This window comes from Parasteatoda tepidariorum, chromosome 3 (genome assembly GCF_982258835.1).
Source record: "Parasteatoda tepidariorum strain Cologne lab strain chromosome 3, Ptep-v5.0, whole genome shotgun sequence".
NCBI classification, from domain to species: domain Eukaryota; kingdom Metazoa; phylum Arthropoda; class Arachnida; order Araneae; family Theridiidae; genus Parasteatoda; species Parasteatoda tepidariorum.
The window spans coordinates 122,251,134-122,539,491 of NC_141757.1; the positions used below are offsets into that span (position 1 = coordinate 122,251,134).

The 288,358-nt window shown below is 28.9% G+C and overlaps 3 protein-coding genes and 2 long non-coding RNA genes across 6 annotated transcripts; 2 read left to right on the forward strand and 3 right to left on the reverse strand.

Moving 5' to 3' along the window:
• Positions 1-5,285: 5,285 nt before the first annotated feature.
• On the reverse strand, positions 5,286-7,082 carry LOC147814259 (uncharacterized). Its single transcript, XR_015432300.1, has 3 exons — positions 6,948-7,082; positions 6,307-6,351; positions 5,286-6,002 (listed from the first exon to the last, which is right to left on the reverse strand). It is a non-coding gene; the product is annotated as an uncharacterized LOC147814259 (long non-coding RNA).
• A 54,089-nt stretch (positions 7,083-61,171) lies between these two features.
• LOC147814260 (uncharacterized) lies at positions 61,172-66,575 on the forward strand. Of its 2 annotated transcripts, XR_015432738.1 has the most exons (4): positions 61,172-62,187; positions 63,755-63,792; positions 64,448-64,524; positions 66,481-66,575. It is a non-coding gene; the product is annotated as an uncharacterized LOC147814260 (long non-coding RNA). The 2 variants fall into 2 exon arrangements; XR_015432737.1 differs by lacking the exon at positions 66,481-66,575 and having other exon boundaries at positions 61,180-62,187; positions 64,448-64,701.
• A 14,014-nt stretch (positions 66,576-80,589) lies between these two features.
• LOC107449318 (neural cell adhesion molecule 2) lies at positions 80,590-236,625 on the forward strand. Its single transcript, XM_071185035.2, has 17 exons — positions 80,590-80,960; positions 131,878-132,216; positions 153,219-153,329; positions 181,014-181,214; positions 183,305-183,601; positions 188,453-188,743; positions 199,766-200,059; positions 202,306-202,608; positions 217,427-217,558; positions 219,548-219,575; positions 221,815-221,909; positions 223,908-224,041; positions 228,797-229,043; positions 230,861-230,915; positions 231,209-231,307; positions 233,353-233,417; positions 236,504-236,625. The coding sequence occupies exons 1-13, from the start codon at positions 80,831-80,833 to the stop codon at positions 229,037-229,039; spliced, it is 2,598 nt and encodes an 865-aa protein (XP_071041136.1). The 5' UTR covers positions 80,590-80,830; the 3' UTR covers positions 229,040-229,043; positions 230,861-230,915; positions 231,209-231,307; positions 233,353-233,417; positions 236,504-236,625.
• Positions 116,051-117,398, reverse strand: LOC147814261 (uncharacterized). The gene has a single exon (XM_087158506.1). The coding sequence runs from the start codon at positions 117,396-117,398 to the stop codon at positions 116,526-116,528; it is 873 nt and encodes a 290-aa protein (XP_087014632.1). The 3' UTR covers positions 116,051-116,525.
• Positions 236,626-261,983: 25,358 nt separating the features above from the next.
• On the reverse strand, positions 261,984-263,624 carry LOC147814262 (uncharacterized). Its single transcript, XM_087160295.1, has one exon. The coding sequence runs from the start codon at positions 263,622-263,624 to the stop codon at positions 261,984-261,986; it is 1,641 nt and encodes a 546-aa protein (XP_087016421.1).
• Between the last annotated feature and the right edge of the window lie 24,734 nt (positions 263,625-288,358).

Sequence of the window (288,358 nt, forward strand, 5' to 3'; positions counted from 1 at the left end):
ACAATCATTAAGTTTTGCGAAAGATCTTGTAAGTGATTATTTTTTGATGTATATATCAACGAGAAATGTTGCCATAGCCGTATGGCAAAGGTGTACCATAGCCTATGGAAAAATATTTCTTCATAAACTGTAGCACATCTTAGCTTTATGGCAAAAATTTGCCATATAAAAAAATGCCATTGGATATTCCTATGGGGTTTTGCCTATGGCAAAATTTTGCCATGCATGTATGGCAAAATTTTACCATACAAGAAAATGCCATAGGATATTCCTATGGGGTTTTGCCTATGGCAAAATTTTGCCATACACTTTTGCCATACATGTATGGCAAAATTTTGCCATACGTATATGGCAAAAGTGTATGGCAAAATTTTACCATAGGCAAAACCCCATAGGAATATCCTATGGCATTTTTTTATGGCAAACCTATGGCAAATTTTCCTAAGGGACTATTTATTGAAAATGAGTGCTATGTGAGGTATTTAAAATAAAATAAATACTGTTTACTTTTAATCTACTATTTCGTCTCAGATGTATTGGAGAGATATTTGTTTTATTAATAAGTGATAGAGTGATAGATAGTATTGTGATCTAACTTTCACTAATAAAACATTTATTTAGAACTGATATCCTTTTGCATTTCGCATTTTCGAACATTTCCGCATTTTGGCAAGTTTTTGCACGGATTTTCCCTGCATGTTTCAGGATGCAGCATTCTCTTTAAATAGTTAGAGACTAACTACAGCAGGAACAGCAACATGATCCGTGAAGAACGTTCGAGACGTCTTCAAGCCATTGGGGAAGTAAATTTTATACCATAAAAAATGAAAAATCGATTGTATTATCTGAGATACTTCCGAAGCATCGATATTTTTGATATCTTTGTCTTTTGAAACAACAATTTCTGCTAAAATATTGCTTGAAGAAAACAAGCAAAACAACATTGCCTGAAAAAATATATTATTTGTTTTTTCTTAAAGTATTTTTAAAAGTTTGATCTACTGAAAAATACTTCCCAGTCATTTGTTGTGCGAAAATTTAAAATTTTTTCAATTATACCTACAGGATGCGTATCCAAATCTTTCAATCAAAAATAAGCACTTTTTAAAAACTTTTCAAGCACTTTACAAAAATTTTCAAGCACTCAAAAAATTCATATTCAATCAATGACATTATTGAAAAACAAAAACTTTTTATAAGCAGTTTTAGCGTTAAAAAAAACCCAAAAAGAAACGGACGTAAATCAAAACAATCAGTACTTTCCCACATCCCCGAGTGAATTCAACTTGACCCTGAACTCAGAACAAAAGTACCCTTACCCCCTACGTCAAAAAAGTGTTAGAAGTAAAGTAAAATAAACAAGAATAAAATTAAATTAAAAAGAGAAACATTTCATAAGGATCTGATATTCTCTATCCGAATTGGAGCACTCGGGTTTCGGTTTAGTGAGCGCGCATGCGCAAGTCATAACGTGGGTACGACATCGCTAAGTCCTATGTCGACAATAGTCATGTCCTATGTCGTGGGTACGACGTAAGACATGAATGATTACGTAGCAAACACCCCATTTTTCGTGAAATGCATGGGATCCACCAGATATCACTGAAGAAAAAAAAATTACTTGAGGGAAAAAAAAGCACTTTTTAAAAACACCAGCTGAAAAAAGCACCTTTAAAAGCTTTTGAAAACGAAATCCCCAAAAAAGCACCTTTAAGTACTTTTTACAAACGTTATGCACCCATCTCTAGTCCTTGAAGATATATTAATGTTTAAAACCGAACATCTAAACTACGTATTAAAATATTAAAAACTTCTACTTATTTAATTCATATGCTTCATAACATTTTTTTAAAATTTCAACAGATAACATAATGTTCTCCAATGTATGTTCTCTTTTCTCTTTCTCGTTTAATTAAATTTATGCAGATTTTACTGCTTGGTACATTTGAATTCTCAAAATCTAAATGAATTAATTTTATGGTTTTAATGCGTTGTATAATATTTTGCTTTAGTATATGAACATTTTATTTGTAACAATCAAAATTTGTATCTCTATAGACACTTTTATATGAAAATATGGTTTTCAGTTTCATCGACAATAAACAATATGTAACTACCTGCCTTTGTCATAACAGCTAAGACAGAATCAGATCATGGCATCATCACAACAAATACATTAAATATCTTAAATAGCTGGGCCACTATGCACGGTCTTGAAATCTCAAAAGAGAAAACTACATACATTCTGATTGAAAGCAAACTAGTAAACGGCCCTGTAATAAAGCTAAACAACACGAAAATAAAAAGATCCACTTCAGTAAATCTTTTAGGTCTTATAATTGATGAACAGATTAACTGGTCAGAACATATAACAACACAAGGAAGTAAAGCATCTGCAAAGCAATCCAAAGAATATCAGGAAGATCTTGGGGAATTAAAAGAGAGCATAGACTAATTTTATATTAGGCATGTGTAGTCAGAATGTTAGCACACGGTGCAGCAATCTGGTGCTCAGAACCACACCAATACATAAAAAAAAGATTGACTCAGTACAAAGGAAGTTTCTACTAAATATAACAGGCGCATATAGGACAACTCCAACAAAAGCACTACAAGTTATCCTAGGTCTACCTCCTCTTCATCTAACATTGCAACAAGAAGCAATTAGAATTAACTTGTTAAAAGATTCCTTTCACACAATTGTGATAGACGATTTAATTATAAGCAATAAAAAAATAGATACAAAAATCAACCTCCAGACAATTCATCCTGCAGACTTTAACTTAAATACAACGGGCAATGTTCAAATAAAACAAAAAACTGAAAAAATAGAAGAATTAGTATCTACACAGATGGCTCGAAGATGGAGGCAGGAACAGGAGCCGCCATAATAATCTTTGATGGTACGAAATCAAATACCATCAAAATGAAGTTTTTCAATTGGAGCACTGCTTTTCAAGCCGAAGCAAGAGCTATTTTAGAAGGAATGGAATATTATTTTTGGAATATTATTTTATTATTCCAAATAGCAAAAAATAACATCAGAAATACAACAATTTGGACTGACAGTCTATCTGCTTTACATGCTATCAAAAATTACAACACAACGCATAATATTATTCAAAAAATCCTAAGTATTTTAATCAATCATCCACAATTAGAAATCTCCTGGATAAAAGCACATGCTGGTCATATGGGTAATGAAGAGGCGGATAAGGCAGCAAAGGAAGATAAAAATCTTACATCAACAAATTTGGGAATGCCCCTATCATATATTAAAAAGAAGGAAAAAGAATTCATTTTAAATTATTGGCAACAACAGTGGACCACACACAAGTACGGAAGAACGACTTACGAAATTTTTCCAAAAGTTTCCTTTAAAACAGTAAATGGCCAGAAGAATTAATAATGCCCTATTGGTAAAAATTCCCAGTACAAAAAATTTTATACCGGCTTATGAAACACCGGTTCCGGTATGATACTGGATCCAGTATAATACCAGTCCCAGTACCATACCGGAAAAGGTGTTTCATAAACCGATTTTAAATTGATCCCAGTATGATACTGGAACCAGTATCATACCGGAACCGGTGTTTCATAAACCAGTATCAAATTGATCCCAGTATGATACTGGAACCAGTATCATACCGGAACCGGTGTTTCATAAACCAGTATCAAATTAATCCCAGTATGATACTGGAACCAGTATCATACCGGAACCGGTGTTTCATAAACCAGTATCAAATTGATCTCAGTATGATACTGGAACCAGTATCATACCGGTGTTTCATAAGCTGGTATAAAATTTATTCCAGTATGATATCGAACCCAGTATCACTAGTGTACTGCACCCAGTAAACTGGGATGATGTAACAATTTATTTTTAACACAAGTATAGTGAGGTATTACAGTTTGATACAGGAAGCAGGTTAGTGAACTGCGCTGAATGGGAAAATAAAACATTGATACGAGTAAATAAATAAAGTTACCTGGTTTATACAGGGAAATAAAACATCCCCTATGAAACATCAATTCACACTTTGTCAAAAGCTATAGTTTGCATTAGGTTAATAAAAATCAAATAAACTGTTTTTTTTTTAAACTTCTACACAGTTAATGTAATTTTTTTAATAATTTATGTATTAGAAATAATTGTCAATAATATTTGAATCTAAAATACTACACAAAAAATGTTTTGCAGCTACATGCAGAAAAGTGTAAATGCATTCTTCAGATTTTATGAAAATTGATTGGGGATTAGAAATATTATGTAATGAATAGCCAAAAACTGACTAAAATAAGTCAAAATCTTATTTTTTAATTTTCATATCTTTTGAAATGACAAAATAAATTTTGTTAAATAAGCCTTGGAAATGTTTGACAAATGCAAATTCATATGCACAATAAGGAGACCGTGTGAAGTGTATATATCTATAAATATAAACAATCTAATTATAAAATCATGATTTCATATAAATCAATTAACTTCGGTTTATATTTGTAATTGATAAATAAAATTAAATGCAAATAACACATATAGCATATAATGTTCGAAATGCCGCCAAAAATATTTGAAATGAATCTAATTTGACACTGTTCATTTACTTTGAAATCAGGCATTGCAAAATATAATTATATAGTTATGTTACATTTTGATCAATGTACTTGCTTGCTACTATAGATTTAAATACAAACCAATTTAATTTTAGATATATTTGAAATTTAAATTATAGTCAACTTTAATCATTCAAACATAATAGTGGTTAGAGTAGTAATTATAGCTACAAATGAAAGCTTAAATGACACAAGTTATTAACTAATATAAATAAAAATTTTGAATTATTTTACTCTGTCATTCTTCTATTGACATTTTTCTTAAGATTCCTTGATTTAAAGCACAATTTGATATAGTCATTTTCTATTTGAAGTATTTAATTTTTATGATAATTTACTTAACGCATAATATCTGAAAATTAAATTAGGAAAAAAAAGAGCGAGTCAAGAGCGAATTTCGAACACTGTATGATGTTAATTTAAAGATTAGCTATTGAAACGCACAGACTGTAAATAAATAGAAGATTTTAAAAAATTTATTTATATTACAAATAAACAATTATCCAAATTATATAGACAAATTTATACAGTAAAGCAATTTTTCAGAATAATTATTAAGTATGAGAAATACAATTGCAAATACTTATTTTTCAACCACCTACACCATACAGTGTTATATTTGTAATTGATTCCAATCAATTACAAATATACTCAATTTTTTAACTGTCCAATTTAAACGTAGATCAAATTATAAAATTCAAGATTTGAACTGCAAAATTTTCCGCACCCTAGTAAGAAAAAATAATGGTCTACCAAATTTTATTATTTTTGTGTAATTTGAAAGAGATTTATTTCAAATAAAGGGAAGTTAATGTCTAACATAGGTATCGCTCATACTACCCAATTTTGATGACAACTCAAAAGAAATCACCAGCACCCACATCACAGAAGCACATTACCAACCAACTTTTCATAGTGACTCTATGCAAAGATTACAGTATGAATGATCTGAAGTAACTTTTTACCATTTTAATTTCAATATAATAGTTTTTAAACAGTTCAGCTCATAACTTCCTCTAAAGCTTAGCATTTAAATGTATTATTAAGACAAAGAACATTAACGGGTTTAAACAAACAAAACTTGAACGTAAAGTTAAAAATGTAACTATTCAGTGGCTGAACTCAGAAATAAATTTGCATATACTTTTTACATTCATTGAAATTAAGGAAGCATTCCGTTCTATTTATTTGCAACTACGATACGAAAACTTACAAAAATTTTCCACTACTTCAATTTATTAACAAACTGAATATCTTTAAAAACACTGTATCACTTTTATGTACCAAGATATGAATATAATGAATGCAGGGCTGCCAACGAACACTTTCAGAATTCTGGTGACTCAGCCAATACTTAAAACACATCACCGCAACTTCCGGGTAGCAGTCTGAGAGAAATTAAACAAAAACATTAAAAAAGAGGACCACTTTAAAGAGTATAATTTGCACCCATACCAGCAAATCTCTACTTGTCTTTTTTAAAAAAATATATATATATATATATATAAATAAATATATAATTAGCAAGCTTAAAATCCTTTTAGCGTCTTGACAGTTGTAGCCGGCACAACAGATCCTGACACTGAAATATCCCCAATTGTAGATTTATAAAGTATAAAATAACCATCAAATTAAAAAAACAATTTCAATAATAATGTGCATGTTGAATATGAAAAGAACTAGAAAACATACCTCGATGGAAATTACAAGGAATTAATAAAGTTTTCCAAATCATTTCTGAAAGAAAAAATTTATTTAGAAATTATATAATAGTAAACAAAATATATGCAAGCTATTAAGTGGTTAATATGAAACTTTTAAGTATCAACTGCTTTATTTGTAAAACGCTTTTTTAGTTTTACTGAAACTTCAGGGTATCAACAGTTAATAAAATATAATTTAAATTACATGATTAAAATTTTTAAAATAAAATTAAACATTAAAAATAACAAAATAATTTGCAATTATAAAGTAATTCAAAGTCTAAAAATATTATATACAACTTAACAAATAATTAATTTGTTAATAACGGTGATCACATGATAATAATGAGAATTTATGTAAATAACATGTGAACAAAGTGTTTCTAATAAAGTCTCATTAAGAAATGCAGGAAGAAAAAAAAACATTAAAAATATTTTCTTCTCAAGCAATGGAGTTTAAGTAGTAACCCTAATACAAGCACATGCAGTTTCAAGAATAATATAATATGTCTTGATTACTTAATCTATAAATACTGCTTAAGTATACGTTTTAACATTTCTGTAACTAGAAAATATGTAAATAAAGAATATGTAAATAAAAGCAAGAAATAAAGACAAAAATTCACTTACTAAAATATAGCGCCAAGAATTACCATGAGGCATCCATGATAAGGACAAATGTAAACAAAGTTTGATGAAATGTGATTGGCTGAAGTTCACGCTGAGAACGGAACGAACTGAAAAAACTGATAAATTAGGAAAGTGGGTAGCTTTATATAGATTTAACGAACGATTAGGGTCGATTCTCGTCTTTGCATGATTCCCTTTCGTTTCTGCATTAATCGCTCTCTTCAATTGAATTAAATTAATTATAGTGTTACAATACAAATTTATTTATTTATTTCATAAAAGTTTATTTTGTTTTATGATTTAAACTACAAATTTCAAAAACGGACTGAAATTTATAAATTTATGAAGGAGAGATTTAAGTTTGGTTAAGGTAAAAAGTTTTTAAGATTTTATAACAATTTTCAATTTATGTAAACATATTTCTTTTTTTACCAAGTCGTCGAAACCTAAACTAAATAATTTATTTTGCGAATTGATAAATTTCTTTCGATTGGGAGCAACATAGTTCTAGTTTAGTATAAATTCAATAAATTATTAATAGAAATTAACAACAATTTATAATAAAATTTAAAGTGATGCAATTAATAATATTCTTTTCTCATCATGACGAAACCTTGATTAAAATAATTTTTGTAAATAAAAAAATAAGTAAGTAAATAAAGTATAAACGAATAAAAAAAAGTTTTATTGTTTAATTACTTTTATTATAAAATTACTTTAATTTAAAAAACTAGATTTTACTAAGATGACTTAGATTTTAAAATAATTAAAATGTGTAAAAATCTAACTCAAAAACTCCCTTCGCTTCAAAATTATAAAATGTTTTAATAATTTTAAATATGCATTCTTTTTAAAAATTGATGTACATAGAAAGTGTACGTTTTCACCACTCTTAATATATTTCTTCCACTTTTAATAGAGTTCTTATAAAAATCTAAGAAATTAATTATTGGAAATTAGTATATAATCAAGAAGAAAAAAAACGAAGACTTTATAAAATAGTAAATTATTGAAGAAGTAAGCTAGTTTGAAAATGTCGAAACCTGTTAGATTTCCGGAAAAATATGCACTTTCTAAGAATTTAAGTTAGTATATTTTAAAACTACTTCAAAATTTCCAGCATGGATTCTAACTGGTTTCGAAATTTCCATCATGTTTAAAAACTGGTATCAAAATTTCCAGTACGATATTATACTGGTTTCACACTTTCCTATATATTTGAAATCTGGTATCAAAATTTCCAGTATGCTACATACTGGTTTTAAAATTTCTAGTGTGGCGTCATACTAGTTTTAAACTTTCCAGTATGGGGCTATACTGGTTTTAAAATTTCCCGTATGGTGCTATACTGGTTTTAAAATTTCCAGTATGGTGCCATACCAGGTTTTAAAATTTCCAGTATGGTTTCATACCAGGTTTTAAATTTCTGGTATAGTTATACTGGTTCTGGTATCATTGTTACTGGTTTTTGATACTGGTTTTGCGAATTTTTTCCAATAGAGTGTTCATAACTGAGCATGGTCCCTTTAGAACATACTTGAAACGCTTTCAGTTGTCAAGACATAAACTTTGCAGTTGTGGAGAAATTGGTTCACCACTACACTACGCTACAAAATACCCGTTAACAGAATCCTATCACTTTAAAATCCCCATGGAACAAAACATTATAGCCTGGAAGAAACAAATTATTAGTAATAAAACTCTTATAAATAAACTAATTAACTTAATTAACTTCATACAGAATTATGAACAATTTCTAGCGCCAAGCTAAAATTTACTACTCTCCGACTAGTAATCAATATAAAAATACATCCACTTGCAATGCTATCTATTACCATAGTGCTAAAAGCTTATGCTACCCAGGTTTTCATATTAATCAATCCAAATAATTTCTAAATTCTTAACATTAATTTGTTTTAAATTTTCATGTCATGATTATAAGAGTATGCTCAAGCATAGTTTCCATTCATACAGTGAATGAAATTACTACCATTTGTATTAAATTATGTCAACTTTAAATGAAATGTTTATATAATGCGTTAATGCCTTAGCAAACCATATTTAATTGAATGCATCTACTTGAAAAAATTGTCATAACCCGATTATATAGCCTACCATCAATTAACATCAAGCTTATGTGCTTATGTACAACCACTACAAAGTCTTGATGGAATCATTTTTGACAACCTTTATTGAATAACCATATATACTAACTATATATAACGTATATATATATATATATATATATATATATATATATATATATATATATATATATATATATATATATATATATATATATATATATATATATATATATATATATATATATATATATATATATATATATATATATATATATACTAACAATTCCACAAATGTAAATTGGTGCCTCAAATATAAATCTCCATGTATATAATTTTCCCACTCCCCATATTTTTTGTATCATATTAGTGTTTTTTCTACATTATCTCATGCAATGTATTTGTTTATCCAGATGTATTTTCATGATATGTAGTTTTTAACCACGCTTCTTCTGTATAGTCACTATATTTGACGCTCATCTCCCATGGATCTTAAATGTCAATAATCAATATTCTATTATAGTTACATAATGTCTGTTTATATCTGTATCTCTAAATAATTATATAGTAATTAATAAATAATAAATTTAAGGATCCTAACGGGAGCTCTGACGACGTTGCAGATGCTAGGGTGGGCTTGTGATTAGGGACTCAACGGGGAAAGCATGGTATGTCGCCGTTGTAACTGTTTGTTTTCCTGGCCACAGTTTTTCTTTCTGATAGATGCCCCCTCCGGGGACATAGGTGCAGAGCTGTGTGCCGGCGTCCATGTCCATGTAACCACCAGCCTTTTAGGATCTTTATACGAATGTCCAAATATTTTCACCACAGGTGGTTCATTATTTGTGTCTTTTACGAATGTGATAATAGAGAAAACAGGAAAACAGAAAAATAATAAAAGGCGTTATATTGGGGTATCTTAGGGACCATGTGGTAATGGGTAAATCACTAGTCACCCGAGCACCTTAGATACTTTTTATGAGCCAATGATACCGGGAACACTTCAAAGAATTAAAATTCAAAGAATCATAAGAATTAAAAATTATCGACAGTGTGAAACTGCAAAATTGATGGAACGATTTTGATTACAGACTTTATGTCTGTCATGAAAAATCATACGAATGAAAAGTCACGATGTTTACCATACCAAAGGGTTATATATCGCTCACTTTTTTAACTGGCAACAAAGGAAGATACACCGAAGAGTTATTACATTATGACCACCCTGCTAATAACATGTAGGGCTACCTTTAGCCCTTAAAACTGCTAGCACCCGCCGTGGCATTGATTCCACAAGGTGCTAATAGATAGTCTGAGGTATCTGGTACCAAGCGCTCACCTGCAATTCCCTCACATTGCGAGGGGGTAGCGTGGCAGCATGAATTTGGTTTTCCAAGTAGGATCACAAATGCTCTATTGGATCAAGGTCAGGTAAATTTGAGGGTCAAGACATGATTTGAAAGTCACTGGAATGTCCCTCGAACCAATCCATGATGATTCGACCCTTATGACATGGTGCATAATCCTGATGGTAAACACCATCCCCCGCAGGAAAAACTGTAGCCATGAATGGGTGAACCTGGTTTTTTAAGTAGCTTACAGACGTCAGGGATTGTTCTATGAGGATTATGGGTCCTAATGTGCCCCATGAAAACATTGTTCCTGGGCGAGAAACCATGAAAACCTGGGCGAGCTCATTGTTATAGATGGAGGGTGGTCGTAATGTATTGACTCTTCGGTGCATATTGTTCATTGTTACTGTTCGTGTAAATCATTGTAATACACATAATTGTTTTAAAAATATCAATATTTAAAATCCTGTCATTTGTTTGTGCTAACCCTGTATTATTCATTACATATTATTTTAAAAATTATTACCCAGATAACAAGCAAAATTTAAGTCTAACGTATTTTTATTTTTATTTGATTGGCATAGAAAGGATAATGAATATATTTTTGTTTGGCTAATTAAGCTTATTTTGTTTGACTAATTAATCTTTTTTCACTTACTAGAAATATTGGTATTTAAAACGTGCTTCCTTATAGATTGAATAAAAGCATGCAAAAACCTACACAAAAAATCTCAGTTTTTTAGCTTTTATGTACAGGTACAGTAAACCTTGTTCTTGCCTTTTTTCATTCTAGTCTTGTCTAGATTCTCAAATGCAACATTTCGTTTGTGTTAATGATCAGGCCAATCTTCACTCTTAAGTTGATAAAGAAATAATATAAAATCCTGCCTCAAATTTGCCTTGTTTTAGTGATGAACATAAAATCTAAAATAAACTTTGAGAAAGTGAATTTATCCTCGGTTTAGGATCGCTTTCTACTCTTGATTTGCGAATGGTGATTCATCCTCGATTTCAGAAGGTTTTTACTGTCGTGTTTGATAAAGGAAGATTCAGTCTCGATATAAGAGTGTTGTTTATGCAAGCTTAATGCAAACATCATAGAGCTCAAACTAGCATATTTGAATTCAACATTGCTTCAAGCTTGCAAGGTCTTATTTGTGAACCATATACAAAAATTGTTGGGCTTTGTGAGAAAGGTTGTTGTTGACATTAAAATAAACCACACAGTGCTATCTGGAAACTTTTTCCATTAAATATTTTTTCAACACTTGTTCGTCAAACGTGTTTCATAAGGATTCTGCTTATGATTTTTACGACTATCAGTATTCTAAATTATTTACATAATTTTGTTACACACTTGATATATTAATGCAATATTTATGTTCCTACAAAGCAAAGTGTTTCTTTAAATGAAACAATGATGCTTGTGAGTTGACTTTAAATGACAGTTCTGTTGAGTGCTTTTCGGGTTTTAAATAAATCTCCAACATTCCCCTAAAGGGTGATTAGGCGAAACGAAGAGGAACATTTGGCATTCTGTTTCCTCCCTCTTGGGCGGAAAGGTAAACACAGCTTCAATTAAGAACAATTTCAAACATTCTCATGAGAGAGTTGCAGATAGTAATAATGACACTTTTGAAGTTATTTGAGTTTATGTTTGCTTAAATATTTTATGACTGACTGGATTTGAATTATAAAAATAATTGTAAAATGGGTGCTTTCTATTTTAGTTTATTTATGTACAAACGTATTCCGAAAGTTTCAAAAAAAACTGGTGCGAACTGAGCATTTGTCTTAAATAAAAGATTGAAGCAACTCTGAATTAAAAAGTTACATCATTAATTTGAAGTTCATAAACTAGTTTTCTTCATTATTTATAAACAAGCAGATCTATTACTAATACTCTGTTCTAATATTTTCTAAAGTTTTAAATAGTTTTTTTTTTATAAAATTAAAAATAAATAGTTTTTTTACTCTTGGTAAGACATGTTTTTGGGGACAATATCAAATGGTCAGAATCAAACTAAATTATTTTTTAGATAAGATTGAAAAAAGTTATTTTTTTTACTTGTTAACAACTGCGGTTTCGTCAATTATGGTTCGAAAGTTTTGTCTTATTATTTGCAAAATAATTGATCCATTCGATAATAAATTTTTGTTTAGTAATTAAATGATTCAAAATTACAAATAAATGCAAAAACGGTTGCAACTTCAAATTAAAAGAAAAACAACAACAACTTTTAATGTTATAATTCTTATTTGCTAAGGTATTAGGATAGTTTTTTTTAAAAATCTTTCTTTAAAAATATTTGTTTCCTATGTAAAATTACCAATTGAAGTAAATAGTTTTAACTTGACAAATTTGTTTTTAAAAAATAACGCTTGTTAACAGTTTTTAAATTACAAATTATAAGATAGAAGACATGTATTTTCTTATAATTTACAAACTAGTTGACAGATTTACAAATATGCAAATTCAAACCTTAATGTCAGATTTCCTATTTCAACTTTGAATTTGTCTTATAAGAAATTGTAGTTTACATATTAGCTAAATTTGATTTTCCAAAGAAAATCATCATCTTAAATAAATATTTTAATTGTTCAATATTTAACTTTTTTTTAAAATTAAAGCTTGTCGAAAACTATATTGGCTCAGAGTAACTCAAGTTTTCCTTTTTACGGTTTTATATCAGTTTTATTATAAGAATAAAACATTTTTTTTTTAATTTACTCAACATTGATGGAAAAAATATTTTAAATGGTATATAGAAACAATAAATAATAGTGAGTTTAGATTAAAATATAGTAATAAAATATACTTATTAATGACACTGAACAATATTTATTTTCAAATATTTAACCTACTCTCACAATATAAAGAAATACTAGTGTAGAAATCACGTGAAAAACTTTAAAATAAATTAAATATTTTTTTGCGGCGTACCCTTTAAAAACAGTAGTGTTTAAAATCTCTAAACATTGAATGAATGATTACTTTATTTTAAGGGGAGTTGGTGCTCTTAATCACATCAAAGGGCGTAAGTAAATCCTGAGACCAATGATTGATAAAACTTACACTGATTTGCAGCTCGTTGTTGAAGATGGCTGTATTTTTTTTTTTTTGGAGCTTAGTAAATTTGGCGAATAATTAGTGTATATTTAAACTATTTAATTAAATTCTTACTTTAAGTAAAGGTTGGGCATGTTCTAAAAATATAACAAATACTTTAGGAACATCGAATATTCGAAGTTTAATGAATATTAACTGAGCGATTTCAAGATAGCGACAAAATGGCGACCAAGATGGCGCTTTGTTTACATGAAGTGTGCTAATAATAAAATAGGAGTTCTTCCGACCGGATTTGATTAACAGCTGAGTCTATTCAATCATCTTTACTGACTCATAAGAAACATTTTGGTTCATTATTTGAAAAACTACTCATATAAACTATTATAAAATGAATGTATGTTTTTTGTTCTGCAATAAAGATATTTATGCTCTTGTAAGACTTAAATAAATGTTAATTGTTATAAATATTTTTATAATATTTAATTTCCACTAACTTCGGTTTTGTTCAAATTCATATAAAAAATCTGTCTGTGCTATATGTATATTTGCTTAACAAACTAATTTTATTATAAGAAATATTTTATGCATGCATGCTGAATTTACGATTATTTCTGCAGATTCTATCGTAAAAGTAACTGTACTGGTTATTACATGTATTATATCTTACTGTATTTTTTTAAAATTTTACTGTAACTGAATAACAAACATGGTGGCGACTACTTTATACCAAGTAGTGTAAAAGAACATTCTAGGAGTTCACTACTTTAGGAATTGTTCTTGATTTCGATGTAGTAGAACACTTAGTAAAACATCAGTTTAATGTAAAGTAGTTGCCACTATTTTTAGTGTTCAGATACACGGATAATTTTTACAGTGTATGAAGTAGCAAGTCAATATCGTTACCCATGCATGATGTATTTTTTTTTTATCAATGTAAGTGTGCTTACGTTGGTCACCACTAGAAATATAATGATTCATGATGGACTTATTGATGGTTACCATCCAGATTATGTTGGTTGGAAAACTATCAAAAATTTTGACTTGGGGTTCTCTCTGTATCTTAATTCAGTTTGTAGAAAATTGGCGTATCAATAAATCCTTTAACTTTAAATGTTATTTCTTACAAAATGAGGTTGGTTAAATTAAATTTAACTTAATAATTAGGAAGTTAAAATGGCCTTGATTTAAACTTTCTTTAATCAAAAAACTTTAATTTAATAAAGTATTTTAACTTTGGTGCACAATGTTAGGTGCAGCAAACTTGGTGCAAATTTTTTATTTATTTACTCGATCGTTCACTCTCTGAACAACCGATTTATCTATTGCTGTATCACAGTTTCTTTGATTTGTTGAGTTAATGATCTCCTTAATTTTTTTTTAATCCTTCGTTTTTTTCTTTATTTAATTACTTGAAATTTCACAAATCGATCACTATAGTGGTTACCATAGCAACGTGAACATTAAATATTATTTTAAAAGGAAAAATAATAAATTTTTAAATTTGAACAAATCAGAAATAAACCCTCTAAATAAATACGTCAATAAATCTAGAAAATGGTCTACTGCAATATGCAATAATCAAATAAAATAAAATACATAAGGGTCATACTGAAAAAAATTAAATAACTTGCATGTTTCATAATTTAAATTGAATCTTAATTCTCTCTCGCAAGATTAACATAAGTTTACACAATTACTAAAAATCTCACATCAATAGATTACTAAAACAACCTAGTATTCCTGACGGAGGTTCTCTCTTTTATCAGCAGATGGCAGTGCAATAAGAGGCGTCTGTAACTTCCTCTTGATGATACGAATGCATTGATTTACTTACACGAATCAAAGCTGCTATGAAGGCATTGGATGATGGCAAGTCTTCCGGTTTGATTTTCTTAGGATACTGAGTGAATATAATTACATTTAATGAAAAATGAAATCGAAAATACAGAAAATCGGCATAATAACAAAAAGTTTTGAATATTTTGACAATTTATTGAACATTTGAATATTGACGGTTTATATTTTTTAATTTTAAAAAAAATTATGTAAAAAAGAAGAAAAAAACGATCGTAATAGTATTTATATTTGTTGATAAACTAGTGTTGTAAAATCACTCCTTAAAAAATTGAGATTATCTCTCTTAGTAGCCTCGTATTAAATTACACTCATTAAAAAAGAAGAAAAATTGTACGATTGTCATAGTAACAATAAGTGTTGATAAACTTGTGCTGTTAATTGATGAAAACGAAAGAAAATCGATTCTTTCTTACAATCTTATTTATGCTTCATACAGTCACTAAAGAAACATGTTAATAAATTTAGATAATTGCCGGGCCTAAAGTTAGATTAATAAAGAAACAAACTATCGCCTTAGTTGCAAAAAATGTTAATTAATTCATGTTCTTAAATGGCTGTTCTGAACGTGGATTTTGAATGCAAGAAAAGAAACTTTTTAGCATAAATAGTAAAATAAAAAGCCGGGTCTGTGCTTAAAGTCTTCACTTGTACTTGTTGTTTATAATCTTTAAAAATGATGTTGATGTTTTAATAAAATTGTAGACTGTATTATGGAAACAGAGATAACACAGAGAAATATATTTATTTTGTTTTCGTTTTCTGTTGCATGTGATTTTTTTTTAAACCAATCTTAGATATTTTCATATCTCTAATTTCAAATCAGCAATTGGTTTCGATTTCTAAGCTAAATTTTTTAAACGAAATTTTTTAGTCAAATGTTTTGATAAAATGCAAAAGTTTCGAAACGGTATGAATAATGGAAATCGCATAAAAGTTGCGATAAATTGTAAAGGAAGCCTTGCGAAGAACTGTCATCATACGTTACAAGGGGCGCTTCCTTATTATGAACTGTTTCTGAGCATGTTTCTGAACTAGTAATAATAGGGAAGTGTACGACGAAATTTCCGACGACGGCTTACAATCCAAGTTTAATCATAATGATGTGCCCTAACCTTGGTAGAAGTTTGTATCAACATTCACACAATCCCCTGTAATACATAGCGTTTTCAAACTTGTACATTTCAAAGAAAAAAGTGAATAAAAATGTCCTTTTAAGTTTTTAATTTAAGAGCAGAAAATAATTTCATATTTGAAATGCCCATACCCGAATGAGGTACGATCAAGTATTTGCGTAGCTGCAACAAAACATTTGTTCCCCAGTGAAATTTTTGCCATTAGTCCTCCTTGATTGCAGTACAATAAACAAAATTAGAAAAAAAAATGTCAGCAAACGTAATCGTGTACATCTTGTAGAACTATTAATAGAATATCAAAGGAATAGTTGCATTTTACTGTGTAACAAGTCTCCTATCCAAGTGATACTAATAAAATCTCATTAGAAATAACAATCCTCTTATCATTCTTTATTAGCATTTCTTGTCAAATGGCGACGTTAACAAATACAATCAGAGAGAATTATGGGAGTATCAAATGTCTATTGAGGCAACTAATTGCTTCCTATAAAGTATATCCGTGTTGACTCAAAGGATGTATCGCTATCAGCAATGATTATTTTGCTACTTTAAGAAAATGCCTATAGTAGCAAAGGAGAAAAATACTAAAACAGCCCGTTATATTGACAATTCATAATATTTGGTGGAATTTTTTTAATTATAGTGAGCTTGTCGTTATAAGCAAACATACAATTTTAATATTAAGACAGTTAAAAAGATAAAAATAAAGTGCAATAAAATGATTTTCCCTCCAAAACAATTTATCATTAGAGTCAAAGGTAATAGAAATTTTTCAAATCAATAAAAATAGAAAATTTTTGTGTTTTAAATATAAGCATTTTGATGATTATTCGTAATAATGTTGTAATGGTGGACATTTCGTAATATATAGTATTCGTACAATCCAGATCTTATAAAAACACAGGTAAATAAACCTTACAACTTTGTTGAAATATAAAATAAAAATAACAAACAAGTAATTGAAAATACATATTTAACAGCAGGGCTTGAAATATCTCAAAATTTTTATAAGCCTGACCTGGCATGTTAGTCTATAAATCAAATGGCTAACTATCTATTTTAATTGCACATTAATGAAGTCATATAAATATTTCAAGGATTAATCTGCGAAAGATCATTTTAACAATATTATATCGTCATCAACATATTTAGTTAGAAATCGCGGTTATTGTATTAGTAATAAAGAAAATTGTTAGAATTTTTTATTGACCCGAATAAACAAACAATCATTAATGGAATAAATGCAGAACATTATTATTATCAAAGAAATAATACTATTATATACTATTGGCAAGGTCATGCACTTCAACATATTACTTAAAAAAATTATTATAATTATAATAGTTATTTTCGATGAAAATCGAGAGATGCTTAATCAGAACTTTATAGGATTTTCGTCCGTTCGGATATGTAAGGGTAAAAAATATTTGTCCAAATACAAATCTTATGTACCACAGGCACGTTGGGCAATATTATCTTTGAACCGTGGCTACACCTATAAATGCAAGGCTACTTATGCAAGGGACACATAGATATAATTTTATGAGGTGCATACTTACCAATACATGCAAGACTATTTTTGTAAGTGGCACACTAATAAGGTAATTTATGCGATCTTTATACTGATAGGAATACTTTTTTTGCTTCCCATTACTACCTATACATGCAAGTCTATTTAAGTAGCGGGTACACTTTTGAGCTTTTTTATATAAGTTTCATACTGATATGTATACTTTTATGAGGTTCCTATTTACCTATACATGCTTGTTTACGTACGATATTTAAGTGGTGGGTAACCACTTAAATATCGTCATAACTGTCATAAGTTTAACTACATGACAGTTTGTACTGAAACGTTTACATATGAGATTTATTTTCATAAGAGGTTCAGATATTATAAGTTAACTTATATAAGGATTATACTAATGTGTTTACGCATTTACGCTTATGCATACAGATAATTTGAATTCTATGATATTTCTTCTGATAATTTTGATTACATGATGCTTATGTTAATGAGTTTACTCTTATACTGTGCATACAGAAAAATTTACTTGCATGAAGATTATACCGACAGCACTTATGAAAAATTTTTTAAAAAAAAAGTTTGCTTATAATGTTGGATACAATGTTCATAAACAAAGCTATGTTCATGGAATATTAAATAATATTTGATTATGTAATTATCAAAATTTTTTTGCGTGTCTAATTAATAAGTTAGGGCAGGTAAAGATTAGTTACATTGATTCTACACAGATAGCTCAGTTAAATAAGATAACTTTATTGATAACTTTATTTAAATGGGGTTCAAAATATCTTCACGATTAAGTTAAAAGAGGGATACACTCCAATATATATATATATGTATATATATATATATATATATATATATATATATATATATATATATATATATATATATATATATATATATATATATATATATATATATATATATATATATATATATGTATATATTTATATATATATATATTTATATATATATTTTATATATATATATATATATTTTATATATATATATATATATTTTATATATATATATATTTTATATATATATATATATATATATATATATATATGTATACAGAGAGAGAATTTTAATTAATTTCCATTTAATTGAACATGCCAAAAAATTAAAAGAGAAGGGGCATTTTAATAAATAATCTGGCAATTATATTACTACTCAATAAAAAGATGTATATTTGTGTGTGTATTATATTTTCGCGCGATTACATATTAAGTTTTCTCAAAGAATACATGTAAGACTCCAAAAAGGAAATTCTTTTTCATAGTGTTTTTATAAAGGTAAACCACAAACTTACTATTGATTTATAGCACGAATGTGAGGAAGTTTCAAGATCCAGTGAGTTGGTTTCATTCTATTTTTATATGAAGTTAGAGAATGTGATCGAACACATTTTATACACTAAACGTTTTTTTCTGCTCTAATATAAGTTTGAAGACGTTTCGAAAGTTGAAATAAGTTTCTGCACCTACACGGATAAAACGAAAATTTTAAAAATACACTTTTCTATAATTAGAACATTTCAGTAAAAAAAAAAGAAAAAAAAAAAAAAAACGTAATTCTAGTAAATGAAAATATACGTTAATTAATTCACTTAATAGGTAATTTTTCTGTTCAAGTTCAAGTTTTACGGTGCGCCAAGAATTGTGATTCTAAATATTATATTTCTTATTACTAACCATATAGCAAAAAATACAAAACTGAATAGCAAACTTAGCCGAATAAATGGTCTTTATACTATGTTCTAAGGTATCATGATAAAATTTGCGATTTTCATCACCTTAACCAAATTTTATTACATTTTATAAAACCACATTTATTTGATAATTTTACAAAAAAGAAAAAAAAATACCAAAACGCTTCCTTAAAAGTTCTCGATTTTTTAGTGTACTACAAATATGGTAAATTTTATGATATTCTAGTAGTCATGACAATATTTTTTTCTCAGTGTAGATGTTGGTAATATTGTAATGTGAGTTTAATTTTACTTGTTTTTTAATTCAGCTTCTCAATAAATATTTGCGAGAACAACGAACTAATAAATTTAAACTATAAGCCGTATTTGAATCAACAGTATGACTGATAGTGTGCAATACGTTCATTTGTAGCTTATAAAGATTAAATAAATTTAAATTGAATTTAAGGAGCTTTAATTAACTCTTAAAGTTGACGAAAGTACGAATAAACATAAACCCATTCGTTCTTAGTATGAGCAAGTAGAATTTTGAGATAATAAAAATAGATATTACAAGCGATAGATTTATACCTTGGTAATTATCATATGGAAAAATTCATTTGTCATAATGTAAAACTGTAGACAAAGAAAAGTTCAAAAATATGTAGACAGTAGTGCACATGATAACGAGTTAAGTGGATATACAATTGCAGTAATAAAGGCGTTAATAGTTACTCAAATATACAAACTTAAAATAGTAAAAAATTGTACTGTTTAAAAAGTATAGTGCTGAACATATTGAATTATTTAGTAATGTTTTATTTTTAATTTTTGAAATATTATAAGTTGCAAAAATTTTATATATGAAGCACTAAAAATTATGTTAATACATGCTATGAAAAAAAAAGTATGGTTGAAACTAACAGAATATGATAAAACTCCTCATGTTTTCGGCTATGGTAAAAAAAAAACCCTCAACAATTTTTACTAATTAATGATTTTGGTAAAATTAACCTGGTAAAATTAATTTGGTAGCTTATTAAGATAGAGGAAATTTAAGCAATACTAGGAGGCTTCGTCCCCTGCTCGCTGGCGCTCGCCAACCCCGAAACTGCTTTCGCAGTTCATTTCGGATTGCTTCGCACTCCGATGCTCGCTTTGCTCGCTCATTGGATACGTTCTTAACGTCTAGCTTTTGTATACTTTTTTGAACACTGAAGTTCCGAAAACTTTTCACTGTAGAAAATTCTAAGCCTGTGCATTTCAATATTAATTTAAAATTGAAAACAGTTCGCATATTTTTCTTAATCACACTATTCTAAATTTCAGTTGTTGAGAAAAGTAACTGTTGTAGGTTTTGTTTTAAAGTCTTTCCCACCAGAGGGCTAAAACCATGTGTTGTAAAACAACATGAAATAGTACTGAACGCCGGATAATTTTGTGAGAATTTTTTTGATAATTTGGCGAGAATTCACCTGATTAGCCATATGATGCTCACTACGTGCTCTTGCGCGCCGAATCCAATCAATTAAAAATGAAAACTGTTGCCAGCGCGAGAAAAGAAATATAATCGGTTTTATTGATACATATGTACGTATTAGCGTTTTATATAATATAGATTGCTGATCAATACGCTGAAATATTCGTTAAATAAGTTATGACAATGACATAGTTTATTATTATTATGATAAAAATTTCAACTTTTATCCAACTTATTAGGTTTGGGACTTGAGTTGTTTCGGTTACGAAATAATTCTATCGATTTCGAGTTCGGTGAGGCTTGGATTTAAAGTTTTTGGGCCCGAGTGGCCATAGGCAAATAAAATTGAGCTCAATTTCATCTCTGTTAGACATCCCTTTTCATACTCATAGCTGAAAGTTATTGAGGATTTTAGCGTCCCCTCTATATAGGTTTGCAAAAAGTCTTTTTTCAAATACTTTAAATAGTTCAAGCAATGCTGAAGTTTTATAATCTATACAATGTAGAAAAAACTACAGTTCCAAGGTTCACTTTCCTCTGGTGCTAAATTGCCTTAATTATCTATAATTAGTTATGCTACGTGGATTATATTCCTTAATCTCAGCTAGTATTATTTTTCTTTTTTTATTCAAAATATATACATTGTATTATAGCTCTCTAGATAAGTGTGGAATAATTCTTTCAATAACCTAAACTTAAGTTTAGGTTGTTAATTTTATTGTTGAATGTTACACGCATTTTTTATTCAATTTTTAAAAGAGAGGCAGGACATTTTTACTACCTGTTTTTCAAATATGCATGGCGTTTCTACCAGCTGCTATGCCACGTAATAGGAAACTAAAAAAATGTCAGGATATCTTCTAAACATTATTTTCATTAGAAAATAAAATAATAAAGTGCTTTGCTTTTAATGTAGGTAAATTCGTAAGATGTCAAAAATACTTTAAACAATTATTTTTTATAATAAAATGTCAATGTAATGAACTTTTAAGATGTCAAAAATATTTTTATTGTAAAAAATAATTGTCAAAAATATTTTATTTTTTCTTTAGTGTTCTTATAAATTCATAAAATTGCTTTTGATTTCCTAAGTTTGAAAGATGAAAGCTTTCTAAAAAAATATGCATAATTTTTCCGAAATATTTCTGTTTTTGCGAATAATTTTCAGCGGACGAAGAATTAAATTTTATCTCTCTTTCTGGCTGAGATATTGCAACACATATTTTATTATCTATATTAATAATAATAATAAAAAAGCATTTTTTAACTACAAAAACAAAACCCTCTTCACCACCTAAAATGACTCTGTCTAGCTCAATCATTTCTAAACATTATTTTTTTAAACATTTTTATCTATTTTTATTTAGCAGCACTCGGATAAAATTCATTGCAAAACCAATAATATTCTTATTGACAAATGGTACGGGTATTTTTGTTTATCCAACACTTTTACGCGTCATTACAAAAGCTTGGAGAGAAAAGAGATAGTTTTAGAAAGTGAATGATAGGTCAGATTGAATAAACGGAGGATACTATTGTGAAAAATGAAAAAAAATTTTTTTTTTCTTTTTTTATCATTTTGCCGATAACTTCTAGCACAAAGATAAGTTAATGAATCTAGAGTAATCCCAGAAAAGCTGATAAAACTATGTTTCTGTTGTAGGAGAAAAATTTGTTTCTTTCTTGTTTTTGACAAAAGCTTTTGACACGTTTATGGTTAAGTAAAAGTAGTAAAAATAACTTTTTTTTTAACTCAAACAATTAGTGAAATAATAATCATGGAAAACAAGAAAATGATTAAATACATGAAAATAAAATTATTAAAGGGAATTGGTTACATCAGTGTAAAACATCGAAATCAGATAATATAGAATTCAGCCAAATTCTAAATAAGTTTTTGACCAAGTAACGGAAAACACAGTTCTTTTATTTAGAGTAAACAGTTAGTAAAATAATGATTTGGTTAACAAAAATGAAAAAAGGTTAAATTCTTAAAAATGAAATTATTAAAGAGAAACTTTATATACAAGCGTAAAACATCGAAATAGGCCATATTAGAAGCCAGTCTTCCTCGATAAGTTTTTCATTTAGTAAAACGACTGGAACAATAATCTTTTGTCCCGAATTAGCAATTAATTAAATAATACTATGGTGTTCAATATTTTAAAAAATATGTCATTTTAGTGAACCTTTTTGTATCAGAGAATAATATAGTAAATTCACAAATTTAAAAGGCCTTTCTCAAAAAATATACATTTTATTCACCAGATTTTGATTTCTGATCCTCAAAATTTGAAGAACTTAACTGCTGTTGGCTCGCTTATTTGAACGAGTTTTTTTGCAATGTTTGTACCACGATTTTATGATTTTGTGCAAATTTCAGTTATCGTAATGCGGTGTTACATTGAATAATGTAAACAAAATTAAAAAAACTAGAAGCATTAAAAAGGTGTCTTGAATAAGTTTATTTTAAAAAGCATAGGTTTTGATACATCTACTCTGTTAAAAATTCCGAGTCCCATTGTACAAAAACTGGTGTTCATTTGCTCGCTACATAAAATGGAATTTCAATTTTACCATATTCTGGTATTTTCACTAGCTCCAAATATCAGTAGTAGGTTGCACCAAAAGTTGGTGTTTTGAAGAAATAAAGCACCGATTTTCAATGTATCTTTTTTTTTCTTCTTAAAGGCAGAGGAAGGTTGCGCCATTAGGTACTTTTAAAGTGCTCAAAAGTCGAGCCAAGGTTGATATTTACCGTAAGTCAGTTATTTTATGACATACCTCTAACCATTTTATACCGCCAAGCAAATTTAAAAAGGCAACATCGAAGAAATTAACCTTAATTTAAGCAAATAAGACATTTGAGTACCTAAGTGAGCTGATGCTTGAAACAACATGCATTAGTTGTCCCGATACACCGAGACTGAGTTGTAAATAAAACATGGCGTCGCAAACAAATATCGTTCAGTTTATAGTCATCGTCAAAGTTTTGTTTACCAAATTTTGGTGCAGTCAGTGGCACCATAAGAGTCTTTCTCGATCATGCTTCATAGTTTATGGTGTAACTAAAATAAATAATCTTTCACTTAACTAAACTTATAGATAATGAGAAACTTTGCACCAAACACTGGTAAAGATTTACCGAGTACTTTTACAGTATATTGTGCAAGTGGCTTTTTTTTTAAAGTTGAAATGGTGGGAGCATTTAATTTTTACTTTGTCAGTTCTCTTATCCTTTAATGCAGAGTTGAGTGCAAATGCTCTCTAACTTATTTCGCTGGGCGATCATAACGAGGTATGCGTTTCTTATAGAAATGTTCACTTTGGAACTCCCTTTTAAAACGCTGGTGATTTGTGAGTGGTTGATCGTGATTTCATCACCCTCTCTTTACACAGCACAAATGTCTCGAGTAGCATTTGCGGCCTTAAAACCTTGATTGAAAGCAAACAGAAGGAGGTGCCAAAAATGATTATTTTTCTCAGCTTCACATTTTATTTTGACAGTCTGAAAATTTACTTAAAATAATTCGTGCAAAAACAAAGTGTAGAATCCAGTAGAGTAAAGCATACTCTTTCGATTGATTACGCGAAAAACGTTCAATGGCATGCGAAATGTTGAAATTTTATTTTATTTTTTAACCGTAGCTGAACAGATCAAATTTTGGCTTTACGACTATTAACGTTAAACTCTGTAGCCTTATAATTTTGAATCCAATCCAGAAGACAAGGGGACTCTTGGATAAAAAATTGGGAGAAATTTTGCCGTCGTAAAAGATTTTTTGGTTGAACTAACCCGAATTTGTGTTACATGGAGTGGAAAACCACGAAAATCTCCGACGGTTAAACTTCACGGCAAGGGGACTCTAACCTATGATCCGTCTACCACTGAGAATATTTTACGTCAGCACTGTGGTCGGTGCAGGCTGGGTTCCGGAATTCCTAACAAGCAATAGCTGGAATTCGAACTCTTTTCACCTCATGGGAAGGCGAATCATGGAATGTTAGCTAAAGTTATCCAATCACAAAACCAATACAATTTACTAGGTCAATAATGATAACTAAGAGGAAAACAAACACACTGAAACTTTACTTTATTAATTCAAATTGGAAAAGCACAGCTGAAACCAAATTTGTATTATATAAACTAGAAATAAGACATAAATTCTAAATAATTAAATATAAAATATAATATATAAATGTGTGTTTCCAGATCAGTAGTTCATCAGGGGACACACTGCCCACAAACACAAAGGAGCCTTTCTGTTGTTAGTGGATTTGACCAAAAGCTAAAGTTAACCTAGCTAGAGTCGTATTATGCAGCAATTTTTATCTTCCTTAACTTTTAAGGTTTTACTCGCTGAAAAATTTGGCACAACATTTAAGTATTAACTCGGCCGATCACACGCTATCATACTTTAAAACATACTACAATGTAAATTTTTCAAAATCTTCACAAGCTATTAATACTGAACCAGGTTTGGGTTGGACCTCAACATCGTGCTATAAAATTTAATTTTTCCGTGATATCATTGTAAACAGCTTCATAATGAGGTAGCCGTAGATTTGCACGATATTGTGTTTTCAATAATTCCAAATTTTCTAGCAAAGTATTTTATTCAATAAATCAGAGGTTGATAGAAACAATTAAACTAAGCTCTATTTTGTCTTTTATTTGGAAATTGTTTGAGGATATGAACTTTTAGTTTCAGTTGAAGTTCTTTATTTATTTCTTAACTCATTGAACGAGAGAATAAACATTAACTTTATATGCATCGGGCCTTATCTTCTACCCTGAATTTTCTTCTTTCTTTAGGGGAAGAAATAATAGCGTTAGCTTGTCGGCGGAACCGTGATTAACAATGCATTGAGTAACATTAAGTTCCGCTTACTTCTGCGACTTTATACTCAGTAACATTTCCAAACAATGAGTGTGTTTTTCTTTGCAAGGGCAATTAAATGTCATTTTGGCTTTTCTCCCAAATTAATTTACATTTTTGTTTAAAAAAAGGCCTTAATTAATTTAATTTTGTTTATTTTATTATATTTATTATCTTGGCAGTGTTTGAGAATTCAAGATTTGTAAAATGTGCTACTAATTACATAACAGCACGATAAAGAACACTTTACTTAAAATAACGAGGTAAAGAGGAACAAAGTGATACAAATAAATAAATTTTATAATTTTGTTTTACTTTATAACCGTCTTTGAAGATTTATTGATTAATTTTCCTGTTTACAGCGATGACAGGAAAGTTTATCAATAAATCTGCAAAGACGACCCATTTTCGACTAGCTAGAACTGTCATACCTATGATGTACCTTGTGGTCGATGAAAATGCAAGTTTCAATCGCTTGATAACCACTGTAAACAGAATTTATATCCTTAGAAACTTAGCGTCAGACAACATTCAAACCATTTTGGACTAAGTTACAAATCATCAATTTTAACATGAGCTAAGTGCTGAGAGAAAATACAGGTTGTAAATATATTCTTGCATGAAAGAGAATTTACAGTGATATTAAATTATTTCTAGCAATAAATTTGAAAAAGCAGCTTATCGTCAGTAATATTTCTGATTCTGTGGAACTATCTAGAACATTCAAGTTTTTATTGAGGCTCTGTTTTAGGCGGCAATAGAATATTAAACTGCAACAAGCAAAATTGACTTCAATTTTATCTTTAAATAATTACCGCTTACCTATACACTGTAAAGAATTCCGGGACAAATTACGGCACCGGAACTTCGGGTGGATTATCATTATAATTCTTTTTTATTGTAAAATTCAATACCGTAGTCTTTACAGTAATATTTATTTTATAACAGTGATTCAGTGATTTTACGGTGATTACTGTAAAAATCAAGGTATATCAGTATTGTTTGTTCCATAACATGATCCTGTAAAAATAGATTTTAACGGACAAAATTACTGGGACCCTGAGTTCTGGTACTTCCGTAATGTGATCCGGAATTTTTTTACAGTGTACTTTGATCACTTTTCTTGCAACCGCATTTATAAAAATCCGACTCATGCTATGAGTCAAAATATAATTTACGGTTGACCTCTGAAAGCAGTTAAGTGGGCATTTAAATTTTTAAAAATTTTTGCATTTTCTTAATTCTAGATCTTCAACCTCGCCTCTAAACCTTACTTCGATAAAGTAGCTTTCTGACATATTAAATGGTACTAACAGATGTACAAAATATGGATTAACCAGAATAACATTTCATTTAAAAAATCGTATTTTCACGTTCTTGGGCTCAATCTTAATGATTCAAGGAAGTGACCTCGAATGAGATGATTACTTAATACAGACGAAGCGTTAAGTTGCGAAATTAGACACTAAAACATATTTTCTTTGATTAAACATGCCTTTTTTCTGACGGATTCAGATTTCTGATCCACAAAATATTGGAGATAAACTGCAATCTGAGAGATATGGTTCCAATAGTTGGGTAATTAAAGAGGTCCTAACTTTAGACCTCGTAATGTTAATTTTATTTTTTGTGTATTTCGCTATACCTCGAGAACATTAAGCGAATCGAAATTTTTTTCCACACATATATAAAATTCGCTTATCCTAAGATAATTCCATGCAAAAAATAACTTTTGGTATGCGTTTATTATATTTTATTCTTTTATTCAATAATAGTCGAAAACATTTTGAATTGCAAGGTATGCAATTTTCAAAAAAATTAATTTTACATAACAAAATACCAAAATTTGAGCGAAATGAATATGAATTTACCTGAGAAATTGAATTTTAGAGATACGATTTTTTTTCACTTTACAGGTTAGAAATCTAGCTATCTATCTATCTATCTATCTATCTATCTATCTATATATATATATATATATATATATATATATATATATATATATATATATATATATATATATATATATATATATATATATATATATATATATATATATATATATATATATATATATATATATATATATATATATATATATATATATATATATATATATATATATTGCAGTGTTTCAGAAGTCATTTTAAAATAAACTTTCAAAAATATACTACCCAATCATTCAGAAAAATTTCTGAAGGTGTGCTTCGTTTTCCTTTATTTTTTAAATACAATCTTTCACCTTTTTTTTTAGCAGAATGATTTAAGTGGAATGTCACTGGGGAGAAAAAGTTTTTTATTAGTTGAACTCGCGACAAATTTTTTAAATCTTTCTTTCAATTTTGTTAATTTATAAGGAATTTGGATACCCTAAGAAAAAAATACAAATCTGTGTTTTATACTGTATGGTTTCTTTGATAATATGTAATTTAAGCTATGTCAAATATATTCCACGTTTTATAACTTTGGAATACACGCCAAACAAAGCATGATTGTGACAATGTGGTGATTAGGATGATTGTAGTAATATGGTAGTAATGTAGTTTTTATTTATTTATATCTTTATAAAACCAGTCGAAAATCTATAAATTTTCCGTTAGCTGCCGCGGAATGACATATTTATGAAATGGGTAACTTAGTTTAATTCTTGCTAAATGAGTACAAACGTAACTTTAAAAATTGAAGTTCTTACAACGTGCTGCATATTAGCTTCGATTACTTAAACAACCTTTTATATAAACAATATTAAAAATGAATTGATTTATTTTCATAATTTTTGTCTAAATCTATATCTTCTATATACATAAAAATGAAAAAATGAATGTGCGTCTGTCTGTATGTATGTCCTTTATAGACTCCTAAACGAACAGACCAAATGCTATGAAACTTGGCATACAGATAGATCAAAGCACGAGGAAAATTTTCTGATTGGTTAAAAGTTAGCCATTGCTTTAAATTCTGCTATAAACGATTCAGTTTTCAAATATCTTGAAGATAACAGCAGTGATATTTTCTATCTTATAGCTCTATTCATTTAGAAAAGTAAATTAAAGTAAATTACATATACTTCAATATTTAATTATAATTCGCGCAAGTTTCTGTATGTCAGGTGAGCACAAGCAAGTAAAATCAATGAGAATAGATTTCTTAATTATTGGTCGGATCACGGATTTAGTATTCGCGATCGCAACGAACTATAGGGAGCGTTGTTGTATGAGACTAATACCTGCGATTTCTATATGAACAGTCATTCAGTTACTTTAGAGACGTCGTTAATGTAGCACGTAGCATTGCAACGTTCCTTCTTTATTGTGGCTAATTAAATTTAAAAAAGAAAAATATTTGGTATTCTTTCTTATGTAAACAAAAACAAAATGGTAACTCTTGTTATTAGAGAAGGAATATCCAAAACACATCGGAAAAATATTTGTACATTAACAGGAAAAAATATGTATATTCTTATAAGAGTTAAAACCTAATGCCCGAGAAATAGTATTACTAAATTTAATGATATAACATGAAAGGCACATTTAAACTTTACATTCTATAGTTTTAAGAATCATATTACTTCAAAAATTAAAATGAACAAAAAGTATACATAAGCCTCATAATTTTATGAAATTTAATTTTGTAAACAAAGTTTTTTGACAACAATTTTTGTCAAAAAATTTCAAGTTTCAATAAAAATCATTATTTAGAAACTAAGAAATGTAAAATAAAGAATGCTAACGAAACAAAAACAAAAAAACAATTCTTTTTTGTCGCCATTTTTAGTGCTACGAAAATTCGTCTTTGGGATTTGCCAAAAACAAAACAAGATGCAATTTTATTTTTTCAGGTGGGAAATATTTTACCGAAAAAACGAAAATGTACCAATTCCCACAACATGAAACTTTATCTTGGTAAACGTACGTTTTGGAAATGTTATTTCATTTGGAATCTTATTTATTAGAGTTCATATGGCGATATGATTGTTTTGAATCTATGCTAAACCCTATATAGGCTCATTTTCCATCGAAATCCGATTGACTATTTTGATTTTAAATAAAGTGTTTTATTTTATGAATTGTCGCAAAAATTTTATGTATAGATTGGCGGCACTTAAAAACCGCCAAATCTGTAGCGGCGGTGGCGTTAATACGTAAGTACCGAATTTTTATTCCATACTTTTCTGAATCATATTACTTCAAACATTGGAATATACAAGAAGTATACATAAACACATAATGTTATACCATTTAATTCTTCAAAAAAAGTATTTTGAGAACAATTTTTATCAAAAAATTATAAACTAAAAAACGGAAAATAAAGAATTCTTAGGATAAAAAAACGATTTTAAGAATTCTTTACATTGAAATAAAAACTTTCATATTGTTTCTTTTTCTATTATTCTTATAGTTCTTAATCAGACGTAAAAAACCATTCTGTGGAGAACCATCCTCAAATGAAAAAAAAAATATTTACAAGCAAATTTTTTATTGTAAAAATCATTGCACTTACCTGATTTATAATTCCCGGAGAATTCCAAAATGATAAGTTCCTTGTTGGAAAACTTTATTCTCAAATAATAGATACATAGTTTATCCCTTCATTACCTTTAGATATCATACTACACAGCAAAATTTTATAATTGATATGAATTTGAATATGTAGCTAAAAACAGAATAGCTGAATTCTAGTTGAACTTATTCTTTCAAAACTAAAAAATACTTACCAAGAAAACGATTGAAATTAATTAAGAATCAGCACAAATGGCACCATTTCAAGTAACTTGGATAATTTTTTATTGTTGTTTTCCGAATTATATGGATACAGAAATGTATACTATTCTATAACGAAGAATAATATGCTATAACTATTACAATTCATATTTATTCACTGGAATGACGAAAGCAATGTTGACTTCACTTTAATTCGTAATGAATTGAAGACAGAAGAAATGCATTTTACCTTAATACACACATCTGTAACAGTATCCGAAATCGGAAGTCATCAGTTGCAAGTTTGTTGATAATAGAAATTAAAAATTATTTAGGAATTTTTCTTCAAATGTTTGGCGTGTTCTGTTCCTGAATGATTTACTAATATTCTGGAGATTTTTTTCAAGTTCTTTGGCCTTTTCCTTAGGAAAATTTTGTTTCTTATTTGCTGCTAAAAAATGGCGTCTGATTCTGTCAATGATTTTGAAGGAACTAAGAAAACGTGATAAATTAATGTCTGATATTTACAGGCTCCCGCTAGACGGCGTACTCGAGCGTTGCGATCGCGAATTGTGAAAGCTGTTTAATAAATATTAAGGCAAAAGCAAATTTCATTCAAATTGCACGTTTTCCATAATTATTTCTATTTAGTATGCAATTTAAGATTAACACAATTAAATATAGTTTTCGAAGATTTCATTGCTGTGACAGTTGTCATTTGAAAACTATTAGATTGTTTATTCTTCGAATTCATTCATTTTATTTCTTTCATCTAAAAAAAAAGATTTTTGTTTTAAATTTTATAATTCTTATATTTCTTATTTATTTCATTTTTATTGCTCCTTTTATTATTTAAAATACTAGGGTTGCTATTTATATTTCTGGCCTTGGCAACAGTAAGTGTTGCTAGGCGACCGCAGACGATTTTAATCGAAAGTTTGATATTTTTAAACATAAATTCAGCAGACGATTTACCATTATAGCTTCATTTGTGTTGTTGACAGTAAATTGAAAAGTTCTTCTCCTTCAAAAAAATGGAATTGAATCGTGAACATTTCCGTGCCATTATTTTTCATAACTTTCGACGTGGATTGTCAAGACAAGAGTGCTTCGATGAACTTAGTTCTTTATTCAGCGATAAAGCGCCATCCTACAGCACTGTAAAAAATTGGTATAACGAATTTAATCGTGGTCGATGTTCGATCCAGGACGAATCCCGTGCAGGTCGTCCAAAATCCGTTGTTGTGCCAGAAAAGATTAATGCTGTGCGTGAACTGATAAAGCAAGATCGTCATGTGACATACCGTGAGATAGAGGTGTCTTTGGACATGCATCAATAAAATATTGATGTATGATAAAATATTGATAAAATATTGAAGTATGACTAGCATCAATAAAATATTGCATGAGCATTTGAGCGTAAAAAGAATTTGTTCGCGTTGGATCCCGCATAATCTGACAAACGCTCAAAAAAGGCTCGTGTCGATTGGTGCAAGGAAAGCTACTAAAATCATATTTTCATAGACAAAGACACAAAATATTGTGGTCATTTTGAACTTTATATCATTTGTTGCTAGTGAAATTTACTTCGTTTTATGCTTGCGTTAACGATAAAAATAGCATTGAAAATAAGTGTCGCCATACGCTTTATCTGGAAAGTTATATAATTTTTAGTTGTAATACTTCAAGCTGTGGCATTAAGTAATTACAACACTTCACCCATCATTCATTATCAATTCTGATTGGTTGTTTTATCCCTTTTTAATCGCAAGTCTTCTGTGATTGGCTATGTGTTATCCGTGTAATTGGCTTCTTATGTATTATACAAAAATATAGAAATAGATAACAAAACACTATTTAGTAAAATATTAAACAATATAATAGGATATGTGCTATATGTCTATTATAAATAATAATATATTCAATAGGATAATAATGTATGTAATAACTTAACAAATGAATTGTCCTGTAGTTAAGTATGTAGTTATTTTCCTGCGTGTTGTCAAAATTTGGATGGGTTTGTCGTGTCTTAAATTCTCTCAATGTGTTTTGTGAACTTATGTTCTTTGGTAAGTTTTTAATCCTCTTAATGGTTTTTATCATACCTCTGAATTTATCGTTCGAATTTCAGATTTCAAATGATTCCTTCCATTTTCTTTATTAATTTTGTTTCATTCGAATTGTGTCATTCTAGTAACTTTGATTGCATTTAGTTTTATTTCTGCTTATGTATTATTATTCGATAAATAGTGAGTGTAAAATATTATTCGATAAATAGTGAGTTATTTGGAGTTTATTATATTGTTAATCAAATGTAACTTAATACGCAAGGATACTAAACTGCAAATTTTATACTGAACCAAAATATTATTAATTTATGTTAGTTATTTCCATTAAAAGATATATTATTAAAAGTTTTAGTTTGCATAAATTAAAACGTTTTAGTATAGAAAATTGAAATAAGTGTATTATCAAAAGTATAATTTTCATTAATTGCAGCAATGTTTAAAATTAAAAGAAAATATTGATTTATTGATGCTTTAAAGAGTTAAAACAAAATAATGTTTACTTAGAAAATATGTTAAACTATTGATTAACTATAAATCTTCTAACTATCTTTATTTTCTAAACTAAATAAAAAAATGTTTTGTGTTTGAATTTGACACGTTACGTTATCTCATTTCCTCCATTTTTTCAAGGATTGGCTGGTATAACGAAAAATAAATTAAAGTTATTCCATACAGGAAAACAAGCGGTATGTATCGGTCATACTTTCAGGTCCGTTATCGATAAAATAACAGAATGAGCCAAAACTGTCTTAGTGCTTAATTTATCAATAAACTTCATCCTTTTCTTGATTGATTAAAATCTAGATACTCAATAAAAGGAAGAAGATAAAATGTGTATAAAAATTAAAAGTGAGTTAAAGAAATTAAATTTCTTATCAGGGTTCACAGTTTACATGCGCAATTGCCCGAAAGTTTACAAATAAGGAAGGAAATTAAATTTTCATGAAATTTTAAGAAAATATAAAATTAAATGTTAGATACTACATGTACTAAAACTATGCCATGATTTTTTTGTTTTTAATTAACCGCTTCCCTGATTGTCGCGATTTAACTCAGATATATTCCAAATACATCCCGAGAGGCAGAATTTGTCAGTTCGTATTGTTTAATCACGTTTTCACTCTACCAATAGCAAATAATGAAGAAAAAAAAGAGAATAATAATCTGCTGTGATTGGAAGTTGGTCAAGTTATGTTTGCGAGGCTTGCTGTTGGATTGTGCTACTTCACACGTGTTTTGTGCTATTGTACAAACGATGGTTGATGAATTAACGTAAAAGAAAAAAAAGAGTATAAGAAATGGCGTATCACTTCATTGGCGTTTGGAAAGTGTCACTTTGTGTTGTCTCTTGTTTTAAAAACTATCATACAAAGACTAATATTTAACTTATTTCATTTTCCCGAGATAATTCGGGATAGTAAACGGATGATAAATTAAATGTTTTTTACTTATAAAAAAATTAAAATTCCAACTTAAAATCTGTATATTATGTTTTTTTAGTTCCTCGTATATTAATAAAAAAAAATACCTTGAATTTTTGCATTTTTTTTCTGAAGAAAATTGTATGGGAAGCAGCTGTTAAGAATACAATATTCTGTAAAACAACAGTTCCTTGGGGATATTAATACATTATATAATAATTAAAAATTAAGGACCCCTCCCCCCAATTTCCAAACAAGTTTCACTCATTTCGGCAGGGATCTAACCAGACATCCCTCTTCCGTATTTCAATTGCTAATTTTTTCTATATAATTACATGAAAAATAAATAAATAAGAAAGAAAAAAAAACAATAAAAAATATCAAATATTTTTTAAAATTATTATTTAATTTGCTAATGTTTGAAAGCATTTTGAATTGTAAGGTAAACATATTTTTACACCAATTTAATCTGCAATTTGAAATCTAAAAATCAAAGTTTAGTTCTGAAGATATCGATGGAATATTTCTCGGAAAAAAAAAATTTAAAATGCAACTTCTTTGAGATGGATTGATTTACGTTAAGGTATTCAAACTGTTAACCGCTCTTCTGTCTAAATTATGTTGACCATTTTTCTAATTTGGTGCTTTATCCCCCTCCCCTATTTTACGGATTAAGAATCGAAATACAAAAAATGTTTTATTATTTCCTATGAGCTGGACAATCAGTCTTCCCGATGAGCAGACCTAGTGCGTTCACCAGAATACAAAAAATGTATGTTCAGAGAAAATGCATTTGCTCGTTTAAATTTGCAAATTAAAATACCGTGTGCTCTAATCAATTAACACGTTTTAGAAAAATATCTCGAAACATTTAGAATGAGCCTTTGAACGTCAATACCCGATTATTAAATCATTTCTTTGAAGTTATTGAAGCAAAAGCTATTTAAGGTTATACCACGCTGTTTAGAAAGTAAATGTATACAAAATATGGATTTTTATTCCATAAACATTTTTCATTTGTGAAGTCAATGATAATTCAATGAAATTAAAATGAAGTCAACATTGGATAATTCTCCGCTAAAATAATAATGTTTTTCGAATTGTTGCAATAAATAAGCATGTGCATAATATTAGACGTTTATTTTTTTAACGTTCAAAAAAGAATAAATAATACTGTATAGAAACAAAAAATAATAAATTAAAATAGGAAAAAGAAATTCCTGAGATTAAAGAAAGAAATTGTAAATATATTTTAATTTATTATTTTTGAAATATTTTCAACATTTTTTTCTTCTATTCTTCAAAATAAAATTTGTATACATAGCTAGCGTAATAGTTCTTCGGAATTGACGTAAAGAATTAAGCATGCATATAACATTGGACTATCCACAATTTTAAAAGCAAAATAACAGTTGTATAAACTGGTAATAAAGAAAACTAAAATATTCTCAGAAATAATTAAGCAAATGGAAACATATTTTTGATTTTAATTTTTGAATTTTTTTCTATAGTTCTTTTAAGCTTGAAAACAAAATTGGAATTGATACAAATAAATAAATACGTTTGTATATGATACTAAATAATCAGTTTCTTGAAGCAAAATAAATATGTATAACGACGTTGAGAATTAAGAAAACTATTCTTCAAAATAAAATTTGTATACATTGCTAAGGCAAAGACATATAAGATAAAATGAGCAACATTTAATAAAAAAGTTTCCTTTATTATTAAATCAAAAGCCTAAATAGCAAGAATAATTTCAATTCAATGAATATAAAATAAAAACTACTCAGTTATTTCAATAGAGTTTTCCATTTTAGAAATTACAATAAATTAAAAAATGCCCAAATTTAGTAATTCAGTAACATTTGTATTTAAAATATTGTTAAAGAATGCAAATTCTAATGTATAAATTTATTTTAAAATTCAGTTTCTTAAATGTTTTTCGCCCTTACTTTTTTTTTTTTCAAAATAAAAGTTGTACACACAACTAACCTCATTCTGTGGCAAAATATTCAATAAAAGCCGGCATTTTTTCCAAATATAATATATTAAATTTAGTGACGAAGTAAAAATAAAAGTACTTACTATATAAAAAATAAAACTTAATGATTTGCGAAAAAGAGTACCATAAACTTTGATAGGTTATTAATGAAGAAAACTTTTATCGTGAGCTATAAAAATGATCATTAAATAAATTTTAGGGCATAGCTTTCATAAATGCACCATAGAAACTTAATTAATGTAAACTTTATCAAATTCTTTCCCCAGAATGTGTCGCGAAAAAAAAACAATAAAAAATATTGTAATCCGTTTATCATGAATTAATTAACTTCATTTAGAAGAAAGACATTTATAATTGCAGAACAGAACAATTTAGTTTTGTCCGCTTTCATATTTTTTTTAACTTTCGAACTAATCAGAGGTACATTAGATTTAAGATAATTTTTTTAATAACTACTTCTCGTTAGGAATTGATAAAGGCAATTTAGAACATATGAGAAAGTAATAAATTGCTTTGGGGCAAAACAAGAAACAAATATACTTGATGTCTGCATTTTTGACACAGCTCGTAATTTAAATAAAAAATTTACAAAAAAAAAATATCAATGAAATTCATTTTTGAAACAAGAAGAGGAAAATAAACCAAATGTAATTCAGCTTACACGTTAATATCAGTAAATTATTCTTTTGATAGAAAACTTTGCATGCTCTTTTCCTTTGCAATTTTTTTTTCTAATGAATAAAGTTGAAATTTGCCAAAAAAATTGAAAAAAAAAAATCCTTTTTAAAATGACATAAAGAATATAAGGTAACGCGTAGATAAGGTAAAAATTCTTCATATTATTCAAAATTACTATTATGCTCAATTGTTTTTAGTTATGCGAGCAATCAATGTAAAAAAAATAATAATAATTGAGATTTTTTTTCCTACTGGCAGGTATTGAACTTATACGTTCTTCTCCCGGGAGAGATGGCGGGGAAGTGTTGCTCATTTGACGTTACCCAGTGGGCACCTGTGAACCTAAGTCACGGAGACGAGCAACATTACCCACACCACACTGCCACAGATACACGCTCATAGGGTGGGACACATTCACACACAACCGAGGACAACACATTGAGGAAACATCCACTCCGAGAGCGGGAATCGAACCCGCTGCCATCGAAATCATTTAGAAATCAAGATAATTAAATCCCCCGATTTAAGTTTGGAGCTACTGAAGTTTTTATATACGCAGATATATCTTCCCACTAAGTTTCTTGGGATTTTTTTTTTCATATACAAGCTGTGTTTCTCTTTTTGATAATAAAAATACTATAATTTCAAATTATTCGTTCTGAATTAGCACTCAATAATTATAGAATTTTATTTTATAAAATTTAGATTATGATTCTGAGATTGCTTATTATATTATTGAACATTTAACCCTCACACATTTTACGCATTCTTTTATTTATGTTTATAGCTTGATAATTAAAAACCATATTTTCTAACGTTTAATAATAAGAGATAAAAATCAAAATGAACTTTTCGGAACATATTCGGATAACATATTTTCTGGTATTTGATCGAATATGCTTTCAATGTCTAAATAAAATAGAATTTTAAACACACTTATAATTACTTAGTATATTTCGTGAATCTTTCAACTAACATATTATAATTGGCGATAAATATCCAGCCCAAATCTGAGTTTACAAATGTCAATGTTTAATCCCGTAGCCTTGTAATGCTGAAATCCCAGAAGACAAGAGAACTGTTAAATCAGTCATTGAGACTGATTCGCCTTTGTGGACGAATTTTTAAAGGAGCAAATCCGCATGGAGAGGAAAATTTCCACGGTTTGCCCGCCGGAAAAGAGATTCTAACCCTTGATCTGTCAACCACTGAGAATTTTTTGCGTAAGCACTGTAGTCAAGGTGAGCTACAAGTGGAATTCGTATCAATCAGAAACCGCTGGGATTCGAACCAGGGACACCTCGGTGGAAGGTGAACGCTCTATCCTTTGAGCTATCATGTCTCACAATTAATTTTAACATAATCTCGGTGATTCTTATATCTCTTTAATTCAAATATCTCAGAAGTAAGTGATTTTTTTTTCAATATGCTCCTTTTGGTTTTCTTTTCTCAATTTTAGTAATATGTTGTTTTGACTAAGCTATAAATGAGACATTAAATATAGAAAAAAAACAGATTTAGCAGAAAAGGGTGAGAGAGACCTACTTTTTTTATGTATTTTACGAATTAAATTTTGTTTAGTTCTTATTCCTTGCTGCTGTAACTTTGCCAAAAAAAGATAAATAAATAAAATAGTTATTTTGGTGATGCAGCTGCTTTTACATTGTTGCTAGTAGAGTTTAGTTTAGTAAAAATTGTTTCTCTCCCTGCTGAAAAGAAACGTGATATGTAATGCGTGTTAATAAAAACATAACATCTTAGTGCTAATGAAATTGGGAAAAATATTTGTAAAGTTTGTAATGAAATATAATTCAATGAAACCTGCTCACGTTTCAGACTTATATGCTGCATTGTATGAATAGTTTATTTAAAGGGAAAATATAGTAACGTGGTCTTGAGCATCGTTTCATGTGAATTTTAAAACAAAGCATCGTTAAATCTACTTGATGAAATGACATTTTTTTTATAAATAAAGTAGAAATCGGCTATTTTTTTGTTTGTCAAAATTAAAATTACTTTTGATAGTATATAGATAGTAATTGATAGTATATAGAACTAAAACCAAAAAGGGATCCTTCGTCTAAGTAAATATAGTCATAGTTGAGAAAAGTATACTGATGACGATTAATGTTTATCTGTTTGTTGATGATTGTTTCGCCTGAGCATTAATTCCAGTTTGTGAAAAGCTGAATTTTTGCCATTTTTATTTCAACAAAACTTTTCTCATTGGAAAAAGAATTCAATACTAGCCTGGCCTTTAATCAAGTACATTTTCAAACAAATAATTTCTTGCTAAACATTTTTTTACTAATTTATTAGAAATGCCTATGAAGATTATAAAATATTAGATTTCTGGTATTTGCACATTTTTTCTCTCCGTTCACGTTTCATCAATAATTCAAGATATTTATTTATTAATGTGCTTGATTGGAAGGGTTGAATAAACATACGCCATTAAAAGTGTTCCTATTAGTATGCGTAGCCATCCCATGAGAGTTATTTCAAAGTTAAAACGTATAAATGTGTTTATCCAACCATCTGATCGAAGGAGAACGGAAATAAAATGTTCTCTTTTGACATTTCTAATCACCCCTTTGGGTATATTTAAAGGGGTATTCAAAACGGGTGAAGCAATCAAATGATGTGTCATTTCAGGTGAGGAATATCTTGGTTTAAATTTCGATACATTCAAATGATTAAAATGGTGGATTGGAATTAGAGATTTATGTAATGCTTAACACCACATGTAAAAATAATCTTACTTTGTTATACAAGCAAAATATTGTGTAAAATATGTAATTTACAGTTCTATTAGTATGCATAAAATTATTGTAAACTTATATTTCCGGTAGAGTGTAAACAGTTTAGTTTGGACTGGAGAACAATTTTCAGGTAATGAGTAAGAAGAGAAATTTAGAATTGTTATGGTATGGTGAAACCGATGACATGGTAAATGAATAGATTCATTTATGTTAAACTGCACAACACACGTAAACAAATGTTAACTTAAATCAAAAGGGGGAGAGGGAACATTATATAAAGAAAACGAAGAAAAACGTTGGTAGCGAAAAAAAAGCGTACATAGCGAGCCATTCAACTCAAGCCAGGCCAGAACACATTTCAAAAGACACTACTGGCAAAACTAAAATACCAAGTAACACGATGACCTTTTCAGCACCATTTTGTGAGCAAACCGTGCATTGCAAAGCAATAACTACAACCCCTTCTGTCAGGAGGATAAAATGAAAGTCTTTAATCACCCAGTGGAACCTTCTTCTCTGAAACCGCCAGTGTGATGTCCACTTGAAGGCTTGCCAAAAGTTTTTTTTCATTCTGAACTTTTGTATGAAACTCTAAAATTCCCGAACACTTATGATTTGGCTCATAAGTGTTTGATTCATAAATAACATCCCAAGTGATTCAATTAAAATTTATACCGATGGCAGTACGAATGAAATAAGTCACACTGCCCTACAAACATGACCAATAGAAATCAATAAAAACATTTATTGATATCAATAGAATTCTATTGGTCTGTACTTGTTCCTATTGACATTTCAACTAATGTCATCTGATATCAGTAGTGTATTGGTATCAATATATGTTGAACAGTAGGGTATTCTATAGGTCTGTACTTGTTCCTATTGACATTTCAACTGATATCAGTAGTGTACTGGTATCAATAGACGTTGATCAATAGAATTTTATTGGTCTGTACTTGTTTCTATTGATATCTCAACTGATATCAGCAATGTATTGGTATCAATAGATATTGATCAGTAGGCACTCTATTGGTATGTACTTGTCTGTATTTCACACTTCAACTGATGGCTATTGACATCAGTAGGGTACTTGTATCAATAGATGTTGATCAGTTAAGTATTCTACTTGTTTTATCAATATAAGAATTGATATCAAGATATTTTAATTGAAACCAGTAAAACTTAGCCATAAATATTGATCAATAGGTATTTTATTAGTCTATACCTGTTTTCATTAATATACCAACAGGTGCCTATGGAATTATTTTACATACATTTGTTTACAATACATATTTTTCTAGAAATCTAACAGGTTTTGACCTTTTCAAATTAGCTTACTTTGTTAATAATTCTTCATTATTTTATAAATTTTTTGCTTTTTTTCTTGATTATATACTAATTTCCGATATTTAATGTCTTAGATTTTCGTAAGGATTCTTAACATATATATTAAGGGCAGTGGAAACGTACACTATCTATGCGCATTAATTCAAATAAATACATATTTAAAACTATTAAAATCATTTTGTAATTTTGGATAAAAGGAAGTTTTTGAGAAATTTTTTTACTTACTTTAATAACTTTTAAGTCTGCTGATCTCAAATCAAATTAAATCTGATTAATTTAAAATGATTTAAGTGAAAGTAATTTTGCAATAAAAGTAATTTAATAATAAAACTTGTTTTTATTAGTTTATTATTTATTTATTTATTTATTTTTTAATTTACAAAATTTATTTTAATCGAAATCATGACGACAAAAAAATATTATTAATTGTATCACTTTAAATTTGATTATAAGTTGTTTTTAACTTTTACTCACTTATTTATTACTATTGAATTTATACTAAACTAGAACTATGTTACTCCTAACCGAAACTAGTTTATCAATTCGCTAAATAAATTAATTAGTTTCGGTTTCAAACAACTTCGTAGCAAAAGAAATATGTTTACATAGTTTAAAAATTCATGTAAAATTTCAAACTTTCTACCTTCCAGCATTAACCTCTCCATCATAAATTTATAAATTTCAGTCCGTTTTTTGAAATTTGTTTTAAATAAATTTAGATCATAAAACAAAATAAACTTTTTTCATTGAAATAAGTAAATTTGTTTTGTAAAAATGTAGTTAATTCAATCCAATTGAATCTATAAGAGCAAAAAAGAGCGATTAATTCTGAAACAAAAGGGTACACGCAAAAGACGAGAATCATCTTTTAGTCGTTCGTTAAATCTATGTCCAGCTGCCTACACTCCGAATTTTGAGATTGTTCCTTTTCAACAGTTTCCCCAGTTCATTCCGTTTCTCAGTCTGAAGTTACAGCCTATCACATTACTTCGACTTACGTTCAATATTTACATTTGAGCATCATGGAAAGAATGGCGCATATTATGGGAAAAATATTTTAGTAAGTGTATTTTTCTCTTTATTTCTTACTTTTATTAACATCTTTGTTAGTTGCAGAAATATTAAAACGTATGCTTAAGTAGTATTTACATTTTAAGTAAACTAGAGATGCATATTATTCTTGAATTATGACTGCATGTGCATGCATAGGGTTACGATTCATACAGACTCCATTGCATGAGAAGAAAGTACTTTTAATGTTTTTTCTCCTGGATTTCTTAATGAGACTTCAATAGAAACGCTTTGTTCACATGTTATTTACATAAATTCCTATTAATATCACCGTTATTAAAAAATTAATTATTTATTTCGTTGTAGGGTAAACCAACCAGTGAAGGAACACTACCCTGGGAAGGAACATTTGACATATATTGATTCAAAACAAGAATTTGAAAGTTTTTCTTTAGATTGATTGGTAACAATAGCTTACTGTCAAACAATAGGAAGTCATCTAGCAATGTTTTGGATTACCTGGTCAAATAGACTTCCCTGGAAAAATTTTTGAATTTGTTATTATCTCTGCAACAACTTGTTTCTTTGAAAAATTTTAAGGAGAGTGATTGTATTTATATGTTTGAAGTTGAATTAATTGCATGTAATAGTTTTATTTTTCTCGCAGTGAAAAAGAGAATTCAAAATATAGTTACGTTTTATTTTTTTAAGCATCATAGCGTAATAAAGTACAGAGATAAGGGGGTGTTTATTCGCTGGATCACCAAACGATGAAAAACCAGTAAAGGAACAAGCGTTCCTTTACTGGTTTTTCATCGTTTCAAGTTAATTAAAATAAAATACAAACTTTAATTTTCTTGCTCCTTTAGTGATGTTCCGCATCAAAAGTATCTTAAAAATACGAAAAACAACTTCTAACCAGTGAGGGAACAGGCATGTTCCTTTACTGGGCATAGATTTCCCAGTGAATGAACAGTATGTGTTAATATGTTGACACTTTAATTTTCAATTCATGACTACAAGAAAAAAGTTAACATTTTCCAAGTATTTATATGTTATAATTTCAAGAATAGGCTTGTTTTTAAATATTTGTATGGCTTATAAATTCATAAAGAGCATTAAAAAATAACTAAAATTAAGTGTTCCTTTACAGGGTGTTCATTCACTGGTAAGAGCTGTTCCTTCACTTGGTCTTCTTACTATTTGTTATTTGAACCACCACAACTTTAAAACAATATTATGTAAGATCTCTAAAATTTTTTTGCATAATTTGCAATTAGTAACAAATATGTTGACATTGTCATTTAACTAAAATTACGAATTTTGATATTAATATGATTTTTTAAAAGGCAAGCGAAGCTTAAGTGCTCCTTCACTGCTTAGTTTACCCTATGTAATATTTTTAAACTTAGCATTATATTTGAAGTGTTAATCGCAAATTCGTAATTGATTAGTACAGTAGTTGAAAAATAAGTATTTGTAATTGTATTTATTATACTTAATAATCTGAAAAATTCTTTAATTGCATAAATTAGTCTATATAGTTTGGATAATTGTTTATTTTAAATTATAAATTATTTTTTTAATATTTTATTTATTGAGTCTGTGCGTCTCAATAGCAAATCTGTAAAATGTCATTTTTGTTTGAAATTTTTGATCATATTGAACTGCGATAGCATATTTTTTTAAAAAATTTCTGCAACCTTTTAGTTTCAAATTAATTCTCATCCTACAAATTAATACTTTTTAATTTTTATTACAATGCATGTTATACTTATTTTGGAAGAAAGTATGGCTTAATTTAATCTTAATAAAATAGTATCAAATTTCTATGGTATTATGCTTCAAGATCTTAATAATAAGATTAAATATTAAGTCTAATTTCCAGTATGTGTTGTGTGTAGACAATGGATTTTTTTTAATGTATAATTGAATAGTTCCCTAAAACTATTCGTATTATTATTTATATACATACATATTTTGATTTTTGAAAGAATCACATATAATTAGAAATGTATGAAATCTGTTCTTTCTGCATTCTGGGTCTTTGTCTAAGTTATTTTAGTAAAAGTTATTTTAGTAAATGTATTACCCTATTGATATAAATAGTATTATTATTAAGAAAAACAATCATAATGCTTTACCAATTTTCATCAATTCATATAGTCGGAAAAAACTATGCATGCTATTTGTGTAAGGGTAAAATGCATCATAATCATGTGAAAAATTTAGCATAATTAAGCTTTCAGGATATATAACTTTAATTAACTGACGTTTACCACATTTTTCATTGTCTCTTTATTTATCAATATAATGTAAGAAACGTTTAAACCTTGCGAAAACTATATACTATTTTCATTTGTTTAATAATTCTTGCTGTCAATTTAATAGTTATGAAAAAGTAAACAAATGCCAAAAGTGCCTAATGGAATTAACACTGCTATCTAAAATATTAACTTAATTAAATTAACACTGTAACCTCAAATTTAGCATAAAAAGATAAAGCATAATATTAAAAGATAGAAAAGCATACAATGTTAAAAATGAGATTTTTGAAATTGTTGTTTAGTCTACACTTTCTGCTTATTCAAATTTTGTTTATGTTGGGAGCTCTAAATAGAGGCATTTGTTACTGGATATTATTTGGAGAAGCTTGAAAGATAATTCTACTAAGAGTTTACATTAAAGAGAAATCTGAGGGAACTGGAGAAACTCGAATACCACCAACTAGATCGTTGGATGACATCGAAGAGACTTTAAAATAGACTGTCGGAAAGCAAAGGTTCACACAGTTAAGGTTTGTAAGCGGCTGCTGCATTTGTGAAAACTAAAAATGTATCAAATCAAGGATGATATAATATTTAAACTGTATGAACCTATCAACCATTTGAAAGATATATTTTTGAACTCACCCACAAGTATACTAAAATGCTTTTCAATTACTTCACATTATAGGAACTACTAAAGTATGATAAAATTGATTGAATTTGATTATAAATAGATGAACATTTTTTAATCTACCATGGTAATGTTTATGTAAATTTAGTAATTGTAATTCTTATATCTTATAAGTTCAAATTATGTCATATCCAATGTTTAAAAGTTTTAATATTTTGTTGCTGTGTTTTTTTATTCTGTATATATCTTAATTATATCTTGTTGAGTTAACACCAATTGTGAGAAAAAAATCTTGAAGATTTAGGCCTATTTTATGCTTTATGAACTTGTGTCGCTGTATAAATAACTCGCTCTTGAGATTTGATTTTTGTAGGCGATAATTTTTTTTCCTGATTTATTTTTCAGATATTTCGTGATATGGAAATTATCGTAATAATTAATTACTTCGAATAGAAAATGTGAGTATAACAAATGGAGCTTTTCGAGTAATAGAATCTTAAGAAAAAAGTAAATAGAATGACAGAGTGGAATAATTCAAAACTTTTTTATATATTAGTTAATAACTAGAGTCATTTGAGTTTTTATTAGTAGCTATTATTACTACTCTACCCACTATTATGTTTCAATAATTAGAGTTTAATTTAATTTAAAGGTCAAATATATCTAAAATTAAAACGGTTTATATTTAAATTAATAGTAGCAAGAAGTGCATTGGTCAAGATGTAGCATAACTGCATAATTATATTTTCATTATTTATTTGTTTATTTTTTGACATAACTAACTAGTGTTTTCGTTTGGTCCAGTAAGGAATAAAACCTTGATATTTTACTAAGTCTTATTCCAAAGTAAATGAACAGTGTCACATTCGAATGATTTCAAACTTTATTTTTGGAGGCATATCAAGCATTTGGTATATGCGTAATTTGCATTCCATTTTATCTTATCAATTATTTAAATAGAAACCAAAGTTAATTTATTCAAATCAAATAATAGTTTTATAATATTGTTTAAATTTATGTATGTATAGATATATGCGCTTCACATTGTCTACTTAGTTTGCATGTGAATTTGCATTTACCTAACCTTTCCCGGGCTTATTTAACGAAATTTATTATGTCGTTTCAAAAGATGTGGAAAAAAATAGAAATTAAGATTTTGGCTTGTTTATTTTAATCAGGATTTTGACTATCAATAAAATAATATTTCTAATTCCCATTCCATTTTCATAAAATCTGAAGAATCCATTTGCACTTTTATAATGTTGCTGCAAAAAATTTTTTTGTAGTTTTGTAGATTCAAATATTATTGACAATTATTTCTAATAATATTTTAATTTATTGTTAAAGGAATTTAATTAACTACAAAGATGTCAAAAAAACAGATAATTTGTTTTTATAATCCTAACTCAAACTATATCTTTTAAAAATGTGTGGATTGATGTCAGTGTTTAATATCTCTGTATAAACCGGGTGATTTTACTTCCTTACTCAATTGTATCAATGTTTTATTTTCCCTTTCGGTGCTGTTCACTAACGTTCCTATATCAAATTGTAATACCTAGTATACTGGGCGTGATATACTAGTAGCAGTATATGCTGCCTCTAGTACGATACCAGCTGATGAAACACCAATTTACGTATTATACTGGAGTCAGTATTCTGCTAGCTTGTGAAACACCAGTTCCGGTATGATATCTGATTTTGCATCATACCAGAGCCAATATGATACCGGCTGATGAAACACCGGCATCGGCAAATTTGGTATCGGCTTTTGAATTACTGTTTCCGTTATGATTCTGAGTCTGGTATCATGCTGGAATCAACTTGATACCGGCTTATGAAACACTGGAATCAATTTGATTCAGGATTATGAAACACCGGTTCTGGTATGATACTGAATCCGGTATTACCGGTGTTTCATAAGCCGGTATCATTTTTTTTTATACCAGGAATTTTTTTAAATAGGGTATACCCTCTTGAATTCGCGTTTTAAGTTTCTTTTCGCAGTTTTTCTTCTTCTGTGAAACAATAAATTATAATTTAATCAGAAATTATATTTAAAATTAAATTCGAAAAGTTAGCTTTGATTTAAAGCTAGCATAGTGTATGTATAAAGAAGTGTAGCATGTATAAAGAAGCATGTTTTTTTAGAATATAATTTGTTATTCCTTCCACTTAAGCAGTGTTTAATGTTAAATATTCAGAACATATTTAGAGGCTTTAAATAAGTTATTTTTTATATACTGTCTTGTTATATTTTATTAATTTAAAGTAAATTTTCCACTGGCTGCAGCTAGTAGAAAATTTACTATACCATGGTGCATACAAAGCAGATGACCAATTCAACTAAATCTTGCATCTAAAAATTGAAAAACAATATTGCATTTTCCTGTTTGAACCTATCTTATATGCTTACATCAATATTGTTTTCCCTAACTTAGACCAGTCTATGATACAGACTAGTTCATTCTTCTGATGTCAGTGTCTCATTTCCTTGTACAGACCAGTTAATTCTACTGATATCAGTATTGCCTTTCTCTGCACAGACCAGTCCATTTTACTGATATCAGTTTTCCATTTCTCCATACAGATCAGTCCATTCGACTGGTATCAGTGTTCCATTTCCCCGTACAGACCAGTCTATTCTACTGATATCAGCGTTTCATTTCCCCGTAGAAACCAGTCCATTCTACTGATATCAGTGTTTCATTTCTCCGTACAGATCAGTCCATTCTACTGATATCAGTCCATTCTATTGATATAGATCAATATAGTGTATTAACATACTCTACTGATATCAATATATCATGACCAGTCCCTTGTACTGATCTACTCTACTGATATCAGTGTTCCATTTCTCCGTACAGATCAATACATTTTTTATTGATTTCTATTGATCATTTTTTGCAGGATGGAAGTCCCCAGGTAGACTGGCTAATGAGGCACCACTGTGGATGCAACATCTGACTACCTCATTACCTATCAGGAGATTTTCTCCACGAAGAAAAGTTGCGACCTGTTCACCACTGGTTCGGTAGAAAAAACATTGGTGGTGCTCCAAAGTTTAAATGAGATAGATCAAATCAAACGGCAGTTTCAAGATTCATCAATGGCCATTTAAAATGACCATTTCTGTGGTCGTTTAACTTTCAAATTTGGGCTCAATGTCTTTCCATAATGTAGGAAGTGCAATTTGAAACCAGTTTCCCCCGAAAATATCCATGATTGCCTGGAATTTTCCTTGGAGGGCATTCTCTTGCGACCAATTTTGGTGTATTACTTGCTAGAACGTTTGAACTCATGGATTTGATATAGTTGAGGCTATATTGTGAGGGATTGGAAAAAACTACGACAACAATAACTTCTTCAAATTAGTTGAAATTAGTATGATTTAATTACGGTTACTATAAATTAATTAAACACATTTTGGCTAATTATCATTATAACTATTTATTATGAATTAGTTATAATAATTATGAATTAGTTATAATAATTATGAATTAGTTATAATAATTACATGAATTAGTTATACTTTTTTATGAAAATATTTAAATTAATTTGAATTAGTTATGTTGTATATTTAGCTTATGTTGTTTTATTGCATGAAATGATCATGAAATGTAAGATTATCAATAAATAATAATTCTTAATAAAATCGATTACATGAATAAAATGAGGAAAAGAGCTAATGGGCTATTCCATGGTAACTTACGTTACATTCACAGAAACTTTATTGCACTGAGAACTTAGAAGCAAACAAATAATACTAATACACAATCTAAAATAAAGTGATTTCTTAAAATTTCAATCAAAACCAAAAGGAAACTAATTAGAATAATTAATATTTTTCAATTTAAGCAGTGTAAAAATCTAAAACTAGTGTGGTAACTTACGTTACTGAAAAAGGAATGGCATAAATTTGCAATATGCTTGAAGGCAAAATTCTGTTCTTATACAAATGTTAATTGATTAAGATTATATGTATCATTTTACTGACATGTTTAAATATTTATTATGCCTAGATTTAGGATTTTATTTCAAAAGTTAAATTAAATATAATTTTTTAAATGGGTAACTTACGTTACAGTAACTTACGTTACGAAATTCCTATTGCATCAAACTTTTACTCCAGTAATGTACAAATGCAAATTAACATATTTAAACAGTATAGTGTAAGGGAGAAAAAGTGTACATGAAGTAAACTCAAAAAACTTTTGATTTACACCCTTGATTCAGACATTACTATGCACACTTATAATGTCCTCTGTTATTAACTAGTATAAGGGCTCAATTCTTTTCACCATGCTTTTTTTCTGGTAGAATATTTCATCTCTTTTTCCTGGTCATTTCCAATAGATTCCCACAGCAGCCATTGCATTGACTTTAAATTCTTGCTCTTCAACAGACAATACCAGACCAGGATATAAAATTTCCTCGTATCTAACCATATACCAATCTCCAGCTTTTATTTTGGATTCATCATTTTGTTTTTCAACATCTTTCACTTAAACCCTTCTGGTATACCTTCTTGAAATTTTAAATGGTGGATCTGCTTAATGTTTTTAATCTGTGGAGATTTTGAGAATAGACTAGGCAGATTAACTTTTTCTGACGCTTCTTAATATCTTCTGGTGTGATTTCTACCATATTTATTTTTGTTCAATGCTCTTGTGTTGCTACCCCAAACTCAGAGGCATTGATGACAATATGTTTTCTTTTCTATACGACATTTCTTACACTTCCTACAATAGATCCACCTGTCCCATCAACAGCACTCTTGCCTTGTGACGTGACAAAATAATTCCACATCAATATTTTTCCATGATGAATCTCAAAAACAGGTAAGACCGGAGTTATATATCGATTCTTGAACTGACTCCTTGGCCCATCTGACCAGATGCGAACATTTTGATATCCACCGGCACACATTCTCCAGACCAGCACTCATCTGTTTTTTTCTGAACATAAAAATAATTTTCTGAAGTATTGCGTAAGATGGAACATTATGGAATTTTCTGAAGGCTTCAGTAGCTTATCCGAAGTTTTCGTGATACTTACAAAGACAAACATTTCTAGGAGGTTTGCTACTAAGCAAGACATGCTTTGGACGGAGCTCAAAGGACTTAGTCTTCCAATTTTGCATTCTGGATTTTTTTTCCATAAACATTTGGTACATTTCTCGAACTGAATGAAGAAGATAACGTGCTTGTACTTTCTTCTTGCCACCATTAGCTTGTAGAGAGATTTCGTCCAACTTTGAAAACATATGAATGCCAACATCCAATAAAATGACTTAATGCAAAGATTTTCAATAAAATTAATATCCTAAGGCAGTGTTTATTTATTTAAACTTTGTTATTGAAGTTGGATACATCTTATTTAGTTTATATGCCAATTTTCAAAAGAAATGAACTCATTTCACATTGGTAACTTACATTACATGCAAGTCAGTAACTTACGTTACATAGATTGAATAGTGCACAAAACAATAAAGAAATAATATTTAAAAAAAAAAAACTATTGCTACTTATTTAGAGCTAGCTTCTAAGAAAGAAAAAATAATATTCTTACTTTTGTATCACATGTTTTTTTTTACACATAAAAACTTTTCCTAGTTTTTGGTAACTTACGTTACATGCATTAATGTTTAGTTGAAATTTATATAATTAAGTGAATTTAACAACAAAAAGTTATTTTAACACTGCACAATAATTCAACTAAGTGTAATAAACAATATTTATTCTTTGGAACATTTTGAAAGTAAGATAATGTTAAGTTACTGATTTTTAGAATCTGACCATGTTCTTCACCCAAATCAGAACAAGCAAATGCCAATGTTCAATGGGCTACCAACACTAAAAAACTGAATTCTCAAAAAAATTTTTTTATAAATTATCAAACTTCAAACCTTTCTAATTCAGAAAAAATCCAAAATAATAACATTATTCTTATTTGAATTTTCCGATGCTTTTCCCCTTTTTCATGGAATCGCCCTAATGGATAATCTAATAATCTGATTACTACTTTCTTTGGATTTATCTTAAGGGCTTGAGTGCCTAAAATTAAGTATTCTAATTATTTGCTGCAGGTGATATTTTAAGTTGCGAAATAAGATATCAAAACGTACTTTATTTGAATGAACATACCATTTTTCGTCAGATTTGATTTTTTGACCCATTTAAAATGCAGAGGGGCAGCCACAATCTGAAAACATGGTCCCTGATAGTTTAGAAAGGAGATTTCCGATACTCCCTATATATTCAAGGTGGAAGAATTTAAATCCTTCGAAGAAGAAAAAAGGTGCATTTCTACAAAAAAATATGCTATTGTGTGTGATTTTGTAACTTAAAACATCATATAGTTTAATCCATTAACATTTTTAAAATTAAGCTCTTGAATTGTTAAAATTTAATTCTAGCATAGGAAAATCCTAATTTCAGATCAAAAGTTATGAAGGTGAGTAATTTTATTTGCGCATTGTACATTGAAATAATTATTTATAAATATTTCTTCCAATGTACAATGCGCTACTAAAATGGAATCAAAGTTGTAACTTAAACTGTAACTCCAGATAAGCTTTATAAGGTATGAATTGAGAGTGGCTATCGTCCTGACCTTGTAGAGTTAATAACTTAACACACTTTAAAATTTATTAAAAAGGGTATACAAGGGTACTTTTTCCAATACTTAAGTATCTACCCAGTAAGCACACACCTCACGGCAAACGTAAGGCCGTAAGCTGGCATTCTAGGTAGGATAACGGCAAAAGGCAAGTACAATAGGGTCCTTTATCGTTTGTTTTGAGGCATTTCAGGAAGAGGCGGAATAACTCCTCACTTATACAGGCCCGAAAAATAAAACCGCTGTTTGGCCTCTTACACTAAATTAGTTACAGGACCTTTATTGTATACCGCTGTTTGGCCTCTTACACTTAATTAGTTACAGGACCTTTACTGTATACCGTTAATTAAATGTAATGTTACAATTGATTAATAATGAATAGATGCAGAGTTGGTAAAAAATGTGCTTTTAACTCAAAACTTTGAAAAAAATCAGGAGAGAAAGGAAAAAAATTCATAAAACATTAACCGTATTTTTTGAGAGGAAAAAAACAGTTTTTATTATTCTTTGAAAACTGCTAATTTTTTAAATAGAATATTAAAAACTAGAATTTTATTATTTTATTATAATCTAAATATACTTTCTGTGGCATTACCTATTATATTTTTTAAAAAAGTAATTTTAATAAAAAAATAATCATTTTAAATTTGATTACAATTTTTAAATAAATATATATAATTATTTTTTTCTAATTTTTTCTTTTTGAAATCATTTTCTGAAGTATAATTTTTAACTCGAAATATAATATATTTGTTACTTTCAAGAAAAATTGAATACATATTCCCTTAAAAATAAGAATAAATATTAATACTTATAACTAGAACAATGAAATTAACCAAATGAAATTAACATGAATTTTTTTCAGACTATGATTCTTTTTTTAAACATTCTTTAAAACAAAAATGAATTGGTAAGTTCAAAATTCATGTAAATAAAAAAATCCATTTATAGAAAATAAATAGAAAAAAATATTGTAAATTGCTTATATCCTCCTTGAAATTATAAATATCTTGAATTTAGAGCAAGGATTTTTAATGAAATATGCTTTTTTATTACATTAATTTACTAACTTTTATTACAATTTAAGTATTTTGTAATAATGAATGTATACCATTTAAAAAAGTAAACTTTTCATTTATATAAACTGCTTTTTATTATTTTTATTTTAATGTTCATTTTAAACTTAATATCTTAGTTTAATCACTTACTTCTTAAAAACTGGATTCAAAATAGTTTAAATGGTCTTAGGAATTTTGAATTTTAAAAAAATCGTGTTTAAATTTTCTGATTGGTTATAGCAAACGTCTAGTCCAATAAAGTAAGTAACTTTTTTTTCTGTAAACTTTTAAGCAATACTTGAAGGTAATAATTGCTTAGGAAATTTTATTCTTCAAAATATGTTTTTAAATAATAAAAATACATTTGGATATTTTTATTAATTAAACTTCAAAATATTAAGCAAATAATTTTTTCTCTAAGCTTATAATACAGAATATAGATAAAAATAAAAATTATACTTTCAAAATGTTAATTATATTTATTTTTTATTCGCATAACAAAAATATTTTTTCATGCAGTATTATATTTATTTTTAAAATAGTTTATATACATTAAGGAAAAAAAAACTGTTTTGAATGCAATACACAGATGGCGCTGTTTTTTTATTTTTTACTTTAGACGTGTTTTCGATTCCTGCCGATAGATGGCAGAAAATATAAAGTGTCGGGTCTTGTAGGGTTGCCTTTCTTTTAACTTTGATAGAATTTCGCCAATTTACACAGAATGACAGTCGGTACGGCTTCTGTCCTGGCTGAGGCATAACCCCCCGCGGACTCTGTGGAAACCATATCCCTCCCCCACCCAAGGACCACCCTCCAACAAAAGTTTCTGCTTACTAAAAAAAGCAAATCTATCATTCATGTGTGGCAAGGGTCAGCACTATTTATTCTAGCATAAAATGTGACATAAATAAGTATTGTAAATACATTATTATGCTATTCTTCTTATTTCACCATGTTATTACATATCTTGTACATATTTTTAATTTATTGTTCTTTAACATGCCATTGACTATAGGGACTACCCTGATATATGACCTCATAGACAACTAACCAATGTTAGTAAATTCCATTTTTCTTTTCTTTCCTGAGCTAAAGCCACTAGTCACAGTCGCCCTAGGGCCAATAAATAGATGAAGAAGTGAGGTGCCCGCATTCGCGGGCAGGTACTTCGATAAAACACCTATCCAGTCCAGTCCAGACATAAATAAAAAAAATTTCTACTGCATATTGCCTTTACCAATTAAATAGCGGAATAGTTATTGAAAACCAGAATTGCGTTATTGAGTTTTATTTTAAAACTCAATTCTTTTAATAGCAAATTAGACAAAATTAAACATTAAATTTCTCTGTTTCAATCTTTCTTTACACTTACATTCATCACATACTTCAATTCAAGTGTTAATCAAAATAGCATCGTATTTAAAGCTGGAAAAAATACAAAAGTTATAGCATGATTTAAAAAAAAGTTACCGATTTTTTCTTCTATGAAGTCAATATAAGATTTAAATAAAAATGCATTGTGTGAAAAATTACTCATTCTCCAATAATGTTCCCTAGTTGTAGAAAAATGAAAGAAGCATGACAATACAAAATAATAAACGCACATTTATCCATTTTCAAACGTCATTTGCAAAATGTTTCCTATACATGAGTTAAAAACATTGTTTTTTCTCACAAGGGGTTTTGGGGTTAACAAATTTTAAAATTGTGCTGTGTTTTAAATCTTAGGAAACAATGGCAGAAATATGGCTGAAATATGAAAATAACGGTAAGAGAACCGAAATTTTATTTGTTTGCCCAATTAAACTGTTGGTATAGTTTTAAATTTACGGTCAATTTGCAAATCAATATTTTAGAAAAGGCATAACTATTTAGACAAAATTGAATGATTATGTAATTAGAACTAAGTGGAGCTCTTTTAACTTTTAACCATAAACTGGCGAAAAATGAAATAGTATTTCATGCTGCCGAATCGACTTGGCAATTTTCATAGTACAAAACGAATCCAATTTTCATACCTATTTTTTAAAGAGTGCAGTTCTTTTAGAATTAATTTATTAAAATCCGGTTAAAGTTTGAGGTTAATTTAAAAAAAAATCAAAAACAGATCATAGTTCGTAAACATGCAAATATTTAAATATATTAAATTTTTTTCAGATTGTGACGATAATTTATACCTTGACTGCAGCAGATAAATTTTTATCAATTGATCAGCTTCTACAATCCCTTTTTAGAGGCGATTTTAAATATTAATCATACGCTTACTGATAATAGTTGTCCGACACAATTTATTTTTATGTATCCTTGTTTTCTACATGGAGGCACCGTCACCTGTTCGCTACGCTCGATAATCCCTGTAGTTGATTCTCGTTCATCAAGTTTGAAATAATTGAAGATCAAGTACAAATCGTTTTCTTCTACTTTTTTAAATAAAAATTACGATTGGATTGCCAGCAGTTGTATTTTAAGGATTACTAAGTTTTGACAAATGAAAAATAAGGAAAAACGGTCTCGCCGAGAGTTATTACGCATTGAAGATGTTCTATGAAAAAAGCAGTTTATGCCCACGCTCAAAATCGTTTTTTTTTCTCTCAGAACTAGAGGCATTGGGTACAAACCTTTCTCAAGAATGTTCTTAAAAGTTTCTTTTTCCTGAAAAGTCGATTAAAATTTATTTGTTTAATATAAAATTATTATACTTTTATTTAAGTTCATTATATTAACTTGTTAATTTTAACAAAATAAAAAAGATAGCTGGATTTGAATAATAAATAACTGTGCTTAAAAATATTGCATTTAGAAAGGCAGAATGCGAGACACAATAAGAATTAATAAATTAGAAGTAATTTTTTCTTGTTAACAGATCATATAGGAAACAATTCTTATTTCTCTTTATTCTACATATATTTTCAAATATCGGTATGAAATGTCGAAGTTTTATATTTGGCAACACCTAATCTTTTTCTATATACATTTTTTTCTTTATTTTTATTATTTTTAATAAAGTCAAGAGGGATATTATGAAAATCGCGTAAATAAAAAATTTTTCCGCAACAATCGATAAATATTTATTAGTTAAAGAAAAAATTAAAAAGAACCTTTTAAATTGTAATAACTTTCAAACAAATAAGAGTTTCTAAGAGGAAATAAAGACTCTATGTTACGGTTATAAACTAAATTTGGCTCTTTCAGCATACCAAATTTAACTTCTGCAACTGAATGCTTGCGGCCATAGAGCGGCCCACGTGTTATTTTTCTAACAAGTTTAAGAATAAAAATAATCTTGACTTAATTTTAGAATTATTTTTTAATTCCATTGCAATTTGCGTTCAATCTCCTACATATCTGCGTAATGTGAAGTTTCTAAATCTAACAGTGTCTGATAAAGTGTAACGTTAAGTTGAAAACCCCAAAACAGTGGCGGTGTCAGGGACCTTTTCAGTCTTCTGACAGAGAAGGAAATTTATTAATATCTGCTCGTTTTACGTTAATTTAGCAATGCAGTTTATTTTTCCAACTTCATATAAAAAGAAAGTTTTAGGAATGATCAATGTTAATGTTATTATTCTAGGTTCTCATGCGTTCGCACTTCTCGATTAGACCAATTTAATCGAAAACTTCAACACTATTATCTTAAGTAAAGAATTCTAAGAGTCATGAAAAAAATCATGATAGCGTCTCGAAAATCAAAAAGCATCTCGAAATGTAATAATAAAAAATAAAGAAGACAATTTTTGAAATTCTTAGAATTCATTGTTTTACAGACTGAGTTTTTTCTTTTTATTTTCACCAGAGCGTATTTTTAATAGTGTTATATTAAATTACTTTAAAGCATTTTATAATCTTTTTATAGTTAACTTATACACAACTATTGTTCTCCTTTTAGGCAGCAATTATTATATAAATATTAATACTGAAGAAAGAAAAGAATTTTGTATTGTTCTACGAAACGTATATTGGCTGGAATTAATTATCAATTTGGCCCATTGACTGACAAAAGGATAAAAATTAATTTAGACACCTTTTGTAATTTATGACGACCTTATAAAAGATCTATCCAAGAAAAAAATTGATCAATGGGTATCCAGTGATTGGAATAGTGCATTTACAATTCTCTCATGTTATTAAACTAATAGTATTCTTTGACTTTCATTAATCATTTTATTAACAAAATTGTAATTGTAAAGTATATTTTTTCTCTCTTAATAACACATACTTTTTTTAATTTTTTATTTTAATAATCTTTTTAATTTGGATTAATTCGGTTTTTAGAAAACAGTTCAAACCAATCTTTCAATAAAATTTTATATCAATAATATCTGATATCTAGTAACTTATTCTTAGTTTATTTGCAGTTAAATATAATAAATTTCGCAATTATAGTAGGAATAACGAAGTTTACCTACTACGACATAGTTAAATTAAATTTTTACTCTTTATTTTGTAAAAAAAATTTTTTTTTGATATTCATATTTTTTGTAGAATATTTATTTTAAGGAACTTGTAATTCAACGCTGAGTAATTTACGCTGAGTAATTTTTTTGCCGTATTGACTTATTCATTCTTTATTTGACTTAGCTCAAATAAATATAATATCTCCCGAAATTGGTTATATGGGGTTTATATCAAATAAACCCCATATAATCAATTTCGAGCAGTCCAGTAAACATATCTTAATAGAAAATTAAAGGATTTAAGTTTCCAACTCAGAATTTTAACACCTTAATCTTTACACTACTATAACAAACCTTAAATGAAAATATTGTTTCGAATTATTTTCGTTAAAACAAAAACAAAGTTTACTCACTGTCCCTTCCTTACACAGGGGGGTTGCTCTCCCGGGAGCGATCCATCATAATAATTAATTATCGAATTAGTGCTGTTTTAAATAGTTTTCGATAAAATTATAATAATTTGAATTATTATTATTAATGATTGCACTAAAATTAGTAGTTTGTAATGCAAGCACTTTTGTACGTTGTAAGAACTAGCGCTTTTTTTTCTGCATACATTAAATGTAAAGTCAATATCAAAAAGAGAATCATAAGAATTTTAATGATCAATTTTATGCAATAGAATTTCAGGAATAAAAAGGAGTTTGTAAGTGTATTTGTGTGCCCTTCATGATATTAAAATATTTGTTAGTAAAAGAAGTAAAGACCTTTATTTTAGAATTAAGAAGTTAAAGTTTACTTTGAGGGGGACGAGTAGGTGATGGAATGTAGCTGTTTCAAAAAGAGATCCTTTTCCTCTCTTTGTTAGTGTATGGTAACTTGAGAGGTTAACGATGTCCGGTTATGCGTTTCTCACATCCCACCCTGTTGGGGGTCAGAGTTCTTGAGAAACTTCAGACTTTTCCAATATTTTGTTATTTTTTTATGTTTTGAATCGATCTCCCCTATCATCAATTTCAGTTTTAATTTCTTTCCTTATATTGCTGACGATTATTATTATTTAACATTTTCATAAGACCACTATTATGTTCAATTGTTCGTAATAAGTTTTTCATAGAACTGTTTATTTTTTTTCCTAAAAAAATAAATAAGCAAAAATATAACAGAAAAACGCAAATTTTTCATATTTCGCAGATTGCGAAAAGCAATACACCGTAAAAGTCATTTACAGATCAAAATTGTGTTTCTAAAATGTATCTAACAAAAATCTTTCAACCATTTGTGGGAAATTAGAAAAGTAAATGAAAAATAAATATATAAATGAACTCTAATTTTTAAAAAAAATATTTTTTGATTTAATATCAAGGTCTTATTTGATTAGTAATATAACTTGTTAAAAATGGAGAGGGTCTCGCTTTTTATGCTTTATAAGTACAACAAAGCATCATAATTCTTTGCACTTTTTTGGATTTTTAAACTCCTTGTATCTGAACAGTCCAGAGCTTGTAAATGATTCAAATAAATCAAATTCATTCTCATTCATGTGTTTTAAAATTAACATTATTCAAATTAAAATTAACATTAAAATATTATAAAGCGAGAAATCAGTTACAACCTGTCATAATTCTAACAATTGATATAATAAATCGGTAACTTACTTAATTAACTATATTTCGTGGTTCGTGCAATAATGAAGAAAGCTAAAATATAAAAAGAAAACTGTAAAAGAAAAATTAACGGTAATTAAATTGTTAAATCTTCTTATTTCGCATCTTCATAAATTATTAAAATTCAATTCTTCTCTCATCTGGACACAAATGCATTTAAAATTAGATCTTTTGAAATTCATGCATTTAAATTTTTTACTGTCTTAATATTTATGAGTTAACTCAGAAACTTCTAACCGTATTTCATTTCTTAAATTAGCAAAAAAGTTCAGAAGGAAAAAATAATTAATGTACTCTGTTTTTATTTAATTTTGAACCAATACAGAAAAATTTATGAACGGGCAATGTTTAGGGAGGAAAACTCCTTAATTCTTTGAGTAGAGAAATAATAATACGTTACAATACCATGCGTTTCTTTCTAAATTAAAAATCCGTTAGGGCGTAGCCAACGGAGTTAAATTATTGTCGTATGCGCCATTGATAACTTCAATCTACGTTTTATTATCTGTATTTTATTTGTAGAGCAAAAACTGCAAGATTTAGAAAAATCAAATTACAATGGACTGTAGAGAAGTGTACAGGGATTACGATGGAATGAAGAAAATGTATGATCGATAATTTGTTTGAGAATTATTAACTCCTACACTCAGTGATAAAAAATATCGTATGAGCCGCTCTGCTGGACACAAAAATTCCTCTACAGAATTGAAATTTTGTTTTTCTGAGCAAAAACAACAAAATTTTAAAATTTGAAATTACTATGGTTTATAGAAAGAAATACAGAGAAAATTTAACATTCGATAATAAGTATTATTAACTCTTATACTTGTAAAAAAAATACTATATATGGATGATCTGTAAGATGAGAAAATGTATGATCAAAACTACCAAAATATTGCTAAGTTTACCGTAATTCTAGCTCTATGGAAACACCAAAAAACTCGATAATTTTTACCAAAGTGTTTGGGTAATGTTTTAGGTTGACAATAAGATGAAATTTTATAATGTTTGTTAAATTTTGGTAAAATATGGTAAATAATCATGTTAGCTAAGAGCATTTTCTTCTTATAAGCCTTTATTCAATAAAATTAACTGTTCTGTTTTGTATTTTCTACTAAATGTGTGGTAATAAGAACTATATTTGTGAAAACCAGAATTTCTGTTAAACCCTTACAATTTGAATAGAAAATTTATCAAATAAATGGTTTAAATGCAGGATATATTTTAATTTTATTACCCAAGTTATTTTATTTATTTATTTATTTTTTTTAAACCAGAAATGTCAATACAGTTCCGTAATTTTACCGAATTGTTTTCTTCGTATTTTCCACTTAAATGTAATTATGCAGTTAAAATTCGATGAGCTAAAAAATCATTTTTATATGTAAACCTAAAACGAATTTTCTTTCGAATTCCAATTTATTTGAAAGTCATTTCTAATTTAAGTGTTCATTCGTGATTTTTTTCAGGTATATTTTAAATATTGACTGTTTATTCATTTTTGCAGAAAATTCATTTTTTCGTCAGGAGATCTTTGTCTTTTTTTTAATTTTGTAAGCTCGGACTGAATTGTGAATTAAGAGTAGCGAAAGAGAGAGAGAGGGATTTGCATGTTGCAGGATATAAATCTTAACAGTTAAATTGACTTTTTTAAAAATAAATAAACCTAACAATAAAAAGTATTCTCAGTTTAAACTGTTAAAATTCTCGTCAACAAATGAAATAATTTCTCAGCAATTTTTCTTGTTTTATTATTGTAATACACAATCTGTATTCCTTAGGTCAAATCTTCTTTAAAGTGTAGATGATAATTTTCAAGTTGAGGCAGTCCTCGAAGTCGTTACGATTAGCATTTTAACAAAACATTCTTACATAACGCTACTTCACTTGTACATTTTAAAAGCAAAATATTCAGCGTTTCAGTTTAAAATATTGGTTTTTAAGGGAAGAAAATAAAACAAGGATTTAAGGGAAACAATTACGCGGATAGGTGATCGGAAACGGGGGGAGTCAGAGACTCCCTGTTTTTCTTTTTTTAATTTTCGCATGGAACAATTCCTTAACAGAAAGAGTTAATAATATTTATTAATAATACATATTAATCTTATAGAGAAACAGGATTTTATTTTTCTGCACAGGAAGTCAAAACATTCATGTAAGCATTATTTCCAAATGTAGAAGTATAAAAGTTTTTCTGAAAAAAAAAAAGCATACAAATAAGTTTTGACATAATGCAATTATTTAATTTCGAGAGTTCATTTATCGTTGGTAATTAACTAAATGTTTTTGTTACTTAATTTATTTTTCCTTTATATCACCAGAAATTGTTTTTAATAATTTAGAAATAAATATTGATCCTAATTTGAGGACATCTTACTGTCTGAAATCACAGGACACGTATTTTTAAAAAGAATCATTTAAGTGACCTTGTTTCCAATCCTTCAAGTTAAGGGAGAAAGAGAGGGGAAAGCGAACGCTAAGCACTTTAAACCCCCTTCCCCGATTCTAAGAAATAATCTCTTCAACCAGGTGGTCCACTTACCCCAGACGCCAAAAGATTCAATGGTCGCCAAAAAATTTGGAAAAAAAGGGGATAAATAATGGAAATGGTCAACTTCAAAAGAGGTCTCCTTTCTGTTTTATTGCAGGAATGCGATACTCAACAGCCTAAGAAGGACAAGTAAGTAAACTTTTATTCTTTAGCTCATGTTATATTTTCAGTACACTATTATTTATTAATTTTTCACAAATAATTTGTTTTTATTTTCTTTATTTAGTTTTCAGTAATTATATTTTTTAATCGTTATATTCCCCCGTTTCCGATCACCTATCCGCGTAATTGTTTCCCTTAAATCCTTGTTTTATTTTCTTCCCTTAAAAACCAATATAGTGTAAGTTACCATTTTAGTTTTAAAATGAATTATAAGTTCCATTAATCCTAACAATAGAAAAATGATTTTCTATAGCTATTTAAATCAAATGCTTCTTTATTTTTTTAAAAAGTTTTTAATTTAATAATTATTTAAATTAATTTACTTACTTAGTTTAATTACCTTATTTAATTTATTAAAAAAATCTGTAGTCATTTTTTGCCAGGACCATGTATTGACAGCGCGTTTCACCTTTTGTTTCAAATAAAACTTCTGATCAGACCTAAAGGGTTTTCTTCAAATATGTTTCCGACCACTAAAAAAAAAAAAAAAAAAAAAAAGAAATGGTATTAACATTTTCTAATTTTTTATTAGTTTATCGTATAATTTAAATTTAATAATTTTTTGATAAGAGTTTTTTAAATTAGAAACGTTTAACAATCTAAAACTCGTCTCACACTTGCTTTCAGCTCTTAATTTTTTCGAATATTTTTCAGAATAAATTAACTGGGAAAACTCTTTCTAAGTTTGCTTTTGTTGCTTTGTAATTGCTTTTTATTAATGTTATTTATTTAAATTTTTTTTTTGCACGGATGGAAATACTGTAAGAAAAATCTTTTGGAAGAAAAAATCTTTTGGAAGAAAGGTCAAGATAAAAGGTAAGAACATCTCAAATCTTTATATTAAGGGTAAAATTTAGGATTAAATTTTTAATAATATTAGGAAATAACTTTACTGTTATTGAAGTATGTTTTTTAAAACATTTTTAAATTTTTTAAATAAATAACGCATAATTTAATCTGCAAAACCATTTTCTTAAAATGTCTTTTAAAATTTTTTTCATATTTTTGAAAAACTTTATATTTATAACGAACGTTACATTTATAATGAATGGTAAAAAAAATTGTTTTGGCCCATAACTTTGTGTAGAAAAGGGACAGGAAATTTGATTTTAAGTAAACAGAAATGCTGGAACTGTCAGGAACGATGTAATTTTCGGCCAAAACATGAAAAAAATCTTGCAATAAACGTGAAATATAATTCACTCTAAAATTCACGTTAACACTATGTAGCCAATGAGGTTAAAAGTAATTAAGATAAACATATACTTTATTATCCCATAAAAGAAATCTACTGCAACATATTTGCATTTTTTAAAATTATTTAAAATAAGAATATTTTTTGTAGAAATAAATTCAAAATTCTTTTTAAGTATAGAAATATTTGCAGCATAATATTTTTTCTTTCTTCATAGAATTAAGTTTTCTGTTTCTAGCTCTTTTTCCAGTTCTTGTGCAAATTTTACTATTTATCTAATCTTATTTATCTTTTTCTTAATTCATTCTCTATCTTAAGATTTATAGGGTTGTTTATTTTAAATCTCTTCCTGTTGAACTTTCACCTATTGAAATTTTATTTTTAAAAAAGCATTATGCTTGACATATTTTCCGTAAAAAAAAAGTGATTTTAATTGACTGTTGAATATATATATATATTTCTGATGATTACTATGTAGTGCAAAAAATTAATCTAAATATTTTTTGAAATTATAATGGAAGAGGCAAGGAATTTTATTTCTAAAATTAAGGGTAACCCGGACAAAAGTAATATATTGGACTATTTTAGTATCTATAATTTGAATAGACTTCTATGTCTGTTATGCCGGATTTTTTTTCCTTTCATATCCTTTTCTAAATTTGAATTAAAGAACAAAATTTAAAAAAGAAAATTTTTCACTTTAATACTACGTCATGTTATAAAAGAACTATAAATTACTATTTTCTTAATGATTGTCATTTATAATATTTGATTGATTTGATAATGTAATTTTATTATAAATATTAGGCAGAATTTATCTAAACACACATTTTACCCCATTTTTGAAAAAGATGCATAATAAGTTAGGACTTTAAATTCGATTTTTTATTTTAGATATAAACTTGTCCTCTAAATTTACCCTTTCAATTCTGAACTATATTTTATAGCATTTGCCTAGTGTAATTATTTTAAAGGCAAGATCATCAGTAGTTAATACTAGTTTACGATAAGCATTGAGCATATAAAAAATAGATGGTAAACATTAAACTTATTGTCAGATATATTGTATAGAAAATAGTTAGAAGCAGTTTTTTATTTTTTTCTCAATTCATTGTTCTTACTTTGTTGATTTTTTGCTGTTTTTTCTATGGTTATATTCTTATTGTTTTCTTTTTCTTTCATGAAAAGTCTGGAGAGACTGAAAATGGCAGTCAGCAGAAAAGAAGGTAAGAACATGTTAAAACTACATTTTAACTTAGTGGCATCCATTTTATATTCTATAATTTGTGGTATTCTTTGTATTATTGAAATACTTTATGATTATTAGTAAATAATTGTTTATAATTTTAAAGAAAATATTTTTTTGAATCCTTAACATTTTTTAATCAAAATACTTATTTCTGATTAGCAAAAGTACTTTCCTAAAAAATTTTCAAGTTTATTTTTGACTTTTGTAAATGTTGACCACATACTAGACTAACAAACATACCATACACATGCTAGACTAAAATTGAAAATTTTAAATATACTAGAATTTTTTTTGAGGTGGGAAACATTTTTTTCGTCAAATGATTTAATTTTATCATAACTTATCTAATTTTACCTAATTCTAAAAAAAATAATCTAAATTTCGCATTTCAATTTTGAACTATATTCTATAGTATTTGCCAATGGTAATTATTTTATAAGAAATATCTTCAGTAGTTAATAATAATTTCCGATAAGTATTGTGCATGTACAAGATAACTGGTAAACATAAACTTATTGTCTAGAAATGAGTTCTAAGCAGTTTTTTTTTTAATTTAATGTTTTTATTTTGTTGATTTATAACAGTTTTTTCCACGCTCATATTCTAATTATTTTTCTTTCTTTCATGAAAAGTCCAGAAATTCTGAGAATGTGAATGAAATAGAATGGTTGAGTACTAGAATTAGATTGAACGAGAATCAACAGAAAAGGTAAGAACATGATAAAACTACATTTTAACTCAGTAGCACCGATTTTATATTCTATAATTTGTGGAATCTATTTTACAAGTTCATAGCAAAATTAGAAAATCTACTTTATATTCTATATGTAGAACTGCAATTTTAATAATTTCTTCGACTGTAATTTGTATTAAAATATTTTCAGATTATCAATAAAAAATTGTTTATAATTTTAAAAGAAAAATTTTATAAGGAAATATTTTTTTTTTAAATCGAAATTTTTTAATCAAAATACCTGTTCTTGATTTTCAAAAGTACTTTCCTAAACTCTTAGCTTTTTAGCCGCCTAAATTTATTACTTTTTTAGAAAAGTTTCAGCTCGTTTTTTTAAAAATTATGCCTATACTAGAATTACTTGTATTTGTTGAGAGAAATTTCTTTTTTAGTCAAATGATTTGATTTTATCATAGCTTACATGTCATCTTAAAGTAAATTTCTTTTCATAATTTTTAAATATTAAAAATTTAAAAGTAAAAATTTATTATAAAATAAATCTTAAAATTATTGCATAGCTGTTATTAAGTACTATGTACTGTTATGATGTTTTATATATATATATATATATATATTTCACTGGTTTTCAACTTTTTTTTCAACTGGTTCTCTTCAAATTAAAATTTTTTATGTATAAAAAAAATTTAAATATTTTAAAAAACCGTTTAGTTTAAACCAACCTATCTTGATGGCATAAAATTTATATTCTTTAGTTAGTTTGTAAATTCATTACAAATTCAGAAAATCATTCCTCTTTATCGCATATCTTAATAACTTCTTCTATAATAATTGGTATATCATTTTTAAGTAATTAATACTTAATGGAGTATAATTTTGAACGATCATATATTCTTTTAATTGTTAGAAATTTTAATCAAATAACATATTTTCAGATTTTAAACGTACTATTTTAAAAAATTTTACATTATTATTTTTTGCATTTTTAAAAACCTTTAGTTTGTTTATTTCCTTGAGGTTAAAATTTCTTTTAATTAAATAATTTAATTTTATATAAACTTAAAATATTTTCACATATTAATTTAAAGTAAAAAATTCGTTCATAGTTCTTAATCGTAAAAAAGTTAAATTTTGTTTAAATATTAACATTACATCACATATTAATAGCTACAAACTATTTTGGTGAGAATGTATTCTTTCTAAATTAAAAAATATTAAAGCTTTGCTATCAAATTCTTTATTTAAAATGCATTTTTATGTTCAATTATTAAATAGATTGATCTGTAGTTACAAAATGCAATATATAAGCATTGTTAAGCGATATGTACCGCTTCAATTAGTCTTCTAACTTATGGAAGCATTTTAAAAGTTAACAGTTTATAACAGATGAGTTTAAAGTAATGAAGTTTGGTCACCACTTTTAACTTTTTTAAAGTCAATCATTGTTCTCTCTATATATAAACTAATTAATTGTTTCATAATACTGTAAAGAGAAGTTTTATCCAGGTTGTTTCGTTAATTCATAGGATATTATTCATAGTTCTTTTAATATTTGATGCTGCAATTTTTTTCCATCCAAATGAATCCGCTATTTTACACATTTTTTTTTTATTGCGAGCTGGAATATTCATTTTGTGCTATTATTACCTTTTGTTACAATCAGCTTAAATTTATTTTTGTGACAATCAATGCTCGCTTGTAAGTAATAAAAAAAAACAGGTGGTTTGAGCAACTTTATTAAATTCTATAGCGTACTATATTTATAAGAGAAAAACAAAATTTTTGAAAATTATTGAATAGAATTTTTCTTCGAATATTTCCCTGGGATCAATAAAAGTATTTTGAATAGTTAGAATTAATTGATATTATAACTTAACCCAGAATTAAAATTCGTCAAAAATTAATTAGATATTTTGTTTCTGTACGTATTATTTAATAAATCTGTTGTAAAATAAATTGGTTACTTTTTTGCAGGAAAACTAGATTCATTGTGAAAGAGAATGCTTATAAAGAAGTTATTGTACAGTTATGTACTTGTTTGTATTTTGATTTGTTATATAGAAATAAAATAATATTCTTTTCTTAAGGTCATGTTTTATTTTAAATTTTATGCATTTTATTTTTATTAAAATTCCAGCTTTATTTATTTAAAATCACAGAAACTGATGTGTTATTTACAGGTGCCCAGTATATATATATTTTTAAAAATATTTATAATGTATCTTATTTATCTAATATTGAATATGAATAATATTGAAAGAAAGTTATCCAATATTAAATATGAATAATATTGAAAACAAAAATAATGACTGGGTTGTGGCTTTGTTTCTATCAAAAAAAGCTAATTGTAGGTTTAATATATATAATTATTTTCATTTTTTTTATAACTTAAATAATTTATGCATTAATATATATAATTACTTTAATTTTTTTTCATAACTTAAATAACTTATACATTAAGTCGCAATATGTTTTTATCTTAGAATAAAATTTTTATTTAATTTTACCTCATAATGTGTAAAAAAATGTGAACACTCAATTAAACACACAATGTTTTTATATGATTCTACTTTTAACTTATTGCATTTATAATTGATTATAATGAAATAAAAAAGAAATCTATTATATTATGTAAGAAGATTCATTGGATGATAATTTACCATAAATTAAGCAATTTTTTCCAACATTTTGCTTTTTATATTAGCATAAGTTTTTTGCATGTAATGGCAGTTATTGCTTTATTACAATATAAAAAGTTAAAATGCAATAAATTACTATAGCTGATATCAGCAGAGTAAGAGAAAACAATTTATGTTCCTTAAATAAGAATTGTTATCAACAACATGCAGCAAAAAGTCTTTGAAATTTAAGGAGAACTCTAATAAATAAGTAAGTGACAAAAAAAAAAAATTGCCGATACACCTAACATAAAGGTGTGATACCGGCAAGGATGGCATTAAAGTTTTCTATTGAACCAAGTGTGAGGTGAGTTAAGGGTGGTATATCAGCAAATAAGGCAAAGAAGTTCGCCTAAACATCTGATATAAAGGTGTGATACCGGCAAGGACGGCATTAAAACTTTCTATTAAACTGAGTTTGAGGTGAGTTAAGGGTGGTACGCCGGCAAATAAGGCAAAGAAGTTCGCCTAAGCACCTGAAATAAAGGTGCGATACGGGCGAAAACGGCATAGACGTTTTCTAATCAGCCAACAGTTAAGGTGCCTTAACGACAAGTGAGGCAACGACGTGTGCCAGTGAACATTTTCAGCTTTTGATAAAAAGGCAAAAAAGACATCATAAAGGTACAATAAAAGCCTTTACGGCAATTTTCTCCTTATTCTGTGAAAAAATTTTTTTTCCGGTATTTAACAGGCAAAAATGGCAAAGTAATCCAGAGGCAACAAACTAGTTCCGGTCCTTTAACGATTGCCGTCGCTTTGCCTGAAATGCCATGCACTGGCCCTCATTCTGGCCCAGATTTCACTTTATTAACGGAACCGATACGGCAATGAAAAGCCCGCCGTAATGGCACTTTAGGTGAGCCGACATTGTCCCTTCACTAGCCCTAAAGTCGTGTGCTTGTTGGGTAATTTATGTTAAAATATTTGAGTAATATAGTTTTGTATTTTTCGTGCCCGTTTTCAATCATACTGTACTACTGTATACGAGTGGTACCACTTTCAGTTTGCCTGTGTTCTAAAGTCACTATTTGATGCACTTCTACAGTAGCGTCCATAGGAACAGTTGTTTGTTCGATTACTGTCTATCACAGGTATGTTACACATATGTTTACCTTTTCCAGTGGTTTTTCGAATTCGTTATTTCCCAATCGTTGTTTTTCTAACTCAAACCTCGTTTCTTGTAATCTGGTAATTTCGTCGAATTTACTTATTAAATCATGCAGAGCTTTTGAGGGACACGTGCAGCGTTACTGGTGATGGTTTTGATAGTAAACAAGCAAATGTTTCTTAGAATACTTCACATTTTGATAAAAGAGCACTTGCTGCAGTTCCCAGAATCTGGAGCTCATACTTCTGAATAATAATATCTGAACTATTATCCAGATCGGTTGAAAAAAAACGCCAGCTAAAGGTAAGTAAGTAAATTTTTTACCTCAATTATTTTAACTTATCACGTGCCTAAATCTCTCTTTTTAGAAATATATACGTTTCATTTTTAGGGCTATTTAATTTTTAATTAAATTTTAATTTCATTAATTTATGAGTAAATATAGACTATGATAACCTTATAATGGTTTTTAGGAGATTAAAAAAAATATTTCAAATATTGAGACGAAAATAGTCATGAGTAGACAACTTCTAACTTCCTATTTAATTATAATACTTAATAATAATCCTCTATATTTAATAATAATCTTCTATCTTTAATAATAATCTTCCATTTTTAATAATACTATTCTTCTCCGGTAAATATTAGGGATTAGGCAAATATAGTGATTTTTTTAATTCCTGTCAAAACGCGAATTCAAAAACTTAATTCAAGGAGTTGATGATGACCTTTCATCATGACAATGCTCACATAACGGCAGCTTTGACGTAAAATATTCCACCCTTTGAGATATAAAGTAAATACAAAATGATTTTTCTACATTCGTTTATGAGATGCTAAGTTGGAACTGATGTTATATATGCAATGGCAGATGTTATTGAAATCTTTTGGATGTTATTGAAAACTTTTTTCTCAGTTGTTAAGACAAGACCAACTATTAAGTTTTATCTCATTGTTTAGAAGCGTGTTATATCAATACCTCCTGGTTAAATCCAGAAAGACTGTCGAGCAATGATAATTTATAACGCAATCCGTCAAACAGAACAATTGCCGAAACAAAACGATGATGCGCGATTTCATGGGGCATAGATTGTTCATATTTTATTTCTAATTAAAAAATATTTTTCTAATTATATTTCTAATAATTTCTTCTAATTTAGTTATCTCTGTCTTTATTTTTAAAGAAAAATGTTCTTTATGTCGAAGTGTAGAAAAAAATAAGGCTTTTTATTTTCAATCTTCAGTTAAGAAGTTAAAAGTAAAGAAAAACGAGCTTTTATGATCACATACCGTTTGCAGTAAGTCTATCTTATTGCGAGAACATGCTGCAAAAAAAGTATTTAAATATTTTGTACGAAATATATTGTTTTTTCTTTACAATGTGAACCCGAAACTTTTCTAATGAAAGATCAGGTTCCCGATCACTGCAGAGTTCGGTCAGCACACACAGAATGTAGGGGAGAGCCGGGTAGCCCCGCTCACCTAAGGAGTATTGCTTATATTTCTGTATAATACTGAGTAATAATCAACATTTTTGTATGTTTCTATTGATTTATCATCTAACTAAATAATGCAAAAAGAATAAACCAAAAAAAGAATAGTTAAATTTAAAAAAATAGAAATTAAAAAAAAAAAACATGTTTTTCAGCTGTTTTCAAAATGTGTCGGGTAGCCCCGCCCAGTTACAAAAATTTTGTTTTTTGGCTATTTTTTCAGGTGTAAATGAGAATGACCAATGTATTGACAATAGATAAACCTCATTTATCATTTTTATCACAAAATTATTTCATTTATTACATATTTATATATTTTTAGTGAATTCTATTATTTAATAACAACAAATGTCATACTTTTTATCATTATTAATGTATATTAATATATTATAATATTAATATATATTTATATTAAATATTTAACAAAAATAATTTAATTTAAGTAACAATAATTAATAACAATAGTTGTTTTTCAATATAAACTTATTTGGTTGATCTCTTCTTATAAACTTAATACAAAATACTTCTTATAAAAATACAAATTCACTTTGTATTTTGATTGCATTCAAATGCTTCTGCAGATTGATTCGTTCACAAATAAGTGAAAATAAATAAGTAAGCAAATAGCTTATCATAATATTTATGATTTCTTGATATTAAATTTAATTTGGATATATCAATTACATTTTAAAAATATTTAATTTTTCATTTTTAAATATATAAATTTATGTTTCATATAATATTAAAACATATATTTGTTGCTAAAAATGCATATAACATTCAAATTTGAAGCAATAAAATAATAATCTTTGCAACTGTACATTTATCGACGAAATAAAATTGAGCGGTGATACCCGACATTCATGTGAGCGGGGCTACCCGAAATCCAATCTTTTTGTAAATTTGCAATTACTCGAACAATTTTTCACATACAAACTTCTTTCTTTGTGCAAATTAAACTTAAGACTACATACTTTAATGCTGTATGTATAGAAAAAAAATATTTTTTTAGTATTAAAATGAAGTTTAATCGAAACATTCAGCCAATTTTTCTTAATTTCATGACTACTGTATTCAAAAAATTTTCAAAACTATTGTTTACCATGTTAACAGCTGCATAAATACTTGAAACTTTGAAAATAATCTTTTTTTAATACAACAATTAATGTCCGATGGCCCATTGACTTGAAAAAATATTCTATACATATGAAATTGACTGTGGGCGAGGGTACCCGCTGGGCGGGGTTACCCGACTCTCCCCTATATCTATCGTTTTGCTTCCCCTTTTTATTATTAAAATCAATAAATATAAAAAGATTCTAAAAATCATGACTTCCAATAATGGCGGCTAAGGAGTTTGAACAATCGTAACCATCGATTTATTTTATTGCTTCGCAAAATTTCTGAAAACTGGATTGATGATATTTTGAATTAAACCTATAAACTTTGTTTATTTGTCCCTACTTGAATTATACAGATATTTAAAACTTAAAATAATTAAAATAAGTTGCAAGCAATATTAAATGTTTGTATAAAATATTGTATAAATCAGAAAAATTAAAAGAAAATTAAGACACTAATGTAAGAAACGAATATCAAATATTAAACTTTTCTTGCACAGTGAAATTATAAATTTATCTTCTGAAATTCATGATTCTGATAGTTCAATGGCTTATAATACATTGATCTTCCCCTTATTTTATTTTATCATTTTCTTTAAATTTATCCTAAGTTATCTTAAAAAGCGTAACTTTATACTATAACTGTCATTTCATGATATTTTCAAAACATTTATAATATTTTAAGAATTCTCACAAATAGGAACCTTCACAATTCTTATATTTAGGTATCTTACGACACACAACCTGTTCATCGTCTCTCCAAAAACTGCCAAAAACTCCAAACTTTCCAAAACTCATTCATTTCAATTGCTTTCATTTAACATATGAAATCTTATTTAATCTTAAAGTACCAATAAAATGTCGAAATCCCGTATTATAATCCCTAAGATTAACTAGCTAATGTACAGAATTACTTGGATGATCCATTAAAGAAGTAAAAAACTTTAACTTAAACTTCAAAACAACAGCTTGACATCAAACTTCAAGGCTTTAAAAAATAAAAACTGTTTCATTTTTTTTTCAAGTTACGTCGGTAGTCTAGATAGTCTACCCATAAGCTTCTTGTCACGTATTAAAATAATAATCAGATCTATAAAATAATAACAGCAACATTAAGTTAGTTATTTTTCGCTGTCTAAAAAAAATAATTACTGAAGGGGGAAAAATTCTATTAAAACTACCGTACTCTATGGTAAAGGCATTTATGGTAAAAAAAAAAATAATAATTCTAGTTAATACAACCAAACTATACGCTATTTAAACCATTCATTTGGCAATTGTTTCGTTCATATTGTACGGATTTACCGGAAATTCTGGTTTTAAAAATATAGTTCTTACTACCACACATTTACTAAGAAATACAAAACTGAAAATTAAACTGAACCTTATTAATGGTTTTTACGTCATGCTCTAAGATATCATGATAAAGTTACCAAATTTTACCACTTTAATAAGTCTTATAACATATTAAAAACCATATTTTATGGTTAATTTTACTGAACTTATTACTAAAGAGCTTCGATAAAATTTACCAAGCTTTTTGGTATTCCCATAGAGCCAGAAACACGGTAAATGTTATCACATTCTGGTAGTTTCGATCATATTTTGCTCTCTGAGTTATAATCAAATTATTTACTGATAGAAACATTTATCAATTATTTTAGAATCCATTATACAAAAAATCACGCAGTTTAAAATATTATTACAAATAAGGAAGTTAACATAATGCTATTTACACTGTTGAACAATTCCTAAGGACGGAAAACGAATGACTGCATTGCGCATAAGAAATTAAGCGTGGTTAAATGCAGAGTCAAATCCCGTTCCTCTGACAAATTATGTATGAGGGTGTTAAATGCATGGCATTCTCGACCAGCAACACGCCTCCCACTGCACCAAACACATTTTCAATGGGATTTAGATCTAGAGAATGAGCTGGTCATACGAGGCGCTGAATATCCTCACACTGAACACACTCCTCGACGGCGATTCTTGGATGACATGTTTCATTGTCTTCTATAAGAACAAATTTATCACCGATAGCAGAAAAGCTTTTTATTTCACACTTTCACAGATAATCCTAGTTTACAATGAAAATGGATAACATAATAATAGTCGCTAAAATGCTAATGCGCATATTAACGACTTTGGAACTTTAACGGTAACATATACACAATTACTCTATCAATTTACCTTTAAATAGAACTGAAAAGTATGCAGTTAATGTGTAAAATATAATATTTTTTTGTATGAATTATTTTCAGAATTTTTAGTTTTTATGTACTATTATGGTATAATACGGAACTAATTTAATTAATTAATATTATACATCATTAAGCAATATTATATACAATTAATTTAATAATAACTGAATGCATGTACCATCTCCTTAGCTTATTGTTCAATATCTGATCTGTTTTTCGCCTACTTTTCTAAAGATATTAAGTTTATTTCATACAGTTGAAAAATAGATATTGAACAATACAAATCTAAACGTAGGTCAAATATTAAAAATCAATGAAAATGGAAGAAAATTGTATAATATAGAACTAATAGGTAATATACTACTAATGTATAACTAATCTAATTAATTTTATATTATATATTATAATTTTATATTATATATCATTAATCAATACTATACACAATTTATTTACTAAGCGTGTATACAATCTCTTTAGCTTATTGTTCAACATCTTATCTGTTTTTCGCCTACTATTCTAAAGATATTAAGTTAATTTAATACAATCGTAAAATATATATTGAAATAAATCTAAACGAAGGTCAAATCGTAAAAATCTATGAAAATGAAAGAAAAATGCTTGGCAATATATGCGGTTGTGCCACAAAGATACAAAAGAGTGATGCTAACTGATGTGGCTGATTACTTAAATGCTTAGTCATCCGATTTATTTTATCTTATCTTCAAACAAAATAAGAAATATTGGTCTACGACATTTGAGTGGCAACCTATAGGTTTTCCATTAAACATCTCACGTCTGCCTGCTTATTTCTGGGAAATATTTATCTTTATTGAGTTCCTGGATTTGTCATGTGATTTGTTTCCTACCTTCAAATCTTCTATTTCTTTGCTTATAATGCTATACGGAATGTAGTTTAAAATAGTATTTTTGTTTTCAACTTAAAATTCAATTTCAATATATTTTCATTTTAATAACTATGCAATGGGATTTTATTAATATTAACGACCTTGTCTTTGAAAAGTCTTTGAAGATACTTTTTACTGTATTTTTTTTGCAATGATAAAGTACATACTTAAAGCAAAAATAACCAGAAAGGAAATAATAATATTATAATTTAACACAAAAAAATTTTAAAAAAGATTATAAATTTATCATATTTCACTTGCAAAATTTTTACGTATTTTACATTTTTGTCCTATATATGAAAGAGTAAATATAAAGAAAAAAATGGAAATAAAATAGATAAGTTAAAAAAAAGACATTTACTGAAAGTACGTAAGAAAAAAATAATTTTCTTTAATTAAAAATTTTAGAACCAAACTAAAACATACAAAATTTACACAATTTATTTTTAAAATAACTCAACAGTTATCAAAATCCTACAATTCTGAAAGAACTGTGGCAAAAAAGATTATTCAAGAAAATGTCAAACTACACAAAGTACATGTTTTTACACATTGCATTAAAATGGCCATGTCTGAATTAAAAACTGTAATTAAAAATACAATATTTGCTTGAAACATTTCATAGCTGTGTTCTAATAAAACAAATGTTTCTCTTTGGTTTGCAAAAGAATTTATATTTTCTTTTAAGAATATCCGTTTCAAGTCTATGAGAGTATAAGTACAAGGAGTATAAATAGATGAGAGTATAAGTTATAAGTACAAGGCAAAACCAACGTGGGTCATGCCTTGTACAACACACTCTCTTATTCATGTGGATAGTGGGCGGCGAGTATAGAACACCGCTATTCGGAAATACAATGCAAGTGTGGATGACAAGTTGGTAACATGTAGATTTCCTATTCACAGATATTGGCTGTAATAGTGTAAACAGTTTAAGTAAATTATCAAAATTAAATTGTTTATCTATCATTATAAATTAAAAATTCCTTGCGTGTTAAAATTCATCATTGTATGACATATTTTGCTTTAATGGGAAAACTTTGGAAAGAAGTTCAAAATATGTTTCCTTTCAAGAATGTAAACTTTAATATTAATGCTTAAAAGTTTTACCTGAACGTTTCTTAATGGCGTCGTTTGAGAATCTTTTAAACTACGCAATTTTAGACATACTTCTCGAGTTGATCCAATATTAATTTTTATTTCGAATATATTTAAGCTTAATTTTTATTATTTAAGGCAGCCATGGAATTTTGAGCATTCACTTCATCTTTTTAATAATTCTTGTCTTTTTTTACATTACCATGATGGAATTCGGTAAATTTTCTTTCAAAAACATCATTAGCAATTCCAACCAAACATTTTTCTTAAGTATATTCATGGAAGTTTTGCATTTTCTCTTACTCGAGTATGATTTACCTTCCCGCATTTAAATTATCTAGTTGTGCATTAAATGCCACACAATATTGCTGAACTTCATGATGAATTGGTGGAAATGAATAAGAAATGAGATAGAGTTTGTTCCTTTTATTTTAAGAGTTTTCCACGTTGCATGTATTTTGTATACATGACCGGAATTTATTATGCATAACTTTATTATTTAGGAATTCAAACAACAAAAAGCATGTGATGATTCAGTCAGAAATTTTAGTTTTAAATTGCAGTAAAATATTTTCCTGTTTCCCTTTTATATTGGTGTGTTTTATCGTTCTAAAAAGTCGATCAGGAAAAAAATTCTAATGAAGTCACCATACTGTAGGTTAATAATATTTCTGCTAAAATAAAGCAACATAATTCTGGTTAATACTAAAATATGCCACAAAATTTTGTTGAACACATGATGAATTTGTGATAATGAATAAGAAATGAGGTAGAGTTTACCTTTTATTTCCGTAGTTTTCAACGTTGCAGTTACAATCTATACAGGGCCGGAAATTCATTCATTTAATTTCATTTTAGTCGTTTTTTACTTTACATAGTGCGTACAGAGAAGGAATTTATTACGCATAACTTTATTATTTAAAGATTTAAACTACAACAAGCAGGTGATGATTGAGCGAAAAACTCTAGTTTGCATTTACCACAAAATATTTTTATGTTTTCAATTAAAATTGGTGGGTTACATATCGTTTTAAAAAATCAAACAGCACGGAGAAAGAAATCTCTGATTAATTCTAATCTCTGATCCTAAAATTACCTCCTAGTATGGAAAAGACACTTATGATAAAATAAAAACCATAATTCTGCTTAATGGAACCAAAATATACTGCATTTAAACCATGCATTTGGTAGTTTTTTGATTCATAGGGAAAAGGTTTACCGGAAGGTCCGGCTACCACACATTTAGTAAAAAGTACAAAGCTGAAAAATAAATTTGAACGAATAAATGGTTTGCATGCCGTGTTCTAAAGGATCATGTTAAATTAGCAAATTTTTTACCATATTATAAAACCATATTTTAATGCTGATAAATCGCAGAACTTTTTAATGTTCTCTTAATATCAGAAACGCGGTAAATGTTACCACATTCTGATAGACTTAATCATACATTTATCTCAGAGAGTTATTAAGGTAAAGAGTTTTTGAAGGTTTAAAAATTTAAAGTGTTATTAAATGTTCTAATAATTAAGTTATTAAAGATTTTTAACTCCTTTTTTCAACGCTACATTTTAAATGGCTAATTTTAATTAGGGTGCAATAATTAAAATCGCACAACATTTAAAAGGAATTAAAAAACACCTAGAATCAAAAGGCAAGGAATCGAACTATAAATCAAAGTTTTGTGCATCATTTTTTAGTAGCAACCAATGTATTATTTAGTCAATGTGATAAAAGTGTCAAGTATCATTTAAAATCTTGTGCAAGAGATGTCAATTGAAATTTTCATTTTTTTACACCAATTTCAATGCATTGATTCACATTCTTTATGTACCTAAGGACCACTAGAAAAATTTCCAAATCAATGGCAAACCTATTACACAATATAATCAATTAAAAGTTCAAAATGAAGATAAAATAAAGGAAAATTACAGACGTATGAAAAAAAGGGGGGAGGAAAGAATAATAATAATAAAAATAACAAACAACTGGGGGATAAAAATAAAAAAAGTCCAAAAAAAAGGATAAAATTTTCTAAAAAATCAGGAAAAAAAAAGATATAATCTCTTCATCAGCTCACACGATTATACCCGCAAAAAAGAGTGCTTTCTAATATTGTATCAATATAGCCAACGCAAAATATATCAATACAATAGTGTGTGGAGCACTGTTCGGCTTTTTATCAGCTATTGGGAATTTAAAAATTAGTCTGAATAAAAATAAATTTCCTTTTAATTTCAATAATCTTGGTGTCTTGATTCAAAATAGTTTAAACACTTTGTATTAGTTTGGCTGATATTGAAGCCCGCATAAATAGGCCTATGCGGTGAACACTTAGAATTTACTTTTCCTTCACAGGTGTCAGCACTTGATTTCTTTTTCTTACTGATTCGGAGTATTTAATATTGTCACTTTTATTAACTGTAACTGTTACTTTGCTTGGATTTGTTTAAATTGTGCTTTAGGAAGGTGTTTCATTCAATTGTTGATTTAAAATTTGTACCTTTTAGGAGTGATTTTTTTCCAATTTAAAATGATATTTATCTGTGTTAAAAGTTTTTTTCTAGTCTTTTCTTTAAGGGGCCTCGGGGCACTGTTAGTTCTGTTTAACTCCACTAACAACAGAAAGGCTCCTGTGTGTTTGCAGACAGTGTGTCCCCTGATGAAGTACTGTTTCGCAAACACACATTTTTATATTATATTTTATATTTAAGTATTTGTAATTATTTAGAATTTATGTCTTATTTCTAGTTTATATAATACAAATTTGGTTTCAGCTGCCTTTTGCGCTTTTCCAATTTGAATTAACTAAGTAAAGTTTCGGGGTGTTTATTTTCCTCTTAGTTATCATTATTGACCTAGTAAATTGTATTGGTTTTGTGATTGGATAACTTTAGCTAGCTAACATTCCATGATTCGCCTTCCCATGAGGTGAAAAGAGTTCGAATCCCAGCTATTGCTTGTTAGGAATTCCGGAATCCATCTTGTACCGACCATATATATATATATATATATGGAGATATATATATGGATATATATATATATATATATATATATATATATATATATATATATATATATATATATATATATATATATATATATATATATATATATATATATATATATATATATATATATATATATATATATATATATATATATATATATATATATATATATATATATATATATATATATATATATATATATATATATTAGTTTTAAACAAGCAAATGAAAGGATGAAACATTTAAAATAATACATCAAAATGGAAAAGCGCTTAAAGCAACTAAAACAAAATTTGTTTTATTTTAATTTATAAAGTCAGAAATACAGTTCCAGCAGAAAACGATTTTTTTTCTTCCCTTTTCAAAGATATGTGTGTTAGCAAGACAGCACTTCATCAGGGAACACACTGCCTGATAACATACAGAGCAGCATTTCTGTTGTCAGTGGTAATACAAAAATCTGACTGCACCTCGAGGCCCCATAATGGATAAACAACTAAGAAAAAGCAATTAGAAAAATTTAAATGTAAATGCAACGAAAAATTCATGATAAACAAACACAATTCAAAAGCCCACAGAGTAGGACCTAATAATGATACTCCCACATGTAAGAAAAATAAATAAAGATAAAGTTACAGTTAGAATAACCAAATCAAAATAAAAATATAAATGGTTTCTCTTTCATTTTTCTGCTAGAATAGTATTTCTGAATTTCTAAATTTTAAGCAATCTATTAACCAATTGTTTCTCTCCGTCTAACTTATGCACTTCCGAAAATAATTTTATTTCAATTTTAACTACTTGCAAGAAATGTCCACGGTATGATAAATTTTCTAAGAATTGTATTTTTAGTAATAATAAAAAATCTATCTGGCAGCCATTAAATCTCACAAACCACCGTGAGTATGATTTCTTGACACTTCAGCAAAGTTGGCAGCAGAAGTATTAATATTATTAGCATCTGTGTAAGTGAGATAAATATATACATATATATATATATATATATATATATACATAAAAGGATGAATTCTTTTTAAAAAAAAAACCAGAAAATAATAGATGTAATCTTTTCATCAGCCCACACGATTATCGATCTTTGCGGATTTTTGCGGATATAATCGTGTGGGCTGATGAAAAGATTCCCTCTTTTATTTTCCGGTTTTTCCAAAAAAAATTTCATCCTTTTTTTTTCTTTTTTTTTTAATCAGTTGTTTTTTTTTTTTTTTTCATTATTATTCCCCCCCCCCTTTTTGTTTATGTCTATAATTTCCCTTTGCTTTATCTTCATTTCGAACTTATCTAATGACTTATGTTTTCTTGCAGCTTATGCGCAAGAAATGAAACTTATGGTTTTTTTTAACTTTCTTCGTGTTTTCTTGTATTTATTTATTTTGCTGTATATATATATATATATATATATATATATATTATAATAAATATTATATATATAAAGTATTATTTTCCCACTTCCTGAGATATACTTTTAGAAAACTGATAGTGTTAAACGAAGCTTTTAAAAGATAATTAATTGATTTTGTGGTATCAATAGACATGAAATTCTGTTACTCATTTGGGTGAGATTTAATGAAGAAAATTCATTAAATTGATAAAAATCTTACAAATCAAGTAATAAAAAGATTATGAGCTTGAGTCGTATAACCGCAATAACATTTTTAATCTCTTTTATCTAATTAGAGTAGGGTAACGCAAGTGCGGGTAAATTCCGTTAAAATACCTTCATCGATAATGCATTAATGCTTCTTCCAAGAAACTTCTAGGTGAGTAAAAAATTGCATCGATAGGGTGATAAACAACATGATATAATTTAGAAAATGGGACATAGTTACATGATTTAGTTTTTTTTCCATCGTATGTAGGTGAAAGATTTTTTTTAAATCTGAAACATTACTTATAAAATCTAGTTTGCATTAAAGTTAACTCTAATGCACTTGTGTTATTTCACAGATTTCAGATTAAAACTACGCAATATATATAAGATTACAAGTCGGAGGCGATTATGTTAAGGAGGGAAAACATGTTGCTGTGCATATAATTATAATTAAATACAATAATAGTTCCCTTATAAGTAAAATAATGACAAGGAAACAATGTCAGGCTTAAAAAAAAATTTTAAACTTTTCTTGCTCTTTCTTTTCAAAATTCACGCGCCTTACTCATTTCTGAAAGTTATACAAAAAGAAGCAAATTTTCACCATGTCCCATATTTCTCTTTCTTATATTCACAGAAAACTGTAAAGAAAGTTTATGCACAAAGAAAGTTCAGTATCGTTACATAAGAAAGCGTAAAATTTCGTGCTTCACTGTCCTATAAAACTGGCATAAAATGTGAAACAAAAACAGGAAACATTACCTCCCTTCGGATTTAGAAAACGAAATCAGAAATTCTAAAATATCGCCATGATTTGGCGATGAAAGCCAAATTCTCCTTGCAACCTTTCTACTCTAGGACAAGGATTCTAGTCACATCGCGTTAGAACTGAGGAAAGGAAGGGTAAGAAAGTAGCACCGCTCTGAACTTATATAGTAGATTGTCGAACCCCTTTTGCATAACATCAGATTTTTTTTTTTTAAAAATGAAAGGGTCAGGAAATTTCTTTTCATGTAAACAAGGATACACCAAGTAATAGGAATAATTAATACAAGTATTTTTTTTCTTATATAAAATCAGTGTGCTCTAATATTAAAATGAAAAAGTGTGAATTTCGGAATCTGAATATGTTAACACTAATTTTGATTTTTTTGCTGAATATAAATAGTGAATTGATTGCTCTTGATGTAGCACCAATTGAAGAAGAACCTCTCTCAACCGACTTAGGTAAGTTCCGTTATTCAAAAGCAATATAATTTTGTTTTATAAATTTAAAACTTAAACATGTATTATGAGATATTTTGAAGAACACACTTTAAAAATTCCATCTTCCTATCTATATTATAACTTAAATATTATTGCAGCTGTAAACAGTAGTTTTATACAGTTTTAATACATCATTCATTCAGCTTTCATTTATAATTTATTGCAAAATATTTTTGTAAACTGGCAGAAAATTATTATATTTTCTTTGAACACAAACGAAATAAGTTAGTTATATTTCAAAATATATTGCAAGCATGAAAAAAGTTTAAAAAAAATCCATGCGCTTCAGTTTATTTTAATATTTTTATTCATGAATTCTAAGTCAGGCGAAAATTTGAATCAATATATAATATTATGTATATATTTATAAATACCTAACTATATTTTGCTTCACATTTCCCCTGTTTTTATTGTAGTTCGGTTGAATACTCTTGTAACCTAATCATTATTGTACTGTAGAATAGGAGTATTTGAAAAAAAGTACCGCGGTTTCTCTTCCAGAATTAAGGAATTATTCTAGTATTACAGAATGAAGCATGAGGAGTGTGTTCTCATTTTGCTGCAACTCTTTGTCGGTACAAATTCGACTCTTTAGTTGCTATTGAATAATAATTAATTCGAAAATTGGAAGAAAGTAAATATTGAGAATGAAAAAAGTAAGTGCAAGTACCATGTACGAAGTTTTGGAGCGCGTTGAACTATAAAATCTTTTAAATTTGTAGAAAGTTCAACGTGGATGATGTGGCCTCAGCTGGTACTCCATCTCCAAACTTCCACATCTCATACTGAAAATATTTTTTTCCCGTAGTGGAATGCACAATCCTCAGTAGAACACCAAAGTCAAACATCACTCGTTGCAGTTAGTAAGTGGGTGGGTGGCCACTTTGATCAGCTTGCGGTAGGGATCGAGGGTGCGCGTTATTGGTCCTAGTTAAATTGTTCTACTGTAAAGTGCTCAACTTCGGTTGTAGGTCGTCGGGTTACCAAAACGAGGGGGCTATCACCTCTGCATAGGATCACATTTTTGATGGCATGTCTTCGGGTCATCCTCAGGAATGTTTCTCAGACCGTTACCAATAACAAATTGTGCAGCTCCAGTGCAACGTAAATAAAGTACCTACCCATCTTCCAAAAAAAAACTTTCCGCCGCAACAGATTTATATTGCCGCATGTGCACTTTGGATGCTTTGCTGGCTACCAGGATCAAACTCACCACCCATAGATCTTCACCAGCGGTGTGAACTACGCCTTTAGCGATCAATTTTATGTAGAAATTAAATTAAATACACGTATTAGCATTTAAAATTATGAAGTGTAAGATGTGTACTTCTCTAAAAAATACAGATACGATGTTGAGACATCAAATTGTTGCTGTAATCAACAAAAAGATAAAAAATAGCCACGGATATAATAAGGTGTTATATTGAATAACATTTTCGTTTAAGTTTAATCATTGTAACGAGTGATTAAATTAAAAAGATAGGATACTATCGTTCAACTTGAGTTCAAGGAAGATAGCATTTTTTTCTCAATGAGGCGAGGTGATCCAGATTCAAATCCCACTGATGGCTTTTTAATACGAATTCGGATCACAGCACGCACTGATCACAGTGCAGATGTAAAATATCCTCAGTGGTAGACAGATCATGGGTTAGAATTCCCTTGCCATTAGGCTAACCATGGAAGAATTTCGTCCACCCCAAAGGCTAGTTTATCTCAATGCTTGATTTAGGAGTTCTCTTGTCTTTTGGGTTGGGTTTAAAATTACTAGGCTACAGAGTTAAACATGGATAGTCATAAACTCAGAATTGGGTCACCTGCTCAACACCGATTATAGAATAAAATACAGTTGAATTCAACGCTATAAATACGTTGCCGCAACCATAATTGCGTTATAGCAAATTTTAGTGATATTATGGATTAACATGTGCTGAAATTTCTAATAGTAGTTTTTTCTTCAGATTTGTTCAAGTTTTAAATATACATATTTCTTTTATCTGCAATAATATACTGTAGGCAGGTATTGCATGACTGGATACCAGGAAAGCATATTTTTCTCTTTAGTGGCTCTATTTAAGCAGTAAAATTTTTCTTCTGGAATTAAGACGTAGTTGGGTACAAAGAAGTTAAGGAAATTTATTTAAATTAGGTATAGTGCTTCATTTTATCCATGTCAAACGTTTACCTTGTACAGCAAATTAAAAAAAAAGTAAAAAATAGGAAAATTCTAAAGTAAATATACTTTATTTTATTTTATAGACGTGTTGAACAGCTGACCCGATTTTTTGGATTTACGACTAATAATGTTCGATTCCGTAGCCTTGTAATTTTGAACCAAATCCAGAAAACAAGGAAACTCCTTCATCAAGTATTGGGAGAAATTTACCTTCGTGGAGGACTTTTTGATGGATCTGGATTGAGAACCCGCATTTGCGTTACGTGGAGAGGAAAACCATGAAAAACTATCAAGGTTAGAGTGACCTTAAACTTAAAGCAATCGGGAATTATAATATTAAAATTGCAATCTTTCTTATATTTATTTTTACTTTTGAATTATTCAACCGGGGAGAACTTGCGCAATCTAAACGAGCGTTAAGGGGCACTGGGGATTTGGAATGACCCCAAATAAAACTCATTAATATTCTGTTAAATGTTTTTTCTTCTTCTTTTTTTTGGATATCTAACATTTTTGATTATTAGACGTTCAATATTTATTGATATATTTACTATCCCTTTTGCGATAAAATTTTATAAGACATGATCATGTTTTTTTCTAAATTAGTATATAAATCATTATATCATGTCTGATATTATTGTTTTAATGTAGACATGAATGCATATAGTAATATTTATTTATACTTTCAAACAATTTCTATTTTGTCAATTTTAAATAATTGTTTGCTTTTGAACTACGGTATTGTACTTAAAAAATGCGTTTCATTTACATCAACAGACATCAAAAATGTTCGCAAATAAACATCAACTCTGTCATGGAAATACTGTACTGACTTTTTGTGAATTATATCTTATTGTCATGATTTGTTGTCACATGGTCTAGTGTGATTAAACATAAAAAAATGGTGGCAACTACTTAACACCAAAAGAAATGTAATGAAACGTTTGCGGAGTTTCGCTGTACAAAGAATTACTCTTGCTGTTCTTTATGCCATTTTTGATGTACAGTTGTTACCACCATTTTTCGTGTTATGATGTACTGAAACTATTTACAAAGTACTGTCAAAGAAGAATAAAAAACAATTAAAATAATAATTTTATATTGAAATAAAACTTAAATGATAAGCAAATATTTAAATACTATATATTAAATTAACATTTAGATAAAATGAATTACTATATATACGAAAATTCGTAGCGTAGTGTTTCACTTAAAAAAATGAGTCCTTTAAGCATTTTCATTAAAGATTTTTGTAAAATTATTTTTTACTTGTTTTAAGTTCAAATATAAGCAAATTTTATAATAATTTTATTTTAATCTAAAACTATGAATATCCTACAATAAATCTGAAACAAGAAAACTAATTAGCATATATTTTTGTATCAATTTATATATATATATATATATATATATATACTAGTGGGCAGCGCCCCTGCTCGCTAACTCTCGCCAACCCCTGGAAATTGCTACGCAATATTATATGGTTTGCTTCGCAAACCAATCTCGCTTCGCTCGATACTAACTTAGGTGCGCTGCAAATGCACAAAATTCTAAAAATTCAAAACAATCATTAAAATCCATATAAAATTTTTTTTTAAAAAAAATTACATCCTTTTATTAATACTAAGTAATTAAAGTCAATTTGAATTCAAATAAATGACATGTATTTCGTTAAACCTACTAGAAATGTGCTATAGTATAATTCGTGATATAAGTCTAAAATCGTCAAATAAATTCGTAATATATAAATTCGTGAAAAAAAGCACTTTTGACGATATACTAAAACAGAGATCAATCGACAAACACTACTCACTTCTGCCTAGCTTAATAGTATGAGATTGCCGCAGCTGATGCTCTCAGGTTATTTCAGTTTCCGTTTTTAAAAGTGCTATATGTTGAGCCACCTCAGCTAGATTTGGCATGTGATATTTTTAGCGGCAATCATTGGTCGATTCGCCATGTAAGAGAAATAGTAGCGCAAACAAAACAAAGCAAACGTTGCCACCGGCGGACAGCCAAAATTTGGGAGCCACGTAAGAGAATTATATATATATATATATATATATATATGTGTGTGTGTGTGTGTGTGTGTGTGTAGATTTTATATTTATCATCGCAGTAGTTTAATTCTATATAAACTCAAAAAAAAAGAGCTCTAATTTGAGAAATTCAAATTTTTAAATTCCCTTTTACATTAAGTATTTTCTATTCTTAAAACAGTTTACATTTTTTAAAAATTATATTACCAAAGTTCGAAGCATTGTATTCGACTCTTTTCTGGCACTGTATTAAAATTCACTTTTACAATGAAACCTTCGTCAATGATTTAAAATTTGAATTTCAAGACACTACTGTTTTCAAATTGCTCTTAAGATTCAAATTTTGATCCATTAAACCCAGTTTATTTTAAAACTGTTATTGTGTGAAAAGTTATAAAAATACCGTTAAGCAGTCAACTACAGCACACATGTAGCTAGGTTTGCTAAGAAGTGCTAGGTTTTGTTCTAGCATAGTGAATGGCAAAAATTCTAGGATATGTTGCTATTTGTTTGTTCCCACACTAGCAATTCGAACTTAGCAATACTAAAGGGAAACATTTTAAATGTAATATCAACGAAGTTTAATCCGAAATCATAATAAAACCAACTTCTCTCCAGGTTACAGTATTCTGAAACCACAGCATCAGCAACCAACCTTTCACATTATTGAATTGAAGATGGTGCATTATAAATGAATAAAAGTGTCGGTTACGGCTTAGGCACCGTAGAGATTACAAACCTCAAATAAGAAAAAATAAAAAAATTTAAATTATTACAAGTGAGCTTATTTCAAACTCTTCTACTGCCAACATAAAGTTGACTTTATTGCTACAAATTCAATTAAATCTAATAATGCTTCAGGTTAGTTCGATGCTAATACAACTAAAATATTTTTGTGAACTGAGCACCACAAATTTGAAATCGTTCAGTAGATTCGTGGTCTAACACTATATGTAAGTATAAAAAAATCACTGCAATATAGTTTTCATTAGTTTTAACAAGATGTAATGTTTTGGATTATTTGAATGATGTAATGATGCAAAAATGGAAATTTAGGAAGATTAATGCAAAAAGTGAAATTAATGTATCTGCAACATAAAAAATTGTGATCAATTTCGTTGTACAATTTTCATAACAAATTTAAAAAAAAAAGTTAGCTTTATTGGAACTTAAGTTGTCTTCTATGGAAATACCATTAATTTGCAAAAGTAAAAAAACAATCATTATTAATATAGTTATTATATAGGTAAAATTTTAAAAATGATAGAAATTTATAGATACGAAATTTGCGTCGAGGCAAATTGAACTCTAAATCTGAAATAGCTGAAAATAAAAGTTGAAGTTTCAAGATAGTAAAAATATTTACAAATTCAAAGTTGCTAATACAAGTTATACTATTACAAGTTTCAAGTTTAGTTAATAATTCATCACTAATTTTAAACATTCAAAACTAGGAAGTTACGAGTATAAAATAGTTCCTTGAATTGGAATTCTAATAAGATTTAAGAGTTAAGATATTAAGAATTCTCATAAGAAGGTTTTTATGCAGGTGGTACTTATAACGGAGGTGGTTTTTCAAATGAAACGAAAATCAGCTGGTTTTTATGAAATTTAAGGTTAGCATAGGTGAAGAATGGTGGAATCTGCTTCGGTGTTTTTGCTGCATTTACTTATACATTACCGAAGCCTTTTTTTTATAAATTGAGTTAATATAATTTGTAATAGGTTTATAATTGAAAGTTTTATCAATTTTATTTAATATACTATTAGCAAAAAATTTTTTACAGCAAAAAAGTACTTTTCAGCGGCTTTATGCATAGTAATAAACACAAAAAAAACTGTTTATACCTCTAAAAAAATAATATCCTCTTTAGTTAAAGTTGAGCTATCATCTTTCAAAGAATTCATAGCAATTTACATAGTAGAAGTAATTTTTATTTAAATTATAGATAGTATAAAGAGAAATAAAAATATATCATAAGATTATATCAAAAAAAGGAAAGAGAGAGAAACGAATAAAATTATAAAAATTAATAAGTTTTTATTTACTGCGCATAAGCGACAAGTATATAAAACTCATAAAATAAGTTTAAAATATAGAGAAAACATGGAAAATATTACAAGAAAGATCAATAAAAAGAGAAGAAAAAAATTATTAAAATAAAAATATTTAAAAAAAAGATATCAAGATAAGACTACGAAAAGAAAATTACTACATGCTCTTATACAAAACAATTTTGCCATATGGGCGAAACAATACATTCCAACAAACACAGATTAACTTTAATATCTCCTCAACTTATTCACTTTTTCATATTAAAGATAAGCGTACAAATCGAGGTAAACGGGGATCAGGAAGTAATAAAAACTCTCTTAACAGTGACAAATTAAATGCAAATTTTTTTTCTGATATGGAAAAAGATTTTAATAATTATTAAAATATGAAACTCTCCTTTACGGATATTGAGATGTATAAGCTTCAAAATCTTATTATTAATCATAATTATTATTAATTTTTCTTTTATTAGTATACGCTTCCGAATTCCTTGTTTCGATTTTATAACAGCTAAAATTAGTAAAATTTCCCAAATGAAATGAAAAATTTTGATAATTTGTATTTCGTTTTTAACTTTCAAAACTCTATTTTTGATAAGATTAAATTTCAGAATATTTTCAAAACTTTCAAAAAAATGTTGCCATTAGAATATTTTAACGTAATTAAAAGCTTTAAATATAATAAATCTCTTGGCAGAATTAATTTGAAATATAATAATATTAGCAAAAATTTAGGGAAAATCCATATTTCTGATGATGAATGTCACGGTGAAAAAGAGAATTCTTTTGAAATAGTTGATAAACATCAAAAACATATTATAACTGGCAATTTAAATAATATAGAAAACTTAGAGGAATTTAATGACATTAAGCACAAAATTTTGACCAATTTATCATATTAATAAAATTTTTAAATACTTTCATAATGATCTCAATAATATTTGTTTAAAGATATCAAATATTCTCCTTAACTTTAAGTATGTTGACAGAATGGAAAGGAGCCATTTATCATTGCTTTAAAAACTTTGTTTTCAACAATAAGGAAAATGTATATAATAGTAACAATTGAGCAATTTTTTTCTAAAATTTATTGATAAATTAATCAACTACAAAGAAAATTGTAGTTACTCCCATAGACGAAACTAATAATAACTACGCAATCTTCTTTAAAAAATTCTATGTTGAACTTTTAAAAAAAGAGTAAAAAATAGTAAAAATAAGCTGAGCTTAATAATTTAAATTAATTAAGCTTAGTAAGTTAAAAAATAATGTTATCATTGAAAAAATTGTTGCATGATATCAGAGATAAAAAATTTAAATTTAGCAATATACATTTATTCAGTTAATTATCAGTCCAAAATTTCATAAAATTATTTTTAAATTTAGAGCCATCACATGCAACCTAACACCATTTTCTCTAACTGATATTAAATAAAATTATTAACAATATTATTAAAAAGGACTTCTCTTGGTTTATCACTAATGAACAACCGATTCTAGAATTCATTAAACAAAATAAAATTAATTCTATTTCGTCTTATGATTTCCAGTGTCTCTTCAATAGCATCCCCCTTTCTAAACTGAAAGATGTTCTTTTGAATTATTACCGTGATTTTAAAAATGACATTAATTGCGATTGTGGTTGTTATGGAAATTTAATTAATATTTGCCTTTTTAATTATTATCTTTACAATGGAAAGTCTATTTTCTTTCGAATTTATGGAATGCCTTAAGGATCTAATTTTTTATCTCTCTTATTTAGTCTTTATTTTTACATTATTATTAAAAAAATTCTACTCTAAATATTAAATTTTTTTTAGATTTATTGATCTTTTAATTATCTTTAATTTTCAAGATTATAAAATTTTATTAAATAATATTCGCCCAGAGGAAATAATCTTGCTCCGTAATCATGATGTTAATATCAATTTAAATTTTTTTTTCATTTAGGTATTAAAAAAGAAGAAAATATATGCATTATTGGTATATACGATAAAAAAAATAGTTTTACTTTTAATATAAATAAACTAATTACTTGGAAATGCAATGTTTATGAAAATAATTATTTAAATGCCACTTTTAATCATATGAAAAAAATTTAAAAAAATGTGCAGCAATTTTATTTATCCAAGAAACGAATAAACAAACTCTTTCAAAATTTGATTAAAAACAATGGATACCCAACTAATGTGATTAAGTTCTATACAAAATCATTGAGTTAATTGTATGTTATTATTATTAATAAATTTACTAAGAACTTATTTGTTAACTAAATTTATATTTTCACCGTGTGCAAATTTAATTCGGTCTTAACCATTTGAGGTTAATTGATAACTCAGAAAATATACTAAAATCTCATTCTCATCATAACATTTATCCTATATCAATATTTATGCTTTGTTATTACATAAATTACTCTTTTATCATACTTATTATTTTCCTTATTTCGTTCGCTTAATTACTCATTCATGATATTTATCTTCAGTTATTAATTCCATTATTTAAATATTTACCTCATTTACTTTGCATGCATGTTATATTACGTATTGTTTAATGAATTTGATCGGAAATGCATGGAAATTATAAATAAAAAATTATACATATCACAGCGTAAAATCATGCTTAGCGGAACACATGTACATGCGATTAAATTCTAGCAGAGTGATTGTCCCCTGCACTACAAACAACCCATTTGATTATTAATGTTTTATAATTACATAAATTGTTCTATTACTTATCCTACTTTCTTAATATTTATCCAAATTTATAAATTATTATACATTAAATTATAAATCGCTGTTTTTTTTTTTTTTTTTTTTGCTAACATGCAAGAAATATGTTGGTAATCTAAAAAGAAATAATGCACATCTGAGTGTAAAATTATACTTCACCAAATAAGAGCATGATAATGATAAACCTCTTGCACAGAGATTGTCACCTGAACTGCATACATAGCATCTCATCAGTTATAGTCTGTAATTACACAAATTATTCTATTACTGATACTATTTATTATTTACCTTATTTTCTTATTTATGTTATTGAATTACTCACCCATAATATTTTCTATATTCTCTCATCACTTGGATTATTTTATTACTTATCTAATTATAGCATGTATCTTACATTGTTAGAATTTTAACTCTACGAATATGGTAAAATAAGCGGCAACAGTCTGTCCACCCGATTAACCATAAAGTTTGCGGTAAAAAACCTTATATCATTACGGTTTTGAAACCGTTTACAACTAGTATGGTTATAAAACCATGAATACCTTGCTATGCGGTTTTTTTAACCATTGACAACTAGAGTGGTTTCAAAACCGTGAAAAACTGGACATAGAATCTAGACTTTTTTTGTGTAATAGGCATTGGAGACAGTATGATACAAGTTAGTTTCCGCAGGACATTGAAAACTCTTCACGTGTTGTAGGAACTGGAGGAAATATTGAGCTGTCAACGTAAGGACTCGAACCCGAGTTCTGTCCGTCATTATATTGACAATTTAGCCGTTCTCGCTATATGCACGCAGTTGAAGAGAAATAAGTGGTTTCACTAGGTTCGCTTACTTGGTGCTATTAAATTCTGGTTGTTTAACCATATTAGGTGAAATTAGATAATAAATAGTTTTTCTCACAGTTAGTAGTTTGATTTCCTTCTTCTTATTTTTTTTAAACTGTTTTGTATGAATATGGTTAAATAACAATTAAATAAAATGTTATTTAACCATTTTTTCGAGAAATTTCGAACAGTATATATTAACATATCATTCATTGAGTTTTATTAGTGGCGTGCGAAAAATATGCTGATTATCTGAAAAGAAATTACCCATATCTAAACATAAAATGATACTTCACCAAATATAAGTACGTGTGATAAATCTTGCACAGAGCAATTCTCATCTGAATTATTTAGACGTGAATTCCTGAAGAAAAGGAAATTAACTCGGCATCTTATCCTGGTTGCTAAACTTTCTTCGGGAAGATTAATATTATAAGCTCACTTTTCTCTTCATCTTTGAAGTAGAAGAGGACTCTTTCATCGTTAAATAGGATTATCGGTTTCGGCTTCGATGAAAATTTAATGCCACACAGCTAAATATTTCACTACAATATCTTTCATTATGTGTCTGAAAATTTTTCTAAACCATATATTACCGTATTGGAGCTGTAATAATTTTCGTTCATTATAATTATAACTATTTTTTTTAAAGTTTCAATTGTAATTTAATATGCTACTTATAGTTTAGACCATGTAATGTTTAATTATAATTTCGGCAAACTCTTTCGCCAAGACGGCACCGATAGGTGCTAAAAAAATGTTGTTTCTGGTTTACATTTTTTCCCATCATTTTACGAAAATTCGCATTTTTTAAAAAGAAATATAATTATTATACTTTCATAGTATTAACTAATAAAATTATTTTAAAGATACTTGAATTATAATTTTTATAATACTAAATAATTTGCTTCTTTCAACATATATATTGTGAAATATATTTTCTTGCTCTGTTATCCATTGGTTTGCTGAATGGTAGGTATCACATCAGCAATGATAATTTAGTGGTCTAAAAATATAACATTGTAGAAAAATTAAAAATAATGTTTAAATAGATAATTTGCAGATAATTTGTTTGCATTTTCTTAGGGTGCATATCAGCTTTTATATATGTTTATTGAAGAGCAGCAAAATATTTCGATTGTAAAGTATTCTAAATTCCTTTTATTTTTTCCTTTCAGCTCCTCATATTTTAAAAATGTAATCTTTTTGTGATAAATGCGAACGATTCACGAGTCGCGGATGAGAGTAATGACGCATTGGATTTGTGAAGATTTCATCACAAATTTAGAGCAGATTTTGCAGTGCGGTGCAAAATTTGAAGGTCAATTTTTCACCAGTAATTTAAAATTTTGATGCTTTCGATGCAATTATAAAAATGTCAGAATACGAGTATATTTAAAGTCCAGTCAAGGAGGTTTAACAAGTTACTAGTTAGTTTATGCTAATATATTTAATGTCAGGTCATGGACAAGTATATTATTCTGACACATGAACGACAAATTCATCGCCCATATGTGTGTGAATTTGGCGTCATGTTGTAGCTGCAATTGTCACTATAACGCCATGCGAGCTCGATCCCCTGTTTGGTGTAAAAAAAAATTTAATTTATAAGGATGATTTCTTATATCTTCTTTGTTTTTGTTTTCTACCTGTAACATATTTCTTTCATATTTTCCTGTCATGTCAATTATAATGAAAAATTCTTTTACGTTGTTTTTTTCTTGAAAGGGATAAGAAAATTTAATTTGAGAGAGACACTTAATATATTTTCTAGTGCCTAGGTAAACTTTCTATTTAGACAGTCTTTATATTCTTCATTCATAGACGATTCTACAAGCATTTTACAAGGAACTTTGCTATTGTATTACTTATCAACAAAAATGTCGGTACCAATGTTTTATCAATTATGTTTAAACAGATGTAAATAAATAAACATTAAAAAAAAATACTAAATGAATAACTACAAAAGATGAAGATTTTGACAGTTTTCAACTTTTGCAGTTTTCTTTAATTTTCCGTACACTTGTTAGGTATTACTGCTTGGAGGAAATTAATGTTAAGTATTATATGTTTTGACAGGGAATTCAAAAATTAATATAATGAATTTTAGTTAGATTTTTATTTAAGTCAGTTTTTACCTAAAAATATTAATTTTTCAAAATGACAATATATTATATAAACTGCCAATGATTTCTAGATATAGCAATGAATATTAGCTAATAAATCATGTTTTCTCCCTAAAATATTAAATTTTAATATTCTTAATTGTACAAATCAATACAATAAGAATTACAATAAGAGTTGGACATAATATTTTTGCTAATATTTGCTTGTAATTTAGCCTATTACTGCAAATTTTAAATATCTACAAAAACAAAGCGATCAAATTTAAAACGAGGTTATCATGATATTTGTTATAATTACTATATAATAATATTAAAACAATATTTTATTTTTTAGTATCTAGTGAATTTACGAGAGGAAGTTCAACATTTGTAATTTACATTATATTTGCATATATTTGTCTTCCCATTTAAATTGATTAAAATTGTTCAAAATAAAGCATCTTAATTATTTATTTGTATAATTTTCATATAAGCAGTAGGAAAAAGGACTTATGTTAATGTTTTTTGTTAAAAAGAATTTCCGGACATTAAAAATTTTTATACTTAAGGAATGAAGCATAATGTCTATTAGAGTATTTTGCTATTTTGACCTAAAATAAATTATTAAAAAGTGATGTAAATTAAAACTATTAATTAATTTTAACTCGTAATATTTATGAATAAACTGGTGGCAAGTGGTAGAACATATAAGCAAGGATGTGCTATGAACAATTTTATAGAAGTTATTTTTTTTATATTTATAAGTATATTTAATATTTATAAATCATGCACTATGAAAAATGTAAGTTCAACTTCCTCTGTAAATATAATAATTGAAGATATGTTGAAACATTCCAGGTTTTTATTTTCTAATGAAACTGGATACGTTGAAACACGTTTTTATTTTCTAATGAAACTGGGGGTACTTTCAACATGTTAAAGGGTTTCTAAAGCCCAAACCTATCAGGGGTTATGCGGTGCTTACCAAAAGACCTAGTGGGCCACTCAGACCCCTCCTGTCAGTTTAGGTATGAGGTTCTATATATACCTTCCTAAAAGGCCAATTCATTAATGATTAAATAGACACTTGAATTGGATCAAATTATGAACTTCTCAATACTTTCAGTAAGGCAAGTTTTGAGTTATCGAACAACAGAAACCTATATGAGCTAAAATGGTCACATCCGCCTATCTAGTGTTAAATATGACGGAACAGGTAGTGTAATAAAATTAATTACTAAAATATAAACTCGAAATATATCACATGGGTGAATGCACTCTGGATTTTCTTTTTAAATGAGAATCTATTGAAAATCATTTATCAAGAACTTCACGTGAAATCACAGAGATTTAAAAATATAAGATTTCTTTAAAAATACAGAAAGTATTAACTGGACACTTAAAAAAAAAATTAGATATAAAATAAGGTAAAACTAAGGTTGAAAACTCTCGGAGAAAGTGTAACCCAATCAGGTACACAGCTTTCAGAACGGGTAATCAAAACCGGGCCAAAGACTCTACCCACCATACTTCAGGGGCTGCTGTATTCAAATTTCGGAAAGAAATTCCTTTGAGAGGAATTCAAGTTCAAAAGAAAGATAAAGCAAAAGAAAATTATAGACATATGAAAAAAGGGGGGGGGGAAATAATAATGAAAGAAAAAAATAACAAACAAATGATTAAAAAAAAAAGGATGAAATTTTTTTTAAAAAGCCGGAAAATAAAAGATATAATTTTTTCATCAGCCCACACGATTATATCCGCAAAAAAGAGTGCTTTCTGATATTGTAACAATATAGCCAAAGCAAAATATATTAATACAATAAAGTGAGGAGCACTCAAAAAAATTTTTTTGCAGAAATTATAACAAATAAAATAGAGCACAATAAGTAAAAATAACACGTAAAAGCAGAAAATAAAATAAAAGAAAAGAAAAAGAAAAGAAGTCGCCAAAGCGAGTAGCGAAATCAGATGTTCTTACATGAACGGGAAATTTTTCAAGAATGATTTAAAAATATTTTCGCAACAAGATTGCCAGATTACAAAATATGAAAACAAAAGCGCAAATTGAGTGTTCCTAGAGGAATTTAAAGTGCCGTTCTTACTGAATTGCTGAAGTTATTTGTTATGGTGTGCATGGATTTGTTAGTTACCAAGGATGGGCCCGAAATAAATGTGCGCAAGGTAATATTATACTGCATAATTCAAAAAGTTGACCATAAATAATTTTAGAAAATAAATATTTATTTAAGAAAAAATATAAAATATAAGATCCTGGAAATCAAAAGTCTTTTCAATAGCACCCCCCTTTCTAAAGTAAAAGAAAGCCTTTTGAATTATTACTATGATTTTAAAAATATTCTTTGTTGCGATTTTGATTATAGGGAAATTCTGATTAATTTTTGTCTTTTTAATGATTATCTTTACAATGGAAAGGATATTTTTCTTCAAATTAATGGAATACCACAAGGATCTAACTATTCATCTCTCTTAGCAAACTTATTTTTGCATTATTATGAAAAAAATTATACTCTAAGTATTAAATTTGTTTTTAGATATAATGATGACGTAATTATCTTTAATTTTCAAGATTTTACTGTTTTAATAAATGATATTTACCCTGAGGAATTAATCTTGCTTCGTAATCATGATGATAATATTAATTTTTTAATTTTTTGGATTTGGGTATTATAAAAGTTAAAAATATCTGCTTTGTTGTTTTATACGATAAAAGAAATGATTTTAATTTTAATATTAATAAACTAATTACTTGGAATTCTAATGTTTCTAAGAGCATCTATTTAAATACCACTTTTAATGAAATGAACTGAATTAAAAGAATATGTTGTAATATTTATTTATCCATAAAACAAATCGATAAACTCTTTCAAAATTTGATAAGAAACAATGGAGACCCAACTAAAGTAAAAAAATTTTATATAAAATCATTGAATTAATTGTATATCTTTGTGGATATATTTTTTAAACATTTTCCTTGTTAATTTATATAATTTTCCCATGTGTAAATCCATTTCGGGTAAATCCATCGCCGAAATTATTCACTAAATAATTTCCTTGTTAATTTTTATAATTTTTCCCTGTGCAAATCCATTTCGGGCAAATTCGTGGTCAAAATTATTTACTAAAAAATTCATTTACTAAAAAATTTCCTTTGCTAATTTATATAATTTTTCCATGTTAAAATCCACTTCGGGACAATCCGTGGCTAAAATTATCTACCAAAAAATTTTTATTTGTTAATTTTTATAACTTTCCCATGTGCAAATCCATTTCGGGCAAATCCTTGGGCAAAATTATTCACTAAATATTTCTTTATTGATTTTTCCATGGGCAAATCCGTGCTAAAATTATCTACTTAAATTTATTTCTTTGATAATTTATATAATTTCTTCTTGTGCAAATCCATTTCAGGCAAATCCGTGGCTAAAATTACTTTCAAAACAGACAATTTATGTTTCTCTTTTCCATTTTATATTTTTTCTTAAATAAATATTTATTTATTTTCGAAAATTATTTCTGGTCAACTTTTTAAATTATGCATTACAATATTACCTTGCGCACATCCATTTCGGGCCCATCCTTGGTAACTAACAAATCAATGCACAGCATAACAAATCACTTCAGTGCAAATTGAGTGTAACTAGAGGAAGTTAAAGTGCAGTAAGAACGGCACTTTAAATTCCCCTAGTTACACTCAATTTGCGCTTTTGTTTTCATATTTTGTAATCTGGCAATCTTGTTGCGAAAATATTTTTAAATCATTCTTGAAAAATTTCCCGTTCATGTAAGTACATCTGATTTTGCTACTCGCTTTGGAGATTTTGTTTTATACTGTTTTCTCTTTTTATTGTATATTATTTTCAGTTTTTACGTGTTATTTTTACTTATTGTGTTCTATTTTATTTGTTATAATTTCTGTAAAAAATTTTTTTTGAATGCTCCTCACACTATTGTATTAATATATTTTGCTTTGGCGATATTGATACAATATCAGAAAGCACTCTTTTTTGCGGATATAATCGTGTGGGCTGATGAAAAGATTATATCTTTTATTTTCCAGTTTTTTTTTTAAAAAATTCATCCATTTTTTTTAAATCAGTTGTTTGTTACTTTTTTTTCATTATTATTCCCCCCCCCCTCCTTTTTTTCATATGTCTATAATTTTCCTTTGTTTTATCTTCATTTTGAATATATCTAGTGAGTTCTGTTTACTTGCAGCTTTTGCGCAATAAATGAAACTTATTGTTTTTCTTAACTTTCTTCGTGTTTTCTTGTATTTATTTATTTTGTTATATATGTCTCTCTCTCTCTCTCTCTGTGTATATATATATATATATATATATATTCAGAGAGAGAGAGAGATTATTGTAAAAAAATAATTCAGTTTTTTTAGTTTTGCGTCTTTTTCTACATCTCTAATTTGAATCATACTAAAAATAAAAAAAGTAACATGCATACTTTTTTTATCTTTCTTCGTAATTTTTTTTAAATCTTTTATTACTAAATAAAAACTATATATTTTTTCTCGAAACAAAACTATGGAGGATATGCGGAATCTTACTAAATTAGAAATAAGCCTGATTCATATAAATTCTGTTGGAAGATCCATTTTCCACATCCATTGTATCCATCTTCTCATTTACAACTAAATGACTAGTGCAAGGAAATTCATCATTTCCACGTGATCCATCATACTCCTGCTAGTGTCGTTTTCTCAGATCAGTCCAAAGAATATTTCCCCCCGAAAGACGGGATCAAATAAGAGGGAACAGAGATATTGCGTGTTGCTCAACCGTGTAAAGTACACGAAAAGCTAATTAAGCGTATAAAGTATAGAGATTTTCTGGTTTAATGAAGGGAAATTGTCAATTTATTGTGGGGGAGAAATGGGCAAATTCTGTAATGACAGGGTGGTATCGGTATTGTATTTTTTTGTTTTTGTTTTAAGAACCAATATACGTAAAGTTTTTTATTATTTAAGATTAGGAACATGTCATATTTCATTTTAAAATATCTATGTTTTTGCAGAAAAATTTGTAACTAGTGAAATTAGTATGTTTTTTTTTTATTATTTTTTATTTAAACCAATCATTATTTATTTTTCAGAAATGTCTGAAATTCCTGCTTGATTATTGATAATAAGAGTGTCAATTTTAGTTTAATCGTTGACCATGTCATCTATTTGGCCACAGTTACGCTAATTTGTGTAAAAAAATTGAAATTTTTGAAGCATGCAGCCAATTATCTAGATTGATTAAATTGCATGCTTAAATTAAAGCGATTTTCTCTCAATATATGATTTGATTTGTATTATTTAAATATTATATATCATGTGTTTCAGATTAACTTTCTATTATTTTATCCATCCTATGCGTTAGTCATTGAGAAGTACTAAAGTGTTATAACTTTAAAATTCTAAAACTAGAGAAATTATACACTATATTTGTTTCAAAGCGTAGGGGTGAAACTTAGGAATAACATCGTTAAAGAGTAATTAACACTGCTTTGGTGATTTTAGCTTCATGTATTCATTCATTACCAAAATAATTGACGAGTAAATTTAAATTAAACTATAAATTGAATTAATATTATTCGCAATAGGTGTATAAGTGCAAGCATTACCAAATTTATTTAATATAATATTAGCATATTTTTTTACAACATATAGAGTAATATCCATCAGTTTTAACTATAGTAGTGAACATATAAAAAAATGTTTATACCTCCTAAAAAAAAGAATATCCTCTTTAGTAAGAGGTGAGGTATCGTCCTTTGAAGAATTAAAAAAAAATCAAAATAATAATTTAAGTACTAGAAGTAGTTTACAGTTAGATTATGGATAGTTTTTTTAAAAAAAAGGTAACTAGATTTAAATTATAACGCAGAAGAATTGGCAGAGCTAAATTATTAAACGTTGCGTCCAGTGTAACCTTTAAAAAAAAGTTCAGATAATATAATAATAATAATATATATATATATATATATATATATATATATATATATATATATATATATATATATATATATATATTATTATTATTATTATTATTATTCATGTATTCATGCATTATAAAAGTTCAGATAATATAATAATAATATATATATATATATATATATATATATATATTATTATTATTATTATTATAATATTATCTGAACTTTTTTTTAAAGGTTACACTGGACGCAACGTTTAATAGTTTAGCTCTGGCCAATTCTTCTGCGTTATAATTTAAATCTAGTTACCTTTTTTTTTTAAAAAACTATATATATATATATATATATATATATATATATATATATATATATATATATATATATATATATATATATATATATATATATATATATATATATATATATATATATATATATATATATATATATATATATATATATATAACTACCGCGCATCTTCTCACATTTAGTGGATTAGTGGAGCATGTTAAGTCCTCTGAAAATATACTCATGATTCAGAAATATAATACGCATATAAGAACCAAAATGTTCTATGTTACTTTCATCTTATTTCATAATTTATCTCATATTATGTAATCACTTATCTTTCAACTTGTTTATTATTATTATTAATAAATTTATTAAGAACTTCCTTGTTAACTAAATTTATGTTTTTACCATGTGAAAATTTAATTCGGTCTAACTAGTTGCGGTTAATTGATAAGTCAGGAAACTAAACTAAAAACCATTCTCATCTTTATATATATATTATTTACATTATAAACTATTTCTCATCTTTGTATTTGTCTTGCCTCATCATTTATGCATTGTTATTACATGAATAATTCCATAACTTATCATACTTATTATTTTTCTTATTTTGTTATTTTAATTACTCATTCATAATATTTATCTTCAGTTATTAATTCCATTATTTAAATATTTATCTCATTTTCTTACCATGCATGTTATATTAGCGTATTGTTTATTGAATTTGATCGGAATGCATGGAAATTATAAATAAGAAATTACGCATGTTTCAGAGTAAAATCATACTTAAATGAACACGTGTGATAACTTATTCGCACAGTGATTGTCCCCTAAACTGCATGCAATATATACCATTATTTATGATTTATAATAACATAAATTGTCCTATTACTTTTTCTACTTTTTATCTATCTTTTCTAGTTAGAAAGATAATTGGATTTCTCAACCATAATATTATTTATGTTTTCTAATTACTTAGATTATTATACTATTTATCCAGATTTATCATGTATCTTACATTAACTTATAATTTATTGATTTTTTCTTTTGTAATGCGCAAGAAATCTGTTAATTATCTGATCGGGATTTTCTGTCAATATACACTGGTTATCATAAATTAAGGAAAATTCACAAAAATCGCGATAACTCAAGAAATTACACATGGAATTTTATGAAACTTACCCACAATATACAACACATAGTAAGGTATTAAACAACATAAAAAGAAATTATCAGACATTAATAGTAGTATAGAAATTAGCACATGTATAAAATAAACAAATTGGAAGTATCGGTTTGCAATAGAAAAAGTACCTTTAATATGGAATATGATTGCCTCTAGAAGCAATACAGCACAAACAGCGATGTGTGATGCTTTCAATTATGCGGTCTATCAGTTCAATAGGAAGTGAGAGCCATTGCTCTTGTAAAGCAGTTGCAAGCGTGGCAAGGGTCTGAGGGGGCGGATTGATGGCAGATACACGCCTCCCTAGAGCATCCCAAACGTGCTCGATAGGATTCAAGTCCGGGGATCGAGCTGGCCACTCCATGCGAGTAATTGTTTCCTGTTGAAGATAATCATCAACAATGCGAGCTCTGTGTGGTCTTGCATTATCGTCCTGTAACAGGAAGCAATCACCAATTGCCCCGGCATATGGGCGCACATAAGCATCAAGGATGTTGTCTCGATAAACCTGAGCATTCACGGTTCCCCTTGGAAAGACATGGAGGTATGTGCGCCCTCCTAAGGATATGCCTCCCCAAACACAGACACTGCCTCTTCCGTATGCATCTCTTTCACGGATGTTTGATGGATGATAACGGGTCCCAGGTTCTCTCCATATCAAATAACGTCTACTGTCACTTTCTAGACTAAACCTGGACTCATCCGTAAAGAGAACAGGCCTCCATTGATCTGACGTCCAGTGGACATGTTGTCGGGCCCACTGCAAACGGTCTCTCCTATGGCGTGATGTGAGCGGCACGCAAATGGCTGGTCGTCTCGCATACAGACCACCTTCGTGGAGCCTTCTGCGCACAGTTGACGTTGACACCAACCTTCCGGTGGCTGCAGCAAGAGAGGATCTAAGATGTGTCGGAGTAGCGGTTCTATTCCTGCGTGCACTTAATGTCAAATATCGGTCATCGGCACTGGTCGTAACAGTTGGCCGTCCTTGACTGAACCTCCTAGATGCCGAATCTGTGGTTTGAAATTGCCTCCAAAGTCTATGAACCACAGATGGACTCACATTTAGCCATCTGGCCACTTCTGATTGACTCTGCCCTGCCTCTAGTCTCCCGATGGCTCTCCATCGTAGTTCTTCAGGCAAATGATGCCTAGAGGTCATTATTACGAATTGGCTATCTCAGATTTTCAATGTCGCAATCACAGTAAAATTTGTGTGCTTTCTCTCAAACTTGGACTTTTATGCTCCAGGCAGATGACGTAAGCCGAGTGCAGCGCCACTAATTTGCATATTGCAATTTTACTCAGCTACTCTTAGTGGACAACATATGCAAATTTTGCACGGTTTGGCTTACTTTTGAAAGAGTTATCGCTATTTTTGTGATTTTTCCTTAATTTATGATAACCAGTGTATGATCTTATCTGATGTATTTAATTATTATATTTCTTGCGTTTCAGATTAACTTTCTATTTTTTTTATACTTCTTATGCGTCATTCAGTAAGAAGTATTCAACTGTTATGACTTTAAAACTCCAAAACTAGAACAAATGTAAAAACCGCGATATTCGTTTCAAACAGTGAGGTTGACACCACTTTTTGCCCTAGACTATACAGTACTGTTTGTGTAAGGCTTTTCTACTAGGTTGGAAGATGAGTTTATCGTTTTTATTTGCAATTGCATTTTTGAAAGTCTCTTTTTAATAGTTTGGCTCTATATTTTAAGGCTATAAAATGCATGTGCATTTTTAGTTTCCTTAAAATATGTTAATAAACTCCAAAATTAATAAACTTTTAAACTTTTAAAATTTTAATAGACTACGAATTTATTTATATACTTTACCTTCTCTCTATTTTTGTTTTTTTCCCATTGTATGTAATTGGGTCATTTTCAAAACAGCGAAACATTTAGAAAAGCAAAATTCTTAATACATAAATTTACTACTTATAATGCTTTTTGGATATAAAACTTTAATTTGCAAAATAAAATAAAAAATAAAACATTAACTGCATTATGTTCCCATCTGTTGCCAGTGTTCGAGTATGTTTAAATGGAAAATTAAGTTAACTGAAACAGTAAACACTACTGTTTTAACATCATTCTTAACAAAATGAAACATCAATCATTTTCTACATTTATCAGTTATATATTATTATAAAAAATAAAATTATTCTCTCTATCTTTCTATTAATGGAAAAAATGTAAGTTTTTATTAAATCTAATATTTTGTATTCCCCATTAGTACTAAAAATATATCGCCTGCACTGTTCTAAAATAAACACAGAAAATTATTAAATCTAATATTTTGTATTTCCCATTAGTATTAAAAATATATCATATCGCTTGCACTGCTCTAAAATAAACACAGAAAATTATCCAAATTACTTTTTTTTGTTAAATTGTATAGTGAAATAAGCTCAATAAGTGGTAGGCAACTAAATGAAAAAAAGTTGCAAAAGGGAAGATTGTTAGTAGCCCTAAATTTTAAAAGTTCATGCGTTGCAAATTGTTGCATTCAGTCATACAAACACTAATACTTGTTTCGCTTAAAAACTTAATATGTAATGACGCACTAAATTAAAAGTCTGTAAAGGAATCTTCACACTTTATTGAGTCATACTCGATTCTGACGAAAAGTCCTCAAGGGCCATAAACGGGAGGTGAACTGTTAAACTTCAATGTCACGTAGGTTTCAAGATTCCCTTCTGAACTGAGATAAAAGTTCAATTTTTAAGACTCCGTGTCTTAAAATCTGTTAAGTTTTTAATATCTTGACCGCGAACTTTTGTCCAGAAGAATTTCAGTTACAACATATCAAAATTTCAGTCAAATAGTGGGACCCAATTACCATATAAAAAGTAATTCTTTAAGTATCTATATCACAAAATGAAAATTACCCATTTCTACTCTTGCATGCGCCATTCAGCTTTTTAAACTATTAGAAGGATAATAGCAAATAATCGTTATTTCTTAAAGATGCTGCATTTTGATAAACTGTCATTGTAAAGAATTTGTCTTGTATATTGTAATTAATCATATAACAGAATTGCATATAAGTCATACAAACGGAAAAAAATATAAAAGATATAACTGAGTGACTAATTGTAGAATACTTTCTCTTAATACCCACATCATCGAGTAAATGCTTCTTTTTGGTGTGAGTGGATCTACTGTGAGTGCAGCTAAGGGAATCTTTGGTAAATGCATTTCAGGGAACTTCATATTGACGTTATTATTACCAATTAGTACTAAGTTTAATACTGTGAGCATCGGTTATTTTTCAAACATCAGAGAAATTTTGATACTAATACACGATAAGCACGATATATATATATATATATATATATATATATATATATATATATATATATATATATATATATATATATATATATATATATATATATATATATATATATATATATATATATATATGTATAACTTGAAGAACAACAAGGATGAAGAAAAACTAAATTCATAATAACATAGTAACCGAATAACATACTAATTATCACCTTCTGAAAAGCACTACAGGAAACTACAACATAATAATCAAAAAGGAAAAAGATTAAAGATATATTAAAGTCGATGCACTGACATACATGGTAGTTTCGTCAGGGGGGCATCAACATGCAATCAGTGCAGTAGCAGTTTCAGTGGTTAAATTATCAACAACAATTCAGACGAAGTCTTAATACCGCTATCTTGAAAATCGAATTGGAAGTGCATAGAATCACCAGATGAAATTAGAAAGTTGTAGGTTCGAGTACCAAACAAGTATGTGGGTTCGAGTATGTGCCAAAAGATGAAGAGAAAATAAAAATTATAGATTGCATACTTTTTGTCTTCAATTTTCCTTATTATTGTATTTGTATTTGTATTGTATTTGTATTGCAACAACAGCTCAAGAAATACAAAGCAATACCTCTTTTTAAATAAATAAAAAAATTGAAAATGTGTTTCTAATCCTAGAAACCTTATTAGGAAATGCAATTTTGATGTTATTTTTTTATATAAAAATACTAACTACATAACAAATGGAAAATATGTAAGCAAATATTATTCTATGTGTTTTGAATGTACTTGAAATTTAAAAAAAATCATATACATTTAAAGTTTCATAGATTAAAAGTCAAAACAAAATAAAATCGCAAATGAATACACATTTTGCTTTCGAAAAATAACCTAATTTGAACAAATCACTCGAGAGAAAGGAAACATCAGTGGCTGAAAACCTCAGAACCAGTTTGTTTGTCTGAAGAAACAGTGCAGCACAAAGACAGTTGCTTTAAACTCATTCAAGCTTCCTCACGCATAATTCGTTATAATCCATTAGACCTTTTTCGTTTCCTTTATTTATTATCTTTTGCTTTAACAATTTTGATCAATTTCTCAATTGATTGTAACAATTAAAATCCTTATCTGAAAGAAAAAAGATTTTGAAATATTAAAAGTTAAAAATAAAGGGCAGTAATTCTTTAGCTACCTGCATATTATCAGTATATTATCATTCAATACACAATTTGGTAATAACCTCTGCACACCCATTCTCTGCACCAGTATTTTACCCATTTTAAAATACTGAGAGCATATAAATTATTTTGTGTTTCATAAACTGAAACGATCTGTATAAATGTTAAAACATTTAAGTAAATGTTATAAAATCAGTTTAGTTTAGAATCAAACAATTCAATTCCACATAAAATTGCAAACTCAATAAAATATGTCCTGAATAAACAAAATCTCCGACACCAAAATCAAAAATAGTTTTGCTCACGCACGACTTAATAAAGAAGTCTCTCTTTTTTTTAATGGCTACGGTGAATCCACGGCACTCGCATGGTTTAGTTTATAAACTAGATCCACACCACAAAAAAAATTTCTCCATCTTCAAAATGCCACGGACGGAAGATGAATTATGTATAGGATTAAGGAGACGGTACGGTAGGGTTATCGTTGGTGGCAACAAGAAAGGAAGAAATGATTCGCTAGGTTGCCCTTAGTCACCTCAGTGAGAAATGGACTTAAGCGAATACTTTTTTATGGAAGCGCCTTATCGGTGGGCAGCAGTTAACGCTTAAGGCTTTCTTTTATATATATGACGACAATTTATCAACAAACAAAGGTCATATTTCTCTACCTTCTGGTATTTACTCTTAATAAATCTGTGATTTTTCGAACTCATGAAGCTCACGGGTTATGAATAATTTTTTGGGCGATTGGCATTTCAAATTGGCTCATTCAGAAACAATATTTTTTAACCAACATATTAAGTAACTGATTGATTTTGAATCTAAATAAGTGCATTCGCATAAGTGCATTTTAGTGCATTCGCTTAAGAAAATATGTTTATGAACACAGTATTACAAAAAATACAAAATGCGTATCATCACAAAAGTAAGAAATTTTAATTTGAATCAGTGTGATATCCTTCTTTTGAGAAACGTATGAGAAGATATAAATCTGCAAAAGGCCAGAAACTTTTGCACACATTATGCCTGTAACACATGCGAGCAAGACATTGTCATGGATATAGGTGAATTTTATTTTCTGACTTTGCAACGTTCTGTTCCAGTTGTTGCAAAGGAGGACTAAACTGATAATATTATTTTTAGTTGCTCAGCAACCAGTTCCATCGAGAGAAAGAAATTGTAACTGTTTGAATTTAATCCATTTTTTAATTGATTGTTTTTTCCAAAACAATGCTGCAAAAAGTACATTTTTTTGAAGATCTGTTTAATTTTCATTTGTGTTTAAAATGGGTCAACGTAAATGGAGAAACGGCAAATGAAGAATTTTAGTGTCCACCGCAGACTGCCCCACTAAGCATTTCCTCTGTGAAATGTAGACGATTAGGTTGAGTAGTTGTAGTAGAAAAAATTCTTCTTCAGTGGCATCTAGTCAGATCAGATAGAGAGAGAGTTAGGTATCATTCATCAGAGCTGTAAACATGTCTTTCAGTTCATGGTTTTCTAGAGGGCTGTTCAGTTCTTTGATGAGGGTCACGAGTCTTTTTGGAGTTGTCTCTACTGAGAGGTATGATTGTGTTTTACGATTTTTTCTCGAGCACATGAAACACGTCCAGAGAAGTTGCTGTGGGTCTCAAATCGCACTTTCAACACTTTATGGGCTTATTTCCAGGCTACTGACAATGATTGAAATGTATACCCTCCACATAAACTTCAACTCTGATCTTGTTCCCTTTTAAATGAGTCTGTCAGAGCCATGGTGGCTCCGGGAAAAGGGGGCTCATTTTCCAATAAGGTGATCTGGGTTCGATTCCCACCAATCGCTGGTCGAAACGAATTCCGCACACGGCAAGTGCAGACCACTGTGCTGATGTGAAATATCATCAGTGGTAGAGGGATCCTGGGTTAGAGTCCCCTTGCCGTTAGGCTTATCGTGAGAAATTTTCGTGGTTTTCCCCTCTATTTAAAGCAAATAGGGGTTAGTTATATCAAAAAATTCTCCACAGAGGCAAATTTCTCCCGAAACTTGATCCAGGAGTTTCCTTGTCTCTTGAATTAGAATCAAAATTATGATCAAATTATTATCAAAGATTAGGATCAAAAACGAAGTCTAACATTGGTTGTCGTAAACTCAGAATTGGGTCTGATGTTCAGCACTGGCTATCAAATAAAATAAAATGAGTTTATCGTAAGTTTACTTTGTTGGCATCCGTGTTTGGGAGAATAGCTAAGAGAATTGCTTATTTTACCCACCATTCTACTTATTGATAATGATTCAACAGTTAATTTCTATTATTCTAATATAACTAATAATAATATATCCTAATAGGGGATTAAGGTATGTTTAATATCCTTGTCATGTTCTGTTGAAAATGGGTCAGTTGTTTAGTGGAAAATGTTATAGATTTGTATAAATATTTAACTGGTGTTTTTCAAATTAAATATTCCAAGAAAATGCGATAGTACCGAGATCACAAAACTTTTCAGTCTAAAAGCCTGCCTGACTCTCCACCAAGACTTAAAAAGCAAATCTGTTACGTAAAGGAGTGTAATGCTATCTCTTATCCCAGTTTCAAACACTTAAGAAAACTGTTAATTTCATTTTTAACATTTTAGGGACCATTTTAAGCATTTTTGAATTGAATGGGCCTGAATAGCCTGGTTGGTAGGTTGTTAGGCCCATGTCCAAGTAGTTCGATCACTACCAGCCGAAGACCCCAGTGAAGTAAATGGTGACACATTAAATCGGTTGGGTCACTAAGTTTTCCAAGTTCCCATAACGAACCAATACCTCTAGGGGGTACTGATATGGAGATTGATCTTTTTCTGGTTCAGGTCAAAATTACTATCTGCGGATGAATAAATGAATTCATGAATGGATCGGCCCTCTAAATCAAGCTGTGACGTGTGTGTGTCTGAAGTCGTATTCGTGGCCATAAATGGCACCACTGAAAAACAAAAAGTACCCCCTCCCTCTGCCTTGCCCTTGCTGGTATTGACAAGTGGCATTAGATACAACACAACATTATGTATCCAATTTTCTCCTAATCCCATGATAAGGTATTTCTTCTTTTTAACATCTCTAGCAAGCCATATTGCAGGTTTGACATGCACGCAAACTTTCGTATCGCAAGAAGTCATTGAGAGTAATATCTATAGCGTTACAGCACATTTATGGTAAGATTTTAAGACTAATTCCATATCTGCCATTATAAATAAAATCCTTATTTTTATTGTACATCACGCTCTCTTAACTATTATTTGATAATATTTCAAATAAATCAGGAAAAAACACGTGGTATGATAGGACTGTTGTCGATTTCCAGATTAGTGATGCTGGTGCAATGGTTTCGGTTCGTTGACCCCTGCTCAAGAATATATAAATTACGCATCATTAAAAACCTTTTTTCTGATTTAATATGCATACAAATGACTCTCGATTCTCAAAAAAATATATTTAATAATATTTTTGATCAGTTAACTCAACGCAAAAAATATCTGTTACTATAGCATTTAGTTTGCATCTAAGTAAAATATATTAATTATGCAGCCGAAAAAAAGCATTACATAATGCATTTTTTTACGAAAGGGAAATCATTATGCAATATATAATATATAGTTTCCGACTTTTATTTATTTTTGGAGAAATAGAAGCATTTATTGTCCTTATTTAGACTGCTATGCAAGCTTTGAATAGTTTATACTTGAAAGTTATTTTCATACATGAAGCTAGTTACAAAACTTCTTCCCACACTAACATATTTAACAATTATATTGTAGGAAAACTAAATGAACTTTTGAATAAATAATTTAAAAATTTCATTAAAAAATTGTAATTTGACTTTTTTAAGACTGTTTCTAAAGTTTTCTATTATGTTTTTCTTATTCAAAATGGAAAATCAGAACTTGTAAACCTCATTGATAAAAATAAACTTATTCAACCATTTATTTGAAGCAAAATTAACAATAACTAATCCTACGAAAAAATTAACTATATAATTTCAAATAAAATTCGAAAAAGAAAGAATACCATTATGTAATCTATTTTAGATTTAATTAGAGCGAGATTATCTAACAAAAAAAGGTTTATGTTGATTTATTCCTATTTTTGCGTCCCAAATTAATAAGAGCTTTATTTTCAATACCAAAGAACGGATGTATCGAAAATATCACTTCAGACCTCGTTAATACTCTCAACGAAACAACTAGAAAACTTCCAAATAAAAAAGCTTACATTAGTTGAAGCAAACGAAAGCTGAAAAAATTAAATATATTTTATGGTTTTAGTTAATTTTTTATGGGGAAACCATGCCATTGCTCCGTTTGAACTCTCGCGCAATCAAGTTTGTAACTCAGCACTCTCCATTTTTTTACAATGCACAATTGAATCTATATTTTGATTTTAAGTTTCTAAACGATAAAAATAACAACTTTTGAGTTACTTGTGTTTAATCATATTTAATTGATTTCTGGACAACCTTTTAAATCAGAATTTTAAAAGTTCATCGATAAAAATATAATAAATGAAAATTTTATATGAATTAAAAACTTTAACTAATCATCGAAAGAAAACAGATTAATTAAGAAGGAATGCAACTACTTAATCGATTTTTGATTTAATAAGAGTGAACTTATCGGAAAAAAAAGTTTCATATTCCCAACGGTTAATGTATTCCTTTCATGTTAGCCAAATCAATAAGAGCTGTCATTGCAATGCCAAAGAATGTTGAGAATCTTACTTACCCCAGAACTCATTAACAGGAAGCAACTAGAAATAATACCAGATAAAATGGCTTATATTGGTCGAAACAATTAAAACACTAGTTTAAGCAGAAAATAATATCCAATGTCTATTACAGTTACAATTAGATTTGCAAGGAGGAACTATTGGTCCACTTAAATTCAACTATATATTCATCGAGTAATAAAGCTAAGTACGATAGTGTACTTCAATACGCTTCAGAATTTTTTTTACTCTGTATTACTGGATTTAATTTAATAAAAAATAGCATAAAAATCTAATGGATGCATTGTTACTTTTTGCACACTTTTAAATTCAGATAGTTTCTAGTCAACTTTTAAAAGCAGAATCTAGTCAAGTTACATCGATATGAATTAAATGAATCCAGTATCTATTTGAATTAAAATTAACTATAACTAATCATCGGGGAAAAAACCCAGATCATTTCAAACCAGATTCCTTAAAAAAGAATACTTCTATATCATCGATTTTTGATTTAATAAGAGCGAGCTTATCTGAAAAAAAAGTTTCATATTTCCAACGCTTAATGCATGCGTGCCGAATCAATAAGAGCTTTAATTGCAAAACCAGAGAATGAATGTATCGGAAATCTCACTTACCCCAGAACTCATTAACAGGAAACAACTAGAAATACTCCCAGATAAAATGGCTTACATTAGTCGAAGCAATTAAAACAGTAGTTTCTGCAGAAAGAAAAGCATGAATGCCTACAACTACTAGTTTAGCATGGGGAGTCTGATTTAATTTTCAAAAATGTTACTCCGCTATAGGATCATTAGCAAGAGTGGCATTAAATACTTTAACTTTTGTTGGGGTCCTAAATTAACAAAAATGTTTTCAACGATCGGAGAAATTTTTGTAAAGCACGAGATTAAAATTTCAGTAATTGAAATTGCCCTTATATCTTTCGATTAAATGATGGGGATGGCACTGGGAAGGAAAGTTGGAATTAAATAAATGCATTTGAGTAATTGGAGTTGTAAATTAAAATCCATTATTTGATTCTAACCCGCAATGAGGGGAAATCAGTTGAAATGCCGCCATCGATTTAATTTAACTGGGTTTTTGTTTTCTTTGACTCGATCCTGGAGTAAGGTTCTGCTCTGTTTTGAAATTAATACCTGCGGTTGTAAAATTTATTTAATAAATAGGGTGTTAGGATTTTTAAAGCCATGAAAATTGCAAGCTCCGAACGTTTTTTGGTGAACATCGTATTCTTTAGTTAATTAACCCTCCACGATATCATAAAAATAACTAAATAATGAGACGTTGAAATTTTAAAAAATAAAATTTTCTTATTATACTGAAAAAATGATTTGATTATTGTATAGTTTTATTTTAACATTGGATGTTCGAAACTATCTATGGTAACACCACGAAAGTACGGTTTTAACCGATGGTAATGATTCTGATAATGTGATGTGATAAAATTTTTTAATTTTGTGTTTTTACAAAATGTGTGATAATGAGAGCTGTAATTTGAAAATTCAGAATTCCCTTTAAACTGTTACCATGTGAACAAAAACCGTTAATATATAGAGTAAAATACCAAAGAAAAATTTATATCACAAGATTTCTGGCTCTGTTGTAAACTTAACAGATATTCTCCAAATATCTCTTCTTAACATTTCGCTACGAAACAATACTTTTAAGAGATATGAAGACATTTAAATGGAGTCAACATGCTTGAAAGTATTGCTTATTAAGATCTTTTATAGCATACTTAAATTTAAAAAAAGTTAATGTTTTTACAAACAAATTTTCCTCTGCTGAAAGTTTTAATGATAACAAAAACTATTTTATCACATATTTCGTTACTTAAACATATACTCTTTATTCATAAAAAATAATTGTCTGGGTGGTAAATACTTTTTTTTAATATTTTTCTTGTGAATTTCAAAGAAAAGAATAAACTATTATTAAAAAAACCCAAATAATTCATGTTAAGTGAAAAAATCATGATTATACCAACATCGTTGAGGGATGGCGATCTATCTTTGAACTATCTCTATATTTGTTATCTCAGTTCCTTCTAGACGTATGTGTATTCTCTTTGGGACATTATTTTCAATCTTGACTCAGAACTCCATTAGTGCTGTATGCCATAGCTCGTAGCAAGAATAATCTATCATGTTCTAAGCACTGGAAGAGACAAAAACTTTGTATTTTACTTTAATTCTCCATTTTATGGATTTGGGTTTCCTTGTGCTTTATTAGAAACCGTTTATAACACTGGGGAAAAAATTTTTTTTGCATTTGTTCAAATACTGGATCTTATCTGATTCAGGTGTGGGAATTTCAAATCTGAAATTAGTTTTGTTCCTAAAGGCACATATTTTTTAGGTATATTTTTTACTCCATTTTTGTCGAAATGTACACATTTAAAGTCTAATGTATAACAGAGAGTCGTGTAAATGCCGTGACAAACTTCCAGGGAAGTTAGGGCTCATCATCAAAATTTAAATATACATACATAGGAGCCCCGCTCGGAAGGGTTACCGTACTGGATAAGGGACGTTCCCCTGTTATAAAATTTTCACACGGAGAAACAATTTATAATAAGGAAGTGCTCCTAGCGATATATAATGATATTTCCAGGCATGGGTTCCTGCGCAATTTTAAACCTGGTGATCTACCCTAATTCCCCTAGAAGTTTATCGTAGCATTTAGGAGACCCATTTATATATAACGTTTTTAAACAAATATATTTCGACGAAAAATAAACTAAAATTGTCTTTTTTTAAAAATCAAACAAACAGAACAATTGTAACTTGGAGAGAAAAACTGGTTGTTAGATTAGAAATCAGTGATACGAAAATATCTAAGGTATGCTCAAAAATATCATGCAGCAGGAAAACATTGCTCTTCAGTGTAATCTGTTGCTTTAACTGTTACAAAATAAATATGTTTCTCATATTCAAATTATGTTTTTCAAATGAAATGTAAAATTTAGTTCATCTTTGATTTATTTTTAAAAAAAATTTACATGTTTAAATTGTTATTTTCGTTTTGTTTTCAAAGGTAAAATAGTATTCTACGATGGCTGTAAAATCAGAAAAATTTAAATATGTCACTATTTTTATAAAATACTTCTCTTAGTTCATTTAATGTATTGATTAGTTATTTTAATTAAGTATAGTTATTTTGAATATTCTTTTTATTAATTTCGGTAAAGAATATTATTACAAGTTTGCCTTGCTTTCACAGCCTTGCATTTTTTGATACAGCAAGTGAATTGAAAAACTAAGGAATGAAAAAGAAATAAAACGAATTGTTTAATCAGCGAATTATTGAATCCATATAATTAGAGAATCATAGAATGGACAGATAAGTAAATATGTGTATATATGCCTACTAAACAGTAGGAAAAACATTAGTTTTTGGTACGAACAAGCACATGAAGCAGTGGTAAGATGGTGTTATTAAGTGGATAAGAACGGCAATTGTGCCGACATTTTCAAGAAATGCACTTTACACAACAATGCCGTCCAACAAATTTAGTGCGAATCGGTTCAGAAGTTCGGATTAGTGACTATAGCATGCATGCAAACATTCGATTACATAAATGGCAAACAATGTTTTCAAATTTGATCAGTATAGTTATAAAACTTATTTTCCCCAAATGGGGCATTTTTATATCAAACTGTTCTTAGCCCCGTTTCCTAACTTTTTCTTAGATCATAGCACAGTACTTAGAAACTTCTTATTGCTTGCATAAAAATCCTGATGATATTTCTACAAAAGGAGCTCTCCTCAAATGTTTGAAATTGTGCCACATCCTTATATTTCCCAGGCTTTTGAGTGTCACTTAACTCTTTGATGCAGGATTTTATAAAACATATTTTTCACACTTGTTTTCTTCTTTTTGCATTAATGTAGATCAAAATAAGTGAGGAATTTTATTAATAATTTGTGGTTAAGAAATACTTTTCCGACGTTAAAGATAAAATCTTCAAAAAACGGTTCACTTCTAAACAATAATATTTCTAATTTGCAGTAAATTAGATCATTTGTTCATTTTTGAAATTTCTCTAATTTACAAAATGATTTATTGAGGAATTTTTTAATATGAATGGAAAAAAATGAAACTACAGTTTTTATATGTTATATTTTAGTACAAACATAATTCCGATTATCCAACAGACTTTTTTTTATAAATTATTAGACTGTTTTTTATATAATTAAAAAGTACCAAAATGAATTTTTGCTCGCAACTAGAGCGTCAGAAAAAATATATAAAAGAGACATTGTTGTCAACTGAGTCAAAAAGTTTTTTACTTTATGTTCATTTATTTATTTCATATTTCTGGAATTTCTGCTCTAGAATCAAAGAAAAAAGACCAATACATTTCTATACAAGTTAATATAAATTGTGTAGAAGAGCCTCTCGGAAGTAAATGGTTGTCATATATTTAATACTTGTAGACTTTTGATCAAACGCCAACCAATATTTTTGCATATATCTCAATATTTACTTTTTATTCGAGTAAAGCTTTCTACTTAATATTTCAAGAAATATGATCTACGGCGCACTCTAAAATAGTGGCAGAATTTAATGTCTTTCAGTCCTTAAATGATCTCTATATTCCCGAAGGGGTGATTGGAGGCGACGATGAGGACACACATTCCTCCATCGTCATAACTGCAGACGATGAGCAGAACCGATTAAGTGTACCCTCTCGAGATGGTCACAAACCATAATATTCATCATTTTATGTGACATTTAGCCGTTCATTTCATATATGAAATGGGTTTCCGTCATCGAATTTTAAATTATTGATCGTAAATAATGGTTGTAATACGCATAGATTTCTAAAGTTTATACTAGTTTAATGGGGCTTGTCTTTTTCGAAATTTGATTCTTGATTTATAGAATTCGTTTTGTCATGAAATGGATAGGTTTTGTTTTGATTACGCAATGAATGTATGTAGATTATACCTGTTTTATGAAAAATTTTACAGAAATGGGGATTACAAACGGTAATAGATTTGTTTAATTGTCTTTGAATCTAATATGTGTTACCGGCAAAGTATGAAATATGAGAAGCATTTCACACATTGCCTAGGCATTATATATAATGCCGGATGCTATTTAGGCAAAGTATGAAATAAACATCCTGATGAGGTTATTATGTAAATCATGTGCATGTTACTGTGAATGACCGAAATCGGTGGTTGCTGACTTTCACCGTTGAATGTTGACAATCACATAGTCTCTTTGGTGAATGTCCGAAATATTTATTACATCCGATTTGATATTAGTTTATTCGTGGAAATAATTACATTTATTCGATATTTTAATACTTACTAACGATAGATTAGAAGAAACATCAGTGCTTGGAGTATCGGGCAAATGTATATCGGGCAGTGGCACTTGACCTAAAAAAACATCAGTGTAGGGTTTTAAGATTAAGGCACTGAACCTTAAAAAATATCAATGTAGGGTATACTGGGGATATGTATACCGGGCAGTGGCACGTAACTAGACATAGTATGAATAGACCTTTGGAAAATGTCCAAAATATATACTAGGTCTAGTTAAGTGCCACTATCCAGTATACATTTGACCGGTATACCATACACTGATGTTTTTTTAAAGTCAATTTTCCACTGCCCGGTATACATTCGCCCGGTATACCCTACACTGTTTTTTTAAGGTCAATAGCCATTGCCCAGTATATATTTGCCCGGTATATACTTACCCGGTATACACTTGCCCGGTATACCCTACGCTGCTGTTTTTTAAAGTCAAGTTTAATATTGGCCGGTATATATTTGCCGGCTATATCCTACACTGATATTTTTTTTAAGGTCAAGTATCATTACCCGGTATATATTTGCCCGATACTCCAAGCACTGATGCTTCTTCTAATCTATCATCAGTAAGTATTAAAATATCGAATAAATGTAACTATATCCAAGAATAAATTCATATCAAATTGGATGTAATAAATATTTCGGACATTCTCCAAAGCGACTGTCAACATTCACCGGTGAAAGTCAATAACCACCGATTTCGGTCATTCACAGTAACATGCACATCATTTACATAATAACCTCATCAGGACGTTTATTTCATACTTTGCCTAAATAGCATCCGGCATTATATGTAATGCCTAGGCAATATGTGAAATATAAATCATTTCATACTTTGCCGGCTAGTTTTAGGCATTATATATAATGCCAGATTTCATACTTTGCCGGTGACATATATATTAAACGCATATCAATGATAGCAAATTAAATTATTTGACGTTCTCTAATACTTATTTTAGATGAATTTGTTATGAATTATTCCTCAAACAAGTATTTTAAAATATTTCGTCTCAGAAAAATGAAATGAAAAAATATCTTGCACTTTAAATAATAAATTTAAAAATATCTTGCACATGATTTACGTATTTTATATTATTTATTTTTTTATTTTATTTCCAATGCAGTGGGTGATACAGACATTATCCTAACACCGTACAGAGATCAAAAGAAAAGAGAAATACAAATACAGAAAGAGATGAAATATACATAATACAAAAACAAAAGCAAAACATCAAACACAAAAATTAAATCAAGTATTTAAATTGAACAACAGGTCTTTGGCCTCCCAGTATCGGGAGTAGATGCAGTTCCTTGTGAGAACTGAACAGTTGAGAAGATGTTCAGCATCCATCGTCTCACCACTGCGGCAGAAGGGGCAGGCAGGATTATCCACTATTTTAAGACGGAAAAGATAATGCGTATAAGCAATCGAGCTTGGTAGCAAGACGAAAGGAAGCTACAGCACTGCTTCTTGGGCGATCAGGGAGATTAAGGATGTCATTTTTCCACGATTTTTCAATTGTCCGTTCTTTTAGCAATGATATATGTGTTGTCTTAATTGCATAATTAATTATTAATGAAGTGGACTTATAGCTAACCAAGTTATTTGGGACTTAATTGACAAAGCAAACTTTTTGGACCAATGCATCCGCTTTTTCGTTGCCGGGGATACCGCAGTGGGATGGGATCCATTGAAAAGCAATCATTTTATATTTTTCACCCATCTCTGTCATTAAAGATCTACATTTCACAATGGACAAAGAGCTAGGGGCTTGAGAGTAGTTTGAAATGGCCAGAATCGCAGCTTGGGAATCCGGGAAGATGACAGCTTGATCAAAAAGAGAAGGATGAGCCTTTAAATGAGTTAAAGCTACTTTGATTGCCTCTACTTCACCAGCAAAAGCAGTCTTGGCTGTTCCCAACGAAATATAGTAAGAAAAATACTCACAATAAATACCAGCACCGGCAACGCCATCCATCTCATGCTTTGAGCCATCTGTATATATGAGCAACCATGTTTGAAGAGAAAAACGATTGTGGATAGTCTCCATCCCCACGCTGAACGAAGCTGCTGTACAATCCTGGGTTTTTAAGACAGGACTCATAAGATCCAGGTGATATAATATTTTGCTAGCTTCCGTAAGATTTAAGGGGGGAAGCAAAGGTTCAATCCGGGAAGGTATATCAACTTCATCCATCACTTTTAATACAGCTTGAAGGTAGCCGTCCTGAGTCTTCTGCCTACGAGGTTCAGACTTGGTCAACATATCGCTATGAGGTAGGCGAATTAGTTTCTGATAGAGCTTCAAAGCTGATTTCTTTTTTTCATATTGTATAGAGAATTCATTGGTATATAATAGAAGTGCGTCAATAGGTGTGGTCTTGACAGCACCAGTGACAAGACGGAGTGCATTATTTTGCAGACGGTCCAGTCTATTTATACCTCCCTCAGATACTGTAATAAGAGGTGCGTTACAGTAAGTCATGGCAGGTTTTATAAAAGTCGTATAGGTATAGAGTTGTAGTAGCACAGCCCCACATAACTCCTACGAGACGTTTTAGGAGTCTTATACGCTTCTCAGCCCGTTGCTTGATATGATCAATATATAATTTCCAAGTGAGTTTACGATCGAAAATTGCTCCTAAATACTTAGAACTCTCACAACCTGGTAGGACTATATTGTTATACGATATATGTAGTTGTAATGGTAGGTGACATAATGAAAAGCTTTGGTAGGTTGTTTTCACCGTGTTGACAATCATGCTGTTTTATAAGCACCAGGAAAGGAGGCTGGACCTGGCGTTATTTAGGGAAATTTCAAGTCTCTCGTTTGCTCTTCTTTTAGGGCTTTAGGGTCAAAAAACAAGATCGTCAGCATACTTAAGTACACCTATATTTTCATCAATCAAGGATCGTATCAGATCACCAACATACACATCAAACAGCAAACAGCTGGACACAGCGCCCTGAGTAAAACCAGTTTGTAAAGTCTTAAAACTATACTGTGCGGTTCCATATCGAATATTTATAAGACGCTGATCAAGAAAGTCAATGTACCACCACAGCATGTTACCTAATATATAATTACTCGCTAATTTATATAGGAGCTTAGTCTTCCAAAGAGTATCGTATGCTCCTTTAAAATCCACAAAAATTGCATCCAAAATGTTGCCCTTATCAATATTGTCTTTAATACTCTGAAAAAAAGTGGTAACAAGCTCCTCAGAGGAACGGTCTCTCCTAAAACCACCCTGCGCATGATCCTTGGTTTCAAGGTGCCATTATAATATACAGTATACGTACAGTATATACATTACAGTATATACTTTTACGTATTTTATAATATACGGTATAAGGTATTAAAAAATATTGAGATAGCTAAAAAATGCCTTGTATTTTCCTTATATTTGTATTTTAATATTACCTGCTCTTTAAAATAAACAACCTAACTTATGCTTTTTGAATACCGTGTTTTACTATCTATCTATCTATCTATATATATTTATATATATATATATATATATATATATATATATATATATATATATATATATATATATATATATATATATATATATATGTATATATATATATATATATATATATGTATGTATATATATATGTATATATATATATGTATATATATATATATATATATATGTATGTATATATATATGTATATATATATATGTATATATATGTATATATATATATATGTATATATATGTATATATATATATGTATATATATATATGTATATATATATATATATATATATATATATATATATATATATATATATATATATATATATATATATATATATATATATATATATATATATATATATATATATATATATATATATATATATACTTGTTTTACTACATGTGCAATTCATGTACTGTTTCTAGATAGATGAAACTAAGCACTTTATTTTTCATCAACACAAGGTCAGAAATGGTGTAAAAACTTCTGTTTGAGAGAAGAAATCCTCATCTTCAACCATTCGGTTAATGAACCTCTGTTCTTTCAACTCTATGATGCAGAAATTAAGAGTTATATATATAATTTTTTCATTATTTTTTAAACATATATTATTATGCTTTTTCCTGATTTAGGTATCCCACATTAAAAAGAAAGAAAAATATCTTATACTTTTAGGAAAACTCAATTTTTAATATGCAGTAAAAAAAGTGTTAATAAGGTATTTCTATAGTAATGGTCTAAAAGTAGCAATTATATCCTGAAATTTAAAATGTGAGTGATTTGAATTCTTTTATGTCATTATAGCTACATTATTTATCGAAAATATTATTTCAAATTTTATTCTAAAATGAGATAAAATCGCATGATACGTAAACGGGATACAGGGATTGGGCAAAAATATGAAATCCCTTCTATACTAACTCTATGTAAAAAATCTTTTTTTTAGCACCTAATATTTCGGAAGATTTTGTTCGGAAAAACTGTCGGCATAATTAACGTTATTAAGCTTGAATCGTTTTGGAATAATATCATTTTAACTTTTGCAAATTTCGGGTAGAAAAAAATAAGGTGAAGAAGTTATAACTTCTTCTAGTTTCAATACCACTTATTTTGAAAGAATTCTTTAGGATTGCAATATTTGTATTAGAATGCTTTTTTAGTTTTTTTTTATTATTTCCAATGTCGCATTAAAAGACAATTTAACATCAAAAAGACAACAATAAATCCATAAATAAGAGCCAGCAATCCAGTAGCTTTCCCAGATAGATTTCGGTGGGACAGCAGGGAGCCTAGACAGGTGAAACAAGTCCATTACCTCGTGGAGGTCACATAATGTACAAAAGGGATCATGAACCACATTGATTCGACATGGATGCTTTTTCAGGCAATCGTGGCCAGTTATCAGACGAAACATGGCGACAGATTTCATCCTAGGCCACTGAGGGACATTGAAAATCTGTTTAAGCCATGGTTTGCTGGAATTACGATTTTTGAGTTGATCGTGAAAAGAGCCCCTGAAGATGTTCTTTATGAGACTTTTGATATTATAGAAAGGGAGTCTGGAATTAGATCTCTGTAGGACAGAGGCCCCCTTTTTTGCCAGGAGACCGGCCGCCTAGTTTCCCTGGGTTCCACAGAAGGCCGGAATCAACTGGAGAGTCACTATCTTGTTATTACTGGCAAACCATTTGAGAAGATTTGAACAATTATCGATGGTTAAAGTTCGAGAGCGGCTGGAGGCATTAATTGCTTGAACTGCAGCCTTTGAGTCAGATAATATTACAACTTTTGAGAAGGAGTGTAAATGCGGCAGAAGTTGTGACAGGGCCAGGTAAATGGCCGCAATCTCGCCACCGAAAGCTGATCTATAAATGCTGATGGGAGTATACAGGCAGAAACGTTCACAGTAAACACCAGCACCAGCGTTAACACAATTACTCATTTTAAAACCGTCAGTATATGTTCTCAACCATTCTTCCTCGGTGTAGAAGGATTCCACTGTTTCGAAAGTGAGAGCTCTTAAAACTATATCACTAATCTCCGCCTTTGAGACATCTTTGATCTGATCAAGGCGGATAGAAAATTCCCTGTCAACAATGGGGTTCATGGGAGGTAAGAAATGTTCACTCTCAAAATTCAAATCTAACTTAGATATAATATCAGTAACTCCCTGCAGAAATCTCTTTTGTGTTTTTAAGTTTCTCTCACGGCTTTTTAAGTTATTGAGGCATTGAAAAAGAAAAAAAGCCTTTAAAACGGAACTCTCATTTTGGCCGATGCAAACTTTACTTGAGAAAAGAGGAGTCCACTTCTGAAAACTTCAAACACGCTCTCTCAAATTGTGCTAACAATTTTGCAATGCAAAATCTTCCAAAAATGTTGCTACTGGAATAAAAAATTTTACTATGTGGAAGTGCTTCCATATTTTTATCCAAGCCATGTAGATATAATGTTATTAGTGATTGTGTAAATCTGTGTGACTTAGCGTTGAATTGGTGAATATTTTCCATTGACTGCGACTTCATTGAAATTAATTATGCTGTAATTTAGAAGCCTTAAATGATATTGCAATTTGCAATTTTTTATTTTAATGACCGGAGTTGAACAGCCAACAAAATTCTGGGCTTACGACAACCAATGCTTAACTCCGTAGCCTTGTAATTTTGAACGCTATCCAGAAGACAAAGGAACTCCTGGTTTAAAATATTGGAAGAAGTTTGCTTTCGTGGAGGACTTTTTGATGAAACTAACTCTTATTTGCGTCATATAGAGAGAAGGACCACAAAGACCTCCCATTGTTAGCCTGACTACAAGGGGACTCTAACCCATGATTAACATTGAGGAAATTTTACTTCAGCATGGTGGGCGATGCGAGCAGGGTGCGGAATTCGTATCGACAAGTCATCACTGGGATTTGAATCCGAATCACCTCTTTGGGAAGCGAGTGCTCTATCCCTTGGGCCACCATGACTCTGTAATTCTTTTTTTTTTATTTTATTTAATAACCGTCGTTGAACAGCCAACCCAATTTTGGGTATGCGGCCACTAATGTTCAACTTTGTAGCCTTGCAATTATGAATCAATCAAGAAACCAAGGAAACCCCTGGATCAGTACCCCCAGAGGTATGATTTGTTATGGGAACATGGAGGACCTTGTAAATCGACAGAATTAACTCGTCTCAGTCACCATTTACTACACGGGATGTCTTCTGCAGGGGAGTATCGAACACACAATCTTTTTGACGTGGCCCCTGTACCCTCCCAACCAGGCTATCCCGCCCTGTAATTCTTTATTGATTTAAGCATGATTAGAAATTAGAAAACCTCAAATACGAGTATATTTACATATTTTTTTTTACTATGAAACAATCACAAGCCTTTTTGTTAATTAAAAATGATAATCTCTAATAAGGAATAAAATCCATAATTACGTCTGATGGAAATTAACTATAATTGGTGTGGGATTTATTTAATTAATATTAATGCCAAATATTTTTCAAAGCGCATAATTAAGTACATTATTTTGCAAATTGTAGTAAAGTTATGTGCATTTAATTAAAAAGGACAATTACCAAAAAAAAAAAAAAAAGCTGTTGAAATATCTGTAAAAGAAAGCTCCTTTGAAAAAATTGTTCTACAGTTACCTATAACAAATGATCCGAACTTCTTTTAAAACTAAGTTTATAACTATACAAAAAATAATGATCAAATAAGGCACTAATGCATTTTTTAAAAAAATATATAAATGGAATTAAGTCCTTTCGCTTAACGAACGCTAAAAAATTCTTTAAGACAATGATGGCTATTAAATGTAAATAAAGACACTGTCATTAGGGATGTAAAAAATATATACGTAATTTATTTTTGAGATTCTATAATCTTATAATCAATAATGTTATGACATAGAATACTTTTATAAATTACTATTTTTTTTAAATCTATATTTTTTATTCTTATATTCTTTTAATACTTTATTTGACTTATTATCTAATTCTAATACTAATTTTTACATCATTACAAAATATAATTTTTTATCAAGCATGCTTAGAATCAATCGTGACGTTCTCTAAAATTAAAACTATATTTCTCGTTAATCCCTCTATTATAGCGAAGTAAACCAAATGTTATGGAATATATATATTCATAAAAGTCATTTGATTATTTTCAGAATTTAATTACAAATGGTTTTCAACGCATTTGTAATATACTTACGATATTCACGAATATTTGAAAAATATTTATGGCTGATTTAAATCTACAATGGAACTTCGATTGTTAATTATATCATTCTCTTATTTTTTCGAGCATTTATTTGCTTTTCTTTTCTCAAATTCAATAATATGTGTTCACAAATCCATGTAAACTTGAAATGTGACTATAAAAATGAAAAATACTCTTTGCACTGAATGACTTCTTAGATTTGAAAATTTTATTGGAGTGGCAAGCAAATTAACGTTAGTTCATTTGGCTAATTGGTTTAGTTCTGCAAAAAAAATCTGATTGTTGCAGACTTTGTTTCATCAATTTTTATTTTATTTTTTACTAGTGTAGTTTGGAATGATCATCATGTTTTCCCATTTCATTAACAAAGCTTGTTATGCTATCAGTGTGTAGAATTACAAAAGTTATTTCTTAAGGTCCGCATAAGCTTTAACCAGAGGCGTCAAACAGCGTCTTCCCTTTAATTACCGTTGCTTGCATTGCATTTCACTTGTTATTTCGGAACACGCAGCGAGTGCTTATTCATGACTATCACAATGGAGTCTCTCAGAGATGTGGTGACTCAGGGGATAGAGCAATCGCCTTCCAAAGAAGTTATCCAGGTCCGAATCCCAGCAGTGTTTGGTCTATATGAATTCCGCACCCTGCTTGCACCGACCACAGTGCTGATGTAAAATATACACAGTGACAGAAGGATCATGGATTACAGTCCCCTTGCTGTCGGGAGGTTTTCGTAGTTTTTCTTCTCCATGTTACACAATGCGGGTTAGTTCCATCAGAAAGTCCGCCACGCAGAATACGTAACAAAGAAATACGTAACAAAGCCAATGCTTAACTGGGGCTGCTCAATTAAGACTTGAATTGCGCCCTGTTAAAAGAAAAATATATATAAAAACTTAGAATTCTTCAATCATTTTCTTAATTAAAAAATTAACATTACAAAAATTAAAAGGAAAATCATTATTACTCAAATTATTACAAAAATTATTCACATCTTCCCGAAAACTTTCAACATTATTGCAAATATTTTTGATCCTAACCAAATTTTTACCTATTAATTTGCTACGTATTTCTTTCTCTTGACTTCTTTTGTTTTATTTTCTACCTTCGAATTGTAATGGAGGGCGTTGTTTACTTTAGTTTTTAGTGTTTCCTTTTCATTCGGCTTGCTAGCGAAATCGATGTTTGACATGGTTAAGTGAGTTTTTATTTTATTTTCTGATGTTTTTGTTTGAGTTTCTTTTCTAAATTAGTTATTTGTATTTCATGTTTTTTCCTGGACATCTATACAAAACCATCGGGGTACTGAGGGAGTTAATTTAGGCATTTGCTTCTTCCTCAATTAGAAATGGTTTTGTTTTATGGCTACCGGGGCCGGAACCCCCTGAAGACGTCGGCTTCGGTGGTCATATTTTTATTTTTATTTCCTTCGTTTCCTTTATTGCTAATTTTTTTGAAATTTCTGCTGCTTTTTACCGCGTTTCTTTTTCAAAGAAATTTTATCTATTTAGAATTAAAAATATTTTTGTTTTCTTTTAGTTACCTATATAATCTTATTATTTCGATGTTCCGGAGTTCGTCCGCTTCTGATACGGTTAACAGAAGTTACCCGCTGATTCAAAATGGAGAAAAAGGGGTAAAATTACCAATGTAAGGAGACGGCTTGAAAATTGCTCATATCAACTTAGTCTTCTATTTTGTTTAGATTAAAAGTAGTTTGAAATTTCAATGGAAATAAATCTTAGTTGCACCATTTACTCACAACATGCGCAGTTGTAACTTATATTTGCATCATTTGCGTATCTCTAGTTGAAATTTAAACATGTTATCATTTCAGAAAGATGCAAAACTTTGGATTTGCGCTTAATTCCTTTGTGGTGAGAAAGCAGCAATGAAATGTGCTCTCACAGTGGTCATAGCAGAGTAGTAATTTGCTACGATGATATTTGAGCTAGATAAAAGATTGAATATTCATAGTAATAACTTCCAAAACAAATATGCAGATAGCAACTATACAAAATTTCATGTACAGTGCTCAAAATAAAAAAAAATCTCTCTGAAAAAAACTCTGAATAACTTTTGATATAATGATTTTCACGTTCTAGGACTCATTCTTAATGGTTCGAGGGGGTGACTAGAAATATGTTAACTAATAAGTGCAAACGATATTTCAAATTACGAAATCAGACATAGAAACATACTTTCTCTGGATAAACATATCTTTTTTTCAACGGATTGGGATTTCTGACCCCCAAGATTTGGGGCGTAGCCGCAATCCGGGAAGTTTGAACCCTTAAATGTTAATTTTTTTCCGCGTATTTCGCTATATCTCGAGTCCTTTTTAAGCGAATTAAAAAAAAAATTGCACACAACTATAAAATTTGCTTATCCAAAGATAATTTTATGTAAAAAAAACTTTTATTGATTATTTATTATTTTTTATTATTTCATTTAATAATGGTCTAAAAAATAATGAAATGTAAGGTTTACAAATTTTTGTATCATTTAAAAGATTATAATTTTAGATTTTAAAATACAAAATTTTAGCAAAATTGGTTGAATAGTTCCTGAGAAATTGAATTTCAAAAAAGCCAGGTGTTTAAAATTCATTTTCTCAGAAGCTACTTTGCTAAAAATTTGTTTTTTGCCATGTAAATTTCATTCTTTAAGATGATGTAAAAATTTGCATACCTAACAATTCAAAGTTTTTTCGACTATCATTAAGTAGAATAATAAGAGATGATAAATACTTATTAAAGTTATTTTTTTACTTGTAATTATGTTCGGATAAACGCAATTTTTAACTGTGTGTAAAAAAATTTCAATTCGTTTCGAAATTTCTCGAGATCAAGCAAAAAGTAAAGGAAGCAAAAAGTAAAATTAACATTAATGGGTCCAAATTTTAAACCGTTCTCCTAGCCAAACTATTGGGGCCATATTTATTTGGTTGCAGTACCCCCCTATATTTTTCAAGGCTCAAAAATTTAAATCCGTCGAGATAAAAGTACGTTTATTCTGAGAAAGTACGTTTTTGTGCCTGATTTCGAAACTTAAAATACCGTCTGCACTAAATAATTAGCATATTTGAAATCACCCCCCGAACCATTTAGATTGAGTCCTAGAACGTGAATATCCGCTCATTAGATAAAAAGTTATTCATGGTGGTTTGTTTCTCATTTTGCGAGCTGCACATCGGATTAACAGAGATTTTAAATTTTCCCATATAAAAATGGAGGTATTTTGGGGAATACACGTTATATAAGAATAAACCAACTAATCTTGCTATAACTGGATAGTGGTATATGTTTTTTTTAGTTAATTAATTTTTGTAACTGTGATCAAAAAATAAAATTCAAATGTTTCTGCTAGATAAAAATTCATTCTCTTTTTTTAATCTAAAAGTTTTCTGCTTTAGTTAAGTTTAGTTAAGTTATAAGTTTTCTGCTTAAAAAAAATCGATACATTAAACACTAGTTTATTCGTACGGAAATTAGTCAAAACATAATAAATAGGATCATAAGATGAATAAATTTTATGCCTTGAGGGTGTATTCATTAATATGAATTTCTATTAAGAACTAAACAATAAAGTAAGGAAACAATATACTTTTAATCACTTACAACACTGTTTACATTTAAAATGTATTACAATATATTGTTTTCGCATTAAACACTGTTTCTCAGAAAACTAGTAACACATCATAGTTTTTTTCTTCCTTTTTTTGTTATGCAAAACAAAATTAAAACGTTTATATAAAAAGTATTTTTATGTATTGTTTGCAATGATATATGATGCACACGATGTATACTGATTAATTTTTTTTCCCTTTTGTTTAGGAAAAATGGTAAACATATAACGAAAGTGAGAAGTTATGTTATGGATGGGTGGCCTAATGTAAACAATAACAAGCGTCCTTATACCGGAAGAAATTTAGAAAATTTCCGGTGTATCCCTCCGCTTATGTTATGACTACGAGGCGATGTGTGAACAAGCCTAATATTCTATGCAGTTTTGTTACTGTAATTTGGGTTCAAATCTAAACATAATTGTACCATTCATAAGAGCTTTCAGAAATGTATTGATTCTCAGAGGTCGTAAGGCCAAAAAAAATTTTGGAAAGTTAATATCTCATTGTGAATAATTCTTAAGGTTTGCCATGTTTTGTATTTTATCCCTTATTTGGCTACATTTAATAAAATGTCGCCAAAATATCCTTAAAAATATCTTTTTAAGTTAGCCTAATTAGAAAATATTCTAATGATTATAATATTAATATGATAATGCTGAAGTTTAAAGGCCGAAAGAAAGAACTCGGTACATGTGAAATACAGCAAAAGATATGATGTAATAATATGATGGCGCGTTTTTTCAATCTGCGGCGTAAAATTATATCGGAAGCAGTAACCCGGAAGACTGGAAAGAGCAATTTAACCACTAGCGCCACCACTCTTAGCTTTGCACGATCAGCCATCCATAACAAGAGTTAAAAAAATATCTTAACAATAACAAAGATTAAAATTAAAAGACAGATAACAATAGGGTAAATAATGTGGAAAAATACAATCAATAAATTCAGCCGGCGAAGTTCTTTTTCGAAACAAAATTATTTTACTCTTTAGAAATTCTTATTGTCCACAATCATAATGCTGAGAGTTGTATTTATGGAAATAGCGAAACTTTGGCAGATGATTTTTTTTCACAACCACCGTAAAAATCTCCTTTGTTTTTATGTTGCACAATTACATTCTCATAAACTTTAACATATTATTGTTTATTTAATTGTTTTTTTTAAAAAGTAGACGCATTTGTAGTGAATTTGTGCACTGTCCCCAAACAGTGAGGGAGCGTCTCATTGTTGCTGTCTCGTCCTTGAAAAATATACATTATAACTGACTATCTTTTGGAAGTATTTCTGAGTCATCTCTGTTGATTCTATCCTTCTGTAGTTTCATTAAAACGCCTCTCTCTCCCATCTAAACTATTGAACCATTCTCTGCCGATCTCACGCCAGCGTGAAATTTGTCGATAGAATAGGGAAGACAATCATGCGCCTGCGCGTGGGATGGAGAATCGTCTCAGTAGCCAGCCACGTGTTTTTGCGGGAAAAGTTGCTCCTCATTACTTTTTTCCCCATTTCTTATAACGTGCTTGGTTTATCTCATTGGTATTGGCATAGAATAAATTTTGAAGTAAGTTGTAACGGTAGATGGTTCCTAATTTATAGCATATTTAGTTATTGAAAAAAATCTTACATTATGAATTATAGCGATGATTGTTCTGAGAAAATCTTAAACAACTCACAATAATTCACTTAGATTTATTACTTGTTAGTGATATAGTATCATAAGAAAATAATGCATGTTGTCATTTATTTCGATTCTGTTATTTTCCACTTTATATGCTAACGCGTAATCATTATGGAGAAAGCTTTACCTGTAATGCATACCACGCGAAGGCGGGTAGTCCAAATTTTCTATCAGAAAAGATTGGTTAGTAATCAGTTTGTGATATAATATTTTTTACTCTTTTTTTTTAAATCATATTTGATGAAACAAGTAAATGGCATTTGGGGAAAACCAGGCAAGAAAATAACTATGAACACTTCTTCACATGCATCAGCAACAAATGTGTTAATCATCAATGAAATTAAAATATAGCACTAAAGTACCATGTGACATACGTAAATAAACGGAGAAATGATGAAAAATGAAACTGTTTGTTTGTTTATGGTTCGTTTTTAAAATTTCATTTCTGCCTAGTTCATAGTTCAATTTGTTACAGCTTGTCGTCGTCAACACAGGAAGAAAAATTTCATCATTTGGGACCATGAAAATCTTTTTGTGTACTACTACATTAATTTTTCAGTCCTAAAGCATTAATATTAAATTTGATTACAAAGCCGGAAAAACAAATATTTGACATGTATAGTGATTTTACTGTTAAAAACTTCTTTGCGAACATTATATTTCTAAAAACAACTTATGTGTCATTTGTATTTGACTATTTAAAAATGAATTACTTTAAAAAATTCTGAAATAAGAGATAATTTTCAAAATACATCATCAGGGAAGCGTTATAATTAAATTTTAATTTTTTTTTTACAAAAGTACAAGATAAAAGTACATTTCGCAGCAAAAAAAAAATTGTTTTTAGTAACACAAAAAAGCTATTCAAATAATAATCCTTTTACATGTTTTTTTTTTCAAAAAAATATTGTTCCGTAACTATTTTGGCTAAAACTTAAATTCCAGACATAATTAAGAGCACTTTGTTTTCAAATAACAAGTTCATGACGCATTATAATTAAAGCAAAGCTCAGCATATTTTCGTTTTAAATTTGTCTATATTTACTATATATCAGGTACTGCAGATTTTCAGTAACTTTTTTTATTCTATATGCATTATTTTTCATTGCTTTTTACCTATTTACTGTCACGTGAATGATAAATATTTCAAAACATAAATACAATTGATATTTTTGAATCATTATGAAAAGCTAATTCGAAAAAAAAAGAAATCGTATAAGTTGAGCGATATGATTCATGTAGTGTCTAGTTTAATTACGAAAGCCAGAATTCAATTCTCCAAAATTAAAATAAATAGATTAAATCTTTGATACAAGTATAATTAAAGAAGATCAACTCAGTTAAGTAACTCAGATACATTGCATCCTTTCCAAGTTAAAAATAATAATTTTACCTTCCAATTAATAACAGTTTTAAAACATACAGTCACTTTCCGTTACTTGCAGTGTTAATTTAATGTAAACAAAAAGTATAATTTATTTTCAAATTTCCAATAGGACATTTATTTTTATGAAAGATTCTCTCCGAATATAAACTCTTTTCATCCGAAATTGTGTTCATTTTTTTTTCAGAACCCTTTTCTGAAGTCGCGTTCTTTTCTAATTACTATCAGAAAAAAAAATAAACCTAGTCACTTCAGAAATTCCCTCTGAAATATTATTTCAATTAAAAAGGGATTTAGGAATTTTTATTTTGTACACAATGCGTTAGAATATATAATGCCATGAAATGCTATGTCATTCTTAGAGTTTCAAGCCGAATTTAATTAATGTAACGTTACTTCCCTTCCATAACATGATTTATGAATTTTAATTATGTTCTTAAAATAAATATTTTGTTACAATTCTGCGTTGATTGTTAACCTGTTTCTTTAAACAAACTTTTTGTTTTAACATAAAATAATTTGTAATGCATTTTAATTTTATGACTTTAGCATTTTGTTCGATGAATTTATTTTTTTCTCTCCCTAATTTTTAAGAGCATTAAACAATGGCGAGTATTCTTATTAAATTCAAATAATTTAAATTATATTCAAATATTTGCACTTATAAAGTGGAGATATATTTAATACAGTGTAATAATTCATAAGGGAAGATTTCAAATTTGTCAAAAAACTATATTTAATATAAATTTTATTTCATAAAGTGTATTTTTAATAATAATAAATTGAAGGACTACCTATATTCCGATTTATATCGAGAATAACAAATTTATTTAGTTTTTTCGCTATTTTGTTTTTAAGAAAAAGGCTATCTTTGCCTACATTAGACCCACTGTTCGATGCCATTGTGGAAAAGCTTTGCTTCTAGTTTAAACAAATTTTATAACTTGTTAAAGTGTCTTTTATTACAACTCAGAGAGTTATAACTAAAGCTGAAATGAAAATTCTCAATAAATAAAATAAATAAATCTCAAAAATTTCAATGTAAGCCTTATTGAAGAACAAATATTTATTTATTTTAATTCAAATACGTATTTGTAAAACAGCAATAGATCAATTCATTTGAACTGAAAAAGACTTTTTGAGAAGAAATCAATACATTTGAAAGTCATTATTCGATTTGATTAATATGAAAGTACAGAACTTCTTTCAAATTGAATCAGTTTTAATAACCATTGTTTTGACTTGATGATGAAATGGTGCTAGTGGACAGAAGTGCAAGGCCTTGTTTTTCCCTGGATCAATGAAAACGGAAAATAGAAAATGGTAACATTGGCTGATATTCTGTTTTAGTTTAATGTATGGCGAATATTGTTCTTTAATTCATTGATATGGAATTTTATTATTTTAACAAACTTGGTGAAGCAACTTCTTTAAACTTTCTGAAAACATTTCAAAGAGTAAATTAACGTAAGGGTTTCGTACTTGATACTAAAACTACTAATTGTAAAGACTTATTATTCTACAAAATCCTTCTAATTTAGAAAATAAAACAATACATCAAAAGCAATAGTAGTTTTTAAAAAAATTCGCCGATTTTAGAGAAATGTATAATTATTTAAAATTATTTTCGATTATTTCAACAAAAAAACAGCATTTCAACTGCTGTTATTGGCGTCAACATGCGTTTGACGCCAATACCTCTACAGAGTATTATTTTTCCGCCAAAGAGACTTAGTAGGTTTTTTTAATTTTTAATTTTTTTACATTTTTATTTATTTAATTTTTGCACTCGGTCAGTTTATTTTTTTGAATATCTGACTGGATCGATTTTTGAACTTCTTAAAGTTAGTCAATATCCTACTAGTTTCGACAACATTTTACTAAATTTCTGGACTTGGTATTGTCCGGTAAGAGTTCTTTGCTTTTGTTGTCTTTTGTCATATATTTAATAATTTAATATCTCACCTTAATTTCTCTTACTGTAACTATTTCTGTATCATATTCATTGTGAAAAGCCCCGAAAGCTCTCTATAATTTAATAACTCTTATTAATATCAGTAGAAATTTCCCAATGTATGTAGTTATATGATTAACTTCTACAAAGCTGTGAAGAACTGTTGCTATAGCTTATAGAAAAATTAATCGAAGGCTATAACACACCGCAATTTCATGGGAAAAATTTTCCATATAAAGAAACACCATAGGATATTCCAATGTTGATTTACCTATGGTAAACTTTTATCGTATACTTTTCCCGTATACGTATTGCAAAAACTTACCTTACGCGTATGGTAAAAACTTGCTATACGCAAATAGTAAACACTTGCCATATGCTCATAAAAAATTTTACTATAGGCAAAACCGCATAAGAATATCCTGTGGTAATTTTTATTGCAAACCTATGGCAAATTTTTCTAAGCGTTGTATTGGCTTTTTTTAGACCAAACCGTCCTTTTTAATAAGCACAGAAACATGTTTATGAATGTGTAACAATAAAAAAAACTAATAAAAAATAAATCCCAAATAAGCGGCTGACATTTATTTATTTATTTTTTGAATTTCAGAAATTCCTGTCCCAGTCCAGGCAGTAGCAGGTGGACGATTGTCTCTTCCATGTGATATTACATCTCCCATAATGGATGATGAAGTTTACTTAGTGCTTTGGTACAAAGACGATGTTGCCACACCAATTTACAGTTTAGATGCCAGGAGAGGGCATCTGGGTCAAGCAAGACATGCGACCAACGAAGCACTTTCGTCCAGAGCTTTCTTCAGTTCAGTGCCTCAACCAGCTGTATTAGAAATAGATAGGGTGTCATTAGAGGATGAGGGCATTTATCGATGCAGAGTCGATTTTAGAAAAGCACGAACGCAACATTCAGCACTCATTGTTTCAGTAGCAGGTAATGAACAATATTAAATAATTACTTCGATATGTGGGTGCTAAATTCTTGAAAATATCGTTTTATATTAAAACCAATGCCAAATAAGATTGTTAAGTTCTGTTTAGCAGGACTTAGTTTTAAAAGGCTGCAGTAGACTTTCTTTCATTACAATGATGGAACAGACAATATTAAATGTCTACCATACTAAGTGAAAGCTAACATCATTTAAAAATCTGACTCACAATAAAACCGATCCTAAATAAGCGTTCTTTTAAAAAGATTTGGCTGCATACATTACAATTGCAATAAATTTTTAGTTGTTATTATATCTTTATCATTACCTAATGACAATGTAATAACTAAATGAAATAATAAAATTACATGTTAAATAATAGAGATGTAATGCAAAATGAGGTAATAATTAGTAATATAAAACTAAGTATTTACTATAATTGGTGAATATTTATATTGGGGGAAACTTTGCTGACAACAAAGCAAAGGTAAACTAATCTAGCTAAGCTCTGTACAAAAAATGACTAACTTTTATCCGCAATCTAGAATTAGATGAATAATAGTGTTATTAACAATATTGGATCAGTATTCACGAATTTTGGCTCAATAAGGATTCAAAGAGCCGTTATTTTCCCGATATTAGCCCTAGATAGAATTGTCCTATTTACCGGATATTTTACCCCCACTTTACAACTAATATCCGCCCTATATAGAATTATCAGATTTACCCGATATTTTATTTTCATTAATCAGCCAATATAGGCCATATATTGGCCCCATAAAGGGCGAGATTACCCCTATATAGGACCAATATTAAAAAATTCTAGACAACCCTATATTGATTCCTCGGTGCATGTTCATATAGAACACATATTGAGAGAATTTTGAGCTCAACTGAGGCCAAGGTGAAATAATTATCAATCCAAAGCTAAATACCTTAGACAAATGTTCGCATAGCGTGAAAATTTTCGGGACGCGGTTTATTTTCTAATTAATGTTTTTCTTCTTTTGTTATTAAGCATTATTTTATGCTTTTCAGAATATCATTGAGTTACTTTACAGTTTTATTGCTCGTTATCTCCCACTCTTCACTTAATCTCATTCGTCTGTTTGTGTATAGTACGTATTTGTCTCAAATAAACAAAACAAATTGAATAAAATTTATTCTAATGATCATATTTTCGCATAACAAATCTTAATTACTGAAACTCAATCTTAATGGTCCAAGGAAGTGATCTCAGATAAATGCGCAAATTAAATAGCGGGAAAGATATTTTAAGATAAGAAATCAAAATTCAAATTGTACTTTTCTCTGAATAAACGTATCTTTTTTTCGGCAGATTTGGATTTCTGACCCCAAAAATATAAGGGGAGGGGTTATCTGCAATCGGAAGAAATATGATCATAAGAGCTGCCCAAAGTTTGAACCCTGCCTTAATATTAATTTGACATTTTGCTAGTATATTTTTTAAAATAATTGATGAATTGAAATCTGTCGAATAGCTCTTGAACAATAAAATTTTAAATTTAAGGTTTTTATTTAAAATTCGATTTCTCAGAAATTTCACAGAATTATATCTTTTCATTGCTTTGTTTTCCGGCATATTAATTTTTTTGTATTTTTTTTTTCTTTCTTTTTTTTTAATTAATTTTTTCAATAATTTATTTTTCTACTTCTTTTCTATAATCTTTACTATTTTCCAAGTTTTCTCTATATTTTTAACTGATTTTATGAGTTCTATATACTTACAGTTTATATATATATATATATATATATATATATATATATATATATATATATATATATATATATATATATATAGTTCACAATGAAGATAAAACAAAGGAAAATTATAGACAATCAACTGTTTATATCTTTTATTTTCCGTTTTTTTTTTTAAAATTTCATCCTTTTTTCTTTTTAATCTTTTTATCAGCCCACACGATTATATCCGCAAAAAAGAGTGCTTTCTGATACTGTATCAATATACCCAAAGCAAAATATATTAATACAATAGTGTGAGGAGCACTCAAAAAAATGTTTTGCAAAAATAACAACAAATAAAATAGTACACAATAAGTAAAAATAACACGTAAAAACAGAAAATAAAATAAAATAAAATGAAAAAACAGTATGAAACAAAATCTCTAAAGCCAGTAGCGAAATCAGATGATTTACATGAACGGGAAATTTTTCAAGAATGATTTAAAAATGCTTTCGCAGAAAGATTGCCAGATTACAAAATATGAAGACAAAAGCGCAAATTGAGTGTAACTAGAGGAATTCAAAGTGCCGTTCTTACAGCATTGAAGTCATTTGTTATGCTCTGCATTGATTTGTTAGTTACTAAGGATGGGCCTGAAATGGATGTGCGCAAGGTAACATACTGGATAATTTAAAAAGTAGACCATAAATAATTTTAGAAAATAAATAAATATTTATTTAAGAAAAAATGTAAAATAGAAAAGAGAAACATAAATAGCCGGTTTTGCAAATAATTTTGGCCACGGATTTGCCCGAAATGGATTAGCACATGGACAAATTAATAGAGAAATTTTTAGTAAATAATTTTGCCCACGGATTTGCCCGAAATGGATTTTCACATGGAAAAATTATAAAAATTAACAAAGAAAAATTATTGTAGTAGATAATTTTAGCCACGGATTTGCCCGAAATGGATTTGCACATGGAAAAATTATACAAATTAACAAAGAAATTGTTTAGTAAACAATTTTGGCAACGGATTTACTCAAAATGGATTTGCACATGGGAAAATTACGTAAATTAACAAAGAAAATGGTTAGTAAATATATCCACAAAAATATACGATTAATTCAATGATTTTATATAAAATTTTATTACTTTATTTGGGTAATCATTGTTTTTTATCAAATTTAGAAAAAGTTTATCGATTTGTTTTTTGATTAAATAAATATTACTACATATTCTTTTAATTTTGTTCATTTCATTAAAAGTGGTATTTAAATAGATGCTCCTAGAAATCTTAGAATTCCAAGTAATTAGTTTATTAATAATAAAATTAAAATCATTTCTTTTATCGTATAAATCAACAAAGCAGATATTTGCAACTTTTATAATACCCAAATTAATATTATCATCATGATTACGAAACAAGATTAATTCCTCCCATTAATATATATATATATATATATATATATATATATATATATATATATATATATATATATATATATATATATATATATATATATATATATATATATATATATGTATAGTAAATAAATAAATACAAGAAAACACGAAGAAAGTTAAGAAAAATAACAAGTTTCATTTATTGCGCTTAAGCTGCAAGTAAACAGAACCCATTAGATAAGTTCCAAATGATGAATAAAACAAAGAAAAATTATAGACATATGAAAAAAAGGGGGGGGGGAATAATAAGTAAAAAATAACAAACGACAGTTTTTTAAAAAAAAAAAAAAGATGAAGTTTTATTTAAAAAACCGGAAAAAAGACGAAAAAAGAAAGATATAATCTTTTCATCAGCCCACACGATTATATCCCTAAAACAGAGTACTTTCTGATATTGTATCAATAAAGCCAAAGCAAAATATAATAATACAATAGTGTGAGGAGCACTCAAAAAAATTTTTTATAAAAATTACAACAAATAAAATAGAACACAAAAAGTAAAAATAACATGTAAAAACAGAAAATAAAATAAAAGAAAAAGAAAAAGCAGTATAAAATGCGAGTTAGGCGAGTAGCGAAATCAGATCAACTTACATGGACGGAAATTTTTCAAGAATGATTTAAAAATGCTTTCGCAGAAAGATTGCGAGATTACAAAATATGAAAACAAAAGCGCAAGTTGAGTGTTACAAGAGGGTTTTAAAGTGTCGTTCTTACTGCACTGCTGAAGTGATTTGTTATTCTGTGCATTGGTTTGTTAGTTACCAAGGATGGGCCCGAAATGGATGTGCCCAAGGTAATATTATACTGAATAATTTTAAAAATTAACCATAAATAGTTTTAGAAAATATATATATATATATATATAAAATATATAATTTTTTATAAATTACATTTTGTGTTTTATTATGAATTTTCTTGAATGTGAGTTGCGAATTCGAATGTACGTACACTTACCAGCATCTTTCAAAAAGGATTCAAAATATTTTTCTAACAAGTTTGACAAATTAAAAATTAAAAAAATAAAAGCGTAAATCGAGGATAATGGTATCATTTTATGGTGCGTTCGTACTAAAGTACAGAAGCTCTTTTGATTTGATAGTTACCTTGGATATTCGCGAAACTGGATGTGTGCAAGGTGATAATACACTGCTGGACAATTGCTAAGGACGGATAATACTATCATCCGTAGCAACCACAAAATGAAAGGAAGCAAAATGTGGAAAATTAGAATAAGTGCGGGATATAGTAAGAAGAGGTATGCGTATGCAAATTTTTTTTCCACGTCTGTTCATCACGTGATAGCACTGATAAGAGCTTTAAAGGTTTAGACGCGTGTGGAGAGTTGTTGTTTCGAGTCAAAGTTTTACAGGAAAGATTTAGTTGACGAACTTGAAATTTTCGGCATGTCTTCCCGATATCACTTGAATGATTTTAAGCGTGGCCGAATTATTGGAAAGATCGAAGAAGGGCGAAAAATAGCAGCTGTTGCCAGGGAGTTCGACATCTCTCACAGCGTTGTTTCACGGCTGTGGAAATCATTTAAAACTACTGGAATGTGTAGTAGGCGGCATGAGGGAGGTCGTGTTAGAAGTAGGACGCCTGCAGAAGACAGGTACATCGTCCTATCAGCAAAAAGGAACAGGCGCACCACAGCTCAGCAGGCGGCAAATCAGTTTCTTGCTGCCACAGGAAAGCAGATCTCCCGAAAAACTGCTGCCAGACGTTTGAGGGGAGGAGGACTATACGCCCGCAGACCTGTTGTGTGTGTCCCATTGACCAGACGGCACCGTACTGCCCGTTTGCAATAGTGTCGTTAACATCACAATTGGACTGAACAGGACTGGGCATGCGTACTATTCTCAGATGAGAGTAGGTTCAGTCTGTCATCGGATTGTAGACGCCAATTGATCTGGCGAGATAGTGGTACTGGTTATCGTCCAGAAATATCCAGGAAAGGGACCAATATCCGACATGCAGTGTCATGGTGTGGGCCGGCATCATGATCAACGGCCACAAGCGCCTACATGTGGTTGCGAATGGGACTACTACCGGCCAACGATACATTGATTAAGTTCTACTTCCTCATGTTCGTCTTTTCCGTGGTGCTGTCGGTGATAAATTTGTTTTTATAGATGACAACGCAACATGTCATCGAACACTCGCTGTTCAGGATTGTCTAGACAGCGAGGGTATTCAACGCCCTCGTATGGCCATCCCGTTCTCCAGATCTAAACCCCTTTGTAAATGTTTGGGATGCTTTGGAGAGGCAACTTGCTGGTCGAAACTATCCTCCGACAAACAAGAACACCCTCATACGTGCACTGACAGAGGAATGGGATAAATTGCCTCAACAGCTGCTAGATAATATTGTGCAAAGTGTGATACGACGTGTAGAATGTTGCATCACACTCCACTGTGGACATATCCCGTACTGACACCTTTCTTCAAGTTGCCTGCTGACATTTAGATCCATTGTTCCATTTTTCCGTACGCAGGCATCAAATGAAATTTTTTTTTCTTTCAGATGTTTCATAGCTTTTGTACTTTCCAGAACAATGAACATTCTTTATTCTAATGTCTGAACAGTGTGGCAACTATATTTTATCCTACGAGGCCTCATGTCCCGCTTAATGTTATGCTACATTGCAATTTGTGATCCGTCCTTAGCAATTGTCCAGCAGTGTATTATACTGGATTATTCAAAGTTGATAATACGGTTGAATTTTAATTATAAAATTTTAATATTAATGATTTTAAAGAAATAATTAACAATTATTGAAAAAAAAATTTAAATTCGTCATTAAATATTAGAGGATTTTTATCCACGGATTAGACCAAATTGGATTTCCACATGGTAAAAAAATAAATTTAGGTAACAATAATTTTTCTTATTGAATTTATTAATAATTATAACATTAAATTAACTCAATGAGTTTACAAAGGACTTTATTACAATAATTTGATATCCATTGCGAAATTTTTTAATTTATATAATGTAAATGGGTCTAAATTTTGTGTCTTTTTACATTAAATTTCTTAGTTCTAAGTTTTTTATAATACGTAAGTTATCAATAATAATGTGTTTATGATATTTATCTGCGAATTGTGAATATTTCTATTCTTCCCACTGACATTCATCATAGGATATATAAATTTTCCCTAAATTTTTGCTAATATTATTATAATTAAAATTAGTTCTGCCAAGAGATTTATTATATATGTAGCTTTTAATTATGTTACGATCTGTTAATGGTAGCAATTTTCTTAAATTGTCATATATATTATGAAATGTAAACATATCATAAATAGGGTTTTGAAAGCAAAAAACAAAATCTTATTTATTTAAATGTTTCTATTTATTTAGGTAAATTTAACTCATTTTGACTTACACAAGATCGAAACAAAGAGATTTAAAGTGCAAATTAGATAAAATTTCTAATATATATAAAAAAATATTAATATATATATATATATATATATATATATTGAATAGAATATATATATATAAATATATATTACAAAAAAAGTTATGCAACTAATAGTAAGATCTGTCTTAGATTTGCATTTTTTTAAAGTGATACTTGCACAATCAATACTTTGTAGGACAACCCTTATTTTTTAAGACAGCATCACGGCGTTTTTACATCGAGTGAACGAGTTTTTGGCGTTCATCTTTCGTAATCACATGGTGCCAAGAATCAATTATAGCTTCAATAAGTTGTCTTTTATTAGATGGACGTTTTTTTTCGTACAATAATTTTCAAACGTCGCCACAAATTTTCAATTGGATTGAGATCAGGGCTGTTTCCTGGCCATGGTAATAAATCTATGCCTGTATTTTGAAACCATGCTTTGCATACTTTTGCTGTGTTGCATGGAGCTGAATCCAGCTGAAAAATAAATGGTGCGTTATTAGGGAAGAGATCCCAGATAGAAGGCATCAATTTCGGTTTCACGATAGTTTTGATGTATTTTTTGGCATTCAGGATACCATCAATCACTTGAATTCGGCCCTCACCATCTACCCAAATCATGACATGCCCAAATCATGACATTTGTTGGGTTTCTTGTAGTTGCTTCAATACAATCACGATAAAGTGCTTCACCTACTCTACGTCTTGCGTATTTTCTACCATCACTTCCAAAGAGAGATATTTTACTCTCATCGCTCCTAATTACTTGCTTCCATTGATTTTCTGACCATTTAATGTGTTCTTTTGCCCACTTAACTCGTTTTTCGAGTTGCTTTTGATTTAAATATGGTTTTTTCCTAGGAATTCTAGCTTGTAGTCCAAATCCTGATAATATTCTTCTTACTGTTCTTGAACTTACTGCAATACCCGCTGCATTCATTTCACATCTAATGGCATCTGATGAAATTTTTCAATCTTGAAGGCATAGCCGCTTAATTTTTCTATCGGCAGTAGCACTTGTGCATTTTTTTTCGGTCTGATTTGGCTTTATTTTCCACTGATTTCGCTTTTTCATAATGTAAACAGAACTTTCGCACACCAGTACAAGTCACTGAACCACCAACTTGTCTCGCAATTTCAACATCAGAGAGGCCATTTTCTCTCAATATGACAATTCGGCTTTATTTTTTAGATGTCCAATTAGTTCTTCTTGTTGATGACATTGTTTAAAATTATTTTAATTAAAAAAAAGGGACTTTAAATATTCAAAAACAGCAATACTCTATTTACTTGTACTAGTATGCATCATTCCGCAAAATATTTTCCCAACCATAAATCTTTTACCATCCAAATGACCTAAGCCAGCGTTTCTCAACCTTTCAGCATTCGCGGCCCAGTTTTCAATCATAATTTTCATCGCCCCCCCCCACTTGCAGTAAAATGTATACAACAATAATGTATATTGAGTATTTCGAATTCTGTCTTTAAATTATTTTTAACTAACTACCAAAACAAAAGTAAAGTAAAAATCAGCAGCAATTGAGATTGTAGAAACTATGTTTGGAGTTAATTTTTCAAAGAAATTACAGTCCATACCTCTTTCAAATGATACTGTTGCTCGTCGAATTGGTGATACAGCTGAAAATGTAGTGTCAGCTTTTCTCGATGTTGCGTGATAAAATGTTTTCAATAAACTTTGAAGCAAGAGATATTAATAAAGATGCTCATTTCATTGCCTATGTTTGATTTTGTGATAATATGTCAGTAGTAGAACTACTTTTCTGCAAATCAATAGAACTCAAAACAACAGCGCTAGCATTATCTGCTATTTTAAATGATGTTATGAATGATGGAAACACAGAATGCAAAAATTGCATCGAAATATGCACTGGAATATGCATCGGAATATGCTTGTTCAATATCCGGAAGGTTCGAAAGTATACAAGCACTAGTAAAACAAAAATCACCTCAATGCGGCTGGACACATTGCATGATCCACAGAGAAGCTTTGGGTTCGAAAGAAATACGTCCTGGTTTAAATATTGTATTAACTGCGGTTGTAATCATTTCAAATTATATAAAAATGAGAACCCTGAGATCGAGAATCTTTTCTGCTCTTTGTAATGACATGGGTTCAGTAAATTCAGAGTTACTATCTAAATGTGAGGCAAGATGTTTATCACGTGAGAAATTTTTGCAACGTGCTCATGAATTAAGAGAAGAAATCGTCATTTTCTTAGAAGATAACAGACCGGAAACCGGGAATTTACACTATTGTTTATTTGTGATGAAATTGAGATACTTAGTCGTCATATTCGAGAAATTAAATAACTTGAATCTTTAACTCCAAGGAGCAAATAATCATATGTTGGATACGAGTGATGAAGTTAATGCTTTTTGTAGAAAATTAGAATTGTGGGGCAGAAATTTAAAGCAAAAAAACCTAACAATGTTTGCAAATGCTGATAATTGTACTAAAACTTATAAGGCTGAAGAAGAATATGTGAAAGTTACGTTTGTAACCATTGAAAATCATTTAGACATGCTGGCAAAGAATTTTAAAAAGTATTTTCCTGCTCATGACAAACTGCTACCAAGTTACGAGTGGGTTAGGAATCCATTTCATAAGACTCCCGAAGGACTCTCAATTGATGAGGAAGAAAAATTCATAGACTTCACGACAAGTGGCGAAACTGAAATGCAATTTAGTAATAAATCACTATTTGAATTTTGGCAAGAGGAGGATTTTTCTGCACTGAAACAAAGGGCATTTTGCATTCTATTACCGTTTTCCATATCCTACGTTTGTGAAACTGGATTTTCTGCTGTGGCTTCTTTGAAGACAAGATATAGATCACGGCTAAATATAGAAACAGGACTGAGAGTGGCTATTTCTAATATTAAGCCTCATCTCAAAAAACTTTGCTCTGCAGGACAGACCCAAGGAAGTCACTAAAAATTATAAATTTTCTTAAAAAATTTAGTATGCTTGATTAAGTAAGGTGGGGAAGCCAAAGGTGACCAGTGCTCCTAACGTAGCCCCCCCCCCCAAAGTAAAATGAAATTTATTTTGAATCATAAGATGTCCCTTCTGCATTGTAAATCTTGTATCTGAGGTGCACGAGGCTGAATAGGAAGATATTTCCTTGAATGGCCTCCATTGTATGAAGTGATTTAATTATTTGCAGTTGTCGTTCTAATTTCCAGGTGAGAAGATAATGTGTTTAAATTCTTAGAACTTTGAGTTATAATATGTTTTCTGAAAGTTTATTTCTTTTTCTTTAACCACATTACTTTAATTCGAATTATTCTATCAGATTAATAGTTTTATGTCGTGCAAATGGTAAGAGAGACCTTATGTATGTTACCACGTGGCGCGACACTCGGGCCACCTTCGGAAGCAAACGTGAAATCTATAAAAGAGTTAATTATAAATCATTACATAGCATATTATTTCTCAAAAAGGAATGCTTGAATTAAATGCCAATTGATTTATTTCATTTTAAGCAAATGCGAAACTTTGGTATTTTTTAAATTTTTATAATATTTTGACGTTCTCTGCACTTTAGTAGACTTTGCGATATTTTGTTTCAAGTTTTTTGTTTTGTTTGCATTTTAAAGTCATTTTCAGATATTTTTTTTATTTTTGTGGTAGTTATGAGTGTTTTTGTGGTCGATTCTGGTATTTTCTTGTAAATTTGGGTACTTTTAGATTAGTTATGGGTTTAGTTAGTTAACTCTAGTATGGTTATTTAACTCTTACTTGTTGGCTAATCCTTCTGAAAAAATTAACTCAATAATTCTTGATTAATTCTAATGAGTGAACTCAAAAGAATCGCTAGTGACTTCACACAAGAACTATCAAAGTAAAATCAATAAACAAATTATACACTCTGAAAACAAATATCTTTTTTAAAGTCGGGAAACTTGTTCCTACCAGCAAGACACTTAAAGTGCCTTTTTAAAAGAAGTTTGCCAGCCCAAGTGTTTTTTCTAACTCTGAAAAGGGTCCGATCCGGGCAAGCCATAGCCCCATTAAGTATAGTACAGTGAGCAACCCGGAACGAGTGGTGATCTACCAGGACGACCGGGTCACTGTTTTAGCAGAGCCATATTTTTATTTAAGACATATGTTGAATAACATAAACATGTAAATAGCTATGTAAATATCTTGTACCGTACCGTATTTTTAATCTTAATGTTAATCATGTATTATCAATTTATGTTATCATATCCATTTGTTAGTTCTTATCTTTTTCTGTATTTCTTATTATTGTTTTTAACGATGGGGGAATTCCCCCTATATTTTGCTTAACATAAGACTTATATTCCTATGACCTGAGAGCATAATGCAAACTAGTGTAGACGAATCGGTAAGTGGCGCTTCGCGCCAAACACCGAGATACAACCCATATCAAGCATCAAGTGTTTTTTCTAAAGATAATTTGAGTAAGTGAAAAAGTGATTTCAAAACATGGCTCACCTTTGGAACCTGGGTGAAACCTCTGGTGCAGAAGCTAAAATTTTAAAATTGTACTATAATTTTATTTTACAATTAAAAGTATACGTGATATATATTAGAGATAGGTGTAAGATGTTACAGAAAAAATTCAGATACACAGACTTAATCAGAAAATTATAAAAAAATCCTTAAGGCCAAGCCACCCTTGGCTCCCCACCTTAAATTTTGATTTAATGAGTTGTTTCACTTTAATAAGTTATTAAATATGTCAAAATGTATTTTGTTTTCTATGTATATGTGCGCTTTCATTTCATCCAGTTAATCAATTTTTTTAAATAATATTTTATTTTGAATATTCTCGCGCCACCCCTCTGGGGTGCTCGCGCCCCCCTAGGGGGGCGCGCCCCACAGGTTGAGAATCGCTGACGTAAGCTATAGTTACAGACATTTGATTGGTCCTATGAACAGTGTTTGTGATTGGCTAGTACGCTTTTATTAAAAAACACGTCCATATTCAAAACGATTTGTGTTTGTTTGTTCTACTAAAATGAGCATAACTTTTTTTTGTAATACATATATTTTAATTCTGCTTTTGTTATTAAATTTTACATTAAATTACCTTCAATTCGATACATAAACTTTTATATTTAAGGGAAAATTAATATATTCTACGAACACAAAGTTGAAAAACATGAAACTTGCAAAAAATGTCCACACTTTTGGCCACCACTGTATCTCTCTCTCTCTCTCTCTCTTTATATATATATATATATATATATATATATATATATATATATATATATATATATATATATATATATATATATATATATATATATATATATATATATATATATATATATATATATATATATATATATATATATATATATATATATATATATATATATATATATATATATATATATATATATATATATATATACAAGGGGTGATCAAATGAAAAGATACGAAACGACACGGTGGGTACAAATGTAGACTTTATTCAAAATATACACCGTAGGCCTGTGCACAACGATCTGACTGATAAACAAGCAGCAAGATTCCTTGTTCCCAGAATTCTTGTGGTCTTGACGAGACCCAGTCCTTCACAGCGTCCTTGAGTATGTCGTCAGAGTTGAAGAGCTTCCCTTTCAGGTGTTTCTTCAGTGGACCAAACACATGGAAATCGCTGAGCGACTAGTCCGGATTGTAGGGTGGATGGTCCAACGTCTCCCACTTGAACTTGGCCAATTCCATGTGTGTGAGTCTGGGGACGTGTGGACGAGGGTTATCATGGAGCAGAGCCACACCCTCCTTGAACAGCCCCGGTCTTTTGTTCTTGATGGACCTGCGTATGCGTCAGAGTGTCTCACAGTACACATCGGAGTTTATGGTTTTTCTGTGCTTGAGGAAATCGGATAACACCTCGCTGCTCCTCAATCGTCGAATTTTGCAACGCGAACGCCATCCAGTCCTCATACGGACTGAAGCATCATTTTGACGCCGCTTTTGATAAGAGCCTCTGGTTTCTCCTGATCATGTGGACACCGGCGCATGCTCCGACCTCAGTCAGAGACTCCAATTGCATCCCGAGATGTATCGCTACGTTCTGCCACAGCGGAATATGCAAATATTTAACTGTTACGTTTTTACGTTGTTTCGTACCTTTTCATTTGATCACCTCTGTATATATATATATATATATATATATATATATATATATATATATATATATATATATATATATATATATATATATTTGTATATATATATATATATATATATATATATATATATATATATATATATATATATATATATATATATATATATATATATATATTTGTATATATATATATATATATATATATATATATATATATATATATATATATATATATATATATATATATATATATATATATATATATATATATATATATACACATATAATATGTCTATATATAATATAAGAAGAGAGCGAAATGATAACAAATAGCCAATCACAGAAGACTTGCGACCAGTAACGCCCAATACAGCCAATCAAAATTGAGAACGCATGAATGTGAAAAAGTAATAATTATTAATAATGCTGTCTGCGGACTTGTTACAACAAAACTTGCTAGCTAAAGTTTGTTGAAATTTTATTTTGTTTTGAGTATGTCTAATGAGGGTGTACCTGTTTTACAATGTTGTCTATGCATTTTTATTGGCCGGAAAATCACGTGGTAGGATCCAGTTTTTCTCATTCCTTTCCATTTTGGTTTGGTTGTCATCAGCATAAAACTTATAAGTCGCAAAGATATTGTTTTTCTATTCGCGATCGCAACGAACTATAGGGGGCGTTATTGTATGAGACGAATACCTGCGATTTCTATATGAACAGTCATTCAGTTACTCTGGAGATGTCGTTAATGTAACGTGTAGCATTGTTACGCTCCTTTTTTACTGTGGCTAATTAAAAAGAAAAAAGAAAAAATTTTGATATTCTTCTGTATGCAAACGAAAACAAAATGGCTTCTCTTTTTTTTAGAGAAGGAACATCCAAAACACATAGGAAAAATATTTGTACATAAACAGAAAAAAATATGTATATTCTTATAAGAGTTAAAACCTAATGCCCGAGAAATAATTTTACTAAATTTAATGATCTAACATGAATGGCCTTTTTAAACTTTACATTCCATAGTTTTAAGAATCATATTACTTCAAAAATTAAAATGAACAAAACATAAGCCTCATAATTTTATGAAATTTAATTTTGTAAAAAAAGTTTTTTGAAAACAATTTTTATCAAAAAATTTCAAGTTTCAATAAAAATCATTATTTAGAAACTAAAAAACGTATAATAAAGAATGCTGACGAAACAAAAACAAGAAAACAATTCTTTCTTGTCGCCATTTTTTAGTGCTACGAAAATTCGTCTTTGGGATTTGCCAAAAGCAAAACAAGATGCAATTTTATTTTTTCAGGAGCGAAATATTTTACCGAAAAAACGAAAATTTACCAATTCCCACGACATGAAACTTTATCTTAGTAAACGTACGTTTAGGAAACGTTATTTCATTTGGAATCATATTTGTCAGAGTTCATATGGCGATATGATTGTTTTGAATCTATGCTGAGCTCTATATCGGCCCATTTTCCACCAAAATCCGATTGACTACTTTGATTTTAATAAAGTGTTCAATTTCATGATTTGTCGCAAAAATTTTAAGCGTAATTTCAGATTGGCGGCACTTAATAACCGCCTAATCTGTAGCGGTGGTGGCGTTAGTACGTAAGTACCGAATTTTTATTCCATACTTTTCTGAATCATATTACTTCAAACATTAGAATATGCAAGAAGTATACATAAACACATAATGTTAAACCATTTAATTTTTCAAAAAAAGTATTTTGACGACAATTTTTACCAAAAAATTAACTAAGAAATGTAAAATAAGGAATTCTTAGGAAAAAAAAAACAATTTTAAAAATTCTTTATATGGAAATAAAAACTTTCATATTGTTTCTTTTTTTATTCTTATAGTTCTTAATCAGACGTAAAACACCTTTCTGTAGAAAACTATCATCAAATAAGAAAAAAAAATTCACAAGCAATTTTTTTGTTATAAAAATCCTAACTCTCACCTGTTTTATAAATTCGCAGAATTCCAAACGAAATGTTCTTTGTTTGAAAATTTTTTTTCAAATAATATATGCATAGATTATCTCTTCATTACTTTTAGATAACATACCACACATAAAAATTTTATAATTGTAAGATCTCGATATGAATTTAAATATGTAGCTTAAAAGCAGAATAGCTGAATTCTAGTTTAAATTATTCTTTCAAAACTAAAAAATGCTTTCCAAGACAACGATAAAAAAATTATTAATAATCAGCACAAATGGAACTATTTCAAGTAGTTTGGATGATTCTTTATTGTTGTTTTCCGAATTAAACAGATACAGAAATATATACTATTCTATAAAGAAGAAGAATATTCTATAACTATTGCAGTTCTGTAATTTCTGAATTCACTTAATTCTTTGGAATGACGAAAGCAATGTTGACTTCAATTTAATTTGTAATGAATTGAAGACAGAAAAAATTATTTTACCGTAATATGCACATCTGTAACAGCAAGTGATTATGAAATCCGAAGTTATGCTGTTGGTAATAGAAGGGTGAAAATTATTGAGAAATTGTTCTTCAAATGCTTGACGTGTTCTGCTTCAATGTTTGGCATGTTCTGGTTAGTTTTTACACGTTCTTCTACCTTTTCCTCAGGGAAATTTTGCTTCTTATTTGCTGCTAAGAAAATTGCGTCCTTCATGGCCAATGGTTATGATGGAATTAATGTTCGATATTTTCAGTCTCCCGCTAGAGGACGTACTCGAGCGTTGCGATCGCGAATAAAGATTTTAGTATCCCTAATTTAAAGTTATTTTCCTGTACAACTATTATTACGTTTTTAACTCTATTTTCGAGCTTAAAACTAAGAAAATAGTAGTATTTTTATTATTATTACAATGTAATTCTGCGCTACATTTTCAGATAAAGTCAGTTAGAAAGGTCGTCAAATCCTATTAACCTTCTTACAACTATTATTGTTTTGCAAATAACGTTAATATAGTGTAATAAGTTACAGTTAAAGAGATCTGCCAAATGATTTACAACTTAATGATCAGCTTCATGCGCAGTGAGATGCAAGCAAAAGTAATATTTAATATATCCGCCCATTTGTTAAGCGAAAATTTTAAATAACGGGTGTAAAGTCATCAAATTTGTTTGAACAATATATTGTTAGAACTATATATTGTTATGACAATGGTTATTTTCAGAAAAATGATTACTTAGAAAAATTTCTTCTGCATACCAATAGATCTAAATATTTATAATACTAATAGATAATAATATTTGGACATGGGAAGAGGAGGCACAAGCGTAAGCAAACAGAATTTCCATTACTACATACATGTTAAATGGATAATTTTAAAGTTAGTGGGAAAATTGTGTTCTGCCAAGAAACGACAATAATTGCGAAGCAATTATCCGGGTCGGTGACCCGCAGCGAACAGGGGGCTTATCTCACTAGTATATATATATATATATATATATATATATATATATATATATATATATATATATATATATATATATATATATATATCGGTGTATATATATATATATATATATATATATATATATATATATATATATATATATATATATATATATATATATATATACACCGAACATACCGATATATACACCGATACATATATATACACCGAAGAGCCATTACATTATGACCACCCTGCTAATAACATGCAGGGCCACCTTTAGCCCTCAAAACTGCTAGCACCAGCCGTGGCATTGATTCCACAAGATGCTGATAGGTAGTCTGAGGTATCTGGTACCAAGCGCTCACCTACTGGTCCTGCAATTCCCTCACATTGCGAGGGGGTAGCGTGGCAGTACGAATTTGGTTTTCCAAGCAGGACCACAAATGCTCTATTGGATTAAGGTCAGGTGAATTTGGGGGCCAAGAAATGACTTGAAAGTCACTGGAATGTTCCTCGAACCAATCCATGACGATTCGACCCTTATGACATGGTGCATTATTCTGTTGGTAAACACCACCCCCCGCAGAAAAAACTGTTACCATGAATGGGTGAACCTGGTCTGCAGCTATGTTCAAGTAGCTTACTGACGTCAGGGATTGTTGCATGAAGATTATGGGTCCTAATGTGCCCTATGAAAACATTGTTCCTGGGCGAGAAACCATGAAAGCCAGGGCGAGCCCATTGTTATAGATGGAGGGTGGTCATAATGTAATGGCTCTTCGGTGTATACATATATATATATATATATATATATATATATATATATATATATATATATATATATATATATATATATATATATATATATATATATATAATAAATAAATAAATACAAGAAAACACGAAGAAAGTTAAGAAAAACAATAAGTTTCATTTATTGCGCTTAAGCTGCAAGTAAACAGAACTCATTAGATAAGTTCATAACGAAGAATAAAACAAAGAAAAATAATAGACATATGAAAAAAAGGGGGGGGGGAAATAATAAGTAAAAAAATAACAAACAGTTTATTTAAAAAAAAAAATGTTAATTAAAAAACCGGAAAAAAAGCCAGAAAAAAAAAGATATAATCTTTTCTTCAGCCCACACGATTATATCCGCAAAACAGAGTCTTTTTGTAAAATTAAAAATGTTATTTATATGTTAACCTGTGGTCTCTGTAATATGAAATATGTTGGACAAACTAGTAACTTACTTATCATTCGAATTAATCAACACCCTTTCTGATATTAAAAGTAATAAGGCTATCAATAACTTGGAATTGAATCATTTTAGAGTACATAAATTTAATAGTGTGAAAATTAATATCTTAGATATTATAGAGGATTTTGATTTTAGACTACAGAAAGAAAATTACTACATGCTTTTATATAAAACAATTTTGCCGTATGGGCTAAACGATATCTTCCAACATGCACAGATTAACTACAATAACTCATCAACTTATTCGCTTTTTCATATTAAAGACAAGCGTACTAATCGAGGTAAACGGGGTTCAAGAAGTAATAGAAACTCTCTTAATAGTGACAAATTAAATATAGAATTTCTTTCTTATATGGAAAAAGACTTTAATAAACAATATAGCATTAAACTAATTAAAGATTTTGTCTTCTCCCTTAAGAATTATGAAATATATAAGTTCTACGATCTTATTATAAACTTTTCTTTCATTAATTTACATTTCAAAATTCTTTGTTTCGATCTTATAAAAGCCAAAATGAGCAAAATTTTGTCTAATAAAAAGAAAAGTTTAGATAATTGATATTTCGTTATTAACTTTCAAAATCCTATTTTCGATAAGATCAAATTTCACTACATTTTTGAAAATTTTAAAGCTTTATTTCCATTAAAAGATTTTAACATTATTAAAAGTTTTAAATATAACAAATCTCTTGGTAGAACCTTATTTAACTATAATGATATAAGCAAAAATTTAGGGAGTATTAATATATCCGATTATAAATGTCACTGTGAGGAGGATAGTTATTTTGATTTTGTTGATAAACATCATAAACATATTATTACTGGTAATTTAAATATTATAGAAAACTTGGAACTTAGGAATTTAATGATAAATGGCACAAAGTTTAGACCCATTTACCATATATCAATCAATAAGATTCTAAAATACTTTCTTAATGATCTCAATAGTTTTTGTTTAAAGATATCAAATAGATTCTCTTTACATTTAGGTATGCTAACAGAATGGAAATGGGGAGTTTATTATTACTTTAAAAACTTTATTTTCAATAATAAGGATAATTTAAATAAGTATAACAATTCAACAAATTTTTCTAATATTGTTCAATCAATTAAGCAACTTCAAAAAAATTTTGTAATTACTCCCATAGACAAAGCTAACAATAATTATGTTATATTCTGTAAAAAATTCTATGCTGAACTTTTAAATACGGAATTAAAAAACAGTAAAAATTTTGAACTTAGTAATTTCAATAATAATATTGTCATTAAAAAAATTTTAGCTTTTTACAAGAGATTAAAAATTAAAATTAGCAATATGCAATTTCCTTACTTAATTATCAGTCCTAAATTTCATAAAATTCCAGTAAAATTTAGAACTATCACATGAGGATCTAATACTTATCTAGCTAAACATGGCGCCATTTTCTCTAACTACTTAAACAAAATTATTAACAATATTTCTAAAGTAGGTTTCTCTTGGATTATCACTAATAATCAACCGATTTTAGAACTGATTAAACATAATGAAATTAATTCTATTGCGACTTTTGATTTCCAGGATCTTTTCAATAGCATTCCCTTTTCTAAACTAACAGATGTCCTTTTGAATTATTACTATGATTTTGAAAATATCCTTTGTTGCGATTTTGATTATTGGGAAATTCTGATTAATTTTTGTCTTTTTAATAATTATCTTTACAATGGAAGGGATATTTTTCTTCAAATTGTGGAATACCAAAAGGATCTAATTATTCATCTCGCTTAGCTAACTTATTTTTGCATTATTATGAAAAAATTATACTCTTAGTATTAAATTTGTTTTTAGATATATTGATGACTTAATAATCTTTAATTTTCAAAGTTATACTTTTTTATTAAATGATATTTACCCCGAGGAATTAATCTTGCTTCGTAATCATGATGATAATATTAATTTCAATTTTTTGGATTTGGGTATTATAAAAGAAGAAAATATCTGCTTTGTTAATTTATACGATAAAAGAAATTACTTTAATTTTACTATAAATAAACTAATTACTTGGAATTCTAATGTTTCTAGGAGCATTTATTTAAATACAACTTTTAATGATATGGATAGAATTAAAAGAATGTGTAGTATTTATTTATTTATCCAAAAACCTAATCGATAAACTCTTTCAAAATTTGATAAAAAAACATTGGATACCCAACTAAAGTAATAAAATTCTATATAAAATCTTTAAATTAATCGTATATTTTTATAGATATATTTACTAAAAAATTTTCTTTGTTAATGTATATAATTTTTCCATGTGCAAATCCATTTAGGGGCAATCTGTGGCTAAAATTATTTACTAAAAATTTCTTTATTAATTTATACAATTTTTCCATGTGCAAATCCATTTCGGGCATATCCGTGGTCAAAATTATTTACTAAAAAATTCCTTTACTAAAAAAATTCCTTTGTAAACTTATATAATTTTTCCATGTGCAAATTCATTTCGGGCAAATCCGTGGATAAAATTGTTTGCTAAAAATTTCTTTATTAATTTATATAATTTTCCATGTGCAAATCCATTTCGGGCAAATCCGTGGCTAAAATTATCTACTAAATTTTTTTCTTTGTTAATTTTTCCATGTGCAAATCCATTTCGGGCAAATCCGTGTCAAAATTATCTATTGAAAGGGTTTTTTCCTTGATAATTTAAAAAAAGTTTTCTATGTGCTAATCCATATCGTGCAAATCCGCGGCTAAAATTATCTGCAAAACAGGCAATTTATGTTTCTCTTTTCTATTTTATACTTTTCTTAAATAAACATCTATCTTCTAAAACTATTTATGATCAATTTTTAAAATTATCCAGTATAATATTACCTTGCGCACATCCATTTCGGGCCCACCCTTGGTAACTAACAAATCCATGCACACCATAACAAATCAATTCAGCAGTGCAGTAAGAACGACACTTTAAAACCCTCTTGTTACACTCAATTTGCGCTTTTGTTTTCATCTTTTGTTTTCATATTTTGTAATCTGGCAATCTTTCTGCGAAAACATTTTTAAATCATTCTTCATAAATACCCGTCCATGTAAGTTGAACTGATTTTGCTGCTCGCTTTATAGTCCCCCCTTTTTAATGTTTTTTCTTTTTATTTTATTATCTGTATTTACATGTTATTTTTACTTATTTGTACTTTTTGTGATCTATTTTATTTGTTGTTATTTTTAAAAAAAAATTTTTGAGTGCTCCTCACACTATTGTATTAATATATTTAGCTTTGGCTTTATTGATACAATATCAGAAAGCACTCTGTTTTGCGGATATAATCGTGTGGGCTGAAGAAAAGATTATATCTTTTTTTTCTAGCTTTTTTTCCGGTTTTTTAATTACCATTTTTTTTATTTATTTATTTATTTATTTATTTATTTTTTTTTTTGAATAATTTGTTTTTATTTTTTTACTTATTATTCCCCCCCCCCTTTTTTTCATATGTCTATTATTTTTCTTTCATATGTCTATTATATATATTTGACATAACCTCTTTTCAAATTCATATATGAGTCACATAGATACTTTGCATTAAATTGAGTTTCATATTTTAAGTATCCTTGAAACCACAAACTATTTTTATCTAACTATGGTGTTTCCCTTTTAGTTCCTCCTGGAGAACCCATTATTAAAGATCACAATGGGAAAATTTTAAATGGAGTAATTGGACCATTTAATGAAGGGGATAGTCTTCTTCTCATCTGTCAAGCTGAAGGAGGTTAGAAAATATTTTATTTTAAAGACTTTTTGACCCTCTTCAGAAATAACATAAAGAATTAACTGCAAAAGTTTTAAACTAAGATATTTAATACAATTCTGACTGTTCAATTTTACTAATTGTAAGAGTTTTAGAAAGAATTAAATTATTGTACCTGATTATATGGATTTTTTTAAAATTTTGTAACTATTTTTAACAATGTGGTGGCTAAATTTTTGAAATCATCAAGTAATTACTATAATTGTTAATTTTTTATCTATACTTCTTCTGCAGAGCAAATTCATACTTTTAATCTTAAAAAAAATTTTAATATAAAAAGATGCTACATTTATTTATATACTCTTTTAATATAAAAAGCCCTTCTTGTTCTTTGGCGCTGCAGCAGAGAACAGACCATGACCACCTAAATCTACTGCAGCCAATCCAATACCATAGACTACCGATTTTTAAAGCGCATAGCACGTTGAGAATGTTTTCAACAATGTCAAGTGCCAGCTAGAGATAGCGAACCTCTTTTACTGACGCCTAAGTTCTTGTAAAATATTAGAGTTCTTGTTTGAGTCAAAGTCTTCCTAATCTCTGAAAGTGTCCAAGTGATTTCATACTACATATATCATACGTTGCCGTTTCACAAAATGTAGGTATCTTTGAGTTTATTGTGCACGATTTGTCAAATATTGTTTGCGTTTTCTTCACCGTAAGTTTAACCTAATGTTCTCTTCTTATTTGCCAACAGTTTATTGTCCACTTTTTTCGTGTGTGTCCAATGAGTGGGCTCAGAACCAAACAAGATCAGCTACCGAACCTAGGTTTTGTTGACTTTAATTCGTTTGAGTAGTGTTGGTTTATGTGTATTTTTAGATCACAAAATTTACTGTTTGTAATCTTAAAGCAGCACTGTTATTGTTTTATTGTTATTTTGTATTATTTTATTAAGTCGTTGCTGTTATTATTTTATTGCGAGGTTCTGTCTGTCAATATTTATGTTTTTCGCTGGATTTGAGTAGATAAAAAATAGCAGTAAAGAAACTATTATTTTAAAAACATCTCTGAGTAGCTATTTCTCATACTAAGGTAAAAACTGATAGTTTTGCGATGGAAAAAAAGAAGGTTTCTGGATTTAACTATTGAGTTAAATGTTTTGAGACTTTTAAATATTTAAAACCCTGAGCTATGAACTTGATGCAATTCAATTCTACATCATTGGAAAACTCTTTAAGTGATTGTTTACTTACAACTTATGACATGGCTGTGTCAAATCACTCGGTTATGCATAATCTTTTAACTTGACAGCTCTAAGGCTTGGGTTAATTATGATGTTGAATCAATTTTCAGAGCAGATATATTTGGATGCCTGAGAATTGAATACACGTACGTGTCGAATCTGATTGGCTGATCCACTGAAGACATTATTTGCAACTATTCAATTCTGTAGTGTTTTGTGAGGAAATCAGGTACATTAGTTTCCCCATCTGATCTGGATAAGTATACATTTTCCAACTGAAACAAGTTATCACAGGACTCTTCAATGGATGAAAAAAAGGAAGAACGAAATTGAAAACTTTTGTTCTAATGATTGTATTTTCACTCACATAGACTCAATTTTAATGATTCGAAAATTTAATCTTAAATATGCTGGTAAGTTAATTCAGGCGATATTTGAAGTTACAAAATCATACGCAAAAGCATATTTTTTCTGACATGTTTTTGATGGAATTGGATTTTTAACTTAAACGGTTCAACTATCGAAATATGTCGAAAAACAGGTATGTTTACTATGAAAAAGTAGGTTTCTGTGTCTGATTTAGTATCTTTAAAAATCGTCTAATTGAATTAATAATATATTTAAGGTTCGGCTACCGAACCTAAATTCCATTATGTGTAAATCCGATCATTTGATGGAAGTATTTACCTTTTGTACGCACTGTACAAATTATTAAACTTTAAAACAAATTATATTACTTCTGCGAATTTCATTATAGCTTAAAGTAGATATTAATATTGTTTGACTCGTAATTGTCACAGATTAATTTCAGCAAGTCAAAAATGTTTCCGAGAATGTCAACAGTGTATGAAAAGAAAATAGACAATTTCTAATAATTACAAAAAAAATGAAAATATTTCAGGCATCCTTATTAATTAATAAATATTTTAACAGATCTTTCTTCACAGCTCAAGTAAAATTTTTTATTATAGAGTCTCAGAGTTACGAAACAAAAACTCAACTTTCAAAAACAAGAATCGATTATCTTCCCTAATCTTTAGTAAAGAAAATAATTCCAGAGTTCTTTTCCAATCTGCCAAGAATACCTGGCAGCTCCTGACAAATCTTTGTAAACAAGATAATCCTCTAAACTAGTAGACGATTAAAGGACGCCTTTTCTTTCAATTTCGTTTCAAAACAGTTAAATCAATCCCTAATTGTATAACATTAAAGCAAAATGCTATAAAATATTATATTATATTATATTATATTATATTATATATATATATATATATATATATATATATATATATATATATATATATATATATATATATATATATATATATATATATATATATATATATATATATATTTCTCTTACACGGCGACAAAAAAAAAGCCTCATTACAACTCCCCGAATGGCAACGCTAGAAAATCGACCAATGATTGCAGCTAAAAATGTCACATGCCAAATCTAACTGAGATGGCTCAACATAAAGCTCTTTTAAAAACGGAAACTGAAATAACCAGAGAGAGCATAAGCTAGGCAGAAGTGAGTAGTCTTTGTAGATAGATCTCTATTTTAGTATTTTGTCGAAAGCGCTTTTTTTCACGAATTTATATATTACGAATTTATTTGCCGATTTTTGATTTATATCACGAATTTACTTGTTTTACTAGAATTTATTTGTTTATGCAGGTTTTTCCACTGCAATTCACTTATTTCAATTTTAATAGACTTAAATATAATCAAAATTTTAACCTTTTTAAAGAGATATTAGTTTTAGAAATTTTATCTTAAGATTTTATACTATAGCACATTTCTAATAGGTTTAGCGAATTACATGTCATTTATTTGAATTCAAATTTATTTTAATAACTTAGTATTTACTAAAAAGACGTAATTTTCTTTTTAAAAAAAGTTGTTATATGGATTTGAATGATTGCTTTGAATTCTTAGAATTTTGTGCATTTGCAATGTACCTAAGTTAGTAGCGAGCGGAGCGAGTATGGTTTGCGAAGCAAACCATATAAGATTGCGTAGCAATTTTCGGGGGTTGGCGAGCGTTAACGAGCAGGAGGCGCAGCCCACTAGTTATATTATATTACGTTATATTGTATTATATTATATTATATTATATTATATTATATTATATTATATTATATTACATTACATTACATTACATTACATTACATTACATTACATTACATTACATTACATTATATTATATTATATTATATTATATTATATTATATTATGCATAAGAGTGCTCTAATCCCCTGCTCTCTGTCGATTTCCACCCCCTCCCCCAATAATTGCAACGCAATCATTTTTGTTTTCTTCGCAATAAATTATTTTGCCGTAGTTTTTTCCCCCTCTTTTTCAGTGTTAGCATAAGACAATTTTTGTACGAAATTTGAAACTGTTTGCTGATATATGTTCTGAAAAGAACTGTGTCTGCATAGGCTTTCAACGTCCAAACATTTTCATTAGGTTACTATTAAGATTTGTTTGTAAACATAAATAATTTTGCTCAGTAATATTTTTTTGAAATAATGCTTAGAATTAAATGTCTATTGTTATAACAAATTTGGCGAGTTTACAACTTTCATTTAATAAGGTTGCTTACCAAGCAGGCTGATATCTCTATATGACATAAAACCATATTAGTCTAACACAGTTTTCCCCTGTTGTCGGTGCATTTATTGGTTGGTAAATCTCGTGGTAGGATCCAGTTTCCCCCCATTGATTTCAATATTTGTTTTGGTTACCATCAACATAAAATTAATAAAAGTCATAAAGGTATTGTTTGCCTATAAATATTTTTGTATCCCTAATTGGGTACTAGCAACTCGAGATGAAGATGATCACTGATACACAGACGCGTAACCTATGACCTCAGCGCCATCTGATAAACAAGATGGCGTGTTTAAGTCGATCAAAGTTTCTTCACTTAAGTTAGAATTTTAATTAACGTGAAGTTAATTAAATACAACGCTGTGTAAGCTCGTGTAGTTTGTTTAGATCAGAAGGTGAATTAACTCAGAAATAATCACGAACTCACATAACAAACAAACTTAACAACTTTTATTATTAAATATAACAGATTTGTAAAAGCGCTTAAGAAAAGAACGATAATGTTTCGATACTGAGCAAACTCGTGAGAGGATGATAAAAAAACGCGACAATTGGTAGACGGTTTCAGCGCAGTTAAAGTTTCGTACGATCGATGGCGGTTGTCACACCATGTCCCCTTCAGGAAAAAAATAATAATTTAAGTTCAAATGCCTCAGTTAGCCTTTGCAGAAAGTGTACCGCTCGTCCGAAATGACTCTTTTTTATAGCTGCAGGGATTCGATCATTTTCAGAGTCATTTTCAGTTGGTGGTAAAACAAGAGCATTATGTACCGATTTGGAAGAACTCTCCTGCGGTTCCGATAAATCAGAACTGTCTGAGAGTAAATGATCTGGTTTTACTCTATCAATTGACCCTACACAGTTTTCACCTTTGATTCGGGCAGTGAAAGTTTTGTCTTTACGACTGTAAACGTCATAGGTTGCAGTGTAAGGTGTATGAAGAATTGGTTTTACTGCATCAACTCGTAATAAGACATGTGTGCAAGAAACTATGCCTTTGAAAACAAAAACATGCCTTTTGTCGTGAGAAGAGGTCGGAACTGGTTTAAGATCTTGCAGATGACGATTCATTTTTCGCAAAAACTTATTATCGACCTTTCCTATTTCCGAAGAGGTAAAAAATTGTCCCGGAAGATGAAGATTCTCTCCATAAACTAATTCAGCTTTAGAACATCCCAAATCCTCTCTAAATACGGAGCGCAATCCAAGTAACACCGCGGGAAGGCAAAAGTCCAGTGGATTGAGGTAGGACGCATAATGGATTGCATAAGATGCCACCTTTCTATCACTCCGTTCGCTTGAAGATGATATAACGTTGTACGTGAAAGACGTATACCAAAGTTTTGCTGGAGTGCGAAATAGTTCTCTACTGAACTGAGATCCTCAATCAGTTGCTATACCTTCAGGGATCCCATATCTAGCAAATTAATGAATGTAAAGAGCCTGAGCAACTGTCTCGGCTTGTATATTTGTCAACGGTATTGCCTCAGTCCTTCTTGTGTACCCATCGATACATGTGAGACAATATGAAAACCCTTGTGAAGAAGGCATAGGTCCAACTTAGTGTTTATATGGCTAAATCTTTTGCTTGGAACAATAAATTCCTGCAGCGGCGAGTGAACATGGCGAGAAACTTTCGTTTTTTGACTTGCTATGCTGCATCTGGCTAGCTTTGCAATTTCTCTTTTCATGTTTGGCCAAATAAAACGATCAGAGCAATTAGCTTTACAGTAGTTTTAACACCAGGATGAGTAAGATTATGCATGGCGTCAAAACCTTGGGTACGAAACTTTTCAGGAATAAATAGACGAATGAATTTAGTGGACGTATCACAGAATATGAAATTTTCACTGTTGGGTATTGGAAGTTGTTGAAGTTTAATGCTAGAATTTGTATCACATAAAATGTGTTGCAATTCGGGATCATTTTTTGAGAATGAGTGATTTCCTCAAAGTTCAATGATTTAGGAAACTTAATGCTGTTGATTCTTGAAAAGGCATCTGCAACAAGAGTTTGAGATCTGTCAATATGTCGAATGTCGCTTGTAAATTGAGCAATGAAATTTAGACGGTAAATTTGTCGAGGTGAGAGTTTATCTCAGTTTTGATTCATGGCATGAGTTAAAGCTTTATGATCAGTCAAAGCAACGAAGTTTACTTTTTCTAATATGCATCGAAAATATTTAATAGCCGCATAAATGGCTAAAATTTCTCGATCATATGTGCTGTTCTTTTGCTCTGTCACGCTAAGTATACGAGAAAAAAAACAAGAAGCCCCCAACTATTGTCTCTGGTTAATTGCTGAATAGATGCTCCAATGGACTTATCAAAAGCGTCACACATTAGTGCAAGTGTTGCCTTAGAATCAGGATGGGCAAGAAAAGTTTCATTTTTTAGCTCTTCTTTGCACTGAGTAAAAGCATTTCTGACTCCTCTGACCATACTGAAGGAGTCATGTCATTTTTCTTTGTGACACTTAACATTCTATTTAAAACTAATTGTTTTTTAGCAGCTCGAGGAAAAAATCTTCTGTAAAAGTTATTAATGCCATGGAATCTATGAAATTCATTAACAGTTGAAGGTTTGGGAAAATTCTCAATTATTCGAACATTTTCAGGAAGTTGAGTACGGTTTTGGTTGGATACAGTTTTGGTCAATGAAGTGACCCAAAAATGTAGCTTTGTCAGTAGCAAATACGCACTTAGATAAATTTACCTTTAAATTATGTGTGTGCAACCTACGGAGTACTTCATCTAGGTGTAACAAATGCTCTTCAATAGAGGAAGAAGCGATGAGTATGTCATCAATGTATACAAAACAGAAGTTCAAATCCTGAAGGATGTGATCAAGAAGTCTCTGCATTGTTTGGGTTGCATTTCTTAAACCAAAGGTCATGGAGTTATATTCAAATAAACCGAAGGGAGTTATGATAGCAGTGTTCTTTATATCGTCCTTATGCTTTTTTTAAAACCAAAGTGGAAAAGAAAGTTTTTCCATACAAATTCGAGAAAAAATCATGTAAGTGTAGTATGGGGTAATTACACGGCACTGTCCTTGCATTTAATGCCAGAAAATTCCCAGAAGATCTCTAAGATCCATCTGATTTTTCAACTAAATGTAGTGGACTACTCCAACAACTATTAGAAGGGCTGCAAATCCCTTTCTGGACCAAAACAGAAAATTCAGCTTTAGCTGCTTCTAGCTTGTCAGCAGATAATCGTCTAGCTTTAGCTGCCACAGGAGGTCCGTTAGTCCTAATAACATGAGTGGTGTCGTGAGTTTGAGTTTTGTTTGGCGTATATTCAGTATCATCAATTACGGTATTGTATTTTTTGATGAGGCAATCAAGTTCAAAGGAAGATTTTAAAGTAGTTATGCTAGGTAAACTGTCTGTACTTATCTTACCTCGAGTTGAAACTGATGTTAATCGGTCAATCAAACATTTTTGCTTTAATTCGACAAGTGTACCATAGTTTGACAAAAAATCTGCACTCAAAATAGGTCTGGAAACATCAGCTACCGTAAAAGTCCAGTTGAAAAGACGATGTAAACATATGTCAATAGTTAAAGAACGTTTTCCGCAAAAAGAAATTTTGGATCCATTAGCAGCAACTAAATTAAAAATTGATTCTTGTTTTTTGCTTTCTGCAGCAGATGGTGGTAGGGCGGATATATCTGCACCAGTATCTACAAGAAATTTAAGACCTAATGTCCTCTCACAGATGAAGCGGCATTTATTTTCTTTGCCATAAACGCCTACCACCAACGACGTCTGGCATCTTAGTTTTACGGCTTTAAACTAAAGGGAGGAATGCATTTGTTGCCTTGTCTCTAAATCTAAAGTGATACCAACACATCCGTGTTTTGCTGTTAGAGCAATCACGACGTCTGTGTTCATCCCTGTTTTGGCTACGACTACGAAATTTCTATGCTTTATCGAGTTTTTTACTCAGTTCATTACATGGAGTTTGCATGGATATTATAGTGTCAGATAAACCAATAGTTTCGTTTTCAGACTGCAGTTTCAATTTCACCATAGCAGAGTGAATTTCATTTGAATTCGATACATCAGCAGTTTTATCAGCCATCATTGCTAGTTTATTTAACTCGTCAGAAGAAGTACTAAGTATAGCTTGCACCTGTGTTGGCAGTCTTTGCAGCCATAACGATTTCAAAAATTTGTCATCCACACGATCACCAGCTAAATTATGCAATTGGCGAAGCAATGCAGATGGGTGTTTATCACCTAAATCATTATCTTGAAGGAGTTTTTTAAGTCGTCTCTCTTTCGAATCACTAAATACTTCAGTATATTTTTTTAATATTTTATACATATCATTTACTGGAGGTGAAGTAATAATATCACTTACTTGCGCTAAGATTTCAGTTTTGATTGATGCAACGGCAATATGGTATACTTTGTACTGTCTTGTGTTATTCCAATTGAGATTCGACTTGCGAAAACCAAATGACAGGATTATCTTTCCAAAATTGTGGACATTTTACAGCAACTCGAGTCAATTCAGTAGTTCCGGTTTCACTTTCATCACTGCTCGGCATAATTCACAGTTCGTGGTTACCAGTGTAAGTTCGTGTAGTTTGTTTAGAACAGAAGGCGAATTAACTTAGCAATCATCACGAACTCACATAACAAACAAACTTAACAACTTTTATTATGAAATATAACAGATTTGTTGTTGCTGTTGTAGTTCATTTACTTCGCACTTGAGCTGCATAATGGGCTATTGGCAACGGTTTGGGAAGTATCCCTGAAGATGAACCGAAGACCCATCACAATTTTGATCTTCTGCAGAGGGGATGGCACCCCCGTTTCGGTATTCTGACAACCTGCACGCGAGGTGGAGCACTTTACGGTATAACAGTTTAACGAGGACCAATACCGTACACCCTCGGTCCCTACGCAGACTAATCCAAGTGGTCACCCACCCGTGCACTGACCGCAGCCAGTGATGCTTGACTTCTGTGAAGTGCTTAGAACCGTGTCTTAACGATCAGTCCATTGCGGGACAACAGATTTGTAAAAGCGCAAGAAAAGAGAGATTATGTCTTGATACAAAGCAAAGTCGTGAGTAGAACGCGACAGCTGGTAGACGGTTTCAGTGCAGTTAAAGTTTCTTTCGATCGGTGGCTGTAGCTACAGCTGTATCACATATCGAATTAGTTAAAAAAAATTTCTCATATTGAATAAAATTTGTACATGCATCAGCACATTATGCAGAAGGCTTATCGTCAAATTCTTAATCAAATAACGAATCTCTTTAATGGTAATTTATAATAACATATTAATGTAATTTACACCAAAAAAATAATAATTTTCGAATGGTTGCACACCGATTCCAATAAGCTTATTTTGAAATAAAGCGTAATAAGGAAATATCATAGAATTACATTATAATAACACTTTTAGCTTTCAATTTTAAATTTGGAAATCAATCAATATCTAAAACATACTAATATAAACAATAAGTCAATACCTTTAATTTGGGAATACGAAAAGGTTTTACAAGAAAACAATACCCTTGCGACATTTATTAATTTTATGCTAATGACAACCAAAAAATATGGGAAACAGTGAGGGAAAATTGATTTTTACCATGTGGTTTTTTCAATAAAAAAAATCGTCTACAAAACGGTTTGACGACAAAATGAGACAGCTTTTATTTTGCATCTAAAAATTCAATATTATTTTTTGATTATTACTGTGAATAAAATCATATTATAGAGTCTAACTAGAATTGGGTATACTATAGCCTACGTCACAGATCGTGTTATTCCTACTAAATTTAACTAGTAAACAGCATTTTCTGCGAACCTGATTTCTAGCAACAAGTAAAAGCATCAAACGAAGTGTCTTGTTTATAAGTCGCTACTCGCCAGGTTGGAATTGTATTAGTCTAGTTCCTTTGGAAATAATTTATATTGTTGTTTCACCGAACTTTATGAATTTAGTAAGCATATTTAAAACTCAGTTTATTAATTAAACTAAAAGGTAAATGTTATTCCTAGTAAGTGGAAGTAGTTGTGCTTTTTTCATATTATACCCAATTGACTGAGCAGTAAACATATCAAAATGTAGACAATTTTTGATTCATGCTCTTAGAAAAACAGCAAGGTAAAATTTACCATGTTTTTGGTTCTATGGGAACATCAAAAAGCTTAGTAATTTTTACTGAAGTGCTTTGGTAATGATTTTGGTAAAATTAACAAAGGACTATGCTATAAATGTGGTAATTTTTTTCATAATATCTTAGAACATGGCATAAATACAATTCTTTCGGTTAAATTAATTAATCTGAATAATTAACCGAATTAATCAATTCGGTTAATTTTCAGTTTTGTCTTTCTTACTAAATGTGTGGTAATAAGAACTATAATTTTAAAAACCAGAATTTCTTGTAAACGTTTGACACATGAAAGAAAAAATATCAAATGATTGATTTAAAAGTAGTATATGGGGGGGGGGGCTACAGGACACTTTTGCCCTTCCCTATATACTACTATTAATTTCCTATTTTTTATATTAAAAAAATTTAAAATAGGCCTATATTTTACATTTTTATATGAAATATCAGTATATTTAAAAATTCTTATTTTTATATTAATAATTTTTATTTTATTAAAACCTTATTGAAAATATCGTTTTTTATTTTACATGTAATTCATAATCGTAATATTTATTTTTACCTTTAAAATCAAAAATATATTTTCCACTATTAATTTTTCTTATAGCTTTATCAGATAATTCACCATGACATTTCGAGAGATAAAAATCTTTCTCATCATTGTCTACTTCTAATCTAGCTATAATAGAGTCACCGTATTTTGTATTTATTTTTCTCAATGATATTAAATTATATTTACCTATCTCGAGTTCATTTAATTTGTATGTTTCAGGAAATCGTTTGAGGTCATTAAATTCTTCCATTTATTTAAGAACATTTTTTTGTAATATAATTTCTGTAATAAATACACTTGTATAACGAACATCCAGGTCCTAAAATTTTAGTACATTTAGGTACATCAATGTCAATCGATGGTATATTCAATTCATCTAATATCTCTTTTTCTAAAATACCTCCTTTATAAGCAAATATACCACCATATAGTTGATATAGGTTATTTATATAATTTTTTACGTCTTGATGATTTATCCATAAACTATTCTTATTTCTATTAAATCTTAATCCGTGTACTTCTGAAGTACATTTACGTACAATCTTCAATTCTTGATCATTTAATTCACAATTAGGTGTAAATACGTCAATATATTCACCGATTGGTAAATTTAAATGAACCCATCCTATCTCTCTTACAATCTTACGACTGGGAAAAATAAATCCCTGAATTTTTAGGATGACTGTAATCTTATCCATTTATTAAGAAACATTTTTTTAAAAGCCAAAAGGTACAGTATCATAATTATCTAAAAGTCTACGTTTATCGTATCCAAAGGTATAACGTTTATTTGTTTTAATACTTGAAATATTCCTATCTTTTTCGATTTTAAACTGATTGATTTCTACATCCAAACAATCTGTTTCACCTGTTATTATTTTAGTCCTATTATCAAAGTCTAATATGGTTTCACTCTGATAAGACATTTTAAATCCTTTTACTTTTCCATGTACAGATTTATCATTTAATTTATACCCATAATCTTTAGAGGCTCCAGCTATCCAAGATGTAATATATTTATCATTTCCCAATTCATCAGTCCATTCTCCTAACATGCATCCCGTTTCAATTTTATTGGTTCCGTCGTCTATATATACTACACTATCTGTATCATAATAAAGTACTTTATCTCCTAATTTATCTAACATTTCATATAATCTAATTCTGGCAGAACTAGTTGTAAAAGCAGCTATATATATATTAGTATTGAAGTTATTTTTTTCAAATATATCTTTCATTTTATAACTCATTTCCACACAATCGTCATTCAAAAAATTCATATTCAAATCTTTAATAGTATCATTTAGAATAATTCTATAAAAATCTTCAATTTCCATCACATATTCAGTTTGTTTCATGTTATTTCTTTGACCAAACTTACCCCATAAAGAATTTAAACATATTTTAGCTATGAATCTCAAACCTGGATTTTCTTCAATTTTATCTAATTCTATATCTAATTTTTCTTTAACTATTTGTCTGTATTCTTCTTCATTTTTGAAATTGTTTTTCCATTTATCGCATGTTTCTAGTTTAATCTTTAAAAACGTTTTAACATATTCTTTAAACAATTCATTTGTTTTATTTTCAAAATGCCAAACCTCATATATATTCAATATTTTATATCCTTTTTTAACAGCTAATCTGATCTCATCGGTAGTCCACGTTCCTATTAGACATCTTTCGATATCAGTGTGTTTACACTCAGAATTTCTTATCTCATAACACTGCTTACATTTTTTCTTTTCTAAAGTGGTTTTGAAATGATTACATTTTATTGTTTCAGAACAAGTTCTACATAATGAAAATATTAATTTTTCTGCTTTATAAGGTAATACTGGATGATATAATTTTCTAGGTGGAAGTACTTTACATTTTATTAATCCATACCAATTTTCATCGTATTTTTTAGGATTAAATATTTTGATTGGATGACCTTCTGGACAGTTATCAAAATAATTTACAGTAGGATATAAAGAACATACGTCAATATATCTGCCTTTTTCATTACTTTTCATTTCATATTTTAATTTGGTAGGTTCACATCTTCCACCATAAAAAGCATCTCTAGGATTTAAAGGTTCTATAAAATCTCTCTTCCATTCTTTTTTCATGTAATTTTTCATATCCTTATTATTATCAAAATCACACTCCCAGATATTTACCAATTCATAACCTGCTTCAATTATATTTTTATTGATCTTCTTAGTTCGTTTATATAAATCTTCCATGAGCAATTGATTAACAGTGTTTACTTTTGTTCTAGTGAAACATTTGGTACATCCATGCCAGAAACATCCATTAAATTGAAATACTGTATTTTTATAAAATCCATCTACCTTATAACATTTTTCACCTAATTGTAATTTTTTCTCTCCTCCATTCAAAGCATGGCGTATATTAATATTTTCCTTTTTTGATATGTAATCTAACCAAGCTATTGATTTTTTACTGTACTGATCTTTTTGAATGACAATTTCATCAATAGCTATTGTGTTTTCTTTCAAGAATTTATCTCTGTAAATGGCCATACATAGACCAGCTAAAGTTACATATTTAAACGGATCTATATTCACAGTTACTAAGAATAATCTTCTTAATTCTAAACAACCTTTTCTTAAAATATCTACATCAGATCTACAGTATTTTATAAATTCCTTTTGGAAATCAAAAGTTTCATGTTTAATGGAATCATACCATTTATCAAATTTTTTCCTGTCTTCATCAACCATATAATTATATCCATAGTAATATTTATCTGGATATTTACCAATATAATTTTGATTCTTTTGTTTGTTGAATAAATGAGGAAAATAACCCTTGGCCAGTTCATTTAAACCAAATGTTTTAGGAAATTTTTTAAGTGCACACATTGTAAAATTAATAGAATCAATAAATCTTATATAGTAACCATCAGCATTCATATATGTTAGTTTATTTCCTTGGTAAATTGTAAATACTTTAATATGCTTTTTGAAACAATATTTAGCTAAAAATTGAAAATCAAATCCTTTTCCATAATGAGCTATAACTGTATATCCTTCGTGTTCCTCGCAAAATAACCATTCACAAAAATCGTTTTCATTTTTAAATTCTGTTTCGTTTCCATGAAAATCATGACATATAACTAGATTCACTTCATGAATTCCTGTATCTTGCTTGGTTTCAACATCAAAAAATAAGTATTTTCCTGTTTTACATTTCTTACACCAATCTATTTTATTACATTTATTTTTTACACAATTATCTTCACATACACCTCCTTTACTGTTTTCATATTTCATGAAACACTCATGACCTTTCATAACCCATTTCCAACAATTATTACAACGATATTCACCACATATATGTTCTTCTGTTTTCCTTTCATTTCTATTAATATTTCTTTTACATTTTAGACATTTCCATAGTAATTTGCAAACAGTAAAACCTTCTGAATTTTTCTTGTTATGATTATCAAAACAATTTTCTCCTAAGAATTTCCGATTACATTTTTTACAAAATATTTCCTCTCCTTCACAATTAGATTCTTCAACAAAACACCTATCACATTTTAAAGGGCATTTATGTTGATTTGAACGTTTATAACCCACTTTACAATAATTACAATAATTATTCTTACCTAAAAATCCTGTCATTGATGTAATGACATCGAAATGATTTCTATTCTTATATATAAAAATACATGTTGATTTATAATCACCATTATATATAATTTCATTACCATTTTCTCTACAAACTATATTGATCTGAATGTCTAAAAAATTTTCAAATATTTTAACTTCTTCTAAACTACACACTTCTAAAGGAATTTTACATACATCATGTAATTTTATAGCTAATGTTTTTTGTAAAACACGACCTTTTTTAATATAAATTATTTCATTACTTGATAATTTTTCAGTACATAATTTATCACTTAACAGTTCAGGATTTTGGATAGCTAAAGCTGTTACAATTGATCTAGCCAAACATATATTATCATCATTTTTTATTTGACAAATACTTTTCTTTTTTGCTGGATCTGTTTCAGAATACATTTTTAAAGCCTTGTGTCTACCACCATGAGGTAATTCGATGACATTAAAATCAAATATACACTCTGTTATATCGAGTTCTTTATATTCAATTTGGTTGGATAATTTATCAATGTATTCATTAAAAGCAGTTTTAGTTGACATCATTTTATCATGAAAAGGTACATTTAATTTAGGATTATGTATAATTACATCTACTTTTCCTGTAATATTTCCAATAGCCCTTTTAAATATATTTCTTAAAATATTATAATATTGTTCAGGTAAAATTTTAGATCCTGCCACTCTATATTGTTTTCTATAAACTTTATATTTTTCAATATATTGACCTCTGAATTCAATAATTTTATAATCTGGTTTAAAGAAATTTTTAAGATTTACCTCTACTTTTACCTTATCTTTTATTTTTTGAGGCCTATACAAAGCATTTAAATTAGTTTCAGTTATTATATTTTTTTCTTCTTTAGGTATAAATTTACCATCTTTATATTTTAAATTATAAGAATCAAAAACTTTTTTTAATTCATTTCTATACTTAGGATATTTATTAAATAGTTTAGTTTTGTTTTCCATATAATAAGAAACATCCAATCCTAAATAATCTGATAAAACAGATTTATAATTTCCTGTACTTTTGATATAAGAAACTACTGATTCAATAATATTTGATTTTAATCTCTTATCAGTCAGGACAGGAATTTTAAGTTTAGTTATCAATTCTCTTAGTTTTTTAATACTGAAAGTTGAGAGTACATTACTCAAGTGTTTGAACTCCTTTGTCATGTTACTCATTTATAAGGAAGAAAATTTATAAATACTTTTATAAAAAGGAGTTCATACGTTTTATATGAAAATTACTTCTAAAATGTCTTTGTTTATGTGAATAAGTATAATTTTTACCACAATCGCATTCATAATATATATATTTTCTTTTAAGATCACAATCTATACTTCTTTTAAATAAATATTTTTTATATTTGTAAAATTCGTCAGCTGATTTCAAAGTCTTACAATCGCAACAAAATTTATCTTCCATTTATTAAATGGAGTTTTTATAAATACTTTTCTGTCTCTTTAAGAAACGAATTCCAAATTTCATCATAAATGTTTTGTTTTTTAGGACTACCTAACTTAATATTGTTAGAAATATTATAATATTCACATATCTTTTTCATAAAATATTTATAATTTAAACTCTTTTTAAAATACATATAATCTAAAAATTTTAAAAACATTTCATCTGCTTCAACTGTAAAAATCAAGTTCAATTTTCTTTTTAACTTTTTAAAAAAACTAATTCTCGAATTGTATCTCTGTTTTAAAAAAATATCAAAATCTTTCGTGTCATAAAAATATACGTCTTCTTCTGAATCGTAACTTATTTTTTTATTCTTAATTTGTTTAAATATCTCTGTATAAACATTTTCCATTTATTTAAAAGAATATTTAAATATGTGTTCTTTCTTTCTATTGCGCAATCACAGCCACCGAGATGGCTTTTATTGCACAATTCCTATGAGAGCCAAGCTCTCTTACGTCACAGGCCTTATTGCGTAATCATTACAGCCATCTAGATGGCTCTCTTACGTCACAGACCTTATTACGCAATCATTACAGCCATCTAGATGGCTCTCTTTCGTAATATCTTCCCCTCAGCTTTTCCGAATCTTTTTTAAAACAATTAAGACTAAAGGAATTTTTCAAAGTTAATTCAACAGATCGAAGCTTTAAATTAATAAACTTAGAAAATAAAGTCTTATTATTTTTAGTTATCTAAAATAATAATAATAAATAAAGTAAAGTCTAAAATAATAATAAAAAATAAATAATAATAATAAATAAAATAATAATAATAAATAAATAATAATAATATAATTTTTTACTTTAAATAAGTCAGAAACTTTACGTTAAATAAGAAAATTTAAAATAAGAATAAGAAATATAAGAAAATTTAAAATAAGAAATATTTAAGTAATTCGTTTAATAAAACTATAAGTAATTCATTTTCAGAATAATAAAATACAATAAGAATTAAAAAACATGCAGGAAAAATACTTTGAAAATACAAAAGAAAAAGAAAAGAATAATCTACTTAACTTAAATCTTAAATATAATAACCTACTCCTTCGACGATTTGAACTCAAATGAACGAAACACGGAAGTAAAATTATATGGAAACGCGTAGAAACTTCTAGAAGGAAACGACGTCATTTCGATGAATCATTTGTTGCTCGACTGATTTGAAATAAAAGCATTTATAGAAATGTTTCGTAATAAAATGGCTTCTTTAAAAGATGTTTGTTATGAGCAAATTAAAGATAGTTATTATTATGGATTGTTTGGAGATTTTAAATTAATAATAGATAAAAATACTGGATATTTCAATGCTTCTAAGTTATGTAAATCAGGAGGTAAAAGATTTAAAAAGTGGTTAGAAAATAAAGAATCTAAAGAGTTAATTTTATATTTAACTAAAATCCTAGAAGGCCCGAATTCGGGCCCTCTAGAAAATTCATTATTTTATGAAATTAAAGGTAGAAATGCAACTGAATTAAAATATAATGGGACTTATGTTTCTAAGGATTTAATTACAAATATAGCTTGTTGGATTTCACCTGAATTTTCTAAAAAAGTAAACGATGTTGTAATTAATTATTATGCTAATAAATTTAATGAAAAATATAAAAATGATAATGATAAACTTCAAAAGAAATTAGATACAATAAAAATTAAAATGAATGACTTAAAAATAAAGAATGAAAAATATAAAGAAGACGTAACACCTAAAACATCTCAACCTAGAAAATTAAACATGTTTACAATAATAGAAAAGAATAAAAATGATTCTGATTATCATTATTATGTTATTAGATGTCAAAGAGGTTTATATAATAAAACTATACGAGATTTAAAACTTAGATATCCTAATTTAAAAATAGCTCATGAAATTCAATATAATCCGAATGCTATTAATTTATTTAACAGAATAAAAGAAAATATTTCTTATATAGAAACTAAATTTAATCATTTAAAATTAAAAGATTATGATATTGAAAGATTTAAAAATGATATAATTCAATTGATTCCTAAATTAGAATAATATTTTTTTCATCTATCCAACTATTAAATTCTTCAGGGTAACCTAGCCATTTTACGAATAACTTATTATCTTTTCTTTTTATTATTTTTTCAATCTTATATGTTTCATTTTTCTTATTATATTTTACTAATTCTTTTTCATAATAAGTTCCTTTAATTTCTTCACCATTTAAATCTTTCACTCTATAAGTTATAGGATCTGTTTTCAATATTTCAGATATGATAAAAATTTCTTCTGTAAATGTAGGATGATAACCTCTGGTAAATGTTTCTTTATATTTTGAAATTCTAACTTTATCGCCTATTTTAAACTTTGGTTTCTTTATTTCTTTTTTAGAAAATAAATTATTGTATACGATACTTTCATTTTCTGTCCGACTGGCTTGTGAAGGTGTCATTTTAATAGATCGATGATAAGAATTATTATAATTATAAACTAATTTATCTAGTACTTCTAAGTATTTATTTGTATTATTTGCTGCCATATATTTTCTTATTTTTCCATTAATTGTTCGATTAAATCTTTCAACAATAGAACATTTTATTTCAACATTTTCAGTAGTAAACCAATGAATATTATTATCTTTGAATAATTTTTGAGTATCTTTATTTATAAATTCCGTACCTTTATCCGTTTGTAGTTTCTCTGGAATTCGTTCTTTAAATATTAACTTGAAAGCATTTGATACTTCTTCGCCTGTTTTTCTTTTTATTGGAATAACCCAAGCATATTTACTAAACATATCAATAACTGTTAAAATATAATTAACTCCACTATTATATTTACTAAATGGTTTTATAAATAATAAATCCGCTTGCCATTGATCATCAATATGTGAAACGTAACATCTCCTTCTTCTAAATTTACGAATAATTGGTTTATGTCTAGTATAAACATCTTGTTCATGTACAAAATCTGTAATTTGTTTTTGAGATAAACCTGTTTTTCTTTTTAATTCATTGATACCACAATAACCTTTTTCGGGATCATAATAAACTGTTTTTATGACCCCGTTTTCTTTAAAAAAGTACTTTTTTCAGATCCACAAACTTCACATATACCTTTCCTCGTCAATCTTCCATTTTTAGAAGTTTCTTCATAAACATCTTTAGTATTAGTAAAATTTTTACATTTTAAACAATAAATCATACCCATACCAAATGTTCTTTTGGCTTTGATAATAGGTTTAACAATTCCTCTTTCTATTCTTTCCCTGATTGTAGGATTTGGAATTGTATTTAACTCTTCTATCATATTTTTATCACATACATCATTTCTAGTTTTAGTATCTTTATTTTTAAGGTAACAAACATCATGTTTATATGCTATTTCATCTACTCTGTTAATGGGCTTACTCCATTCTTTATATGTTAAATCATCGTTTAATCTTTTCTTTCCATGTAATAATTGTGTTCCAGGTCCTGTAAATTGATGTCCTGGTAAATGCATTTCAAAGGGTAAATTATTAATTGTTGAATTGATAAAGCCAGATCCTTTTTGACCACATTCTTTACAACAAAATTTGAACTTTCCGTCTTTACTTAATTTTCCAACTTTGAATATATTACTTTTACACGTCATTTATAGGCAATAAAAAATTATATGTATTTATAGCCATTCAATTGAGTTTTTTTAACGTATTTCTCTAAAGGAAAATATTTCAAACTTTGAATAAAATCAGCCTCTTTTTTATGAATTTCTTCTTCAGTTAATGTATTAGCTTTAAACAAATTCAGTAGTTGTTTATAAAATTTGTAAGTATATTTATACTCTTCTTTTCTTTCGGATATATTTAAAGATCTGTCAACCACTTCAATCACACCAGCTCCTAAACTCAAAGCTGATAAAGGGATTAAAATAAAACCAGATAAGCCAGACGCACTAAATAAAAACTTACTCATAGATAGTGCGATACTAATCTTTTGATAGTAATTATAACTTTTTCTGTGAATAAAAATTCTTTTCTCTAAATATTCTTCCATTTATATATACACAAATTCTTTATTTCGGTACCTCATATTAGGATTGACTAAGTCTAAAACTAAAAAATCATATGGTTTTTTGATACAGTTCTTATACATTTTATTAAATTCTTCTTTTGTTAATTGACCATCTATTTCTCGTATTATTTGTTTAATTTCTTTTTGTTTCATATCGAAAAATATAAAATAATCGCTGTTACTTCTGATGGTTATAGGTATTTTATAATAGTACTGACTTATATAGATAAGGGATGTATTTTTCTTTCTTCCTCGTATAAAAAATTCTTCTATAGATTGTTGATCTTTTTCACATATACAATCATCAAATACAACTAAATTCATATAGGAAGGATCCAAGTCATCTACGGTAATAAAATCATCTAGTTTGGAAGAAAACAAAACTTGATCTTTTTTAAATTTTTTATATTCTTTCAAAACTTCTTTTTTATTCTTTAAGCCTTTACATTTTTGAATATCTTCTAATTCTACATCTGTAAATTGAATGTATTTTTCTTGTAATTTTTCATACTTAGATTCAAATATGTCTTTTGCACACATGTAAAGTCTATCAAAGTGTAAATAGTCATAAATTAAATTGATTAATAAGTTCGATTTTCCACTGTTGGAAGAACCATTTATGATTAATCTAAAGGGATGTATAGGCAATAGAGGATGTTGATTTGGATCTTTAAATTCATCTGGTTCATTATAGTCTTTAATTACAATTTTAGAATACATTTATTAATTAAAAAATAATCTACTACGAGTAAAAAATAATCTACTACGAGTAAAAACTATTATTAAAATAAAAAAATTTTTTTTTAAATAATTTATTCTTTTAATGGTTCATATAGCGGTACTCGTGTATTATGACAAATTTCCGCAAGAAGTATACAAACTATCTTTTCTTTGTTTGAATTATAAAATTCTTCTGGTAATATATTACTTTTATTTTTTATTAAAAGACAGAAATCTATTTTAGAAACAAATTCTATTACAAAGTCTTTATCAATATCTTGATACTGTATAATATAATCCCAATTTACATAATCTTGAAATTTTCTTATAAGGTTCATTGATAATTTTTGATATCTAGATACAACATTCATATTTAAACGGTCAGAATAATTTTCTATAAATCTTAAATCCAATTTTTGGAATCTTGATATTTCATACCAAGTCACTTTATCTAAATGTCTCTCAATAAAACGGATAGATAAGGTTTGGTATCTACATATTTTTTCCCAATCTACATCAGAGGCATGTTTTTCAATAAAAGGTTCATTGAGTTTTTGATATTGAGAAATAATATACCAATCATTTGGCTGTACATATCGTTCGATTAAAACTTCAGATAATTCAGAAAATTGAAACACATATTCCCATTTTAAATAATCTGCTAAACTTATAATTACATCTTCTAAAAGTTTCTTTCTAGAAAAGTCGTTCCAATTAATTTCATTGGCCATTTATTAAGAAGAAAAATTTATCTTTTCAATATGTAAATAAGGCTTTAATTTACAGCCTCCTCCTGTTAGCACTGATAATGTTAAAACTTCATTTAACTTTCCATACGCAAACATAGTTATTGAATCTTCATTAACATTTATCTCTTTATCAAGAAGTACTTCTTTCACTTTTTCTAAACGTATTTTTGGCTTTTCATTCATTTTGTCACAGGCTAAAAAAATTGTAATTTTCATATACATGTTTTGTGATAATTTTAAGTTTGAATCTAAAAGTTTTGAAGTAGTTTCGTTGAATTCAAAAGTCTTGTAACCCACACCTGTAAACTGAACAAGTCTATCTGTGGTAGCGCAAAAAGTTTTATTATCAACGTAATATTTATTAGCAACGTCAGTATCATTTATGGGCCATTTTACACTCGATATTCTTTCGTTGTGAGCATAATAACTTCTATTAATTTTATCCCACAGTATACAATAATAATCAAGATGTTTTTTGGTAACCACATCGCCTTCTTTTTCAGGTTCTTTTACATTTGATATGATTTTATTTTTAGCATCAAAATTATTTTCATCATGTATTAAACTTTTGTCTTTTAATTCATCGACATATTTTTTAGTTGAAGCATCATTGTCCTCTAGAGGAGTAGCTATATTTCTAATACATTTATTTCTAGCATTAAAATAACCGTTATTACGAATCAAACACTTATTTTTTAAATCATCTACATATTTTTTAGTTGAAGAATCATTATCTTCCTGAGGATGTAAAACATTTTTTAATAGTTTACTTTCCATATCATAATTACCATCATTCGTTAATTTAAATCCTACACCTGGTGGTCCTAAAGGTCCTTCTTTTATTTCATTGTCGTAAAGTGGATAATAAGCAGCCATTTATTAAAATAGAAAAAATCCTTTATGTTTTCAGAGTTTTAATCATTTTTATATCCTGAGTTGACATATTCAAGGAGCATTTGTTTCTTTCTTTCAAAATAAAGTAAAAAACATAATTTTTAGTAGTATTATTTCTCAATCTCCAATTGAATTCAATCATTAAATTACTCAAGTTCGTATAATTTTCATGGTTTGCCATGTTGAAACAAATTATAGGATACTTACTGAAATTTGAATAGTTTATCATACAACCTGTTTCAGAATTTATATTATTCATTCCTGATTCTAAAAGAGCATAATATAATCGATTATAATCATTTTTATTAAAGTCCATCATATAACTTACAGTGGGAACTTTAATGTTATTAATCATTAACCAACATTCTATCATATCCAAGTGATCAAACATCATATTATTTTGATTCATGTTTTCATTTCTATCTTCATATTGAGGAATGACATATAAACTCAAAACTTCATCAGAAGTAGCAGGAATAGAATAAGACCCACTGGAATTTTTATAAAATACATTTGATTTGATAATGTTATAATGATCCCAATTTATTTCTATAGGAGTATTTGATAATTTTAATTCATTGAATTTTACAGATGCGGAATTTTTAAATCTAACATAAGGTAACCAAAGTGATAAATCTTCAACAAGAACCTTAAAATCTGGATTTTGAATATCTGTATACAACATATTTTTACTATCATTTCTCTGAATTTCTATTTTAACTTGGAAACCTGTCATTACTTTTTTATATTCGTTAAAGAAATCAAATATATACTTTAAAGGAATCCATATTTTTACTGTTTGACTATTTTTAGTAAATTTACATCTTTTTGAAAATCCTTCATTAAAACTTTCATTTAGTTTAAGGTTTTTAAAAAAATCAGTTATTTTGGTAGTATCTATCAGATTTCCATTATATTTGAAATTGTTTCTATCTACCGAATCAGTTGTATCTACATAAAAGAACATGTTAGTAGCTTCCGATGTTGAATAATCAGGGGTGAAGTGTATCATCCCTAATACTTGATTCATAATGGCTTTATAATTTATAGTGGATTCAACTTCAGTATTTCCTATAATCAACCTGTTTGAATTTATGAGACCTCCTCCATTCACTAGAGTAACATTTTCATTACTTATTGCACCTCCATCTCCTTTTACAATTTTTAATTCTTGTTGCAGATATCCTGCAGAATATAAAATATTAGCATTTGTATCATTGATAAAGAAATTATATGTAGCATTTTCATGAATATTATTTCTATTTTCACTTTTTAATTCTCTATATTCAAAACTTTCAACGTCGTTATTATAATAATAACTAGTGTCTTTCAAATCGTAAATTTTATCCATTTATTTAGGAATAAAAAATTTCAATCCAGTACCATGTTTTTTATTTTTAGAAAATATTTCATTCAATTTTTCTCTCACAAATTCCTTAGATTTATCTTCTACAATAGGACTTATAAAGTCTGAAAAGAAGCCTCTTCCTTGTATTTTTTTACTCTTTCTGTACAATCTTTGTTTATTCATTTATTTAGCAATAAATTTGTACTGTACTTCTTGTTTATTTAAATCAATTAGTTCACCTCTATGATTTGTAATTCTCATTCTAATTCGATTAATAGAATCAGATTTAACCGGAAAAAATATTAGTTTATCAAATTCTTTAGCATATAAACTTCCAGGAGGATTTGATGATGTAAAAGAATAAATAACTTGAGATTGAAACTGATTTATATAAGCACCATCCACTATATCACAGTGAATATAAATATTATCATTACCATTAGCTATATCCGCAATAAATTTACCTTCTTGCTCTTCCTCTTCATATATTTTAGGTTCAAAGCCTAAAATTTTGTACAATTCACTTTTAGATAAATCAATTTTATAATTCTTCTCGAGTTTAATACTAAACCTTTGTCTTTCTTCTATTATTCCAAATAATATAGGTGAATCATTTCCAAAATATTTTACCATATAACGATTCAAACCTCTTATATTGTAATGACCATGAGGAATAATGAAATCTGTCCATTTGACTCCATCAAAATATGAAAATTTATTGTTTTTCTCCGTAATATTATTCCATGAAATATACATTGAAAAAGACTGAAGAGCTATCTCTGTAAAATGAAAAGGTCTCGAATACTCAATGGTGAAATCTTCAGATTTATCTACGTTTTTCGAATCTAATATAATATACTTCATTTATAAAGAACAATTTTTTCATTTAATTTACTAGGTTCTTGAGTAAATGAATATAAAACTTCAATAGGAGATTTATTTTTATTTCTTTCAGTTATATATTTCATACAATAGAAACCACATCTTACAGAACTCGGACTTTGTAAAAAACTATCGTTATATCTAATTTCTTTTCCAGAAGTATTTAAATAACTTAGTATGTTTTGAGGAAGAAAATCATTTTTTATTATTCGATTGTTATATTTATATTCTCCAAAAGGATCAAAATATTCAACAAAATTATATTTTGGATCATTATAATAACAAACCCAATGAGTTCCAGGACCTGTAGATACATCTAAATTTATAATTCCGTTTTCAAATTTTCTTATCTTTTTAGGTAACATATCTATAGTAAATATACCTCTAAATCCTTTTTCATTTTTCATATTGTTTTCAATCATTTTGTTGGATATTCCCATGGCTGATAGACTCCCTTTCCACAAGGTTTTTTTTTTTTACCTGATCCAGAAATTTTGTCCAATACTTTTTTAGTACCCCAACCAGCTGCTCCACTAGCTGCTCCTAATGCTAAAGTAGAAAGTAAAGGTACTAAAAATGGTAAAAACCCTCCATTCTTTTTCAGTTGAGTCTTTGATATTTTAATTCTTTTACCTTTATCAATTTGGTTAATTTGTGTAGCTGTTAAATGTAAATCAAAATTGGGTGTTTTACTTTTATCTATTTGTAAACTAAGTTCTTCACCATTTTTATAAGCTGATTTCAATTTAGAAATCTGACTGTCGCTCAAGTATACTTTTTTTACAATATAATTACTCATTTATATACTAAGAAATTTTCCATAGTATTCCTTTACCTGATCGTTTGTCATAGTTCCCTCTCTTAAAAGTAAATCCAACAAATCTACAGTTTTATTATACAATTTTTTACTTTTAGAACCTTTACAAATTTTATCTGTCAGATCAACTAAGATATTCAGTTTATCTTCTAAACCTTTTCCTGTGTAATGTCTACCTTGTTTAATAGCTGATAAAGCTTCTAAATATCTTTTCATCATATTCATTTTATAATCAGCATTATCAATCCTTTTCTGATACTCATCTTTGTTGTTTGTTAAATTTCTATTTTTGGTTTCATTTCCTTTTTCTCTCTTAAATTGATCTCTTTTTGCTTTTGCCCTTTTAATAACTTCTTCAATATCTTCATCAGTTTTATTCCACATTATTGAAGGTAATTCAAATTCTAATTCTTCTAGTAATTCTTTATCTAAATTTTTGTCTATATCTATTTTTAAAAACATACTTCCTACATCTTCAGTATAATCTTCCTCTGACTGATTCTCTATCTGAGGTAAAGATCTATAGGCCTCATTCATAGTGAAAGATAAATTATCAACAGCATCTTTTATACCTATCAAGTTTTGTTGTCTAGAAGTTTCTAGTTTTTCCATTTGATGAAGTACAGGTTCGTGGAAATCGGCCAATGATTTTTGTATTCCTATATCTTCTTCTAATTTTATTTCATTATTTTTCCTAATTTCTGATTGTAGTTTAACTAATCTTAGATCATTTTTTAATTGCTCTAACAACTTTTTATTTCTCTCTTTTTCAATACTTTCCATTTATAGGTAGTAAAATGTTCGTTATACAAGTCTATGTAATTCAGAAATTATATTACAAAAAATGTTTCTAAATAAATGGAAGAATTTAATGACCTCAAACGATTTCCTGAAACATACAAATTAAATGAACTCGAGATAGGTAAATATAATTTAATATCACTGAGAAAAATAAATACAAAATACGGTGACTCTATTATAGCTAGATTAGAAGTAGACAATGATGAGAAAGATTTTTATCTCTCGAAATGTCATGGTGAATTATCTGATAAAGCTATAAGAAAAATTAATAGTGGAAAATATATTTTTGATTTTAAAGGTAAAAATAAATATTACGATTATGAATTACATGTAAAATAAAAAACGATATTTTCAATAAGGTTTTAATAAAATAAAAATTATTAATATAAAAATAAGAATTTTTAAATATACTGATATTTCATATAAAAATGTAAAATATAGGTCTATTTTAAATTTTTTTAATATAAAAAATAGGAAATTAATAGTAGTATATAGGGAAGGGCAAAAGTGTCCTGTAGCCCCCCCCATATACTACTTTTAAATACCATATATATTCAGATTTAACTAATCAGAACCATGGCTATTTTTTTTTGTCAGAAATGTTATCAAACAGTACGGCAGTAAGTTAATTTTCCCAAAATGCTTTTCTCCACGTGCCATTTGCAGATTTTTAAGACAGCATTTCAATTTTTTTTCACAATATCTAAAGGCATGGTTGAACTTTTTTTCGTATACATTTTACTTTTAATTTAAAAAACATAATTTTAATTTTGCTGCCCCTTTCTTCTGATTTCTAAAGCTCTTGGGTACCATGTAAACTCTTCATTTATCGATTTTATTCTTTGCAATGATGTGAACACGACATTTATGAGAATAGTCGAAATTCATTATAAAATAAGAGGTTATTTCTGTATTTTTACCGAAATGAATTTACGAAAATAATTTATTAAGTTCTTTTATTTTTTTAAAACCTTTTGCAAAGGCATAGGCAATAAAAAAGCTATTCTCATGCTATTTCGAGAAGAAAAAAAACGTTAAATGTTATTTTTATGGTGCATATTATTAAGCTCATGATTTTGATATTCCAATTAATGTTAAAAGTTCAACTAATAAAAAAATATTTCCTTAAAGAATAATACCCGCACATTGAATGAAAAAGCAATACCATTCAATTAGATAGAATTAAAATATTAATATGAAATATTTTCCAATTAAAATAACGTTAAATAATAGTATTATTTAAATTATTAATGAATGAAAGCTATTTTTTGAAAAGGTTCAAAATAATTATTATAAAATTCTACTCTTAATATTTGATATATTATTAAAATCTGTGTTTATTTTCTAGAATAGGTATCTTTAAATTAAATAAATCTTAAACTGTTCAAATCACATATGGAAGATATTTAGAAAATAGTTAACTTAAATAAACTAATAATGTGTTCTAATAAATGTCTTAATGACACGCAACGCTCTTACTATATCCCTTTTTATTACAGTAAAAAATGGAGTAATGCATGAAAAACTCTGTAAATAGCATAAAGTTAAGAAATCTGCAACTGATTTATTTATTTCTTGATATATTTATTTCTTACACTTGTTAGAATACTAGTCGTTTTTCTTATAAACATTTAAGAAAATATCCGGCAGAATTTTGCATACATTAAAAAAAAAGTATTCGATTATTATAAACATAGCTACTGATGTCATTATTTAGAAAGATACGTTTACTCTATGAATAATGATCTTGCTTTCAACTTCCTTATTGAATTTATACCATAAATTTAAATTTATAGGAAAGCCATCGCCATCTTTAATATGGTGGAAAAGCAGAAGAATAATAGATGATGGCTTTGAAGTAGTGGGTCATATTACCCGTAACGAGCTTTTCATAGAAAAACTTCAAAGAAGAGATTTGATGGCTACGCTAACGTGCCAGACGACCAACAATATAATATCCCCTCCATTAGAAGCTTCTGTTACTTTAGATATTCAATGTAAGTATATATTAATAATAGGATATTCTGTCATAATGTATAACATAGGAAATTCAATATTTGTCAATGATGTAATATAATGTGAATTTCTAGTTAATGTATTCACTGATGAATTATAGGCAGGAGATTATTTTAAAATAAATATGCAGGAAGTAATCATTGCAGTGATTCGGTTTTTAAGCTTATATAAAGTGGATTTATTCATTTTGTTTGGCATAAGTTTTTTTTTAATTTGATCCATATTATTTATTTGATTTTGTTGCTCTAATTTATTTGATTTTCTTACCCTAAAAATAATCGATGATTTATAGAATCAAATGTAGATGTAAAAATACATGGTTTGGTGCGTTTTGCTTAAGTGACAATATTATTATTATTTGTTCTTCGAAAAAGTGCAAAATTAGTTACAAAGTTTGTCAAATAATGGTTTCTGCTGTATTGATTCCGATAGAAATGATTTCACGGTCCTTTGGTAATTTTGTCCTCATGCTAAGACACATTGTTCCTGAATATATTAGAAATATATATATTCAGGATATATGTGTTCCTGAATATATTAGATAGTAGACATATGTTTATAGGTAGTTCAGTTCGTTCATTAGTTAGTTAATAATTTTCCTCTGCCATCCTCTTATTTATATATTGCTGACGTAGTTTGTAACTATTTCAGAAAATTGCTGAGAATAAAACCTGGTTTTTTATGTACTATGGAGAAAATCGTATTTTTCTTTAATTAGTTTTTCAAATCGTCTATCAATTTTGGGACCCCTTGCTGCTTATACACTATAATTTAAGAACTTTTGAGATGGATTTGTGAAATGGATGTGGCACAAATAGAACCCTTCACTTACGAGCCCATACCTCAAAATTAAATTTCTCACTTAACTCCGGAAAAGAATTTACTTGATGAAGTGTGGCTATTTTTTTGATGCATTGCATTTGATAATGGTTTTTTAATAATAAAAATCAATTTGAAACAGAAGTGTAAACACTAAAACTACTAGAAAATTTTGGAGTATAAACTATTAAGTTTGTCCCATAATTTGTACTCTTAAAATTACCAGATATAACCAACGATTGGAAATATTTAAATAAAAAGGGAAAGAATAGAAATAAACAGTCCGCTACTTTCCACTAATGCCTTTTTTATCTTCCCCAAATTACAAAACTATTTACTAAGTTTATCAACAGACACTGTTGTTGATTTGAAGTTTCTTCCTCCATGCCGAATTCAAGTGCTAAACCTCCGACTATACCACGCAATTGTTGAAACAGTTTGTTCTTTTGGAGTTATAGTTTTCTGGTTTGCAGCGCCTTCAGGAGATTAATCACGTGTCTAATATTGGAGCCTTTTGAGCAATATCTTAATTCTGTATACAGAACTCAACAAATCGTATATTTTGAGGCCCTTCTGTTTCTCTTCAACTGATTTTTCAAATCGTTAAGAAAAGATAAACTATGCACTCTTCTTTTTGTTTGTAGAAGACATTTGTATTTAACAGCAATTAAAATAAGAAGAATAAAATTTTTTGTCAAATGCTTGTGTAGACTAATCTCACTAAAGTTACGTTTTAATGGATTTTTGAAAGGTTCTGCATAATTTAAAATTTTTAACGTACTTTTACTTAGTTGAAGGCATCTTTCAAAATGTTTGTTGTTAGTTCTAACGATAAGTATTATAACACGCAGAAATTAGTTTTATTTTTACAAGATCTATGGAATTGTGAAAGTTGATAGCACAAGTCACAGAGTGTGAAATGAATTTGGAATGAATGAAAAAATACTGTTGTCATACGAAATTTTAAAAAAAATAATCGTATGAAACTAGGCGGCGGTACTCATACAGTTGCTGGAATCCATAATTGTCAGTTACATACATAACAAATGGAATGGACTTTTGATTAAAATTATTAGTAATCAACAGTCTGGAAAATAATCGCATGCAAAAAGGCAAAAGCTCGAAGAACAATAATGTAAATTACAGGAAAATGGTTATCATTTAAGAAATTTGCTCTAAAAAGTTTCGCAATCGATTAAACTTCAGATAATTTGATAGTTATTTTAAAACTATTAATTAATTATTTTTTTAGATAAACCACTTTCCGTGCACGTTAAAGGAAAAAGGAAGAAACTTTCCGCTAAAAAAACTGTGCAATTTGAGTGTGAAGCCAGAGGTTCTAGACCGCCAGCTGTCATATCATGGCGTAAGGGAAGCTTTAAATTAAAAGATGCTGTCAACAGGGTTTCTGCTCAAGGTAATGTTACAACAAGTATCTTGACAATTACGCCCTCTAGTGATGATAATGGGAAGTTTCTCTACTGTCAAGCTGACAATCCATCGATATCAGGAAGTTCTATTGAAGATGGATGGAAGTTAGATGTTCACTGTAAGTAAATTTAAATATTAATTTGTATTAGGCAAATTGACTCTCTCGAAGGCAGTGATAAAAAATTCGTTTAATCGAAGAAAGGGGGGGCGGATAAAATTTTCTGGCATTATTATTAATACTGTTATCATTATTATTTTTTAAATTCATCTTTCACTCGTCAATTTGGGAAGAAATATTTGTCCATTAAGGAACTACTTTCTTGTTTGTTTGTTTGACCAATTAATACTTAGAGCGTTAAATTTTGTACCATAATTCAAAATGATACAAGGAAAGGATAAAAAAGGACGAATTTTCTAATACTATTAAACTTTTAACACTATCTATTCTATTTTTCTTAAAGCAATTTATCTTCTACATGTCAATAGTAGAACAAATATAACTATTAATAAAATATGCAAAATGAGCACGCTTTTTAATTTTATTGAAGCATGGAAGTATTGATACGATTTAGAAGCTTTGCATATTTATCCAAAAGTATTACTGCGCAAACAGATTGTTTGCAACTTTATTTTCTAAAACATAAATGCGGTCTGGGTGCTCTTTTTAATCATGAAGTATGATTAAAATTTAATTTTAAAAGAAATGAGAATTACAGAATTTTAACGTAAAAATGTTAAGAACATTTTTCAAAGAATTTAATTCAATTTTATATCTAGCAGAAATTAATAATAAAAAAATAGATATTTCCGTAAAACATTTCCTTTTTTATTGGAAATTTAAAACTTTCTTTTAAATCTTATTATATAATAATTTTTGGAGTAAAAACAATAAATTTTTATCGAATTTGTTATTTATTTGCAAATAAATAAATAACAAAGAGTTTAAAAAAGGAATTAATGGAAGGGTATTATTAGCAATTATGTTAGAGTTTAAATAAATAATTAATATAAGAGTATTATAAACAATAATGTTAGGATTTAAATAAAAAAAATGATAAAAGAGCTCGTCGCAATATTCTACAACATAAAACAATTCAATATAATCTCTAATACAAGGCTGAACCAAATTAGTAACTTAAATGCTACTCATTAGGCTGTTTTAACCTCCTAAATTGGAAACGTGGATTTAGGCTAATTTATTATGGAGGTTATTATGGTTAAGGAGGTGTCCTGCAGAGGACTGATCGCTAAGACACGTTTCCCAGCACATCACCGAAGTCAAGGGCGAGTGGTGTTGCTTTTAGGCAACGGAGTACCTGTGCACTGGGCACGCACCTCCGATCGAAAAATAATGAAAAGTGAAAAATAGGGGGTCTGTTAATCGAGAAGAAAATAAAATAAAATGTAATAAAAGAGGGTGGGGGTAGGTCTAACTGGTAATTTCATCATGTGTATTGTATGGCCGATGACAACCATCACACACCTCATCTTCATTTATTGAAAATTCAAAAAGGGAGGTTACATAGAAGGGGATTACAAGATGATACATTGAAGAGCAAAAAACAAATTCACAGTTTAACAGATGAAAACACTGTAGAAGTGTTTCAATATTCTTGGACAACATAAAAAGACGAAAATATGTACAATAATCTCAATTATGTATAAGAAATCAGCGGGGTAAAAATAATAATATGCAGTAGAAAACACAAAAGTACAGTAGAAAAAATTGTAAATAAAGTAAAACACATCACCGAAGTCAAGCATCACCGGCTGCGGTCAGTGCGCGGGTCTGTGACCACTTGGATCAGGATCAGTCTGCGTAGGGACCGAGGGTGTGTGGTATTGGTCCTCGTTAAATTGTTCTATCATAAAGTGCTCGACTTCGAGTGCAGGTTGTCGGACTACCGAAGCAGGGATGTCATTCGCTCTGCGGAGGATCAAAATTGTGATGGCATGTCTTCGGATCATCCTCAGGGATGTTTCCCAGACAGTCGCCAATAGCCCATTGTGCAGCTCTAGTGCGACGTAAATGAACAACAACAACTTCGTTAAGGAGGTTTTATTTATCCAATTATTGTTACACATATATATGCCTGCTTGTTAGAGATTTGCGAAATTATGCTTACAAGTTCTTGTTAAGTTGAGAACAGACAGCATATTATAGAGAAAGACATCACAAAAATATATCTAGCTACTCGAACCTACAATCTCCAAGCTACAACAGGTGCATCTTTGTAATGTCTTCTTTTTCTTAATTGTTCTATCTGTTATTCAATTTGGGTCATCCTTATATTTGATCATATTTTACAATAAACCTCACAAGACAGCCTATATGTGTGGAACTATAAATCAATAAATATTGGAATAGTAAGAATGGCAGGGACTTTTGGCCGAGCAGTCTTGCCTTTTTGACCCATGCTATTTAAAATAGCGTATTGTTTTGTATATTGTATAGAGTATTGTACATGTATTCGAATTCAACCATAACTCTCAATCGGTAACTATGAATAATGAAATTTGAATTAGCATCATAGGCTAAAGTGGTTTCAAAAAAGGGATTGCGTTATTTTTTCTTTGGAATTGCGCTGACCGGAACAGGAAGCAGCTGTCAAGGAACTTTGACCCCCCTATGATGATGCCCTTGAAAGAGTAGCCAACAAATCTACCCTGTAAATGCTTGAATTAACGAAATGTTAACAAAGATGGGCATGAATAAAAAAGTCTCTGAAATTGAAGAGCATATTGCACAATAATAAGACAAATCTTGATCCCGCTAATACTCTGCTTGGGAACGTTTAATGGAAGGACATACTTCCTTGGACGGACGCGCCAATAATGTATGGTTATTTTACTTGCAAAAAATTATCGAAGCATTCTTGCCGTGTGGTATCACTGTCCCATTAACCACTCTGAAGCGTATCAATCCGCATTGACACTGAATTCTCGCTGACTTTCTCAAATTTGTGTTACCTGTTTTTCAGATCTAAAAATGTTTTTAAGCAGCCCTTTACAACAAAACTCCCTTATCTGCGTAAATGAATAAATAAATAAATCTCATTACTTGATGCATGGAAAAATTGCAACTTTTAACATTTAAAACCATCATTAATATCCTTTTTTTCCTTTGTTAAAATTGAGAATAGATTGGAAAAATTAATTAACAGCCCTCTTACTCCTGCTAACCATATAAATAAACCATCATTTTTAAATAAACCATTGAAATATATTCAGTTTATTAATATTTTATTTGGTAAAATGCGTGGGCATTAAAATGTTACAATTACTAAATAAATGTCTAAAATGAATGATAGCGCTGAAGAACAATTTGGTAATTTTAACATGATACTTTAGAGAGTGGCATAAAAACCATTTATTCGGTTAAACTTGCTTTTCAGTTTTGTTTTTTTATTAAATTCATGGTAATTAAGAACAATAGTTCAAAACCCAAAATTTTCGGAACGGAAAAATTTCCAGACGAATGGTATGTTTTTTTTTTACAATTATCAGAATTATGTTTTTTATTTATTTATTTTATTATTTTTACCAGAAATGTTTTTATAAGTATGGTAACTTGACCCCAACTTAACTATATGTTATCCAAATTATGTGTTTCATTAATCATATGTTATCTAAAATACCATCTCAAACATTTTTGTTCTCAAATACCAATTGTTTTTTTTTTAAACTAAAATTGAAAATTTGCAAATTGCATGCGAAATATAGCTAAGACAGATTGTGTATTAAATTTTATTGTTTGATTAAAATAGAACCTTTTTTTTAAAATTTACTTAGAACTATTAAAAAAAAGTTCTAAGTTCTTCTTAGAACTATTACTTTTTACTATTAAAAAAAAGTTCTTACTTTTATATTGCCCTGATATAAGGCATCTCTAAAACTGCCCCGCAAAAGCATGAAATTATTCTTTACGATTTGAAACCCAGCCATCTGCATAAAATTTGAGACATATTAAGATCAAGAAATACGAAGAATATCTCTATTTCTGCTAAAAGACTTTCCAGAAAAACACCCATACAAATGAACTGTCAAATCTGGGAAAAGTTTTTATCTTATGATTTTCTTCAAGTCAAATATATATTCACAAGAATTCCACCGTATTTGTCAAGCCTTTCTTGAAATGTTTTCTAATAGTCTCAAAATTCAAAATACTTTGAGTGTCTGACGCTAGCCAAGAACATTTCATTTTATGGAAAGACATTTTCAGGGAAAAAAAAGTGAACTGGTTTGGAGACCGTTTCCACCTTAGAAATTTTCATTTGGCTGTCAGTCTGTCCGGAAATTCAGGATATATTTCTGATGAAATTGGGAACCGAACGATTCCTGACAATAAGTTTTGCAATTTTCTCCCATTTCTGTCGAGATGTTTTTGGACTCTCTAAGTAACGTTTTTTCTTCATTTTAATGTATGGTCGATACAAATTGTGTGAGCTAAATACTGATTTATGCAAACGCTTTTATTTTTATTAGACAAATGATTTGAATGATAAAAATCAATATCACATGGATTTTGCTATCAGGTACAAAATAATACGTGCGAGCAGCATGAGTAAGATTTAATTTATGAAAATTCTTTCTGCTTGCAAGTGAGTTTTCAAGTGATAATGATTTTATAAAAAAATATACTACCAATAAAAAATAAATGTATCGTTTGCGTTTTGCATTATTTGATACGCAAACAATAAGTACAACAAATAACTAAGACACAATATGCCTAATACATTTTTTAAAAATTTAGTAGTCATGAACATGCAAAGACGGTAAGTTTTATTACAATTTGAGAAAATGTTCGCGTGGAGAATTTCCCAGAAAACGATTTCGTTAACAACGACAAAAAAGAGTTTTGTTAATTTTGGATATCTACTCTTCACTTTAACAATCATGAATATTTAATATTAAATAAGAACAATTTAATCTTCCATTCAAGAGTTAACATATATATTTTGATTTTTAGATGTGCCTCAACTCAATCTCCGACTCGGAAGCAAACTGCGCCATACTAATATTATTGAAGACATGGACGTGTATTTCGAATGTAATGTGAGAGCCAATCCTTGGGTGTCAGAATCAGGATGGAGATTCGAAGGCTATCATCTAGAAAACAATGCGAGTGCTGGTGTAGTTATTAGTAATCAATCATTAGTTCTACAAAAAGTAAGCCGAGAACAGAGAGGGCGCTATAGCTGCCTTGCAACCAATAACGAAGGGCAAGGCGAAAGTAATCATGTTTATCTACGGGTACAATGTAAGTAATGATTTGTTGAATTATCTATTTATTTAATGTGTACAATAATTAGGGATGATTGCTGAATTATATAAATAAAAAAAAAATAGTTTTGCCCAAATTCAATGTAAGAGAAAGTTGGACAATACCAGGCTCCTAAGATTTCTTTTACTTCCTGAAAAATTTCATTTCCCCCATAGGTTAATTTCTTTTTTATTTTTATTTTAGTAATAAAATTGGGTTTCATCTATATTTTAAAAATCTATATAGCAAAGAAATTAAATACAGGTTTCATCTATACATAAGGAAAACTATATTTTAGAGGATACATTGATGATTTTTTGGAAATATGCTATATAGACCGGTTTTAAAAAAACACGGCTAAAAAAACATGGACACTAAAGAATGTAGTTGCTGTTTATTCTGATTGTTTATTTTTTGCAACAACGAATTTCTATTAAATGACTTAATTTAATATCGTGCGTGACTCGGGGCCTCGTACCAAAAAATTCATATTAGCATGTTGCTTTCGTGCGGTAGAGGTTGCCCCAGAACAAACTTTAGCTTATGGTACTAACTGTCTGAGAGTAGAAATGAATTATTAATAAATAACACAACAATACAGACATGATTAACATATTCTTACTCTCTTAAAATGAACGAGTGAAAATAACTCAACTTGAGTGCTATTTAACTCTTTCATCTAGAAAAAACCGGCCTTCTCATCTGGAGTTAAAATAACTCAAGTGAAAGAGTTATATGGAAATAGCTCAATTTGAGTGAAAAAAATTTCACTCAAACTTGAGTTATTGTCACTCGAGTTTGAGTGATTTTCAGTATTACCTGAGTGAATCGTTTTCACTCAAACTTGAGTGATTTTAACTCGTGTTTGAGCGATTTTCAGTATTTCAGTTTGTTAATTGCAGTCAAAATTTTTACTGTAAATATTCGAAATTTTTGTATTTAGTGGTGCCATCTATCGTAAGCGATAAAAAATAATATAGTTTTCGTTTCAAAAAAATTCCTTTTGATAGAGAAAGCCTTAGATAGGAATTTTTTTTATCTTAATGTTTATTGAATTTAAATATCGAATTAGATAATATAGTACTTGTGAAAGCTTTTGCTGTGAGCATATCGACACTGGCTGGGATTCGTACTGGCTTCCCGTCTGTCGTGAGATTGACCGATTAACCATCTCGGCTGCAGTCCTGTGACAAGACGGCTACAAAGAACTAATTAGTTTCATGAGTCTTGTTGGCGAGGATAAAGTTTTAATTTGTTAAATCAAGTAAGGTGAAAACACAGTTAAAAATTTTTTTCACAGTTAGCAGGTTGAATAGCAGCATTTTGTCGTTATCCAATTATTTTGATTGTATACGGTAAAACAACAATTAAATTAATTATTACTTAAGAGGTTTTTTTTTATGAAAAATTCCTAACCACTGTAGATTTGAGTTTTTTTTTCTTTCCCCTAAGTTACGTCATTTTTCTTTGAAGTTTAATTTTTAAAAGAAAGGAGCTCTAAACGAATTTTTAAAGTATGCAGTTTTATAAATATTATGCTCCTTTAGGTTCAATTGAAAATATTATGAGTCATTTTTTTTCGAACAAATTTATTCGTTTAATTTATAAAGCTTTATTTTCAAGCAATAAAAAAGGTATATTGTTTTAAATTGCCTAAATTTTTTTAAGACAAATTTCTGAAACTAAGTGAAATTAATAAATTTTTGAAGAGGACGTTAAAAGCTAAAAAATCTGGATTAAATACCAATTTTCAAACTCAATTTTACAAACTCTTTTGATATAAATTTGTTTGAAATCCAAACTATATATTTATTTTGATTAGAAAAAAATAAGTATAATTTTTGTTCTGCAATAATCCTAGCTTAGTATGAATTCGAATAAAAAAATTAACTAATTAACATTAACTACTTGACTTTACTTTAATATTGTTTTTACCATAAACTTTGCTCAAACATAGTTTTCTTAAGTCAAAAAGAAATAAATAATAAAAATTCATGAAAACGACATTTTTAATAAAATTACTAAAATACAGAAATATTTAAATACCTAATTTTAGGCATATTTTAAATTAATTAAATTGCATCGCTTTTGAATTATAAATAATTACAATTAAATCAAGTATGTATTTTATGAATTTTAACTATTATTGTAGCAAATCTGTAGCAACCAAACGATGCCCTGTGGTGTCACCTATGTCCTCACCACCGAGACTCAGTTCAAGTTCAGATATGAAACCTTAAACATGAATTTTCCCCTATCCCCGAGTTTTCTTAAATTTTAATTCTTTCTTTTACTTTTTGTTTAAGTGTAATTTATGTTTGTGTCTGTGGTTATTAATTAAAATTCTTTATTAAGTGCACTTTTAGTCACTTTTGTCGTAATTTACAACGTATTTGAGCTAGCCGATATTCCGTTACACTACATAAATGGCCCCCAACGTGAGGCGCCAGTTGTAATAGACGCAAGATGATGAAATAAAAATATCATCACTATGAGCTCAATATTTTTAATTATAAAATCACATTAAACAATGAAGAGTAAAAAAAACATAACATTAACTAACAAAAAGAACTAGAAAGTGTTTACTCAAAATGAGTAGGAAAAGGGGAACCAGGATGGTTCACAGAGCTCGTCCTGCGTCATCTCATATTAAGTCAGAAAAAAATAGTTGTTGATATCGTTTTTGGGATAGAGGGGTAGCGCCATCTAGTGCTACAAATAAACTACCCGTTACATTATGAATATAGATAGTATACGTTATTTCCGTTATCAATATATACGTTTAGAATTTTTACCTAATTGTAAGAAATTAATATATAATCAAAAAGAAAAAACATTATAAAAATTTAATATACCAGCCAGGAAAGCAAGATTGAAGACATCAAACTCTTTCAATTTTACAACAATGCAAAGTAACTGCAGTTTTTCTGCAGATTCATCAGAAAGTATACTTCTGAAACAATGACTGCATAATTACTTCAAATTTACTGCAGAATGACCACGGATTTAAAGTTTCAGTTTTTTCAAAATTTATGATTTTCAAGTGACCTCACTTAAACTACAGTAATTTTGTAGACAATAGCTAAAATTTTTTCGAAATAAATGACTGAGAAATTACTTCGCATTGGCTGCAAAATAACTGCAGAGTTTTTACAGTTAAGATTACACTACAGAAAATTTGCAGTTAACTCTAGAAAAACTACGAAAATACTTCAGTTCTGTAGAATAACTACAGTTTATTTTCAGCTGGGATATAGGTATATAAATTCAAATAGAACTATATCTCATAATAAATATTACTTTTAATTTTGCTCTTATTTTTTTACTATTAATCTATAACTATTGTAAAATTCTAATTTATTTGCATTTTCAAATACTTTAATTAGCATTGTACTTTTAATTAAATACTAATTCTGCATTTTCAATTTTGCCTCGAAAATTGAATTTGAAGAAAAGTGGTAAGAACTTTTATGCTAGCAACAAAGGAAAAATAGTTTGTATAATGTGATAAATACTTTATGAAATAAGAAGATAGTATTGATTCTGAATTCCAATTAAATAAAAGCTAAAAACAGGATAAAAACAGAAAAATTCAAAATGCTGCTTAATTTTTTTAAATATAATATTTTCCACTTTTTCTTTGAATGATATATTTATAATAAAATACATTGAACATCTGAAGATTCTGATTTGAATGAATGGATGTTGCAGACGTGAACTTTCATAAATTAAAGACAGTCAACTTTATCAATAGAAAGCAATTTAAATAACAGCAATTATGGACTGTATGAACAATAATTTCGTAAATATCCTTTATAAAAGAAGTATAGAATGATATGAAATTAATTATCCAGAAATGTTTGTACCAAAATTATACATCAAAAAAACTAAAACATGGATATAAATTTATAATATTAAAATAAAATGTTAAAACTTTAATATGAAATCTGAAAAAATTCTAAAACTCTTATCAGATATAATATATTCCCTCATGCTTTGACAAAGATTCTAGCAAGGAATCAAATTTTTTTAATATTTCATAATCATCCACATTTAACACTTTCAATTTTAAAATTTTTTTTGACAAATAATTTAAAAGAATAGTATATTTTATTAAAAAACGCTGAAAAACAGCTAATTTAAATGGAATGTGTATATAACACATTCAAAATAAAAGTATTTTCAAAATAAAAACAACAAAGTATATCTACTTACTGAAAAGTAAAACAGCGTCTTCTTCAGAAATACCGCTGTGAACTAAAAGTTGTTTTAATTCTTCTTAATTCAAAATATTAAATGACATATCCTCCAGAAAAAAAAGAATTAAACGTAAAATAAAAAGGAAGACATAATCTATTTAGATCACAGAACATAACAATTTTATTTAGATTTATTATTGTTTGCTTTTTAAAATAAAACGATAGAAATTCCAGCTTATATCTCGCACACAATTAAATAATAAATAAATCACTCAAGTTTGAGCTGAAAGCACTCAAATATTGCTTAATAAATACCACTCAAGTTTGAGTTAATGCAAAGCAAGAATTTCGCTCAAATAAGAATGTATTTCACTCAGGTGGAGTTAAAAAAATTTAACTCTTTTTTGAGTAGGGGAAATAACTCTTTCATTTTAAGAGAGTATGCACGGGGGTATACCGGATAGTTTATATACACTAATATTTTATATAAGAGTGAAAGAAATTGTAAAAAAAAATAAATATATTATCCATCGTATTGATATATTAAAAATATATGCATTTAATGCACTTATACCTTGAATAAGTTTTGAAGAAAATATACTACTTCATTTAATAATAAAAGCGTAGCAAATCTGCTACAAATTAATAGTTACACCAGGCAACATTTGCTGTAACACGAATACTTCAAATCGAGTTTTAATATGAAATTTTTAAAATAATTTGTTATCTACGCAAAAATTATATTTTAAAGATAAGTTAAAAATTCTTAACTTGTAATTATATTCGTACTTGTAATTATTTACTTTTACATATTCGGAGAAAGTTTATAAATTTTATTATAATCTAGAAAAAAAATTAAGTTATTATTTAAGGAAGTTTATGAAAACAAAATCTTAAGAGAACGAATTAAGCGAATTTATTTTTGTGAATTAAAGAAAACAATAAACTATTTCCAACATGACTTTTAAAGAAATTTGAAAATAAAATATCAACTTCAACAAAATCTATAATTTAAATGAATTAATAATACATTCTTTATTTTGCATACACTTGTATCTTATAAATTATAAAACCAATATTTACGTCTATTTAAATATGCATATAAATTTAGAATTTATTCATCATTTAAGCTTTTTATGAGAAATATGTATTCAGAAAAAGAGCAATTCAATTCTTTTCAATTCTTTTATTCTTGTATAAATTAAGTAAAAATGATTCCGATGCTCCAACGGTGATCATGAGAATTTCTCACGCTTAATGATCCTAAAACTCATGTTCTTCATTAAATAATTGCATAAAATGAGAAAATGTATTTAGCTTTTCAAAAAAATCTCTTAAGATTTAAGGATTTTATTAGAGAAAAGTTTCAGAATCTTTTTTCCATCGTTAATGCCTGGAATAATTAAAGACGAAGGATAATAAATAAAAGATACTATAATGAACTCTTATTCAGAAACTTACCTTAAAAGAAAATCTTTTCTCGGATCTTAAATGGAGCTGAAGTAATAAAAATAAATTTGAATTAATTGAAATAAAGTTAAACTAATTTAGAAATCTTAAAAAAATAAAAATATTATAAATTTAAAAAATGTTGAACTTTGTCTACGAAAATAATTAAATAAACTAAAATTTTATTGCAATAGTAAAAATCACTTCCAGCTAAGGATTAAACTAAACTAGAACAAAATGTTTTATTTCAGTTTTTCTCAGTTGAAATAATTAGTGGTTTAAAAGTTCATAAAATGCATGTATGAGGTTATATTTCTTAAATGTTTTCAACTGAATGCTTACTCTGTTTTACTTTGTGAAGCTTAAAATACGTTTGGAAACATTTCTTGTTGGACGACGCATTTAGTGTTCGTTTTGAACTTATCAATACACTTCATGTTCATAAATTAAGGACAATTCATAATCACATGGAAGTTAAACTCCATGATACAAACTTCACATGTATAATTAACACGCACAATTTCAAAAAAGAAAAAAAAATGCAAATTTCAGGAAACCACCAGAAGACGCCGCACTGACGAGAATGAAAGAGTGGGGTATGTAAGTAAGGAATGGTTTCAAAAAAGCAAAAAAGTTCGCAAGCATTCTATGAGCCACTCAGAGCCATTGCCGAATAGTTATGACGCAGAAGACACATGTGGATGATTTATTATGTGGTAGAATTATCGGCCGCCTGGAATGTGGCATCAATAGAAGCATTCAAAGAACTTCTCCAAAGATTCATTTCTAGGCTTCGGTAATGATTCCAAGATGATGGAAACATCATTAGACGTTACAATACATGTATTTAGCTCACGCCAACTCACTGTCTGCAGCAAATAGCCTGGAATAGGGAACATGCAATGTGAACATCGAGTCTGATTTCTATTGGACTTTCACATGGAAGATGTCAGGTACCCATTACCAATAAGACAACAAACTTGAACAGCACCATTATGATGTGCAGGATTAGTCATTTGGGATGTAATTATACTGTGCTCCAGAACAGATCTGCATGTTCAGATCGGAACCATAGCTGGCCAAATTTATCGGGACTCCATTCTGGAAAAGCAGGTATGTTTGTTTACAGGGATGTTGTAGGGGCAGAATTTGTGTATACATAATGAACACGTACGTCCTCACTGAGCAATCATCGCAAATGAAAACCTTCAATTTGAAGATATCACCCGTATGGAATGGCCAGCATTCTCAGATGACTCTGATGATAGAGAATGTTTAATGCCGACGAGTTGCAGCCCGTAATATGTACTGGAACGTAGGAGATCATTGCTTGCGAAATTGAGTAAATTCCCCCAAGATCAGTTTAATTGAGCCGTGGTGGCACAGGGGATAGAGCGCTCTCCTCCCAATGAGGTAACCCGGGTCCGATCCCAGCAAAAGCTGATCGATTAAAATTCCGCACCCGGCACGCACCGACCACAGTGCTGACGTAAATTATACTCAGTGGTAGACGGATCATCAGTTAGAGTCCCCTTGCCGTCTGACTAACCGTGGCAGGTTTTCCTGGTTTCTCTCTCCTTGTAATGCAAATGCGGATTAGTTGCCTCAAAAAGTCCTCCACGAGAGCAATTTTCATCCAATACTTAATTTAAAAGTATCCTTCTTTTCTGGATTGGGCTCAAAATTACAAGGCTACGGAGTTAAACATTAGTAGCCGTAAACCTAAAATTGGGTCGGCTGTTTAACGAAGGTTTTGAAATATAAAATAAAAGATCAGCTCGATAATTTGATACTCAGCATGCCTAGGCTACGTACGGACTGTACCTTATCGCATGGGAGACACATAATATGTTAACCATCATACAAACCATGTAATATTAAGCTTTTTTAAATGAGCTTTGTAACTGCTTAAAAATCATAATTTCTATAAATGGTATAATACCTACACCATCATTTTGGCTCTTTATCTTTCATTTTATAAAAGGTTTTCATGACTGAGAAATGTTTGTTTTATTTCTGAACCTCTTTTTATTCTGGCATTATCTGAAATTTATGTACCTGAGTGCATTTAATAATTTTTCAGAAGAGCATTATGGCAAGTGGGTGTTTTTAATGAATGAAAAATAACATTATCGTCGGCATTCATGCATATTATTAAAGCAAAATAGTCAATTGTGAAGAACTCGTCTTCAGAATAACAACACGCACATGATAAACACTTAGAGGCAGGATAAGTAAGAAAAGAAATTGTTGCCAATAAAAAACCTGGAAAGAGAAACTATTAAAAAAATAAGATAAAATGTAACAGGGGAGAGGCCTATGTTAACTCAAAGTATTAAATCAAGGAAAAATGTATTTCCAAATGCAATTAAGAGTTGAGGCAGCATTGAGATCATTTATTAGATAATCAACTTGTGGGGGAAAACTAACATGAATTAAACTAACATGAGTCATCGAATAATGAAATAAAACTAAATTGCCAAAATGAACTATTTATTAAAAACTTTAAAATAAAAACAGACCTAGCACATACTGGAAATGGCTGGGGCAAGGAACTATGCGCCCTGAAGCTAGCATAAAAGGCTAAAGTAATAGAAATAAAATAAAACCTTGAGGAATTCGACCATTGAAAATTCTAAGGTAAACACGCTATACGAAATCACTAATCCAACTGACAAGCAGACAAAATATTCCAGTTATCAAAAGTTTCAGAGAGCATGCGTTATAAATCAACAAATAACAAATAAGAAAAGATTTCTTCTAACAAGTTATTGTTAAATTATTCATCTACGACTGAACACAAGTTTTAGAGAACATAAACAAGACTCAAGCTTTTTAACAGCTGATATGTAAGGACTAAAAAGAATGTCTACTTCTTTTTTAGATAAAAAATATTACTGCAAATTCCTATAATTTTATTTACTTAATTAAAATTAGCATTTAAATAAATGTTTTTAGAGTTATATCTAATTAACTTATTTATAATATTAAAATTTAAATCCTCCTTTTAGCGTTTATGCTAACAAAGCAGATACTATTCGTTTTTAATATAACACCCCAAAATCAAAATTAATATTATCGTCATGATAACGAAGTGATACTAATTCCTCGGGGTAAATATTATTTTAACAAAATTGTATAATTTTTAAAATTAAAAATAATTAAATCGTCTGTCAGATTAAGCAAATCATGGTTTGAGAGGTTCATCACTTTAGAATAAAAATAATCATATCCAGTGTCGTTTGGCATAATGTTATTGCTCGATGTACTTAGACTCCTGATAGTGAAAGATAACTCAAAACAACAATTTTCTCTTGCACGCTAGAAAACCTGTTTTCACAAAGGCATTTTGATACAAATCGCAGTTTATTTAATACTTATTACTAAACAAAATTTTCACTCTTCCGTGGTCTAAACAAAATTTTCGCTCTTCCCAAGGTCAAGAAAACTGAGATGGGCACAGTAGGCCTTGGCCCTCCATGCGCTGTCGCGCCATTGAATTTAGTTTAGTTTAAACAGAAATTAACTTAACAATAGTAGTACTTTTTACTAAACTTAACTAAACAACATTGTCATTAATAATAAGGCGATGTTTTATGGCTTTTTTTGATGGATAAGTACTCTTTAACCATTGATCTAGCTTTTTAGTACAAAACTTACTTTTTTCTTTCAATTTGCACCTATTACCAAAATTAATTAAGGATCATTTGCACCAATTACAATATGGCAATTTTTTTACGGTTGACGTACGCTAGTAAGCAGCTTCTCTCTCCTAAGTTGATATTTTTGCACAATTTTTTTTCGATTACAACTTGTACCTAATATCTAAAATAATTAGTTGTAATTCTCAAAAATAATTAGTAACGACACTAATATTTTTAAAATAATTTTTGGCAAATGAAGTGATATCTGTACTTATTTTAAATGCCGTAAAATATCATCGAACAACTATTGACGCCAGCCGACCTGAGTGCATATTGTGACAAGGGAGCTGACCTCACATCAGAAAGATCCTGGGTTTGAATCCCGGACAAGGCATGAATGTTCTTTCATTCTCTGTATTATCTACCCTTAATGTTGGAGCAATGTTGGTCCACCTAATAGGGTGCCTTTGAAAGAGTGACCCACAAATTTGCCCTACTGATACCTGAATGACAAGTGTCTATCGGGTGAGCATTGGGAAAAAATAATGACGTCAGTTATGTTTAATTAAATGTGGTATTAAATACTTCTGCTATTGTAATTACGTAAGTAATGAAATTGTATTAAACCAAGGTGAATAAAATAGATACCTTGGTAACCGAACATTTACCTAAAATCACCATCCTACATATTCATAGCAACAAATATACAACCTTTATTTTTAGTTTCATTCTGGTGTGGCTTCATAATATTGAATTTACCATAATCTGAGTAAGAAGTTCAACTCACTGAAAAACGGATTATTTATGCATGTAGTATCATTTAAATGTGTTTAGCAAAATTTAATTTCCATCACTCAATACATAATTTCCATTCTATTTCATTATTTCTTGTCGAGCTTTCATTCTATATGTTTATAGAGAAACGCTTTAAAATCGCAAGTATCAATAGAAGAAACACCGTAGTTTCAATTATCTTTCAAAATATGAATTCAATGACGTCATCATTACACGTCGTGAAATTATTAACTTCAATTTTACTTGCGATAATCTTACGCATGAAATGAAAGGTAAGCAATTCATAAGAACGTGCGTTAAAACGAATTTTTGATTGATTGCAAGCTAGCAAATTGCCTTAAAATATTTATAATATATATATATATATATATATATATATATATATATATATATATATATATATATATATATATATATATATATATATATATATATATATATATATATATATATATATATATATATATATTTATATATATATATATATATATATATATATATATTTATATATATATATATATATATATTTATATATATATATATATATATATATATATATATATATATATATATATATATATATATATATATATATATATATATATATATATATATATATATATATATATATATATATATATTTATATATATATATATATATATATATTTATATATATATATATATATATATATATTTATATATATATATATATATATATATATATATATATATATATATATATATATATATATATATATATATATATATATATATATATATATATATATATATATATATATATATTTGTTATCCTCACTTAATTTATGATTAAAGTTTAAAAATTTCTACTAATCGTTTTTGAATTTTAAACACATGATCATTTTCATGCAAGTAAGGGAAAAAAACTGTACTTCTCTCATTTCTTTTACAGATTCCCCAGTTTGTAAGATCGATCGCGTGACTACGCTTACCACAATGATAAATCAACCTGTTAAGATAACTTGCGAAGTGGAAGCTGATCCTGATGAAGTTGATTTCAGGTGGGAATTTAACGGTACTTCACCAGGTGGCGATATGCACGTAGTCTCAGTTCCTGGATCTACAACAAGTAGCTTGCTTACATATAATCCTAAATCTGAAACCGACTTCGGGCATATTTATTGCTGGGGCACGAACAGCGTTGGAACGCAAAATACTCCTTGTATATACTTCATCGATATAACAGGTATTATTATTATTTTTTTTTTTTAGTCTCTCTCTCTCTCTCTTATTAAGGAGATGTATTTTCTACCGTTCTAGATTAAATGAAAACACCTACGCAATATTCCTAACTCATTTCTTTGTATTGAAGTTCAAATGATTTATTCTCATCAATTGTCATGCAACAAGATATTTCCCAGAGAAATGCGTTGTTAAACTATCATGAAATATATTGCAAAAAAGTACAAAACATAAAGGAAAGAAAACATAGAAATATTATTTCGTCAACTAAATTCACGACGTTTTTTTTTTTTTTTTTTTTTAATTTTTAAGAATTTAAAATATGTGAGCAATCTATTTTTTGTACTAGATTCCTTGTCGGTTGAGGGGAATTTTCGTACTATAGTTGGATTAATCACCCTTTATTTAACTCAATTGATGACCGAAACTGGGTGCGTCTTTGAGATACAAATTTAAAGTTTTAATTTTGACATAGCAAACACGAGCGGTAATCTCAGCAGTTATTATTATATTATTTTATTTTAATATAGCGCACTTTCCATGCATCACGCTTATGTCACGAGCAGCCATTGAATCTTGATTACAAGCAAAAAGGAAGTGTCAAAAATCCTCATTTTTCACAACTTGACATTTTATTTTAACTATTGAAAATTTGGAAAGTGTTCATAGATTAACATGGACCTGTTGAACAAAACATTTTTCAAAGGATCTGCAACGTTTTGCCAAAAATATTTATTGACATGCGGAATTTTTCAATATAATGCCAACATAATGTATTGATTAAATAAACTGAAATAAAAGTCAACATTTTTGAACAAACAATACAAACTAATATGCGATTGGTGGAACTCAAATAAACATGTTATCAAAATTACAGAAGTATTGCTTGAGAAGATAAACAGTTAGTAACTGTTATCTAATGTAATTAACTGAAGCTAATGTAGTTTTCAATTTGTATAATGATTTTCTTGCGTTTACATACATTTAAAAAAAAATTAACCTGATTTCACGCTTGTACTTATTTATTGACTTTTTTATTGGCAATACCTTATGTTTTAAAATTGTTGATAAGTTAAGTAATTATTTTAATTTCAAAACATATGAACCAACATTTTTTCAGCTGTTAGCTGTACCCTGGTATTCCTATTTGCAATCAACAAAATCAAAACATCTTCTAAATAACTAAAATCATCAGTACAGTTTTATTCAAAAATAAAAATTACTCATTATGTAAACTGGAGGAAGTTATCAATATTTATAAACATGCCCTGAATTATATGTGCCGAAATTCGTTAAACTTGTAGACTTGTGTTAGGGTACCAAATTCTAATAAGCAGATAATAAGCAGCTTTAAAAGGCGGAATTCAAATAAGCTTTTATGAAACATATGTTTACAATATTATTTATAAAATTATGTTTTATTTTGGAAATTGAGGTAAAAAATTATTTCATGAAGCTAAATCAATATTTTTCCACGTTATAATTTATACGAAACAACAGTATTAGAAATTTCTCAAAAAAATCGTTAAATAACAACTTATTTAATTGTTATTTTATTATATTCAAACAAAACAGTCGAATAAACATAAATAAGATCGTATTCAAACTGTTAGTTGCGAAAAAAACCGTTTATTAATGCTTTCAACTAATACTGCTAAAAAACCGGAATTTTATCTCACCAACTTAATCCACCTCATGAAGCCACTTTGTTCATAGCAGATGGGTTTATATTGTAGCCGAGAGCGCTAATCAGTCCAGCCGATGACCGACAAAAGGGTTCGAGTCCGTGCGTTGACACTGCAATATTTCCTCCATTACCATCAACGCATTAAGAATTTCCAGAGCTCTGCACTCCCCAATCTGTGATCCTAGGCTCTAAGAATACGATACTGTTATCCACACAGAGATGGTCGTACCATAAAGCCGTGTGAAAGGTAAATACCGTGTGAAAGGCTTAAACCGTGAAAAATAAAGCAAACCCGGCTAGTTATAAATGGTAAAAAAAACCGTATAGTTTTGAATTCATGATTTTTTCAACCATACAAGTTATAGAGAGTTTCAAATTGTAGATATGAAAAAAATGTTCAATTCTCTAAACTTTACGGGGAATTCGATGGACAAAATGCTGTCGATAATTTTTCCAGAATTTTAGAATGAAAATTCTAACAGTGCAGCATCATTTATATAACACATGTTATTTTTTAATAGAATATTAATGATGGATTATTATTTTTTTCCCTTCTTTTTCAGAGTCTTCCATTGAAATCAGCAACTGTTCCTTGATAGCAGTGACTGAAACCTCCATTATCATTCATTGCAATTCATCGTCACATAACTCTAAAGAATGTTTTAGTGTAGAAATGCAGTCCGTCCACAACGATGATTTTGTACAAAACTTTACCGTGAAAAATTCTGTCATTGAGCTGATTGGATTGAAATCCAACATTTTTTATGATATAAAAATAGCTGCCTGTGATGATTTTGAGAAGAGGAAAGTTTTTTCCCTTGAAGTATTGACACTGCCAACAGTTTCAACGCGAAAAGAAGCTGCTGGTAAGTTGATAAACATTTAAGACGATTTCTGATTATTGATTATGAAAACCTTTTTCGAACAGTGAAAAATTTATTTAAATCTTTTTTTTTTCAGAAGTTATGAGGATAATGTTGTGAAATTTGTCGTAAAACACCGTTTTAGCAAAATATGACTGCTAAAAATAATGCCTCTTTCTAAATCTACAGAATTACCATTAATATACAAAAATGCTGACTTCAAAATTAAATAATATCTAAACATTTTTTTTAAAAGAATTACTGTTAAAAATGCAGAATATATTTCGATAAAGCAGAAATGTTGTATTGTGACCACATTGCAAGCACTGACTAGATTTAAAAATGTTGAGTAATAATTAAAATATCAGAAAGCATAAAAAAGTCCGATCCATGATATTTCAACCACGCCATTTTGAAGCCGTCATTTCGCTCCCGTTGTCATTTCGCTTCCCGTATTTCTGTCCCTTTCCGGTCCAATCCCGTTACTAGTTCGATTCATCTATTTTAATATAGACATTCGATCCCATTTCTTCGTTTTTGATTACAGTGGTACTGTATCAATAGTTCTAAATATGTACATTTTTAATTTATTGAATAATTTAATTTTTTAGAGTAACAGAAAATCAAGAATTTTAGTTGGATATTAATAAGTATTTAAAAATTATTAAAAGGGGAATGAAGATTCCAAACTATTGAAAATTATAAAAGATATGAAGAAATTATGAAGATGATTAATGAAAGATAGCGCACAATTTTTAAATGAATTAGTAAAAAACATTTTTTAAGGTTTAATAACAATGATCTTTTAATGTATTCCATTATTTAAATAATTATGCTAATTAATATGCACTAAGGTATTATTGTAAATTTTTTATAAACAAATAAATAAGGGTTTCTGTGCTAACTACCTCCACGAAATGCAATCTGGAACTTTTTCCAGGAATAATTCCTACTTTGAAAAAAATACGTTTAAAAAGAGACTAAACGTTAACAGCGAAAAATTAAAAAAAATAGAAATAAGGATCATTACAATCACATTGGAATGCTTTGCATGTTTGAAAAAAAATTAAATTTCAATATCAAAAAAATAAAAAGAGAGATGACAAGGAAAGAAACGTTAACAGGATCAAAATGGCTACAATGGGATTGAAATTGCAAAGAGACTGAAATGGCGTTATTGAAACGGCGGGACCAAAACGGCCTGTTTTACCAAAATCACCACACAGCGCACTTTAACTGAATTAATAGGAAGAAAAAAAAACCATCGAAAATTTAAAATTAACGTTTTTGCCACTGACACATAAATTTTTGGAGCTGATCTTCATGCTAGCTTTGCCGACTGACGATAAGTTTTTTGTTACACAACTTTAAATGGTGTTCGATCGAAACAGTTTGATTACAGGAATAGATTTGTGAATATCTATGATATAAAGAAATTAGTTGGCCACATTCCTCATTTATTTTCACAATCATAGTTCTGTACTCGTTGCTTATACGGAGAAGAAAATTCCATTAAAATTATTATATTGGAAGAAAATTCTATTATATTGAATCGAAATGTTTTTTTTACTGGTAAAAAAAGCTATTATAATTCTGGTAATAAAATCAAGACAACGTTGCGTCACGAGATCTTAAGATCTCGTGACGTAACGTTGAATAACGTAAATTTTAGGCTATTGGTTTGAAATAATTAAGTGCGAGCCAAAATTCTTTTAAGAGTTTTTTATTAAAACTTAACAAAACGACATCAAACAAAAGACTGATGAGAAAAGCTAGGTATTACTTTGCTATCCTTACAGAATCGCACACTGCGCCATCTATCGTAAGGTAAAATTATTCATTTAATGGAAGGAAGATGCAACATCCTCCAACCGCAAAAAGTTAAAATTTAAAATTATCAAAATTTTAAATAAAAGTTGAAGTATTAAGTTTAGAAATATGAAGCAAAATTATTACAAATACATAAAATATATATCGAAAAGGATAAAGAGTTTCAAAGTATATTAAAACAAAATTGATGATTACAGTTTAACAGGTTTGACTGTTGATCTTAGAGTTTTATTTACAATACCTGTTGTTTCTAAACGAAATAATCGTTGAAATGGTTGAACTATTTCACCATTTTGAGTTTTAACCTCTGCAACTCGGGAAACACCATCACGTCCTTTAGCCTGTTTAGAACCAGTCTATATATCTCCCACTTTAAGTGGGGTTTGATAAGAGTGGCTGGATTGCTTAAGAAGCGAAATATATTTCTTTTAGAAACGTGTTTTTAGTTTTTGTTTAACGGAGAGAAGATGTTTTGCACGTTTGCGAAGATTCTGCATATCATTCTGATCGAGATCATCAAAACAGATCTCAGTCTGATCCTGTAAAAAGAGAAAAGGAGTTAATGGCACTAAGATCTGATGGTTCTTCGGAGAGGTAAGTAAGAGTTCTACCATTAAGTAGAGCTTCAAATTCACACACAACGGTGTACAGTTCTTCGTAGTTAAGACACACTTTTCCTAAATTGCGTCTCAACAATTCCTTTAACATTCTTACCACCCTCTCCTACCAACCCCCACCAAGCAGCAGTAGGTGGGTTGAAATGCCAGATTTTTTCTCAATTCTGGGTAAGCAATGAGAACATTCCAGTCCATATATTTCAGTTCGCTGTTTGCACCATCAAAGTTTGTGCCATTATCTGAATAGATTGATTTTACTCGACCTCGACGGGAAATGAATCGTCTCAATGCGAGAAGGAAACTTTGTGTGGAGATGTCCGAAACAAGTTCGAAATGTACCGCACGGTACGCAGCACACGTGAAGATTGCAATCCAAACTTTGTCACAATTTCGCAGAACCAAAGGACCAGCTAAATCTACTCCAGTTGTTTCGAACACTGCTGATATTCGCACACATTCTTCCGGAAGAAGAGCGAACATCGTCGTCGCAGATTTGAATTTAAATCTTTGGCAAATTACACATTTGGAAACAACTGATCGCAAAATCCAGTACTTTCCACGAAGGGTTGTGACAAATGTTTGTACACCTACATGGCTGTAGGTCCGATGAGTCTCTTCTATGAGTTTGAAAACTAGTTCATTTCTGTTTAGCAACAGGATAGGACGTTTGAAAAAATCCCATCACCAGTCGAGACAAGTTTTGTCTCAACTCTTAGAAGACCACTAGAGTCGCGGTGAATGATAAAATTTGGTGGTATCAATCGACGATTTTTCCAAAATGAGTTATTTCGTATGAAAACGAGTATATCGTGCTCAGATTTGGTGAACTCTTCTTCTTTTAAGTTTCCATTCAAGAAGGATTCATTATGTTTATTTACTACTGATTTAGCATTTAAGATAAATCGTTCAACATAGAAAAAAATTCAAACAATTGTAGAAAATTTTGAAATTCCCTTAGTCCGTTCGAAAAAATTAGGTTCAGAATTACCTAAAGAAAGATTCGTCGTAACTGTTGGTTTTTTCTCCACGGTAGCAAGCTCTAAGGCGAATGAGAAATCAGCATTGTGAGTGTTTGGCCTAGAGTCTCGATTTTTTTAACCATGACCCTCTCCCCAACAAAGACTGAAAAGAGTTTGTGCATTGCACCCACTGGAAGCGATGTCCGCTGCCTTCATTTGAGATGGGATATAACACCAATTTTCTTTAGATGAATTCAAGTGAATTTCTTGTATTCGGTTGTTCACAAAAGTTTTCCATGTTCCGGGATTTTTGATCCAGCAACGAACCACTTTAGAGTCAGTCCAATAGAAGATTTCGATATCAGAAATGTTTAATGAAGTTTTGACTGTCTGAACAAGACGAGTACCCATAAGTGCAGCTAAAAGTTCTAATTTTTGAAGAGACATTTCAGTTTTGATTTTGGTGATGGGATCCTTTTTTAGAGGAGCGACACGTGATTTTGCCTGCACTAATTTAATTTGAGCCTCTTTTTTGCATACAAATCGCAAAAATACGCACGCCGCGAAGGCTTTCCCTCTAGCGTCACTAAACATGTGAATAGTAGTAGTTGATTCATTAATTAATCCCCCAAAATAACGGGGAATGTGAAATAATTTTAAAATTCCTAAGCCAGATAGCCAGATTTTAAATTCCGCCACTATTTTATATGGAAGTTTATGATCCCATCCCAACCTATCATTTTTCCATGCTCTTTGCATTAGAAGCTTAGGAATGAGCGTCACGGGTGCGGTAAAACCGATTGGTTCAAATATTTTTTGTGAAATCGACAAAAGTTGCAGTTTCGTACATTTGTTATATACTTCAGTTGTGACGCTGCTAATATCACATGTTATTGTATCTGAATTGGGTTGCCATAAAAGACCGAGAACAGGAGAATATCTAAATTCCTTTAAATCTAGATATTGTTTTTTCACCCTGTGAGGAAGAAACCCAACCCGTAAGCTCAAACCCTGCTTGAGACATAATTTGATAAGCTGTCTTTGAAAATCGCTCTAATTCCAATTTGTTTTCAACGCTTGTTACTACATTTTCAACGTAAAATGCATCTTTCAATTTCACAGCGATATCATTTTCAGTTTCCTTAATTTTATCCAAATGGTGATAAATTGTTGCCATGAGCAAAAACGGACTGGATGTAAGGCCGAATACCACTCTGCAATGCTTGTTTATCTTAATTTTGAGTTTTTCAAAATGTTCCCACCAAAGAAAGCGACGAAAATCTCTACCAGAAGGGGACACGCTTATTTGCAGGAATGCTTTGCGGATGTCGGAAATTACGCCAATTTTTTCTTTGCGAAACTTATTTAGAACGAAAGGAATCAATTCAATATAATTTGGATCTGTAGCTATACATTGATTTAAGGAAACGGAATTTTCGTCTTTCGAGGAAGCATCAAAGCGTATTTTAGTTGTTAAACTAGACTCTCTATAAACAGCTCTGTGAGGAAGATATCGACATTTATCATACACTTCTTCTGTGATTTCCATTTGTTCCCATTCCTTAAAAAGTTTGTCATACGAATCAAATTTTCCCGAAGAGATGAGCTTAGAAGTCACGGAGTTGAAACGTTTCTTCGATTGATATCGCAAATAACATGATTCCGGATGGCCTTCGACCCATGGAAGATTAACTTCATATCTGGGTCATTCTCACTGAAAAGGTATAAATAGACTAAAATTTCTTAAATTAAAGTAATTAAAAAAGTGATAAAAATTACATAAATGACTTTATTTATTTTTGTTATATGTCCTTATAATAATGGTCAAGTTTTCTATTTTATTTTTTACAAGATTTAAAATATTTTAAATTCTGCCTTGTCCACGGAGGAGATGTAATAGTCAACGGAGGAGACATTTTATGTTATAAAATATAAAATGTTAATAAAGACTAATTCATTAATTATTGGGTACAACTGATATGAGTTTAACATTAATAAGTAAATAATAAAATATTTCATTATTAGAGATAGAGCTACTTCCGATTAATCATGCTGCTATGAAAGGAAACATCCATTTTTTACCTAGGTGTACAATTTCTTAAGTAACTCTTACTGAATATTAATTAATTAAAATGTAAAGACTATTGAAATAAAAATTCAGACTCCACATGAAAGTTGAGTGTTGAGGGTACTCTTTTATGACCATTTTATGCAAGTTAAACATACTGCCATCCAAATGCAAGTTAACATACTGTTAACTTGCATAAAATGGTCATAAAAGAGTACCCTTTTAGAAACATTTTATGCAAGTTAAACATACTGTTTTTGTATTTTCTCTTTTCTTCTTGTTATTGTTTCTTTTTTCCCTGACCACAAACGACTAGCTCTATCAATTTCTGGAAATTTAAGTACATTTAATCACGATTTTTTTGTTAAATCTTTTTCTGATACAAATTTTTTAAGTTTCTTGCTCTTTTTTTTTCTTCTACTTTCTTACAATACTTTCAAACTTTCAAACAATATAGGGTTTTCTTTTAATTTCTGTCTAGCTTGTCTCGCACTAAGTTTTTTCTGTTCCCTTCTCTTTTGCATTTGAACATTTGATTGCTTTCTTTTCTTAAATTTTGATTTTGCAATTTTTTTCCTAAAATTTGAAGAGAAAAAAAATTTTAAGCATCACAGAAATTATTTAGAAAAATTGCCAATATTTACTTCTCCGACTCACTCTTTAAAAATAAAAACAAATTAACACATTTGTTCCATTTCAAAAAATATCAATTAAAAGAAAATGGTTTTTTAATTATTAAAATTGTATTATGGTTATCTAACACATTGTCTCTTACATTGACTGTGTCTTCTCCTCCGTGGACTTGTTATGTCCACGGAGGGGACATCTACGGAGGAGACAAAAACTAGTTCTTGAATTTTTCTGATTTTTAATTTTAAAGTTAGAAAAATGGGGCAGTTCTTTTTGTTAAATATACTATTTTTGAAATCTGAAATTCATCTATCAAAAATAAAATAATGTCCACGGAGTATACGGTGAGAACTTTGCCAAACCCCAGTTGAACACAACAATCCAAAACTGACACCAAAGAGAACAAAAACAACTGACATTTAACATTAGAAAATGGAATGGTTACCCCTTCCAGCAGCTGTCTTATAGGGATTTCGCATATGCTGCCCTTTATTGCATATTTACAGAACTATATTAATTGTCCATGGAGGAAGACATCATTTTTGATGGACAAAGTTTACTAGTCATTTATTCTACAAAAAAATTTTTTTTTTAAAAAATATTAAATGAAAAGTTACTATAAACATTTAACTAGGTAAAACTACAAAAATCATTAAAATAACATTTAAATTGTTTAACAGACATTAAAAATTATATTGTGCCACAGACGTAGGGACGTCCACGGAGGGGATTTTGAAGTCATGTTTATTAAAAAAGTAAGAATGAAATATTAAATACATTTAGCAGAAATGCATATGATTTGTTAGTCAAGAACTTCACGAAAAATGATAAAGAAAAATATTAAGAAATCTGCTGTATTTCCTAATATTTATTACTCAGGGACTTAAAAAATCACCTTTTTGTGAGAATGACCCATTAATAAAGCATAATCTTGTTTTTTTCTTCAGGTTTATATCAACTGCAAGTTTAGTAACAGTTTAAAATAATTATAATTAGAATATGTACGTATATCCAAATGTCACTTGTTTTTTAAAATAGCTAGTGATTGAAAGTATACTTTTCATAATTATTATAGAAATTCGAAAACTTTCTTCGATGTTTTTAAAATTATTTAATCATTCTCTGAGAGAATTTCTGTGATAGCTCTTGATCAAAAACTAAGATAAACGAAAAAACAAATTGGTTTATTCAAATAAAAATGACTTCTTATTCATAGCAATCGCCACATTGAAAACCTCATACAAAATTATGATCAAATACTACAGAACAAATATAGGGCATTTTAAAAACATTCTTCTTAATATTATAATGATAAAACATAAATGATACAACTGCAACAGAAATGTAAACATCATAATTAAGGGTAGCTCCCTCGCTTAAACATTTTTATAAGATTTGTAGCAGTAATAATTCATCAATAATAATTGAAATGTATTAATAAGAAGGATGCCATCGTTAATTGGGAATAAATATAAAAATAAGATATAAGCATAAGTTTTAAACTTACCAAATTCAAGCATTTATAACATCACACGCTCCACATAGGCCGGATTGTAAATGTAAACAAGCTGCTTCAATCGGTGGAGTGGTTGGGAGGGGAGAGGAGAGGAAACGAAAGCTGGGCTGTTCAGATAGCTTTTTCTTTGATTAAAGGCTTGTTAATTTTCAGTAAATGAACGAAATTGTACGCTTAAAGCATTTGTGAACGAAAACGGTTCATACAGCTTTAATGAGTAAAGATATTATCTATGTACTTAAAAACGAAATTAATGAACACAAATTTTAAAAATTCGTAAAATTAAACTTACTTTGTTAATGTGAATGCTACACGTACCTTTTGCATCAATTCATGAAAAAATAAAACTAATAACTACTGTAAATATGCGATCTTTTTCTTAATCATGTATATCGTATAAACTTAAAATATTCGAATCTAGGAGAGTGAATTGGTTATGCATTCAACTTGGCAAAATTTCCAATCAATCAAATTTTAATAATGTGAGAGTTTTTGATTAATTGGTGTGTTGAATTGGTGTGCTGATTGGTGTGTTGAATTCAGTTGATGTTTCATAAAGGCAGTAAAATAAAACATTTAAAGTAGAAGTCAAATAAAAAATTTTCTTTTCAATCTCAAGATAATATTTTGTATGTCTCATGAAAGAACGAAAAAAAAGCCGAAGATCTTTTAAATATATACTTTAATTAGAGAATTATTGAAATTCTCACAGAATTAAACAGAAACTAAGATCTGATCATTTTCGAAAATATCACAAGACAAATTTTGAGTGAACTGAAAAAACTTAATTCACCTTAAAGATATTCAAAATGTCTTCAAAAATTCTTAAGATATTCAAAAAAATCTTACGATGTTTTAAGGTAACATTAACTCAGGAAACTTTCTTAAGACAAACTTAATTCACCCTAAAGATATTCAAAATGTCTAAAAAAATTCTTAAGATATTTTAAAGAATCTTAAGATGCTTTAAGGTAATTCTAGCTCAGGAATCTGTCTTATGATTTTCTTAAGAATTTTTGAAGACAAACTTAATTCACCTTAAAGATATTCAAAATGTCTGCAGAAATTCTTAAGACATTTTGGAGATAGAGTTAAATTTTAAGAAATTCTTCAGATTTCTGAAGAATTTCTTAAGAAATGACATTTTCTTAAGAAAATCTTAAGATTATTTTTAGTGGGGGTTAGAACCAAAAGTTGGTTGCATTCCTGATTATACTTGTGCACTAAAACTAATTCCAGATGCAAAAACCATTTTTATTAAACCACGTACTGTACCCTATGCTTTAAAATCAAAAGTAGAACAAGAATTAGATAAATTAGAAGCTGAAGGGGTAATAAAAAAAATAGACGTATCAGAATGAGGTAAACCCCTAGTAGTTGTCCCAAAGCATGATCACACAGTTCGTATTTACGCAGATTTTAAAGTTACAATCAACAATCAGCTTCAAAATGCCAGACACCCAATTCCTAGAATTGAGGACATTTTCAATAAATTACGTGATGGGAAATCTTTCTGTACGCTCGATATTCAGAAAGCATATTTGCATTTGAAAGTCGATGATGAAAGTGCAAAATATCAGAGTCTTTCTACTAATAGAGGTACATACTTAGCAAAAAAATTATTTTTCGGAATAAAAACTGCACCAAATGAATTCCATAAATTTATTGATCAGTTTGTCCAAGATTTGGAGGTAACTATTGCTTACTTTGATGATATTATCATACAAGGAAAAGATAAACGAGATTGCCAGCAACGTTTAATTAAAGTATTAAAAAAGTTAAGGGAACATAATTTGCATCTTAACCTTAACAAATGTAGATTTTTCGAGGAAAGAGTTCAGTATTTGGGACATGTTATCAGTTCTGCTGGACTACACAAATCACCTGATAAAATTCAAGCTATATCCGAAACGCCTCGACCAAACTCCGTTGATGATGTTCGAAAATTCATTGGACTTGCCATGTATTATTCTAAGTTCATTCCTGATGCTTCCAGTCTACTTCATCCACTAAATAAACTCTTATGCAAAAACGCACGTTTCCGATGAACTGCAGAATGTGAATCTGCGTTCATGAAAGCAAAATCAATTATAACCAATGACCAGATTCTAGTGCCTTTCAATCCAGATCTTCCAGCAACATTAGCTACTGATGCCAGCCCTTTTGGACTTTCAGGAGTTCTTTCACACACTATGCCAAACGGTATAGAGCGTCCTATCACTTTTGCTTCCAGAAGTCTCACAGTTGCCGAGAAAAATTACAGTCAATTGGATCGTGAAGCTACAGCTGTGGTTTGGGCTTGCAAAACATATCACGATTATATTTTTGGCAGAAAATTTACCTTGATTCTCGATAGCAGAGCCATTTGCGCTATCTTCAATCCAGAGAAAAGCGTCCCAGTTATGACTGCTTCAAGAAATCTTCGATATGCTCAATTTCTTTCGAGTTTCGATTACACAATCATACATAGAAAATCTGAAAAGCATACAAATGCTGATTGCCTTTCAAGAAATACTCTTCCACTACCAGTTTATTACGTCAACTGTATTGATGAGTCACAAGCACTCCAGCAATTTATCATGAATTACATTTCAACTGAAAGAATTGAGCAAAACAAATTCAAACAGAAACTGAGCTTGATCCTGATCTTAGAAAAATAAAATACGATATTGTTTTTGGAAGCAAGTTTGATCCCAGTATAACCATTCAAGATGGAATCCTATTTAGAGGAAATCGAGTTATCATTCCCAAATCTCTTCAACCTGAAATGCTCAAGCAACTGCATTTTACACACATAGGAATTGTGAAAATGAAAGCTCTATCTCGAAACTACTGCTATTGGAAAAACATTGACACCGATATTGAAAACATGGTTAAAAGTTGCCGTGAATGCTGTGATGTAAGAAAAAATCCAGCGAAAGCACTTCTTCACATATGGGAAGCACCGGAGAAAAATTGGCAACGTGCATATAGATTATGCTGGACCCTTCATGGAGCATCATTTTTTAATTGTTGTGGATTCTCTTTCAAAATGGCCTGAAATTTTTGCTATGAAGACATCTCCTAGATAATCAAACACAATTTATTATCTAGATGAAATTTTTAGTCGTCATGGATTGCCTGAAATTTTAGTTTCTGATAATGCCGCAATTTTTAAGTCTGCAGAATTGCAGCATTTCTGTAAGTCAAATGGTATTAAACAGCGTCTTATTGCTCCAGGCTACCCAGCTGCAAATGGGCAAGCAGAGCGCTATGTCCTGATATTAAAAGCAAAATTAAAATGCATGAAGTATCATCCAGGCTCCCTCCATAGTAACTTATGCAAACTACTTTTCCGATACAGAATAACACCACTCAACAATGGAAAAACTCCGTCAGAAATGTTATTTGGTAGAAACTTAAGATGTGAATTCGACTTAATCAAACAAACTAAAGGACAAAAAAATAATGCCTTGCAGCCAGAATTTAGCAAAAATTTCAAGTTAGGAGAAAGAGTACAGTCTCGCAACTATGCATCATCTGCTAAACGGAAGAATGGAACTGTTGTTGAAAAACTTGGACGACTTCACTATCTCATTGAATTAGACGATGGTTATGTGATCAAGCGTCACTTTACCCAATTAAGAGCTTGTCAAGTTGAAAAAATCAATATCTACTTCTTTAGAATTTCTTAGGTCCAGGAGAGTACACTTCTCTCTTCTAGTATCTAGCTCTACATCAGCAACCACCATGCCTTCCTGTTCCAGTCTTTCTCAGCACTCCAGTTTAGTTCCTTGTCAAACGCTAAGTGATCCAGAATCATCGAAAAGTCCTGTAACCCAGAGAAATTTAAATCAATTAAGGAGATCAACTCGTGAGAAAAGACCAGTCATCAGATTAAGTCTCTAATTATTCTTTATAAACTCTTAAATTTTAATAATTCATAATCAACCTTTTTTAAGCGCCAGAGAATTGTTATGTATTATTATCGTCAGTGTAAATGCGCCTTGCAACAATTCAACTCAACTATTGTTATCCCGCGATTCTAGTTAGTCGTTGTCCAGTCTTTAATGTAACAAAATGTAAACATCACCTTCTCCTAAATAAAATATGATAAACCTTGATTTCTGTATGCAATAGGCATGTTTTGAGATTGATTTGAAATTAGTTATAATAATTCGCTTACATATAACTCTATTAGCATTTTATCATCCGCAAAACGTGACTTTAGATTTTTAATAACAGTTTCATATTCACTTTTAGAAACTTGATAAGACTGAACAAAATCGAAAGCCCTACCTTTTGTTGTTTGCATCAGGTATGCGAATTTTACGTCGTCCTCTATTTTAGGATCCTCATCGATTTTTTGGAACATTGCCCAAAAAGAAAACAAATTTTTGGGATTTCCGTCAAAGTCTGTTAGCTCTAGTTTCGGTAAATTGATGCTAATCCGATCTGACGATATGACTTCTGGTTGTTTGTTTACATTTCCGTAGGATTTCGAAAACTCATGGAAGCGTAGTTTCGCTGAAGTAACGTTATCTCTGTAATTTTCACATTGTTCCAATTCTTTTTCTAAAATTTCTTCAAGATTTGACGATTTAGATTTTACTTCTTCTTTATCAGTTTCGGTTTTATCCTCCGGATTTGAAGAAAGATATTTCAAAACGATTTTGTCATTTTCAAACAATCTCTTCGATTTTTTTTCAAGTTTTGCAAATGCTACTGATGCTGACTGAATGTTGTTACCAGCTATTGAAGAATGCAGCTCATTTATTGTTTTTGTTACGGCTATTCGAGGAATTTTTCGTTGGATTAAACAATTGCTATCCATATTTTTGTCAATGGATAATTTACGTTGAGCACCAGATGTTACGTCACGATGTCTTTTAGGCTATTACTTTGAAATAATTCAGTGCGAGCCAAAATTCATTTAAGAGTTTTTTATTAAAACTTAACAAAACGAAATCAAACAAAAGACTGATGAGAAAAGCTATGTATTACTTTGCTATCCTTACAGATGCGCACACTGCGCCATCTATCGTAAGGTAAAATTATTCATTTAATGGAAGGAAGGTGCAACAGTATTTAAACCATTCATTTGAGGAGTTTTTGATTTCGTGTATAGTAATGGTTTTTTGGAAATTCTGATTTTTAAAATTATAGCTCTCATTACCAAATAATTATTGTAAAAATACAAATCTGAAAAGTAAATTTAACCGAATAAATATTTTTTTTTTGCCATGTTCTAGAACAGTGATTCTCAACCTTTTTCTTGTTGCGGCACACTTTTAACGATTTCGAAATTTGACGGCACACAATGAACAAAATTAGATTAAAAGTTGTTTAATGACCTATTTTACTCCATGTTAAGTAGTTTGTGGTAATAATTTTGAATGTGAAATAAAATAATATGTACTGCAAAAGCACATTTATTAAGGGATTAATTATTTCTTTCGACCAATTTTTTATTAGTTAGTAGCAGTTATTTATTTTTTTGCTAGTTATTAATTGTTAGCTTGTTTTCTATAATTATTAACTGTTATTTTTTTGCGATTTCTTGTTAACTAGTTTTTTTGCTAATTGTTAATTGTTAGCGTAATTTTTGCTAGTTATCCTTTGTTAATTTGTTTTTTATATATTTGTTCTTTTCCGACAAAGATGTTCACGCTGTTGAAGCGTGGAAAAATTACAAAAAGTATATCTGCACACACACACACTTTTCTTTAATTTAAACTTTACTCATAATAAAAAAAAGCGTTATAATTTTTATTGTATCATTTCTAATATTTGGCGGCACATTGTAAGAATTTGGCGGCACACAAAAGTGCCGCGGCACAGTGGTTGAGAATCACTGTTCTAGAGTATCACTGAAAAATTAGCAAATTTAATAACATTTACCACCAAATAGCATAGTAATGAATTTATATTTTACTGTTAATTATATCTAGTCATCATCACTTTCATAGAGCGGGAAGCACGGTAAAAAAAGTCACTGTGGATTTGTTATTATGTAAGGAGAAACACTGAATTTTGTAGATATGTCACTGAATAATAGTTGCTTAAATCTTATTGCCCGTAATCTAAATAAAAAAAAAGATTTAAATGAAAGATTTTTTTTACTAATTAAAATCTGTCAAAGAGTTTCCAAAATGAAAAAAATATGTGAATGATACTTTTTTAAAGAAATAAATATTTTTTTTCTTATTTTATAAATATTATGTAATAATATATTTTCATATTTAACTTATTTTATTTTATCATGATACCAGCGATTTCTGCGTACAACCTACGCAATTTTATTTAAGTCTTTAAATTGCAATTTCATGCTTTCATTGCATGTTTAATGTTTTATTAATTACATGGCAACCATGCGTTCTTTTCTTCTGACTATTTGTCCTCTAAAGTAATGAAATTTTTGTCTAAAATGAATTAAAAATGTAATTCTACACGAGCTGCATTATATGCTTCAATAAAATGTTTAAGTAAACAGAATGAAGATTGTAGTATTTAAAACCAAACAAAATTAGTAAAACAACTTTGATACTCTTTGCATTAGAGTTAATTGTTTAAATACCAGATTGTAGTATGTGAAATTCACAAAATCATAGTAAAAAAAATTCCGTTAAAATCCTAATAAAATCGAGTGTTTAAGAAATATTAAATATAATAATTAAATTCAGAGATCAGACTTTTTATTTCATTCTAGCATACATTGTATGTCATTTCATCTATTCAAGAAAATTAAAACCAGAGTATCTATCCTTGATATTTTCATACTTCTAACTGGATAATGAGAAACAACGACGATGGAGATAACATGACCCAAATGTACTCAGATCATGTCTTAAATTATTGAGTAAGTCTGGATGAAACATGGATTGTCTGAGATTGCATGCGATACATATAGTTGTTAATCCAGAGGAATTTACGGCAAATGTCACCTATATATTCTATAAAAAGAAATGAGTTCTAAGTATCCTTCAGACTAGATTTAATAGTTAAGCTCTTATTTTTATATGAGAAATTTTTTTCACAATGTATATTTTCTTGATATTTGCATCTAAATAAAATATACAACATTTAGTATACTTAATACTATGTATAAAGAAGGAAATAACTACTACTTTTGATTTCGATTTCCTTTTCTATTATATCTGTGTAAAATCTGTGTAAAAGAGTACTTAAATTTCTAAAATAGAACTTTTTGGGTTATTTACAGATGAGAGTTGGGGATTATTCGATCAAAATTTCATAATATATTTGATTACTGCGTCGTTGGGTGTGGCAATCATCATTAGCTTGCTAATAATTTGCATCATGAAGACCCGTTCGAGTGGAAGAAAGAGTAAAGGTTAGCTTATTTATTTATTTATTGAGTAACATATTCTACTATGCTTAGCATTAAACGATACTTCTTCGTACCACTTACATTCCTTTATTTGCTTTGTTATAACGTGCCACTGCTTCTTATTTCTTTTAAAACATAATACATTTTTTAATTCTAAACTTAATAAACATATGAAAAAAAACTTTTTTTCCTGTATGTTTTAATCTGTTATATTATAAAGTAACATTTATCTATTCAAAGCGTAAACTCTATATTCTTTGAAATCATTTTATGTATTTCAAATACATCGTGATATTTAATTATGTTTTAAATAAATAAAATATTATAACATGTTTTGTTATAGAATAGCAATTGTACATAAAAAGCTTTAACTCTACTTTCTTTTAAATCCTTTTATGCATTTAATATATGTATTTAATATTTTTAAAATATCTCGTGTCAATAAAATATTGATAATAATAATTTATTTAAGTATTGATAAAATAAGCAATATTTAGCAAAGTGATTGTGGTAAGGAGAATAAAAATTACATTTTAAATGGCCGAAAATATTAAAAGGAAACAATCTGCAAAAAGCATTTGAATTTAAGAAATAGAAGTAGTGATCGGTAGTAGAAAATACAAGGGTTTTGCCGCCGGTTCTGAGGCACAAATATTTAAATGAAAACATAACATATTAAAGTAATTAAACTCAATACTCACCAACTATTACGAAACTGAAGCATTAAGAAGTAGCAAAAATACAATAATTTTACAGAAAAAAAAAACAATTTCATTTTATTATTCGATCTTTTAGAAAAAAACTAAACATAATGAGCCACATTCCGACAAATATCTTGTACGCTACATTAATTGCAATCAAGCGGGATAAAAAATCCCAATTTAAGTGACCAAGTCTCCGACAGATCTCCGCTTTTTTAATCTTGGTTTACATTGGCGGAAGAGCCAACTTGGTTGGCTCGGAGTATGACTGTGCGTCCAATCCGAGTTAAAGAAAAAGGAGTTAAATTAACCAAATTTGATAAGAAAATGATAAAATTAAGGCCAAAAAGAAGATTCTCCGAGTATGTGACGTGAGTCAGAAAAGAATACTTTCAAATCTTCGGTTCTTTACCAACAAAAGAAAGAGTTACCTGAATTTCACAGTTGAATCTATGTTTGCTAAATAGTTCGGGGGGATGTTGACTGCCAAATAAAAGTTAGTCTTAAACCAATGATGGGAGCGTTCTCACATACAAAAAATCAGATAAAGGGACTCAGACAATTCTAACGGGGAAAAGAATTTTTGTTTTTAGTCAATGACAATATGAGAAGTAACCGTAACCGTTAACAATCAAAGGTAGCCATTAACAAACAAGGAAATGCCAGGAATAAAATTGTAAATTGTGGAATAAAATAATAATATTGTTAATAAAAACTAAGCTAACATTTTGTCTACATCAATATCAAACATTCAAAATAAAATATAAAAAAATGTTTGAATAGACAATTATTTAAGTAATTAACAATTATTTAAAATATTCCAACCTTATAAATTGGGAAAATAACATTTTTAAAAATAATTTAGGTGGCTGTCGTAATTGATTATATAAACTACATTAAAGCGATAGTAATTAAATCAAACCGATATTTCTTAATTAAAAAGTTATTAAATTAATAAAAATATATCATATTAAAGTAACAGTAATAAATAAATGACATTTATTGAAAAAATTAATCAAAGCATGCATATTAATTTGCCAAGATTAAATATAAAATGTATATTTATGTTACAAAACAAATATTTCATATGTGATATATAATACCACAGTCATTATCCATTTTGTTTCCAGTTTATTATAGTTTTTAATTGTAATATTTATATATTAGAATATATAAATTATCATATTATATTTATTTATAGTTTATGATTAAAATAGATATTGTCGTAAAGTCAGAGATCGCAGAAGTGCTATAGTTATATGTAAAGAAAAATAATTTTCTTTCTTTACAGATTCTTCAGTTTGCCAAGGAAATGAAAAGTAAATACTCGTTCATTCTATTTTAAAGTTGATTTATACGTAAATTATAAATAAATTCTTAAATAAAATGTGAAAGATAACGTGTCGTCAATTTTACATCCCACGCTAAAATTAATTAAATTATTGTAATTTTTTTTCTATGAATCTCAGTCAAATATGAATATTAAAAGGCATAAAACATGATGATATAATTATTTAAACTATACTTTATTGATATTTTTTTTATTAAACAATAAAATAATTTTTCTTTTTTAAATCTTCAGGTGGCATAACAAAAAAGATTTATTTAAGAGACCTTCCTCCCTTTTATAATCCATTTTGCTAACTAATAACATGGAAAAAAATGGTTTTGTTATCTGGATAAGTTTACAAGACTAAATAAGATTTGATACGGGAATCGATAGAGATTCTTAATTAATTTTAACATTGGCACAGCATTTATTTTTTTTTCAGAAAATATATATTTATTATAAATTGGTTTTTAGCAAATAACGATAAAATCGATTGAAATAGTATACAATCACACTCTTTAGTTTGTAAATTGATCAGAAATCAATAAGCCCGATTAAGTTAAACGTTTCTTAGACATAGTCTTTTTTTGCCTTTGATTTGTAAAATATAATACAAAGACGTTTTTAATGATTAACTATTTTTCACCACTTCTTTAAATTCCATAATTATCTTGAAAAATGAGCAATACTTAAATGGCAAGTTTTTTTTTCATGATGGGAAATTAAAAAAAACTGCGAAAAAAACCACGGGAAAAACAACCCAGAAGAATTGAATTTCTCTATCTCAAGTGAAGAAACTCTTCCAACAAAAAACATCACGTATCAAATTAAATTTTAAACAACATATCGCAGCAATCTATTTTAAATAACTAGTCATCAACTAATTAGGTATTATTTTATAATATTACCAAGTCATTTAAAGAATTATTTTTAAAATAGTGAAAAAGTAAGCATAAAAGTTATAATTTTTCCATTAATATGGTAACCATTTACCGGAAATTCTTGTGTTCAAAATTATAGTTCTTATTACCACACATTTAGTAACAAGTACAAAAGTAAAAATAAAATTTAGCTGAATAAATGGTGGTTTTTATGTCATGCTCCAGAAAATCATAATAAAATTATTCAATCTTACCACATTGACCAAATTTTACCACACACTATAAAATCTTATTTTATTGTTAATTTTACCTAAATCATTACCAAAGCGCTTCTGTAAAAATAAAAAAATTATAAGTGAAAAAATTCCAAATTCCAAAATTAATAAAAAATGCATTGGCATTAAAAGCATTTATAAAAAATTAACGAATTGAAATAATTTCATAAAAAGTAATAATTCTTCAATTACTATTTACCAAGAATTATTTTTTTTATATGATTCGATCGTTAGAATATTTGTTAGGCTGAAAATAAAAGTTTAGATAATTCACCTAGATATAAGTGTATGCATTTATCTATATATAATATGACATATTTATAATATTGTTACCAGTGCAGACATTGTTAAGGGAAATAAAGAAATCTAAATCGAAATTCGAAATAAATTATAATAAGTTATATAAATTTTAAATACTGTATACATTTAAACTGAATGATATGAATATAGTTTTTTTTAAAGAAAATTTAAAGAATTTATCATTTTGAACTGTACTTTATTGTTTTAAATATGAACTATTCATTTCAAATTTTCCGTTAACTTATTACTTAGTGGTTATTCGTTAAAATATTACTTTTTCGTTACATTAATTGGCGAATTTTCGTTACTTTCATTTCTTCTGGTTTTTCTTTGTCCTTCTGCAAGTGTCCTAAAGAAAGTCGATTTCTTCTGGACGAAATGCCAACCCATCTTCTGATACGTCCCGTGTTCCTTATATTTAAAAATTTTCATATGGCGTGTAAAAAACAATAAATAACGGATGCATATAAAATTTTTGACTGTTTTTCTTTTATTATTTTTCATTCATTACTTATAAATAATCGCTTATAAATAATTAAAATCGTTACAAATTAACAAAAAATCTAAAAGTTAATATTTTTCTATTTAGTTTTTGTTTCTTTCTGGAGGAAAAAAAACCGATTCTAGGGAAAACTTAATTTAAATCTTCATCAGTTATGTTCTTTTACACAAGACGTAGTCCTGGGAAATTTTCTTCCTTCTCGAATTATTTTTTACCTTCATTAAACTATGTATTTACAACATTTTATGGTAAGTGAGGAACTATTTTTAGATCACCCCATAACTCTGAGAAGTCAGCAGATTCATTTTCTGAAGGCTGTTTGTACCCTGGAAGAGAAGAAGATTTAAAAAGAGAGAATATTCCAGGTAATACTGTGGACTTAAAAAATTTTATATTCATTTATAGGAAAGAACTGTCACAAAATAATGTACATCTATAAATGGAGAAAAAAAACAGTTTTGTATTCTTTCTTTTTAAACTTTGGAAGTTATTTTATGCATGTTTATTATTCGATCGAATGGAGGAAGTGGGAACATCGTCCGAAATCATCAGATCTCACGAATAAGAAAACTTATCTTTACGGGCACATATATGTGAGCTCCACATATGCTACCTCGAAATTTACCAATCGCAGTAAACTCAACAAGTGGGAAATGATTATTTACGTAGTGTGGCAAGAAATGGAGTTCCGATTCAACACTTGTCGCTTAGAAAATTGTGCTCACACTAAACGCGTGATACAACTTTGAAAAATAAATAAAGAAGAATAAAAAAAGTAAAAACATTAAACTTTTATCTATCTGTTGAATGCAGTGCATGTTGCGCTATCTATCACCGTTCCTTGGAAATAAATATTTAAAATTTACTCTTCATTTTAAAATATTATTTAAAAATAAATTTTTAGATTATCATTCATAAGTATTTCTGCCTACCAGATATATTATTACTAATTGTTAAACTAATAAATAATAACAAATACAAGGTCCGCTGTCAAGTATCAACTGTGATTTTTTGAGGGAATCTAGTATGCGATAGTTAGTATTAATAAGCAAAATAAATTTGCTTTTAAATTAAAACTAATATTGTCACGTGAAAGTGTTTAGATTTAGTGAAGATTACAAGATGAGGTTTTGATAATTTATTAACATCAGGAATTTACAAACACCGGGAACCAGTCTGCGCCCAGAGGAACTCCTCTTTACAATCACGGGATCGCTTTTATACTATTACAGAATGTTCTAGAAGCTTTCTAGGAACAACGAAGGAGGAAATGACATAGACTGAACATTCCAGAAGCTTCTGAAATGCTCATAAATGAAATAGAAAAATTAGTGTCCGCTTCCCGGATCGAACCGAGGACCTTCGGCTTTATAGAAGCGAATTCTACCCCTGAACTACTGAGACTCGACAATATATTGACGTGTGCCGAATAGTTAGGATCGTCGCTCTTACAGATAGAGTTCGATCCTCACAGCTTGAAGAAACTGTATATTTTTAAAGTTTTTATTTAATATTTCTATATATTCTACGAGTTTCTTCAATCCCTCATTTCTGATTCCCGTTATTAGCTTCTATGAAAGCTCAGAGATTTCCAGTGGAAAAGCAAATGCTTTCTTCCCTGTATGTTAGAAGTTTCTTAATAAATCTTGTTTTACGTAACCGAACAAACTCGTGACTGAACAAAACTGTTTCGGTTACGAGTTTGGAAGCACTATTTTGAAATATTTATTATTATTTTTTTTAAAAAAAATATTTAATTCATTATATTATTTCTTTTAAGTGAATCAACCTACACAGTAGACATGATAGTCTGTAATGCGTATACAAATAAAAACTTACTTATACAGTATTCTATGCTCAAAAATAATCAATAAGTTTAATACGCAACGGAGACAAGATTTTTTTTCGAAATTATATAAGTAATTAATGTAAATAATATATGAATCATGAAGTATCTAAAAAGGGTAAAAGAAATAGGCGAAATTTCATAACAAAGAAAAAAAATTGTTTGTTCGGAAAATCGGAAGAGAGACCTAAAAATAATGGACCGCTCTAATTATTAAAATCATTAAAATTTTTATGTGACTTTACACATTTATATATTAAATTCAATTCTTGTAGCTTTCTAGTCCTATTTAAGTATATTTTTCAAAAACTATTTTTTTACTGTTTGATGCATGCATTTAATTTAGATTTACTAATTTTTTGCTCAATATATTTATGGAATGTTGAAAATTCTTTATGTTTTTTAGAATTACATATGAGTATTTAAATAGTACCCTTTTCAGTTTTAAAACACATTTCAATATGTTTTTTTTAATATTAGAAAAACCTTAATTTTGAATCTGCATATATTATTTCAGATGTAGTAGTCTTCAGTGGTAACGTAAAACCCGAAGAGAGTGACAGAATGCAGTCGTTTTCAACTAGTAGCGCCTATTGGAATCATATGACTCTTCCACCCGAAAATGAAATGACACCACAAACAAAAATGAAGGTACAAAGCTCAATCTTAGAAAAATTATTTAAACGAGAAAGTACTAAGATTTAAAGAATAAACATTAATCAAACGAGTACATTAATTAAAGTATTTATAGTGCTGTAGATTAACATGTGTTATCGATTAACATATATAATAACTTATGATAATACGTAAGTTATTATATATGTTAAAACTCAATGACTAAACTCAATGACGCGGTAGCCCACGGAGGACCAAGACTTAAAATGCCTATCCCAGCTTTCTTGACCTTGAACTCTGGAGTGCAGGAATAGATGTTCCTGTTGGTGGTTAGCCGAACGCGAATTCCCCGGTGTTCAAATACAAAACCCCTGTATTTACGCTTTCACCTCAATTTGCGTTTTTGGTTTCATATTTTGCAATCTGGCAATCTTGTTACGAAAATATTTTAAATCATTCTTGAAAAATTTCGGGCTCGTGTAAGTTCATTTGAATTCGCTACTCGCTTTATAGATTTCATTTCATGTTTTATTCTGTTTTTTTCTTCATATTTTATTTTCTGTTTTTACGAGATATTTTTACTTATTGTGTTCGATTTTATTAGTTGTAATTTTTCTGTAAAAATTTTTTTTGAGTGCTTCTCACTTTATAGTATTGATATATTTTACTTTGGCTATATTGATACAGTATTAGAAAGCACTCCTTTTTGCGGATATAATCGTGTGAGCTGATGAAAAGATTACCGTAAACCGGGGCGAATCTACCCATCCAGGGGCGAGTCTACCCATTTTAGTTTTATTTAATTTTCACTATTTTAAATTGCAAATAAATTTTTTTTTACCGACGGAGGACTTAGTTCAGACTCTAAGGAAGATGGAGCTGTAGTAGTTTGATCCGTTTTTATTTATTTGTCGTCTTTTTAACCGACCTGTTCAAACGTCTTTTGAGAGATTTGTATTGAAAATCAGCAAACTTTTAGTTGGTGCTCCGTAAGTATATTATTATTATTAATATCTTCACTTTGGTTAAGTGATAAACTTATCTAAGACTAAGATTACATTAATTTTATATGAAAAAAAACAAAAAGAATGTAAGTTTTGCTGTTGTGAACAAAAAGCCAGAATTCGCGGGGCGAGTCTACCCATTCGTATTTAGTTTTAATAAAGCATAATAATACAATTTAGAACTTTGTTTATATTAAAATTAAGTAATTTTAAATGAATTTGAGTATATTATTTTAATTCTGCATTGATAAATTTATCATTAATAAGAAAATTTATAGGTTAAATATAAATGTAAATATAAAATATGTTAATTTTACCTATTTTTTCAATTTTTATATTACAAAATTAACTTTTTTTATTTAATATTATATTTCAACGAGAAAACATTGTAAGAAAAATCACACCTCCCAAAAGAATGGGGAAAGGATTTTTCATGATTCCCGATGTTTGAATTTCGATTTTGTTAATAATCTTTAATTATTATTATTTATTAATTATTTAATTGTAAATTTATATTAATTTTAATTTATTTTTATCAACAATAATCAGAAAAAAAATTTATTTTATAATGTTAATGATTATAAAAACTAAACTGTGATCAAAATGTGATAATCGATCAAATACTCAATTTGTGTTATTTTATGAATAAAAAAATGGAATATATAATAAAGTTATGAATTTTACTTCATACATATCCCATATGGTAACTAAAATAACAATTTAATAGTAAAATTTGATTATTTACAATGTTAACATTCATTTTAGTAGAATGGGTAGACTCGCCCCATACGAGAGATTTGTCAGCAGTTCTATAAAAATATACAGTAACAGCGTAACTGTTAATATTTTCTAAAATCGATTTCACAGCTTTAAAGAGGGATAAATAGCGATTCCGAAACACCTATTAAAAGCCTTTTTTCTTTAATATTTACAAAAGTTTGACCACTTGAAAGTTGACAAACTGAAAAAAATGGGCAGACTCGCCCCGGTTTACGGTATATCTTTTATATTCCAGAATTTTATTAATTTTTTTCCCTTTTTCAGATTTTTTCCCCCGGTTTCTTGTTATTTTTATTTTCATTATTATTTTTCTTTCCCCCCCCTTTTTTTTCCACTGTTCTGTGATTTTTTACATGTTTTCTCTACATTTTGAACTTATTTTATGAGTATTTCTATTTACTTGCAGCTGATGAGGCAGTAAATAAAACTTATTGTTTTTCTTAATTTTCTTCGTGCTTTTTTTTTCTTTTTGCATTTATTTATTATGTTATATATATATATATATATAAAGAGAGAGAGAGAGAACTATCCAATTGATTACAGTTTTATGTATCGTGGATCAATTATAATCGATAAAGAAATCGCAAACAGGTTGATCAAAGCATGCAATGTTTTTGCCATTCTTCATAAATTTTGAGCATGCAGGACTATATTGATCGAAACAAAAATAAGAAGATTTAACTCAAACGTTAAATTAGTACTTTTATACGAATAGATCAGAAATTTGGTACAATTGAACGAAAAAAGAAATAAATTACAGGTCTTCATCAACAGGTGTAACAGAAAGATTCTTAATATAAATTGCTTCATTTAATATCTAACAATGAATCATTCAAAATCAGTAAACAAAAAACCAATAGTATTAGAAATCAGAGAAAGCAAATGACGATGGATTGGACACATATCAGTAAACTGGAAAAATTCAAACTAAAACGAAAGATGAGGACCTAAAATGACTTTACACATATTTATTATGAATGAAATAAAAGCGATGAACAAAACATAGTTAGAGATAAAGTACTTGACTGCCAACAGGGTGAGATGGAGAGTCAGGACAAAAGCTGTATAGAGTGACGTAGTGTAAGTAAAGATAAACAATGATTTTAAAGCTTGCGCATTGTCTGTTAAAAAAAAATAACTAAATAATTTTAAAAAAAAAATGAGACTGGGCGTCATCTAGGCCGACCACACTCTATCGTCACGACATCGACATTGACTTTTAATCATTCCTCTCAAAAAATTTTTTCACCAGAACAAGCAAAAATTAATCTCTGGGAGACTATCAATACGTAATTATTTTCTCATTACCGCAGGACATAAATTTCGAGTAAAGCTAATCATGAGCCGCGGCTAGATGAGATTTAGAAGTGCATGGAGTTCTTAACAATATTAATAATTTTTTTTCGATATTCCTTTATACTTCATATCCGGAAACTAATTAGTATTTTTTATGAATTGTATCTTTGTTTATGAGTTTTGTTGTTATAATAAATAATGCGACGCAACTATTTACTTTCAACTCGACAAGAAGTGCCTCACCAAGTGATTTAAATCGGATTTAACTGGCTAACTGCAAGTGGTACGTCCCGCATGATTGTCGAACCTTTTCGGCTTTTGAATAAACAAATGGAACTATTTACCTACAATGATGTCTCTTGCAAGAATCCTAATGTCAATATAGTAAAAGTTTCCCAAGATCTGAGCCATTTCTTTCAAGTGGGTCGACGCATTAACCACATGGTAATCAAGAGTTGAAACTCAAAAGGAAGGGACGAGAAGAGTTTTCCAAAACCAACTCTCAGGTGTTGATGAGTCTTAAGATAATAATGTTCCTGTGCTCCCACCACAGGAATTTCAAGCAGATTCGCTCATTCTCTTTAAATCCGATTTGTAAAAATGCTTTCTCGATGTCACAAGTTACCCCATATCTTTCAAATCCATTCATGAGTGCTGGTATTAATTCAATTAGATTAGGACCTTTTTCCACACATTAATTAAGGAAGGATAGTTTCTTTTTCCTCGGCAGATCCTTTAAAAAAAGGACTTTATTTTAGTCACTTAGACCAATCCTTAAGAATGGGCCGATGCAGTAAAAAGTGTTCACATTTTGTTTGTCGAAGGTAAAATGTCGTCAATAAGTCCCTCAGACCTCCAATCGCAAAACAAGTTTTTGTAATTATATATCTTTTCACGTATTTATAAGGACTTCACAGCTTGTGAGTATTTTTTCAGCTAAGTTTCCGCAAAATGAAAATTCAGGGTGATCTTGAGTTCACTGTTGCTATATTCCTTCTACTATATTCCTTCTACTATATTCCTTCTACTATATTCCTTCACTATATTCCTTCCTCTGTCATATCTTGTAATAGTGTTAGTGAAGTCAATCTTCGTTGGATTCTCAAGATATAATATTGCTATTTTTACAGCAGGCTCACGAGTTTTTATAGTTTAAAGCTCCTAATAATGTGTAATATGGAAACTAGTAACATGAACAGATAGTAACATTTTAGGTTTGGGATCTCCATTGCCAGATTTTCCGGTAGCTACCCATCCTGATCAAGTATTCATAGCTAACAATTCTTTCTTCAAGGATTTTATTTCTCCAGTAAATAGCTGATTAGCATAATCAGCACCTAACGGGACTCGTAATTTGTTCGTATATTAACAACAGTTTTCATTAATGGCGATTTTGCTAAGGCATGTACCAAATCTTTTCAATTCATTTGTAATTTTATATTGCTTCATCTTTATGATTGGCACACAAACTGCATGCTGATTAAGTAGCTAATATTTGAAATTGTTACTATTATCTACATTGAATTAATAATGAAGAAAATAATATTTCCTTATTCCAGTTCTTAAAAAAATATGTGGGCAAATAATAAACTAAGTACGTGCCGATTTTCCAACAATAGACGCTTCCTTTTTTTAGAATGCATTTTTAAAGGTGAATAGTCTTGATAGTTTCACTTAAACATTAGTGCAAATTCAAACAATTCTGTTCTAGAATGTGGCCGGTCCTACACCTTGGACAACAGGTGATTGGGTTATTTCACCTCATCCTGTCGAAATGGTGACCTTGCAATATCATATGCCACCAGCATCTACCACTTCCGAAGAAAATCGACTACAATACAATAAACAACAAGTGCCTTTACAAACATTATCTACTATTCCAGAAACGGCGGCAATAATGTCTTCGTCTAACACCCTGCCAAGAGCAACTACTGCAAAACAAACTGATGTTTGACAAAGTAAGGACCTTTATTACGTTTAACAAAAAAATTTTGAGTTCGTAAGCAATTTTTTCGAACTGATTTTGTGTTCCGTCCACATATAGTATAGTACAGTATAGTATAGTATAGTATAGTAAAGAGCAGTACAGTACAGTAATAGTATAGTATAACATGATGAAACATAACATAAATACGTAAAGAATGCAACAAATGCTTTCTTTTTCTATACAAAATGCTTCAACTTTAAGTAACAAGATATATTTTTCTAGAAATTAGTGGAATTAAACTTTTAATTTTTACATCTAATTTCTTGTAAAATATTAGAATACGTAATTCCAGCAAAATATTAACATAATTCTAAAAAAGCATATCATAGACAATTTAAAAAAAAACGTTTTTAATGGAACATCCAATTTCGCAACTTATTATATATTTACAATATGCCAATAATTTCTGCACCCAGATTTACTGTAAATAATATATGTGACATGTAGAAATTTTAATAACATTTTTAAATTTAATTTTTTAAATAATAATAATTACATTAAAGAGAATTATTTTTAAGTAGTATTAATTTGCATTCAGTGTATTTGTTTTAATACTCTAATGCTTCTGAAAAATGAAACACTATGAAAGATTTGTCAGAAATTAATGTAATGTATTCCGTATATTACTGAAAAATAAAAGATCAAATTTACAAGACAAAAAAGTATTCTAGTGAGCTAAACTCAAAAATAAATGAAACACCCTGAATAACTTTTGATCTAATAATTGGAATGACCCAGTTTTAATAGTTCAAAGGTGTGAAATATTTCAAATAGTTTGTTCAGACGATATTTTGAGTAAAATAAGAAATCTGACACAAAAATGTACTTTCTTTGACAAATTACGACTCCTAATCCCCAGAATATAGGGACAGCTGAAACCTGATTATCTATGGTCCCCATTGAAAAGTCAGAAGAGCAATCCAAAGTATAGAGCCCTTTTAACTAATTTCACTGATTGCTTATTTCGTCATATCTCGAAATTTTTTAAGTGAATTGAAAATCCTTTGCATAATAATCGGAAACATTTTGAATTGTAGGATATTTTTACATAGTTTTAAGCAATGTATTTTTATTAGGTAAAATACAAAGTTAGAACGAAATAGGCCGAAAAGTTCCTGAGAAATTAAATTTTGAAAAAGCCAGATATTTAAAATTACATTTCTCAGGAACTATTCGACTGATTAAATAAAAATTTCGTATTCTGCTTTATGATACTTTTTTTTAAGAGTGTGTAGAGATTTGTATTTTCTCTTAGCCCATTAGTAAATAAAATGATAGATATTCATTAAAATTATTTTTGAAATGGAATTATCTATGAATAATAGAATTTTATAATTATGTGCAATTTTTTTTTTAATTCGCTTAAGAAATTCTCGAGATATATGGGAAATGCGCACAGCATAAAAATGAAAGTAAGGGGCTAAACTTTCAACCGCACTCCTGACCAAACTATAGGGACCATATTTCCCAGAATGCGGTTATCCGTATATTTTTTTTTTGGAGGGGGGTCAGATAGTTCGTCGAAAAAAAGTTTGTTTATTCAGTGAAAAGCATTTTTGTGTTAGATTTCGTAGCTTAAAGTATCATCTGCACAAACTAAATAGCATATTTGAGGTCAATGCTTTGAACAACTAAAATTTAGTCCCAATACGTGAAAATCGGATGATTAGATCAAAAGTAATTCAGGGTGCTGCTCCCTTTATTGTTTGCATTCTGGTCATTTTTAAAAGTGTTTAAAAAACATAAAATAAATTTTTTTACTTAACAATTTTTTTTTTGTTGTTGCAGTATAATGTTTTCGAAAGGATGTTAAACTGAGATCGTGGGATCTATTAAAATAAAAGTAAGTGAAGTAAGAGTAAGTAAAAGTAATTACGATCTTTTGAAATTATACTTTAAAACTAACAACTTTCAAATATTTTGTTGCAATAATGTCTCAGCAAATTTTGTTTAGGGTTGTAAAATTGATTCACGAAGTTGAAATACCGGCGCAGTGTCAAAAAAGTAGATTTTTCCTAGAATCAATTTTTTTAATAAGTGTATTTCCGAAATTCTTGTTTTAAATTCTGGAAATACAAATTGTTAAAAAAAGAATTTCACGAACTATTTTGATATACATTGAAATATTTTTTATAGGATATAAAAATGGCACAATGACTGAAAATCAAACCATATTAGCTCAAACATGATTTTTGTGGAAAAAGTGTAAAGTTTGGATTTACCAAAATTTTTCCGGTAAGTATTCAAAATAGGATAATAATTTTTCCCCATTTCTTTTAAACAAAAAACAAAAAAAAATATTTGACACTTCAAATAACGGATGCGTTTAAAATTTGATCTAATCGTAAATGAATCTAAAACTGAGTCTGTCTAAATGTTCGTATTAAAGTTACTCTTTTTAAAATCAGAATTACAAAAATTGCAAAAATATATTATTCAAAATATATTTCGTACACTCAAAATATCAAACTATATGTGCATACGTTGAATATCAAAATGTATCATACATCATACACCATGGGTACACTAAATAACTATTATAAAGATATAATACACGTGATATACATAATTTTAACAGTTTCAAACGCCCTTTATCTTAGTTCTCATTTAATCAATTTAAATACGTAACATTATGAAAATAAAATAAAAATCTTAAATGTGAATTCAAATTTAACCTGTGATATCAAATGGAAAAAGTCATTAATCACGTCAAATTAAAGAATAAAAGTTTGTGAAATTTTGTTTTTACGCATTTATTCTAAACCACAGATATTATATGACTTTAAAAGCATTATTACACTTTATTATTACTGTTCAACGTCACCCACTTACACCGATAGTTGCTCGCAATAATTGTGTTTCCGTGACATGTAACTGATTTTCTTTTACATAAGTTGAAATTATTTACTTAAAGTATATGTATTAAAAATTATTCTGTTAAACCTACGCTTGCGCCCCCCCTTCCTAAGTCATGATGAATCTATAAAGTTCGATTAGGGAATACAAATAATTATTAGTAATCATTTTAACATAACATTTAAAGCTAAAGTTATTCATGTTATTACAAATTCGGTAGTGCACAACCATAATGAAATATTTTCGTTTACCAAGCGAGCTGATATAATTTGTGCATGAATCCAATCGAATCTCTTAATCACTAAACGAATCTCTTTAACTGTAATTCAGAATACCATATTAATGTTATTAGCAACAAAAGATAATAGTTTTAAAATGATTAGCGGATTTGGATACCGAATTAAACAAGTTTATCTTAAAATGTACCGTTAAACGGTAACAAATAACAGAGTTGCGTTGTAATAAGGTTTTTAGTTTTAAACTCTTAACTTTATGAGACAATCAGAATCAAAAACGTAATAATGGCAAAATAGCATCGAAAATTAAACATTACAAGTAAATACCCCTAAATTAAAGATATAAAAATACTTTAAATGAAAGCGATACCTTTATTACTGTTATTAGTTTTATCCTAATGGCAACTAAACATACGTAAATTTATGAGGGAAAATTGAATCCATCAAGGTGATTTTCCAGCCTATAAAAAATTTACACCAACAACTATAAGGAACTGCGTTAGACCATACTGCTATTATAAAAAAGATTTATTTTTCTTATTCGAAAAGGTTTCTTACAGTTAAAAAATTTCTGATAATTTGTTTTTTAATATCGTTACCATTGGCTGGCTGACGAATTTGAAGCTTAACGTATTGAATTTGGAGCGTATCATCAACGATTTTATCGGAACCTGGGATACTATTATTCAATTTTTACATATAATTAGAAATGCATTGTGTTTTAATAAGAATGTTAGCATTCAATTTTGTGTAATATATAACTAAAACTAACCAGCGACTAAAAAGCATAATATCGTACATTCAAACTTGATGCAATTTTGGTTCTTCAATGGAGAATCTCCTGTATAAATAAGCAGTGATGCTTTTAGATAAAGCTGCTAACAAACATTTGGAAAGAATGATAATCTGCGAAAAGCCATTTTAAAATTTTTAAAATGTGAAATGATTCCTAGAAATCTAGGTCTGTAGATGGGGAGCACTTAATACTGTTAGTTGTAAATATCTTCTGTATTTTTGCGCTTATTACTTCATTCTGACACCAAAATAGGGTTTTCTTTAAAAAAGAGAAACTTTACTACATCTGTTTATGTGACTCTTTTCACGTATTTAACTCTTTGCACTCTTTTCAAACACTATTTTAATTTTATTTATAAATGTATTGATGCTTAAAAGTGATACTATTTTCAGGGATGAAAATTGAAGAAAATGTCAAGATAAAATTCAAAATTTTTGTATCGGATGTAATGCATTTGGTAAGATAGGCTTCATTAGTTTATTGTTCTAAACCAATTGCTTTTTGTTTTCTTTATGCACATTCCAGTAACATTCCTGTTTACAGCAGTCAAAATCCAAAACGATATTATTCGCAATGCACACCGTCATGAGAATACAGAAAGAGAACCACTTTGGTTCTGAAAGATCTCCGCATCTCAAATAAAGAAAGAAAACTCTTTTTCTTTGTTGTTCGAATTTGAGATGGTGAACAAAATTTAATCAGAAATATAAAATAACATGCTGGCAAATATCAATTAAGAAAATATCATGCCAGAGAGTTGGCACAGTGTTGCTATCCAACAACAAAAGTTAAAGTTTTGGGAAGGGAAAGTTTAGTTTGATAGAAATAAAACTAGATAATCCGGTCATAACATGCAGCTTTATATTTAACGTAATTCCAATGATCAGTAGATAAAAAATTCAAATATTATTTTTTGAATTGAAAAAAAAGTCTAGGTAGGTTATTAAAATAAATTTTACATTAATAAAAGTTTATTTTGTAGATGTTTTCGAGAAAATCGGTGGCGATATTCATATGCTAGTTATGCTCCAATGACGGCCCTCATTGAATGTATTTATAAACCATTCAAATAAATTTATAAAAAAAATAATACATTTATTAAGTTTCTTGAAATAATATTTAAAAAATAAATAAGGAAGACTCGTCATTTAAGTCGACCATTATTGAAGCCAATCTGAGCTAACGAAACTCTTATGCGGTTTAAGACCAGTTCTTTTTCTCTGGATGACCATGTTAAATTTAGTCTAATTTTTTTTTTTGGTTTTTTTCACACTTAACTTTTAGTTCATTTAAACCATACTTTGCGAAATTTAATGTGAATATTTATAAACTTTTTTAAAGTTTTTTTAAAAAATACGCGTAGGGTAGTGTCGGTTACCCCCGCCCACTGTCAATTTCATAAGTATAGAATATTTTTTCAAGTCAATGGGCCATCGGACATTAATTGTTATATTAAAAAAATTATTTTCAAAGTTTCAAGTATTTATATGACATTTGTTGTTATTAAATGATAGAATTCACTAAAAGTATATAAATATGTAATAAATAAAATAATTTTGTGACAAAAAATGATAAATGAGGTTTATCTATTGTCAATACATTGGTCATTTTCATTTACACCTGAAAAAACAGTCAAAAAACATAATTTTTGTAACTGGGCGGGGCTACCCGACACATTTTGAAAAGAGCTGAACATGTTTTTTAAAATTTCTATTTTTTTAAGTTAAACTATACTTTTTTAGGTTTATTCTTTTTGCATCATTTAATTAGATGATAAAACAATAGAAACATACAAAAATATTGATTTTTACTCAATATTATACAGAAATATAAGCAATACTCCTTAAGTGGGAGGGACTACCCGACTCTCCCCTACATGATACGTCCAAAATTAGTTCACTTAAATAACAATTTGTGGTCTGAAAAGTGAATATACAGAATAGTTTAGAAGAATTAAAATGGTTTAAAACCAGTTATTAGCTCTGAACAGTCTCGATAACTGTTTGTTAGGTTTCGATATTGTTTTTAGTTTATTTAAATAACTTTTGCTTCATTATATAGATAGTTATGGACTTCATATTTAATATATGCATAAGAAATCGTAATATACATCTCAAATCTGTATTAAGGTGAGTGAAAACAAGAACGTTTTCAAACACTGACCTATCATTATTAAAGTGAAAAGAGAAGCCGAAGAACATAATAAAGTTTACGGGTAGCAAAAATCTTGCTACTTTTGTCCTAAAGTATTTCTCTGGACACGAGAATACTTACTATTCACTTTCTAAGAGAGAGTATTCTATTTTAGGATGAAATAACGGAAAAAAGTTGGAACAATGTTATTATGTCAAATTTTGTAAGATTTAATTAAATCTTTGTTAATTTTATCCCAAGTGAAATCCAACGAATTTTATTCCAGCGTGTTTACTCTTTACTGAGACATACTGTGATTATGGATTGTGGGGCTGGGCTACCGACAATATCAACCGTCATTTATCTAAAGGTACCTCCAGTTAAAATCGAATTAACATTTTTTATATACTAGCGAATTGGAATTGAAATATTGTAGAGGTAGCTTCGCTACAATTCTCTCCCTTCAGAATTTTATCGGGATAAAATTCAATGGATATCACTAGTTCATTTATTGCTGTCTTGTGAGACGCCGGGAGAGCTGCATTAAGATTAGCGGACTTTAGACGCTAGTAGATGTTGCAGTCGAGTATGTAAAGGCCCCCGTTGAGTGTGATCGAGACTGATTAACAAGTCCGCGAGGAGGACAAAGTCGTTGTCAGAAATAGCAAGTCAACTGTTCACTGTGTTCCATCCATCAAAGTAGGCTCGTTCATATCCAAGAAGCGTTTCTGTTGAGATGGGATTGCTGAGAACACGTCCGAAAGTCACCAATGTGGTGCTAGGCTATCGACAATGTCAACCGTCATCTATCTAAAGTTACCTCCACATCGAATCCAGTTAACATGTCTTACATACTAGTTGTTGCGGATAATTTACGTCACACTAGAAATGCACGATGGGCAATTGGCAACGGTCTGGGACACACCCCTGAGGATGATCCGAAGACATGCCATCACAATTTTGATCCTCTGCAGAAGAGGTGGCAGCCCCACTTCGGTAGCCCGACGATCTGCACGCGAAGTCGAGCACTTTACCGTGGAACAGTTTAACTACGACCAATACCTCACACCCTCGGTCCCTAAGCAGACTGATCCAAGTGGCCACCCACCCGCATACTGATCGTAGCCAGTGATGCTTGACCGGTGATCTGCTGGGAAAAGTGTCTTGATGATCAGTCCACTGCGAGGCTCTTATATACTAGTGAAATGGATTTAAATAATTGGACTGGTAGCTACGTTTCAGGATCAGTGAAGCTTTTCTTTTTCTTTTCAAAATATTCTGTCCAGATACTCTTGGAACAGATCTTACAGTTTTAAAGTTTTGTAATTTCTTGATTTGTGTAGAAATTTTTCTAGCATTGATTTTATGGAATGTATTGTAATCTGCATTAAATATTCTTTTTTTTAACAGGTAGAAGTTCAAGAACTGAATCAAACAATATGAATAAGTTTTGTAAACCTGTCAAATGGGAATAGTAAGAAATGTATTTTAAAAGTTATACATTTATGCAAAATAAAAATAACGTTATTAAATTGCGCTGTGATTTTTTTTAATACCCAATAAAATACATAAGAAACCATGTTTCTTTAAACTTTAAAATTTGAAGTTGATCGGAAGGTGTAACTGTTTTTACACATTTGTGAAAAGAGTATTTAGGCAGAATGGTTTTCTATTTTGGTTACCTTTTTTATAGTTTGAAGTTTTCCATTTTGTTTGGTTATGAATGTAATTCCCACAGCGACAACATTTTTGGTTACTATTTATTTATTTATTGCCGCAAATGCATACGCTGCGATGGTTAAGAAGCTCTCCTGCTATCACAAGATCTTCTACTGACTCAAGGACTGAGGTTGTCTGCTGCTAAGAAAACAAAAGTAGAACTATTACTAACAGGAGAGAATATAAAAATGACATAAAGCGAAGCGAATGACAAACAGTCCTTCTCTTCGAAGAATGAATGAGATTTTTAAGAGATCTACGATACTCTCGCGTTTCTGATTTCAAATCTGCATTCAATTTCTTTCTCCCTACAACAGATTTTTTTAAATGACATTTTTAGTCTAATTTTTGTACATATGTACAATTTTAGAGACGTTATATGTCACAGTGATCACGAAAATGTTGATCTTCTAGATGAGTTAGGGCGCATCACCAGGATTAAAATTGCAACCCATCCCCGTAAATGTCGTCATACGCGGCAAGGGACAGTTTTCCTGTAATAAACTGTTTATTCGTGTACTTCTAAAAGGTCGTAAGAAGGAAGTGCCCTGGTCCACGTATGACGACATTTCCGAGTTTATGTTTCTATGCAATTTTAATCCTGATGATGTGCCCTCTCCCCTGGAAGTTTGTCGAAACATTACACGCCTTCATTATATATAACCTTTCTAAACTTGTAAATTTTAAAAATATAGTAAAAAATGTCATTTAAAAAATGTAGCTTTAGGTGGAAAACTAGTTCCAGATTTTAAATCTCCACACCCGAATTAAGCAAGAATAAGTATTAGTATAAATACAAAATTTTTTCTCTTAGTGTTATCTATTATCAAATATATATATATACATGTCTAATAATAAATAAAGTACATAATACTGATAACCTGCAAAAATAAGTTTCAGAAGGTGTTTTTTTTTTCTTTTGAAAATTCTTTGTAAAACTATAAAAACAGTACCAAGAAAAAAAAAATTATTTATTTTTAAAAGGAAATTATTTCTACCCATTGGCAAAATGGATGTTGCTTTGAGTTTGATGGCTTGCGCCCCTTATTTGGACGTCATCACACTTTTCAACTGCGTTCAAGAGTAATAGTAAACAGTGTACATGCGTCGTCATTGCATGAGTTGCTATGGCGACCGCTGCTGTTTGATAATTTTCTTAGAATTCTTTTTTTCACTTTTAACTTTGTTATGCATTAAGTGGGTCAGTTTATTTTTGAGATATGGTACCAGAATGATCCCAATCTTCTTGAGTTGTGAATAAAAGAGAATTTAATCATTTTTTTTATTGTTTTAATTAAGAATCAGAAATTCTAACCTACAGTTCAAACTGGATCGTTTTCAATTCTAATTCAGGTGAATATCACAAATAAAGAGGGTTAAAAAAAATAAGACAACAACCATTTTGCCAATAGGGTAACCAGGGGACCACAATTTTTTTTTAATAGTCTTTTCAAATCAACAAATATTAGTCACGGGGTTCTTACATAAGAACGAAATATTCGTATTAAAAATATCCAGTGTAATTTCATTAAACAAACATTCCTTCTTCGAAACAAATTTCTTTTTTTTAATTATTAAATTATTCTGATCGTAAAAAATCAACAAAAAATGAGCAATTACTATTTTTTGACATTGAACCAAACAATTTCTTCATTCCCAACAAATCTATTAAAAAAATATTGTAATTTGACATTTTTCTCGTAAATTATCTCTTCATAGAAATGAATTGCTTTCAAAATCTCAGTCTGTTCAGTCACATTCTACATTGATTTGAGTTGAAATGAATGAAATTCTTTTTGTATATTATTTGCTTTTCTTAGTTGTGTCAGCATCAGTCTAGAGACCCGGAGGATATTCATCAAATTTTCAAATTGGATCGAAGAAAAATCCAATTTACTCCAGCAATATATAGATATTAATCATGCTTTCTGGCATTTCATTTCTCGCTTTATCTTTAAAAAATGACGGTAATATTGCGTCTTCGAGACTAAACGAAATTTGAAATAACGAAATATCATCTAAATCCGCTCTAGGCTAGAATAGAAAAAAAAAACTGTTAACACTAAATGAAATAAGGATTCTTTTTATGCGAAATATTCTGATTACTTTATATATTGAATGATTTTAGAATATGATTCTGATCATCCTAAAATTTGATTATTTTTCGAATAATTCGAAATTTTTGGTAAATATTGTTAAGACATCTTTCTGTATTCGCAAATTCGTTAAGGTACGTCTGGAACATTTTTTTTTTAAAAAGTGTTTTAATAGTTGCTTGTACATATTTTTCTATTTGTAAGTTTGTTAAATAAGTTTTCGAATACTATTCTGAGAGAGCTTTAAATGGTTATTTCCATAATACAAATGCGTATTCACATATAAAGGAAAAACAGGATTTAATGCATATATCATTTGCCAAAATCGAAGTTCGTTAAAATGCATATTTAAAAATTTAAAGAACAAACTTATTCATATTTTTTGCGTTAAACAATGAAGTAAATCAAATAAAATTGTTTAAAAAATAATCTTAGACTGAATTTTAAAAAAAATCATTCAGTTCACTTCAAAATTTCAGTATAATTAAAAAGAAAACTTGAGTTTACTTCGAGAATGACAAAGAGCCCTGGATTCAGCAATTTAAGAAAAAAATGTTTTAAAACTCGATTAATATTTCTTTTAATTCTTTTTCTTTCATTTAACTTGATGATGAAACTAAATAAAAATATGTTATACTTAATGTAACGAAATAAAAAACAACTTGAATAAAAGCCAAACTGTACCTTCCTATGCCTTTATTTGTTTTATCCAGAATTAGTGTATATCAGCCTAAAACAATCTTAGAATTCCTTTTTCCATTAATTGACTTTATGACTTATCAAATATACTTTTCCCAAAATGAATCTAGTATATACAGAGAAAAAAAATATGGTCAAAACTACCAGAATATGGTAAAATTTACAGCGTTCCTGACTCTATTGGAACAGCAAAGGGCTTTGTTAATGATTTTGGTAAAATAAGCAATAAAATATATGGGATAAAATTTGATAAATGTGTTAAACTTTGATAATTTTATCATTAAATCTCAGAAAATGGAAAAATAACCATTTATTTGGCTAAATTAACTTTTCATTTCTGTATTTGTTACTAAATTTATCGCAAAAAGCACTATAATTTTAAAAACCAACCTAAATTACCAAGTGAATGGTTGGTTTATATATAGCTTATTTTGGTTTTTAATGCTAGATATATTTATTTTTTAACAGAAAAGTCATAACAAAACAGTATGGTTATTTTACCAAGCTTCTTTTTCTCCATGTATTGTATAAAATATCATTCTCATTTATATCGCTATAATCGTTATTATTTATTAATTTTACTATTTGAAATTGAAACAGAGTATATTTATGAAAAACATCTGTCTTTTACTCTTTTAACGATAACGGTGAAATCTTCATTTTTCGAGAACAAATAGTCCTGAGCAATCAAATTTTCTGGAAGTTTTTTGGTAAATTTTTTTCAACAATTCCTTTTTTTTCTGGCGCTACTTTCCTTACACAAAAACATAATTCTATAGCAAGAGGAATACTACTGCTTGGTTAATAAATGAATCTCAACCCAAAGGATGAAACTCTCTGCAGTAATTAAAACAAGAAACAATTGCATTATAAAAGGAGGTACTTTTGTTTTGATGTTTTTCTATTTTGGTGTCGAGTCATAACATGTTTTCACCATAACTTGAAATCGCTTAAACTTGCAACCATAGTCATCGACAGTGATCTTGAACAATTGATGAAGGAAGTTCCTGAGCTAATCTTTTTTTTTTATTTCTAGAAGTTAACTTTTTCCTTTTTTTGTTTATTCCCTCCTTTTGCTTTCAACTCTTAATTTTATCACTAACGTAGATTTAAGGACAGTTAATTTTTGTCCTCTGAAACACTCAATTTCCTTTACGTTTTCATAACGAGTTTGTAATATAACCGCATCCGGTAATTTCCTCGTTAAACGTTACTTTCAAACCACCATTACATTTTTACACCTCAAATAATATTTTCGAGAATTATAAATGTTCTCAACTTCATTCCTTATACACCATTTCAATGAAGGGTATTATAAACTTCATAATTATCAGAAGCATAGTAATGCATATTAGTAAACCATTTTTTCGCTTAAAGAAATATATATTGCTATTTTTTTTCTCGTATCTAGAACAGAATTGAATTTTACAGTAATATCTTTTATAAAAGGAATCTTTTTGGAATAATAAATATTTAGTTATAAAAAAATTAATGAGAACTTGTTTTTGTTCTATAATATATCTCTTATTATAGAAGAGTGCTATTTATTGTTTTTTAGTTTATTAATACACATAACTTTAGAAGTAACCAAAGTATGGGCTTTTGAGTACTATGGGACAATTTCATAATGTTTTTAGCGAATAATAAAAAAAAAATTTGGAGAGAATTTTCACTTGTTAATAGAGTTTTTTAAATTTATAGAAAGAGAAAGACACAATCATTTTAAGCATAATCTGATCTATAAGTTAGCGATCAACGCATGCTTTTGTGTTTTTTTTCTTCATGGAAATAAGCTTTAACAACCCTTTTTAATAGAAAAAGTACTCTTCTTATCAATTTAAAATATTAGACAATTAATTGGGTAAATTAAAGCAACAAATTTCTTTCTCAGCATACTACTGTTTTAATTTTTATTTTAAGAATGATATCTTGAATTATTTGTTGCATTGACTGTAAAAATGGATTTCTCAAAATGGAGCAAAAGTGAGTCAAAAATTTGAGAACTAAACACATTCAAAATTTAAGCAGCATATGCTCATTTTTGAGCAAAATGCATAATCTCTAAAGTGGTGGAAGAGGCGTTGTCTCAAACATTTTTCACTCCACATCACTTTTGAGACTCTACGTTTTGCCCGAAAATGGTGGCCGTGGTAGCCCAGTAGTAAGAGAATCAGATTACGCACCAGAGACCCGGGTTTCATTCCTCGACTCCGCTAAGACCCACACGCATCGAAAGTCCTGTGGCCGGTCGTTGAACAACACGATGCTACGGGGATCATAAAAAAAAAAAATTCTTTCCATTTCAGATGTATATCTAAGTTGAGAAAGTGGTCTCTCAAATGAGATCCCCCCCTGCAGAGGATCGAAATTGTGATGGCATGTCTTCGGATCATCCTCAAGGATGTTTCCCAGACAGTTGTCATTAGCCCATTGAGCAGCTCTAGTGCGACGTAAAGAAAGTACCTACCTTCCGACCCTCTTCTAATGGTTTCAGTTTTGAAAGCATGGAGTTTTTAAATTTGACTATGTACTTGTTTCTGAGCAATTTTAGCACACTCTTGCTTAATTTTGTGATTTTTTTACAGTGCTAAAACAGTTAAATATAGCAAGCTCATTCAGTTAGGATATAGAAGTTTGGGTGTATTTTTTTATTTAAACATGCTTGTATGACATTCCTTTTATTATACGTACAATATTACGTGCGTAGTATCTAAAATAAATAATTGAAATTTCCAGGGTACAGAAGCAACTATGTTATTTCTATGATAAATGATGGTTACCAAGGTGCACTCTGCAAATTCTAAGAAAAAATGCATTACATTTTATGAAACTGTTCTGTCTCATAATTAAGTCTTCTTAACATTGTTAAACTAACAATCCTAATGCTTCCATTTCACTTAAGAGCGATTCACAATTTGCTTGGTTTTGTAATTCCAACGAAAGTACTTAAACATATATTTTTATTCACGGAACAAATTTTAGTACACGCATTTGCTATTTGACAGTAATAACTATGTAAATCGGATGCATTTTATTTTCCACTTTAAAACATAATAACTGTTTTGTAATTACTCGTACCAGCAGCTACATATATTCAGTTACTTTTCTAAATATATTCAAAATTGACGAAAGATTTGTTCTCTCTACAACGCAATACATCCTTTACTTTAACGTATAAACTAGAAAATTGGGTGAACAGAAAATCTGACGCTGAAAGCACTGAAACTAGAGATATTAATTGGCACGTGTGCTTCTGAATTCCAATGCATTCAAGCTTGTCGTGAAATAATTCGTCTGATCGAAATTCCCTAAAGAATCATTTGGGAAATACAGTGCTTAATAGTTGAATAATGTATGTTAGGAAAATGAAGCAAATCATTTGCTTTGATTCATGAATAGATTGTTGTTTGTCCAAGAAAAAAAATTGAATCCGAGTTATTTATGACTGTTAGGAAATAAAACAAGGGTGAGTATTATTTAAATTGATATTTTTGATTTAAATACGCATAAATAAATTTTAATTAAGTGATTTTTATGACTTAATACTTTTTTTTATTCAATCAAAAAATAATCACATATAACTGGAACCACTGAGAAAATAAATATGTTCAAAACTAACAAAATATGGTAAACTTTAACACGTTTCTGGCTGTATGGGATCACCAAAAATCTCGATTATTTTTACTGATGTGCTTTGGAGATAATTTTGGTAAAATTAACAATAAAATATGGATTTGCAATAACCGTACTTAACCATAATAATAACCCCACATTTAACCTAATAATAACCATACTCTTAAAAACCCGAGTTTCTGTTGTATCGTTGCTACTAGGACAGAAAAATTACGATATGAAAGGTTTAAAGAACATATATTTTAGTTTTAATGACCAGAAATATGTTTTTCTCTTTTTGGCAGAAATGGCAATACTATACAATACAGTAATTTTACGAGAATTTTTTTTCTCCCAGTACAAGCCGAGTTTCAAACTTCTGAGGCTCCCTGGTTTCTTTGCCGGAAGCTAGACTATACCCTGACTTTGGTAGACCATCTGCTGAACTCTACTGAAACTTTACCCAGCTATAATAACATCCAAGTAAAATTGTGTAACAATTAATTACAAAATCGCATCTGTTTCTCTTTTTTCATTTTTCCGAAAATGTCATTACCACAGAGAACGACAATTTTACCAGTTTTTTTTTTGTGCGCATCATTCTCCTTAAAAATAATTAATGAATATTTTTATAATTTGAAAACAAATTTGGTTAATCATTTCTAAATACACATATTTTCTCTTCCAGATATTCATGAAATGGGAATAAATGAGCAAGAACGACTGGTATAATAGATAGAAAAAAAAATTCTTATTATTTAGAATTTTGACATGAAGACCAATTTATGAATTTTATTAATTTGTTTTTTTATGATTTAAATATATTTTTTCAAAACAGTAAGTAGAGAAATAATTGTACATAATTAGATATCACACACGTTAAATATAAATGACGAATAAACGTTGCAATCTGAAGTCAAATTGTTTCAAAGTAAAAATGAAAATGATATCATATTTATGAAACCTGGTAATATTTGAATGAAAGTTATTAATTTGTTTTCTCCGCATTCCATCTGACTCACTAGGTGTGAGCACGTCTTCACTACAAATTAACAGATACTCTTTAATATCGGTTTGGCTTAACAGATTTAGAGTTATTCAACCTTTCTCAACTTTTGGTAGCTATTTAAGCTCCATAGCTGTTTAGTAACCATTCTAATTAGACCTTACTGATTACCATACTAATTACAAAAGATGTATGGTAGCGACGCTTCATAAAATATATAGTCATGTTTGGGGGTGTCATTTTAGCAAAGAGAAACTGTAACACAAAATATCAGCAAGTTAGGGATTCTGCCATCGTTGTTGTTGCATGCAATTACTGAAAAAACTGAGCTGATCTGAAATTAATTGAAAAAATGTGTTGTATACATTAAATAATTGTTTTCGTTTTGCATTAGTTAGGTTTTTATAAAAACTAGGTATTTTATTTGGTACTTAGTTTTAATAACCATTTGATTTATTTTAAGAACTAATGTATTTAATAAGTTAAGACTGTTCCAGTTCATGTTCTATTATGTAATAGATTTTATTTTTTTGAGGTAATAAGCGCATTAATTAAAAGGAAAATGATTATTCTTTTTGCTAATTGTTATTAAGAATTTTTTTATGCAATTTTTAAGGCACCAAATGCGATAAATAAATAAATATATAAAAAAATAAATAAAAAAATTAAATTAAAAATAAGGATGAATATTTGTATAAGAACAAAATAATGTATGATAGTAATCAAATTTAACCAGAAAAATTATTTAAGTTACTATTGTTCTCAAATTACTATTGTTAAGTTACTACTGCTCTGTTACTTTTCAAAAAAGAAAAATAAGCATTTATTATAATGTATAGAAAGCCCTTTATGATTTACTTATTTTTTATTTATATAAATTTATTTTGTGAAATTACCAATTCTATTCTTATATAATTCACTTACTACAAAGCGAATCCGATAAATTTATTTAATCATTCAAATTTTATCATAATTTTTAAGCATTGTACAATAAGTTTTATGAAAATTTAACTTTTCTACAACTTTATTTTTAGATAAGAAAAATTTCAATTTCTCGTTATATAATACGTTTTTCAGAATGCAAAAGTAATCTTTATTCCGGGAGGGAACTTTCATCTTTTTGAATAATATATATGTTTTATCTTTATCGTAGCAAAAGAATATGTAAATTAGTAATTTAAGCATGTGGAGCTGCCAGACTTATGTAGCCTAAAACAAATATTTACCGACCTTTTCCGTGACGTCTTGAAAATTGAATAATTCTCACTTGACAAACGGGAATTTCTAAATACATAAATTTGTTGCGCCTGAATGAATTTTTGGTATTCGGAATATTTCCCTAAGGTGAAAAAGTGCGATTTTCTCTGTAAGCAAGGAAAATAAATAAATATATAAGTGATAAAATTAAGTAAAATTAGTATTATTCTGGAAAAAAAAGTGAAATTAGTGTTTGTTAAGGAAATGATGATAAAAGTTTATTTAATTTGCGGAGCAAGTTCAGGAAATATGTCAAGTAGCTAGATTAACTAGAAAATGACGCATATTTTTTTTTAAATTGAAAAAATGCAAAAATTATTAAATATATTAAATTATAATAAAATTTAATTTATGAAATAAATATTATTGATAAAAAAATCTTTAGGCATTAATAAAGGTAAAAATTACTTCGAGGCTAAGAAATAGTTAATAAATTAATAAATAAGATTTTCTTCTTGGTAAAACAACTCAGACCACGCCAGTGCCGCACTAACAAGTAAATTCAGTGCATCAACTTTCTGAATGATTTTAAATTTAGATTTTTTTCTTAAAAATTATTACTTTTGACAATTGATAATTTATTGATTGCGCTTCTTTGGTTGCAAACTTGCACTAGGAAAGAAAAGTATGGTTCAAACTATCAGACGGCAGTAAAATTTACAACATTTCTAGTTCCACGGGAAGTGCAAATAGTACAATAGTTCTTAGCGAATCTCTTTGGAAATGATTTTAAGAATGATTAGGATTGGAGATGATTATAAATATCGCTTTATAATGTATGATAAATTCGGTAATTTTATCACAATACTTTAGAGCATGACATGAAAACCACTTATTCTATTGAATTTACTTTTCATTTTGTATTCTTTACTAAATGTGTAGTAATGAGAACTATAATTTTGAAAACCAGAATTCACGGTAAACTAAGATCATATAATCGGAAAAAATACCAAATGAATGGTTCAAATACCGTACATGTTTTGGTTTTTGCTACCAGATTTTTTTTTTTTTTTACCAGGAATCTCACTATCATACAGTACCTCAATTTTACCCTGAGATAAAGAAAAGTACTTCCTCTATGCAACATACGAATTCCATTAATTCCATCCAAAGATATCCGAGGGGAATATCTACTATCATTTGTCCAAAAATAATTTCCTATAATTTTTTTCTTTTTTTAAATTTAAAAAAAAGCACTTTGTTTGGCTAGCAACTCGTACAATTGTTTACCTTATTTTTAATTATATGACATCAATGTTACATTAATATTACATTAATGAATTATACAGCATTAATAACATCAATATTCAAAATTCCAATCGGAGTCGGTTGGAAAGTTCTGGAGCAATAATTATTTTAAAATACTATTTTCTTAAAATTTTGCAACCCAAAATCTATTTAGTATGAGTCTTCCAAATTATGAATGAAACAAAGCATCGTGCATCTTTCAATTCAAAACTTTGTTTTTTTGAATATAATTCAAATCTAGTCTCAGCATTACAAGAATATGCAAATCAGTGCCATGCAAGAAACAAAAACAAATGTGCAACGTGTCGCAAAATTTACATATGAAGAAGAAACAGACCTTCTTTTGACCTTTTATTGTTTACAACTTCATGAAAATCTGGCTTGGCTAATGACGGTTTTGAAAGATCGTAAAAATGTTCTGCATTCATAATTTTTTGATCTTTCAAGTTTTCGCCATGCTTTTAAAGAATTGTTGAGAAGTGTAAGAAAAAAAATGAAAATCTCTTTAAAATAAGCAGATGAATTCTGCCTTTTTTGTATCTGCTGCAGCATCTGCTTTCGTATGACATTCGATTATCATTTTTAGAAAATGTTTATTGTTATTCGTATTAATTATTTTGAGCAACTGAGTTAATTATGAAACAACCTTTTTAACGAGTTCAACGAAATATTTTTGAAATGAATGGATAATATTTAAATATTATTCCCTCCTTATACATTATTTAAATTTGCGGCCAGTAAAGTCATTTCTACGTTCAAACCGTTTGAATAAAACCGTTTTACAAACATTTAATAAATAAACCGTTTTATTAAACCTGCATGCATTATTATTACAACACTATTAATGTATATAGTCTATGAATTTGTGGAAGTTTTAGAGTGGCAATATATTTTTAAGGAAATGTTTCCTCGTAAATATACTGTACATTTTACTAGCCGTCTCTGATGACCACTAGCTGGTCCACCTTTCTAAATAAGTAGAATTTCAATTATTTCGAGATTTAAAATTGTGGCAATCATAAATTAAGACAATATAAGTACAAAATCAAGACAAGTGCAAATCATATTGTTCAATTGAATACATACAAGTGACGTCATCGTAGGTAAATCGTGGCTTCTATCATTTCAAAAGCCAATTAGGCTCGAAACACATGAGTGACGTCACTTACCGGTTTTTAATTTAATTTCACAAATCACATGTGGTTAGGCATAATAACTTCACTGCGTTTCGAATTGCAAGTATCTGATTCAGAACTGATTTAGTTTTTGTCTCATAGATTTTCGTATGGTATCGTGGATATAGTGATTAATTTATCATTAAAATATTTAGTACAACCCATCCTAATGTTTAAAGGAAACAATACTTGTGCTAATAATCTCATTTTGATGGGTAATAAATTAATTTAGCAATTTTTTCCAAATCAAACTGTGGACGATTTTGCTATTGTTATTTATTCGTGCTATGACTTACTTTTGTAAGTTTTTTTCGACAAAATGAATTTCTTTAAGATTAAAGAATACACATATCTAAAATAATAAACAATAAGAGACAGCATAACTTAAAATGCAAGTAATTGAGTTTACGTTTAAAAATCAAAATCACTCCCATCATAAACATCCCACTTTTAATGGGTAATTACAATAGATTTTATTTACAAATATGTTTTATTTAGTTTTTTTAAGCTTAGATGAAATATTTATTTTTCTGTTAAAATTTTATATTTTCATAATATTTAGACTCATGATTCAAGACTTACCTGATCTAGTACACAAAAATATCATTTTACGTTTAATGCATCTAACCGCTCGTTATGCCCAACCTCACCCCATTAACAATTCGCATATTTTTTTCAAGTTTTACGATATTTTCATTTAAATGATAGTAAAATGAAAGATTCGCGTTTACAAAACATGCTAAAAAATGATAATTATTATTCCTATTTATCAACAGAAAGTTTTAGTATTAGAGTTTAATAATTTTACAGCACTGACTATTTTTGCGACAGTCATCGGAATAATATTCTCACAAAAAAAATTTGCTCATGTACAGTTTTGTTATTGGGGTGGAAAGCTATTTTTAAGAAGATCCAAAAGCTACAAATTATAATAAAAAAAAATTAAAATTATTATTTGATTTTGAGATTTAGCAATATCTATAAATCAGAAATATTTTAATTAGGCTACTTGAATCAATCTTACAGCCAATGAAATTTAAATCAAGGCAAAAAAAAAGTATTATTATTTTTTTCTTTTTTTAATGTTACTAAGTTGATGATAAACATTTTGTTAATTTGCGAAATAAATTTTTTTCCAACACGCAAAACTTATTTGAATCTTTCGAAGAAAAAGTGAGGACAATGGCACTTAACCTCTCAAAATCAGACTAAGAGATACTGGACAAATGTGTCCCGGGGTGTTGTATTAAAAAAGCGCCTTCATCGTTAAAGACTCGTTACTTTTGACTTTTCAGTTTTATTTTATCCTTAAGATCAGTTTCAAATGGTACATAATTTTTTTCTCTAATATCGTTTTGATAAGTCCTGGTGCAGGAAATCGTGAACACGAAAAAATATTTTGTTATTAGCATTAGCATTAGACGTTGCCTACTTGTACCAAATTAGTAAATCTCAGCAAAACTATTTTTTTTTACCCTTATTCCTTACTGTTTTTGTACACATTTCTTACAAACGCAAAAATACATATTCCATATATAGAACACTAAATCTTGCTATGACTGACATCCAGGAAGTGGGAACGGACCCAGACCTTTCATCGAAAGTGGCAACAATTTGACCCCCAAGAACACTAAAAATTTATATATCTGTGTTCTTCTTCAGATTCCAGATCAGTAAAAAAATAAATAAATAAATAAGCAGCATCTCTTTTTTTACGGAGACAAAAAGAGTTTTTTATAAGGCAGATCCTTTTATGTATACCACTTTTGTAATTATTAACGGTCGGACTGAAGGGCCAAGTTACGTTCCTATTACCATCAATCCAGGAAGTTTAAATATAATTTGTGCATGAAGTTAACTAACGAGCAGTGGAAGAGATCAAAAATTGACGAGTTATCGATAGATAATGTAACCCAAAATATATCCAAACCGTGTTATTAATATTAAATTTTAAATAATCTGGCTACAGCTTAATCACCAGAAAGACCGTGAGAATGTAATGTAACCCTGTATCAGAAACATTTTTGAGGTTAGAGGTTAGAAAAGAATAAAAGTATTCGCTTCTTGTAGACTGTGATAAAAATGAAATATTTGATTTAATTTATTTATAACAGAATTAGGAATGATTAAAGAATTAAATTTATGAAATTAAAATATTTTTAAAGCCATTTACAATACACCCTTTGTTCCCACTTTTTTCCCCTTAAGGAAATGAAAGGTAAAGCTAAAATATTAAAAAAAGCTCTTTTATCTAATGAGGAATGGGAAATAATAATTTCCCTATTAAAAACTCCTGCTTACCGTTTAATTGCACTACTTTTTTTAAGGGTCATATAATCCAAGTATTTGAACCGGGCATTTAATCGCCTTTGTACACCAACTGAAATACAAGTACAATTACTTCACGCTAAAAAATTTCAAATCTTACAATTCTAAATATATTCCATCTTAATACTAAAGTTTGGAAAACTAGAAACAAATATTTTGATAAGGAAATCAAAATTACGTCTTAAAATTAGAAATATATTTAGAAAAAGACCAGACATAAAAATCAAGTGTCAACTTTTCTTCTTATTTTTAAATTTTTGCATCGAAACATTTAAAAATAGAAAATATGAAAAATAATTAAAAATAGTTAAATTTTTATTGGTAAAAAAAATTGCAAAAATGTGATGATAAACGGTTAGAATAACATCTAAATTGAATAAGCAATCCCAAATCTAATTTGAAATATCTAAGAATAATAAATGAACAGAAAAGATGATTGGAAAAAACTAAACTATTTTTTGATGGAATTCAGTGCATTTAATAGCTTTTCATTTATTTATGTATTTTTAGAAAACGCATGATTCGATATGTTTGTGGTATATATTATTACCTTCAAAAGCAGTTTCTTATTTTTTAAACTTATAGTTTTTTTTCTTTATTTCATAGCCTACACATACAAATTATTGCGTATTTAAATCAGCGCATTTGTTTTGTTAGAATTCTTGTATTGAAATATAAAAAAGAAAACAAATGAAATGGAAAACAAAGATAATTTTTTTGTTTCAAAGTCTAAGCAAATTCAGTTTATTATTCAAAGGGTTTTTGTCCTTGATTAAATACCAAAGCGTTCGATCAATTTTAGACGGAAAATCGTAATTGAAGGAACAATTATATTGTTTTTTCTAGTTGCAACTGCAAATATAATAAGATTTGTTTCATGTAAATATAATGGAATTTGTTTAATTTAAATATAATGGAATTTGTTTATCTATACATAATAATAAAAGCGGCTGTGTGTGTGTGTGTGTGTGTCTGTAATCACAATATATCGCCCCAGAAGCCTCGCCCAGGCACGAAACTCGGCACATAATTGTGTTTTGACATAATGAAGAAGTATTTTTTTTCTTTTTTAAAAATTTGGATTAGTTATTTAGTTATCAGTCATTTTGTAAGTTTATGCTTTTCGTCTGCTTTTTCGTCTTCAAAGAGCCATATTCAAAAAACTATTAAAAAATGCATATACTTTTCCCCACTCTTATAAATGTATGCTAATGCGAACCTTACAATTGAAATATTAATTTTCGACAACTTAAACCAATGATATACGAAGGAATTAATAATTTAATTGTAAAGTTCGCATTAGTTTACATTTATTAAAGTGGAGAAAAGTTTAACTTCTGTATTAAAAATGTGGCAACATATTCGATACGTAAATAGAACGCTTCGCTTTGATATATTTGTCGCTGTTCATAATTGTTATAATAAGTTTTTCTTCTTCTTTCCACGCTCTATTTTTTTTTTCTTAAGCGAAGACGATAATTTTTGTAGCGATATTGTAGTACTTTGTACAACTAAAAATTATTTTCACAACACTTTAAAAATATTTACTTTATTTTCTTTATATATACAGAGAACAGTCGGCAAAGAATTCGATTAGGTTGAAAAACATTTTGCTAAAAAGGAACGAATTCCAAAAGAAAAAATAAGCAACTTAAAGAATAAAAATGCTGATGCCAGCCAATTTTTTGAAAGTTAACTTAGAAATAACAAACCAAACGATGTTAAATAACAAACCAAACGATGTTAACAAAATGACGTAGAAAGCGCAACTAGATCAAAATTATACAAGCACAACTAGATCAAATTATAATACCTGAGTGCTTGACGTAACAGATATAGAAATAGAATTTGATACCATAAAAAATTATATAGAAATAGAAATTGATACCATAAAACATTTATTCGTTTTCGTGTTCTTTTCATGTATTTAGCATTTTAGTTTTTTTTTTCTTAAGCGTTGTAGCTATATAATTTCAAACATCCTCAAGAGCTATAACACATCTGCAGCAGAACTGGATATGAAGACAAAATTGCAGGACAGGAACACTTTAATTGTCCACTAATCTTCAGATTTCCTGCTACGTTTTAAAAAACTTTATTTGTGAAAACCTTCAGCGTGGCGGACAGCTGGCCGCCTTAGGCGGCTAGTTGTAAATAAAAGGGGATTATTAAGCATGATTTTCCGACTTCGAAACATAAATAATTGCAAATAAAAAGAAATTAAGCAGCGATATCCCAAATTTTGATATTCAGAAAATTCCTAAGTTACGAGAAAAAAATTGTGTGGCTTATTTGTTATTCTGATATAGAGAATGAAAATTTCTTGATGCTTCTCCATGATAATTTTAGATTACGATATTTTTCAGCAAGAATTTAAAATATTTTCTTGAATTCAAAAATTCTTAAAGACTTTCTGGAATTATTTTACGAACTTTTTCTTAAAGCCGTAATAAGAATGAGATTACCTTGATTGAAAAGTGGTTTGCCTTCATGCAAACATGGTGTAGAAATATTCTGGTAAAATTATAAATCTGCATGGTAATGAAATCTCTGGTAAAGAAAAATTCTTAAGAAAAAGAACAAAATACAAGGTATTTAAACCTTTCATTATATAATTTCCAGTTCTTATACGAATGATTTACGAAAAATCAATTTTTCGAAATTATAGTTCTTTTTACCCACATTTAATAAAGAATACGAAATTTGAAACTAAATTTAACCGAATAAGTTGTTTTTTTGTCATGTTCAAAGGCATCATAATAAAATTACAAAACTTTACCACGTTTACCAAATTTCATCGCATACTATAAAACCATAATTTGCTGTTAATTTTACCAAGATCATTACCAAAGAGTTTCGTTAAAATTACCAAGCTTTTCGGTATTCCTATGGAGCCTATTACTGTAACTTTTACCCTATTCTCGCAATTTTGATCATATTTCTTTTTTCAATGCCAAGTTTGTGTTCTCTCCCAAAATAGGAGATGCCTAATATGTGTATCCATAAATACGAATATCTGTCCATAAGATTTGAAAGAACTTGCTTTTTTAAAGAATATAAAAGAAAGTAATATTTATTAAGAAATAGATACTGTGAACGATAAAGGGCAGTAAGTGGTGCAAAACATTGCATTTTAGAAAGATTTTGAAGCAAAGATAGTGATGGTAACAGAAGGAAAAAGGATATATGTCTGTAATAAAAATTGAAACATTTAGGGTTATTTCAATCTTGGAAAATTTAATAGAATAAAAAAAAACTTGCTAAGAGAAATATTGAATTGCTACTTTAAATGTAAATTAATCATGATGATAAATTAATGATAAATAAACAATTTGATTTAAATAAATTGTTTAAAATAACTGTATTTTTAAGTAAATATATATTACTATAATTTTTAATACTCCTAAAACAATACTGAAAATAAGTTCACTCATGATATCAACATCTTTAAACATGTCACCGTATTAGTTTGATGAAACTTTTATAAGATGTTAAATTTAATCTTGTCTTTTCAGCAAGGTAAAATAAAATGTCGCGTAATCAAGATAAGGAAATACGTCAACGATATTCAACTTAGCACCTTATAACTGTTGCAATGTTGCGATATTATGGTTCTTCACACTTCAACGGTTTGAAAAATAGGGTAATGTATTATTTTTTAACAGATTTGTGTGTTTAAGAAACAAACATTAGTGAAAACATATACTGGATATGGGATTTCAGTTCTAAAGCTACGAACCAGACTAAAATGTTTGCTCGCCACTATGTTACACACTTTCGAAAATTTTGAATAATTTTTAAAATGTTAATTTAAATGTGTATGTTAGCATTTAAATGTTATTTTAAATGTTAAATCAATGATTTTTTTAAAAAAATAATGCCCACAAATTTACAAACGCATGCACATCAGAAAATAAAATCTGAAAAAAATGCAAGCCTTGAAAAAATTAAGCTTTTTAGGCAAATTGCATCAATCGCCATATTCATAAAGAAGAATTAACTTCCCTAAAATGTTTACTAAATTTTGAAAATAAAATAAACATTCTGACGTTAAATGAGTAAAAAACATTAAAAGATTACTTTGAAATTCTTTTTTGTTTTAAATCTTACTAAAAAGCATTTTAGTGAAGTTTAATAAAAGAAGAGAGAATTAAGTAGCAACGGTTTTTCAGAGACAAAAAAAATATTAAGTCTATTTTTCATATAACCGGGGTAATAAATTGAAACAGTGTTTTGTCTTTGTATACTAAGAAAAAGGAATCAAATGCGTTTCAAGTGCTAAAACACATTTTAGTTTCTTGATATATAAGCCTGAAAAAAAAAATATGAAACAAAGTGCAAAATTCCTAACTTTTACATTTGGGGAAATTCCGTTTTTGAGAAAGTGCCTCTAAATCTTGACGCGGTATGTATTTAAATTTTTACCGAATGAAAGTCAAGTTTATGTCCTACTTTTTCTGCATTGCATAAATGCATTTCCTTTATGGAGAACATTTCTAAGTATTCTTTAAGAATTCCGGATTGTAATTTACTGTGATTTTTGAGTAGGCAGAATTTTAATTTTTTTTGCTAATCATATGAAATATCAAAAAATAAGTACTATAACCTTGAAATAAGTATAGTTTTCCTTTTTTAATAAAATAAATTATTGAATCAATATTTACAAAACTGTTAGTTTTTAAACATTGTAAAAATTCTTTTAATGAAGAAATATTACATTTACAAAAAGTTTTTTTTTTTCATTTTCTAAGAATAAGGTTAAATTAATCTGGAAAACAAGCATTTTGCTGTAAATCTTCTCTAACTTGGGTGTGGGTATTTCAAATCAGAAATTAGTTTTGCTCCTAAAGCAAATTTTTTAAATTTAATTTTAAGCCTATTTTTTGTCAAAATGTACAAGTTTAAAATCGTTACATATAGCAGTCATCACGTAAATGTTGCGACAAATTGTCAGGACAATTAGGGAACATCATCAGGATTGAAATTGCATAGGGAACCATTGCTTAGGATTCATATGCCGGTAGGGAACACTCCTTTATTGTGAACTGTTTTTTCGTGTACTTCTGGTGAGAACAATGAAATTTCCCGAATTTTGAATGAATTTTCAATGAAATTTCCAGGCTTGGATTCGTAAGTAATTTTAATCCGGATGATGACGAAATAAATATTCCATTCAAAATTACTCTAGCTTGGAGAGAGAAACCTATTGCAAATTTGAATGTGAAAATATCCACTATCCATTAAGAAACCTCATGCTGTAGGAAAAAAAATTCCCAGTTTTATCTAAAATTTTAATCTCTTCCACTTTCCATTCAGTTTTTATTTTGATTTTATTAATTATTATTATAGACGATGAAAAATAAATTGATACTATTTTTCGGTTTAAATTGTATGTCACTACACTGATTTATTTCAACTTTTTTCACTTTTTCCTTAACAATGAATGTACCACACACTTCTTTTGTAACACATTTGTCTGTAACTACTTTTCTTGTATGTCGGACAAGTGTCTCATTTATGATTTCTGTTACAGGAAATAAAATATTCAACCAGCATTTAATTTATTTGAAAGTGTAGTCATGCTTATTTCCACATTATGCTGTTGGTTTCATTGTACGGCAATCTTTTTTTATGCAAAATATGGAGCAAAATAATATAAAACTTAAACATTATTCCACATAACTCTTTATTTTCACTCTTTTCTTTAAATAAAACAGACTCATTTATAGTAGATATTTTTAAAACTAAATTTTAGTACATATAAAAATGTATTAGAGCAATTTCGATAATTAAAGGGTTTTTCCGTAATATGGCGAAATTTCTCAGAACCACGGTAGCCCCTGCCCTCACTCTAGGTATAAGTTTTTAGATTTACGCTAATAAATAACTAAAACCTAAATGATTAAATACACACTTAAATAATACCGTATTAGAAAAGCCACTTATTTGCTCTGTTTAAATGTTTTTGAAATTGCTGAAGTATGAAAAAAGTGTCACCGTGTTTCGAGCGTTAATATGCTTCGTTACTTCGTATATTTTTAAAGCCAAAAGCTTATTTTAAGTAATTAATTTCGACAGAATTTTTGGTAAATGATCTTAGATATTACTATATAATCCATGAATGTAAAAAAGCATTATGCTTACTTATGTATATTTATTATATATTAAGACTTTTTAGATAATTTTACTATAAATTAAAAAATATTTTTTATTGTGAGCATAAGAACTTTTGTAGATTTTATGATTGCTTTTAGTCTTAGAACAGGCAAAAAATTCTGGTTGTATCATTAAATAAAACAGTTGCTATTTTAGCAACAAAAACAGTTAATTTGAATGCAGCTTATGTTCAATTTAAGACATAAAATATCATTTAAAATGCCAAAATAGTTTTCAAATTGATGAATCGAACTCTTAGTTGAAGATGATATTTTATTAATGTATGGCTTCTGTTTTTCAATGTATTTTAATGCAAAGCATACTACGCTGTTTAATAACTGCTAAATTTAAAAAGTCAATCGATCTCTTTAAAAGAACTAAAACAATTGCTCAGTTTAAGCCTGGAATTGTAGTCGAAAAAGGGTTTTTCAGTGCTGAGATCAAGAGAGAGGCAATGTATGGGTAATTTTTTTAAATTTCCCTATGAATATTTATGATATCTTATACATTTTACCATTAAAATATAATTGAATTTGATGTACCTTACATTGAAGACATCAGTATTTTTTAAAGTACCCAAACAATTGCTCATCTTATGGATGGACTTTATTCGGGGAACAAAAGGGATTAACGGAAGCTTTCGTTGGCGTGATCGAACGTGAATTCCTTTTAATTCCCTTGAAGGTTTCCTCTTGGTAATTCCATCGTTGAAGGCATTGAAATGATTCCAATGTCGTCAATACTTAAAATTCGACGATCCAATTTGACTTTTATGATGTATTTTGAAAAGAATGTAATTCTTCTTGCGTGGCTCCTTAAGTTTTGCATTTTCAAAGAATGAGAGCATTTAATTACAAATCATTATATATATATATATACACGCACACACACACACACGCTCGCACGCACGCACAGATATATATATATATAAGTTCAAAATGAAGATAAGACAAAGGAAAATCACAGACATATCCAAAAGGGGGGGGGGGAATAATAATGAAAAAAATATTATATATAATATATCTTTTTATATAAGAAGAGAGTGGAATGATAGCACATAGCCAATCACAGAGGACTTCCGGTTAGTAACGCACAAAACAGCCAATCAAAATTGAGAACGCATGTGTATGTAAAGGTAATAATTTTTAATAATGCTGTCTGCAGAAATGTTACAACCAAACTTACCAGCTAAATCTCGTTGAGATTTTTATTTTGTATTGAATGTGTGAAATATATTGAACAGAGTTTACTTTAAAATACTTATATCTTTTTTAAAAAAATGGATCGCCGTGAATATCTTAGGAGATATCAACAGCGACATAGGGCTGAAATTTAGCAGTACAAAATTACTGGGAAAATAATCGCCGTACTATCAATACACGACAGCGAAATGCGTGGCGTAGAAACGTTGAAGACAGACGTTTAAATGAAAACGAATAATATGGAAAAGAAATTGATAAAAAATGTTGTATATAAGGAGGTTTTGTAAGTAATTTGTAATTTTATCATTGTTTTTTCTTACTTTTAATTGTTTTTTACTTACTTTCAAAAAATCGTGCCCCCAGAAATATTAATAAACAGTTCATATTTGTTTGAGATATTTCTTAAATAATGCATTAAAGTGCAAATCATTGGTACACAAAATGATGTGAAAAGAAAAATCAATGAAAAATGTACAGAGGTAAGTTTTGTGAATATTCAGAGACCTATTGTAAATAATTTTTAATTTTATTGTTTTCACTTTATTTTTTTATAACAATTCAGACAAAAATGTTTATTGATCATTGATAACATAATTATTTCATTTTACATTTGTTTTTTTTTATTAGTATTCAATGTGACAAAAAAATTAAATTGCTTAATTTAATTTGTCGAATTTCAGTTACATATGTTTTTATTATATAATTCGCGATCGCAACGCTCGAGTACGCCGTCTAGCGGGAGCCTGTAAATATCGGACATTAATTTATCACGTTTTCATTTAGTTCCATCGAAATCATTGACTGAATCAGACGCCATTTTTTAGCAGCAAATAAGAAACAAAATTTCCCTAAGGAAAAGGCCGAAGAACTTGAAAAAAATCTCCAGAATATTAGTAAATCTTTCAGGAACAGAACACGCCAAACATTTGAAGAAAAATTCTTCAATAATTTTTAATTTCTATTATCAACAAACTTGCAACTGATGACTTCCGATTTCGGATACTGTTACAGATGTGTGTATTAAGGTAAAATGCATTTCTTCTGTCTTCAATTCATTACGAATTAAAGTGAAGTCAACATTGCTTTCGTCATTCCAGTGAATAAATATGAATTCAGAACATACAGAATTGTAATAGTTATAGCATATTCTTCTTCGTTAATAGTATATATTTCTGTATCCATATAATTCGGAAAACAAAAAAAAAATTATCCAAGTTACTTGAAATAGTGCCATTTGTGCTGATTCTTAATTAATTTTAATCGTTTTCTTGGTAAGTTTTTTTAGTTTTGAAAGAATAAGTTCAAAAAGAATTCAGCTATTCTGTTTTTAGCTACATATTCAAATTCATATCAATTATAAAATTTTGCTGTGTAGTATGTTATCTAAAAGTAATGAAGGAATAAACTATGTATCTATTATTTGAGAATAAAGTTTTCAAACAAGGAACTTATCATTTTGGAATTCTCCGGGAATTATAAATCAGGTAAGTGCAATGATTTTTACAATAAAAAATTTGCTTGTAAATATTTTTTTTTCATTTGATGATGGTTCTCTACAGAATGGTTTTTTACGTCAGATTAAGAACTATAAGAATAATAAAAAAAGAAACAATATGAAAGTTTTTATTTCAATGTAAAGAATTCTTGAAATCGTTTTTTTATCCTAAGAATTCTTTATTTTCCGTTTTTTAGTTTATAATTTTTTGATAAAAATTGTTCTCAAAATACTTTTTTTGAAAAATTAAATGGTATAACATTATGTGTTTATGTATACTTCTTGTATATTCCAATGTTTGAAGTAATATGATTCAGAAAAGTATGGAATAAAAATTCGGTACTTACTTATTAACGCCACCGCCGCTACAGATTTGGCGGTTTTTAAGTGCCGCTAATCTACACTATTTTTGCGACAATTCATAAAATAAAACACTTTATTTAAAATCAAAATAGTCAATCGGATTTCGGTGGAAAATGAGCCGATATAGAGTTTAGCAAAGATTCAAAACAATCATATCGCCATATGAACTCTGATAAATAAGATTCCAAATGAAATAACATTTCCAAAACGAACGTTTACCAAGATAAAGTTTTATGTTGTAGGAATTGGTACATTTTCGTTTTTTCGGTAAAATATTTCCCTCCTAAAAAAATACAATTGCATCTTGTTTTGTTTTTGGCAAATCCCAAAGACGAATTTTCGCAGCACTATAAATGGCGACAAAAAAGAATTGTTTTTTTGTTTTTTTTTTTCGTCAGCATTCTTTATTTTACGTTTCTTAGTTTCTAAATAATGATTTTTATTGAAACTTGAAATTTTTTGATAAAAATTGTTGTCAAAAAACTTTGTTTACAAAATTAAATTTCATAAAATTATGAGGCTTATGTATACTTTTTGTTCATTTTAATTTTTGAAGTAATATGATTCTTAAAACTATAGAATGTAAAGTTTAAATGGGCCTTTCATGTTATATCATTAAATTTAGTAAAACTATTTCTCGGGCATTAGGTTTTAACTCTTATAAGAATATGCATATTTTTTTCTGTTAATGTACAAATATTTTTCCGATGTGTTTTGGATATTCCTTCTCTAATAAAAAGAGATACCATTTTGTTTTCGTTTGCATAAGAAAGAATATCAAGCATTTTTCTTTTTTAAATTTAATTAGTCACAATAAAGAAGGAACGTTGCAATGCTACATGCTACATTAACGACGTCTCTAGAGTAACTGAATGACGGTTCATGTAGAAATCGCAGGTAAGCTTCTCATACAACAACGCCCCCTATAGTTCGTTGCGATCGCGAATTTGCTTTTTGTCTGATTGAAACTGAAATATTTTGTCGGTTGACAGTATTGTAGTTAATTGGGCAATTACTTGCAATGGGTTTTGCTTTTGAAATATTACTCAGCATCAACTTATTAATATTACATGTTTTAATTTGCCATATTTTAAGGATTTTTTTCATTAGATTTTAATTGTTTTCAGTTTAAAATTTAAATTACCGTGGGGGGGGGAGAGAGAGAGAGATGAAGCACCATATAGGAGCGTCCGGCATCCTATAAGATCAAGTTAGCAGGGGTAAAAATGTACTTGAGGGTGCTCCTTGTCGAAATTGGCGACTTATGCTTGGCGCCATTCCTGTGGGAACAGGAATGGCTGCCAAAATATAATGATATTTCAATAAAGCATTGGAAAATTTCAACAAAACATCAGCCAAAACTTTATGAAATTGCAATGTACCCGATATGAGCAAAATTAATAAACCCAAGAAAATGCATTTTGAATCGAAACAAAAATTAATGGAGTAAGCACAGAAAGAAAAGGAAAAAAACAACTCATTTCTCCTTTAAGCTTGAATATTCTCAGATTTAGGTGCACCGAATTCTCTAATATCAGTTAGAATACTGTCTAAATTTATCATAAATAGAATCTGTGTACCTCCATTGTCACATATATTCGGCGAAATACGAATCGAAAATTGGGTCTGTGGTACCGGACTGGCGACGACACTTTTTTCTAAAGTCTCTTTTTATGACTGCCCACATACTTTTGATCTTATTGACCAAAAGAAAAAGTAGCCTTGCTAGCCGGTATTCAACTTAGAACTAACGGACCTCTGAAATCACATATACCGTTGAACATTTAAAAATAACGCTTGAATCTGAACCAACCAGAATCACGATTGGGTTTCAACATCGTCCAGCTTGGTGATTAACCGCGATTAGAACTTGGCGAGAATCAAGGGGCACCCTCAAATACAGGTATAGTCAACCCGAGCTAGGCTCGGCCACGTGTGCTTCGAATACGGAGATTAATCTCCGGCTAATGCCCTATAGTAATTTGTTAAATAATATTGCTTCCTCGCTTTATATAAGTTTATATTATTGTTTGTATTAAAATTGCTTCAAATAAGTTTATAATGCTGATAACAAGGACCTCTGAGATATTACAATTCTATCATATTCTCTCTATGTGATGTTGGTGCAGAAAAACTGCCAGCTAATATCCAGGAAAGCGATTTTAATTTTGTTCGCGAAGCAAACAAAAATGTAATTGCGTAGCAGTTATCGGGGGTTGGCGAGCGGAGCTCTCTAGTATATATATATATATATATATATATATATATATATATATATATATATATATATATATATATATATATATATATATATATATATATATATATATATTGCTATACCCCGTCCCGCCCCCTATGGGGGCATCCGGGTATTAATATTTACAAAAATTATAACATGATGAGCTAAAATGTTCTTTATACAGATGAAAAGATGAGCATGATGAGGTACATTGCGTTCGTCATATATTTCACTCTATTATTTGCACACGTTTCCATTGGCTTCTATTTAGGGAATTAGTTGGTTTTCATCTTAACTAAATTATTTCTGGTGTATTTTTTTCAAAGTGATCTTTGATGATTTCCCTTATACCCTCTTTTATCTTTTTTTGGTTCCAGTATTTCTTTAAATTTTCGTAGCTAAGATTTTTGGGAAAGTATAATTTTCTTTTATGTTCATAAGTTGGGCATTTTAGTAGAATGTGTTCCAAGTCGTCTGTTACTCTGCATTGATCGCAATTTAAAGGTTTATTATGAAATCTTCGTTGATAGTCTTTTTGTGTGCCGTGATTGGTTAAAAATTGGTTTATATAGAAGTCGCTATATTGAACTTTATAAGAGACCTCAGGTATTAAACTTTGAGTATGTCTGCCCTTTGAGGTTGAGCTGTTCCATCTATTCTGCCATGTTATCACGTCTTGGTTTCGACAATCTAGTCTGACCGATCTTTTGGAAGGGAGATTGAATATGTCTATTTTTTCCTTTTCACATGCCTTTTTCGCCCACTTATCTGCTTCTTCGTTTCCCTTAAACCCCACATGGGCTTTAATCCAGTGTAAGACTATATTTTGTGTGTAATTGTTTTTGATTATAGTAGTCATGTAGTCACTATCGGCAGGTTTAGTTAAGGCTTGTATTCCTGAAAATGAGTCTGAGTATATTCTTATTGTGTCCTTAATTTCGTTTTCTTTAATCCAGAAAATGGCTTGTAAAATTGCCCAAAGCTCTGCCTTGTAGACAGTGGAATTGTTACATAATCTAAATGTGTAATGGTCTATGGGATGGCCGTCCATAAAAACTACGAACGCACATCCCACTCTAAATTCATCTCCAAAAATCAGTCGCGATCCATCAGTGAAGATCTCCAGTCCTGTATCAGTCGGTATGTTAAGTCTATATGGTATCTGGATATTTTCCGCCGGGTGTTTTATAGGTAACTCCACTTGTTTGTCGATTTCTTTTTCATGAAGATAACAGTTTGCGATCTTTGCCTCCGTCTTAACGACAATATCCAAGGGTATAGTTCCCGCCAATATCTGCAATGCATCTGTTGATGTTGTTCGGTATGCTTTAGTTAGATTAAGTAGGGGTATTCTTTCAATTTTTCTTATTTTATTAAGTGTTCTTATATGATCGTTATACCAGACTTCTGCTCCATATGTTATGATCTTTTGCGTGCATTGTAAATATATAAATTTTCTAATTTTCGGAGTAAGTCCCCAGCCGATTCCCGACAGTCTATTGATTTTCATTTGGAAGTTTGTAATTTTATTATAAGTATGTTCGAGATGTGGGAGCCAGGACAGCTGGTTATTTAGACGAAATCCCAAGTAGATAATTGTGTAATGCACTTTGACATTTTGTCCATTGAGCTTAACCCTGGGTTTTCTTGTAATTTGACGACTTTTGGGAAAAGCGATAGCCTGGGATTTCCCTGTACTAAATTTCAATCCATATCTGGTGGCCCAGTCTTGATATTTGATTAGGATCTCTGTCATTTTAGGTCCCAGTCTATTCAATACTGTTCCAGTTATTGTGACCATAAAATCATCTGCAAAGGCTATTGCCGATTCCTCTTCTAATCTGTTCTCTTCGAGAATATCGTTGGCTATTAAAAGCCATAGGATTGGTCCCAGACTGGAACCCTGTGGCACTCCTTTTGTGATTTCGTGTTCCATAGATATATTTTTTGATTGATAAACTATAAATCTATCAGTAAGAAAGCTTATGATCATCATCGTGAGAGAATAGGAGCAATTGGAGCGTGAGAGAACCCTATATATATAATATATATATATATACATATATATATATATACATATATATATATATACATATATATATATATATATATATATATATATATATATATATATATATATATATATATATATATATATATATATATATATATATATATATATATATATATATATATATATATATATATATATATATATATATATATATATATATATATATATATATATATATATATATATATATAGATAGATAGATAGATATATATACGCTTTGAAAGTATTCACATTGTAGATATTCGCAGTGTGGCCGGTGCTTCCTGAAAAAGATATAGGAACATGGAGAAAATAAAATAATTTTATAAAGTAAGGGCCAGAACCCCACAAACGAGAGCATTACATGCTAGTGGATAGATAGAGAAGAGCCAATTGACCTTGGTACGGGTTTTTTTATATCTTTCTGGACAATGTATTTAAATATTAATAGGTCTTAGCAACGTGGAGCTGATCAATTTCCCAAGCTACCAAAGACACATAATCACATTTTCTGAGAAAATTAGACTAATATTATTATTTTCTTTGTGGGAAAGGTTTTAAACGATTGCGCGTTAGATAAATGCTCTATTTATGGATTATATTTATTATATATCTATTTTAACATTACATAATACTCCTATTATGTAATTTTAATGTATAAAGGAGCTTTTGATAATGTTTGGTGACCTGGAATTCTGCACTTGCTTAGAGATCTCAAAGTTCCCAAGAATATTTTTTACTTAATAAAGAGTTTCTTGCACGGTCGCTCTGCCGATTTTACTTTCGGCAATATCACAAAAAACTTTGTTTTGGGAAAAGGTTGTCCTCAGGGGTCTGTTACGGAACCTTTTATTTGGAACCTTATTATGAATGACTTGCTCTGTGGCTTATCAGAATTTCAAAATAGTTATAAAATTGCATTGGTTGATGATCTTCTTATTGCTCAGAGCAAGAACTTTAATGATACTTGTGTTCTTTCTCAGAAGATCTTGGATTACGTTTTTGAATGGTCGAAACTTTATAAGTTGGAATTCAATCCTTTGAAATCTAAAGTTATGACGACACATAAAAATCGAGGCCGGAGGATGTTATTCATTTAACTGTGAATGAACCTATTGAAGAAGTAAAGCAGATAAAATATTTGGGAGTTATTGTTGATAATAAATTACAGTGGAAGCAGCATTTATCTTATGTTTCCAGTAAAAGTGAAAAACTTCTTTCTTTATTGCGAATTTCAAGAAATACTTATGGGGTTAAAGCAGATGTTCTTAAATTGATATATAATCAAGGTATTGTGCCACTTATTTCTCATGCTTCAGGATCTTGGGGAAACTCTTTTAGAAAGAAAATAAATATTAGATACCTTAGGAGAACTCAAAGAAGAATTCTCCTTCGTATTATTCGGGGCTATAGGGCCGTTAGTTATGATGCTGTCTTTTTTATGTCTGGTCTTCCGCCTATTGATTTAATTATCTTAAATAATTTTGAAATTAAGGAGAAGATAAAAGACAACGATTGTCTTACCCTGGACAGGAAGCTTCCTATTTCATGCTTGCCACACTCAGCATGTAGGAAACCTGTAATAATTATTCCTTACATAAATGATGTCAATGATGTTTCTCAAGAATATAAAACTATCTGTTTTTCGGATGATAGTAAGCTTGATTGAAAGGTTGGTCTTGATTTGGTCATTTATGAAAATGGAACAGAGAAGGCTACTGCTAGGCACCGACTGCTTAATGAATGTATCGTTTTCCAGTTTAAGCTTTTGTGTATAAATCTGAATGTTAAGTGAATACAAGATTCTTTTAGTGAAAACAAAATTTTTAAATATCTCATTTGTACAGATTCTCTTTCTTCACTTTTTCTTTTACACGACACGGCTTCTACTGAGAAGCTTGTGGGGGAAATTCACTCGATTTTGAACGCTCTTGAAAACTTAACTATTCATTTTTCTTATGCTCGTGGCCATAGCGGTATTTTAGGTGATGAAAGAGCAGACCAATTGACTAGAGAAGCTACGTGTTGTGATATAGACTTAAGGTTGTCTGTTCCTGTTTTGCACTGGAAGCATATCGCGAGAGATAAAATCTTTTCTGACTGGAAGGCTGAATTTCTTGGTTCGTCTGGGTCACCTTAAGGTCTGGTTTCTTAGGACAAGCGCCTTATCTGGGCGTCAGCGGAAAGTTGACATACAGCTGACGCCAAAAAAATACTTTTTTGTTAACTCAGCGTGAGCAGTCGGTCCAACGCAGACATTATCTCTCATTGCGCATGCGTTAACAAATATTTATTTTGAATTTGAATTGATTTTGTTATTGTCGACCAGTGTCTTAGAGCACAAATAATGAAAAAACACATTATAGCTGAGCTAAATGAAGAGTGCTATGTTTAATTAAGAAGCTATGTTTAATGTCAAAATCAAAATCTTGGCTGATTTTAATGAACTGTTGGATGTTGTCCGCCATTGCTTTTGTGGTTAACGTCACGCTGTAATCCAATTACAGTTGAGTTGGACGGCAATTGTAGTTCAAGATGAGCGTTCGATGACCTATACTATCAAACTCACAAATGGACCAATCAGAGGTTAGCGCTGATTTCCAGCTGACGGCTTCCTGTCCTAAGAAACCAGGCCATTAGACGAGTAGGTTCTTTCCATCCATTTTTCACCGTTTACAATGCAAATTCTTTGCAACTTATTTTAAATTAACCCAAATTATAACAAACCATGGAAATTTTAATAGATATTTATTTCGCTTCCATCTGGTGACCAGTGGACATGGTGCTTGCGGCGATGGTGATGAAGATGCTAAGCACATTCTTCTTCATTGTAAACTGTATGCGAGTGCCCGAATTGAATTAAAGACTTATTTGAAGTGTTTTGCTATTTTTTGGCCTGTTTTTTCAGAACAGGTCAAAAATATCGAAAGTCTTGCTGCTTTGCGCAATTTTGTTTGTAATGTAAATTTTTAAATTTTCTTGTTTGTTTTTTACTTACTTCTGTAAGCTTCATGATATACATTGTGGTGCGTAAGGCGTGTTCAATTGGTTAAAGAAAGTAAAAAAAATACCCTATTTAATTATTTATACGAACAAGAAACAGTGTATTGAAGAGAATAATACCAAAAAATAAATTTTTTAAATGAGAAATTATTTAATGTAACTTCAAATAAAGTTGAGGGAGGGATAAAAAACATATATTTCAATTTTTTTTATATTTAAATTTCTAGATAAAGAATCCATGAATATTTTATTCAATATGTTAGCATATAATATAAAATATGTTAGTATATGAAAGAACAAAATGTAAGAGTACCCCTTGAAATTATCAAATTCATATTTATTACTAAGATTCAGAATTCTTCACTATGATTAAAGCTAAATTTTTCAAACCTTTTTTTTTTCATTTCACTACGTTCAAGAGCATAGAATTTTCTAATTCGACCAGTTGTAATTTTTTTAAATAATACATTTTTGAATTTGGGGGAAAATGTTAAAACGTAAAAAAAAATAAAAATAACGATTGTTTTGAATACCATTTACAATCAATAATTTATTACTAACCGACAGCTTATTTACATATAAATTAAGAAACAGCATTTAAGCGTGTTTGTTATGCAAAGCTTTTGTAATTGAATAGCTTCTGTTAAGCGTTAAACAACTAAGATTGATAACAAAACTTAATTATTTTAAAATGAATTCCATGTTTGAGTTTAGAAACAAAATTAATTTTCCCTTTCATGTAAAATAATGGTGTGGTGCAATAGTTTTGATGATCAAACTTTATTCTAAAAACATTTGAAATTTAAAAAGAAAATATAAATATGGAAACGATTTTTTTATTACTTAATATAAACTTAGAACTTAAAATTTATTAATTAATCAATAATATTAAATATATATATATATATATATATATATTTAATATTATTGCTTAATAAATAATGTAATGTATGTACCCCTTTATGAGTTGAATACTTACCTACAAACAAAAACAGATAAATTTTGTATCAGACAGGTGACAAAACATTTGCTCTCGGAAAGCAGGCTTTTTCTCAAGATGAATAATTCGTTTCATTTTTTGACTTACCAGCTTGAGGTTTTACAAAAGAAAATATTATTTGAATTTTGCTGACATCTTAGTATGATATGTAGGTAACATATTTATAACGTATTTATATCCTTATTTAAATACGTTATAAATACGGCTAGGAAAATGATATAAATACGTTATTTTACTATAACGTATTTATATCATTTTCCTTGCCATGGTAAATGCTTTTTACGAAGTTAGAAACTGGCACTTTGTACACATTGTTGCCACATTGTGTTTATGCTAGAAATTCACGGAAGCAGATGTTGCAGGCAAATAATCGTGGTGCAGCAGACATCAAATAGTAATGTCTGCTCACATAATGACCTTTTTGCATTAGTGTTAATTAATTATGGATCCTGGATGTAATGTCTTAGCGCAGTGTTTCCCAAAGTGTGGTACGCGTACCCCCAGGAGTACGAGAGCAGTTTAGCGGGGGTACGCGTTCTTATGCGAAATATCTTGCAACAAACGAAAATTTCAAATTTTTTTATTTAAAAACAAAACTAGTCATGAAAATTTACGATTACGTATTTTTCTATTGGCTATTTTTTGCCGAGTTAACAGTTAATAATTAGTGGTGTCAACAGCCAGTTGCGATTTTTAACTTTTGTGCACTTTTTTTACAGTAAAAAATATATTCATTTTTTTATTAGTGGTACACAGCGCTACGAAAAATTTAAGAAGGGTACACAAAGGTCATTAGTTTGGGAAACACTGTCTTAGCGTATTGCGTCTTTCGTGCAAGTGCAGGATATCTTTATGATGTAGATATACAGAAAAAGTATGCCGTAAATGTATTCTAAGCTTGCAAAGAGAAGGTAATATACTAAAACTTTTTCGTTGCCACCCACTATAAACTAATCCCTTAATCTTTCCAAGATATCAAGGAAGTGGACTGCATTTAAAATCTATCTTTAAATAAAGACTCCACGCACTACGTGTTCGGTATTTAACCTTTTGCTCGCGGCTGGTACAGCATGCGGACCACATGTGTTGGTACAACAGGGTACACCATAAGCAAAGAGTTAAAAAGAAAATCAATGTTTATAATTTGAATCAGAGTTCATCTTTAATTTCTTTTGTTTCGAGGGTGTCTAGTAACCGCTTCGCACTCTGGCTCTGTGCGTCGAGTTCGTATTTAAAGGGACAAGTTTAAAAACCCTCTTTTGTATCGAGTATTTTGCAAAGTTTGAGAAACTCCATTATAGTAGCAAATATGGTTCTGTTGGAGAGTGTAGATGGCATCGATTTAAGATAATGAGGAAAACAGAATAATGAAGATGGCAGTTGAATTTAAAAACATTATTAATAAAAATTTTATTCTTTAACATTTGTAGAACTCGAGATACAAAACTAAAAGAATATTTAGAATAGACCTTCTAAGTGAATTACTTAATTTTGCGTAATTATATCAATACGGAGAGATCATGGGCCCTTCCTAGTCAAAAGCCGTATTAAAGAGTGGTATTTAATCAACACCTTGTAATACAAAAGAAATTCATTATTGACGCATTATCGTAAAAGAACATTGCCGAAAGAAAAGCCCAATCAGCCAATCCCACGATATCCCGTATTAATATTTAAATAATTTGACCACAGCTTAAACACCAAAAAGACGGTGAGAAATTATTATTACCCTGTAACTGAAACATTTTTGTGCTAAGGGAAATAAAATAGCGAAAGGAATTGAGAGTTAAAAAAGATTCAGTCGCGACAGAGAATCAACGACTTCTACTGTATTGAATTAAAAAGTTGGCCGTTGCATGAATTGTTAAGAAGAGAATAAAATATTTGTATTCGGTTTTTATAGAGTGTAATAAAATTTAAATAATTGGTTTTAATTTAATTAAAATAAGATTAAGATTCATTAAACACGTTAAATTAATGAAATTAAGGTAATTTTAAAGACTAGGAAATGCCTTTTATGACATCACAGTCATTTTAATACACGGTTGCTCAAAGTCAGATATCTTGTTGTCAACAATGGTCGAACCAATCTGTTTTTTTTTACAAACGCAACAGGGACAAGGTAAAATTTTATGTTTCTTGATTTTCGCTTTATATAAAGAAATTTCATTGTATATTAAACTCACATCTTACATGATAACATAACCTATTATAAGTTTTTGTTTAAAAAGAAAATTAATTAAATTATTCTTAAACAAGATAAATAGTCTCGGCTTGTTTTTAAGTAACATTTTTAACTCAGTGGGTCCTTCGATGCTGTTTTGTTAATCACGTGTCTTGAAATCTAGCAGAACCCAACTCATTTTTCTCCGCATTAGTCCTGGTTTATAAATCTGTCTGGACAGCTTATATAATATGGATATTATACACCGGTTACAGTTGGCTCATTAATGCTCATTCCTGAGTTGTCGCGATTCACTCTCCGGAAAAAAAAAGTTACTCACAATTCACCAACTGTATTTCTTATTTTATTTTTGTAATCCTTGGTTTTAGCGAAACTCTTCGAAGTAGTTTCGAAACGAAGTAGTTTCAACGAAACTACTTTCTGATTCATGTGTTGTTTCAATGCATTTCTGAAGTTCTACAATATTTTTCACTCGATAGATTTTTCCATTATTGACACACGGAAGAAAATTTTTAAATTACTAAACTGAATTCCCATTCAGTTTAGTTACTTTATCAAATTTCTTTGACGTTTCTATAATGTTTCAGTTAAAGGAAGAAAAAAAAACAAGTCTGGTTACTAAAACCAAACGGTGTATAAATCATTCATTGGATTATTTCTCCGTTCATATGGTAACAGATCGCCGGAAATTTTGCTTTTCAAAACGATAGCTCTTATTACCAAACATTTAGTAAAAAATACGTAACTGAAAAGTAAACTTGATCACATAAATGGTTCTTATGGCATGTTCTAAGGTATCATGATAAAATTATCAAATTTCATCACTTATTATAACACGATATTTTATTCTCAATTTTGGCAAAATCATTACAATAGCGTTTTTAATGAAAATTACCGAGCTCTTTTGTGTTCCCATCTAGACAAAAACACGTTAAATTTTACTATATTTTAGCAATTTTGACTAACTTTTTTCTACTTGGTTAGTGCTCTCACTTGTGATTATTTTAGATTCAATACTGGCAATGTCTGAATCATTTTTCACACCCAGTGTTTAATTTTATTGTATGCAGAATTCCTTAATCAATTGTGTCTTTAGTTGCGTAACTTTTATCGTAAAGCTTTTGACGAAATTCGTTTCCTCAAATAATTGAACATAGTAATCTTTTACGAAATTCATTTCATTATTTTCTAAGAGTATTTATCGGTAAACAGTTTCTTCAAGATGAATTGCAAATTTTGGGTAGCCATTTGGTTGTATGTTGAACTCCAAATTTAACTCAAAGTCCGCCTCCGAAACAAATTATAAAAAAAATTACAGATATTCTAAAAAATACACAGAACAACAAAAAACTTCCGAATTTCAATGTAAGGGTTCTCTTACCGATCAAGTAGTTTTCGAAAAGATCATAATGATTTTTGGAAAAAATATATTCAAGTTCTTTCATTATTATGACATACTAATTCGAATAAATTTGTTTTTAATTTGATTGATGTTATCTGATGGTTTCAAGGATAATAGAAATGATTTCCACCAGGAATATTTGTAAAAAAAGGTTTCATTTGAGAGGCATGAAAATTCTTATTTACAGCAAAATATAATGAAAATGTTTAATAATTTAGTTAGATTGAATCAGATATAAAATAATACATGGAATTTTAAATCAACAGACATAATAAAATTTTTGTAAGCTTTTTTTCTTTTTAAATTGCAGACATCTTGATGAGAGAATTTTTCGCAATTAAAACAGCAAATTAGATCCTATAATATAACTTTTAAACATTTTTATTATTATTGGAAAGTCTCTAGAATAAAATCATTTGTAGGCTTATAAATTTTTAAACTTAGTGTGTAACTGTGATCGAATTAAATTTAAATTTTAAATCTAAGGGCTGAAGTGATGTATTTTGTTCTTAGTAGTTTGAAATTAAACCCTTTCAGGATAAAATTAATTTTGATCTAGGTAAGTTTTACATTAGTATGGCCCTGATTTGTTTAGCATCAAGGAATAGTTCTTCCAATTAAAATCAACGTCATGAAAAAAAATGAATGTAAACTAAAGTTTAATAAAATTTTATTTTTTCTTTCCTACCGTAACTAGGACAGGAAAGAAACTCTTACTCCCCAAGCGCATTCTCAAAGAATATATGTAGAATAGACAGAATCAAGTGATCCTTTTGACGAAATTCCTTTTCTCCTAGATGTGGTGATAGGTATTTTGTAACTTTAACAAAATGTTTGCTCGGAGCATATACCACGAAATAGTTTCATCAAAAGTTATGCAAAATTTGAGTATCCATATTTTGCAGTGCATGTTGTTGTTGTTGACTTAAGCCTGTTTAGGCGGAGGGGATGCGATTGTTCTTGTTTTCCAGTGGCGCCATCTATGGCCAAGAATTCGACTTCTGCCACACCATACGTCACATCCGTTTATAGGGCGGACCTATTCATGCATCCATTCATTCATCCACAGATCGTAATTTTGACCTGAATCAGAGAACGATCGATCTCCAATCCAGTACCCCCAGTGGTATTCATTTGTTATGGGAACATGGAGGATTTTTGCGACTCAACAGATTTAACGTGCACTTTACTACACAGGGAGTCTTTGTTTTCAGTGTGTATTTCCATTAAAATATTAATTTCACTTTGCTAAAAAAGGCATTTTTAACGCAAATCAATACATTTGAGATTCATTATTCAATTTGACTTATTTTGAAGTTCTGAACTAATTTTCAGTTGATTATATTTAAATAACCATAGTTTTAACTTAATGATGAAATTGTCCGAATGCAAAACAAACGAAGTGCATGATTTAACGATATTTCTCTCAGCGGAGAAATGAAAATGACTCGCAAAAGAGATGACGGTACCATTCGCTGATATTCTGCGTAAGTTTAATGTATGACAAAAATTCTTCTTCACTTCATCTATATTCAATATAATATTATTTTAACAAACTTGATGAAACATCCTTTTTAAATTTTCCTTATACATTTAAAGATTGAATTAATAAAAACATTTCGTGCTATTTTTTAGTTAATATTTAAATCACTAATTACAAAGATATATCATTTTACTGAATTCGTCTAATTTAGAAAAAAAAAACATGAAAAGTGTTGCATTTTTAACCAATTTATATTTCCTTAAGTTGAATGCTAAAATATCCTTTCTTTTTTGAAAAAGAAAATGGTGTGATAAATTTCCTACTAAAGTATAAAATTTAATATTATTTATTATTTTCTATTAATTTGTAAAAAAATATTCATAAACAATTCACATTGCTTCGAACATTATTAGTAAAAAATATTATTAATATTAAAATGTATTAAATATTTACTGAAAGTTATATTTTCAATGAAATTATCTATGGATGATTTATAAATGTGTGCAAGACGTTTTCAATTTGCTTAAAAAGTTCTCGAGATATGGCGAAATACGCAAAAAGTAATATTAACATTAAATGCTCAAACATTGGACTGCTCTACTGATCAAACTGCAGCTACATCTTGGGGTCCAAAACCCAAATCCAAAAATCCTAAACCATTGAAAAAAAAGGTGCGTTTATTCAGAGAAAGCACGTTCTTATGTCTGATTTCGTAACTTAAAATATTGTCTGCACTAATTAATTAGGATATTTCAGAACCATTGAGCCCCTTGAAACATTGAGATTGAGACCTGAAACGCTAAGATTTGATTATTAGACAGAAAGTTATTCCGGGATATTCGTTTTTTATTTTGTGCACGGAAATTCGATGTTGCCAACCTAGGAAATTTGACGTCCAAGTTGTCGAAAACTACGGAGTACGTTTCCTTAAGAAAATGAGAAGTAATACTGGAAGACCAAATTGAGATGACATCATTGTGTTGCTGAAATTCGAAGAGCGTTTCGTGTATGATAGTTACCGTGAGCCGCGGAAAGAGAATCAGATATATTTGATCATGGTTCAGACAGTGTTAAAGTAGGCCTAAACTAAGTAGTATGTAAGTTTTAAGTATCAGTGTAAAAGCGATAAATCTCTAATTTTTAAACTTTTATTAATTCCACTTAAAGTGTGCTAAAAGAGCTGTGAACACTAGATAATGATACTAAAATGTTAGTTTCCTGTGTTATGTCCCAACCACTAAAGCATGTTACGTATATATATATATATATATATATAAATATATATATATATATATATATATATATATATATATATATATATATATATATATATATATATATATATATATATATATATATATATATATATATATATATATATATATATATATATATATATATATATATATATATATATATATATATATATATATATATATATATATATATATATATATATATATATATATATATATATATATATATATATATATATATATATATATATATATATATATATATATATATATATATATATATATATATATATATATATCATGGTTAATCTTCTCGCGGAATTTCAAAACGGCTACTAAATGTGAGTCTTTATTTGGAATATTCTGAAGAATTAAAACAGGCACATAAATGCAGTTTGAAACTTCCGAAAATGTTTAAGAAATAACTTCAAAATTTTACTAACAGAAACAATTTTAATGCATTTTAAACGCATTTTTCTCAGTATTTTCTTACATTAATTTCAACCATTACGAGAATTTGATTTTCATATATGTCAATTTAAAGTGCCATATAGGGGAGAGTCGGGTAGCCCCGCCCAGCGGGTACGCCCGCCCACAGTCAATTTCATATGTATAGAATATTTTTTCAGATCAATGGGCCATCGGACATTAATTGTTATATTAAAAAAATATTATTTTCAAAGTTTCAAGTATTTATGCAGCTGTTAACATGGTAAACAATAGTTTTCAAAATATGCTGAATACAGTGGTCATGAAATTAAGAAAAATTGGTTGAATGTTTCGATTAAACTTCATTTTAATACTAAAAAAATATTTTTTTCTATACATACAGCATTAAAGTATGTAGTCTTAAGTTTAATTTGCATGAAGAAAGAAGTTCATATGTGATAAATTGTTCGAGTAATTACAAATTTACAAAAAAATTAGATTTCGGGTAGCCCCGCTCACATGAATGTCGGGTATCATCGCCCAATTTTATTTCGTCGATAAATGCACGGTTGCAAAGATTATTATTTTATTGCTTCGAACTTTAATGTTATATGCATTTTTAACAACAAATATTGTTGTTATTAAATTATTGTTATTAAATTATAGAATTCACTAAAAGTATATAAATATGTAATAAATAAAATAATTTTATGATAAAAATGATAAATGAGGTTTATCTATTGTCAATACATTGGTCACTTTCATTTACACCTGAAAAAACAGTCAAAAAACACAATTTTTGTAACTGGGTGGGGCTACCCGACACATTTTGAAAAGAGCTGAAAAACATGTTTTTTTAAATTTCTATTTTTTTAAGTTAAACTATACTTTTTTGGTTTATTCTTTTTGCATTATTTAATTAGATGGTAAAACTATAGAAACATACCAAAATATTGATTATTACTCAATATTATACTGTATAAGCAATACTCCTTAAGTGGGCGGAGATACCCGACTCTCCCCTATATGTTTTATTTGTATGAAATTTAAAATAAATTTTTCCTATTTTTTGATATTCAGTGTTCTGATATTCAGTGACTGCTTAATAATTTATTTTAAAAAAGCTTATAATGCTTTATCCGTAAAGTATTTCTCCTTAATAATATAGCTATAATTTATAAAATTCATGTAATAAGGGAATTTAAAAATTAAATAATTATAAAATAATTGAATTAGAATAAAAAAATAAATAATAAATAAAATAAAATGTTCAAGAGGAAAAGTTGTTGGCAAAACTAGGCACGATGCTAAAATTAACGTAAGGAAGATTTTTTTTTAAAAATTTTTGCATACAAACTCCGAGAAAGAACTCTGGATTTACAGCTGAAACTAGCCATTTTTGCATGTTTACACAGACTTCTGCACGTCTTGACACCTGTTTATTTTATAATTTATTTAAGATGTTTCAAGGTTTTTATACATAACGAGTGTTAACTGAATTATTTAATTTAATATACTAAACTGATAAAACAGTTAGAAAAAATTAACTCACAAAATAAGGAATTGATTACAAAACTAAGCACACTTCTAAAATCATTACAATGCTAATTTTCAGATTTTATGCAAGCACGTATCAGGGAAGAACAGACGATTTAGAGCTAAAACTATCCTTTTTAACATGTTTAGATGGAATTGAATGCACGACCTGAAATTTTCCCTCGTTTAATAATTTATTTTGAAGAAGCTCCAAATTCTTTATACGTGAAGGGTTACTCCTGAATAAAATTAAATACCGTCCTAGGTCTTACAGGAATATGCAAATCAATGCCAGGAAACAAAATCAAAAAGGTTGAGCTTGTCACGAAAGTAGCATAAATCGAAACAAACTTGTTGTGACCTTTTTTTTGCTACCTTTAACTTCATGAAATTCTTGCTTGACTAATGACAGGACCGAAACTACGCGAAATTTTTCCGCATATATGAATTTTTGATTTTTCAAATTCGACCCATTAGGGATGTTTGCTTCTTTTGGCGTTTTGCAGAAACATTGCAACTGGAAATAAATACAAGTCATAACATTCGCAATTCCCGTCATTTGGAGGAATATTTTAATAGCATCTTAAATGTTTTGAATTAGTGATATGCAAATTAAATCTCATGGGAACATATTGATATTTCCAGTTTTAAATAGGGACTGATATTTGAATATTAAATTTTGTGATGAAAGGTTTTTGGGAGATAAAAATTTAACAATCCTCAAAAGTTACATTTTTACAGATTTTTCACTAATGATGTATTATTTTTAAATGTGTTATGTAGGACAGTGATAATGATGTACTATTCTTTTGTTGCTATTTTTAAGTATGAGAATTCGTTTTGCATATAATTGTGGGTGTGAGTAAAGCAAAAAATGCCTAGCGTGCACAGTAAAAAATATTCTATTAAAAAAATAATTCTATAAATGTCTACCAAATATATTTTTTTCTCCGTAAAATTAAAGACATTTATAGATTATAACTACATTGTAATGAGTCAAATGAGGAATTTTTTTTTAACAAGTAAAATCTGTAACCCTTTATACAGAATGCGTCGGTTTGGTAAATATTTTTCAATTTCGAATAAGAAAACTTTTGGTATTAAAGCGGCAACAAATAGCTTGTCTTACTGGAATAGATGCCGATGGTGGACCAGGAGTCGGACTCATTACCGGCCGGTCATGGACTCCAATTTCACTTCGGAACGTCTGAACTTAACAATGGACGGAAAAAATAAAATTACTGCAACAATTTTTTCAACCATGTTGGTGTACAATATCTACAAAAATCGCAAAAAACGCTCAAAAATTGGTATAATTATGAATCGAATTAAAATATTAAAGATTTATTTCACTACTCAAGACAGTGAGGAGTTTCTTTGCTGTACCCTGACCTACGGAATATATCTGGTGTGAGTAAATATTTTCTGTAGTGTTTTGTTACAGGAAATTTTTATCAACGTGTTTTTTCCGTAGCATACAAACAATCTCCGAAAATTTATCGGCCAGAAATTTTCCGAAATTCAACAGAGTTTTTTTACAGTATGGGACATTCAAATTGCCACCGGACATAATGAAAAAACAATTGAAAACGCATGTAAAGTCTATGTGAAGACTACCGTAAGCATGCAGAAGCCTTCTTTTGAGTGTAGTGTAGTGCGAGTATTGATGTTCGAAATAATTTCATTTAAGCATTTATTTTCGTCATTGAAGTGTACTGTATTTAGTCAAATGTAAGTGAATGTTTTGCACTAATTAATATTTTTGTCAATAAATTATTTTGTGATTGAATTACCATGATTCAAAATTATAACAATCAGTGCTTGCGTATTTATTATGTTTTGGCAATATCTTGGACTATCCCGTATGTTAGAACGCTGAATTTTTGGGATAAAATTGTGGTGATTCAATGCACAAAATAACACTTTGAATAACTTTTGATATAATGATCAGACTTTCATGTATAAAAATTCAAACTTAATGGTTCACTGGCGATGCTTATTATTATGAACAGAAGATATTTCAAGTTACTAAATCAGATACATAAACTTAATTTCTCTGAATAACCATACATTTTCTTCTATGGATTACGATTTCCAATCCCCCAAAATATAAGGAGGAGTAGCGGCTATCTGGGAAATATGGTGTCAATAATTTGACTAGGAGAGCGGTCAAAAGTTTGGACCTCTTAATGTTGTTTTACATTTTTGAAAATTTCTCTATAACTCGAGAACTTTCCTAACGACTTGAAACATTAGTAACCACATTTATAGAATTCGTTTACTCAAAGATAATTCCTTTAAAAAATAATTTTAATAGTCATTAATTATTTTTCGGTCGGAATCGACGAATTGATTTTCTGAAATCGGTCGAGTAGTTCTTGAGAAGTCAAGTTTTAAATATTAGACTTTTTTAAAATTTAATTTCTTAGGAACTATTTAAGGGATTTTAATCCACTTATTATCATGTAATATAAAATTGCTAAATTGCATTTATTCAAATTGCATTTATTAAAAATGATGTAAAAAAACTTTGTACCTTACAATTCAAAATTTTCCCGATTATTATTATATAAAATAATAGAAATTAATTATTAAAATTAAAAAAATATTTCTGTAGGGAACAGATTTTATAACCGGGTAATTTTTTTTAATTCGCATAAAAATGTTTCCAAACATAGTGAAATGCGCAAAAATTAAAATTTTCACTATTCTCTTGACCAAAGTATTTTGACCACATTTCGCAGAATTTAGTTACCTCCTACATTTTTAAGATAAGGAATTCAAATCTGTCTGAAAAAAGTGTGTTTATTCAGAGAAAATACGTTTTAGAGTCTGATTATTAACTTGAAATACCGTTTATATTAATTTCGTCCCATAGTTAAATTCATCCCGTGAACCATTAAGCTTGAGTCCTTTCAGGTTAAATCCGATCAAAAGTTATCCAGAATATTTTTTTCGGCATTGCTTATTAGATATAATATTTATGAACATCATGATATTTGTTATGTTCCATTCTTATTTTTTAAAATTGTTATATTGGAAATCTTGTACCTATATTATGTTTACGAAATTTTTTAACAATTGATGTACTTTCTATTGAATGAAATAATTTTCCTTTTAGTCAGAATTTGAGGAGTATATATTACTTTTAATGTAATAATTTATTTTTACTATTACAATTAACTGTGGATATTAAATTAAAAGAAAAGACTACTTTAAAAGAAAAGAATTTTTATGTCTGATACAATTGAATGTAGATATATTGGACAGACGACTATTCCCATATTTTTATTATAATATATAAATTTTATTATAATTTTTCATGGAGTATGGAAGGCGTTCCTTTTCTTTGCCAATTTGATTGCCGTTTGATATTTATTTTCATGCGAAAATTGGTTTATTCGCTTCTCATCGAACTCAACGGGAAACCAGCATAAAGTGCGTTCTTGCGATCAAAATTCTTCAAACTTGACATGGCAATCACGGATGTTTTTTTTCCTTAGAGAGCGCAAATGTCATGAGCAACTTTTGCAGCCTTAGATCCTTGTTTAAAAAGCAAAATGAAGGACGTATCAGAAATGCTCATTTATCTCAACTGGAAATCCCCTTTTGATAAACGAAAAATTAACATAAATTAACTCGAAAGGAAAACAAACGCAGATTCTAATCGAACAAAACATTCATTTCCGAAAGGTCTTGCTAAAACACTGTCTTGAAAACATTTAATAACATGCAGCATATTTAAGTTTAAAAAAAAATGAAAGACAAAAAACATCGGGAATTTATTTGGCTGAAGTTAATCGAATTTGACAAATCATTGGTTTCGATTGAACAACACATTTTCATTCAAATATTTTTTGAATAGTTTTTTCCATACACAGCACAAACAACATGAGCAGCTTTTGCAGCCTTAGAAACTTGGTTAAAAGAAAATAAAGGAGATTCCGAAAATGTTAATTTATCTCACTAGGAAATTTCCTTTTCATGAATGAAAAATTAACATAAATTAACTCGAAAGGAGAAAAAAAAACACAGATTCTAATCAAACAAAACATCCACTTCCGAATGTTTTTGGGAAAAAATGGAAAAACGTTCAATAACACGCAGAATATTAAATTTGAACAAAATAAAGAAAGACTAAAAACAGCCTAAACTTAAGTTACCGAACCCTGGTCAAGTCTGCCGTATCATTGATTTCAGTTGAACGAAACATTCTCTTTCGAATGACTTAATGCCAAAAACATTTTATATAACACGTGGAATGTTAAATTAAAAAAAAAGGCGGGACCTGGTGGTGGGGTAGTTGCCAACTCAAAACTATTTTGAAATTATAAGAATTTATGCTTAACATAAAGTAAGATGTGGATACACTATTTTTAAATATAAGAATTTCTAGTAGGAGCTAAGATGAGATAAAAAGTAGTGAAAATGAGGAATATGTCTAGAAAATGCTTTATATGCCATATATTCCGCAGAAAAATATTCACTGTCAAAAGAATTCGAATAATATTTTGCTTTGTGAGAAGCACGAGACTGTTCTGTTGGAAAATGAATAATTCATCTTAGAAATAAAAAAAGCATGTATTTGGATACAAATATTCTTTATGGTAAGAGAAATTTGTTGTTTTAGTTCGAATTCGAAAAAAAAAATTGATACTTCTTTTTCTAAATATTATTTGCAGTAAATAACTGAAAAAACTTTGTTCGTTGAAAACTTTAAACTGAATGGAAACTATATAAAACGAAAACATTTGCGTCCCGAAAGAAATTTCCGTGTTGCAAATACTTTCTATTTCCAAATCTAAACTACTTTTTACTACAAAGAAAGAAAACAACTGCGCATTGTTTTAAGGAGTCTTGTTTTTTAAACAAAATTTATTGCTTGAATAATAAACAAAACATACGCTTATTTATTTTTGCATCATTATTTTGCGTTTTTATTATAATTTATTGATATATAAATAAAATGTGTATTATATTTTACGTCGCTATCATATGTTTTTATATAAAATTTTTTGAAGGCATGATAATAAGAAGAAAAATTTCCAGTTGAGAATAATGGTCTTTCAAGACACCTCCTTGCTTTTATTCAAGATTCAAAAGGCGTCAGAAGCTGCTCGTACCATTTGTGCTGTAAACGGAGACTGTGTAATAGCTTAAAGAGCAATTTGTGACTATTATGCCAAGTTTGAAAATGGAAATTGGGACATCAGAAATGTACCTTGTTCTGTCAGCTTGTTGGGTGGAATTGGAGAGCAATTTAACCAAATTTTGCCAAATCTCTCCACTTTCAGTTTTTCGCTCCTTTCAGTTTTATTCAAGATTCTAAAGCCTCAAAAGCTACTCGCGACATTGTGTTGTATATGAAAAGTGAGCGATTGGTGAGAGAACAATTTGTGACTATTATGCCATGTTTAAAAATGGAAATTTGAACATCAAAAATGTTTCTTGTTCCGTTCATCTAGTTATGTTTAATTATAAGTGATTTAGCCAAATTTTGCAAATTCTCGACACTATCATTTATCCTAAATAAATTTTATTCTTTGTGTAGTAAATAAAATGATACCTGTTTAATTTTACACAATTATTCAACGTTTCTAGATACTATTTATTGATCATATAGTAAAGTAAATGTGTATTTTTACATCATTATTCTTTATTTTGAAACATAATTTATTGATCAAATAATAAGTAACCAGTGTGTTATTTTTACATCATTCTACATTTCTAGATAAAATTAATTCATTTTATAATAACTAAAAAACATGCGTTTTTTTTTTACACTATTATTCTAAATTTCAAAATGTAATTTATAGCACATGTAAAAAGAGATATATGTGTTACTTTTACATGATTTTTTTAACGTTTTTACAGAAATTTTATCCATTGCTACAGGATAAAAAAAACTCATTCATTCATTCATGATAAGTCTACAGAAAGCTGAAATTGAAATTTAAAATTTTCGTAGGTAGTGGTCAGTTTCCTCAAACCTAATGAGTTGGTAACCGATATCGATAGGTCATTTTCATTTAATAGCCCCTTCCTGCTAATTTCTGTTTCACTTGGATTAATTTTCTTAAAAAAAATTCATATTAGAAATAAACTACAGCTATAATTAGTTAATTTAACAATAAAGTAATACAAATATGTGACAAAATTTAGTTGAACATACTGACTTTTAAGAACTTTATATAAAATATTTGGGAGGCAAAATATATTTAATGTATACATTACAACTGAAATATGTGAATTGTTAAAGAACTCTCCTTTCTCACGAATCTTTCCCTCTCAAATTGGTGGATTCTGAAGGACTAGAACTTTGAATCAAGGCATTAGATATTTTAATGAAAATGCTGTTTTAAAGAGTATTGATGTACTTTCATCATTAAACCATTAAGTTAAAAAAAATATAGTATTAATCTGTAGTTGCTAAACGTAGTATTAAATGATTTGTCAGCATATCAAAACTCTTCTTTTGGTTAGAAGTATCAAGAAATCATCTTAGAAAATTGCTAACGTAAGCCACGCATTTTTCTATACCCCATTTGCCAAGCATAATATATTTTCAATTAATATTTTCTCATCAAATAACGCTAACTGAATAATTAATTATAAATTTAATTCTTCTGACAACGAAATCATTTCTCAGTTCTGAGACATCAAGAACTGAATCACTTAAAAGATAACCTGCATAATCAATGCATGTTTTCTTATTCCTTTGTAGTGTCAGTTTATTGATCAGGCCATTGCTAGTTTATTCCCCAAACACTTTACCAGAACTTGTAAAGAGGAAAACTGTATAGCTAATTTATCAAATCTAATTAATGAGAAGGACAAAATCAAGTATTCTTTCTCCTGAGGCGAATGAATAATACCTAAGCCGGCAGTTTAACAAGATTTTAAACGACTTAGTGAAAATGAAAAAGGACAAGCAAAATGTTAAACAGGGACGGATTTTTTTCCTTCCTTATTTACTTTGTAAATAATCTCATTTACGGACTAAAGAGGCACTTTTACCTACACTGTGTTTATCATCCTAAATTAATGATAAACTCTGTTTCAAGCGCAGTCTTAACAAACCTTGGGGCAACTATTTATATTTCGCTTAAGACGTAGTTGTTATTAATATATATATATTTATTTTGAGGTAAGAGATATCAGTGAAACAATTAAAACTTTTCTCTTGAGTTGTTTCGCAATGTATAACAATGCTGTTTACTTATTTTTTTCTTCTTATTTTTTGATTTCGAGTTTTATTTTGATTTGTAGCCGTAAATTTAGTAATCAAAAAGTCGGAGTTTCTTCGGAGAAATGGACTGAAAAGTAACATTAACTGATATATCTTGAAATATGAGAAATGTAACTTTGTTACTTTTTATTAGGGAAAGTTTTTGTTGAAATCTGTGCAGAATTAATAAATAAATTACTACGCTTTTTTTCTACTTAATTGATATAATTTAATAATTAAAAATAATCGTGATGATGATTTTTATAAAAGACTAGAAGTTTCAAATATTATTAGAATATATTCATAAAAACAGAGAATTATTATTAAATTGATCTAGGAAATTTAAATGAGGGGGTGTGGTACCCTGTGGTTAGAGAATCGGATTTAGGTTTGGAGCCGCCGGCGCTAGATCTTATGGGAGAAGACTCACCGAGTATACTATCTGTGGAACAAAAAGTTCGGTCGTTGAGTCGTACCATTAGTAAATGGATCTGATAAAAAGTTCCTTCCCCGTCAGATATGTGTCAACGTTTTGAAAGTGACCTCACGAATAAGTGGTGCTGCCATCTATCCGGGAGGTTTTGAGCTAAGGCGTACTTTCACCCTTTAGTGCTCTTTTGTCAGACGAAATGCCCTCCTGACTAAATTCGCAAAGGCCAATGACTAGTCCAAGTGTCGTAAGAAAAAGTTACAACAAGTTGATATAAGAAAATTGAAACAGATCAAAAGGTTTATGAAAAGGTCATTACATGTCCCTTGCTCAATTAAATGTTATATATTTCTTCAAAATGGGGCTTCGAATAGCGAAAAATACTTTTGTTTCGTCAAACAGAAATTCACTGAAAACCTCTTATATGACTGCATGCATTCATATTTGAGACTTTGTCAGAGAATGCTCTCATTCTCTGAAAAAGTCCTTTGTTGTATATGCGTTTCTTTTGGTTTATTTCAAATTATTTTCCTATACCAATTTAAGTATTATACTGTAATTTTTTTTTGTAAATACACTTGAAGACCAATTAAGGGTTAATGAAGTTTTACCGAAATTACATTTATGCAGCATTTTCGAACTGAGTATTAAAAAATATTTTTTTTAAAACATCATTAAATATTATAAGAAATCATTGCAAATAAAATATTAATCAGTTAATTTAACTCTCTTTTTTCTTAATTTTTCTTATAAGCACTTGAAAAATAAATTATGCAGGGTATGTGTATTTTTAGAATTCTCAATAATATAGTAAAATTAGGTCAAACATTGTCAAAACTCGAGGTAAGAAAATTTTTAATCAGTCACAAATTTGTTATGTGTCATGGTTAAAAGATCAAGGTAATGTTTTGAGATAGTTGGATGCAACACGTTGTGTGTTTGAGAATAGAGTAAGTTAAAAGGGAAGGAAAAGTTGGCTGCTATTTATACAAATGCGATAGTGTTCCTTATATATTTAACTACACCAACTTATAGAGGCTAATCATGAGTCAATGAATTAATTCAGATGCAACTAGGGTTGTATGTATGAAAACTATTATTTTTATTATAAGAGCTTTTGAAATTTCCTTTTGTATAAAGTCATTGAAACTATTTTCAAATGCACATTTTTTTTGTTGAAAAAAGTATTTAACAAAATATTAACTTTCTTTTCTGATACAAATGTAAATAAAACTCAAATATGAAGACATTTTCCCACAGCTATTTTTAGCAAAATTCCTATTTTAGAGACAAATTATTTTTTCCCTATAAAATGTTCTGCACTGGCTTACTACATTCATAATGAAGCGAAGCTTAACCCCGACCCGCCTCCGAGTGGAGGCATCCGGGGATACTGGTGGCTCGATGTGCAAAAACGTGACTACTCAATACAAAGAGAACTCAGAAAAAGTGCTTGGCAACGAGAATCGGCATCACATATCGTCGACGGGAGGCCCCGTACCGATAATGAATATGTGACATTCATAATGAATATGTGACAAGCACTTTTTTTGTTTGTTTTATAACCGTCACAGAGCAGATGACCCAACTTTGGGATTACGACTGCTGTAAAGCCCCGTATCCTTATATTTGTGAACCCAATCCAGGAGACAAGGGGATTTCTGGATCAAGTATTGGGAGAAATTTCCCTCAGCGGAGGCCTTTTATGTTGGAACTAACCCACATTTGCTTTACATGCAGAGGAAAACCATAAAAACAGTTAACCTGACTGCAAAGGAACTCTAACCTATGATCCATCTACCACTGAAGATATTTCCCGTCAGCACTGTGGTCGGTAAGAGCAGGATGCAAAATTCGTATCGACCAGCCATCGCTTGGATTTGAACTCGGTTGCACTCATTGGAAGGTGAACGCTCTGAGCCAACCCTACTCAATATAACAAGTATTGGTGAAATTATTGAACAATCCTTCCCAAAATGTTGTTTTAAATGTTGAATACCACGAATGCCACTGAATTAAGTAGAGTTATTTTCTTTTCAAGTACGTTTTCAACTATCTCCAAGGCCTAAATGAAATAAGGTTCTAAAATTTTTCTTAAATAGTAGTTTAAAAATTCCGTTTAATTTTTAAACTACTTATTAAAATATAAGCTTTGGTACTTGATGAAAAATTCCTGAAATAAAAAAAAATATCATGAGGCCGTTTCTTAAGGCATTTTGCAGTAAAATTCTTATTTCAAAATCACAACTATTATGTCTGTGGTCTGTGCCAGAATATTGAGTATTGGTTTACTCCAGTGGTAATTGAGATATAGCATTGCAGTGTCATATAGTATTGTAGTGACGATAACTAACTTTTCCAAAGTATTGCTTGAAATTATAATGGAATGAAGCATCAAAGATGAAAAGAAAAACTAGAATGCGATTAAAATAACTGGCTATTTTGTCAAGTTTGTTTTCAATTATCTCTATAGGGTAAACCAACCAGAGAAGGAACACTACCCAGTGAAGGAACATTTCATATATATTGATTAAAAATAAGAATTTGAAAGTTTTTCTTCAGATAGATTGGTAACAATAGCTTACTGCCGAACAATAGGATGTCATCTAGCAATGTTTTGGATTACTTGGTCAAATAGACTTCTCTGGAAAAATTTTTGAATTTGTTATTATCTCTGCAACACCTTGTTTCTTTGAAAAAATTATGATTTGAGTGTTTGTATTTATATGTTTGAAGTGAAATTAATTTCATGGTTTTATTTTTCACACTGTGTGAAGGAGAATTCAATATATAGCTATTGAAATTACGTTTAATTTTTTTTTAATCATCATAGCATAATAAAGTACTGAGATAAGGGGGTGCTTATTCACTGGATCACTAAACGATGAAAAACCAGTGAAGGAACAAGTGTTCCTTTACCGGTTTTTTTTTCGAAGTCAAAGAAAATAAAAGATGAACTTCAATTTTCCTGTACCTTTAGTGATGTTCCGCATCAAAAGTATGTTAAAAATACGAAAAACAACTTCTAACCAGTGAGGGAACAGGCATGTTCCTTTACTGGGCATTGATTTCCCTGTGAATGAACAGTATGTGTTAATATGTTGACACGTTAATTTTCAATTCATGATTACAAGAAAAAAGTTAACGTTTTCCAAGTATTTATATGTTATAATTTCAAGAATAGGCTTGTTTTTAAATATTTGTATGGCTTATAAATTCATAAAGAGCATTAAAAAATAACTAAAATTAAGTGTTCCTTTACTGGGTGTTCATTCACTGGTAAGAGCTGTTCCTTCACTTGGTCTTCTTACTACTTATTATTTGAACCTTCAAAACTTTAAAACAATATTATGTAAGTACTCTACAATTTTTTTACATAATTTGCAATTAGTAACAAATATGTTGACACTGTCATTTAACTAAAATTGCGAATTTTGAAATTAATATGATTTCTTAAAAGGCAAGCGAAGCTTAAGTGCTCTTTCGATGGTTAATTTACCCTAGCTAAGCGGAGATAATCAGATTTCGTACTTTCGCTATCGTCGAAGTTAAAAATATTTTCTCAAACTCCATTCAATCAATTTTATTCCAGAGACTAAATTATTTCGTGTGCATCAAAATATTCAGCATTAGTTTACTTCTGTCGTAATCAATATATAACAAGTATAAACGTTTACAAACTTTTCCAATATGTCGTTTTAAGTTACAATGGAATCAGACATCAAAGGTTGAAGAGAAATTTGAATGGCTTTTTCCTTTTCAAGTATGTTTTCAATGATCTCCAGAGCTTAAATGAGACTTTAGTTCAATTTAAAGGAACTCAAAGTATGTTACTTGTTTCGTTAATGTTTTCATTTCTCAAAAGCTTGTTCAAGATGTAACGCAAACTAATGAATCATTAAAAGGTTGTTCTTAGAAGAGAAAAGTTTTAAGGCGAAACTTCTTCAAAGGCAATTTATCAAATGACCAAATAAATTCTTCTTTTCGACAAGTAGTAATCTATTATTAGTAATCTATCTATTCTTACATGTCATTTTCTTGACTAAATTTCTCATTTTTTTTTTACAGAAATAAAATTGAGAAGGCAAAAGGTTGATTAATTATAAACATACTTAACTTGTTTATTAGAGCAGGTTTCACTCTAAACTAAATTGTTTAGCAATTTTTCTATTTAATAGAAGCATATCAAATAAATAGTGCATCACTGGGTAGTCTGCTATGCCCCATGATAACATAGCTAAAAAATAATTTCCAAAATATGATTTTGGATATTGATTTTATGAGGGGGATTAAATATACATAGGATTTTTTTTTAATTTTTCAGCGATTTCTTTTTTTTTTAATCCTGGCGGTATAGAAAGAGATGGGTCACGTAGTAAACCCATTGAGCTCAAATTGTTAAACCACTACAGTGGATGAAAGTCTCTAAAAAATAAAGCAAAATTTAAGAATTATACGAGTTCCAAATCTTGTGCACATGCGCAATTACTTGTGTTGAGGATGAAAAAAATATTTGTGTTTAACAAGTAAATTATTTGTGTTAAGCATGTAAATTATTTGTGTTAAGCATGTAAATTATTTGTGTTAAACACTTAAAAAAATCTATTACGCATGTAAATCACTTTACATGAAGTTGAATTGTTCAAGTTTCGTTTTCAAATTTAT

What these genes read in the sequence shown, in the direction of transcription:
- LOC107449318 (XM_071185035.2), top strand. Translation starts at nt 80,831, where the DNA reads ATGAAAAAGTGTGAATTTCGGAATCTGAATATGTTAACACTAATTTTG. An exon ending in CATCTGTCAAGCTGAAGGAG is followed by an intron (nt 153,330 to 181,013) that starts GTTAGAAAATAT and finishes TTAAATTTATAG; the next exon opens with GAAAGCCATCGCCATCTTTA. An exon ending in AACGCGAAAAGAAGCTGCTG is followed by an intron (nt 202,609 to 217,426) that starts GTAAGTTGATAA and finishes GGTTATTTACAG; the next exon opens with ATGAGAGTTGGGGATTATTC.
- LOC147814261 (XM_087158506.1), bottom strand. Translation starts at nt 117,398, where the DNA reads ATGACTTACTGTAACGCACCTCTTATTACAGTATCTGAGGGAGGTATA.
- LOC147814262 (XM_087160295.1), bottom strand. Translation starts at nt 263,624, where the DNA reads ATGGAACACGAAATCACAAAAGGAGTGCCACAGGGTTCCAGTCTGGGA.